This window comes from Cuculus canorus, chromosome 21 (genome assembly GCF_017976375.1).
Source record: "Cuculus canorus isolate bCucCan1 chromosome 21, bCucCan1.pri, whole genome shotgun sequence".
NCBI lineage: Eukaryota > Metazoa > Chordata > Aves > Cuculiformes > Cuculidae > Cuculus > Cuculus canorus.
In genome coordinates this window covers 5451314-5728017 of record NC_071421.1, presented here as the reverse complement: position 1 = coordinate 5728017, position 276704 = coordinate 5451314, and the positions used below count along the sequence as shown (strand labels likewise).

At 46.5% G+C, this 276704-nt stretch overlaps 15 protein-coding genes and 2 long non-coding RNA genes across 44 annotated transcripts; 7 read left to right on the top strand and 10 right to left on the bottom strand.

Annotated features, from left to right (window-relative positions):
• Positions 1 to 1391: 1391 nt before the first annotated feature.
• On the bottom strand, positions 1392 to 30055 carry TNFRSF8 (TNF receptor superfamily member 8). 4 transcript variants are annotated; one of them, XM_054085828.1, is made up of 12 exons: positions 27267 to 30055; positions 20649 to 20858; positions 10231 to 10321; positions 9282 to 9407; positions 8713 to 8868; positions 8517 to 8610; positions 7777 to 8066; positions 7467 to 7577; positions 6879 to 6926; positions 6363 to 6388; positions 4705 to 4912; positions 1392 to 3020 (listed from the first exon to the last, which is right to left on the bottom strand). In XM_054085828.1, exons 2-12 carry the CDS (start codon positions 20718 to 20720, stop codon positions 2776 to 2778), a joined length of 1467 nt encoding a protein of 488 aa, XP_053941803.1. In that variant the 5' UTR covers positions 20721 to 20858; positions 27267 to 30055; the 3' UTR covers positions 1392 to 2775. The 4 variants fall into 4 exon arrangements, with proteins under 4 accessions (XP_053941803.1, XP_053941802.1, XP_053941804.1 ...); XM_054085827.1 differs by lacking the exon at positions 27267 to 30055 and adding an exon at positions 21003 to 21205; XM_054085829.1 differs by lacking the exons at positions 7467 to 7577; positions 27267 to 30055 and adding an exon at positions 21003 to 21212.
• A 213-nt stretch (positions 30056 to 30268) lies between these two features.
• On the bottom strand, positions 30269 to 39584 carry MIIP (migration and invasion inhibitory protein). 3 transcript variants are annotated; one of them, XM_054085834.1, is made up of 11 exons: positions 39122 to 39264; positions 37317 to 37458; positions 37025 to 37236; positions 36035 to 36526; positions 35282 to 35381; positions 34718 to 34829; positions 34450 to 34514; positions 33908 to 34028; positions 33426 to 33522; positions 31899 to 32006; positions 30269 to 30623 (listed from the first exon to the last, which is right to left on the bottom strand). In XM_054085834.1, the coding sequence occupies exons 3-11, from the start codon at positions 37193 to 37195 to the stop codon at positions 30582 to 30584; spliced, it is 1308 nt and encodes a 435-aa protein (XP_053941809.1). In that variant the 5' UTR covers positions 37196 to 37236; positions 37317 to 37458; positions 39122 to 39264; the 3' UTR covers positions 30269 to 30581. The 3 variants fall into 3 exon arrangements, with proteins under 3 accessions (XP_053941809.1, XP_053941808.1, XP_053941807.1); XM_054085833.1 differs by lacking the exon at positions 39122 to 39264 and adding an exon at positions 39451 to 39584 and having other exon boundaries at positions 30271 to 30623; positions 37025 to 37212; XM_054085832.1 differs by having other exon boundaries at positions 30271 to 30623; positions 37025 to 37212; positions 39122 to 39263.
• A 1613-nt stretch (positions 39585 to 41197) lies between these two features.
• Positions 41198 to 55491, bottom strand: MFN2 (mitofusin 2). Its single transcript, XM_054085817.1, has 19 exons — positions 55364 to 55491; positions 53883 to 54022; positions 52439 to 52617; positions 51625 to 51760; positions 51126 to 51288; positions 50474 to 50598; positions 50039 to 50147; positions 49840 to 49947; positions 49300 to 49453; positions 48998 to 49065; positions 48703 to 48824; positions 48245 to 48371; positions 47938 to 48042; positions 47203 to 47305; positions 46300 to 46520; positions 46002 to 46151; positions 45294 to 45490; positions 44791 to 44925; positions 41198 to 44178 (listed from the first exon to the last, which is right to left on the bottom strand). Exons 3-19 carry the CDS (start codon positions 52611 to 52613, stop codon positions 44109 to 44111), a joined length of 2268 nt encoding a protein of 755 aa, XP_053941792.1. The 5' UTR covers positions 52614 to 52617; positions 53883 to 54022; positions 55364 to 55491; the 3' UTR covers positions 41198 to 44108.
• A 1438-nt stretch (positions 55492 to 56929) lies between these two features.
• PLOD1 (procollagen-lysine,2-oxoglutarate 5-dioxygenase 1) lies at positions 56930 to 75306 on the bottom strand. The gene is made up of 19 exons (XM_054085825.1): positions 75147 to 75306; positions 70137 to 70228; positions 69628 to 69764; positions 68235 to 68398; positions 67686 to 67798; positions 65488 to 65551; positions 64284 to 64381; positions 63858 to 63959; positions 63606 to 63737; positions 63215 to 63336; positions 62488 to 62592; positions 61916 to 62041; positions 60966 to 61107; positions 60328 to 60441; positions 59987 to 60052; positions 59527 to 59631; positions 58555 to 58701; positions 58122 to 58247; positions 56930 to 57846 (listed from the first exon to the last, which is right to left on the bottom strand). The coding sequence occupies exons 1-19, from the start codon at positions 75214 to 75216 to the stop codon at positions 57691 to 57693; spliced, it is 2181 nt and encodes a 726-aa protein (XP_053941800.1). The 5' UTR covers positions 75217 to 75306; the 3' UTR covers positions 56930 to 57690.
• Positions 75307 to 80132: 4826 nt separating this feature from the next.
• Positions 80133 to 84896, top strand: KIAA2013 (KIAA2013 ortholog). The gene is made up of 3 exons (XM_054085824.1): positions 80133 to 81155; positions 81548 to 82401; positions 83858 to 84896. The coding sequence occupies exons 1-3, from the start codon at positions 80222 to 80224 to the stop codon at positions 83894 to 83896; spliced, it is 1827 nt and encodes a 608-aa protein (XP_053941799.1). The 5' UTR covers positions 80133 to 80221; the 3' UTR covers positions 83897 to 84896.
• LOC128854248 (uncharacterized) lies at positions 82405 to 105497 on the bottom strand. Of its 2 annotated transcripts, XR_008453233.1 has the most exons (5): positions 105387 to 105491; positions 89353 to 89460; positions 86958 to 87090; positions 85514 to 85719; positions 82405 to 83287 (listed from the first exon to the last, which is right to left on the bottom strand). It is a non-coding gene; the product is annotated as an uncharacterized LOC128854248 (long non-coding RNA). The 2 variants fall into 2 exon arrangements; XR_008453234.1 differs by lacking the exon at positions 89353 to 89460 and having other exon boundaries at positions 105387 to 105497.
• Positions 98801 to 112150, top strand: LOC128854250 (uncharacterized). The gene is made up of 3 exons (XR_008453237.1): positions 98801 to 98964; positions 99089 to 99151; positions 106267 to 112150. It is a non-coding gene; the product is annotated as an uncharacterized LOC128854250 (long non-coding RNA).
• A 6615-nt stretch (positions 112151 to 118765) lies between these two features.
• LOC104060601 (natriuretic peptides A-like) lies at positions 118766 to 119535 on the top strand. The gene is made up of 3 exons (XM_009562410.2): positions 118766 to 118889; positions 118999 to 119293; positions 119404 to 119535. The coding sequence occupies exons 1-3, from the start codon at positions 118779 to 118781 to the stop codon at positions 119427 to 119429; spliced, it is 432 nt and encodes a 143-aa protein (XP_009560705.2). The 5' UTR covers positions 118766 to 118778; the 3' UTR covers positions 119430 to 119535.
• A 3851-nt stretch (positions 119536 to 123386) lies between these two features.
• Positions 123387 to 126402, top strand: LOC104060600 (natriuretic peptides A). The gene is made up of 3 exons (XM_054085837.1): positions 123387 to 123600; positions 125163 to 125448; positions 125703 to 126402. Exons 1-3 carry the CDS (start codon positions 123481 to 123483, stop codon positions 125717 to 125719), a joined length of 423 nt encoding a protein of 140 aa, XP_053941812.1. The 5' UTR covers positions 123387 to 123480; the 3' UTR covers positions 125720 to 126402.
• An 8980-nt stretch (positions 126403 to 135382) lies between these two features.
• On the bottom strand, positions 135383 to 153043 carry CLCN6 (chloride voltage-gated channel 6). Its single transcript, XM_054085815.1, has 23 exons — positions 152955 to 153043; positions 150906 to 150965; positions 150085 to 150150; positions 149473 to 149538; positions 148718 to 148784; positions 148209 to 148315; positions 147818 to 147944; positions 147161 to 147228; positions 146994 to 147052; positions 146216 to 146348; positions 145238 to 145351; positions 144825 to 144991; positions 143823 to 143949; positions 143321 to 143447; positions 142834 to 142987; positions 142564 to 142723; positions 142318 to 142424; positions 141798 to 141984; positions 141057 to 141214; positions 140092 to 140248; positions 139343 to 139450; positions 138548 to 138673; positions 135383 to 137194 (listed from the first exon to the last, which is right to left on the bottom strand). The coding sequence occupies exons 1-23, from the start codon at positions 153024 to 153026 to the stop codon at positions 137114 to 137116; spliced, it is 2598 nt and encodes an 865-aa protein (XP_053941790.1). The 5' UTR covers positions 153027 to 153043; the 3' UTR covers positions 135383 to 137113.
• A 184-nt stretch (positions 153044 to 153227) lies between these two features.
• MTHFR (methylenetetrahydrofolate reductase) lies at positions 153228 to 164819 on the top strand. 5 transcript variants are annotated; one of them, XM_054085819.1, is made up of 14 exons: positions 153228 to 153345; positions 154488 to 154529; positions 155331 to 155492; positions 156274 to 156525; positions 157626 to 157864; positions 158185 to 158295; positions 158472 to 158665; positions 159130 to 159380; positions 160108 to 160242; positions 160546 to 160726; positions 161115 to 161297; positions 163068 to 163169; positions 163404 to 163523; positions 163978 to 164819. In XM_054085819.1, exons 4-14 carry the CDS (start codon positions 156284 to 156286, stop codon positions 164173 to 164175), a joined length of 1956 nt encoding a protein of 651 aa, XP_053941794.1. In that variant the 5' UTR covers positions 153228 to 153345; positions 154488 to 154529; positions 155331 to 155492; positions 156274 to 156283; the 3' UTR covers positions 164176 to 164819. The 5 variants fall into 5 exon arrangements, with proteins under 5 accessions (XP_053941794.1, XP_053941793.1, XP_053941798.1 ...); XM_054085818.1 differs by lacking the exon at positions 155331 to 155492; XM_054085823.1 differs by lacking the exons at positions 153228 to 153345; positions 154488 to 154529; positions 155331 to 155492 and adding exons at positions 156630 to 156686; positions 157271 to 157411 and having other exon boundaries at positions 156389 to 156525.
• Positions 164820 to 165812: 993 nt separating this feature from the next.
• Positions 165813 to 185535, bottom strand: C21H1orf167 (chromosome 21 C1orf167 homolog). Of its 6 annotated transcripts, none has more exons than XM_054085810.1 (22): positions 181668 to 185534; positions 180992 to 181219; positions 179388 to 180891; positions 178820 to 178863; positions 178027 to 178246; positions 177673 to 177845; positions 177086 to 177183; positions 176334 to 176520; positions 175722 to 175903; positions 175216 to 175402; positions 174819 to 175041; positions 173751 to 173932; positions 173484 to 173580; positions 172961 to 173103; positions 172274 to 172482; positions 171373 to 171517; positions 168835 to 169102; positions 168170 to 168278; positions 167696 to 167924; positions 167452 to 167587; positions 166880 to 166990; positions 165813 to 166185 (listed from the first exon to the last, which is right to left on the bottom strand). In XM_054085810.1, exons 3-22 carry the CDS (start codon positions 180672 to 180674, stop codon positions 166126 to 166128), a joined length of 4290 nt encoding a protein of 1429 aa, XP_053941785.1. In that variant the 5' UTR covers positions 180675 to 180891; positions 180992 to 181219; positions 181668 to 185534; the 3' UTR covers positions 165813 to 166125. The 6 variants fall into 6 exon arrangements, with proteins under 6 accessions (XP_053941785.1, XP_053941787.1, XP_053941784.1 ...); XM_054085812.1 differs by having other exon boundaries at positions 179388 to 181219; positions 181668 to 181771; positions 183868 to 185534; XM_054085809.1 differs by having other exon boundaries at positions 179388 to 181219; positions 181668 to 181768; positions 183868 to 185534.
• Positions 185536 to 185974: 439 nt separating this feature from the next.
• AGTRAP (angiotensin II receptor associated protein) lies at positions 185975 to 196280 on the bottom strand. 3 transcript variants are annotated; one of them, XM_009562361.2, is made up of 5 exons: positions 196221 to 196280; positions 190398 to 190432; positions 190065 to 190176; positions 189293 to 189488; positions 185975 to 187273 (listed from the first exon to the last, which is right to left on the bottom strand). In XM_009562361.2, the coding sequence occupies exons 1-5, from the start codon at positions 196245 to 196247 to the stop codon at positions 187167 to 187169; spliced, it is 477 nt and encodes a 158-aa protein (XP_009560656.2). In that variant the 5' UTR covers positions 196248 to 196280; the 3' UTR covers positions 185975 to 187166. The 3 variants fall into 3 exon arrangements, with proteins under 3 accessions (XP_009560656.2, XP_053941810.1, XP_053941811.1); XM_054085835.1 differs by lacking the exon at positions 196221 to 196280 and adding an exon at positions 190590 to 191183; XM_054085836.1 differs by lacking the exon at positions 196221 to 196280 and having other exon boundaries at positions 190358 to 190431.
• Positions 196281 to 203301: 7021 nt separating this feature from the next.
• Positions 203302 to 216262, bottom strand: DRAXIN (dorsal inhibitory axon guidance protein). The gene is made up of 7 exons (XM_054085497.1): positions 216116 to 216262; positions 209156 to 209637; positions 207627 to 207814; positions 206998 to 207109; positions 206497 to 206586; positions 206186 to 206275; positions 203302 to 204247 (listed from the first exon to the last, which is right to left on the bottom strand). Exons 2-7 carry the CDS (start codon positions 209613 to 209615, stop codon positions 204135 to 204137), a joined length of 1053 nt encoding a protein of 350 aa, XP_053941472.1. The 5' UTR covers positions 209616 to 209637; positions 216116 to 216262; the 3' UTR covers positions 203302 to 204134.
• Positions 216263 to 216270: 8 nt separating this feature from the next.
• On the top strand, positions 216271 to 224506 carry MAD2L2 (mitotic arrest deficient 2 like 2). Of its 4 annotated transcripts, none has more exons than XM_054085508.1 (9): positions 216271 to 216293; positions 219860 to 219911; positions 220135 to 220253; positions 221458 to 221529; positions 222459 to 222559; positions 222683 to 222777; positions 222886 to 222959; positions 223976 to 224068; positions 224369 to 224506. In XM_054085508.1, the coding sequence occupies exons 2-9, from the start codon at positions 219872 to 219874 to the stop codon at positions 224408 to 224410; spliced, it is 636 nt and encodes a 211-aa protein (XP_053941483.1). In that variant the 5' UTR covers positions 216271 to 216293; positions 219860 to 219871; the 3' UTR covers positions 224411 to 224506. The 4 variants fall into 4 exon arrangements, with proteins under 4 accessions (XP_053941483.1, XP_053941481.1, XP_053941484.1 ...); XM_054085506.1 differs by lacking the exon at positions 216271 to 216293 and adding an exon at positions 217103 to 217200; XM_054085509.1 differs by lacking the exon at positions 216271 to 216293 and adding an exon at positions 217127 to 217256.
• A 1567-nt stretch (positions 224507 to 226073) lies between these two features.
• Positions 226074 to 234060, bottom strand: LOC104060598 (F-box only protein 6). 3 transcript variants are annotated; one of them, XM_054085499.1, is made up of 6 exons: positions 233915 to 234060; positions 229270 to 229580; positions 228121 to 228247; positions 227317 to 227412; positions 226843 to 226978; positions 226074 to 226235 (listed from the first exon to the last, which is right to left on the bottom strand). In XM_054085499.1, the coding sequence occupies exons 2-6, from the start codon at positions 229526 to 229528 to the stop codon at positions 226089 to 226091; spliced, it is 765 nt and encodes a 254-aa protein (XP_053941474.1). In that variant the 5' UTR covers positions 229529 to 229580; positions 233915 to 234060; the 3' UTR covers positions 226074 to 226088. The 3 variants fall into 3 exon arrangements, with proteins under 3 accessions (XP_053941474.1, XP_053941473.1, XP_053941475.1); XM_054085498.1 differs by lacking the exon at positions 233915 to 234060 and adding an exon at positions 231423 to 231532; XM_054085500.1 differs by lacking the exon at positions 233915 to 234060 and adding an exon at positions 228569 to 228738 and having other exon boundaries at positions 229270 to 229392.
• Positions 231461 to 238551, top strand: LOC104060553 (F-box only protein 2). 6 transcript variants are annotated; one of them, XR_008453204.1, is made up of 7 exons: positions 232394 to 233684; positions 233840 to 234115; positions 235214 to 235340; positions 235438 to 235533; positions 235901 to 236036; positions 236235 to 236350; positions 236458 to 236595. XR_008453204.1 is itself a non-coding variant. In XM_054085504.1 (6 exons), exons 2-6 carry the CDS (start codon positions 233866 to 233868, stop codon positions 236590 to 236592), a joined length of 744 nt encoding a protein of 247 aa, XP_053941479.1. In that variant the 5' UTR covers positions 231461 to 231556; positions 233840 to 233865; the 3' UTR covers positions 236593 to 238551. The 6 variants fall into 6 exon arrangements, 4 of the variants coding, with proteins under 4 accessions (XP_053941479.1, XP_053941480.1, XP_053941476.1 ...); XM_054085504.1 differs by lacking the exons at positions 232394 to 233684; positions 236235 to 236350 and adding an exon at positions 231461 to 231556 and having other exon boundaries at positions 236458 to 238551; XR_008453203.1 differs by having other exon boundaries at positions 235901 to 236350.
• The last annotated feature ends 38153 nt before the right edge of the window (positions 238552 to 276704 follow it).

Sequence of the window (276704 nt, the reverse complement as noted above, 5' to 3'; positions counted from 1 at the left end):
AAATATTAATTCTGTTTCCTTTTTTTGTCTCTTGTAACTGCTGCTGACAAGGCAATGCTGAGAGCCTAAAGCAACTTCCACCTGCGCAGCAGGAGCGGGTTATCTTCTGAATGAACCAAAACAAGTACTAACACAGAAGTGCACGGAGAGGATTCAGCAGATGCACTAAAATAAACAGTGGCAGCAGTTGTTTTTAGAAATTATTTTATTTTCTGCTCTTACAGAGAAGAGTGAAATTGGGGAAGTAAAGATTGGAATTCACAACACTTGAAATTACCAACAGTTCTCAAATGCATTACAGGTAGATTATCCATTTGCAAAAGTCTAGCTCTCATAATGCTGAGATTGTTCCACTTCATCTCTGAGACTGTGGTTCCCAGAAAGTATGAAGTTCTCTGGTTTTATTTCTTCAATCATAAAATCCTGATAATGTACCTTCCCTTATATTGGGAGGAATAATGGATAAATGAGATCCAGTGGAACTACCACATGGAGATTTTCAAAAAGCCTTTGATGAGGTTCCACACCCAAGGTGGTGGAAAACCAAAGTTGTCACGGGATTGGAGGAAAGGTCACTTTATGGATTTGCTAACAGGTTACAGGATACAACAGTTACAGCTGTTTCAAAGGCAGGAAGGAAAGAGCACAGCACAAAGGCAATTTTTTCAGCGTAGACACCAGTCAGCAGTGAGGTGTCTGGTGGGGCCAGTTCTATTCAATACCTTCATCAATGATCTGGAGACCAGAGCTGCCCACGCAGTGAAGGCAATACTAAACTTCTCCAGGTAGCTACATGACATATAGAAGGCAAATAAAGCCAGAAGGAGCTCATAAAGAGGTGGCAGATCAGCTTCTACATAGATAACCAGAAGGCAATACATGTAGGCAAAATAATATAAACCAGGCACACATGGTACTGAATTTCTTCTAGCAGCTTTTGCTTAGAAAAGTGGCCTTGGAATAGTCTTTGATGATTCTCTGAAATCCTCTGCTTAGTGTGCAGGGCAGGCAAAAAAGCAAACAAAACTAGATAGATGCTAGGAACAAACCAGAAACTATCATTTTGCCACTCTTTAAAAGCTCTTCTCTTCCCCTCTTCTTCAGTGCGGTACATGGTTCTGGCCTCCGAATGTCCAGAAGAATGTAGTGAAGTTAGAGAAGAGGTCAACTAAAATGATCGAAGCAGTGAAGCATCTAACATCCATGAGAAACATAAAATGATGGGAGCTCAGCTTGGAGCCTGAGGAGGATACAATCAAGAGTCAGAAAAGCAACTCAGTATTGCACTAAATTCTGTAATACAGGAACTAGTGACACTCACTGAAATTAGTAAGATGTAAGTTTAAAAGTGGTAAAAATACTTCTCCACGCAGTGAATGGGAACCCTCTGCCGTATGTTGCCGCAAGTGCTTGTGGAGGTGGGTTGTACGGGAAGAAAAAATAATGGCAGTATGAATCAATTCTAAAGGCTGGGACGAAGTCTTAAACATCCTTAATCCAATTACAGCTGAAGCTGCAGAACTAGGAGGAATACAAAGAGCAGGCATCAGCCAGGCTTATGTGCTCTTCCTAAATAGCATCTCTTACTGCAAGTGTCAGAGACAAAATGTCGTGCTGGTACTATTAGTTTGGCCCAAGAAGGTGGGTTTTATGCCCTTATGTTCCTTTTGTGTGTTCTGAGACAAAAGACACTGAAGTTGCACAGCTGTTATTACAGTATCCTGTCCAGGGTAAAACTACAAAGCAAGTAGTTGGTTTTGTGGTTCCTTTTTTTTGATTATTAAGGCCCACTTCGTCATCTTGCTCATTTTCCATTGTGCTGTGCAAAAACATAGTCAGCGTTATTACATTTACAGTTACCAAACAAGCAGACACTAACCATGTTATAGGAAATAACTACTGTGACTGTTTTTCAGTCCTTCCTTTTTGCAGAAAACCAGTTTATTTTCTTCTTTTCCCTTTTTGCAGACTCCACACCGGGCTAAATAGTTCATCCGATATCCAAATGTTCGGCCAGTTTGACTTCCATCAGAAGAGGCATTTTGTACACTTACTGATGATCTGAAGTAGTCAAAAAAACATGAATCAGACTCCAAAGGGTAGAAAGAATGGCCTGAAGTACAGTAGCCTTCAATTAATTTTATTTGCTTTCTGTTTTCTGAGCCTGTGTGGCACCTTTTGATCCTATTTCCTCAAGAAACATGAAGGCCACAAACTGAAGAGTTCTGTTGTGTTAGGGAAAACTGAAACTGTCATTTCTTTCATTCAAGAGTTGAAGCCTTTAAGAAAAATACCAGAAGTTGCAAGATAATATGGCAGAATTGGAAGTCCTGGTAATAGTGGAACAGAAAGAAGACATGAAATGTGGCTGGGTCCCGAGCTTAACTCGGAATTCTGGCCAGAATTTTCATAGCTAATAGAAGTAATCAGACATAGTTTTCAATCCATTCCTTCATGCAGGAAAAGCAAAGCTGTGAAACTTGTGCTGGCATCCAGATGGCCTCTGAATTTTGTAGCTTTGATTTGTTCCAGTGTGATACTGGGAGACAGAGGGAAAGAGGGATAGTTGACGTCAGCTGTAAAGGCCAATGATTTGAACGATCCACTCTGTTAGATGAAATAGGTTCCAGCACTCCTTGCTTGAACATGTTTCAGTGTTTAACATGAGTTTTCAGATAACCTAAGGCACAATGTGTTTACATTTTTTTGTCGAAGATTCAGGCTTAGTGTCACACTGGATGTTTCTGTAGCTTCACAGATCTGCTCAGAGGGTTATTACTTCTCAGTGGCAGTGGTGGGGTGATGATATTCCTTCCCCTCCTCTTCCACAGGAATCATCACATCGTTCCCTGGAAAAGACTCCGTTTCCTGCTCTGGATAGTGCATTGCCAGTTCCTCTTCCATGTTCTCCTGGGCATCAACATTACTTTCACATCCTCGAGCAGCACAGTTCTTGCCACTGGGCACTTCTGAAATGGACCCCACAATAACAGTGTCGGCCTTCATGATGTATATTTTGTCTGAGGAAGGAAAAAAATAGTGCTAAGCGTAGGTAACAACCACTGCTGACCCTAGAGAGGGTTCCTTTTCATGCAAAATTTGTATTTGGTACTCAGGTTTTCTTTTTTAATTCCCCTTTTTGAATCAGAGGCATTCAGATGGAGCCCATCACTGTGAAAATACACAAGTCCCTAACCTGCTACAGCTTTTGGAATTCATGCATTACGAGTTGTCCATTTTGTTGTTTATTTATAAAAAGTGGTTTGAATTTTGAAATCAAGGCGCCGAACATACTATGTCATGAAGAAGGCCTGCATGTTTTATACTATGCTGCCTGGTTTTGGACCACTGTCGAGGGGACTCTGGGCATTTTCTATCAAGTAGATCCAGTTCCCGTGTGAGGAAGCCACTGCAAGGACTACAGGACTAAGACAAGGACTACAGGACTAAGACTCTGGGCATTTTCTATCAAGTAGATCCAGCTCCCGTGTGAGGAAGCCGCTGCAAGGACTACAGGACGAAGACAAACTAGAAAAGGCAGGATTCTCAAGCACTGGAACAGCTGCCCAGGGATCTGGTTGAGTCACCATCCCGGGAGATATTTAAAAGACGGGTAGATGGGTTGCTCTGGGATGGTTTAGTAGTGGACACGTATGGCTGGACTTGATGATCTCAATGCTTTGTCTTTTCCAATCAAAGTTAGAAGAAGCAATTCACTGGGATCTGGGGAAGACCAATATGGAGAATTCAAGGTTCATGCTCTTGCTGTTTCAAGAAGCAACACCATCTACATTAAAGCCTTTGGGTAAGGATCCCCACTGCACGGAAATTCTGGGTAATCATCTGGGATCTTAGGACCAGCAAAGAAATTAGTTTCTTTCCAGCAGAGAATCAACTACAAAATTTTCAGAGCTAGACTTGAACCTTGTGTCCATCTTGCTGACTGTACTCCTTTGCAGAAGGGAAATAAGGCTTTTGCAATGGCTTGGACCTCTACATTTTATTCAGAAGGATGCTGCAGATCAGACTCTGTAGGTTATTGTTCACAACTGCTTGGAGCGATGCATGTTCATCACTTACAAAAGATGGAAAGAGCATTTAGTAAGGAAAGGTCAGCTCTAGTAATACCAAAAGAAACCCTTCAAATGCCCTCAAAATTTGATTTGGAACCATTGCCAGAACATCCCAGGCAGTCTGTGTCTCAGGTAACAATTCTCCCGCTGTGAGCAAGATTCCTTGTCTGATTTTCCCTCCTACTGTGTGCCATGGTCAAAGACTTTAAGGAACATATGGGAGACACATTTCAAGCTACTATTGTGAAACCAAGAGAAGAAAATGCAAGCTTGAGACATGTGAAGTACAACTCATTAAGTATTACAGCATCATTTGCCAGATGACTTATTTTGGATTTCAAATTTCTTCTGCTTATTTACATCTTCTGGAATAAAAAACAGTAAGAGCAAAACATTTTTCTGTCCAGTTCATAAATGACTAAGGCGAATGTGAAAATAAGAGCATATTATATTCAAATGAATAGATAGACCAGAATTGGTGTGTCAGACATTCTGGAGATTTGGCCCCAGTCATTGTTAGAAGCTTTGAACACTTCGCAGCTTACAAATAATCTCAGAACAACATTATGTGTCCATGCTTGAAAAACTGAAAAGGCAAGAAGGAGGGAGAAAAAAATGAAACAAGACTCACCAATCCGATTGTTTGTGTGGTCTCTCACTCGAGAATCAATAGGGCAGTCTGAGGCATTTCCATTGCTCTGTGTCACATCTGTCAGATTCATATCAGGAATATATGCTTTTTCTGTGCTGGAGACCAAGTTATTGTTGGTTTCCAAAGGGAGGATTCTGTCAATTAACTCCTTTTCTTCCAGCCCATTGTCAGAAGTCAGGATGATCTTCTGGCAATAAAAAGCAGAGAGTAGAAGTGGGGGGAGTGTATAAACAACACTGCAAAATTGCCACAGGTCTGCAGAATCCTTCTCTGGCAGTCAGAATAACATCATGTGCTTCACAGCACCACTGTCACAGGGAGTAAAATACTCCTGATAAAGGAATTTTCTTTGAGATAGGTTCCTGCATCACTTAAGACCATATTTAAAAATAGCATTTCTAATCTCGGTTCACAGATTTTCGATGATATTTGCAAGAACGTACCCCGCTTCCACTGAAATCCAGTTTCCTGGATCTGCTTGGATGCTTTGGTAAATTCCACTGCCTTGTCTGCAATTTAGATGCTGATGAACCCTTGTAAAACCACCTGTTTTGTCATTTTGACCTTTTGCTATGAGTCTTACACTGCACACTTGGTTGCAGAGTCTGCTGTCTGGCAATGTAGTAGCAGCTACATCCTGGGGGGCTGAAGCTCAGTCTAACATCATTAGAAAAGACAGATACTAGAGGTAAGAATTTTAAGAGATTTTCTCAGAAGAAAAAATCTTTAACATGATATTTTTCATATTTAGTGGTGAGATAAGTATCAGAGTACAAACCTGTCCGGCTGTAGAGTCATATGGTGAGAGAGTCAAATAGTCAAAATTGAAATATATATATTTTAGCAGGACATTTAACAAGCCGTATAAACTGAGAAGACTTAAGATGAAAACTGCTCTAATGTCTCTGGAAGTAGGAGAATCAAACAGAGCTGTGGTGACGCCAGCAACTGAGGAACCGCTTTTCTGTTCTTCCCACACTGACTGATATTTGTCTCGTTCATCTGCAAACTATACTGTTAAACCAGAAGCCTGTCCTGATGGAAAGTCTTCCAGACAAACAATACCCACTATGTACCATCCCTGGAGGTGTTCCAGGCCAGGTTGGATGCGCTTTGGGCAGCCTGATCCAGTGGGATGTCCCTGCCCATCACAGGGGAGTTGGAACTGGATGGACTTCAAGGTCCCTTCCAACCCAAACTATTCTATTAATCTATATTACAGTTATGCCAAATCCTATAGAGATGGAGACAGAGAGTACAAATCCCATTTGTGTGACTGGAACAGTAAGATAAAACGGGACTGACAGACAAAGTTCTCCCAGGAGGTAGAAAAGGCATGTTTATCCTGTGGTTTTAGATCTTGTCTCATAGAATTCACCATGAGTGGCACAAGCCCACATCAAATACTCCCTTCACAAGTAAGACTGGCAGCATGACATTATTTACCACCACATCAAACATAGCCCAAGACCAGAAAGTAATAAGTCCTAGAACATCTCATGGCTCCACCTAGAGGATCACATGTTGTAGAGGAAAGTCCAAACAAAAAGGCTGGCGCTCTATAACGGGACATTTAAACTTATCATTATTTACACTGGAATGGGAAGTGATCTGTTCTGCAAAGTTTTTACACTTACTGCACATTTGTTCACTAGATCAGAACCTGCAATGGAAAGAGGAAAAAATATCAGAATTCACAGCAATCATAAGAATGGTAATATTTACTCTTTAATATCACCTAGTCATGTACTAAACGACCGCCCAACCCAGATGCATTAGGCTTTCTCTACCAGGCGGCACACTTAGCATGGCTTAGGTGACCCAGCAATGTGTTGCTGCCACAACACATTCCTAGAACCTAGGAATTAACCCGGTGTTGTCCCAGTAAAGCCTGCCTGCACTGACACATGCCCCGACCATTCAGGTGCTGTAGGAAAGAAATGCCATCTAGAGGCTTGTGACATCCAGAGCGTCACCTGCCTGCACAGGACAGACAAGAGGACTGGTCTCATGCACGCCAGCACAGATATGCATTTGACAAGAAAACGTTCCACCTCTTAAATTAAAATTCCATAAAATAAAGTTCTGTATTAAAACAATCCATTTATTCTTTGGATATATGGATTACAATTCCTGGTCTATCAGTCACTCACCTTGAGATTTGAGGCTGGATTTGTGTGAAGTGATGGAATGCAGACGTGCTGGTAAAAGAAACCATTCATTTAGCAAATGGAGCATACCAGCTACAGCAGCTTTACCACACCCACAGGTCTATAACCAACCTGTAACGTGCCCATCTTGCTTTCTTTAAAAGAGGGAATGTGGTTCCACAGGCACATCCCACATGTAACTCCAGGCAAAGCTACTGAGAGTCAATATCAGTAAAAATCACTCTTCCTCTCATGCTCAAAGTCCAGCCCCATCCCAGGAACCAACAAATACTTACAAAACACTTCAGGAATCATCTAATATTAGTGTTTGTGCTGAGAGAAGCTGCCACTAGTTCCCCTTTCCCAGCCCAGTTTGTAGTATCTTCCTCCATAAATTCACAGCTGCTTCAACCTTTCATGTTCTCCAAGGAGCTTCATGAAGTTTCCCTAGAGCCCTTATCTGGCCCACCAACCAGCAGTAAACATTCTCTGCCTCAGTGACCTCGACAAAATTTGGGGATATTTGAGTTTCCATTTGGCACATACTTGGAGATCAAACAGAATGCTCGTACTACAGCTTTAAAAACTCACATTTTCCTTTGAGGATCAGGATCCGCTTCTTGCAGCCCTTCCATTTCCAAACTAACAGCATGCCCACAAGTAGTGTTATCACAGAAAGAACCACTGCCCAAAGAGCTAGACCTGTAGCGTGGAAAAGGGAAAGGAGCACAGGAAAGATTAAGAAAAGGCAGAGGGGGAGCTATTAGTAGATCAATGTGTTTGGACATAGAACCATGGACAAGATTTCACAAGGCATAGGGGATCAGCAAGAAGCTCCCACATAAGAACTGCATTTACCAAAGATAAATCCAAATAATACACTATAAGACGGTGTAAATACCTTTGTCACCTCTCATTGTTGTCACCCCCTTGGCTGAGGTAGGAAAAGTGCCAGCCAGAGCTTTCTCCTCAGGAGTTGAACTGGGGTTTTCAGTTGTTGTGGCACTTAAAAGGACACTAGCAATGGTCACCTGGTTCTCCTCAAAACTTCTTAGGTCAGAGTTATTTGTTTCATTGATGAATCGCATGGACAAAGTGCCTGGGGTGAGGTAGGTGGGCAATTGGTCCAGGCAAACCTGATCATGTGTGGCATTTCCTTGGCTTTGTGCCACTTTGTTTAACTTGGCACAGCTAGGAATGAAAGAGAACAGAGTATCAGTGCTTGAAGAAACTGCCATGGTACAAGATAGGAGTATTTTCCACGTGACAAACATCCCTTCAGTCAATTTTGTACCCCCTGCATTAATTATTTTCAGTGAAAAAAGTCATTAACCTTCTTCTCAGCCCCGTGGCAAGAATTCTTGACCTGGATGCAAACCTGATAGTCATACACATGTATAATGCCACTATGCTTAGTAAACTAAAAATGAGGCAAGAGGGATTCCTGCCTTCCTTCCTTCAGTACAGAGCTGCGCAACAGATATAAAGAGAGGCCTTCCGAATGCCGCACATTGGCCCAAAGCTACCCCATGGCCTCTAAGATAAATTTGTATACTTTGCAGCAAAAGCAACAGGCGTCCCTCTTTGTTCGTTATTAACTTTAATTAATTAGTTAGTCACTTTGAAGAGCTATGGACTTACTTTGTGTGAGGCTTGCAGACGTCAGTGCTGGAGTTTTCATCAGAGAAAGTCCCAGAAGGGCATTCTTCACAAATAACATCATTTGTTGAGGTGCCTGAATAAAAATAATGACTGAGGACCGACTGACCAAAATGCATCAAGTCCAGGCCTACGGCCAAGATGAGGAAAGGTAAGCTGGACAGGTAGGAATTCCTACCTCTGACTTTGACTCCAAAGCCAGGCTTGCACACAGTGTGCTTCCGGCATCGACTGCAGGTGTTCTTAACACCAGTTTCGCAGAAAAGGCCTGGGCGGCACTCACACATGCGGCTGGAATTGAAGGTGCAGGGCTGCTTCTCCACAAGGTCAAGTTCTGTGGGGAAGGAATAGACGTGGTAACAAAGGATCGCCCTGCAAGGAAGACACAAAGCAGGGGCCAAAGCTGAGCCACATCAGTTCAAAGGCTCAGGAAGCAGAAGAGGCTGCTGGCAAACTCCGCAGTGGCAACTCAAGTCAAGAATAATGGGATGAGCCTGTAGACAATAGCTTGTAAGAAGACAGAATGCAGAAATCCAACTTGCATAGCGTCGGATAAGAGAATTTTCAGGATGTCCCAGGTCACACAAGAAGCAATACTGATAATGTGCAAAGTAGCATTCTGCTCTCTGAATCAGTAACCAAGGATTCATAACTTTGCTGCTGGAAATTCTAAATGAATATAAATAAAGTGTAAGTAAAATATATAGAGAGAATATAACTGTGAGGTATGCGTGAGGGAAAGCAAACCTTTTGCGCATGATACACAAGCCTCACATTGTGGATTTTGGTATTCTTTGTCCACATATTGTTCAGGTCCGCACCTCAGGCAGTCTTCATCTGGGTTGCTAGGACATGCTTTCTTTTTAACAGAGTCTGGAGAAAGAAAAACAAAAGGTGCAGGATACTTGTTCAAAATTGCAGGAGAAAACCATCCTGAAGTGTTCTTGTACGCTCACTCACCTGTTAGACACACTCCCAGTCTCTCTGTACCTGTCATTTAGCTTCTCTAGCCCATTTTTGACCTTCCCATTCACATGTGAAGGGATCCCAGCAAGATTGTGCATGGAATCATCACAGTCAGTATGGTGAAATAAAGAAATTTAAGCTTAATAGTTTAATTTAACTATTAAGGCAGGTACACTTTATACAGCAGAGGAGAAGACCTGGGATTTGTCCTCAGAGTGCTTCTACCTAACAGTGATTTCAGAGAACTTTATATACACGCGCAATGGGCACACAGCAAATCCTTTGCTGACAGTTAGAAAAGACCCCCAAGTCTTCGGTGAGGGCAATGTTGCCCTGCTCTTACTAAGTTCTGAGATGACCGTTTTTCACGTTTTCTCCTTGACTATAGCAACTAAGTCCTGATATTTTGCTATCTAAGGCATTATGTTTTCTTTCAAAAGCTGCCACAAGTTCCTAGGATACACAAGGATTCACACAGGGACAACCTCATCTCCCAAGGATGAGGCCTTGGATAGCTTGATCCAGTGAGAGGTGTCCCTGCCCATGGCAGGGGGGCTGGAACTAGATGATCTTTAAGGTCCCTTCCAACCCAAACTAGTCTATGGTTCTATGATTCTATGAATTGTGCTTTTCTTCAGGCAGAAAATGCAGTTCTGCAGATACACAGGGTTCTTACTGTCTCTTAGAGAAAGGCTCCCTGTTAATTTGACTGAATTATAAACATACTGACCTGAGGGACACAGGTAGCAGCAGCTTCGGAAAGTTTCATCATAAAACCAATTTGCACGTGTATGACAGGAATGAGATGGGGTTAATGATTCCTAGAAATTGAAACAGACAAAAGAGACAATTAGAAAACAATTAGTTCTGAATTAGAGCAGATCCTGGTATCTATAAGACTGGGGAGGTCCTGGCCTGGGTTGCCCAGGGAAGCTGTGGCTGCCCCATCCCTGGAGGTGTTCAAGGCCAGGTTGGATGGGCCTTGGGCAGCCTGAGCCAGTGGGAGGTGTCCCTGCCCATGGCAGGGGGTTGGAACTGGATGATCTTTAAGGTTCCTTCCAACCCAAACTGTTCTATGGTTCTATGATCTGTATCAAATAACAGTAGTTGCCCGCAGTTAGGAAAAGCCGACAGCTTTTTTGAAGTCCAAGTATCCCCAAAGCTACTAAACTCCTGTTGCCTGTACACTTAAGCAAAGATTGCAATATTCAACGTATTTAGCAATAATTCAATACGTATCTTCACTCAGCAGGCTTTTTTAGCTGAGTGCCATTTAAACAGAAGGATAGAAGACTGTAAGCCAACCTGTGTATCAAGCATTTCCGCATCAAGAACTAACTTCTTATTTCACACAATGAAAACGGTATTGGCATCGCCCTACAAAGCTTTTCAGCCAATGCCCCAAACACCCTTTGAAACCAAGCTGTAGGATTACTAAGAAAAGCTTGGCTATCAGACTGCATCTCCTTTAGAAATCTTGTAGCAATTACCAAATCAATTAAAAAAGCTAAAAATTACTGTCCTGAAATGATCCCATGTTAGCTTGAGATAAGATTTTTTTTTTAAAATAATAATAATGAAATAATCCCTAACATCTGTAACAGATTTCCAGCTCTGTGTGTGCTGCAATAAGAAGTGCTGTCACAGTCAGCATCATCTAAATCTAGCTAGATTAGCTGTAATCCACAAAGATAACTCTTGTTTGCAGAAAACAAGTCTTTCTGTTCAGTTATTTATGCAGTCACAATGCTTGAATTTAGTGACCCAGAGATGTGTTTATTATAAACCAGTAAATAGCTTCACTTCTGGCTTAGAAATGAATCCTACAGTGAAAATAAGAGGGTTATATCTTCAAAAGGATGGTGCAAATACAAAATGAAGCCCTTATTCAAATACTAATCCCCCTTCTATCATGAGTGAAGGCTTTCAGGAACAAACTTTGATATGACTACATAACTGATACTTGTTTAGTTAACACCCCTCCCTCCGAGCAGTTCTAATATTAGCTTAGAGAATGAGACTCAGCTATGAATTGTAACCAGAAGCACACAAGCTGACTTCATTTTCATATGGCAAGGCCACTATGTGCCTTGGGAAATTACAGTGTTGCACGTTTTCTGATGAGAAAACACAATTTTTAACGCTGGCATCTCCCTTAATAACCCCTTAAAAATGCTGTTATCTGAATTTCATATTCAGGTTTTGCTAGAAGGTCTCAACAGCAATTTTTTTGTAAAGACTCAATCAGCAGATTCCCCAGAGATTTCCCCGCATGAGACTGGTAGAACAGTTAAATATTTCAGTAACCTCTCACTTTTTGCAGATGGATTTCCTACTGACCTTTGAAAGAATACGTACTGTCTCCTACTGCCCTTGACCCTTGACTATAGCAACTAAGTCCTGATATTTTGTTCCTAAACAAGCTAGGTAATCCTATTACCTAACTCCACATCCATGTTCTCTTGTTGAAGGTGCTGCTTTTCTCATGGCAGGACCATAAAACGCTGAACTTGGTTAACTTGCCCCAAGTTACCTCAGAAAACAGAAACTTTCAGTCAAGGAAGAAATGAACAAAAGGACAAGAAAGAAACATATTGAAACTAATACATTTTATCGAGCTCCAGTAATAGAACTGAGAACTCCTCCCTGACGCATTTCTGCACTGGCACAGACTCCCTACAAAGCACTTTTTCTAGCTTAGTGCATAGAGGAAAGAGTTAACCTCTGCTTGCTGAGCCTGGTGACAAAGCAAGCTGACAAATGTGCATCCTGCACGTGTCTTTTCTGAAGAGGAAGCTTTAGGCTGTAGGGGAAGGAAGGGGAATCTCCTTGCATCTGTGCGGAGAAGCACGCTCGCCAGCCAGCCACTCCAAAACTGAATGGAGCAACAGGAGATCAGTCCTAAACAAAGGGGTGGTCAGGAGGTGCAGCAGTGATATGGAGTGAATTAAATCCTAGAAGCACAAAATAATAGAATGGTCTGGGTTGGAAAGAATCTTAAGGTTTATCCAGTTCCAACCCCCTGCCATGGGCAGGATCACCTCCCACTGGATCAGGGGCTCCAAGCCCCATCCAACCTGGCCTGGAACACCCCCCAGGCATGGGGCAGCCACCACTGCTCTGGGCACCCTGGGCCAGGGCCTCAGCATTCTCATAGCAAAACATTTCTTCCTCAGATCTCATCTCAATCTCCCCTCTTTCAGCTGAAAACCATTCCCCCTGCACTCCCTGATCAAAAGCCCCTTCCCAGCTTTCCTGCAGCCCTATTTACAATAATGCAAATTCTGAGTATAAATTTGATCCGATGCTACTGCTGTGACAAATCCCTGCATGAACTGTATATACGTGCTACACAAATTATGAAATTCTACATATGAGAGTGCTCAATCTATTTTTTTCCTCCCTTTCCACAAGAGGGCACCTATACCCTACAGCCAGCTACACAACACAGGACACCTGCTGCTCCACAACAAATGCTGCTTTCAACTATCCAGTTATGGCACAGCTTTGTAGCCACCTTTACTTTTTACTGAGCCAAATCTAAGGTCCTCTGCTGTAAAAAGCAGTCATATTAACATATCATGACATGACTTATATGGCCAAGAAACTATCTTCTGAAGAATCCACCACTTCTAATCTGTAGCTACCTGCAAAATAACTTGAAGAGTCACTATCTGCTCACAGAATCATAGAATACTTTGGGTTGGAAGGAACCTTAAAGATCATTCAGTTCCAACCCCCCTGCCATGGGCAGGGACACTTCCCACTGGATCAGGGGCTCCAAGCCCCATCCAACCTGGCCTGGAACCCCTCCAGGGATGGGGCAGCCACAACTTCCCTGGACAGCCTGGGCCAGGGCCTCACCACCTTCATAGTGAAGAAATTCCTCCTTATGTCTAGCCTAAATCTGGCCCTCTCCTGTTTATACCCATTGCCCCTCATCCTATCCCCACAAGCCTTTGTAAACAGTCCCTCCTCAGCTTTCCTGTAGCCCCTTCAGGCACTGGAAGATCGCTATAAGGTCTCCTCAGAGTTTTCTCCTCTCCAGGCTGAACAACCCCAACTCTCTCAGCCTGTCCTCGGATGCGAGGTGCTCCAGCCCTTGGATCACCTTTGCAGTCGAGTCGAGGCGTTTCCTGAAACTCGCTATAAATCCCTTCAGTGTTTAATAACGCACTTATCAGTGCTCAGCATCAGTCATCATCTCCACATTTACATCATTTTTCCCCCCTCTAAATCCTAAAGCTGTTTGATTCCTGACATGACCTGTAACACCAATGCAACGATGCAGAGTTCTGCTGTTAAACTAAGCAGAAGCATTAGCCCTTTGTAAGACAGCACACTCTAAAGGACCAGTGCATAAACCAAGCAACCTCTAGTGCTCAAGGCTTAAAAGCTCACAACAAATTAGAGAAGCTGAACTGGCAGTGTGGAAAGGCAAGTGTCACTAAGAGCGATAGGGGCTCTCTGCCCTAACTTACACAAGATGTTTTGTAAGCTAAATTTCAAGGTTTCATGCACCTGGGATGAAAAATGTCGCACTAAGAACCCACCAGAATTTCCATGATGTTCAGGAGAATGAAACTGGTGCCTAAAGGCAAAGAACGTGCCTTGAAGTAGTGAAGGGCCAAGGTCTCAACGTGTTTCAAGTCTTCTATAAATTACGGTGTCAACTAATGTTCTGCAGAGGTTTGATGAGGATGCTTTGGGGAAAAGGGTGAAGGGAAGTCAGCCGTACAAGGACAGTGTAGTTTTCATTTTTCTGTCTATATGTAATGAATATCGGTAGTAGTGAATAAGTTGACGAAAATTAAAGATAAAGAGCAAAAGATACAAAGCAAAAATGGAAGAAAAATGTGCATTATTATCGGGTAGCAACAAGCATGAACTAAGGTAATTTACCCCCTCAGTGACTGAACATGTAAATTAGCTTAGTTTCACCATCTGTAACTGCTCTTCCCATATGTGAAATACCACCTCCAACACCTCGTCTACAGTTAGGGAAATTAGGGTGCAAGTTTGCAATAAAATACTGGTTTGTTTGATGTTTTATTTTGATGAGCTCAGTATTTCTTAATTAGGAAGAGGTCACTGGAAGCAATTCACCAAAAAACACTGGGAATTCTAGATTACAAATTTTCCATTCGTACTCCTTTCAAGACCCAGTGCTTCTGGGAAGCTACCTTGTGCGTTTCCTTGCTTTGACCATCATCTTGGATCTCTGTGTACAAGAAGACTCCAAGTGATAGGATTGATGTGTCTGAGTTTTTTCACCCCTCAGCTGTTGGCTACACCTTCTTAACAGCAGAAATCTCGCCATCCACCATCAAGGATTAAGAAGGACTTAATGTATATTTGTCCTGCTGTTCCTGGGCAGAATGACGACTGAGTGCTGGAGTTATGCAATATTTTTATGTTGATTAACCAATTCTGTTTAAAAGTAAAAAATATTTCAGTGGTTCAGCCAAAGAAAGCATTAGATCTCCACGGAATTATGGAAGTAAAATATGTACTTAACTTCTCAGAAATGAAGGCTGTTGAACCGACATGTCTGTTTTCAATAACAACTTATAATTTCCTTTATAGTGGTAAGCCTACTACAAACTCCAGTTGGAATACAAATTGGATTTCTAATCCTCAATATCAAAATGATGTGGGGGAACTCCTATTGTCTGAGTAGTCCGGTCCTGAGCTTGGACCTCTAGGCTCAACCCTGTATAAACCCACCACAAGGTGACAGTGAGACCACCATAGGCTGAGGGTAGGAAAAGGCCTTCTAGCTTCAAGTTCCAGGTTGGTGGTTCTGTTCCTGGCTCAGCCTTAGATGTGTTACTCTGAAGTCCTATTGCTTGGGTCCAGTATCTATCTACAGTAACGGGTATCTTCGTGGTGGTAGCACCAGGAAGACCCGGACAGGCTCTGTAGAGCAAAAATGACATCACAGAATCACAGTTTGGGTTGGAAGGGACCTCAAATCACATCCAGTTCCACTCCCTGCCATGGGCAGGGACACCTCCCACTGGATCAGGTTGCTCAAAGCCCCATCCAACCTGGCCTGGAACACTTCCAGGGATGGGGCAGCCATGGATTTGCTTGGTTTTACCAAATGTTGTCCAAATTGTCACCAATAGTGCTGGAAACACCTCTTATCCTGCCAACACTCACAGTTCAGTTACTAAGGGAAGGAAACATAAAACCACCTTTCCACTAAAAAACTTCGGTAAGCAGTCTGCTTAGGAGCCCATCAAAAGCTGTTTGTAATTAAAACAGGCAGAGGAAAAGATGGTTGTCTTCTAACACTGTGGCTACAAAGCAATCTGGTGACAGCAAAGGATGATCCTGTTTAGATGAGGGAAATTCTGAGAAAAATTCCCTCCAGCACAGCAACTCTGATCTCCCAGGACAGATACGCATGGGTTTGAGCTGCACAGACCTTTTCCAGGCTGGGTTACCAAAGGCTGCAGCTCTGAGAACCTGCCATGTACTGGGTTTCTGGTTTTGTGACCGAGATGATGGTAGCCAGGAGTGGAAGCTTTTAAAGAAAACATCCCTCTTGTCAAGCCTTAATCAGAACAGGGATCACCTAGAAGAAGGGAGGGAATAAGAAAGGCAGTGAGGAGGAAAAGGAAAAATTCATGTAAAAAGTGGTATTGTATCATAGGAGAGCTCAGGAAGAATACAGCAAGAAGGAAAAGGAGGTGCACTCTCACTGCTCCCATTGCCAACAAAAATCTCAGCATTGACATTTCTAATACGTTTGTGGTTGTGAGTGCTTGGACAAAACTACACATTATGAGGGGGAACGGATATAAACTAGAGAGGGACAGATTTAGGCTAGATATAAGGAAGAATTTCTTCACCATGAGAGTGGTGAGACACTGGAACAAATTGCCCAGAGCGATTGTGACTGCCCCATCCCTAGAGGTGTTCAAGGCCAGGTTGGATGGGGCTTGGAGCCCCTGATCCAGTGGGAGGTGTCCCTGCCCATGGCAGGGGGGTGGAACTGGATGATCTTTAGGGTCCCTTCCAACCCAAACTATTCTATAATTCTATGATTCTGTGATTATAAAATATTGAATACAACGTTTAAGGTTTAACTACAAAATAGTGAAAGTCTTCTGCCTTGTTAGTATGAACTTAAAGCAAAGACTCCTTTTTTAATACACTCTGGGATGACAGTCGAAACTTAACCCTGTCTCAGACAAAAATAAACTTAATTACTTTACTCAGGACTGTGTGAATGTCACTGATAAAACTATTTTTTTCCAGAGCAAAACTAGTTTATTTAAATTAAGACTCTTTGCTAGGCAGAAGCTGAAGATTAAGGTTTGACTTAGCAAGTCTCGGTTGCTCATAAATGGCTCTTGAAATGAAAGGAAGGGATAAAGCAAAGGTGACAGAAAAAAAGTTTCAGCCTCACATTACAAAACCTCAGCACCGTCACCTTCTTACAGAAAAGCACCAGCTGGGAGTGTCTGGTTGGGGTGAGGTGCTCACCTTCTTGACTCCATGGTGCTTGCGTGTGGGGGCCCATAAAGAAGAAAGGGCTAACCGTTTCTCCATTTGCAGCGCTGGCTGCTTCTCCCGGCTCCAGTGTGCTTACAGAAACTGTCAGCCTATGAGGTAAGATTCACTTCACCAGTTTTGCCCATTCCCTCCTCTTCTTCCTAGAATGCCTAGAAATACTGAAGAGTGTGGTACGAGCCATAGTCAGCAGCAACTAGCACATGGCTTTGCTTCATCAAGGAAACCTCTAATAAGTTTTAGAGAACAAATTTTCTTCATCTCTGCAAGGAGCAGAATTAAACGCAGCAACCCCCAAGCCCCATTGTATTAACATTCAAAGTATGTTTCTCTTTCATCTTTTGACTGCCCCTCCTTATCCACTCTTGTCTGAATCTCAAGACAGAAACAGAACTCGGGTTCTGCCAGGGAAATTCAAAATTCTAGCACAATTTCACGTTTTCAGGCACCATTTCCTAGTGTTTCCTGAAAAGAAAAAGGAGACATTGTACATTGCCCTGTCCTCCCTCCTAAAGATAATCCAGTCTTAATGAAGAAACACCAGTTTTGTCCCAATGACACGCAGTACCGTCCATTTGTACTTACAGCTCTGTTAATACATATTACAAAAATCATTTAAAACTGGAGGAAGACCACAGAAGGATTGGTGGGTGGAGGTGAGGAATCCAGCTATGGTGGACAGCAGGTCTTGGTCTTTCTCTCTGGTTCTGTGAATAGATGGGTCTGTACTAAGAATAGATTAGCAAAGTGGGAATATGTGTTTCTTACAGCTCCGCAAACCCTGTGGCTCTTTGCCATCATCCAAGTGTGCAATCCCACTTCCCCTCTCTTGCTGGTACCCACATTTTTCCTTCCTCTCTAACTCTGTGCTTGTTTGAGACAGTGCAATATCGTTTGCAGAGGATGAATCAGTTCTAGAATTTTATTTGACTCAGAATTCCGATTTCTGAATTTGTGAAGCTGGTTTTCGGGGAGTTACCACACTGAAACAACTCACCCTGCGGCTGCCCAGTCACTGGCACTATATTCAGTGCAAGAAAGTTGGTCCTGTGCAGCCAAGTGCAGGGTCTCGCCTTGGTGCGACAAGTTGATGGGCACAGCTGGAATGGGAAACCTCAACAGACATCATTTCTGCATCTGTGTACTCTACCAAAACTGATTTGATCTGGATTGGACATGAGGATGCAATGCAGAGTTAATGCTGCTTTATGCAGACAAACAGATCAATATTTAAACAAACTAGAAGGTAAGCTGGTGTAGTGAACAATCGTCAGGGTAGCAGAAAGCCTGCCACTACAAAGTTAACCTGTCCATATTTTTCGAACAAGCCATAAGTCTGTATCAGACTAGGAATTTTCACATAGGCTTTCCTCTAAAACAAGCAGCTCTTAAATCGGATTCAGTGTACTGTTCACCTGGAGGGAGTCAGAGACTGAATCTCACTGATCTCCTGCATGCGCTTCAAATAAAGTTTTTTGATTTAGCAGGAGCTGGAATACTCCTTGTGAAAGAAATACATCTTTTTTCAGTGCTTACATTTGAGAATTTGTTTTAGATAAGACTTGTTGTAGCTCTTCTCACAGCCCCATTTGCTACTCCAATTTCAATCATGACAATTTCAAAGATGATACTGAATTCAGTGGGCTACTCTGCAATTCAGTCAGGACAAGGTTTGACTCACTTATTTATGGGCTTTTGAGCTCATAGAGAAAGAGTGATGGTGAGGCAGAGTAAGAAATCAGCTTGCTATAAATGAGCTGTAAGTCAGGAAGAAAGCATGTTACAGTAAAAAAAATATCTCTTACCAGCACTGGCCATTCTAGAACTGACTAACACTGCAGTAAAACAGCTGACTCCCTCTCAAGCTTCTATCCAAATTCTGACAGTCCAAAAGATGCTGATAACCTAAGGCTTCGAGTTGCCAAGTTTCATCTGCTTGATAGTAAAGACATTATTAACAAGTTAGAGTTAACTGAATATTAAAACAAACAAACCCTGAGCTGTTGGCTCTAGTGAGGTGGAATATGGTTTAATGTTAACATTAAACACCATCACTTGTAGTCCAGTAGCCGTAAAAGAAAAGGCCACTGTGATAGAAGCAATACAGAAAGATGGTGAAAAGTCAGTTGCTTATCCCAGCAAGATCTATGTATTTATTCCAGGTAATGGCTGATTTTGCAGCGAGTCTAAATGCTGGCAATACGTATTAGAAAACCAAATTTTCTATCTGCTTCTTTCAGTTTGTGAACAAAACACCAGAAGTGATGTCAAATAGCAAAAATATCATCTTTTCTCTATTGGCTTTCTCCTAAAGCAGTGTGCATTCAGCAGGCTAGGCAAGCTTTTCTGAATGCCTCTCTAAGCATCCCTCAGGTGGGTAAGGACTACTGACTCCAGTCCTGCAGAAGAACAGTGGTCCTTCTACATTTCAGGAAGGAGAGACAGTGGCAGGACAGATAACGAGGGCAAAATAGAACAGACGTGTGATGTGGGTGGGGAATTTACACCTAAAGACACATGGACAAACTCTTACTCTTACCAAAAGAGGCAGGAAGATCTTTTTCAAATGTCTGTGAAGAAGATGCAGGACTTGGGAGTCAGTTCCTTGTTAAAAATCTCCTGATAGCCCAAGCGCTGTGCTGTATCATTCATTGCCAACATACAGACAGGCTGGCATATGCTCCTATTTCCATTGCAAGGGAAAACAGCCAATTTTAGGACCCAAAGCAGCGTGAAATTAGTCACCTACGTGACCCTACCTGTGCAGAGAGCCTCTGCCACTGACCTTTTTGTGTGTGCGTGTGCATAAGTGTCAGGAAATCACCTGGAGTGATGCCAGGGGCTGAGGGCTCATTGCCACGTGATCCACAAGGGAGAAAAGGGTAACTGGCAGGGGGTGCAAAGCAAACCACAAGAAAAGATACGATCTGAGCAGGCAGCTTGCATCTGCAGCATCAGCTGAGTGCGACTAGTGGGCTCTGTCTATTTTAAGTCCATTTGATGCAGAAATCATAGCCCATTCATGAGGAAGTCAGTATCAGAGGTTGTAAAAAGGAATGAATTTTATTATTTTGATCATCTTTATACCGTTTGGTTTCTAAGCCCTGACTCACATTAGCAGAATGAGAAGAAGCCCTCTGAGCCAAGCCCTGCAAGGAACATGCCTGCCACAGAGCACCCGGCCATACAGGCAAAAATGAATGCCACGCGCCCAAACAAATGAGTACAGGCCCCCATCTCTATCAAACCTCTACTCATTCCCCAGCTACCATGTGCCCAGAGGTGCAGGAACACTAACAATGCCAACAAAAAGATGCAGATCATAGCTCACTTGCGCTGCAATGCCAATACAACAATGCAGATCACAGCTCACATGCGCTGCTTCTGCCTGCGAAGTTCCCAGAGAGAGCAAACTCTGGATAGGTCTGCTTTCTACCTTGATGTCCTGACAGCTCTGCTTTATACATTTATCACCCCATGCTGCACAAAGCCTGTTTCTGTGGACGCTCACTACCCAGCACACAACTTATGGGCAGGACAGCCCTGCAGCCCAGGGTGCCTCCACACTTCTCCAGGCTCCTGCATCCGGGGGAGCTGCAGGATCTGGGTGCCACCCTGCCTTACCTGTGGGGCTGTCTGGATGTCCTGGAGAAGCAGCAGGAGCCACAGTCCAAGTGCTAAGCTGCCGGCAGCCATCTGCAGTGGTGTTAAATCCCCGCAGCTCTCAGCATTGCAGGTTAGACAGCCAGGTTGCTCCTTCTGAAGGTTGAGATCCACCCAGGGTCCAGCCCAGTCTTGCTTCGTGTCTGTTTACTCAGTTCACAACCATTCCAGCTGTTCAAGACAATTGGGAGAGAGAATTTGAGCCTCAAGCTGAGAAAACTATTTAGAAGGAAGGAGGAGGAAGAACTGCCCAAAAAAAAGAAAAGTAAAAAAAAAAAAAAAGAAAAAAGAAGAAAACAAAACCACGTCAATCACCATCTCGGAGCTGTTGGGTTTCTGCAAGTTGGTTGCATGCATCAAGGTTGTCACCTGAGGTACACAGCTGGCTGTGCAGAAACACAGGCTCCTAAGTCATCTAGGCTGCCCCTAGAGAGCACTTCACCACACTCAAGCCTTGGCCAGGCACGAATCCAAGCCCTGCCCCGTCCATCTGCCACACTCCCATGAGCTGCAAGCAAGCCTCAAGAGAGTTCCCAGTAAGAAACACTCATTTTCTTTTCAGTACAGTCATTCCATTCCTGTTTGGGCGACTAACTGAACACTCACAACCAACCAGGGTGACCCCATAAAGGTTTAGGCTTCACACATTGCCATTTAAACACCAACACAGCACAGAGCATCCTCTCAAGGATCTTTCTCTTTCTTCCCACCTGAAATCAATTCCTGTCTCTGACAATAAGCCCTTGGGCTGCTACTTGGCATTTCCCTCACTTCCATAGGTTACTCTGTGTAACGAGTTTTGATTCTGGTGCTTGGGAAGGTTTCTGTTTGTTTAAGGTGTCACAGAGCTTTCTTATCTGCCCTAAAGGTTTTGTCAAAAGTAAAAGTTCGCCACTTCAAAAAGAGTCAGACTGCCTTGAGAACCTCTCTGAGGTGCTCAGGAAAAGAATGAGAATTTGAATTCTCACAGTCACAGGTTTCTGATTCTCACCCTTATCAGTGAAAAATAAAAATGAAAGAAATGAGAAAAGACTGAAAGTTGAATAACTGTTTTATCAAAGCCCCACAGGTACCTCAGTGCCAGCACAACAGAGAATGAAAGATAAGAGCATTCCACAGGGACCCTGGCATGATGTATCTTCAACTTGGTGTTTTCAGAACATTGCACTGCGTGTCTGACACGTACCTCAAACCTCCTGTCTTCACTCTGTCAGCTTCCTTCTCAGATTATAAGCTCTCTTAACTATAAGAGCTATGGTGGTAGATACACCTTTTGGTCTAGAGGCAACTAAGGGTTTCAACGCCCAAGTATTACATTATTGGTTTTCCTAATTAAATAATGATCTAGAAGATGCCTTAAGCTTGTGTGCTAACATGCCATTAGGCAAGTGTCCCAATTTATGTGTGTGTTTTCAAGCAACACAGTAGTCAGAGCAATTAGTGAGCTCAGTTTGTCTTTTTTTTCCCCCTGATCTGCTATCTCAGCTTTCCTAGTAGAAGGACAGGAACCAAGATAAGACACAGCCTGTTAAGTTTTAGCCCCTGTAAGTCCTGCTGCTGAGGTCAATGGATCCGATACAAAAACTAAGGACCCAAGTACAAAAAATGGTGTGTGAAAGACTTCCTAGAAGTGGGAGAGTTTTCTGGCCTGTATTCCAGGAAAAAAAGACTGAAATGAGCCTACAGAGCATTTTGCAGAAATACATATGCCAGTTCCTTTTCAATAAATGGTGTCAACAAATTTTTAACCCACTGAGTAATTTCAATCAAATTTGGCTGAGGATGCCGTGTCATAGAGTTTTACAAGGTTTCATGGAAGGAGGTGACTTGGATAGAGAGGCAAGATCCTAGTGACGCGCACCGAGGGAAAGGCTGCAGTGGGAGAAAATCCATCTCATGCATCCAAAGTGAAACTAGGCTTCTCAGCTGACATCCTTCTCAGAAATTCCTACTCTGAAATCCATACTTCATTGAACGAGCCATGGAAAAGGGTGGGAAGTGTAAAGCGCTTATTGTTGCTGCTGGGTTTTCGGAAAGGTTACTACATGGCACAAAGCTTTTACAAGTCTGTAATGAAAGAAACAGCAATGAGAAGGGTGAAGAGGTTGTTTTTATAAGAATGTTCTGACCTGCACATATTTTGAACTGAATGCATTAATTTCAGCCTTTGTGTGTTTTGAATTCAAAGACAATGAAAGGGGCTTTCCAAAAGAAGTCCTATCAGTAACTGGAAGAAGCACCTCCGTTTTATAGTAAACCCACACTGATGTTCTCTAAATATTGCTTGTATTTCCTAGAAAATAATCCTCTATGTTAACATGAAAAAAAAAAAAAGCAGAACAAATAGAAGCAAACAAACAAACCCCTATTTCTCTGTTCTACCATCATAGGACAACGCCTATCAAAAAAAAACAGGGAAAGCCCCTAGGAGGATGCTATTATTATTTATGTTTATTTAATTACACGCATCAGTCTCTAACGTCTGAATTTCCTTTCATTTTAAATGTTAAATCAGCAGTGCCCAGAGACAATGTTGCCTGGCATTTTCTATTCTAATTAATTCAGTCAGTGCCGAGCTTAGCTAATGCTTAGAGAATTTTTATACTGTAGAAGCAGCATTGTTACAGACACGTCCAGGCAAAAGCACTCAGGACATGGCTGATTTTAGTCTCATATGGTGCTTTTAGCACAGTTCCTTGTGGGTTTTAATATGTATATTCAGTCATTAAATATCGAGCTGTTTCAGTGGCATAAAAGCATTGAGAAAAGTGTCATCTCTAAGCTTCGGTCAAAGAGATAAAGGAAACCACTGAATTCAAAAGGATATATATTAAACTAACCTTGTGTAAAATCTGTATTTCGGTGTCTGTCAATGTTGCTATTTAGAGCATTGCAGAACACTGATGAAAAATCACTAAAGTCTTGCTTCTCAGCTAGATGAAACACCACCAGATCCTAAAACTTTCCTAGGAGTCTCAGCAGTGCCAAAGGCAGTGATATACGCAACATCCCACAGGGGGTACAAATGAAAGGCGAAATCCTTCACAAGTTAAAAAAGAAAAATGGAAGCATTTACTGTAATAAAACCCAAAAATCTCATGGTTAAAGGAAGGAAAGTCACCTAGAATGACTTTTCTTGACACCTCTCTATCTGTTTATGCATTTTAGCTCTTAAAGAGCTCTCCTCCTGGGGATCTTGCAAAGGGACGCTGTGGTAACAACACGCAGGGAGAGCATTTGGGATTCCAATCATTTCAGGCACTGTAAGAGATGCTGACATAAACTGAATGGAAATCCTTGGGAGGCAAAAGAGGACAGATGGGAGGGGGGACGACCATGGTGCAATGCGATCTCATTGAGAAACACAATTTACTGAGCAAGCAATTGGAGTTTGAACTGGCTGGAGCTGACAAAGTGTTTGGACTTGTCTGAATGTCTAAAAAGGAATAAAATCTCTCACAAACTGGCAAAATTCTGTCCCTCTATGCCACTCTGGTGCTGATACTTATTTCCTGGCACATACACTTCTCTTATTCTTAGTATTAAATATTTATCAATCCATTTATTCATGTCCCATCAATCAAACCACTCTGCCACGTGTTAAGTACATTGCAGGTGCTCTGATAACATGACCTGCAGAGCTATACTGATTTAGGAATTTACCTTGGTATATTTGTCCAATGTGATCAACAGAGAAGACGGCAGGAAGCTCTTGTTGCATACTTGTTGAAATGTAGCAATGACTTAAAACAAGAATTCCCAGTAGGAAAAAAAATGGGTTGGGGTCATAGTAAAATCCCAATACACATGGGAAATCCCAAGGCATTTTAGTAGCTGTAGATGGACATTCTCACACGGCGTTTCTGTTCTCTACTAAAAATAACAGAAGAAGCTGTCAGCTTCCTTGCTTTATATAAAGTTTCATGCATATGCAAACCAGCAATCTAAAAGAAAAGAACAAACATTCCTGTTTGTTTGCAACTTGGGACCTTTGTTTCAATCAGCTGCGCTCTTGCTGAGTACAGAAAATTTCTTGGCAATTAATGAACAACCAACGGAAGGAGACACATCCCAGTCTTTTCCCAAGCACTGATAAAGTTACTTTTCTTTTCTTTTTAAACTACAGCATATAACATCAAAAAGGACTTACGACAAACAGCCAGTTCCTGACTGGGGGAAGCCCAGAAAAGCTCTCAGCATTTTTCTGACTCTGAGCCACAACAGAGCTGTTGGAAGAGTTCTCCAGACAGCAGAGAACCAAAGTGCCCTGGGAAATGGGAATCTTCTCAGCTGATATAGTCTTACTGTCAGGAGTCTTGCTTCAGCTGAGATCTATACATCCCCCCCTAGAAAGCCCATTGATTCCATTCATATTCCATAGTTTTCATTCCAGTTACTTCCACCCAAACGTATCCTCAGTTTACAGAGTAAAATATAAGTCAGGGCTACACTCTGGCTTTCCAGAATCCACAAAGTCACTTGTAGTGTTGTTCTCCTTAAAGAGTCGAGTTTCCTGGAATCCTAACTCTGCATTTCTGCTACCAGAGATTTGGACTCAAGTGTTTGAAGGCTAAACAAGATACAATGATACGTCTGTCATTTTACTCATTTTTTGATTGGCTTGAGCTATTCAGAACTTTCATTGAAACAAAACTTTAAGCAGCTACAAATGTGTCAGACTGGTCATGTTAATAATAATGATAACACGGCCTAATTTTCAATTTGATATCTTTGACAGATACCATTTACATAAAGTTGATGCAGATAACAAACTCTTACAACTGTTTTTGTTATCTCAACTAATACTCCTGCCTTACACAGTGATAAAATAACTAATGTAACAAAAAAAAGAACCTGTATAAAATGTCTTTTTTTTCTGGTGCCCAGCAGCTTCAAAACTAAAGTGCTTTTTGAGTCAGACTGAAAAATGAGAAGAGCTGACAGAGAACTCGGTGCTCTCAGGAGAGACTCAGCTTCCATGAAAGAAACCAAAACCATGTCACAGAATTACTATGCCCACAGCCCGGCTGAGAGAGGCGAGCTAAGAAGAAAGATCACATCATGTCTGTACTTTCAGTAATTGTAACTACAGCATCTGGATGAGTGGTAGATTTAGACATCATCATTCTCCACAGAGAAAGCTCTGGTCAAATAGGTTGTTATTTGAATACCATTTGCATTTTCTGACCATACCTTGCTACAAATGGGAAGGCTCAAGGGTGAACCTTCCAGGCTCCAGACAGGACAGCAACTCGATCATCACAGCTACAAAGGAAGTGGTGGGTAATAAACGTTGGACGGGTAATACCATGTGAATACCAAAGTGAAAGGTAAAAGAAGCTTTTGCAGAGCTTTGCCATTCCTAAAAAGATCTGCTTTCAGATATTTTGTATGCATGAACTGACAGGTCATTTGTAGCCAGGTTCAGCTATTTCCGCAAAGCATTTAAACTGGGAAGTTCATCTTAAGTCAATAAACAGTTCCCAAACAAACCAGCTGTTTCAGGATGAAACACCACTCTATCGTTTACTGGAAATTATTTATGATCTTACTGCACTCCCTATATTAACTTTCCTTTTTCTTCTTTTATTTTGGGACTAAATACACCCTTTTAGAAGATTCCCGGAATTATGAGCATTTCACTTCCTTCTAGTAACAAGATAGTCTGCTCACATTTACACAAACAAATACAAACTCAGTCATTTCAACTGAGTAACTCTTAATCTCTACTACCGGAAAGGCAAAGAATCTTACTAAGTCCAAAATAAAAATTATATATGCCTAAGTTTTCCTTATTAACTTAATTATTTTACATTTATTCTGATATGCAACTGTTAATGCTGTTACTGCAACTGAAATGTGCTCTCTGTGTATGCCTGGGAAATAAAACAGGGAAACAGCAAAAGCGCCAAGAGTTCCAATTCTATATATTTTAATCCAAAATTGAAAATAGAAGTGTTTGAGCAAGGCTGGACATGTGGTTAAAACACAGGAATGCAAGTCATTAATTCCAGTACTGTCACAGACCCTTTAAGTAACTCATACCCATTCTTGGTAGCCTGGTTTTCATCTAAAAGCTCAGCATTATGAAGCATCTATTAACAGAAGCAAGATGAGCTTTTCTTTGCTGATTTTTTGTGAAAGAAACAAATGGGAACATTTTCAGGACACAGTCTTTTCGAAGTGTGCAAAACTTTTCTTCTATGACTTTTATTTTCCTCTTCCTAGCAGTGTGGTTTTGCTCTGCAGAAACCAATGGAAAATACCAGTGGAAGGAGAATCATAGCAACATAGAATTTTAAAGGTTGGAAAAGACTTCTAAGATCCACCAGTCCAACCATCAGCCCAACCCCACCATGCCTGCTAAACCATGTCCCAAAGTGCCATGGCCACATGTTTTTTGAACCTTTCCAGGGCTGGAGACCCCCTCACTGCCCTGGGCAGCCTCTGCCAGGGCTTCACCACTCTGTCAGTAAAGACATTTTTCCCAATAGCCAATTTAACCCTCCCCTGGCACAACTTGAGACCATTTCTTCTTGTCCTATCACTTGTTACGTGGGAGAAGAGACCAGCACCCACCTCACCACAACCTGCTTTCAGGGAGTTGTAGAGAGTTAGGAGGTCTCCCCCCAGCCTCCTCTTCTCCAGAGTTCCCTCTTCTCCAAGTTCCCTCAGCTGCTGCTTATAAGACTTGTAAGAGAAAACCAAGAAAAAAGAAGAAAACCAAGAGAAAAACAAGCCTTTACGTCTAGTCTGACATTACCAAGGAAACTGGTGAAACTGAGGTTTTTAACTCAAAAGAGAAGGTGCAAAATTTCTCTTGTGTTTTCAGATTTGACACACTCTGTAATCAAATTCTTCTGGGCTTTGAAAATGCACTTTCCAAAGAGATGAAAGCTCCCAAAATCAAAATTTGCAAACCATTCAAAAAGCAAGCTCATGCCTCTGCAGACGTTTCACCTGAGGCTCTGCAGACAGTCATTTCTTGAGATGCTGATAACTGAACAGAATGAATAAATCAGCACTACATTCATTCAAGACTCTTGGTATTAATTCTTACAAGGTACTGACAGCAAGAAACACCCAATCCTGAGATATCACCAAAACTGTCATACAATAATCCTCCCAGAGGGGGCAAACAGACAAACCCCTAATGGCAGCCTAAGATTGTCAGCGAGAAGCAGACAGAGCCAGGTTTTAAAGGCTGAACTGCAGTGCTCTGTTAAAAGCAATCACAAACATTATTTACTGCGTCTAATTTGTTCAATTAAGCAAAGCTGGATTTCCCAGCTTATGAATTAGTGTAGCGTTGTATGCATGAAGGACAGTTAGAACGTTGAACTAAACCACCAGCTTTACCATCAAAGCATCAGGCAGGCATTGTCATGTCAAAAGGACATGACAGTGGCACGTTCCTAAGAAGAAAAAAAGTAAATGAGGTCAAGTTAAGAATGCTGGACTTCACTTTGGCTTTTCCAGCTTCTAGTGGCTTCCAAGTGGGAACAACACAGTACCTTCCAATTTTGCCAAACATTCTCCACTACAATCACAGCCACCAGTCACACATGAGAGTGAAAGATTCCTGCCTTCTCCTCCCTGAGGGATTTTATGCCCCATTGCAGAAGACAGTTGGGAACAGACTGCCACCTCTCGATGGGCACATTTGAGTTCTCTCTTCCTATCCCTAACCGATCAAGATAAAAAAAAGTCATCTTAAAACCAGCACAACAAACATCTCCTGGTCAGTGGATTGTTCCTCACCATCTGTTACAGAAAATTCTTTCTCCTTGGGGACTACTGGGCATGTCGGGCACTAGGTGGATCTGTCCCTAGATCTCTGCCACAGTTCCATACAGCATCATGACACCCTCCAGGAACGGGAGATACGCTATCCCAGAGCCCTGCGCCTGCACAACAAAGTTCAGCATTTGTATTGTTATGTCGTTAAGCTCTGGAGATAGTGGTACAATATTGGGAACCCTTCCTACCCATCATTTTGAAGCCCAGATCAGCAAAGGTCTCCCTTCACTCCACATCACATTCCTACTTGCCCAATCCAGGCCTCATCTCCACAGTCCCAGTATTTCTTGCCATCTGCCTCCTCCCAACATACTTTTCACCACTCTCTCTACCTACTACACATTCCCACAGCCTCACCTCTGCTTAGCCTCCTCTCCAGAAACTCCTAGCTTCCAAATATTCCTGTTTTGCTAACCCACAATCCTGACATCCCATGAACATTAACCTGCCCCACCCTGTTCTTCCCTGGAAGTGAAGAATCCATCACAGCTCAGGTTGCTGCCAAGTCCACAGTCCAAATGCAGAAGCTGCATTAACACCGGATGAAATGAAATTTTTCAGCCAGTAAATAGACTTATTCCTTTATGACATGCCCACAGGTAACATCGCCATCATCCTCATTCATCAAAGGATGCGTTATCTCGGACTGGGTAACGTTTACAATTGTTCAAAGCCCCTGTGCAAAACTGTGTTATTACACTAACTACGGTATCCACACTCAAACCACTCCTCACAGCACATGGTTCAAAGGCGTCTTGTGAAGGCCTGTTACTCATCTCTGCTCTAGGCTGGATAAAACTCCTTTGCCCATCTTCTGGATTGAGATTCTGTTTCCTATTCAATATTAAAACAAAAAAAAAAGCTGGTTCTCATAAAGCATGACCTCACTTTCTGGAAATTACTTTTCTGTTGTTATTCTTGCATTGCTGCTGTTCAAATTAAACTAACTAGAATTTGTAATGTTGACATCTTGAACACAACCAGCAGCCACACTGTTCGGCTCACAGCCTTACAGACCTCAGCAGAGCAACTGTGAGAAAACAGCCACGTGAAATTAGAGCAAGCATCTTTTTGGTAACTCTGCCTTGAAGCGAGATTATGATCCAAAACTTGACTATACGTGAATCACTTTCTTAGTAGAAGATGAGGCCTCTGTGCACATTCACGGCCAGGTGTCCTAACTGAAAAAATATGGGTTTACTCACTTTCAGACCTCCTGTCTCTCTTGCAGAGAAACAGTGCAGCTAGAAACAATCGGTTCTAGATTAAATTCTGGGTCATGTATCAACAATATTAACCAGGCTCCAATTGCAAAATCTTTGATATTTTCATTTATGAATGAAAAGAGAAGACCAAGTTGGCCAGCAGAGAAATCTGTTTCTCTATACTATCAACTACAAACTGACCGGGCACTCCTCAGAGTAGAAGTTTCAACATGTAGAACCTGCTTAAACTGTGCTGGAAAGCCTGAGTACACTGGGTAGACTCCCTATGCAAAAAAAAGGATCACGGTATAAGCTTATTCTGCACTGAAATGGAGATGTAACTATAAAACAAACATAGAACCATCAGGTCACTCTCCAAGTTACAAGGCTAATCAGATTTCCTGTTCTGAAAGAGTAATAAACAAAAAGCATAAGAAACAATTCCCTATACCAGTTCAGACAAGAGAGTGAACTCAGGTGCCAATATTTCCACACGGAGATTGAAATCAGTCCTCTTAACGTGAAAGTGAAACAATTTTTATTGGTAAAAAGGACCGAGGGGGTGACTCAGATAATTAAAAAAAAATATATTTAGAGACCGAGCATTTGTGAGAAGCTCCACTTGAAAGGGGATATGAGAACACAAGAAGGAGAGTACAAAGAGAGGGTTAAAGCTGGCCTGAAGCACATGCATGGGGAAAAGAACCTTTTCTGAAGATTTGCTACCACAGACAAGATCCGGCATTGTATGGCTTAGCCTTGCACTGGAGAGACAAGGGAGATGAAGGAAAAAAAACCCAAAAGGTTCCACGGACAGGCATCCTTTTAGTCTGTTTCAGCTTGCACCATCAAAGAGGCCAGAATCAACATTCAAAGAGACAAGCTGAGGTTAACTTGGGCAAGCAGGTGCAGTGACATTGAGTTCTTTCACCTGTGGAGGAAGAGAGCCATAATCACACTTCCAGTACTTTCACAAGTGTAAAAGATGGAAAGTATTCCTGAGACACTTCGAGTTCAACATAGGATCCATCCTGCACTCACCAGACAGATCTCACATAAGATACTTAATCTTACCATGCTTCATGTTCTCTGTTGATACGGTGGAACAGGCTTGCTGTCATTTATTTCAGGATAAATTAAAACATTTATGACATCAGTTTTATTGTTTTTATACAAGGAAAGCAAGATCACTCTATAAAGTTCCACCAGATCACACTATATAATATATTTTGATTTGGTACTACTTAAAAACATCAAAATGGTTTTGATTTATCTCAAATAAACTTGTAAGCGCAAAGGCAAGCATAACTTGCAGAGATTTTACGGCATTATCTGGCTTTTTGATGAATAAAATCTCATACTACTTTAATTTGCCTTTTCACATTCAGAATTCCCTGATGTAACACACTCTGGAGCTACAGACAGTGTAAAAGTAAACTGGATTTTTTTTGTTTTAACTAAACTATCGAGTCACCCAAGTCTAAGACACTAGCAAATTAACTGTCATATTTCAAACATCTGGAAATGAACATATTTGTATGCATTCCGTTCAACCAGGCCTCTAAAAGGCTAACTCCTCATCCTGGCATTCAGAGTTAATGTTAATATTCTGATTTACTTAGTTGATGTGACAGATGAACTCCGTTGCCCCAGCTGTCCTACTGGTAACGGTACTAGTTAGTCATCATGGACACATCATTTTATCCAGTCCTAGGTAGGAAACCTCAAGCATCTGCTTAGAAGTAGATGAAAAAGGCAAAAAAAGGAAAGTGAAAACACATATCTGAGAGATTGTACTTTCAGCTGTGTGTATTGGTTGCTCACAATTAGGAAAAGTAAGAAAGATCTGTTCAAAGATTTATTTGTATCCAAATAGAGTGATGTCCACCCTGTGCCCATCCCTTCCCCAGGGCAATTTAAGTCAGTAGTTCACAGAGTTGAGACAGTTATATAAATCTTGGACTTCCTCTGTTGGATCCAGGTTTTTACCTCTTATCCAGCCCTACTTGCTTCTTTGTGTGTGTGCATGCTCATTTATACACAGCAACAAAAGGAAATTGTGTCACTCTGCAGATAAGGAGATAATCTTCCAGGCGTTTTCATTTGACTATCACATTGAATATCACACCCTTTGGAGAGATGGGATTGCAATTCCCATCTGTGCATCTTGCAGCATCTCCAGGGACTCCTAACAGCTTATTCTTACCAAGCGAGCATGGTGAGAAGGCTTCTCTTTCAATGAAGCTCGCAGATCCAAGCTGCTGAGTGTAGGGTCACTGGAAGGGATGATATTTTTCCAGCCAGCCAGGCAATGCTGTGAAAAGAGGGGTGCTGGTCGATGAGAAGCTCGACATGAGCCGGCAATGTGCGCTCGCAGCCCAGAACACCAACCGTATTCTGGGCTGCATCCAAAGCGGCATGGCCAGCAGGGCGAGGGAGGGGATTCTGCCCCTCTATTCCTCTCTTGTGAGACCTCATCTGGAATACTGTGTCCAGTTCTGGAATCCTCAATGTAAGAAGGAGATGGAGCTGTTGGAATGGGTCCAGAGAAGGCTACAAAAATGATTGGAGGGCTGGAGAACCTCCCATATGAGGACAGGCTGAGAGAGTTTGGCCTGTTCAGCCTGGAGAAGAGAAGGCTCCGAGGAGATCTTATAGCGACCTTCCAGTGCCTGAAGGGGCTACAGGAAAGCTGGAGAGAGGCTACTCGTAAAGGCTGGTCGGGATAGGACCACAGGGAACGGGTACAGACTGGAGAGGGGCAGATTTAGACTGGACATTAGGAAGAATTTCTTCACCATGAGAGTGGTGAGGCCCTGGCCCAGGTTGCCCAGGGAAGCTGTGGCTGTGTGGCTGCCCCATCCCAACCCTAACTATACTATGATACCAGGATACTAACTATGATACTATGAAAAGAGATGGCAATGCTGCATTGGAGTGCTTTGCCCTTTTTGATCTATTATTGCCTAAATAACTTCTGCACAGGCAGGATTTAGCAGGTAATGAACTAATTTTTGAGGAATTTTATCAGAGTAACGGGGAAGAGGAGAAATCTCTAATGAAGTACAAATCCATAGCTGTCTCCTATTCTGCCTTTCACTGGCCAATTATTTCTAAAGCAATCTCCTGTTTTGTGAACTCAAGCACCCAACCTCTCTGAACTTGTCTCAACTGACTCATCCAGTTCTCTAAACCACAAAACCAAGCATCTTCCTTCGTCTTCCCTGGAGATCTCTGGGCCAGGGCCAGGTCTGTTCAGTAATACTGCCCGCAGCATTGCCTGGAACACAGGACCAAGTCTCCAACCCACCCTTGCCACTATGGGTTTTGCCTGGCCCCTATATATGTGAATACTTTGTGAAAGCCTGTCTTTTAGACTCTGTAAGGTCTGTGGGAAGAAACACAGGCAGTCATAGATACGGCTCATCATGTTGAAAGATGAACATCTGAAATAATGATGAGTGAGTCATGCCCCAGAAACACACAGCTCCAGGTCGCATTTTCTCTTTCTCAAGTGTAAAGCACTTGGACACATACTTTATGCCAGTTACACAATGGCATGAACTCAGAAGCACACACCAATGGCTTTTCTTGCTATCGCAGTGACGCAAATCAGAAATTTTGGTGGGAAACCTGTCAGGGGGGTGAGGCTCAGATTCTCTTTCCTTCTAGTGCTGTAACAATGCCCAGCCCGGGCTGTGCCATCAATATCAGCAAGGAGACAGCAACTTACCGAGGGTAATGCTAGATTGTCTGCCAGTTCAAAGCTCTTCCTGCGATGGGCTTTGTATTTGTAGGCAGGCAGAAGGGTAGACCTGGGAATGCTGACCCTGTAAACGCACAAGGGAAGTAATGGCCTACACCTTCCACAAGGAAGAGGAAACCTGCATGCCTTCCTCACTCAGAATCCAAGGCTTTAAAATCCCAAAGACAACCAAGCAAAACAGTTTTGGATTAGGGCATTAAACATTTAACATGTACATTCAGATTCTGGACCGAATTCAGACAAAACATGCATTTCTCACTGACTTGAAAACTGTTTCTGCTTATGGAAAAGATCAGTAGGGAGTTTTTAAGCAAGACCAATCTCTGTCCTGAGAGCAGCAACCTTCTACAGAGCCATTTTGATGCTGTTTCCTCCCTTACATGATCAACTTTTTCTTCCCTATTGTTTGCTGGAGTTCTATGTATTACAAAGCAGTAATTTTTATCTACCTGACATGGGCTGGCTCTTCTGGGGGCTGGTGAGCACGTGGGATCTTACAAACGGGGCAGGCAGATTCTGAATCCACAGGGACAGTGAAGAGGCGCTGGTTTAGTCGATAACAGTAAACACCTGCCATAGAACAAGGAAACATCACAAGGTTTCTCAACCCAGTCAACAAAGCAGCGCTCTACCACAGTGCCACGCATGCATTCTATAGAAAGAGCTGCTTTTCCTGAAGTCTCTTTTACATTTCCTGTCCCCAGACAAGTTCCTAAAAAGCAAAACCAAAACTTCAACCTTCTCAACTTAAAAAGAGAACTTTAGCCAATTACAAGAAACCCTGACAAAATAAGATGATGCTGATTGAAAGCGGATTCCCTAGAAGACTCAAGTATCTTTGGAGTCGGAAGTTGAATCTGGTTTAGAAGCTGCAGCTAAAAATAACACATTCTTTCTTATCTTGCACGATTGGAGGGCTCCCTCAGAACAACAGGCAAAGACTGCAGTTTTTCATTCACAGAAATTGGACTAGGAAGAAGTCTGATCTTACACTTGTGAGAATTGGTTATCAAATCTGGTTCTTGTTGCGGAACTACGTAATCCAGAGCCTCGGGCCTAAAGAAACGAACAAACAAATCAGTTAGTCACAGGGGGGTAAGCCCTGTGAACAGCCCCACCTCTTCCAAGCATACAATTCGGACTGGGAGATGAACAAAAGCCTAAAAACCACCCTCACCATCTCCCACCGCAATCAGACATACTTGTCATTACTCTAAAGGAGACGCTGCTGCTTCAGCTCCCTCCCCATACACACTTACTCCAGGGGCTGCTCATGAATACACGCTTCTTTGTTGGCCTGTCGGAACTCATGCAGATCAGCAAAGTATTGATCCGATTTTTCTGCTATTGAAGAATTTGTCTCCAGGAGCCCTGAGAACCCCAAGGAAAGAGAAGAGATCAAGGAATTACTGCATTTGGGAAAGCACCAAAGCAAGCCTCAAGCAAAATGGTCAGACCAAAGGTCTGAAGCACCAAAATGAGAAAAGCATAGCATCGTGTCAGACCAGAGGTTTACTGCATGGGCCCTTCATTGCATTCACTCATTTTGGTTACTTGGTACCCCCTCTTGCCCCACTCAACTTTGTCATTTGCTGCCTGGATTCCCATATCACTGTCACTTCACCATTCCAGGGAAAGACAGGTCACCTCTGGTCTGGATGGGGAATGGCTTCCAACAAAACTGCATCTGCCCTGCTGAGACCTGCTACATGGGCTCTAGGTCTGCAGATCTATCATAGCTCAATTTAAAGAGGTCATAAACTGTTTTAACTCTCTATATGACCACGTTATACTGAAAGCTTTGCTTCAGGTTTAGGATTCACCTGCAATCCAGTCATAGCCCAGGAAGGGACGCGCGGACCAGCTGCTCACAGGCACAGTATATTCTTCAGGGTCAGACTGAAAAGTCACATGGCCAGCGTCCTTCAGTGAAGAAAACAATTCATAAACACTTCTGATATATCTAGCAGGACATTCAGAGGTACAGCTCAGGAGGTAACAGGCAGCTGTCTAAAAGGGACAGCTGTGGCTTAGTTTGAGGCTTGATTCTACTTATACCTCTACCAGCAATTTCCTTACCAGCCCTTTGTCTTCTCGGTTCATAAAATAGAAAGAGGAAACAGGTAATTTGCTCAGGGTAAGGCAGTATTTTTCAGGGTAAGGCTTTAAACAAAACGCTGACTTCCTTGCAACACACACCCCTGAAAATCAGGCTGCCTGCACTGCCCTGGAGAACGATCACGGCCATAGCCTGCCCTTCACATCTAAGGGAACAAGCTATGTAGCAGCAGCAGCACCGCACCAGGGTGCTGTCCCTGAGCATATGAATCACATACACTAATAACAAGGGGTCTTATAATGAAGTGCTACAGTATTCTGGTCTTTGGTTCAAGGGCTAAGGAAAGCAGGGGCTGAACAAACAGTCAACAGCCCCCGGCTGTTAAGGCTGGGAACAGTTCTGACCCCAATTTCCAGTTTACATAGTAAGGACAAGACAAGTAATGTTCTCCTTACCCCTCTTCCCCATGCTTCTATTGACTCATGAAAATGAGCAAAACATCGGTTTCATTGTTTACCTTCACCTTCTTGGACTGAGACGTCAGTGAGATTGATTCAGGGATTGTGGGCTCTCTATTGACGACATGCTGCTTGCTGGGCTTTTCACTTTGTATTTTGCTCAGTGATGGGTCCAGATGACCTTTAAGCTGTGTTTTCTCATGGAGATCATGTAGCACAGTGGACTGTCTTCTGTTCTCTCCATGTTCCAGAAGGAAGGAGTCTTTCTTTGGACTTCCTTGAGCACAGCCATCCCTATCCACTCTGGAGTTTTCTCTGCCACATGTAATGATTGCAGACACTGACGTAAAAATCTTCTCTTTGTCAGGAAAGGTGGAATCCAAACCTACTGCTTCTTGCATCTTCGCTTGTTGTTCCTGAACCTCTCTGTTATTGCTGCTGTGTTTAAGAGATGAACAGAGGGCTGTTCTGGCCATGTGAGTTCCAGGTTCCACAGACACCAGCACTGCAGGGTCAGCTGTAGAGTTTCCATTCTTGACCTGATTCTCCTTCTGTAAGGACAGAGACTCTCATACCACACAGCATCCATCCAGATTGCAATTATCTTTCATTAAGACATTAGTAAGAGAAAACCAGCCTCTCATTCTAGGCTGCTTACCCCTTTAAAATCCTGCAGGGCAAAAAGCAAAACCTTCATATTATTCATAAGACATTATTAAGTGTTTGGAGAAGATAAGAAAGGGGGTTCACTACCAGCTAGATGCAGCTTTTCTCAGGAACCATTACACATTCAGCCTTTGTGCTTAGAAGAAACAAAACGGTTACATTCCACAATGTTAATTCCTATCTTAGATTAAGAAACATAAATATTTTAGGCAGGAATTGATCTCAATGAGAATGTATTTGAGACCACAGGATAAACAAACCAAAGTCTAGCTACTTCTCTGTCAGACTCCTTATTCCATCCAGCTCCTCCGTGTTCCTATGTCTCCTTTGCCACTCCTCTCCACAGGCAGAGCTGCTGCCTACCATACAGACACAACACATACCCCTCCCGTGGGCAAGGGGACAGATCTTTCCGTAGCTGTTCTATCATGAAGAGATGCTGGAAAGAGTGTCTTGCTGGGAAGACTTTTTCTCATCTCTTCCTGCATCATTCTGAGCCTGTGTAGAAGGTCCTGGTTGACCTCACGCAGCTTCTTCAGGTGCTCTAACTCCATCCTTTGCAAACATTCTCCTGTAAAGCCAGACGAAGGGTGAACTACATGAATCGAAGCATTAAGTGAAGAAGAAAACTCAGGGAAAATAACTTTCAGAGGACATATCATAAAAAACACTTACAGCTGTTGGGATGTTGGGAGCGTGGATCATTGCTCCTGAGAAATCAGCCAGTCTCAGAACTCTTTACACTGAGAACCAACACCACTGCATACTTCTCTCCCCTCAGAGGTACTGCATTTTGCACCCAGAAACTGGCAGCTGACTGAATAAAGACAAGACATACTTACAGAGGAAACCGTTAACATCGTGTAGATCACATCAAAAAAACAAGTAAGCGACATTTGATTCAAAGGCTGGTATTTAGGATAACCTTAATTCTGCCTTAATTATATTGTGATAATGGCAGGACACTCATAAATTCAAAATATGAATAATGAATATGAATGTATTTACTACATCCGAAAGAAATATTGAGCCAAAGCCGCCCTCCACATCCCCCAGGCAGGAAGACCCCAAGAGGCTCAGTTATGACTCAGCACTAGGACTCAGACAATTCCAGTACCACCTGTTAAATACTAAGGGTTACTGCCCTTTCACCAAGGGGGAAAAAAGGAGTAAATAAATAATACGCAGTTTGACTGGAAGGTTGTCACCCTGTACAACACATTTACAGCATCACAAACTCTTCTAAATTTGCAAAGTGTTGGTTGCCTTTTTTTTCTCAATATGAAACAAAACCCAAACCCCCGAACTGCTTTTGGACAGAGTGATGAATTATGTTCTCAAGTAAAACTCTGTGCTTCTCTAGGATCTTTTGCCTCTAGGATCCCTGAACCCTTCTCCAAAGCTCAGCTGGTTTGTTTTTGTCTGCTACCCTGGCAACTGGAGACAAAGAATCAAATGCTAACACTGTACAACCACACTCGGAGGAATGAAGAGCAATGCTCACAATCAAACTACAACATATCTTTTAGCCTAGAGAAAAGGAGGCTGAGGGGACACCTTATCACCATTTATAGCTCCCTGAAAACAGGTTGTGGTGAGGTGGGTGCTGGGCTCTTCTCACAAATAACAAGTGATAGGATGAGAGGAAATGGCCTCAAGTTGCGCCAGGGGAGGGTTAGCTTAGATATTAGGAAAAAATCCTTCACTGAAAGGGTTCTCTAGAACAGCTGCCCAGGGAAGTGGTGGAATCACCAGCCCCGGAGAGGATTAAAAGACAGATGCACAAGGTGCTCAAGGATCTGGTATAGTAGCAGACAGGTACAGCTAGACTTGACCTCGAAGGTCTTCTTCCAACCAAACGATTCTATGACTCTTTTCATTACAAGAAATAAGTGAGAGAGGCACTACCGAACATGACACAGATGTCAGTCTTGAGACAATAATTTTGAGATCATACAATCATAGAATAGTTCGGGTTGGAAGGGATCTTAAAGATCATCCAGTTCCAATCCCCCTGCCATGGGCAGGGACACCTCCCACTGGATCACCTGAACAAGACCTAAGTTCTCAGAGCATTCACAAGACAAAGCTAACTACATCATCTCACCATTGCTCATCGGAAAGTAAATACTCTGAAACCACACTAGTCAAGGGACTTTCTGGGAGGGTTTTACCAGATGAGAGCCACTCTTAACATAATGGCCAAGAAGCTGATGTCCTTCACATGCAGCCCCAGGGCTTTTCCTTCCCAAGAAGGCATCCAGCCTCTCATGGTTATGAATCATAGAATCACCAGGTTGGAAAGGACCCACTGGATCATCAAGCCCAACCATTCCTAACGCTCCCTTAACCATGCCCCTCAGCACTTCATCCACCCGTCCCTTAAACACCTCCAGGGAAGGCGACTCGACCCCCTCCCTGGGCAGCTGTTCCAGTGCCCGATGACTCTTTCTGTGAAGAATTTTTTTCTGATATCCAACCTGAACCTCCCCTGGCGGAGCTTCAGGCCATTCCCTCTTGTCCTGTCCCCTCTCAGCTTTCTTGTAGCCCCTTCAGGTGCTGGAAGGTCTCTCTAAGGACTCCTCGGAGCCTCCCCACTCTCATCGTGAAGAAACCCCTCCTCATGTCCAGCAAACACTTCCCCCCCCCCGCCCCCCCAGCCTCCCAGCGCGGCTCCCGCGCACCCGGAACAGGAAGGGGAGGCTCCCTAAGGAAAGGAATCCTTCGTAGCGGGGCGAAATCCCCTTCCTTCTCCATGAGGACCCCTCCACGGCTCCCGTGCCCCATCCCCCGCCTCGCTCAGCCCCACCTGCCGCCAGCCGGGCTCCCCCGGCGGCCCCGGAGCCGCTCCCCGCAGGCGCAGCCCTGGAGGCGGGAACCCTGGGAAGGGGCCGGGCCGCACGGGCAGAGGGGCCTGAAGGGTGGAAAAGAGCCCTCACAGCTTATCCAGTCCAACCCTCAGCCCAACCCCACCGTGCGTGCCAAGTCATGTCCCAAAAAGTGCCACAGCTCCAATTCATTGAACCCCTCCAGGGGTGGTGACACCCCCCCTGCCCCGGGCAGCCTCTGTCAGGGCTTCACCACTCTCTCACTAAACAACTTTTTCCTAATATCCCATCTAAACCTCCCCTGGTGCAACTTGAGGCCGTTTCCCCTCGCCTTATCAGTTGTTACTTAGGAGAAAAACATACTAGCAGGTCAAGGGATGAGATTCTGCCTCTCTATTCCTCTCTTGTGAGACCTCACCTGGAGTATTGTGTCCAGTTCTGGAATCTTCAACATAAGAAGGAGATGGAGCTGTTGGAACAGGTCCAGAGGAGGCTACAAGGATGATCAGAGGGCTGGAGCACCTCCCATGCGAGGACAGGCTGAGAGAGTTGGGGTTGTTCAGCCTGGAGGAGAGAAGGCTCAGAGGAGACCGTAGAGCGACCTTCCAGTACCTGAAGGGGCTACAGGAAAGCTGGAGAGGGGCTGTTCATAAAGGCTTGTGGGGATAGGACGAGTGGAAGCAGGTACAAACTGGAGAGGGTCAGAGTTAGACTGGACATTAGGAAGAATTTCTTTGCCATGAGAGCAGTGAGGCCCTGGCCCAGGTTGCCCAGGGAAGTTGTGGCTGCCCCATCCCTGGAGGTATTCAAGGCCAGGTTGGATGGGCCTTGGGCAGCCTGAGCCAGTGGGAGGTGTCCCTGCCCATGGCCGGGGGGTGGAACTGGATGATCTTTAAGGTCCCTTCCAACCCAAACTATTCTATGATTCCAAGATTCTACGATTATACTTTGATGACAAGGATTTTCTGTCATTGACCCAAGCAATGTTGGGAGGACGCTCCTAAACTTGGATGTTGTCAGCTCCAGTTTTAAGAACTGCAATTTCTTTGGCTTCACCAGAACTCCTGATGATAGACAAGGTGCTCAAGGACATGGTTTAGTGGCAGATAGGAATGGTTGGACTTGATCCAAGAGGTCTTTTCCAACCTGGTGATTCTACAAGGTCTCCCCTCAGCCTCTTCTTCTCCAGGCTAAACAATCCCAGGTCCCTCAGCTGCTCCCAGAACCCCTGGGCTCCGACCCTTCTCCAGATGTGCTCCTGCCCCTCAATGTCCTTCCTGTAACGAAGGGCCCAAAACTGAACCCAGGATTTGAGATGCAGCCTCACCACTGCTGAGTCCAGAGGCACAATCCCTTCCCTACTCCTTCTGGCGACACGTCGCTGATCCGAGCCAGGAGGCTGTTGGCCTTTGTGGCCACCTGGGCCACTGCTGGCTCATCTTCAGCCCCTATCAACCAGCACCTCAATTCACCACAGTTTCAGCCCATGAGCACTGTGTATACTGATGACCACTCTCAGGAAATCACTGATTCGATACTCACATTTTAGTATGACTTAAGAAGGAATCTTCCAAGCCTCTATCAGATAATTCAGTCTCGTCAGTTTTCATCATAAGAACAATAAAAGGTCACCACCATCGAACACATTATTTACTGCAACACATCAGCACCGAACAGACTGTACTTACACTCGACGAGTTTCTATCATGACATGCAGAACACAGCAGGAGCAATACTTTTCCAATTCATTTTTATTTTGGTTTCCATTGTTTACAGCATCGATACAGGAATAATTCATGCAAATTTATCACCTTAAATACAGCAGAGATAAAACTCACTGTAAGAGTATTTTGAAGAGCTCCATCAACAAAACACAATATGAAAATAAATAGCAGCAATAAGATAAAGTGCATTTAGCTGTCCTTCTTTAATAAGAGTTTGGGGAAGACTGGTTTTGGAATTACCTGTTCCAAAGACTAGTTTAAAATTCCTTATAAAAGACAGAAGGGAACAGGCTCCTTGCTGATAGTGTTCACTCCTCCGTTACTCTGGATTAAAGAGTTACAGCTGTATTGTGTTTAAGAGGAATCCAGCTCATAGGTGTTTCAGTTAAAAGCTTGATTCTCGATCACTTGGGCTTCTAGGGACAAGGGTTACACGTGTACTTAATTCTTCTCTCCCATATTAGTGGTTTTGCTTAAAAAAATGCAGGTGGTTCTTTCCCCGGTTCTATGTGTTCAGTTTTAGCGCTGCAGTGAGAATGCCCACATCACCAAAATCTGAACAAAAACACACACTGGCAACACATCAGATTCTAAGAACCCATCAATCTCTTTTTCCCTTTACAGACCAGACACTGGTTTAAAGATCAGCTCATTTCAGATCAGATTTCCCCTAAATGCCTGCTGAAGAGATGCTAACAGCGCACAGCTTCAAGAGCAAGGTCAGCATTTCAGGTAGCCTGGAGCTGCTGAGCAGTAGTGTATCATCCTCTCCCTCTATTGGAACTGACAATTTGCGGGTCTATTAGGGACGTGCTCAATGTTTTAACTCAAGAGCACAGCACATACCCTATCGGAAATACATACACCATAGCTTGAGAGACTAGAGATCTGAATCTATTCACATAATATCTGCAGCAGAATACAGTGGATGATTCCACTTATATGTCACTGTAGACTTAGAGAACACATTTCCAAGGGCAAGGACTCAAATTTCTTTCTTACTCATGCTCAGATCTGATCCCAGCCACACTTATGTCCTGGTGGTTTCCTAAGGAAACCAACCAAGGCCAATGAAGTCCAGTAATGAAAGAAGCGTTTCTTTTTGGCTTGGATTCAAAGCTGTCTAGTGCAAGTGAAAGGTTGGTTTGCTTCCTGCATTCCAGGGACATAACCGGAGTCTCACTGCCAACTCCTACATGATCCAGATACTTCAAGTCTTACTGCAAATCTTAGAATAGCCTACAATACTTACTGACATTTCACTTTTTTTACTCCTTCCAACATCATACAGCTGCTTCTTTCTGAAACTTTCACAACACACAAAACGGGGGACTTGTCACAGGCACATATATTCAGACCTCAGCATGAACAAGAAATCCCAAGGCCAGCTGATATAATTTTCCAGTGAAAAATCTCATTATTGGTAAGAAAAATACCCTACACTTACTAGCTGAATGCAGGTGGGTCCTACTCAAAGACAGCCCATATTCTCTAAAGTTTAATGCTGACCAGCTTTAGGTTGTCACAAACCTCAAAACTATTGGACATGATTCTGGATTTCTCAGACATTTTGGGGAGAAGAGAAAGGTTTTATCAATGGCAAGTAGAAAAGAAACTTTGCAACACAGGAACCTACTCCTGGTGCTACTGAAATCAGTGGGAATTTCTCCTCTATCAACTCCAACAGGAAGAGACTCAAGTCCTTACCATTCCCAAATCTTATACACCAAATTCAAAATGCTTCAGGCCAAAACTCAATGATTAATTTCATCCACTTACAATAAATAATGTCTTAAAAAATTCAGTTGCCTTAACCCATTCTTGTCATGGCATGAAATACAAGGGAGAAGTCTCCCCCTGCACCACAGAAGCTGCACTTGTCAAGTCATTCTTGTACTTTTAACCCAAGAGAAACAACATCAAATCATATTACTGCATGGACTGTAACATCCCATGGAAGCTCTACATGAAGCAAAATCTCTTACAACTTGTGATCCACATGCTGTTCTTGTGGCCAAACAGTGGTAATGAAATTCCGAAGGCCTACTTCCAATAACACAGCTGTGCATTTCCAAAACAGCCCCACATTCATCAACATATCCCATAAGGCAGTTCATTACATTCTGTCACCTGGCTTTTCTTTTCTATTCTTCTTCCTTGACAAGTTGCCAAATTATCAGCACTATCTCCTTCACAGGAGCTAGTTATGTCTTTGCAAACTATTTCTCCATGATGTGAAATGGGCCAGACTGCACTATTAAAGAGCTCTTAAGAGGAAGAAACTAACTCCGAAGCAAACCAAAACCCTAGTCCTTCTTGCTCTGGAAGAGAACTGGGTTTTATTCATAGGTTTAAACATACTGACAGTAATAAACCTCTCTCTTTCACACAGTGATTCTCTGTCAAGTCCTACAATAATGGAATATTAACCTAGGAGATAGGCCTGCATGGGCTAGAACTGCCTCGTGAAACCATCATCACGTCTGTGTGCAGGGCATCCGTGTTTAGGCAAAGAGCACACATAACCTTGGGGCTTGGACATCAAAAGTTCTATTTTCACGTAAGAAAACAAATGACTCTGTGAAGACATGTCAGAATAACTTTTAACCTGATAAATATTTGTTTGTTTGTTTTAAATTTGTTACTCTACTTGATTTTGCTTTATAAAGTCCCTTGTAAATGTATGAAGCACACGTTCCTTCTGAAGTAGCCTGATCTCACAGGGAGGAAAAAGAAGAGTTATAAACAGCTAGTGTTTAGAGGTGGGACACAAAACGGGGAAGCAGAATCCTACTGGAAACGTAGCAATACGTTTTTGCTCATTCCCTTTCGGGAATTCCATCACCCACCATGTTCTCTGCAGTAATTAAGAGAGCACTGAAGGGAAACAGTGTTGTTTTTCTCTTCTTCCTGCACTATCTGCTTTGCTGCAGGTACTGATGTGTGAACATGTTGAGCTCACTGTCAAGCCAACCCGCTTTATTCCTGCAAGAACAGAAAGTCTTCATTAGTGAGGAACACAGCTCTTCTCAAGCCAATCTGAAAAAAGCATGACTAAAAGGAGTAACAGCAAGGCCTGGAGAGGAGCGCTAGATGTCCATTCCAAAATGCTCCTACCATCCCTTGCCCTTCCTCACATCAGGAACGCTTGCCTGCTAACAGTCGCTAACAGACTTTGAGATTCAAACTAAAATCCTCTTCACATCGATCTTATTGTGTAGATAAGGAATACTTGAAAATTTTTTCCCGACAGCCTTCATGAGGTCAAGAAACCTTTCTGCCTAATTTTGTGATAGCCTGAAGGAGGTAGTGGAAGTAGAGGACTGTATGATTTGATAAATGGAAAGAAACTGTAATTCCAAAGAAAGCAAAACAAAGAAAAAAAAGGTGTTTTGCAAGACCGAAGACCGCCAATAGCATGTGGGACAGTGAAAGGGAATACGACTTGGGAGGAAAGATGCTGATGTCTCCACATCAAATGCTATGACAGAAGAAGGACTGCAAACAAAGATACACCCTAATCTGAATATCTTGGGGCAATCACATGGAAAACAATTGTATGCAAATGTCTGTGTATACGAGATAATAAAATCTCACCTCAGCAGTTTTGCTTTGCTCTGCAGTGAATCCAGAATTTCAATTTTTTTATTCATGGCAGAAATTTCCTGTTCGAGATTCTCCCGTGTCACATCCACTTGCTGACACAAGTGAGCAAATGTTCCAGCAAGCTCTCTATGAAACAAGAATAGTTAGATATGACGAAAAGTAAGACCAAGCAGCAAATTCAAAGAATAAATCCCTTTGATGTATAGTGATGATGATACCGACTCAGAAGTTCATCTTTCCACTTATGCACAGGAATAGATTAGAGCATCAGCACAACTTAATTTGAGATAGAAGTACGTTAAGACTAATGCTTAACAGCACCCAGATACTACATTGGTGATTAAAAAAAGCACAGCGTTCTTTTAAAACGTATGTATCATTACACATTTTTGAATCAGGAATTCAACATAGACTTATTTTAACAAGGAATATCATTAAATAACCCCCAAATAACAGAATTTAGGTAAGTTTTTAGTTGAGTATAGTCAACTCACTGTTGGACTTGGTGGCTGCAATTAGAACCTGTATAACTGACAATGAGCTGCAATTTCTCGCTTGCATACTCTACAAACTGCCGTTTGAAAGCTCGCTCTTTCGCTTTTGTCGTCCAGGTGAGGCGCTCGTATACGTAAAGGAGCCCATAAAGGCCAAAAGAGAGAGCAATCAGTCTCCAACCCACAGCCTTCCAGACCTAAAAAAAGCACAAGGAAAAACCAAATTATCACCTAGGAATGTTGCCAACTCCCAACAGCGGTGCCCAGAGTATTACACTTACATGCAAGGCTCAAGTAATCCTGACTTGCAAGTAGTTTCACTAGTCAGGCGGCTGACTACTGATGTCCAGTCTAGCCTACTCTACTGGGGTTCTGCACGGGTTAACCTCTGCAGCACATTTATATTACTCCTGCAAGTGCACACAAACATTGTCTGGGTCACAGAATCCCTGTTTTCTGAAGTAAAAGTTGTTTTCAAGCAACCATCTCCCCTTTGAGACATCACCCACTTCTAGACATGGCAACACTAGCAGAGGATATAGGTATGGAACATAGATTCCTCCTGCTACAGGAATGAGAGTTACCACACAACTCGAGCTAGATCTCGCCTCTTCTCAGGCTGGGGAGATTTGGGATTCAAAACATTCATTATTTTCACAAGACAGAGAAGCAGGAAGTGCTGATTATTCTCTCAGATTGCCTACGTACCACACCACCAACCACGATGATTCCCATGGAAGTTCGAGAAGTTAATGAGGCCAGTCCAGTCACCATTGACACCATAAGCTCTTCCTGGGTCATAGAGCCCTGAGGCAGAGGAGGCAGACTGGGATTTGCTGGTGTTAAGGGGCGTTGAACCTAATTAGAAAAGCAATGTCAAAACAAAACAAAAAGAAAGTACAGAATAAGAGAAGGCAAGCCACTGACCTTCCCACCAAAAAGACTTCAGCAGCCACTGAATTGATGAACATCACATCTACCTCAAGCACCCAATAAGGTATCTTACCTGGTCATTATAGCCCATCAAAGCCCGACGACCATTCTTTGGTCCCAAAAACCTGTTCACTAGCATCGTCCATCCAAGAGAGAAATGGAATTCTATGTCCTCTTGGAAGTCGGCACAAAGCTTGTCACAGTTCAGATCATAGCTGAGCGTAAAGCACTGTCGGGGAATTAACATGTCTATCTGACCCCGCAAAGAGAGCGGGAGAAGGGGTTTTAAACCATCTGTACAGACAGAGAACAAAAACATTCAAAAAGTGGCTATTGCGTTCACAAGAATTACCTGGACTTGCATTTTATAATCAGGGTAGTTATGGGTTATTCCATCCTTCACAGCTATTTTTCTTACTACCTTAGATTTCCTAAAGCCAAGCATGTTGCAAAGTGAGATAAATTGTGAATTACTATTCGATTCTTAGTCCTTCCTATCAACTCAGAAGGAAATCTTTCCACAGACACTCCTAAATCGTTACAGGTAGCTGGTGATGTTTACAGTTTAGCAATAGCCTGGAAAACAGAATTTGAAGGCCAGTTCTAAAAGGATTTAGGTGCCATATTCCTACTAAAGCTTATATTCAGACAGGCACCTAGTTACAAGTCATTCACATTTCATTAGCATCTTGGTCTGGGCATCTCTCAAGTTTCTGAAGTCACAGTTCCTTTCTGTCACGAGGACAAACTCAACTCGATATATGCAGTAGCAAATCACTGCACAAGCTCAGACACAGAGTGGAAAAAGCAGATGTAACTCACCCTCTACACAACAGCATCAAATCAAGATGGAAAGTTAAGACGATGCCAGTTGCATCGGATTAAAAAAAGAAACCCAAAATATCTACTTACTGACTAAAGTCCTAGTGGTTTCAGTAAAAGGAAACATAAAGGAAACGTTGCCTGCTGAACTGACCTATCATTTCTTGCTGCATTGTCTGCAGGGAAGTTGTGATTGCATTGGAGCAACGATCTGACATGTTACGGCCCAGGCCTTCCTCAATGTGTTTATGCAGCTCCTGACAAACAAAGAAGGCATTATTAAGCTTAATATAAACATAGGAAAGATGCAGGCTGCAGGTGTTAGAACTCACCAGTTAAAAAAAACCCTACCAGAACTGTAGCACACATTCTGTTTGGGCACCGTTCTAACATTAATTTCAATTTTCCCCCACCCCACCACGTTCTTCAGTGAAGGAGAGAAAAAAGCAAATAAAAAAATCTCACACGTACTCTCTAGTCTAGGAAAAGCTCCATTTTATCTATACAACGTGATACATCATACACGTATCAATTTATCACTAAGATTATTAAAAAAATAAATATATTTTAAAAAAAATGTTCACTTTTTACAGAAGCTATTCAAATGCAAGAAACATTCTAACAAAAGATTTCTCACAACGTAAAAAGCTTAGCTAATATCCTAGTTAGAAAAATCATAGAATGGTTTGGGTTGGAACGGTTGACCTCAAAGCCCATCCAGTTCCACCCCCTGCCATGGGCAGGAGCATCTCCCACTGGGCTGGGTTGCTCAAGGCCCCACCCAGCCTGGCCTTGAACATCTCCAGAGCTGGCGTTACTACTGACTTGGAACAAAAAACCCACCCCTTTAAAGTGCTTGAGCAACCTGTGAGGAGTAAACATCACTTACACTCTTGTAAACTTTAAGAACAACTTGAGACGGATGGAAATCTGCTTGGTATTCATCTACCAACACTGAGAGGCGTCTGATTTCTTCTGCCATTGCATTTGAAACCTAGAGAAACAGCACAGGAGAGTTTCTTTATATTCTGTCCTAGAGAGAGATGGGAACCCACCACTGTTGACATGCAGCGAACACATTTCCTTCTCTCTCCATCCATATCTCCCACATTTCTAGTACTTCAAACCTTTGCCAGCACTTTGCACTTTTCCCATTCTGCTGGTAATTGTATCAGAGAATGTATTTTCCTCCTTACCTGTCTCTCCACTTCTTCTGTGATCTGTTTTATTTTCCGTTTGTAGTCATGAGTAAGGAGCTCCAGCTGTTTGTCAATAAAACCTAAACGTTCCTGTCGTTCCTCTCGCATTTCCAGACAGTAAACCCTGGTGGAAAAACAGTGCCCATCAAAAAGACAGACAAATGCATTTTTGACCTATAAATATCATTTGAATTCCAGAACCAAGACAGATTCTCCTCCCCAAGAACAAAAGGTGTCAGCATCTACAAAACATTACATACACACACCACACGACAAAAAAAGAGGTTCTTTCCCCAATACTTTCACAATTCACTAGAAGAAAGACTACTGGTACGTTCCCTTCCCACTTCCAAACATGCTGTATTCTGCTTTGTATTTTAAATGCTTATATTCATAATAAATATCATAAATTTCAAGCTCTCTTTATGCAAGAACCAAGCATCAGCTCTCCTCACCGCTGTTCCTGGGCAGCAATATGCACCGAATCCATGATGAGACGAACATCCTCCGCAATCTGCTTCGCTCTCACTGTATGCTGTTCAAATTTTGTTTTTACTGCTGACTGTGAGATACATTCCTGTACACAAAACACAGCTAAGATTAGCAGCGGACAGAAGCATATTAACACAACTTCTCCTTCCTGTGTAACCTATTTCCAAAACACGGTCCCACTCCGTGTTTATAAACTCTAATTCCCAGCCTTTCAGGAATAAAATTTAAACACAGAAGGTCAGCACACACAATGCTCACCTCAAATCTTCTCTCAAAGTTCTGAAACTCAAACATTCTAACTTGAAACCCATCGGCCAATGCTCCACCTGAGAGAAGGTAAGTACAAAACAACCACTTAAGTTTTTAGAAAGCAATCAGACGCTGGACATCACAAAATGCTCCTGCTTTACCTCAAAACCAATGCCAAAGTGCTGCTAAGTCACATCTGTTGTTTTGACTGTTCTATTAATAATCTGACTCATCCCAATTTTATCCACTTATCAGAACAAGATATTTTCTTTCCCACAAGAAAATGGAAAGTTCCTGTCAGTTTTCCTCACCTCCTTCTGGCATCCCTTGAGCCCTCTGAATCCTGGCATTGAGCACTTCTTTTGCTGACACAAAGAAAATTCGATCCCCTGCCTGGGTTCGATCCACCACACCCAGCTCATCTACCAGGAAGCTGGTACACCGCTCCATGTGCTGTCGACGCACCTGAGGGATAAAGCAGGATAAACCTCACATGCAGTTAAATCCACTTTACACTCAGTCTTTAAAGGTCAGACCAGGTACCCAGATGCCCTCTATTGGTCTAAATTACTAATACAAACCACTTTGCTGTCCTGCGAAATCTTCCAGAGGTTATCTAAGTGATCTAACTTCAAAGAGCCCCTGTGAAACTCAATTTCCAGCTCAGAAACTGCAAGAGCCATGTCCCGGTCACTAGTCTATACTCCCTCTAGTCTCCATACTATAGCAATGAGAATCCAAACTGTAAAACAATCACATCCCACACTTTCTGATTCTACCCCCAATGACCACGGTCAAAATGGACTCAATAATATCCATGCAAAGAGAAGGAATTTAAACACGGCACTAACCTCTTCCATATACTCCGGTTCAGAGGCAGATGCATCCCAGCGATTATTTAAAATAAATATATTGGGTCGAGACAGACGTTCATTCACTTTGTGAAAGAACTGTTTCTCCTACACAGAACAGAACAAAACCTCTTCAGATTAGTATGTCAATATTTTTTTAACTTTTAGCCAAATTCACTGAACAAGTGATTGAACATACAGTTTGCATCAATGTTGATTCAGAATTTGCCACCAGGACAAATACGTCAGCATCTAGGCAGAATTTGTCAATCCAACTGTCCAGCTCTGTGGTTACATCAATTCCAGGGCTAGTAAAAAGAAGAGAAGAGATATTACTATGCTGTGAAAACAGCAAAAAAAAATAGCATTTCAAAAGTTAGTAAGAAATGCATCTCAACTTTTCAGGGCAATAATTTCCCATGTCTGAGCTACATTGCCCTGAGGTGATGCAGAGTACAGACTACAAGGAAGTACCGATCAAGAGAAACTCTGACTGCTAAATACAGCAAAGGACTTCCGCTACCGTCACAGATAAAATAGGGTGAATTTCCTTGCTGTTTGTTAAATGTGTATTTGAAGACGTTTCTGTAATTAATCTGTGATAAGCAGGAATGGAAAGAAAGATATTTCTCACCTGTCCATCAGCACCAGGTCATCTTTTAAGAGAGGACACTTGGAATTGGGCCACATTACACTAACGAGGCTGCCAGCATTCAGAAGTTCATCTTGATGAAGGGCATGAGCCAGCTGGTTTACTGTCTATTAAAAAGATGGATAATTTATTATATTTCTTGTATGCTAAGACCCATTAACACAATTATCTCCCCTTCAAGGCTGTTCACATATAAAACTCAGATTAAAGATAGAACCCAGCTCCAAATCACTTTTTCCCCCCTCCGAGTCTTCTACTAAAAAGGCAACCACCTAGTAAGAGTTTATGAGATATTCTCCTGTCAAGACAGGCTGCTGAGGAATTACCAGTAAGCCTGTGCCTTCGGTCAATCACAGAGAGCTCAGAGCTTCCTGAGTCATCCTTTCGGTTCCCTGCTATCACTAACAAATACAACACAGTCTTTTTCATAAAATGGATAAGTTCCATCCTCTAACTTGCTCCCCTTCTCCCTCTCTCCATCTATCAAAAACTGGTTCTTCATCTCTACTCTTTTAATGATTAAAACCCTTTAACTGTGACGTTTATTCATAGTGCTTTAATCTTCTCATGCCTTCCCTTTCCTGGCACTTCTCAAGAGCTCTTCTCCTTTATCAGATGCTTAAAGAAACTGTACCTTAACACTTTTCTTTTCCTCTGAGCCTTCAGTAAGCAGGAAAGCTTCATGTCCATCTGTCCCTTCCACACGCAGGAAACAATTAGTGGTGTGTCCAATTCCTGAAGGAAGGACTTTGTCCCACAGCATGGCGTTTATCACAGTGCTTTTGCCATTGCTTGTTCTGCAGTCAGAATAAAGAACGGTATAGCCAGGCTTCTAAGGTTCAGGTATACACAGAAAGCAAGTTCTCTAAACCCAAGCAATATCAGAAACATTCGCATTTTAGGTGCTATTGACAACTTACAAAAAGATTTTTCTATTTTCTTATTTTAAGAATTCTTCCGAAGTAAAGAATTACGTATTACGATATTTGCTTCCAATTTACAAGAGGATTAGTGCCAGGGACATGGCCACCATGAGCAAAAACTGGAGCACTAGTGTTTCTGTAAGTATTTTCACCGACTACAATCCTAAGGATGCCAGTTTTTTACTGAGAGGAAACAGGCACGTGACTCACCTTCCAAAAAAAGCAACTTTCATGTGTCGCCTGGCCAACACTTCACTAATGCCACTGACTTTCGACAGGTAGCCTTTGACTTCCAGCACCTGCTCTTCTGTGGTGACAGGATCAAGCTCTATGTTCCTGTGTGTTTCTAAAATCAAAACACATCATGTCTCTGAATTCCAGAAGTCATCTGCCTCCAAAGTGGGTAAAACACCTCTTCACGATGTAACACACACAACTAAACGTTTAACTGTGTCCCTAAGACCACGGAGGTGATCTTGACACCTGCAATTACACCCCGAGGCAAATTTTTTATCAGCTGGTCTCCTCTGGGTATCTAATAGCCATTCTCATCTTTAAGAAGAACACAGTTAACACTTGAAACGCTCCAACACCCTTAAAAAATAAAATTGTCTGCATCTTAAGTTGTGAAAAAGTAATTAATGGCATATGCTACATGTCACTAGCAATAACAGGTCTAGGCCAGAATAACAAATAATTACAAGCAAAAACCCTAAAAGGCTTTGTATAGTTTATTAAAAAACTCCCAGATGACATAAAAAGCAAGCATAGCTCAATAATTAGCTGTTTCCTAACATGCATGAACTTGTCAGCTTTAAAATACAAACACTGAACTCCACCCAAATTCAAGAAAATAATTCTGTTCTTACGATAAATGTTGATATATCAACAGATACAAGTTATAAATTAATAAGCAGAGGTCAAGCAGCGCCATTTAACTGAATGAGGGTATTCGGGTGTGTCTTTGGGGAAATGTATGTGGGCGAGCACTGCTACATACTTGCAGTTCAAGAATCCAGCTTACCTTCCAGGAATGAGGCGCTCTCATTGATGTACGCAGCCAATTGCTCAAAGATACCATTGATTTTCTTCTTTGCAGTGACAAAATGTTTAAGCGGAGAAGCATTTACCTCAGCCATGTGTCTTTTATCCTTCTTCACTGCAACTATTGAGTTGGAACGAGTAAAGAGCAGGGACATTGCGCTACGGGGTAAAATTCAGTCAGTAAAAGCGGCTCACCAGGTGCCAACAGCATCTACAACTAAGCATCCTACCAAGAGCCAGATCAATCCTACTAAGCATCCTACCAAGAGCCAGGTTTAAAATCAACCTTCTTTCTTTTACCTAGAAACTCTTCCACTTTCTACAATTGCGAATTACCATCACAAAATCATACAGTGTCCTCAGTTGCAAGGGGCCCACAAGGACCATCAAGTCCAGCTCCTATCCCTGCACAGGACAGCCCCAACATTCAAAGCTCATGTCTGAGAGTGTTGTCCAAATGCTCCTGGAACATTGTCAGGTGTGGCGCCACGACTGCTTCCCTGGGGAGCTGTTCCAGTGCTCCACCACCCTCTGGCGGAAGAACCTTTTCCTACTATCTAACCTAATCCTCTCCTAGCACATCTTCCTGCCATTCCCTCAGGTTCGGAGCGATCAGCGCCTCCTCTTCCTCCCCTTGTGAGGAAACTGCAGACCACCATGAGGTCTCTTTTCAGTCTCTTCTTCTCCAGGCTGAACAGACCACAAGTGATTTCAGCTGCTTCTCATACAGCTTCCCCTCCAAACCCTTCACTGACTTCGGGGCCTTCTCTGGAAACTCTCCAGTAGCTTAAGATCATTTTCGTACTGTGGCACCCCAAACTGCACCCAGTACTCATGATGGGGCCATCCCAGAGTGGAACAGAGTAGGACAATCCCCTTCCTTAACTGGGAGGCAATGCCGTGCTGGATGCACCCCAGGACACGGTTGTCCTCTTAGCTGCCAGGGCACCAGTGGCTCACGTTCAGCGTGCTGTGGACCAGATCCCTTTGACAGGGCTGCTCTCCAGCTTCTTGCTCCCCAGTCTGTCCGTACACCCAGGGGTGCCATGTCCCAGGCGCAAAATCCAGTGCTTGCCCTTGTCCAACTCCATGCGGTTGGCAATTGCCCAGCTCCCATCTATCCAGATTGCTCTGCAGGGCCTCTCCGCTCTCAGGAGCATCAGCAGATCGACAGCTCCCCTCAATGTTGTGTCATCCACAAATTTACTACGTAAAAGTTCAAGTCCTACAACCAGGTCATTTATGAAGATGTTAAAGAGCACTGGCCCTAGGATGGACCCCTGCGGAACCCTGCCAACCTGATGTGACCCCATTTGCTGTGACCCTTTGAGCCCAACCCCATAAATAAATCCTCTACCAGAAATTAGAAATTCCCCTTTCCTTCTCCCTCCCAACAGCAGCCCTTCTCCCCCTTTTCTTCTTACTTTCCGGAGAAGTTAGGTTCTCACAAGCCATGCATGGTCCAAGTCCCTCCTAAACATGAACAGCTGCAGATCCCTGCCTTCGCCGGATGCTGTCCTGCAGCTCTTCCAGAGCCCAACTTCCCTCAGCTCCTGTCCTGTTCCTGTGGCAGAGGGAGTGGGCGATGAGGGAGAGGGGTTGCTGTGCTGCCCGCAGATGCTCGGCGGCTGCTCCTGCCACCTGCACGCTCTCCTCGCACCTCAGGGCAGCAAAAGGCCAAGAAGGGGCTCGTCCCACCCCAACGGGGCAGCGGGACCCTGCCCTGTGCCCAGGGATGGACAGATACACAGACACAAGGACACATAGACACAAGGACACACAGACACATGGACCCTGCACGCACACACACACACAGACACCCCCCGACACACACAGAGACATCCTCCCCCCCGATACGTAGACAGACACACAGACACCCCACACAGAGACAGACACACACACACAGAGACATCCCTCCCTGCCAAACACAGCCAGCCATGCTCAGACACAGACAGACAGACAGACACCCCCCCAGACAGACATACAGACTACCACCTCCAAACACATATACGCAGACAGACACACACACCACCCCCCAGACAGGTAGACACACAGACACAGACCATCCACCAGCCCCGGGCACCCACTCACACACACCCACACAGGCAGACACACAGACATATAGATAGACATACAGACCATCCACCCCTCAAGCACAGCCAGTCACACAGACATCACCCCACAGACAGACAGACAGACAGACCATCCACCCCCAAGCACAGCCAGCCACACAGACAGACAGACCGACCATCCACCCTTCAAGCACAGCCAGCCACACAGACATCACCCCACAGACAGACAGACAGACCATCTCCCCCAAGCACAGCCAGTCACACAGACATCACCCCACAGACAGACGGACAGACAGACCATCCACCCCCCAAGCACAGCCAGTGACACAGACAGAGCCAAACACACAGACAGACAGACAGACCGACCCCCTCTAAACACAGCCAGCGCCTCCCCATCCCCCAGACATCACCCCACAGACAGACATACGGACCATCTCCCCCCACATACAGCCAGCCACACACAGACAGACAAACAGACAGATCACCCCCCCCTCCAAACACAGCCGGCCACACACACACAGACTTCACCCCCTAGACAGACAGACAGACAGACAGATCATCTCCCCCAAATACAGCAGCCACACACACTCAGCCAGACACACAGACCACCCCCCCAAACACAGCCAGCCACAGAGACCACCCCCCGACAGACAGACAGACACAGACAGACATACAGACCACCCCTCAAACGCCCCTTCACACACAGACAGACCATTCCCTCCAGACAGACACACATCACCCCACAGACAGACATACAGACCATCCACACACAGAGAGACTTCCTTCCATCCTTCCCTCTCCCCCCCACCCCGCCCCAGGCCTCCCTCTCTCACCTTCAGCGCGGCCCCGGCGCGGCGGCCATGTCAACCCCGCGCAGCGTCACTCCCGGCGCGGCGGCTCCGTCATCGCTCGGCGCGGGGCGGACACTCCCGGGGTTGAGGGCACCGCCCCCGAACCCGCCCCACCGCGGGGCCTACGCAGAAAGGGTTGTCGGGCAAAGGAAGAACTGCCCGGGAAGGGCGGGGGGAAGTTACCATCCCTGGAGGTGTTTAAAAGATGGGCAGATGAGGTGCTCAGGGACATGGTTTAGTGGCAGAGAGGGATGGTTGGACTCGATGATCCAAGAGGTCTTTTCCAACCGGTGATTCTATGATTCTATGCCCAGCACCAATAGAGATGCCACAAAATTATGTGTAAACCCCCAACAGAGTAAACACAGACGCCACTTCAACCCCTTTGCACCCACCAGTCCCTTCGCAGGGCAAACGAGAGCACTCGAGGTTTCACCCAACAAGATTTATTATGGTTTTACTTTCCGAAACGATTGTCCCTGCCCTGCCAGGGCACGCAGAGTGTGTAGGCTTCAAATAGACCTAAAAAGCGCATGGGAAGCAGTGGGCAAAGCTCTGCGTAGGCTTCCCCATGTCCATTCAAATGGTGCAAAGCTCCCTGCCAGAATTGAAATGTCCAACGCGCTCCTACCTGCACCGACACACCCATCCTGCATGAAAAGAATCATAGAATAGTTTGGGTTGGAAGGGATCTTGAAGATCATCCAGTTCCAACCCCCCTGCCATGGGCAGGGACACCTCCCACTGGATCAGGCTGCCCAAGGCCCATCCAACCTGGCCTTGAGGCTCTACCCTGGCCCCCAGGCAGCAGTTCCCCGTGCCTCAGCTTCTGAGATTGTTCTTCCTCTAAGGACAATGGTGATATGAATTTACTGCTTGTGGAACACGGCAGTCTGGCAGCCCCAGAGCACAACAATGCACATGGTGAACGGGGCAGGTATCTACCAACAGAGTGGAGGTGGCTGCCCCAGCCCTGGAAAGAGTCAAGGCCAGGTTGGATGGGGCTCTAAGCAACCTGATCAGGTTGAAGATGGCTCTGCTCAGCGCCAGGGGTTGGACTGAGATGACCTTCACGGTCCCTTCTAACTCAAACCATTCTATGATTCTATTCTATCTTACAGGCAATGGCAGAAGAGGCTTCTCCCGCTTTCCTCTCTAACCATGGGTCCAGCCTAGACAGATTTTTACACCTACCTGTTCACCACAATCTCTCAGCACTTTCCAACCACTCATTTCTATCAGCTTACACCCCACTGGAGAAGCATCTGCAGCGGAGTGTTTTGGTTTGGAATCTCAAATAATAGAAATACTGAATAATTATTTTCTCTAAGTACCAGAGAACAGCTCTTTGATGGCCCATTCAAATTCGATGCAAAAAAAAAACCCTATTAAAACAATCTCTGAGAACTGGAATGAGGCCACCAAAGACCCCTGGGACCTCTGGATTGTTATCCATAGATAGATCAGAGCTTTTGACAGTCTTAACATGGGATAGAAGAGAGACAGTTCAGCAGTGAAGCCCTCCTGGCTGATCTAGTTGTGCTCAGCCTTCCCTTTTTTAGCTTTTATTTATGCCTACCAACCTGGTCTGACCATGTCTAGGGCTGCATCCTCCTTGTAGCTGCAGCAACAGAAGACAGGAAAGCTATCTTATCTCTTCAGTCTAATCCCAGAGGTAAGGTATCATTAGCGGACCTTCCTTTAGCCAAGAGTAAGCACCTATATCGCCACTGCTGCTGCTTTGAACTTTGTGGTATGCTTCCAAGTACTGCAAAGAGGTAAGAAACCAGATGATCTTCAAGCTCTTACTACTGCATTTCATCTGCTATGACGTTTAACTCTCAGAGTCAGCTCCCTGATTGGTTTATATTTGGAATAGTATCTAGGAATTATTGTCTAATGTCCAGTCCTGTATATACTGTGGATGAAAATGGGCTTCCGGCTACCCAAAGCTTGTGATTTGCCTCCAAAAAGCTGGATTTCCAGTCCAAGAAAGCGTTTTTGTGAAGCCAACCAACCAGTGAAGGTTCAAGTAAACCGCATTTCCAAGAAACAGCGGATGAGGAGCAGAATCAAAAACAAAGGCACAACATCTCCTTCCAAATTCTACAGCAATATTCATAGATATTGCCTGCAGTATCAGAGAGGGAGATCTTCCAGTAGTAGAGTCTTAAAATATGGTTAAAAATCAATATCCAAATAGCTTTGATCAATCAATGCCTTAGAAACTCTCGGCAGGCATTCCCTGTTTCCACTCAAAGTCAACAGTGAGCAGGACCAGGGAAAGGTCCTTCCTGTGATGCATGGCTTTAGGGGTCAAGAAAGGACACTGCGATGTAACGGGTTCCTTTGGTGGTTGGAAGGCCTTCATGATAGTGGGTCAGGCGTCCTGGATGCATAAGGGTCCACCCCTTCCGCGGAGCTCGAATGGAGCAATTGTAGCGCAGGAAGCGGCAGCCTCCTCCCTGATGGAAACAGAATAAGAGACACATCAGCTTAGTAAAAGCACCTCAGAGAAAGGGTCTCTGCATTCTCCTGGCAGCCCTTCCAAAAATGCAACACGGTGCTTGGGGAATCTCCTATGTTCCGACACATTCAAAAGTCTCCTTCTACCTTAAGCCCAGTCATTACTTGCAATCCTTAGCCAGAAGCAGCCAGATACGGATATGGAAAGGATTTTCAGCTGCCTGGACTGCTCAAAAGGCTGCACCGCATTCTTGACACACTGGCAAATACTTACCTCATAGTCTATTCCAACTCGGTTCAAAGCAATGTTAATGGTAAAGGTGGAAGCATCATGATGGGGCACTAACGAGGGCTGCTCGTCAGGTTTGTAGCGAACTACAAAGGCCAACTCAAACTGCGTCTGCAGGAGAGAAGAACAAAGCGCACATCCGTCATCAGGCTATAGCAGTCCATGGCTACTGAGCTGCAGAGCAGGGTGGAGTATTGAAATTGCATCCCACAGCTAATAGAGAATGGCAGCAATAGGGCAGCAAAATGTTATTGGGAAATTGTGTATTTGCTGCTGCATATACTTATACTCCAGGGTCAGTTCCTCCATCCCAGGAAACAGAAGGCATATTGATAGAGGATTCCAGCAGTCTTTTCACAAAAGTTACAACTGGAGGAGGTACTGAGCAGACCATGAGTCTTGATGCTAAGCTACATACCTTGGTATAGTATCCTGGGTACAGTTTCTCTGTGATGGGTGCAATATAGTCCAGAAGAAACTTATACCATTCTCTTTCAAAGCCGATTTGGTTCATGTGTATGTCAATAGTTGGGACGTTCTCATAGCCTCCTTGTATTCTGCTGTCCTGAAACAGAAACATGAAAATACCCATAAGGATGGGAACCTTGGACTTAAGGAATGAAAAAACTCTTGTTTCTGGTAACTACAAATAAATGTTATTTATTTATCAGAATTTCCAGGATGGAAAACTTGTTTCAAGCAATAACTAATGATTATCGGAGGGCTGGAGCACCTCCCATACGAGAACAGGCTGAAAGAGTTGGGCTTCTTCAGCCTGGAGAAGAGAAGGCTCCAATGAGATCTCATAGCGACCTTCCAGTACCTGAAGGGGCTACAAGAAAGCTGTGGAGGGGCTGTTCACAAAGGCTTGTGGGGATAGGACAAGAGGCAATGAGCATAAACTGGAGAGGGGCAGATTTAGACTGGACATAAGGAAGAATTTCTTCATTATAAGAGTGGTGAGGGAGACGCTGGCCCAGGTCGCCAAGGGAGGTTGTGGCTGCCCCATCCCTGGAGGTGTTCAAGGCCAGGTTGGATAGGGCTTTAAGCACCCTAATCCGGTGGGAGGTGTTCCTGCCCATGGCAGGGGGACTGGAACTGGATGATCTTTAAGGTCCCTTCAAACCCAAACTATTTTATGATTAAAATCTAAGGTGAACAATATTAGCATGAGAAGGGCTGAACGCTGTAGCTTCAGGGGAGCCTGAAAAATTAATTCACATTTAAGAACAGGGGTAAAAAATCACAGAGAACAAAATTAGACTATTGCCTCCAGTTTCCTGGTTTAACTGTGGGATCTAATGCATTCCTACAGGAGGCACTGCTGCCATCAAATACGCATGGATACTGGTGTGACCCAGAAATCAAAAAGCTCCTACTTTTTCCTTACCGTGTTGTCACCTGTGGACCACTGGCCATAGTGTTCCATTTCTTCCACCAGATGATCACAGGCAGTGTCAGTGAATATGGGGAACCAGTAAACATCTGGGCAGGGCTGCAGAAAGCAGACAGGTGAGAATAGCAGAAACAATGACAGGGGCTTGAGGCAAGAGGAATAAGACTAAACTGACTAAAGGCTAAGTCAGTGTAAGTGGAAAGTAACTAAAATATTGAGGATAGAAATTTGTCTGCCAATTTATGTGCCCCACTTCCACTTAAGAGAGCTGGAGATGTACTTCTAGAGGAATGATTTGACTCTAGAAAGACTTGCAAAGTCAATTTTCCTCTGGCTTTGAAAGATTATGAGGTCATGCTGAATTGCTTATCCCTGAGAACAACAATAGCAATGATATTAGCATCGTCCTGATGCTGATCTCCCGTTCTGTTTGATAAGAGCAACGTTTTCTTACCATTTCTACTAGTTTCCCTTTCAGAGCTGCTGTGTAGTTTTCATGGATGTACTTTTCTCTCCAGTCCTGCAGTTAAAAGATAAGCAAACCAGTTATTTCTGGGGCACTTTGTTAAAGCGGTAATGAAGGGCCGGGCACTCGTGCAGCAGTACTTCACTGGCTTTGAAGATTCAGATGTTGTGAACCACAAGAAGACTGTCTTTACATACTGTGACTAAGCTCCTTATCCCACCTGGGAGACATCGCTATTACAAAGCCTGGACCTTCCTTATCGGTGAAGCTATTCCTCAAATCTTCACATGCCACACTGGCAGCCCTGCTGAGCATGCAGGTTATCTCACCTCAGGATTGCTGAATATTTGCCAGAGGTCGTTGTGGAGGTGAGTTGTCTGGTAATTCTCCAGGGACAGTATGTGTCCAAACTGATGCCGATTTGTCAGGTACATAAAGATTCCCTGCAGGACAGAAGCAAACAATGAATCTTTGTTTCCAGGCCTCATGTTTATGTGAGCCACTATGAAATATAAGCCTTGGACAGTCTGCAAGTGATGATGTCTCTACTCAAGCTTTTCATTTACTCATTTTTTATCCTGTGGGCCCTCGGTTTAATTTCTACACTGGATATGAAGAGGTTTGAAAGGTTACAGCCAGAGCCCATAAGTCTGTGTCTCCTGTGAGCCAGGGTTGGAACCAGAGCAGAGCAGCTACTGTGAGATTAGGTTCTTCCTTCTCACCCTGTCAACCCCATTTAAAACAGCCCAAGAACAAAAATGTTATCCACTTTTAGTAGTCCCTGGCTTTATGTGGCTGCATAGCAAGACAGAAATGTCGCGCTGTTCCAAGCCTGCGCAGTCCTGAATAATGCCAGTTCATCCTGTCTTGTGCCCCAGCAGAACTGCATGCCTTGAAACTACTTAATCTTGTCACCTTCACCCCGGCAGGCAGTTCTCCCCTGCCAGCCTCTCTCTCCTCGACTGACCTGATTTCTAACGTTGTGGCAGAAAGCCATGTCAGCATCCAGCTTGCCACTGTGGAAGAGATCTCCCTGGTCAAGCTCCGACCGCAGAGCCTTGGCTTTAACCATGTAAACGCTGCTGATGTAGGGAACGTTCCAAAGCCCACTGAAACACAAGGGTAGGAGAGCAAGACTTGAAATACCACAAAGACAGAAACCGCTGGAGTTGGTGGCATGGTCAGGCTTGCTTAAATGAGCCAACTTGGAACAAGAGGGAGAAACCATACCAATGGGAACTGTCATGCCAAGAAAAATCACTTATATTGGCCAGAGCTTTGAAGCTGCACAAATACTACTCCACTGTGAAAGCACTGAATTGCTGCTGTGTGTTTTTGCTAGGGACATAATTAATGGCTTGAATCTCTTCCCAGAGAGATCATTATTTATTTTTCCAGTTATTTAAAAAAAAGAACCAGCCAAAAGTGCATAAGCTGATTTCCAGCATTTGCCACACATATAATGGCCTAAAAATAAAAAAAAGAGGGCCCCTCAAGGATATGATGAAGGGACCAGCAACTATATTCTGTGAATCTTCCATTCAAGGATCACCTGGGTTCTTTTGAAGACTATCTGATAAAGATTAAACAGCACTTCACAGGACTTTAAGGATCACACTAACTACAGTCCACAGGTGGAAAACATGACATGAGTAAGATGAAGTGATTTCAGCAGTCAGGACTCTCAAACCCTTACTATGATCAGAAGAAAATCTGCTCAACATCTGTTATCAGCTCTGCTCAGGGAAAAACATAGAGCAGCTGACAAATGGGAGTACAGACTTCTTTTCCTTTTCTATAGACAAAGACAGTTTTGCTCTCTGGTTCTTCAACACCAGTTAGTTTGATGCTAATATGCTGCAGCCAGCTTTACATTTGAGGAACTCTATCAATAACAAGTTCTCTTTGCATACTCACACCCTCCGCCTTTGAACAATATCCACATAATCTTCTGAGCGGGCATAGTATCCATCAGGGCTCAGTGCTCCCCAGAAATTCGACCACAGCTTCTCATGACGGCTGACGAGTGGGGCAATCACCAGCCTGTGAACACAAAAGAAAAAGGAATTGCAGGACAGGATGTTACCACAGGAAGAGAAGGAAAAAAGTTCTACAACACACAGAACCACAAGCATTAGATTCTGCCTCACTTACAGAGTTACTCCTTCTATTAACTCTGTTGGAATAAAATTCTACATAAGAAAGGACAAATACGGTCACGATCTCCTATCTCACTGCATCCTGCAGCAGGTCTTTTAGAATCTGATTTGTTCTAGCAACTATAAAAAGACAAAATTAGGGATGACTTGCATCCATTGCCTAAAATCCAGGATTACAACTACAGTAACAAAAGACCACATAAGAGGTGTTTAACATTCCATCTCTGACACGGTTCTCCCGGTGCCTTACACAGCTCAGAGATACAAAGGCTCACTGTATTCTTCATGTGGAAGATGACCAGCAAAGATTGCTCAGACCAAAGAACTCACTTGTTCTGTTCGATCAGGATCCTTAGAGTTTCTTTGTTCTTCAGGACTATCTCAGCATCCAGGCTAAAGTAATAGTCACAGTCAGGATCCTTTCTGCACAAATCCCTACAACCAGAGAACAAGAAAAGTCACACAAAATCCTTGAACAGTAAAGGCAAGGGACAGAACACCACGAATTCTTTCACCTTCCAGTCTGAAGGTTGTCTACTAGTGCTCAGAAAAGTTGTTTAATGTAACAGCCCACAGGGCTAACATAGTACAAGCACATCAGATTCGGTATCCAAGAGCAGACACCGAGGCACAGCCAAAATCAACATTTTGCAAATCGTTTCCTCAGCTCAAACTGAAAAGGTTCCCATTTACGGTTGGCCTAAATCCAGACCCAAGCTCAAACTCACACCTCCTGATCACAAAAAAGAAACACACTCTGCCACTAGCTCATGGTTTTACTACTACGCTCCTCCTCTTCAGAGATATAGGTGCATGTTCTTTGTGATCTGACTGGCATACAGATTGCTTGATGAGGGCAGGAGGTACAGGGTTATCCTGACAGAGCAAAGGAACAGTGAGAACTTGGTCTCTGAAACTAGAGAAAGGGAGCTGGTACCAGGGCTGACTTTTTCCCACTATATAATGGGCATGAGGAGTTAGTTCCAGTTACTAAGAAAAATTGGACTGCCTTAGTTTGGACACAGGCTGACTCTGCTAGCCACGGCTCTTCACTTACATGCCCAAGTTACGGGCCTCAGCGTTCTCCACCTCTTCATCTGGTCCAATCACTTTGATGGCAAGATACTCTTTGCCATGCTCTTGAACAAAAGAGTCTACTTGCGTCGAGTGATGTTGCTCCTACGCCAAAGGAAAAATAGGGAAAAACAGATGAGATGGGCTCATCCCAGGCTGCTCAGCCGCCTGTTCTTGAAAATACCAAACCAGATGAGCAACAGTTCTTCCCACTTCCACATATTTAGAGCTGGATGGAGTGACTTTATAGGTGCAGATAAGTACTGGGATCACAGAGCCTGGAAGTCTAGACAAAGGTTACAAAGGTACCGTACAGGAGGAGGTGTGCATTTTCCCCACGTTTGCTAGGCCCATCACAGGCCAACTTTACTTACATGGTTGTGAATGAAGAGCTGGATTCTTTGCTTTGGGTAACGAAGGTTACGAAGTCGCAGGAAAAACTGAGAAAGGAATGGGGTGGGCTGCTCGATGAAAATACCAATCAGAATCATTGGCAATGCCTCATCCTACGTTCAGTGAGAAAAGGAGAGAAGCACTGGCTCAGCTACCACATGAGACATATAAGATCACATTGTCATTATAAAATAAGACTTGTCTTGAGAGCTTTGTATAGACATCAGCCTTGCCTTAAACCCTGTGAGGCTTCGCAGACCTTCATCACACACAGTGCAGCCAGTCTCATACGTCCATATTTGAGGAATGTAGTTTCCCAGGTAGTTCAGCTGCAGCTGCAAAAGGCAATTTGCCACGTTACACATTATGGAGCAGGGGACCCACCCCCAGTGTAAGATGACATCTCATCAGAACTTCTTTTACCTTCCTTTTGGACTGAAGAATCTAAAAAGCATGACAGCCTGACAGTCTAATTACACACTGATCTTTGAACCAGACCCACCTTGCTGCTCCGGTCCCAGACCACTTTTTGTTTCTCAAATGTATATGTACACAGAGTAAGTCAGTGTATAGAAAAACAATAACCTCATACACTTGAGCCTAAAGTGTCATTTTGCAACAAATACACACCAAATCCTTCCCTCAGGGCCCCCACTTACCTTAGTGGGTCCATTTCCATGAATCACCACGGGCAGAGTGTCATATAACAAGTTTCTTGCTCTCACTCTTGAGTTTTCAAACTTCAGGACTACCTCATCTGGAAGTGACATTGCCATCATGTTATCAGAGGAAGGCTTTTATTAATGATTAGTAGCACAATGCCTCATTTCTACTGAACAACTGTTGAAAGCTGACAGCATGGACACGGATAAGCATGCACACGAAGTAGTTTAAGGGCGGCAGACCGTATCCAGGAAGGAGAAAAAGCGTTCAGAATGATCCTGTAAGGTGACAGGAGGATGTCTGGAAAGATGGACAAAAAGTACACCTTGCTGGGCTGACAAATATGCCTTTTACTGGGAACTGGCAGAAGCCACACTGGCATTGACAAACTGTGCTGCGAGGAACAACTGCTGATGGCCAGGGAGGATTCAGGCCCTTCCCACCTACGCGTTCCACATGCCTGCTGCCTCTCTTTTTCATGCCAGACTAAAGCCCGCCCTCCTGGCAGAGGTCATCCAAGATGTCTCCTCAACACAATCACACAAAACCCTTTGGAAAACAGACTAGAGGAGATCCAGGCTCTGTAATTGTTGTACCTTGCACAGGAGACAAAAACTACACCGTCATTATCATTTTTACCTGACTGGAATAGAAACGGAACGGTGCAAGACTATAAACTGCAAACATTAGGCAGTAGAGTCAGGAGAGTAAGTGAATCGTTTTTGCCAGGAGTAGCAAAATCAATTAGTCAGCTGGTCAGGTCAGAAGCCTGGTGCGGTCAGTGAGTGCTCACGGGCAGCGTCTGGCTGCATCTCGCCTCCTGTGACATTCCAGACACAGTTCTGAAGCGGAAAGACAGGCAAGCCTCGAGCAGGGTTGTGTGTTGTTACTTGCACTGAGGTGCCTCCCGGTTTGAATCCCCAAGGCTAATGCAATCCGACATGCTTGGAGATCAAAGTGGCAAGGAGGTGTAAGATAGAAAACCCGACCTGCATTCCCCCAAATGAAGAGGGAATTGCAATGGGAACCTAGCTGGTCACGCTGGAATTGAAAAAAAATCCCAGAACTCTGGGAGAGGGTTTTTTACTGAAGCTTATTCTGCAGGGCAGGAATTGCTGAAATTTAATCCCTTCAGCCACGACTTTATTTCTAGTGTCAACATGCAGTTGCATTCCAAGGAAAAATGAGCTTCCATCTCACCTAATGCTCCATTTAGGTTTTGGAAGATCCGGCTTCTTTGGTCTAGACTGATGTTGATACTTTCCTTTAAAAGAATGAGATAAATAATCTTAATTAGAACACAAGTGGGCATCCACTCTTTACATGCGAGAGACTCTATGCTGTGTAAAGACATATTGCATTCCTATCACAGAATCACTAGGTTGGAAAAGACCTCCTGGATCATCAAGTCCAACCATTCCTATCAACCACTAAACCATGCCCCTGAGAATCTCATCCACCCGTCTTTTAAACCCCTCCAGGGATGGGGACTCCACCACCTCCCTGGGCAGCTGTTCCAGTGCCTGATGACCCTTTCTGTGAAAAAATTTTCTCTGATGTCCAGTCTGCACCTCCCCTGGTGGAGCTTGAGGCCACTCTCCCTTGTCCTGTCCCCTGTCACTTGGGAGAAGGGCACAACCTCCTCTCAGGTTGTTGTAGAGAGCGATAAGGTCTCTCCTCAGCCTCTTCTTCTCAAGCCTAAACAACCCCAGGTGCCTCTGGAAGTTCAATGTGGCCGTTCTGCTATGCCCCTCCTCACCTCACCTAGAACTGAGAATTCTATCATCTCACTTCCATACTCTCCAATACATATAATCTTCCATGCTCTCCAAGCTCTGAAGCCTAAAACACTCCCAGCTAATCCTCATTTTCACTTGAATCTGGGACTATCTGCCATTTTCTAAAACAATTTAAACACATTATATTAGGCAAACCCCTGCAAATAAAGATTTTAAGGCTGCTGTGGGAGTGCCAATAATAACGCATATCATATTAATGAAGTAGACTCGCAGAACAATCATATAAACCACCCATATAAAACACAGGAAGCCCAAGATCACAAAAACATCTGCTGTGAAGGCAGTTTCTTGCCATCTATCCACAGGGCAAGTGTTACCCCAAGTGTTGCCCCAGCTACCGGTGTCAAACGAGAACACAGTAGGGGTGCAAGGCCAGCTTGTGCAAGCTTTGTTTTTATCCCTTGCTGCACGTCACACTCTGACTGGATTTTTGTCAGACCGAAATCCAGCTCTGACTTAACACGAGTTCAGCGTCCCTCCAGGCATCTATTAAGATTGATTACTGGAAAGGACAGCAGGGTGCCAACATCCGCTGTCTGAATGTCAGTGGAATTACTCAGCCTTTGTGTGGCTCGGGGCCAGAACTGTAGATGAGAACATTAACAGATCTGCTCACGTTAAAATTCACAGGCCATATTCAGATTTGGGGAAGGAAAGAAGTGCAGCTGTTCTGATTTTTTTTACCAGCCCTGCTAAAAAAGTGCAACTCCTTCTCTAATCAGTCTGAAAGCAGTTTCCTATTGCTAATGCTTCCTCTTGACTTTACTGTTACAGTTTGACTTCTTCGTTCCCATGCATTTGTTGCGTCCCTCAGGGACAGACTGCACTGTGTAATGCAGAACTGGGCAGGGACAACAGAAGTTTAATCACCCTGTGGGCTGGATGATTTAGCCAGTGCATCACACAGTGCTGGAATGGCAACGATGCTTCCAGGGTCCATTCCAGGTTTCCATATGCTATTACGTGGCTTGCTATATAGGCTGACACAGATTTTGTTGTCGAGGATATAGAGGCATTTGCTGAAGGCAGTGAAAGCCTCTTTGTTCCAGCAGAGCTACCTGCTGTGGTGCCTACAGTCCCTCTCCTGTGGCACAACTGTCACCTTTGTCCCTCTCATCACCTCAAATCTGCTCAGGCCTCATCTGTCCCTACCATGTGCCAGGTTGAATATCTCTAAGTCAGCATAGGACTCTGCAGGGAAGATACACATCTAAAGTGTGGGTCTTACAGCCCCCGGGAAGAGGCTGGTTAGTTCTGTCACATTCAATAGCTTTAAATATCAGCACATACAGACAATGGCATGAGTTTCCAGTAAGACTTGTTTTAAGACATCTATTTTCCTATTCCCATTTTGAGAGCTTAAGGAAAAAAATTGCTAATAACAGAATAAGAATGTAGTGGCTAGAATGCAAATTTTCAGAAGGGCAACGGGTAACTAGAAATACTACTGGCCTTCTCCATGTAAGGATGCCAGAACAGTAACTAGGGGCCAATATGTACGTGATTAACTTTTTACTGTCAACAGGGGATACTGCACAGAGGATTAACAGCAAGGCTTCTGCAGCAACTCATCCTCATCCTAAAATCTAATACACTTACTCTTTTCTCTGGATCCAGGAAGATTTTTGTATAGAAGAGCTGGTCACTGTCATCATCCTTCCCTTTCCACTCCTCCACAAGCTTCTTCAGGTTTGGAGCATAACCTATGAAGCCTGTAGGAGTAAGTATGATGAGGTGTTGCAATCCACACAAACAAAAAGGGAAAATTCTCCTGTACCTACATATTCTCACTTCTTCCACACAAAGCCTCACTCTACCCTGTGCTGCTAGCGAGATTCAGCAGCGTGTAATATTCAGCACTAGAAAAGCTCAGATACCCACACCTTCAATGACAGGTGTCACTGAAAAAGGAGAGAGCAGGTTCCTATCCTCTCCTCGCAATTAATGGCTACATCCCCTCCTGCAGGTCAAAGACAGGAGCATTGCCAGTCTTTCCATTATGGCCAGTCACGCACAGAGGTTCAGTTGGGACTATCTTCTGTAAAGACACTTCCCACACTTTGTCCCTTGCTACTTCTCCCAGAGGTCTTATAATAGGAGGAAAAAGCTGAGTGAGGTTCTGAGTGGAAAGCAGGTTCTGTGCCTTACCTCCAGAACCCAGGAAGCGCTTTCCATCTCGCACCTGAGGGTACTTGGCTTCCAGCTTCCTGTCAGGATAGATGTAGTTCTCTGCTGAGAAGACCACCTTGCTCTTGGCTTGTCTGAACTTCTTCAGCAGTTCTGTGGGGCCCGAAGCAAAGAGGACATCATAGCTAGAGTAACAGACAAGAAAGGGACAGAAAGGAATAGAGTCAGAAAAACACGTCAGCGTGAAGAGTTTCTAGAGCAACTAATCTTTAGGAATCTGTTTCTTTAAGTTCTGCCTCACAGTATTACATTTTTTTGTCATATTTACAGCTAATTAAAGTGCAATCTTATTCAGAGAGTGGAAGATGTTACTTTCCACTGCAGAAGATTCCACATTGGCTTGGGGTAACTTACACCTATTCTTATTTTTTACAAAGTTTTCACTGATCAGAAAAACAAATCTTCCGAGCTGTAAAACATGCTGATCTCTTCTTTTTCCCTCACTTGGAACTGGGAAGCCCTGGTGCCCTCACCGTTTGTAACATTTTTTTACTTACTGGAAGAATTACCCTGCCATTCCTTTCTAGATTAAACAAACCCATAGGTCACGCTTTTTTACATCTTTTGCAACCCTGCCACTCTCCACTGAGCTCCCTGCAAAGCTTCAGGAGGAACCTATCCAGGACACCAATCACTGGATGCTGCACTCCAGCTGCAACCTCTTCAGTACTGGGTAGAACTGATAATTCCCAGGTGACACTTCCTGTATGAGACTTGCACTTTCTGCAAGAGGATTTGCATACTTCAAAGTCATTTTGGCGAGTGAAAAAGTGTTCATTCCAGGGAAGAATCATTCCCAACTACTCTAGACACATGTAGACACTCAGAGACACAAAAGGTGATGTCCTTGCCGTGGGAGCTAGGGACCGACATAGAGATCCCAGCCCTGCCTCTTGCTGGGCATATGAAAAGACACTAAGACTCCAAAACGCCCTCTTCGGATTTCTCTGGCAGGCTAATTCTTGGCTCTCAGGATTGTGTTGCAGCCTGCCTCACCTTAAAGAACAAATAATTCTGGTAAGAAAGGCCTGCCTTGATCCACAGAAATTGCCTGCTTGTTCTCTACAGAGAGAGAGGCAGCCAAATTCCACCCTGGCAGAAACAGGTAGAACACTATCAATTTCATGCAAGAGTTGGAATCAGATTATTCTGCTCAGACCTTTCCAGCTGCCACGGATGCAGCTCTGAGCAACTCTCAGGCAGCAGCAGAGAATTCAGCAGGGAAATATATGGAAGAGGTCTGGACGCACCTTCCAAAAAGAAATCTACTTCACAGTTAACTTCTTCTTAGTAAGAACCTGTCCAAGCAGCCAAGAGTGATTCAGCTCACGGCAAATACTTTCCAACCCATTACCTGTCTATGAAAAGGATGATCAAGTCTTCCTTATCCGCATGCTGCTTCAAAGCCGATTTCAAGAGACGGACCTTCTGCCCACCTCCTGCTGGCTTCTTGTCATCTCCACCCTGCCATTCCTCATCCAGCCCCAGCACCTAAAGAACGGCAGGCACAGGGTCCACTGAAAAGGTCACTTTGCAAGCAAGACACATAGGAAAGGCCCAGAACAACCTTCCCATCCTGATAACTCCTGGTGCAAATCATAACAAAAAAACCCAGCATCAGGACAGATGGATTACATACAGGCCAGCCTTTGAACCATTCTCTGGGATGGATAGAGTAACATGTACCGCAGTAACCCTCAGCAGCAGGGACAGGAGCATTGCCCCAGCCACAGGACATTTTAGGCAGCTGAGCAGGTGTGTCCTCTTATGAGTTTTTATTTAATCACTTTGTATCCAAGTCTTATCCATTCCACATTTCCAAATTCCCTTTGACCAACCACCACTGAGGTTGCCAGACGTCACCTGGACTTTGTAGTTAAAGAATTCAGCTGATCTTCTAAAGCGTTGGAATCCCTCAGTCTCCTTGGTGGCAACAGTAAGAACCAGCAGGTTTTCTGCGTACAGGAGAAAGAACAAGAGATACGTTCAACTTGCACTGTTTTCACAACCAGCTGTTCCACGCTTAAGGAGCTTTATCACCATACACTGAGCTAAGGGAGGGATCGATAAGTCTTAAATGGAAGTGACAGATTTGACAAAGGGAAGTCAAAATCCAACCATGAGAAGCAAAGTGACTTTCTCAGTACATTCTTTAAGTTGCTCACGTAACTAGCAACAGAACTCAGGAGTTCCAGTTTTGGCAGTCACTGCATAGTCTGTTCTACACGACACTGACAGATGTACAGGTTGATTTTAAATCGGGCAAGGGAGGTAATCCAGCTGCAGAGGTAGTATACCCCACCAAACAAAAACAGGCTTGCTTACACCTCACCCACTGCACAATGTTAAGCACTATAAGGCGTTCTCATTGCCCACAAAGCTTTGACCTCAGGAAGAAAACTGCCTTCAAATCCTACTTATTTGCTGCCTGGATTTTCTTGGCACCAACTCATCAAAGATTTGTAGAGAACAAAAAAACCTGTGGACATAGCCAATGTTTAACTGGAGGAGGACACAGGGGACAGAACACAGCATAGGTGCTCTCAAATGTCAGTGATTCAAGAACCCAAAGCTAATTTCAACCAAACAAGACTGTTCCTTTGCATCTGTATTTACACAGCAGACATTAGAACTTGGTCCTGGTTATAAAATGAGAGGTTATATACAGATACAATTTCATTGTCCCTGTAACGAGCTAGAAAAAGAAAATACAACGTAGAGTGGTTTTTTGCCTTGCTATTGCAAGCTACAATTCTCTTCTCTTACCTGGAGTATGAAGCAAATTAAACTTGAAGATAAAAAAACCAGAACAGCAACAAAATGCCCATTTGGAAGTTATTCATTCAGTGCAGTTGGCTTCCTGTTCCCCACAGAGTGGCTTTGTTGTCACTCAGCATTAACTGAGTGTAGGGAGGACCAAAATTAGGCTGAATATTACTGTTCTCTCTCCATGGCTGCTCCAATTTTCTCCTGCATTCCTGAGGTGTTTTCTGGAGTTTTTCATACATACCCCATTTGAATTCAATTCTGCCATAACTTTCATTTATATTTTCCTCCCAAACTAGATTTTCATTTCCAGTCCCTTAAAAATGACAAAGCCAACTCATGAAGTTCTCTTTCCGAAATTTCTCTATAGAACTACTACAATATGATTTTTCTGGGGGAAGCTCAGGTTTCTGCATTGTAACATCAAATGCTACGCTTCATCTTCACCCTTTGGCTCACGTAGGAATTTGTGTAGGCTCTGGCAAAAGTACCTAAATCCGAATCCTGGCCATCTGATTTTAACATCAGAAAATACCAGGAAAACCTGAAAGCACATTTTCTTGGCTTGAGTAGCCTTCTTTTGGAAGAATGATTTTTTTTTCAATGAATGTACCAGATGCATCTTCCTAGTGTACCTAGACTGATACTCCGATCTTAGAGAGGAAGATCCAGGAGCTGGAGTCTCAGATAGACCTGCCAAAGGCAGCAAAAGTGAAAAAATAAGCTTAAGACTCTAAGTTAGGAAGAAAGAGGTTGTTCCCGAGGAAACTCTTGAAGTCAGAATAACAAGAGAGAATAACAATAACCTGCATCACAATAACAAGAGAGCAAAGACTAAGAACACTCAATAGATGAGCTCTAATTTAATTGTTAGACATTCACACAGACAGATAAAGGGACTGACAATTAAAAGAAAACAAAACCTGCATTTGTGCAGTTTTTAAAGGCAGGTTTTTAAATGTATGAAGTGCATTCCTAATCCAGCTCCTCCAGCAGGCTCCAGTTCCCTGTTTCCTGAACAATCAGAGGATGCAAACAAATGAATAGAATATATATATATCTCCTCAGGGAATATGTTAAAGCCGTTCAGGTTTCCAGCCATATGATGGCACGCAGAAAACTGTGACAGCTTTATTAGATAGCTCTGAGCTCACGGTTTCTGAGAAGTTGATGATCATGCTACCAGTGACGAGGGGGGCAAACGTAGGCTTGCCAGAGAGGAATGTAAAGAAACATCAAATTCCAGTACCTGAAAGGAAAGGAGAAAGCATATGATAATGAGAAAAGAAGGAAAGAAAGAAAGAAAGGAGCTTGACTGTTATGCAATTATTTCAGCCAGAATTCTCAGGCATCTCACATGAAATAAAACACTAATTCATTTTCATGCTGCTACTCAAGAGAGCAACAATCTGTTTATGATATGACTGCCAGAAGTTTGCTAGACAAGAGAAGAGACGAGAGCTGAAGGCTCACAGAGAGGAACAGGAAGCAGAGTCATATTCCAAAGACAGAAAAGGTTTCACTGTGTAGCGTGAACTCACTGGAGCACGGAAAAGCCAACAGACAGAACTGTCCTCCCCAGCAGAACTCCAAGCTACAGAGTCCCTTCTCATGGCTGGTCTGTGGGGGTAGGACTCAAAGACATTAAGCTCAGTTTCTGGTCAGAGAAATCGCTGCAGTAGCGAGAGTTTTCCATCCCAAGAGACATTCCTCAGTCCAGAAGCCTGTGCCGAGCTGCGCTGCCTCCACTCCTTCTCCTTTAACCCTTTTTTCTCTTTCTTAAAGAAATTGTAGCTTATAGGTATTTCCAAAGACAGAGGAGCAAATCCTTTTTGTCTCAGCATCACATGCAGGCATTTTGAAACCTCCAAAGGCGGCCTTATACTTCCCTATTTTCCATGTTACAGTTACTTTTCATACATAGAAGTGGTAGCCTTTTCGGTTAAGCTGGGCCTCCAGGGTCCAAAGACTCCTTGGGCCACGCTGACAATTTGAAATCATGGAAATACATTGAATAATGGAGCAGCTGCAAAATATGAACACAGTGTGGTTAACTAAACAAGCACAGGACTGGGAACCAGGGGAGCTGGACTGTACTGCCAGCTCTCCTATGCAACATCGTGGAGCCACCCTTGCTATCCTTCTTTTTCCCCATCGGTAGACTGATAATAGAGGACGTTTTCCACTTTTGTGACGTTTTTTGAGCCCCACAGATGAAAATGACTTTGTAGGAACAAAGCACCGGAACAGGTAATCTGATCAACATCACAGTGAAATGACGGGATAGGTTTCAGAGTTTTTACAAAGAGTAAAAATCAATGACAGGCTCAGTAACAAAAAAAAATAAATTAGTTATTTACTTCTGTCTGAGTCTACAGGGAAAACACAGCTGCATCGTAGGACAAGGAAATAATTTATCCCTAGGCTATGCTTTGGGAAATCCTACTGTGCCGCTTCCTGTTAAGATGGTGTCCAAGAAAATACCATTAATAGAGATCAAATAGAAAAAGTCAGTGAGCAACTTAATAGCGGATAATATAATGTCTGTATTAAGTTTACATTTATAAAAGTTTATTTTTAAAGATTCAAATAGCTACAAAAAACTACGCTGAGAGCTTCTGCAGAGATCAAAAAGAATGTATAACAGAGCAGATAGATATCTCTATCCTCATACTACTCTGAGGAAGCTGAAGCACAGAAAAAGTATGGCATTTTGGGTTTGAGCCATGCCAGAAGTGCAGTTAATTCCAAATCCCTTTTCCTAACCAGCACAGCCCGTTCTCTCTCCCCAGCCCCAAACTTTATATCTCTACCGCATCCTAAAACCTTACTAAAAACATGGAAGATTTAGGCTGTGGGAGAAAGACAGGATAGCACAGAGATTCATCTCTTTCTTACATTTGTCTAATAGTTACCCTGAATCCTGAAATGATTTTGCTTTAGTTATGCCACTGTAGCTAAAGAATTCCCCTTCCAACACTCCCATGGACACACATTAACTGTATAATTAAGTAATATAGCAAAGGTAATTAGAGAATAACATATTGTGAAGGCAAATATTCGAGGTAACCAGATGAAATCTTGTAATTGCCACTTCTCTAATTGAGACAGAGATAATTATCCAAACTTCTTGGCAGAGTGACAGTGTGTGAACCTCTCTGTCAGCCTGGCTGACATTCTGTAGCTGCTCTAATCCTCTGCTGCCCCACCAACTACTCCTCAGAGCCTCCACCCGCTCCTGATGTGAGGACAGACTGATGTGATTCCAGCAGCACACATCTGGGATCAATTCAGCTCTCTGTCACTGAACTCCGCAGCTGTGCAAGTTTAAAAGGGCTGACCCAGGTGGGATGGAGCTTGAGGGATGGCGAATGCCAAGGGGCAAGAAGGGATGGGATGGGGTGAGAAGGGGTGGAGAATGGGAGGGGATGGGATGGGGAAGGGGCGAGAAGGGATGGGATGGGGCGAGATGGGATGGGATGGGATGAGATGGGGCGAGAAGGGGTGGTGAATGGGAAGGGATAGGATGGGGAAGGGGCGAGAAGGGATGGGATGGGGCGAGATGGGATGGGATGAGATGGGGCGAGAAGGGGTGGTGAATGGGAAGGGATGGGATGGGACGGGGAAGGGGTGGGAAGGGATGGGATGGGGCAAGAAGGGATGAGGACGGGGCGAGAAGGGGTGGTGAATGGGAAGGGATGAGAAGGGATGGGATGGGATGGGAAAGAGGCGAGAAGGGGTGGGATGGGGCGAGAAGAGGTGGGATGGAATGGGACAGAATAGGATAGGGTGAGAAGGGATGGGATGGGGCGAGAAGGGGTGGGGATGGGGCGAGAAGGGGTGGGGATGGGGCAAGAAGGGGTGGGATGGGATGGGATGGGATGGGGTGAGAAGTGGTGGGGATGGGGCGGGAAGGGATGGGGAAGGGGCAAGAAGGGGTGGGATGGGGCGAGAAGAGGTGCTGAATGGGAAGGGAAGGGATGGGATGGGGAAGGGACGGGGAAGGGGAGGGGGTCCAGGCTCATGTCGCACTCCTGGGAGCTGTGTGTGGTGCCCGAGGAGCCCAGCGCATTCCCTGTTCCCAGCCCGGCCAGGAGCTGCCCTTACCTTCGGGCTGGGAGGCAGCGCCCAGCAGCGCCAGCAGCGCCCAGGGCAGCAGCCCCGCCGCACGCACCATGGAGGCGGCTTCCCCGCCGGCTCCGCACAGCTCCGCAGCGCCCCGAGCCTCTGCCACGCACCAGCCCCGCCCGGCGGGGACGGGCGGAGGAAGAGGGAGGCGGCGACTCCTCCTCCTCCCGAGCAGCTCCGGCCCCGCAGGCGGAGAGAGGGGCTGGGAGGGCAGGGGGGGTGCGGGCGCTGCTGGGGCAGCGTGCAAAAGTAACATGGGAACGGGTTGTGCACATCCCGGGGAGCCCTTCCTGAACTTTGTCATCCCCTGGCATAATGATGGGGTGGCAGCAGGAGCAGGGAAGGGATCTTCCACCGTGCTCGCTGCTGGTGGGGTCGCACCTCGAATCCTGGGGTCAGTTTGGGGCCCCTCAGTCCAAGAAAGACATCCCAGGGGATGCTGAGGGACCTGTGGCTGGTTAGCCTGGAGAAAAGGAGGCTGAGGGGAGACCTCTCTGCTCTCTACAGCTCCTGAAAGGGAGTTGAGAGGTGGGTGCTGGGCTCTTCTCCCAAGTGACAAGGGATAGGACAAGAGGGGGCGGCTTCAAGTTCCACCGGGAGAGGTTTAGATGGGATATTAGAAAAAACTTCTTTACCGAAAGAGTGGGAAAGCACTGGCAGAGGCTGCCCAGGGCAGTGGGGGAGTCACCGCCCCTAGAGAGGTTCAAAAACAGAGCGGCTGTGACACTTCGAGACAGGCTTCAGTCAGCACGGTGGGGCTGGGCTGACAGTTGGACTGGGTGAGCTTAGATGTCTCTTCCAAACTAAATGATTCTATGATCTGTTTCCTCAGGGAACAAACTGTGCTGCAGTGTCTTCTGCACCGTTTCTCTCTGCCCATACATGTCTTTAGCTCCTACATTTATCTTTGCCCTTGGGCTGGGTTTTCTTGCTCCAGCCCTGATGACTTATCCATGAATCTTTTCCTCATTTAGTCTGCCCAACTTTGAGAAGAGGTGAAATAAACCTCTCATACAATTACATTTAAAAAAAAATTGGGTTTAAGGGTCATTTTTACACTGCAGTGAACACAAGACTTAGATGCAAGGAAACCCTTTTGAGCCTGCAGAACACCAGATGAGGAGCCACCGCTGACATATATGAAGCCTTCAGCAACGCATTATTTCTACTGAAGCAAACACCTAGAAGTGACAGTGCCATTTCCTTAGGCACTGCCTATAATTAAACCCAACTTTGCCTGTATTTCAGAAACTGATATTCAGAGATTACTTATTTTCTCTGTGTGTGACCAATGTTTACTTGTCTGCAAAGAACTCACCGAATGACCTATGGTTGCATCATGTATACAGAGGCTGTATAAATGTTATCACAGCATCACAGATTTGTTTAGGATGGAAAAGACTTTTAAGATCATCAAGTCCAACCATAAACCTAACACTGCCAAGTTCACCACTAAACCAAGTCCCTAAGCACCGTATCTCCATGTCTTTTAAAACCCTATACTCTTCTGTAAGACATGAATTAGTTGGGAAGCACCGTTGTGTATAAATACTGAGAGAGGCACTGCATCCTCAGCCACCCCAAGCTTGCTCCGTGGAGCACACGTTGCATCAGGAAAGTGTCAGGGAGAAAGTAGCAGTTCTGAGCAGTTTAGTAGAGGTGTAAGACATGGAAGATGCATGCTGAGCGATCCTTGGGGCATGTGCAGAGATAAAAAAGAAACGTGATCCCTCAACATGGTATGTGTCGCTTAACTGGACTGGGGCTGTGAAACACAGCTGGAAACATAAAGGGTATCATGACAGCATTGGGATAATGCAGAAGTCTTCCCCATTCGGACTTCAGTTTTAATGAAAAAATTGGCTGTGTAAAGTTCTGAGGCCCAGGTCTGCTGTTTTCTGTCAGTAAAGCACCTCTTTACGTGAACAGAAATCACAGATATTACAGGATTCAGATTTTCAAAATAAAAACAAGTAGGCATGATCTTAGAGGAGAAAAAATTAAGCACAAGTTAAAAGGGTCACCCTGTAGCTAACTAGTATTCTCCATCCTCCCCAAGTACTACCTTTATTGTTTGTTCACTGAGAATATTCCTGAGTGTGTTCAAAGCACTTTTGTTTCTGCTCCCTCTCCCTAAAGCAGGAATTCCCTAATAATTACCAGGCAAACAGAACAGTCCTCAGGCTCAAACAATGTACTGCAGGCAACAGTCCAAGGAAACGCTAGCTCTCCCCAAGATGGTGATTTCAGGAAACTTCCTTCTTCCAGTTTCACTAATTAAAAAAAAAAAAAAAAAAGAAAAACAGATTAGGAAAACAGACTTTCACTTGAGATTTCTTCAGTATTTTACAGGCCAGGATCAACCCCCCGATAACTGTTTTGAAGTCAGGAGGCAAAGGTGTTCAGCCCTTCAAACCTCAGTCTCAGGTCTGTGACTCACGCTAGGGTTTCAAAAATGGCAAGTTTCTCATTTTAATGAAGTTAAATCTCTCCGTTCTCAAATGAAAGGGGTTTTGCACAGCAGAAATCATGAATGCGTCATTGTTTATACCGCCATACTCAGACTATCCCTGTTTGCCAGCTGTTTGCGTTCTGCAGCTATGCCAACACACCATGCGCTTTTTCTCCCCCTCCAGTTTCTATGTTTGTACTGCTTTGTGCGGCACGGCTGGAATCGGCTGCCTGTCTTTTTAAACAGAAGCAGCTGCCAATGCAGATGTTCCAATGAGTACGTGCAACACGTGCTCCAAGCAAAGCAGCAACTTCCTAAAAACTGAAAGGATCAGAACTAGGGTTTTGAAGCAGCCTCAAAGCGCACCAGAGACAACACTGGCCCCCATGCAGCCAGGAACGGGGGGCTCACCCACCGCTAGGACAGATTCCCGTGTTCCACATGACACAGACCATTAATGTTAAGAAAGCGCCTGGGCTGCTTCCTTCACTGAGCAGGTTCCCTGGCTCTGCCTGGTCAGCAATTTCACAGTTTATTTTAACTGGACGCAGTTCTGTAGGGTTTGCTACTGTCTTTGGAGAGCTGGAATACAAAGCTTTCTGTGGTCACATCATCACTTTGGTTCCTCTCTTTACTACGTGGTGCAATAAAATTTGATCGAGTAGACCTTGCTTTCCCAAGCGAGGCTCTGCTGAGGTAACAGTGGCAAACTGGACTGATGGAGAATTCTGGACATTTCCTCTATTGGGGCAGTCACAAACACCTCAGTGGGGCAGGAGGAGGCAGGAGGTTCAGGGAGGGACCCAGGGATGTCCCTCTATTCCTCTCTTGCCCCTCTATTCCTCTCTTGTGAGACCTCATCTAGAGTATTGTGTCCAGTTCTGGAATCCTCAACGTAAGGAGGATCTGGAGCTGTTGGAACGGGTCCAGAGGAGGCTACAAAGATGATCTGGAGCACCTTCCATACAAGGACAGGCTGAGAGAGTTGGGCTTGTTCAGCCTGGAGAAGAGAAGACTCTGAGGAGACCTCAGAGCGACCTTAGAATCATAGAATCATAGAATAGTTTGGGTTGGAAGGGACCTTAAAGATCATCCAGTTCCAACCCCCTGCCATGGGCAGGGACACCTCCCACTGGCTCAGGCTGCCCAAGGCCCATCCAACCTGGCCTGGAACCCCTCCAGGGATGGGGCAGCCACAGCTTCCCTGGGCAACCTGGGCCAGGGCCTCACCACTCTCATGGTGAAGAAATTCTTCCTTATGTCCAGTCTAAATCTGCCCCTCTCCAGTTTATACCCGTTCCCCCTCATCCTATCACTACAAGCCTTTGTGAACAGTCCCTCCCCAGCTTTCTTGTAGCCCCTTTTTCTTTCACTTTATCTGGGCTGCCAGTTGCATCACCTTCCTAGTGGACCTTTTATTACCTGTAAGGTGTTTTGGAGAAGTATTCTCCCTGACATCTGTCCTCTCACCATTTATCACAGACTAGCCTGATGTTGTCCCCCTTCACATCTAGTTTAAAGCTAGTGTGAAGTGCCTGAAAGGGGCTACAAGAAAGCTGGGAAGGGACTGTTTCCAAAGGGAACGGTGTGGCCAGCAGGTCCAGGGAGGTTGTTCTGCCCCTGGACTCGGCACTGGTGAGGCTGCACCTCAAATCCTGGGTGCAGTTCTGGGCCCCTCGCTACAAGAAGGTTGTTGAGGCTCTGGAGTGTGTCCAGAGAAGAGCAACAAAGCTGGTGAAGGGGACGGAGAACAAGTCTTATGAGGAGCGGCTGAGGGACCTGGGGGTGTTTAGCCTGGAGAAGAGGAGGCTGAGAGAAGATCTTATCGCTCTCTACAACTACCTGAAAGGAGGTTGTGGAGAGGAGGGAGCTGGGCTCTGCTCCCAAGTGACAGGGGACAGGACAAGGGGGAATGGCCTGAAGCTGTGCCAGGGGAGGGTAAGACTGGATATCAGAGAAAAATTTTTCACAGAAAGAGTCATCGGGCACTGGAACAGCTGCCCAGGGAGGTGGGGGATTCACCATCCCTGGAGGTATTTAAAAGATGGGTAGACGAGGTGCTCAGGGACATGGTTTAGTGGTTGATAGGAATGGTTGGACTCGATGATCCAAGAGATCTTTTCCAGCTGGGTGATTCTGCGAGGGGCAATGGGTATAAAGTGGAGAGAGGCAGATTTAGACTGGACATAATGAGGAATTTTTTCACCATGAGGGTGGGGAGGCCCTGGCCCAGGCTGCCCAGAGCAGTGGTGGCTGCCCCATCCCTGAAGGGGTTCCAGGCCAGGTTGGATGGGGCTTTGAGCCCTCTGATCCAGTGGGAGGTGTCCCTGCCCATGGCAGGGGGGTTGGAACTGGATGCGCTTTGAAGTCCCTTACACCCAAACAACTGTATGATTCTCTGGTTCTATGACCCGTAGTCGGGGTTGCCGAGGGCTCAGAAGCATTAAAGGGGGGGCGGGGAGCCGAACTGTGGGCGTACGCACCTCCCCGCGCCTGTCGCAAAACGTCGCAAAACAAGCGCGCCGTAAAGCGCTCGCCGCGGCGTTGCGGGCGATGGCGGCGCCGTGAGAGCCGCGAGCGAGGCCTTGGCGCGCGGCCCCCAATGTGGCTGCAGCAGCGGCTGAAGGGGCTGCCGGGGCTGCTGTCGAGCAGCTGGGCGCGGCGGCTGCTGCTCCTGCCCGCGCTGCTGCTGGGCGCCTACTGGTGGCTGGGCGCGGCGCGGCGGGGTGCGGCGCGGGGCGCGGAGCCGCGCGGGGCCGCAGCTCTGTGCGCGCAGGCGGGCGCGGGCGCGTGGAGGGCGCAGGCCGAGCGCGGCGATGCCTTCGCGCTGCCCGAGGGGCTGGAGCTGGCGGGGAACGGCTTCGTGCTGCTGGACGCGGCCGCGGGGAAGCTGTGGGTGCGGGGAGGAGGAGGAGCGGCGCTGCCCACCGAGTATCCGGCTTTGGTGAGGCTGAAGGTGCTGGGAGGGAGAGGGGAGGCGAGGGCGGTGGCGGCGGCGCTGCGGGACGGGGCGGTGAAGAGGGTGAGGTGCGTTCAAACCGGGCCCGGGGCGAGCGCCGCGGATTGCGTGACGGTGAGGGAGGAGGTGGTGGCCCACCGGAGCCGGCCCCATCTCTACCTGCAGCGCATCCGCATCACCAACCCCACGGAACGCGTGGCCGCTTTCGAGGTGTCGGGGCCCGGGACCGCGCCCACGTTGGGTGGCAGGTTCACCACCAGCCTGGAGAAGGTGGAGGAGAGGCAGTTCCTGCTCTCTTCTGGCCGCCTGTTACTGGCCGGCAGCTCCAAGGTGGTGTTGATGGTGGTGGCGGCCAAGAAGCTGGTGAGCCGGGTGCAGGTGGCACCCAAATCCCAATTCGACGAAACCCTGCTCTCTGTGGTGTACACCTCGGAGCCCATCGAGGTCTCCAGGCTAGAGGAGACCTTCAGCAAGCTGAGAGAGTCAGCCAAAAAGGAGATGCTGGAGGTGATGCAGATGGCGGTGGAAGATCTTCTCCAGGAACACCGACAGACCTGGTCAGACCTGTTCATTTCAGGTAAGGGAAGTAATGCTTCACTTCCAGAGGGGTGCTGAGGAGGGCAGCTGAAAACAAAGCGGCCTGGCTGCAGTAAGAGGCTCTGCTTTTCCTGACGGATTTCTCTCAGGAGTCACAAGGCATGTTGTGGGAAAATAAAACAGTGTTCCTGGTTTGGAACCCAGCAGACTTCACTGAAGTGCAGTATTCCTTACTTTAGGTGAAATACATTTACATTAAAGACAATGATAGAAGAACATTTCTAATCAAAACTCTGGATGCAATGGCTTGCCTGCCTGTTACAAAGAATGCCTGTTTGTTGAATAATGACACACGTGTTTGATCTTTTTTTCTTGGTTAATGTCATACTCATGTGTGATTCTCTGAGTTGTGGTTGTTCTCTTTTATTACAGGGATTGAAATGAGAAAGATCACAGATTCGCACACACCATCCAGTGAGACTGTTAACATGACCCTCTACTACGTGCTGTCGAGCATGCCGGCTCCTCTGCTGGATCCGCTCATTAGTCGTGAGGACAGAGAAAAAATGGAAGCCAGCCTGAACTATGCTGACCACTGCTTCAGTGGCCACGCGACCATGCATGCAGAGAACCTGTGGCCAGCAAAGCTGACCAGTGTCGCCCACGTCTTGCAGCTCTCAGACCTGTGGAAGCTAACTCTCCAGAAACGGGGATGCAAGGGTCTTGTGGCAGCTGGAGTCCATGGACTTATGCAGGGAATGGTGCTTAGTTTTGGGGGTCTGCAGTTCACAGAAAACCACCTTCAGTTTCAGGCTGACCCTGATGTACTTCATAACAGCTATTCCTTACGTGGGATCCATTACAATAAGGACTTGATTAATCTAGCGGTTCTGCTGGATGCTGAAGGAAAGCCCTTCTTGCATGTGTCTGTGAAATTCCAAGACAAGCCTGTTAAACTATATGCTTGTGAGGCAGGCTGTATGAACGAGCCTGTGGAGCTGACCTCAGAGGCACGAGGCCATACGTTCCCCGTCATGGTGACTCAACCCATCACACCACTGCTTTATATTTCGACAGATTTGGTTCATTTGCAGGACCTGAGACACACACTCCATCTAAAAGCTATTCTGGCCCATGAGGAACACATGGCCAAGCAATACCCAGGCTTACCCTTCCTCTTCTGGTTCAGTGTGGCCTCCTTGATCACGTTGTTTCACTTGTTTCTGTTCAAACTCATCTACAATGAATATTGCGGGCCAGGAGCGAAGCCGCTCTTCAGGAGTAAGGTATAAGGTGGCTGCTTCTGGCTGCTGTCTACTGTGTGTTGTCCACCTGATTTTCTGTCAGCTGTGCCTAGGAAGGTTCTGTCTTGGACTGTGAGGATTTTCAGTCTCTTGCAACAAGTGATCTGTGACCCCTTCTTGCGAGATGTAGGATTAGGGCAGGGATTGGAGCAGTAGGGCTCACAAACCTTAGGAAAGATAAATCCATTGTCTGTCCTTCTTAAGTATTTGTAAGGCTGCAGGTTGAGGCAGATGGAGCCTCTGTCTTTTTTCCACACATTGGTGTAGGACGTTGCTTGTTTTGAAGCCTGCAGTTGGAGCTGTGTAACAAGATCATGTCTTCTGAAATGCTTGTGAGAACGCTGCTGTACTTGTCTTTACTGCTGCGTGGGAGACGCGCATGCTTGTCTGCCTGGTGTGAGCGTGTGATGTGTCGTACAAGAACACACAAATGCAAACTGGTGTTTCTAGGCCAAGGTGATGACTTGTTGGGACTCCTGGTGAATGTTCACAGACCTGTAGACACTGCACTTCTCCATCAAACCATGTTTACCACCATCATTTTGGGAATGTGCCCAGTCAGGGTTTGTCCCATTCAGACAAAATACAACGTAGCTGTGTTTAAAAAAAAGTACTGAGTGCTTTTTACTGTGAGTTGGAGGTTCTGACTTCAAGCTTTACTGCATCTTGCTTTAGAAAACTTAGTCTCTGGTAAAAACTGAGCACAGAATAGGCAGTAGGTGGTGATTCGTGCTCTCAGTACTTGTACTTTCTGGTTGTGTGTGGATACAGAGCAGAAATGAAAGATGAGACTGGATTTGCTGTGTGTCCTAGCTGTATTGTTCAGAGGCGTCCATCCCTCCCTGGGGTTGAACAGAGTTAACTGGGGCTTGTTTAAAAAAAAAAAGAAAAAAAAGAAGAAATAAAAAGTGACATAGTTAAATAGAGCTGCCAACAGAAAAGTTTAGTGTTAGATTGCTCTGTTTTTCCAAATTATAGAAGCAAATTCAATTCTGGAAGGTTAAAGCTGGGCAGAGGTACTGGACTAAACTTGACAGTGAATATGTAAGGGGTGAATTCAGCACTTTTCTTCTCAGCTCTCTGGCTTTGTCATGTTGAGCGCTGGTCGTCAGGCCTGATCCTAGGCAGGTCCCAATGCCTGTTGTCCCCTGAGAGAATGAGAGGCGAAGGTGCTTGTGGCTGGGCAAACTAATCTAGGAGGAGGTAGACTAGATCTGTAGATCAAAGACAACTGCAGCTACAAGCCTATGAGCATGATCCAAACCTTAGTGCAAAAGGAGGAAGGAACAAGGAAGTAATGTCATTTATTGTGTATACAGCTGCACCCTGACATGCATACTGAAACATGTCCTTGAAATGATAAAATTGTGTCCTTTTTGCACTGCTGTCTCTCTGGTTGCCTTTGTCAGCTCTGAGACTTGCATTCTGCCTTTCACAGAACAACTTGTTAACCATTTCTGCAAGTAACTGTCCCTGACTCTATGCTCTGAAATGCCGAGAAGATTCACAGCTGCGCACCAGGGCTGATGTAACACCTTTTCCTTCTTGACACTGCAAAAAGCCTTGCACTGCAAAAAGCCTTGCAGTGCGCAGCAAACATCTGTTGCCTCATCTTAATTGGACCTTCTTAAAACGAAGGTGCTGCAGAACTTGATTCCAGAAGCTGGGATGAAGTGGAAGCCAGCTGAAGCTCAGAATCTCTGTAGCAGTAAGGAAGACTAATGGTGTTGAAGTAACACCCTGTTTTATTGATTGAATGGGAACATCTCAGTGTCCAAGTGAACTTAGTCCTGCTTTCAGCCTCCATTTGCACAAGACATCTGACAATTTCGCAGCTGAGAACAAGGACCTTTTGAAAGCAACAATCCTTTTGTGCCTTGTTAAGAGAGGAGTCTGAGACTTGGAAGGTGTGGTTGTAAGAGTTTATCCCAGACACTTGTGTAACAGATGTTTCTTTTTCCTTGTAAGCTGTTGAGTTCCCTAAGAGTAATCCATTTGGTGAAAATACTTGGAAGATCCACCAAGCCCTTTGATATTTTGATTTGTTTTTTAATCCTACAGGAAGATAAAGAATGATGATTCCCTTCAGGGAGTTAACTTAAGTAGAAAACTGTAGTGTAATTTCCTTTCTGGTACATAATTCTTAATTTATTGCTTTGGGGGGCGGGGGAGGATGTTAATTTTGCCTCCACTTAAGTAACAAGTCAGTCAATCGAACTGTGGATATATAAGTGACGGTAATAGGTTTTTTGGCCTTTATGATTGTAGAGTGCAAAACCAATTTAATGAAATTGTTTTCTGGATTTACACTTGGAAATGCTGATCTGCAGGTTTCCTGTTCTGAGCATAATGAGACTGCACATTGATTTGTTTTGGCTGTGGGGGGAGACATCCCACTTTCTAGTGATTTAAAGGTTGTTTGGTTTTAAAATACCAAAGGTGTTGTTTCTAAATAAATATCTTTCAGTCTAATCTGATGACCAAATGGTGGTTGTGTCATTTGTTTGTGATCTGCGTTCTCTCCTCCCTGTGCTTCCCACCCAGTTAAAACAAGCAGAACTTTATGTCACCTGTGTGGCAAGTACAGACTACAGAAGTGCTTGCATTAAAAGCAAATACAGTGTGGCAAATAATACCTAAATGAGTCTAAGCTGGAAACAGACAATTTGGAAGGCACAATACGAGACTGAAACATACAGAGTGGTGCTGATACCATTTCCCTGGCTTTGCTTAACCTTGTCCTATCTTGAGGCACGCAGGCCAAAGTTTAGTTTTAAGAATGCACAGAAATGAACCCAGGGAGCAGTCAAAGCAGCAGATTTAATGGCCATCCACCAAGTAATGAATTTGGCACATTTGGTGCTCCCAGTGAGAAGCTGGGGCTGGATTTAACTTCCCATTTTTAAATAGGTTATTGTCTAGTTTCGAAAAACCTCCCTCAGAAAAGCGGGTTTCAGTGTCTGTTACTTAACTGCAAAGATTTACTAAGTGGTCCAGCACTACTCTGTGAGGGAATGGGGTACGTTATAAAATGTACACTAAGTACATTGTGCATTAAAAGAGATACCAGCTATTACGCTTTAACAGAACATACCAGAAATTCCTGCTCTGTCTTACTGAAGGTCCATGGGCTGCTTAGTTTCTGTTAAACATCTGGCATAAAGATGATAAGAGCTTCTAGGGAGCTGTTTCCAAGCCACCAAGCTGGAGGCTGAGCCTTTTGATGTTCACTGGCAGAACTGCCAACAGTGTGATGCCCAGTGAGTCCAAGAAAGATACTTCAGCCCGTTTAGACTAGACCTGGAAAAAATGGATAAGCAATCGTTAACATATGGCAGGAGTGGAACAACAACAAAAAGCTTTGAGAGTGTTTCATCATGAAAATATGATGATTCCTATGAGTCTTCCCCCACAGGATAAAAGAACCGTTTCAAAATTCCTTTACAAAGAAGAAAAAGAAAGAATATGGTTTCTCTGTTTACAGTGTGAAGATAGCAGAAGGTTATTTGTGAATTGATTGCAGAAATGCTTAGAAATCTAAAAAAAAAAGTCCGTGTTTACTAGCACACTCATGAAACAGGGAAACTGAAACAGTAAGTGAACATCCAAAATTTATACTTATTTTTAGTTGGTATTCAATGAAAATGATACTGGCATGGAAATTAAACTGAAAAGCACAGTATGTTGTTCAGGTTGTAAATTCAGACATTAAGAAGAGCCAGTTAATTCATGAAAAACATTTAGAATCTCAATTCTGCACTCAGTTAATTCTGACTTATGCTTTGTCAGATAATAAATACAAGATGCCAGAACAGACTTTGGTTGATTCCATTTGAAATTCAGAACACAGCTTTCTCAAGTGCTATTGTTTCAGTAGGATAATACATTCCTGAAAAGAGGACAAAATAGCAAAGCATTATGTATTTCTGCTTTCCACATGTGTGCTCCAGGCATCTTTCCTTCAAATCAGTACCTACTGCTGCATGGAAGCTTTGAAAATCAGGGATTTTGCTGCTTGTTAATGCTGACATCAGATTCATTTCAGCTTTTCTAAAATCTCTAGCTTGGTCTGTATGCACAACGCAACTCTGGTTACGAAACCACCATTATGGCATTTCTTTCCATTCTAGTAAGTTTGCTCCCTATGTGTCACTTGGCTTACGGGAGAGACATTTGTCTGGTGAAGGGTAGACAGATGGAAACATAACAGAGGATGGAAAATTCCCATCCTAGAAGAAAACAAGAAAGAGACACAGTAGTAAGTGTTGATACAAAGTCATTGATCTCAAACCTCCACTAATGAATTAGGGGTGCTTTCTTTTGTGGCAGCAGTGCTGTAGTGATCTAAATGCCTGCTCTGCGTGGTTTGTCCCAGTGGTGAAATGGTTTACCTTTTTGCATCCATAAGCTTTACACTGCATCATAGCACAGGTCAGCGTGCTGATTTGGGGTGTAAAAATGCTCATTTGCAATGTACAGGGATGTGCCGCTGATCTAATAATTGCAGGTACATAAGAAAGAAATGAAGTGTGGCTCACCATGCTACACCAGTGTTTCTCCGTCATCGTGGACAGCTGGTTCTTTGTATCGCTTGAAACATCTTCCACTTCAAAGCGATTACAGTTTGTTTTATTGAAGAAGTATGGCAGGCTCAAACATGTGCAACTTGATCTAGAAAAGAGGATACAGGTTTTCAGTCAGTACAAAGTGGCAGCTGCCTTCAGTCACAAACCAAACCAAAATAGAAATAGAATCTCAAGCAGTCACGGAATCACATGATAAGATTGGAAGAGGGCCTCTAAAATCACCTGATCCAACCCCACTGACTCACTGAAGTCTCTCTCTGGATGTATTAGAATGTTAATGCTGACAAACCATCCGGTGTTAGAATAAGTCATTCTCCAGTAGGTGTCCCTGCCCATGGCAGGGGGGTTGGAACTGGATGATCTTTAAGGTCTTTTCCAACCCAAACTGTTCTATGATTTAACATTTCCCTTCTGAAAACACCTTTGTGATGAACTTCCAAGGCGATGGGAAAGCGAACAGCTGCTACAGGTGACACCCAACTCAGCTGGAATTATTTTTAACCAAATTTTTTATATAGCCTGGATCCAAGGTCCATCAAAACTGGTAATTTTTAGGCACTTGTGCATACAAAAATTATCCCATCATTTTATGAGTTTCCCATTGGTATCAGAATAGCACATCATTTTAAGTCACGTGTCCCAGAGATAAACAATAACATATATAATGGTTTGCAAAGTGGAGCCTGCAGTACACAGCTACCGACATCATGCTTGGAGTCCTCTTTGCTGGGCTGACTCTGGCAGCTGCAGGTATGTACCAGAAATTTCCAGAAAGCTGCCAGCAGGAATTGGACAGTTCTACAGTCCATTGATTTCCCCTTTGCCTTGAGGGTGGAGGAATCTTTCCTGTTGATGTATTGGCCTCCTTGCTCCCTTGCACCTCTTTTGAACAGGTGGTGGCCCACTGAACTGCCAGGGTGCAGATGGCAGGTGGGAAGTGCACGGTGTCGTCAGCTTTGGCTTTACAAACTTTAATCTAAAAAGTGACCGAAAAGCAACAATCTTATTTCAGTTCTTGAAATCCTGCTTCTTGGATGCAACACATCCTACTCACAAATCTCTGGGTCTCATGATCTGATTTTTAACTTCCTTTATGTTTTTATAGGTTATGGCAACCAACTGATCCAAGAACTGGATGATAGATGCCAAAATGGAAAACAGTTTGAACTAAGTCAGAATCGCATCACCTTTGATCGCAAAGAGCTGGAAAATGATGCTTTTAACAACAGAAGTATCATACCTAACCATACTGCAACATGAAAGGGAAATGTGTCCCTGTCACTTCTGTCTGTGTGTTGTACCAGAGCCTGTATTTAGGAATAACACTGGAGACTTTTTCCAGGCTTTCCCTTGCTCTGGGCCGGAGGTTCCTACCCTCACCTGGGGAAGATATGAGCGTGCTGTGAAGACGTCGGGCAGGAGGAAGAGTTGGAGAGCCACAGGAACAGCTCTGGGGGAAAGGGGTGGGAAATCCAGGCAGGGCTGCAGGCAGCCTGCAAGACTCACCAGAGCGAGCGGTGGCCATGCCCAGCGGGAAGGCAGCGCGGGTGCAAGCAGGTCCAAGCGGGTGAGTTTGGAGCCACAAAATGCTTTTACAGAGAGGTTTTTAATGCCCTGTGATCTTGGGACTTAGCAAGGGAAGGGTAGCATCTAGCATTAGTGTCCGCAGCACCCATGCAGACCTGTTCCCTTCCCCATTGCTCATTTTTAAGTCATTCAGTGCCAGGTGAAGTCCTCCGTACTGTCACTGTCGGCTGACACACACACAACGAGGATTTTGTTGCAAAGCACAAGCAGAACTGATTATTTTAGTAACCTCATACTAAATTAAAGCCTTTATTTATATTTTTTTAATTGTAATAAAAGGTAGGCAGCATAAAATCAAGGTGGATTTTGGCTGTGTTTTTATTCTCCCTCCTGGCACATATTTTGGTGGATTCAAAAGTAAAATGATTGCTTAAAAACAGAGGACAAGCAACTCTAAATTAAGCAGTAGGTACTGTAAGGAAAAGATTGGAAGTTTATGTGGGAACAGAAACGTGTCTGGGTTCAGAGATAATTCTTTCTAGGCTTGCGGTTCCTTTCAGTCAGACATCTTGCAGTTGTTGACTTTGGATTAAAAATAAATAAATATATATATTATTAAACATCAATTGTATTAGAGAAATAAGAGAAAACATGGCTGGTTATCATCTTTGGGGACTACTATTGCTTTTCTTCTGCTTCACAACCATTGACTGTTGTTCTGCTGCAAAGAGCCCAGCGGGAACTTGTTTTACCCAATACCAACCTCTGCTGAGCAACAGCTTTACTGGGGTTTTATAGCCTATTAAAAATAAAGTTTCACCTGTCTGAAAGAGCAGAGTTATTCAGGAGTCTCCAGCTTCAGCATAACAGCCTGAGTTGTTTTCCTGAGCATCCTTAATGTAAGGTTGTAAATGACTGATCAATAGTTCTGGAAATGAAAATCATTGCAGGTTACATTGCTGTATGGAACATCGATGTCGATTGTGAGCTCATTTGAACATATCGACACTCATTATCCATCATCTGGAAATTCCTATTAAGAATAAACTCTAAAATTTCTAAAAGAAGCCCACAGCTCCAGTTTGTGACCGTGGAAATCGGTAACCCACCTTTCACGGGCTTCCTTAGGATGTGGATAGAAGCACCACAGAGAATAAAACCTACAGCAAATGGTGTTATCAGTCTTAATGCTCACAGAAAAACTGCGTGATCTCATTTAGGTGCTTTTGCAGCTCTGAGTGTCCTGGAAATGGTCTCTTTATGACAACTTTTAAAATAAAACATCAGGTGGCACAAAATACAATAAGATCTGTCTTTCAACAACACTTTCAACAACAAATGCATGAGCCTTGTACTTTGTTTCAGAATGCATGTGAAACATCACTACTTGCTCCAGTTATGTTTTCAGGAGCTGCAAGAAAGACTCAGGGACCGGAGACCTCCACTCTTTTAAAATTATTATTATTAAATTGTTATTTTTTTCTCTTTTTTTCTGTTTTAGATGTTCTCCCCCCTCCAATGCTGGTGGTAGAAAAACAGTTCAAAGGATTCTGACAGCATGCACGGTCTCTCTCTGCAGCCTCCTTGTAGCCATTTCTTTTGATTTGAACAACAGCTTAGAAGTGTGGAGAAACACAGCGAAAGCCCTTCAGGAACTTGCATCCTGCGAAAACCTTTGGGCTGTTCGCCTCATCTCTCTCCTACAGGAAGAAAGGCACAGCTGGCTGTTCCCAGCAGCAGACAAGAGGAATGGATCATTTCATGCTCAGCTACTGGGGAATTTAAACTCCCTCTGTAAGGCAGGTGAAGCAGAACTGTATTGTGAGAATTGCCAGTGTAAGAGGGAGAAAATCTCCATTTGTAGAGTTTACATCGCCGACATAAGACAAAAAATCAATAGCACAGGGGATGCTGAAGCCAGCCAGGTGCTCTCTAGAGTGGTCTCTGAACTGCTGGAGCATTTTGGTAGTCTCCGTGAAGACCTCAAAGCTATGAGATACAATCCTGACTGGGCAGACATAGTAGCTTTTAAACTCATCCTTCAAATAAGAGAAGTCGTGCTAAAAGTTCACTTAATGCCAGCATCTACAAGCTTTCAAACAACATTACATCAGCTTCTTGCCATTCTGAACTATGCTATGTTCTCCTCAGAAAGCGTACAGAAGTGTTGGATGGATAATGTCAATCTATCACTTCATTTCACCCACAATGAAGGAATCTCTTTTCTCACTCCATTCCTGGGCTCAAACGAATTTGTGCCCACTGAAGCCTTGGCAAATGGACTGCATTATGCACAGAGCTGCCTTCTGCAGAAGGGACAGGAAAGGCTCATCAAGAGATCTAAAGAAATCCTGTCCATAGTGACCCTTAAGATCAGCCTGTTTGTGATAGCCTGCCTCATTTACCCCATAGTCCTGATGTCCTTCAAGCAAATGACAGATTGGATACACAATTATGCCAGGAACCTCAAGGAAAAAACAGACGACTTGAAAAGGGAGAGGCAGCTAGCTGAGGACCTCTTACACCAGATGTTGCCAAAATCTGTGGCCAACCAGCTAAGGAAATGCCAGAAAGTTGAGGCAGAAAATTATGATCAGGTTAGCAAATGGAAAGGATGCTGTTCACCTAAATAAGTGCCTACCTTGCCACCATTTCTGAGGAACTTGGTTTTGCACCCATAGTTGAGTGGAGGTAGAAATCCAAATAGTCATGATGGGTTTTGGAAAGAGCTGTGCAATGTGCCACGGAGCACTTAGGCTGCTGGGGAAGGAAGAAGAGAAGAAATTCCTAGGAGCGTAGCCTGTGTTGGCAGGTTGTCTTCTTTGGGCTTAAGAGCCCTCTCGTGAGAGCCAGCCAGCGTCAGATCAGGAGTACACAGGAACAAGAGCTGAGTTTCCTCCTTGTAAAATGGGACGAATCAAAGAACATCGTAGAACAAATCCTGTCTGTACTTGTCAGTATGATTCCATAAGCATAACTGAAAGGAGAGCATAGGACTCGGAGAGGGATGATAGCGATGGATGATCTTGTAGCCTCAAGTGTGTAACTGTAACAAAGCCTGTTGACATAAACCCAAGCAGCTCTGCCTGTGCGCTGCTGTCAGTGCTGAATTTCACAGCTGTGCTCTGTAGCCCACGGCCCAAATCCTCAGGCTACAGTAATTGCAATTCTATTCACCCTTCCCTGCCTGGACGCTCCGTTACTTTCAGCTGTGAAACACAATAATAAATGTTTGCATTTAATTTGTAGGCATCATTATGGACACAACAACCTGTAATTGCACAATTAATTGTATTTCACAATACTCAGGACATCAAAAGTAGCTGAACCAAGGCAGGGAGTGAAAAGGTGGCTCTTTGGATAATTGGCATTACCAATGGTGAATAAAAGAACAATTTTAGTTTAAGCACTGACAAAGTTCAGGCAGCACAGAGAACAAACACTTAGTCCTTTGCCAACAGCTACAACATACATTTCCCTTCCTCAATTCAATTTTTACAGTTTCTGTTGTTCTTTCTTTTAAAAATGTGATTCTTTCAAAAGTGAATTTCCCTGTAAGTTACTTGATCATAACAAAGATAAACATCATTTGAAGAGAAACCAATTCCAGTTAGTATTTCCCAATCCAACAAGGGCAGAGACAGCAGCTGAGTTTTCACATCAGTTTGTTCAGGTACCCAGTTCTGATCTCTACTATAGTTTAAATGACTTTAAAAGAAAAACTAGGCACTGCTTGAAGTCTGTTAATCACTGCTCGTGAGATTCAAACCATTTGACTTTCAGTCTCTCACCAAGCACAAGTTATTCAGAGAACCAGAGATGATAAACTTTGGAGGCAAACATTAATTTCATCCATCAAAGTAACAGAGAACAATTCAGAGCCAGAGCTTGTTAGTTTAGACTGTATTTGTTCAGTTCTGCAGCACTGTTTTTAGGTGCAGCCTGTGCCTCAGGCTGTCTTGCTCGGTTTCACAACTCCCCAAACTCTTGGGAGGCTCTGCCTGGAGACCTTACCTTCACACTTCCTTTCTCCCTCCGACAGGTGACTATCTTTTTCTCAGACATCGTGGGGTTCACAAGCATTGCTGCCTCCTGTACTCCCTTGCAAGTTGTTGAGATGCTCAACAATCTGTACGTCTGCTTCGACAGCAGGATTGAGTCTTATGATGTTTACAAGGTGAGTACAAACCTGACAGCAAGGATGTTGCTGAATTCTTTCTAGTGAATATCAAATTCAGCTGGCCCAAAAGCCATGAAATCCAAGACGCGCCACCACACAGGGACTACACCACAGCTTGCCAAGCGGTGGACAGCTGAGATATATTTTACGCTGGTCTCCTTTTGAAAGAATGGTATGGTGCCTGCCACTTAGTGACATGTGCTCCTTCCCATCAGGTGGAAACCATTGGTGATGCCTATATGGTAGTGAGTGGCCTGCCGGAAAGGAATGGCACCAAACACGCTGATGAGATCGCCAAAATGTCTCTGGATCTGGTGGCAGCAGTTCGTCAGGTTGTGATTCCTCATATGCCAACGGGCAGACTGCAGCTGCGGGCTGGGATACACACAGGTAAGTGGGCTGGGGTGAAGGCACGAGAAGAAGAGAATAAGACAGTCTAATTGTGTGAGGAGAAAAGAATTCTGCATCTCTATACAAGCCATTGATGCTCCACAGGACCCTGGGATGAGTATTTCTCCTGGTTCCAGAAGAAATAGTGGGGTAAAGTGACCGTTGCTTGCATCAGTGCCGAAAGGGCTGTAAAACAATTTAGTTCTGGCAAACTGCGTCTTCCCCTGATATCAGCACCAATTAGCTACGGCTAATCAAATCATGACTTTGCTCCTTAAGTAAACCCAGTGCAGCCAGGCCCAGGATGCACTAAGTATTCCCAACTGCCGTTGAGGATCCAGCGTGACTCACAAAAGTGTCTGCATTTGGCATCTCCCTGCACTTTTCCCACTTGTCTCTCTCCCTTGTATTTTCTCAGGACCCTGCGTAGCTGGAGTTGTCGGGTACAAAATGCCTCGCTATTGCCTTTTTGGGGACACGGTAAACACAGCCTCTCGCATGGAGTCCACCAGCTTGCGTAAGTGACTCGGGCACAATCTGTGCAATTCTTACTCTCCAGTCAGGCTCACTCCTGCACTCGACACCTCTTAGGTACCACAGTGAAAGGAAAACTCCAAATACCGTCCCCACACACACACACTGGGAAAAGCCAAGTGTGAAATTAGGTTTGCATGGGAGAAGGAGCATTCTCTGCAGCACATCCCAGGCTAGAGAACTAATTACCATGGGTCTACAGAACCAGGACATGCATGATCTGCAGTCCCCGCTACCCCTGTACATTCACCGGTTATCAAACAAGCAAGAGAAGCTCTCTGCATCCACATAGGAAATTGAGTCGCATCCCTTATGCCATTTCTGGAAAGCAAATGGAAACAAGTGGAGAAAGAGGGTGACAAAGGCCAAGCAGCAGAAGGCAAACTGAGTTTGATTATCAGATTTACCACAAAGGCATTAGGTAGGAACACCATGACTACACACAAGAGGGCAGCGCATATGGGCTTGGTCCAGCCTTTGCTACCAACACCACCTATTTTTGCTGCTGTACAGGGCTCGTGTGCAGATGCACACCACTGCAGTCATGTCAGGATGTCAGTTCACTTGCTGAGCCACTGCATCATTTTAGCCAACATCTGCATACGGTGTCAGAGCCCTCAACCAACATTTAAGACATCTTTTTTTGTGTTTCTTCCTCAACCTGCCATTTTCCAAAGAGGAGGTGGAAACATTGGGCTGTTAAATGCACGTCCTCGGGGAATAGGGGAATCATACATTTATAAAGCTCTGTTCTGAACTCTAGCGCAGAAGATCCACATCAGCTCTGCTACGTACGATGCCCTTCTCACAGATGATGCATATGAAATCGAACTGAGAGGAGAGATCGAAGTCAAGGTAATAGCTTTTCTGTAACTTTGCAACAGAAAGGAGATAAGATAGATTTGGCCATTGTTCTTCTGTGAATTGCACGTACGTTTTTAGCCATGGCCCCAAAGTTGTTTTGTTAATTCATTGGAAGTGGCTATACATTACACCCCCTAATCAACACAAAAACATGAATAAGGGTGAAAATATCAGGATTCAATTACAAAGACATGGGTGTCAGGCTGACTTTAAACCCTTAGTAATACTGTCAGGGACAAGCAAGGCCTTTTTCTGAACTGAAGGAATTATTAGCACCCAAACTGCGTATAAGTTTCAAGTCTTTATCCAAACAGCAGCCACTTAGGAGAGAAGGAGAGATAACAAATGTAGTAAACCTGTCCACAGGGATTTTCTGCTCTTTTTCATATCCCATGAAAATAGCCCTTTCCTGCTCTCCTCTTTTCTTGAACAGGGCAAAGGGAAAATGAAAACTTACTGGCTTCTTGGTAACAAGAATTACAGTGTCCAAAATGACAGCCTGGTGTGTCACTGGAATCCAGCAATCTCCAAGAAAAAGAAGATGGAAAGTAGCCAGGGATCTGTCCAACAAGTAAGGAGGTGAAGGTTTAGCGGGTGAGACGTCCTAGACAATGAGCCATTCACTAAGGGCTAAGACTTTGCATCTTTGGCCTGCAAGTAGTGGGCTCTGCTGGGTAAAATCCAAGCTCTAATACGTGTTCCTCTGTCCATAGCATAGTGCAGGCACTGCGGGAGCAGCACTGGCTGAGCAGAGCCCTGTGGTACCCCAGGATGAGCTCAGCCCAGACAGTCCCACTCATGGGAGTTCCAGACCAGCCTGGAGCTCTGAGAGTGCCACCCATCGCACGAGCCAGACACAGAGGAATGGTTTACATCCAAGGTCCCACCAGAGCCTCCAGGAGAACCTCACCTCATTTGGCTTGCCTGCTCTGAAGGAAGGAACCAGAGACGCCCGTTCAGAACACAGGGCACAGCTTGAAGACCATGGTATTAAAGCAATGTGGAAAAATGAGTTTCTCCCAGGTTTTGTAGATGAGATGTGACAGGATAAGAAATTATTGGACTGCCCCAGGCACAACCACTTCTTGTAAATAACATCCTCTTCTTGTTCTTAGCCATAATCCATGTTTTTAACTAGTATTTTTATTTGAGAACCTGAAACACCAATAGAAATTTAGAAAACTGTCTCTAATCAAGGAGAAGCTACAAAACTGCAAGTGCAGTTCCATCAGGTGCTTGAGTGGTAGATAAAAGATGTACAGCAACGTGACACCTTCCACTCCAGTACAGCTATTCTAGATTTATATTTGTAGGTGACACAGAATCCAGCTATCGAAATCCAGACATAGCGATGACACTGTCAGAACCTGAGCCAGCCTACATCAATCTACTCTGTACATCTCCCCAGCAAATTGCTGCTCGCAAGGCATGTATAACTGTAGATAGCAGGAGGGGGAGTAGCGAGACCCAGATGGAGAAGAGAAGACATTAATAACTTTTTGATCATAGTTTCAGAGGTACAAATGAAGTGGGAACAATATTAAATTGCTTCTATTAAGTCGCTGCAGTACTTTGTCTTTCCAGCTCTTCTCCACTACAAAGGAACCTCCTCTCCATTTGTGTGTTTTTCCTCCTTATCCAATCACTAAGTGGATTGATGGTGAGACAAAGATGCAGTCTAGTTGTACAGAAGACATTAGGAGGACAAGCTATTTCTTCCATCAAATTGTAATTTGCTTTTCTTTCCTTGTTGGTGGAAAAGACGCCCCTGCAGTGATAAGCAGAGCATAATAAGCTCTGTTCCTCTTCTACGTATGACTCAGAGGAATCAAAGCAAACCAAATTACTTCCTGGCATTGAAGATTAGTAATTCTACACAGGGTTCAATTCATTTGTAAGTGGGTTGCTCATATCATTAAACCTATCCTGCTGGCTCCCTTCTTTGAGCAATTCCAGAGTGAGGGAACCATTCTGATGGGAACAGAAGCACAAGCGTAGGGATGAGGGTTTGGTCTGTCTCCTCTCCTAACTGACAGTTTCATGTAGAACATCACTACTGTGTAAGAGAGAGATCATAGAAGATTAAAGTTCTTTTTAAGGGAATGGCGCTTAATGGTTGCTAAAGGCAACAAAAATAAAGGTATGTATTTAAGAGGAAGACAGGCTTGGAAAGCTGCGATTGGTCTTTGGCTGGGTTTTTTTTTGTCAAAATAAAAGCAGCTTTGTGAGCTTCGAAGAAGCCGGTCAGAATGCCTCTTTGTCATTCACTTGATTAAAAAGAAAAATTGAAAAACCTCATTTTTGAGGTTGCCTCCTTATAGAATGAAGGCCAAAACCTGCTCGTTTCAATCTGCTCAGGGAAAATCACTGTAGGAGTATGGCTCTACGTAGAGCAAACGTCACCCGAGGTGAAGAAGTCAACTTGTCCTCAATGGGTTGGGGATCTACAGGAGCTATTGAGTCTTGCACCTAAGTCAAAACTGGAGGCTGAAATAGTCATGATAAATGTAATATGCATGTTTCTATACAAAAAAAATGAACCACAAAACTAACTCTATCACTGCTGTCTTATGAATAAAAATCAGGTGTTGTTCTAAAAAGATATTAATCAGTACAAGCAAGAATTATTTCAAGGAAATTCAGTGATTTAACTCATGCAGGATTTTGTTTCAATAATAACTATGGTCACTCCAATCTCACAACTTATAAAAACCCAACAAGATATTTCGCCCATCTCAAGGACAACTTCCCTTCTCATGTTCTCAGATCTCAGAGCTTTTCTACATGGACTATTTACAAGGGTGCAAATAGTACTTCACTTCTGTTAAAAGGTGTTTGCAAACATATGGTTAGGATTCTCCCTTTATGGTGGCTGGCAAGCTGCTCCACTACTTTCACAGCAAAGAAAATAAATGTAAATCATATTATAGCAGGCTGCATCACAGAAACCCATGAGGAATACAAACTACTTTTGAGAAATAACTCCCTAAAATCAGCCTCCCGAATCCAAGGGGATGGTGGTGTCTTAGGCTTTTCAATGCCTGATGATGGTATTGCTGGAGATGTGTGGAAGCTGCAGAGGCGCACTTACATGGCATTAAACAAACGCACGATCACATGCACTCAAACACACATATATCAATCTAAGCCGATGCCCAGAACAGATACTGAAAGGCTGGAATCCTTTCATCCACCTCCTGTCAGAACTCAGCAAATGGGATCAAATGTGGTAAAAAAAAAAGGGGGAACAGAGATAAATGTTGTTGAAGAGCCATGACTTTCAAGTCAGCCAAGGAAAATGCCTCAGGTGCACATATCCCAGCACGAAAGGAACAGCACTGGGGAGAGGGAGAGGGACAGCTGGGTACCACAGGGCAGCTCAGAGCCACAGGAGCCCAGCACAGTCTCTAATTGTTATGAAAATCCTGGGTCAGGATCAGAGGCAAATTATTTGCATGGAAAATTGAGTCTGTTCTAATCTTCACCTCTTCAGAGGCTTCGGTGTGGATTTTTAATTTAGAAAATAGTAGAAAATGGCCCTGTGTTCTTGATGATAGATGGCAATTAGCGTTTATTAACGAAGCCTGCTTTGGTTCAGCTCTGAACAATCTCTCTCCAGAGAGGAGGGAGGAAGCGAAGAGCTGCTTTCTATGCATACGGCTGATGCTTTGATATGGTGGTGTGGTTTCCAAAGATTTTTGGGTTGCCTGTGCCTAATGTACAACAAGGCTCGAAATGGATGAAGGCTGAGGCTGTACCAGGTCAGCCTACCCAGCTCTGAGACTGAATTTTGGTTAGATGAAACAGTTTGTGGACCAAAAGCCTGGGGTCAGATCAGACTAAATGTCTCGAGTTTACTCTATAATGGAGTAGCAGACTTCAGCCTAGTCAAAGGCACAGAGATACACCTTCCACTAGACAAATCCTGCAGGGATAAACACAGCTTTCTTTTTGGGTTTGACATTCAAAGCCAGTTTCTCCATAGCCCTTCTTGAGTATCACTCAAAGCTTATACCTCATTTCCATAAAGACCATACGGATTATTTTAGCCATCCTGCACCAGTCATACTGCTGAGTTACATGGGGTGCAGAGTCTGGATAACAGGCTGTCCTGGTCCTCTCAGCAGATCTAGAAACAAGAATTTCTCCTTGCCCAGTCAGCCAGCCTGTTCACATCCCAGTTCTACACCAACCAGCTTTTTCCTAGACTGAACGCCAGGTGTCCTTACAGACCAGCCAGAGAAACGGTGCTGTCACAGTCCTTTAGGCATCCTCTTGGGCTGCCAAGAGCAGACTGAACTCCAGTACCATGCACACTTTGTCACAAGCAGTGAAAGGAGAAGGGAATGTCGCTGACTTGCCACAGTCTTTTCTTCTTGGGATGGAGAAGAGAAGCTACAGGGGTGAAACAAGTCTTTTATGACCAGCCATGAAACGGGAACATGCCCCTGAAACAGAGAGCAGGTAAAAAGTGAGGCAGATTAATAAGATTAAAGAGCACTTATCCTGAGTACTTGTCAGCTTCTAGCTGGTCCTGATTCCTAAACCCACTCTGGCAGTGATTATTCCTTACTCTCATATATTTCAGGACAGTTGAACCTAATCTAGGCTGAGCACTGGACTCTGCTAACAACTTATTCAATGCTCTCCAGTAAGTTACCCAACCCATGGGCTCTGCACAGCTTTTTTGGGATGTCAAGTTTGTTATTAAAGACATGCCAAAATGAGAGGGGGGCAGGAAGCCGGAAACAAAAGTAGCTCATGGAAATGAATCAGTTTGACAAAGCTCTTGCCAGTGACATTTCAGAGATACTAGATACTGCTAGAGAAAGAGAGCAAAAACTGTCCCCCCGCTGTGCAGTAGGTGGGGTAATTCAGGTGCTCACACAGAATGGAGAAGTCCTATCCCTCAAGTCCCTTCTATCCCTCCATTATCGTGCTGGCGTACTCCCAGCTCCCATCAGGATGCTCGGTGCATGGAGCCCTACTGCCACTTCTGTTCTCATCCATTAAAGCCCAGCTGGAGCCAGGTGCCAGGGGTTTGGCCTTTAGCCTATTTGGTAATGCCAGCCACTTTGCATTCACCTTATATGAGCCAAGAGCATTTTTAGCCCTCAGCTGAATGATGGCAAGCTGGGCAGCTCCCCTGGCTAATGGTCTCCCCCTGCAGAGGTTAAGCCATGTACCCAGTGACCCTGGCAAACCCCAGGGAACAGCCTCGCGGGCCATTGTTTCATGTCTCACATGCCTGCTTTCAGTACTGCTCAGAAAACGCCCCATGGACAAGTCAGCCCGGAATCCAGTTGGATCCCCAAGGGCTTTTTGCCTTTTCCTATTTATCCTTCAGGACATGGTGCACTGGAGACTACAGGGAGTCCATTAGCCGATCAACTGACCTGCAGGTACAAGGCTGCTTAATTAGCAGGGCTAAGGGAATATAAGGGGTGTGTGTGTCACTCCCAACAGCGTGACATAAAGACAACAGCTGCCCACAAACACTTTTTTCTTCCCTATTTACAGAGTTCTTCAAAGATGTGGCTTTTCACTCCGCTAATTAAAAACAGCAGTTCGGGCTTGCATTGATCCTTCAGTACAGGAGCTCACATATTCAATCAAGCTCATGGAAATGGCAAAAGGCAGGAGCATAAAAGGCCAGTGATTTTGTGGGTTTTGTGGTCCTTATCCTCATCTCACAGTAATTCCTAGTTCTTCTGTAGGTGCTTTTTACTTGTTTTCAGAGCAGGTCACATGCCCTTCAAGGACAGCACAGGCAGACAGGAACAGACTTTGCTGTGGGATCAGAACCACAATTTGTTGACTCCTAGGCCACCGCTCACCTAGTTAGGCCCCCAAAAGAAAGGATGGCGATTAGAGCAATTGTCCTACCTGAACCACAGAGGACACTAAGTCCGTTCACTGTACATCTAAATGTCCTATCTGGTTGCAGCCAGTCCAGAAAACAACAAGTTCTTTCTACTGTGAAGTCCTTGAAATACAGAACAACTCATCCAGATTGGACCAGATCCATACAACTATGTCATGTGCCATCACCTGAGTTTCTGCCTCTCTGGAACATTCCTGTCCTCACTCAGCTCAGTACAGGTCTAGGCGACAGCAGTTTCTCCATTGCATTGCTCAGTGTTCCTTAGTGCCCAAGTTTAGGCTAGCAGAGGCCTTTGCTCTGGACCCTATGGACTAGTGATTTTGGTTTTAAATTCTCAAGAACACACACAAGGCAGGAGAGAGTCAGAGTCTATTTCAGGAAGGTGCTTGGGGCTGTCAGGCTAAAATTAGACCATTTGTTCCTAAAAAGACCGTGTAGAATGACAAGGATTTGGCAAGAGGCTCTTCAGTTGAGAATGTGACACAGGAAGCGCCTACATGGCTGTTGGCAGTGATGTCACCTGGCTGCCCAGCAGTGCCGCGCCGTGGGGTCCTGGGAAGCTCTGAGAGAGAGCACTGGAACTTGTTCAAGCCACTCTGTATCTGCAGGCGGCTGAGTGCAGAGCAGGGCGCGAGGCAGAAGTGTCGACAGGCTCCACCGCTTAACGCCCCCAGATAAGGGAATCTGTAGCCATGACACAGAACTGTTATTCTTGCACTATTTGTGATGGGCTCTTCAGCGAAGTATTAGGGCTCTCTTCCTGTCATGCCCCCCCTTCTCTTGCTGCTCCGGGAATTCCTGCTGTCTGAGCTTTCTACCTTCCACACATGGCTCACCAACACTTGTGCTTAGCAGCCTCAAGCTGGCAGGATCATCAGGGAACAAATCAGTGGGCACTGGGCCGAGAAGCTCAGCCTGGAGGGACAGGACATTTTGTTGTCTCAATGAAGGTACTTGCTTTGAAGCTAACTTAACGGGTACCAAATCAGGCTCTCAGACCTGGACAAGTAGGGATCTGTTTTGAGGTTTAAAGTACAGTAGTATAACGATTAGAGATGTGTAAAAAATAGCTCTGGAAAGCCACATGGTGTTACAGTTAGGAGTCACGGAAGTTTTAAACGCAGCCTCTCTCCTCCAGTGGAAGCTTTCTGGTCATCAGGCATTTACTGAGTATCTGCAAAACTCTCATTTCTTCTTGTCTCTACAATTGCAGAGCTGCACAGACAACAAGCTGATTTCATAACACTCACCTGAGATGGGAGTATCATGCACGCTTTGTGCAGGGGGAAACACAGAGACAAACCATTGCTTAGACTGCAGATAGGATCATGAAAGTGATGCACATTGCCACTTTGCAAAGCAATACTTTAATCACTGGCTGATCCGATGTCCCATACAATTACAGAATAAAAGACACCAAAGCACCTAAGCCTCTGCTAAATCCTCCTGCTCTCAACACTTGACACAAGGAAACAAGGAGAGAGAGCTACATAGAGGGAGAAATGTGCTCTGGCAATTTGGGGAGCAGATTATTTACAAAATTAGCAGCAAGACAACATCAGACCTATCTGAGTCAGGTCTGTTTGGGGTTTAGTGAAGGCCTCCTGTGCTGCAGACAAAATGAGACTGAGATGACCCAGCCTGAAGGCTTGTCTGGGCTCTGGCGTCAGTGATAAGCCCCACAGCTTGGACCAAATCAAGCCCTTGGCTTTGTAACCTACTGAGAAAGACCTCAAAGATCATTTACCTTATAAACTGCTCCCTCCCCCTTTTTTTCTTTTGCTTTAAACTGACTAATCCCCCTCTAGTTTACATCACTTCAAAAACTGAAACTCTTCAGTTTTTGAGCCAATACTTGTAATCATTTCTTTTTGCAAAAAAATTTTATATTTTCTAGAAAACAGAGTTTGCTGGTTTTCTCCTATCGCCACCTTCCTTCTCTTCCATCTCCCCAAACAGCCATAGCCATCAATATACATGTGTGTTCTTCCCCACTGGTGGTTTTGATGTGTCTGGAGGGAATTATTTTTCTAGCTGTGGTTCGAGATTGGGACCCAGGATTCATTTTAAGCCTCCTAGAGCTGAAGGTCAGATTCAGAACAGTCTGTTCAGTCCCATATCCCCTTTACTTCTTTTTGTCTAAGGGCAGCTCTGATTTATTAGCATGTCATCCAGTGGCTTTACAGCCTACTTCACCTCTGCCTCACAAGCCATCTCTCTGCACTGAAATGTCATGAGGTGCTAAAGTGTGAAAGAAGCCCTGGTTCTATTGCACTTGTCAGGTGCATCTGACCTCTCTAGGCTGAAGAATGTTGCTCTATCATATTCCTCCTCTCCTCCATTCATTCTTCTCATGGCCAATATTTTAGGCCTTCTTGGTCATTTCCTGATCTGCTCTGGCCTGAGATATGATGTCATGGCTCACAATGGTCTTCACACTTCAACACCAGGCAAAAAATGTGCTGTTATCCTCAGGGAGGTGACATGGTAAAAGAAATCCTCTTGGTTCAACAATGCAGAAGCTATGTGAAAAATGTCCAGTGAGCAAGGTAAGCTAAAAGCATTCTCTGCCTCTAAAATCCTGTGGCACCTATCGGCTGTGCAAAGAAGAGCCATACCAGCATGTTGGTTTTAACTAAACACAGTAGAGAATTTACAGCAGAGACAGCTGTTCACAAGACAAGATTTTTCAAAGATGGGTTTTCAGTGCTCAGATGAAGACCCTTTGGAGGGTTCTTCCACATTTCAGAAAGCAGTGAAGCACTATTTCTTGTGAAAAGGACTAGTAATGTGTCCAACTTGGATCATGTGGCTGTATTCTTACCCTGCCTGTCCCTTACTGCTTCCTATTGCATAGCTTTCCCATCCAGCTTTGAAAGCAGAGCAGATAGAGACCAGTCTTGGGGAAGAGAGTGAGTGGATACACAGGAGAAACTGCTCCAATATCAAGAAGTTCAGATAGACACGGATCAAACTTACTCTTGGACTCCCTACTCACTGCAATGGAGCACAGCAATGCAAATAGGGTGTTAAAGTTCAGGTTTAAAGGTGGCATCCACAGCCGCCTTGTAACAGGCGACAGAGCCAAACCACCAAAAGGACAGCGCGTCCAACATTTCCTACAGTCTGCCCAGGATGCGCAGACACACTGGACAACCCCTCCACACACAGCTGCTGCTCAGGCCTGACCACTCCACTGAGTGCAAACCGTGTGTAAAAATGTTGTTTGCTGTTTGTGCACAGCGACACACTCCCTACATCAATCAAGATGTATCATTTATGAGAGTAAAGATTTTAGCCCCATTTAGACTGAAAATCTGTCAAGGTCTGGACTGAAACACCTAGAGGGAGAGAGAACTGAAGCTATGTCCATAGCTGATGAACAGCAATCAGTCTCATGGATTCTCACCCTGGCTGACAATCACATTAACTTAAGTAGTAACCTTAACTCTCCAATCAATTAGCGAACAGATGACTTCTTCAACTTGGAGACAAAATCCCGTTCATTTCCCTGTCTATATAAGCCTATTGGAAGTATGAGTACACCACAACACGCCTTTACAAGGAGCACTCTTATGAGCTGAAGCTGATACTATAGATGCAGGAGGAAACCTTTGAAGTCTGTATTGTCCTCATCCTGAAGCTAGGTTTAAACTGGTTTTGCAGTGATCAAACTCTCTTGGTTACAGGAATGCTTCTTCTACCCATTGGCACAACCCCAAGGGTTACAGCTTTCTAGTGGCATTCAGTTATGTAACACAACTGTCTTACATCCCTATAAATTGATTAAATGAAATCCTGTGATTCCAGAATAACTCTGTCCAGGCCATAGCTACCAAACATTTGACCCTAAATTAACAGAGAGGGAAGGACTGTAAGTAACTTGGAGTGAAATAATTGCTTTCCTTGGCGGATTTAATAGCCTTCCCCAATATCTGTTAATTCAGACAACACATTTGGTGTTTGCATTGACACGAGGAAGCAGCTCTGCTACTGTACACCCCTTAACTCACACTGTAAGCCCTGACATATAGCTACTACACCCATTTCTGCTTTGTCCAGGCAGCAACAGCCAGACGGTGAATCCCAAGGGGAAGTGGCCGAGTCCAAATTTTGGGGTGACAATCCTTGGTGACAAATCTATTCCAACCCACAGTAGTTCCTTTGTCCACCTGAATGTCACCACAAGGGCACAGGGAGCAATGCAGCCCCTGGAGACTCTGTAGACGATGACACAGGGCCCGATACCCCTGTGCTGAGGCTTTGTAGCAAATGACTAGTGGGAAAGCAGGACCACGGGGTGTCTAATGTGACAGGAAAGGTGTGAACGTGGTGCTGACAGTGGAGTTTATCTCAAGCATGAACACAGGCTCCAGCCCTGTAGCCTGAGCACCTTATCCTAGCTTTAGAAGTGTTAGTTTTTGAAATGCTACTCGCCCATCTCGCTGTGCTGACAAGCAACAACTAAAATATCCTGCCCCTCTGGCCCACAGCTATGCCATCCTCCACCAGAAAAGGATGTAGCTATTTCCAGAAGCTTGGCGAACACATCGAGTATTTTCTGGGAAAACAAAGAAGGGTTGTCAAATCCAGAACACTGGGTGATAAGATTCACCATAGCTACACTGAATTACTAAGAAAGAGCAGTGTAGCTAAGCTCTGGATGAGCCTGCATTCCTCCCACTGTGGCTCACCCACCCGAGACAGGAAGGAGCTCTCTTCCTGCTCACATATAGCCTAATGTGCATCCACTATGGACTTCCAGGATGGTCCCCTTGTCACAACCAACTGCTTTCAATACTCTGGCATGAAGGATTTGCCTTCTAATCCTAGTAAGCAAGCGTGGGGACGTGCAAATATCCAGTTGTGCCTGAACTGGTGAGAGGCATCAATGAAGACGACTGTAAACGTGAGCAGAAGGAAGAAAAACACACGCACAAATTCCCTGCCAAACAAAAACTGGAATAGTTTCCCTCCCTCTTCTAAAAAAGCAGGTACCCACCTACACAACTCTCTAGTCAAGGGAAGTCCACAGGTCTGAGATGAGTCAAAACTAACAGGCAGTTGAGACCCTGCTCTGGGAATACAAAATTGAGGTTATGCACAGCGCCACTCTCACAGGCTAAAGAAAACGTGCAGCATTTAGTGGAGGACAGGCTTTATGTAATGGCTACATTTTTAGTTAGACAAGTTATTCTTAGGCTCCTCACCAGTCTGTTAGGGGAGAGAGAGGGGAAGTAAACAGCTACAGCACCTTCTCGGAGAGGTGCCATTTCATTCCTGTAGCTGTTTGGCCATTTCTAGAAATGGCTTCTCCTTCTGCGGGCGCTACACTGATGAATGGCATGTGGCAATAAATAGCACAATGGGATAGGGTGACCTCTTGCCCCTTTGTTTGGCTTCTTGTCTAACAAACCTTCTGGATCAATGGGCACTGTTGACACCGCTCCGAGCTATTCCAGGATGCACTAGCTTGCAGAGAACAAACTGGCAAATGTTACTCCAGACAAAATGCTTCAGAAATGTCTTCCCCGCTCCTGCCTCTTCATATATAAACTTATAATGGATTTTGCAGAATGGAAGAGTCCAGATCCAGTGGTGGATCTACACTCAGCCAGCCACCAGAACATCTGACGCTCTGCTGTACGCACAAACTTTTAAATACCATGCACATGTATTCATGTATCACACACACAGCACATGGCTTTCTAAGCCATAACCACTCACGCATTTTTTACATGGCTACAAGAGTCTAAAGCCTGCAAAAGAGCCTCTCAGCCCCTTCTGGTACCATGCGTACTGTGTTCCTGACCCAAAGACTGAAGCGGTCATTTTATCAAAACCTCTCCCAGGGTCTGATCTGTTTTCTTTCTCTTAACCAGAACTCGTTCCCACCGAACTTGGAGGCATATTGTCTGTTCACCAGAAGAGGTCACCACACACCTCATCAACGATGAAGTGAAGAGGCGAGGTGGAATCTCACAGGAATGACCTCCTAGGTCTGCTGGAAGAATCTTTCTCAGTTCAAAACAATTTGAGATATGTGTTCTTCATGCTGCCTGGGAAGGGTTCCCTTTCATCCTTCTGTCAGAGGTTATGAATTGCAGATCAATGTAGCAGTTTTTCTGCTTTCAGTTGCTAATTAGCTGCGTGCTTCACCATACAAACCGTTCCATGAACTGAAGCCCGACCTAGCTCTCACTGGAAGTCCAATCTTTCTATAGGCAGAAAATAACACGTAGATCAATTAGAGCTCAGCCCAAATACCAAAGCTATCCAATACAACGCAGTGAGTGTAAGACTTTAATTCCTAACAGTTTAGTGCAATACTGACTGCCACAGGACTAAAAAGAGTCAGATGGTTTAAAATCATGCCCAGTTAATCCATGTTTTCAGTTGCGGTGTGAATACATCCAACTTGCCTGGGTAGATATTGCCACCTTTTCAAAACAACTGGGCAGCAAGATACTGTTCCTCTTGCTAGAGATGAAGCTTTGCCCAAAAGAGTTTCAAGTGAGGATTTATGGAACACGAGTACTTCTTTAAGCCTCTGCCTCTCACCAGGCATTGACCAGAAGTCTTGTGCCATTGCTCCAAACACCTCAGCTTGTTTTCTCTTTCTCTCAGGATCCATTTCACTAGAGTCTCGGAAAATCCTGAATTTTGTTTCAGCTGATCCTACGGTGTTTGCCTAGTCTTCATTCCCCACTACTTCTCACATCTGTCTAATACAAAATTCTTCCCATCATCCTACCATGATTAATCTGAGAATCTTCTCCAGTACCATGGCCTGTAGAGGCTGTCTGTGTTTTTCATACCAGCTCTTGGCCAGTTTTCACATTTCGCCTGCTTTAGACTGCTCCATGACTATTATTTGCATCTATAACTTGATCCATTCCCTCTCCACTCTTTCCTTTGGGAGCTGACGATACCATGTGCTGAAGTGCGCTGAACCAAAAGGCAGTAGGACTTTGTGTGCTTAAGGTATCTTGGGGAAAACAGTTTGCCTCTAGGTGTCAAAAGAACTTACAGCAAAAGGGTTATAAAGATCAGCAAAATTGGCACAGAGCAAAGTCAGGGATATTTAGCATCAAACCACACAGCATGACAACTGAACCTAAAAATGCCCTCATGCATGAAGAAAAAGCTCCTTTGGGAGATGAATCACTGACAGGGGGGCTAGGAACACCCATTAATTAATCAGTGGATGTTACATTTCTCTCCCTAATGCCATCCAAGCACCAGCACTAACAGATAATGAGAGAAGTCAGACTGATCTTTGCTGCTACAGGCCAGATACAGAAGTCCCACGAGGCTTCTTTGTTTCTACACCTGCTGCAGCAGAGATCAGAATAGGGCTCAGCTCCTCCCCTGGCAAGCAGCAGCGAGGCACAGGGAACACCACAACAGCCATTTGACCAGCGCTGAGCACAATATCCAGCTATCCCCTCCCTCACTGCTGCTGCTTTCCCACTGAGCTACATTAGTTTCATCGAAATGTGATAAATGTGCCTGACAAACCTAACATTAAAATTTTGCCATCAAAATCCAATGCTCCAGAACCACCTACAACCTGCTACTCAATGCCAGCTGGCTGCCCTCTTTGTCCTCAGCCAGCCTAAGCCCCAAAGGGCTACAGAGAAAAACATCCCCTCTTCACGCCGATCAAAGAGATCAGTGAGCATTAGTGAGAGGAGAGCAGAACAGCTCAGGCAAAGGCAAAATGTGTTCTTGGGAGCTCAGACCACTGAATCTATCCTCTTACTGGGCTTCAGAGTCCCACAGAAAGTGCTGTTGCACAAGAAGAGGAGAGGAAACGTGTGCAGTGGGCCACTGTGGGACGACCAGCCCACAAGGAAAGTCCCTTACAAGTCAGCTGAGGGTGAAGTTCTAGTTGACTCCCCATGGATGGACTATCGCAGACACCAGGAGATGAGAGTTCCTCCCAGTACACAGTCCCAGTCATCCCTGAGGTAGGGACCAAGTTCTCCTCTGGACTGTGCTGCCACAACCCGCCCTGTGCCCACTCCTGCACAGAGGCTTGGTGTCAGCACATAACCTAAGACAAAGTCAATGAAGATCACCAGCCAAGCCCAGGTGCATGATGATGCTGTGCACTGAAGCCGGCCTCAGCTCAGCTGTGAGACCACTTGGGAGAGGGCAAGGGAGAGGGGCAATCAGGCAAATGCTTGGATGCCACAGCTAAATGTTAATGTCTCATAATGAGGGGCTCCCGGTGCCAGCTTCCATCAAGGACTTGGCGATCCCACTTTGACGAAAGCACTACAAACACGTCACTGTCCTTTGCGACAGCTGCAGAGAGCCAGGCAATGCTGGCCTGAGCAATCCGGAAGGAGGGAAAGGCTGAAAGGGGTCACTGAGCTTGGAAATGGGAGGATAATGAATTACTGCAGCAGTGCTCTAATGGCATCTATCTAAGCGTGCCACACGCTATCAACTCCAGAGCTCAGCTTCCTCACAGCAGCCTGTGGAAATGAGGCAGATACATCCCCCAAGGAACAGCACACCCTCATCCTACTCTTCAAATAAGAGTATCGTTGCCTGTACAGGAGAAATATCTCAGTAAGCAAAGAAACAATTTACTGCTGGAGATGAGTTACGCTTACCAATATTCTTGCTACTTCCTTCCACCCCTACACAGAGGATTTGCCACACAAATGAACACCTAAATCATTTCAGTAATAGGCAGGAAGCCATTTCCTGTCTCCCAAATATTTTCTACTGTCCTCAGGGGTTCCCGCCTTCCTACAGGCTCAAGTTTGCTGTTGAAGTCTCGATTTTAACTGCAACATCCCAACAGCAATTTTTGAAATTGCTGTGAATGATCAGACCTTGAGTTTCAACGCGACACTGAGCCCTGAGGAGATCCAGAATGGAGAGCACAGACTTCTGGTCGATGGCTTTGTTTCTAACTATTTCTTCCCACTGTACTAAGTGTGATTTGAACCCAGCTGGTGACTCGATGGACTGAAGCTGTTCTCATTGTCCAGGTTATGCAGCACTATGAAATGCACTCATGCGGACAGTTTTGGGAGAGGGAACATCCTTTTGTTCTCCTTATGGCCAGCATCCAGTGGCCCAGCATCAGGATGAGAGGTAGTGACGTGTTGCAACAAGGAAAATTCCAACCAGATATTAGGAAATCATTTTTTCTTTAATATTTTCAAAACTCATCCAGACACTGAGCAGCTTCATCCAAGTTGGCTCTGCTTTTAGCAAAAGATTGTACCATGGGCCTCCAGAAGTCCTTTCCAACCTTAATTATTCTGGTTTTACCAACGAAGTCATAGATAAGGACTCTGCAGGTGTATCTATTTCCAACAGTTACCAGAAAGAAAACTCAGAAGTCCCCCAAAAGAAGTTCAAAGATCTCGAGGTCAAGATTTATTATCCACATATTTGCAGAGCTGCGACAAGCCAATCAAACCAACAAAACAGCACTAGGCTTTTTCAGAGGAGAAAGGATGAGCCTGAAAATGTCCTGACCTTCTCTTACTGTGATGTTACACTCCAAAGTGCAGACTTCGAACATCTAAAATTATGATTTCATTTTCTATTAAGATTCAGATCAAATGTGGTTTTAATCCACATCAACAACAAAGAAATCTCAACAGCGTAAGAATATCCAACCTCCCATTCTCTCACAGAGGGATATTTAAGTAAGCTGTCTCCCTAGAACATCCATTTCTAGAGACACCTAACAATTGTGACTTAAATTGATCTGCAGACGAAAAAATGCTGTAAATGTTAAACCTGCTGGCACATCACAGAATTCTTTTTCCCAAGCTTTCAGTACCAAGCAGGCCCTTAACCTCAAAGATCAGATGAAAAGTGCCAGATGGTCCCTCGTTTCCATTTCCTCCACAGAGATTCAGCTTAATGGCCTTTAACTGTCTGCACCACGTGTGGCGCAGAAAAGTGCAGTGAAAGATCAAGATGTATTATTGCATACCCAAAAATATTTCCATTTTTCAATGGAGCCAAATTTCAAGCCCCTACGAAACAAGTAACTTAGCAGATTTTATTGCTGCTCTTCCCCAATGCCCACAAAACAGAAAAAGGGTCATCTCTAGGTATGAAACCAACTCATTAAAGCAGACGGAGAATTTGGATAATCAGTTATCTGTATACATGTTTATCAGGGCGCTCACACATCTCCCATGTGCTTTTACACTAGAGGGAGGTCTGGCAATGAATTAAACACCTTCAAGACCCTGGCTGAGAACTGATTCAGTTTCTTCTGCTCCACATACACTTACAGAATTCATTCGGCTTGAAGTTGATGCTTCAATTATTTCAAACAGAGAGAGAGTACATCAAACACACATTCTCATCCCACAGCATTATAACGTCCGTGTAACTGTACGTGGGATAAGAAAGATATTGGGGCTGTGCTTCGTTTCAGACTTATTTCAGATTCAACACAAGTTGTGTATGATAAAATGAGAAAGAACACAGAGGAAATGTTTTAACCTCGATCCAGGAGAGAAGAGGCATTTCTTCCTCAACTTAAGCCACTTAGAACCTTTTTGTGCATGTCAGCCGGCTTTCAGCCACACTCCTTGCCACTCAGGCCAGTAACTAATGAAACGTGTCACATTCTTAGGATTTGGATTTCCCTTCTTCTCCAAATCACCCTCTTTTGTCTCATAGGTTACTAATGCCATGTTATAATGTTAAGTAACAATACTTTGCTCTTACACAGCGTGTTTTACGAGGCCCCCAACCTCCTAATTTGGAACTTCACAGTAACAAAGCAGCCAGGTGGACATGCAGTGGATGTAATTTGCTTCCTGTCTCTTTTAATATTTCTCTCACAATTATTTTTCTCTGGATGGAAATGTTTAGTAGTCAACCCAAGGAACACCGAGCTAAGCAAACTGACGCGTGTAAGTGGCACCAAGACTGCAGGGACCTTCAGATTCACAGCAACGCAATGATGCTGCATTTCCTAAGTGAAAAATGCTGCTTTTATTCACCATTAGAAAAGAGAACTACTTCCTCCCTCCTCCTCCTGGGAGAATGAAAACAGATCAGAACCTCAAACCAATCCTTGCACTGGCAGGAACTCAAAAGGTAGACTTGGGAGGGGTTGGAGGAAGATATAAAGGCTGGTAGCTGGAGACACAGAGCGACACTGAACTGGAGAGACAAGAGGGGAGGAGGAATCAGAGATAAAAAAACATGAAGATGAACCTGAAACTTCTTTTTTGCCCTGGATTCCTTCTGCTGCTTATTGTCAGTCAAAACCAGGCAAGGCCCAGGCCCATTTCCAGCTTACAGGTAAGTGACTGGCTGCTCAATAGAACTGAAAGGATCTGATGCTTCTTTAGGACTGAGACACTCCAGATTAGCTCCATTTCTTTCAAACCCGGCTAAAGCAGGAGGACACACGGAGAGATCATGACAGCAAGAACACACAGTTATTAAATGGAGGGGAACTAAACTAATCGATTAATGGATTTAAATTTCTGATAGCATGAGGCAACTGAAAGGAAAAAGCTTTTTCCTGTGGGGTCAATTTAGTGATTGCAGATATAGGGTCATCCTGTGACTGGGTGAAGCAATAAACTTTCACTGTCAAAGGAATTTTTCTGGGAGGTCTCCTGTCTAGAGCCTGAGAGCAGTCACCTGCATGCTCCTCCCTGAAGCCCCTGGTTTAAGCTGGAAAAGGAATTAATGGGTTATACCTGCATGATCTCCTCCTCAGCTCAGTAGTGCAATAACGCAGTCCCTGCTTCTAGGTCCCAGAGGCAGAACGTGAGAAAAAGAGAGTATACGTGTGTGTGTGTGTGTTTGTGTGAGCAGGAATTCCAGGTCATTAGAAAAACACATTTCAGTTACCTAATGATCTAGTATTCCCAAATATGAAGTAACTTCCCAAGCCGTAAAGAAATATATAACCCTTCTAATTTCAGCATGACTCCTGTCATTGCATTGCTCCTCTTATTAGTCCAAGATATCAACCCTTTTTTCTTGTTCCTTATTCACTCTTAACCAAGCCTCTTTCATCATCTTTCACAATTTATCCCATACCCCAGGTCCCAGCTGCGGGAAAGGCTTATCCGGCACTTTGTCAGCTCAGAACTATAGAATACAGTAACAGCATATAGTTTTAGAGCATTTTGAGAGAGCCTACAGTGTTAGGTCAGAGCAGCTTGGTGAGCCAGGAGAAAATAAAGATAACAATCATCAGCTTCAGAAATCATTTCAGTTCTTTCATCTTTTGATAAATGACCAAATTAGGTTTCTCCAAATTTAGCATTGAGTTTGGCTTATACAGAAATAATGACAGAGTTCCCAGAGCACCTCTTTTTTCTCCTTTCCTCCCTCTCCACCACCTTTTCCATTTTTCAGGCTCTGTCCAGACTGTTAGATGAGGACCTGGAGCGTCCCCTTGTCTCTGAAGAGAGGGACCGTGAGCAAGATGGCATGATCCCAATAGGTGCTTTTGATCAGCAAGATGTGGAATTGCAGTGGACCCAAAACACCAGGGGCCAGCCTGACAGCATGTCTGTGGGCGATAGTGCTGTCCAGATGTTCTTCAATGATCTCCTTAGTTTACCCAGCAGACAACAAGGCAGAAGCAAAAAGGGCCTCTCTAGGGGCTGTTTTGGTGTCAGGCTGGACAGAATTGGGTCACTGAGTGGACTGGGATGCTAACTGCTTACCATGGTAAGAGAAAGCCAGAGGCAGATGGTCTATGTGTTCGTGTACAACTTCTATAAGTATGCAGAAGAGCATATTTAATTCAGCTTTAAGGAAATGGTGCTTTAAAATAACTTTTACCTCCATTGCAAACACAGTTTACTAATTTTACCCTTCTCAGAATTCACTGTCATCAGCTGTACACTTAAAACCTGTGAATGCAACATCTCTGCTTTACCTGCTTTCACCCCTTTCTCCAAGTCATCTGTATGCATTTCACCTTGTCACAGAAGCCAGATCAGAGAGGTTTTCACCAGCTCCCCGGGGATGCTTGTGTCCAAAGAAACTCTGAGCACAACAGTGGAGCTGAATCTGGCCCTAGAACAGTAAGAAATCAGCTCATTTCCATGCATGAAATCCTGTCCACTTCTCTTTCTTTTACTCAGTCCTCTGCTTTCTTGACAGGACTGACTTTGAGGTTTCAAAGGACCTGTTGCATTTCAGCGAGATGTTCAGCCCTTCTTCACATTGGTTCCACCAATCCATCTACTACCTGATGTACTGAGCAAATTGCACCCCACCCCTCCCCTGAATCACAATAGAATCCCCCATTGCTGTGCTGCCGATTTGTATCAGAGTAACAATTTGTCAACATCTATCTGAGATTTAATTACAGAAAACATTTGTACCGTTTGTGTACTGAATGTATAAATAAACAAGCCTCATTATGCCACAGATAATGAACTGTTTTCCATAATTTTGTGAACTTGCTTCAAGCTCTTACTGCGATTCTTTCATGAATCATTCCTGAAACAGTTCCCCAGTTTGCAGTTAAACATGATCTGTTAGAATTCAGGAGCTGCTTTCTGGGAGAAAGATATTACTATCCAAATGCAACAGGAACAAGACTGACATAGCCATTCACAAAAGTCATCAGAAAAAGAGATGCAAAGCTGCATCTGTATCTGAACACCACAATTTAAACTAACAGGGTGGCTGCCTCGTCTGACATCAGTAGAGAGCTGTTGCTTTGCATTTGGCTCTGCCATTGATAGACGAAAACAATTGTTTCTCATTAGTATATCTCATCTTGTCCAAAGAAACACGCTACCTTTTGAAGAAAGTTCAAGGGCACCTACACTTCCATAGGCAGATCCAAATAGTGCAAAGCATTTTTCCAACTGTAAAGTCAAGATTATACAAAAAGATGTACCTGACCAGTTCTGTTTTTCAAACAGATCAAGTATTTACTGATTCTTATGAACAAATCAGAGAACAGCTACTTGGCAAACCACCTGAGCCAAAGGAATTCTGTATGAAGGCTGGTTTGCCAAGATCACGACTGCTATCCCAATGCTGATGATTGTGGAACTCTGCAAGCAGCTCCAGGGAAATTGGGAGGCTGCTCACACAAGTGTCTACACTGACAGTCACAAGCCAAGACACAGCTGTTCACTTCCAGCCTTCCACTTGGAGTGGACAGATGGGCTACACAGTTGTACTCCTCCCATTTTCTTGCCCACGAGAGAGATGCTCCTGGAAGAAAATATTCTAGCAATAAACGTATTCCTAGCAGGACCCCTGAATGTAAATTGCAATGTGGAGCACAGACATCTATGCAAAGCAAGTTCACAAGCAACCCTCTAGCTGCACACGCCCTGGATCTCTGGCAGGGTAGCTCTTGTTGGGAAAGCCTGTTCACAGAGACGTTAGAGAGCCAGATTCTGGGCCTGCCCTAATTGCTTATACTCTGCCATTTGGTTCTGCTCCTTCTAACCACAATTCCCATAGAATGAAGGAGATTCTGGACTCAGAGGGCTATTCAGAGCCAAACCACAGAAAGCTCTGCTCTTCTCTCATGCTTTTTTCAATATACAGCTTCTACTCTGAAGCCACAGACTTGGTCTAGGAAGGGCATCAGTACAATGAGCTCATAAACAAATACTTCAACATGCTGGAGTTGACTAACAGAGACCAGAAAGCAGAGAATGATTTGTTAATGGAGACCCTCTCCCCTTGTACAGTCTACCAACAGCTCCTCTCTCTATTTTCTTGCAATCATTTACCCTTTCAATATCTCTTGCACATTGGGGAATTACCATTAACTCTACTTGTCTACAGCTATTCCATCCTCCAGAATCTTTCTCTCCTCAGCCCAGTAGTTACTAGGCTACAAACACAAATCCTGAGCAAAAAATTCAACAACGTATCCTGAAGATTTCTGCAGTTCACAACCTCTATTAGATATTATTCCGTTTGCTACTTACTCTAAGTTAACTTTGATAACAAAGCAACAGCAACAGTGAAAATGCCCTAAGCAGACACTCACTGGCAAGGAATTACACAGGCACCCCTGAATACAAGTTCTCCAACAATCAAATAGTCCATGTAATGAATTCATTATTCTCTGAGTTGCCTCTCCTAAGCTAAAAAACAAGAAAATGAAGCATTTCACCAGTCAGATGAAGGATTCAAGTAGGGAATGCAGGATGAAACAATAAATCAATTTTCAGCCTGATACACGTATCAATAAACAGGCTATACATCTTTTCAACCTAATGCCGCAGTCTAATCAGTGTGAACAGCTTTTCTGAGCGGAGCCCCACAGATGGCATAGTATTTCATAGGCAAATTCTCCTGGAGGTCTGGAGTTTTGCTGAGCTATACAGGTAACACTGTCCCTTGCTATAGCATCCATCATAAAAGAATTCTGCCCTGCACAAACACAAGCAAAGAGATCTCTGACTCATTATTTTAACTTAACACACCTTCATATAGCCAGAAAGAAATTTCCACTCCTTTTCCCCAACACACAACTTACTTACACCAAGAAGAAGTAGAAATGCTTGTGGAAACTTGGCAGGAAGCATCTAGCTTTCTTAGACAGAGCCCTTCTTCGGGTATGCTAGCCCAGGTGCAACCTATATGGTGAGAAGGTTAATCCATACAGCCCTGGATATCGTGGTGTCAGACAATGAAGAGCTGGAGACGCTGGGTGCTAATGGAAAGGTTACATCCTCCTTCCTAATAACCCTAGGTCTGATAGCTTCCTCCTGGCTCTCAGTAACATTAGGAGCGGGCATATTCTCGTAGGTGTGAAAGCTTCCTGATGTTGAAACGTTAACACTGACTACACTGAAAATCCAATGGAGGATAAGTGGTATTGGAGTTTATTTCCTGCACAACCTCAGCCTGTTTCCAAACTCAGCTACACTTACATAAACTGTGGGTCATTGACGTTACTTGCAGATAAAATAACAGAGGTCAGATGAGGTTGAAGACTGACATCCGAGCACCTGTGAAGAGAATCCTACAGAAGATGAATAAGAAACAGATAAGACCTCTAATTCCACAGAGGCCGAGCTCATAATGTGCCATCCCATCACCTGGCATTTGGTGTGAACATTTTAAAAAATGCCACTTGTCGGAAAGCGAGAACAATTTATTTCACATAAAAGGCTCCATAATTAGATCCCTAGGACTGAAGCCAGGTGTGTTTGTACTTTAGGCAATTTGCTGAGTTCCATTAGCATTTAAATAATCAAAGCTAACCTTTGAAGTTTGCATGCCAGTCAGATGGGGGAAGCTCATCTCTAGCTGTGTCACTAAGCAGCGGTGCCTGAATTTACAGACTAGGATTGCAGACGTCGTTGAGGAGAAAAGCCTGCAATAAAATTACTCCTATACAGAAAGATACATACAGATATCCTTGTCAAGTGTTTCTGCTTTTAGGGTACTGTTTATAAGTGATGTTAGGCAGCAATCAAGACCTGGTTTTATCCAAGACTCAAGTCTGCCTAATTTATTATTAGAGGGCTTGTTTCTCTCAGTCATCACACAGATTCTATACGCTCTCACTGCTTTGTCCCTTTCCACTCCCATCCATTTCTGCTACATACAAAATCCAGGATAACACACACCCTCACCTTAGCTACCTGCCTTTATTCTGGACCAGCATAACACTCCCATCTGGTGCGACCTTCCTCCATGCACATACAGTGCTTTTAAAACCCCCACCTCATTTCTCCACCAGATTCTTCATTGCTGTGATGCTTTAAATCAAACCACTTGCCAACTGTTAAGGCTACTGGATGCAGAGATGGTTGTTCCACACCAGCTGATGTTGCTGATTTGCTTCCAATCTAAGATAAATCATGTCAGCTGCAGAAGTACAAGAAAAGCAGGGAAGGAGATGTCAAAACATAAAGTTGTTGCTTGTTCATACAGCACCTGGCAGCAGTAAGTTGGTTCAAAACCCTCTGAACTCAGAGGAAAGGCTTTCTTTGCTTTGCTGAGCTTTAGGACAGTCTCTTATGAAATAAAGGCCTAAACAGAAATCATTGCATATCAAGAATCAGAGAGATTTATGATCATGCTGGCTAAGCAAACAAGGAGGGCAGAAGGCAGAGACTTAGTGCAATTGCTTTAGCATTACCCAGGTGGTGACTGGAAGGATCCTGCTGCTTTGCCCACTGGATATCATGGGTTCTGCCTTTCATTCTGTAAGGATCTAACAGCGTTAGCTTGATTTGCACCCCAGGACCAGTGGAAATTGTACTCATTTATAGTTGAAATGTCTCGTACCCAGGAGAGACACCAAAAGTTTTACTGAAAGTTAATAAGAAACTGCTATAAAGCTCTGAGGCAAAACAAGAGGAAGTTTCATATGAACAGGCTGCCTGTTACAGTTGCCAAATTGGTAATTCAGAGACTTACACCCAGGGAGTATAAATCCAAAGATCTACGACATTGCTGTCTTTGGGTAAGGCCTCTGGAATTTCTGGAAAGAACATCTTTTCCATAGGAATTTCTCAATTCAACGCAAGCTGTGGGGGACAGAACACACTATAATTTATGGGGAAGATGGTGGAATATGAGGATAGTATAGTGGCTGATTCATTGCTGTGGCCAGAGAGTAAGTAATGTTTATAGCAAAGTGGTCAGCTACACCATTGCTGAAGGCAGACTCGGGCCACTGAAAGGTTAGAGCCTCTTAGCTACAGGGAGAAGGGTTTGCCAACACTGTCAGTGGAAGGGAAGAACCATCATGTGGACTTAAAAGGAAGGAAAATCTCCTAAATCCAAATCTCAGGACATGGTCTGTTCACATAGCATAAAAATATGTATACAGAGAAGAAAAAACTGCTGGGGGCTGTTGCAGACAGAAGAAAATTTCCGATTCCCCCCCACTTCTCTCCCCTATGGAGAAGGACCTCTAGGATCATAAGTCCAACCATCAATGAAGAAGTAATGATCCATCTTCCATCCCCTTGGAGGTGAAATCAACCCCTTGCTTGAGTCAGCTCACAGCTCCTGTGTGCCTGCAGATGTCAGGCAGAGCAAATAGACAGAAAGTGCAAAGCCCTTTCACAGCATCAACTCCTACCTAACAGTGATGGAGAGTGGAGGGGGAGGAAATCGCTGGGAAAATGAGTGCTACCAGGAGGGCAGGAAATGACTCAGGGCAGTTCTCTCTCTCTAGAGGAGCTGCTGCACTCAGGGGACCCCCCTCTCCTGGAGGGTCACCTGTGGGGCCAGTTGTAACCAGTTCCCTCCTTGAAGCCGAGAGGCAGACTGCGGCATTCCAGCTCCTGCGGGGATCTGGTGAGAGGCAGCTGAGCTCCCTCTGGGCAGAGAGTGGGGATATAAGGAGAGGCATCAATAGGCAAAGCAGCGACACGGTGCCAAGCTGGGTTGGATAGGAACAGGACAGGAATAGGATAGGATGCAAGTCACAGGTCTCTGCTGCGGGGCCTTGCTGCTGCTGCTTGTCCTGCCATGGGCAGGAGCGCAGCCAGCTGGTGGCGAGCACAGCGCGGAGCTGCGGTCCCTGCAGGTACTAGGGCTGGGGTGGGTGGGGGCTCCTGGGGTGGTTACTTGTACCCATTGTATTCCCTGTGCCCCTGCTACAGCCACTGCTCCTTCCTTCTCCTTCCCTTCTCCAGGACCTACTGGAGGCACTGGAGCAGCTCCGGGAGGAGGAAGAAGAACCAGGCCTGGAGGACGCGGTGGTGGCTGGGGATGAGGATGACGGCTCTGAGTGGGAGCTCACTGGGGCAGAGGGTGGCCCGGGGGCTACCCCACTCCCAGCCCCCAGCCCTCCCCAACTGGCAGAGGGGCAGAGCCGGTGGAGGAGCCTCCTCTCCTCCTACAGACGGAGGCACTTCTCTGGCTGCTTCGGAATGAGGATGGAGAGGATCGGCACACAGACGGGGCTGGGATGCAACCAGTACAAAAACCGTAGGTGCCATGTTGGAGCCTGTAGGGCAGGAGAGCAGGGGAGGCCAGGGCAGCTGCGGAGAGTGGCCACTGGGCCTGGCTGACAGCAGGTCCCTGCCCTTCTTTCCCAGGTTTCTGGAGAAGAGGGAGAAGCTGAAGCCGGGACCGCTACCCAGCAGCTCTCTGCCCTCCTCTCCCAGGTTTCTGGAGAAGAGGGAGAAGCTGAAGCCCAGACCAGCTCCCAAGTGCTTCCTGCCTTCAAGCCAGTGTTCAGCAGCCAGCCAGCCAGGCTCCTCTCGGGGCCTCCGTAGGGCTGGGGTATGCAATAAACTTTTGTACAAAGCCTCCACTGCCTTTTGTGAGTGTTTTCTTTTACCACAGTGTAGCCTACAGTCAGAGGATACAGAAATCCCTCTGGAGCACTCCTCTCCCTCTGCCAGAGGGTTGCAGGAGCAGAAAGGATGGTGGTTGCATCCTTCCAGGACAATGATCAGTCCAGTGATGCTCCGTGCTGAACTGCCAGTCACCGATACCAGCTCTGGGACCGTGGCAGCGAGCTGGGATGCCTTTCCCAATGGGTTCACCGCTGTGAATCCTCTTGGAGCTGGGCAATAGTGGGCCCAGGGCTGGCAGGGAGGAATGGCCCCGTCCTTTTAACAGCCCTCGGGCAGCGGCGTTCAGGACCCGGGACAGACGCCAACACCCCATAACACCCCGTAACGCCCATAACACCCCGTAACGCCCACCTGCTCCCCCCTGGCTCCTCCAGCCCTGCTGGGCTCACCGCTTCTCTCCAGAATCACAAAATGACCCGAGTTGGAAGGGACCCCCAGGGCTCATCGAGTCCAGCTCTTGTCCCTGCAAAAGACAACTCCAGCATTCACATCATGGGTCTGAGGGCATTGGCTAAATGCTCCTGGAATATTGTCAGGGTGCCTTGACTGCTTCCATTTCCCTTCTGTTTCCCACGTTGATGGCCTCACCCCTTCATTTCCATCTTAATCTAACAGAATTGCGAGGCATGGAGAGCGCCCTCGTCACAGGGTTTAGTCACTGGGAGATGAAAGGCATCCAAATGCAACCTCTTCCTCAAAACAGGACTACAAAGGCTCTTTACAATCAGCACGCTCTCTAGCACTCCTCAACTGCCAAATAGTGATGGAATGGACATCACCGGAAGGATGTGCAGCGGGAAGGGGCATGGGGTAGGACAGATCTATCTGCAGAAGGAATGTGCACACCAGCCTCCAGGCTAACAGCTCTTAGCCTCACAGGGCTGCAAAACAAGATCTCCCCATCCTGCTGGGGAAGGTGCAATATCACCTTCAGCTGAGCTCTGTCCGTGTACCACCCTCCTCCTCGCAGGGACCCACATGTGGAGCTGCCAAAAGCACCCTCCATGTCCTCCCTCTCTGCTCTGAGTATCTGGTGCTGCTTTCTGATGGAGCCTCGTGTCCCTGCTCCTATCCCATACCCTGGGATGCTGGGGAAACGTGCTAATTTCCCAACCCAAGACCCAGGCACAGAACCAGCTGCCATGTTAAGACTCCCAGCAGAGTTCTGCTGGGCAAGTGGCAATGACTGGTTCTTGATTGTCCATTGCTGGGCTATAAAGCCTAAAGTTCATACTAATCCTGCCAGGTGAGGACACTGAGACAAGGAAATAAACAAGTGAAGCTTTACAGCTGCAACAACGAGCTGAGTTCTGACATTTTACACTGCATTTGTTTGGACAGGACTGTGGGATGGGTAGTAGTGAGCAGAATTTGGGTCTGAAAATACAATAGTTACCATGACGGTCAACCACATTACCCCATCTACATACTTCCATACCTAGTACATGGAACAGTGCACAGAAATCTCCTTGTCTTAAAAAAGAGTTGACAAGGCTGAAGTTAGGACCCTGCATCCCATTTATCTGCTGTGGAATACAGAAGATGGAAAAGGAAGAAATCAGTAAAAGAGGGGAGTATCTCTGGGTCCAGGTTGTTGAATGCAATCCTGGAATATTTGATTGTTTCACAGGGACAGGTCACTCAAAGCTACATATGTCACACCTGAGATTGATATTGTGTTCCTCGGTTTCTTCCCACTGGGTTTGTGCCCCGGGGGTGGCTTTACAGATGTGCTGAGCTCTCGGGCAAAACTCAGATCAGGCGACAGAAGGTTTTGCACAGACGGTACAAGAGAACACTTAGTGAGGAGGGTGGTGAAAGGAGAGAAACAAAAAAATATAAGAGTAACGGTTCCTAGTTATCTTAAATTGGACACAGTATTAATTAATATTTCTGGTTTATCTTTTCACACTTTCTCAGTTTACAAAATGAAGTCATGCCCTGGCACAAACATGTATGCACCAAAGAGCAGTGGTAAGAAAATATTTGTTACTGATTAGTGAATTATACAGACACCGCAGCATGGAGTGTTCATTAAAAAAAAACAATCGGGATCTTGGTTCTTTCATAAGTACAATTTGAGCAGCACGAAATGAAGAATGTGTTGGGACACAATAATACAAAACCCGAGTACCTCCGCGCACTGAAAAAAAGCAGGCAGTGGGGAAAAATAGGGAGTACTCCGATAATAAAGGACTTCAGAATACATGCAGCACTGGGCTGACTTCAGGCTGTATTAGGAAAAAGCAGCATTTGAGCTTGACTTCACAACCTTGAGAATGCCCTTTCTAGTATAATTTTGGTAGCTGATCATGTGGATCATGTGTGCACATGTTGGTACACAAACACCATGTAAAGACATCTAAGACATGAGAAAGATTTTATTGTTCTGTCATTATTTAGAAACTGTACCCAGGGATTCTTTCAAGAGCTATATTAATATTAAAAGTCAACAAATTATTACTAAGCTGACATAGTCAACTAGCTCATATATTCATTTTTGTTTCGATTTAGAATAACAATAAATGTTAGGAAAATGCAGGATAAGCAATATGCTTCATGAGTTACGAGCTTCGAACTCTCCTGTTCTGTGAAAAATATTATCTTTTAGTTGCATTCTATGCACAAAGTCAACGCTGCAAGAAGAGTTGGCAGCAAATCTGCATTTTCATAATTTCTCATTTAAACACAGGAAGTTTTTAGCCAATCTTGAAAACATCAGCTCTCAAAGAAAACAAATACTTTTTGTTCTTCATATATTAAACTAAACATTTCATTTTAATCCCTCCCAAAACACACATACATGCAAATTCATTCATTCTTCCTCAGGACCAGATTCTGACACCTTTGCTGAGTAACACCGAAAGCCGTCTCTCTAAAGCTCTTACTGAGCAAGTTGCTTTCTTGTACGGGAGTACAAGATTATTCCTGAATCTGACCATCTCTTCTTTAAATTTTATTAATGCAGGGTCAAGCCTTACCATTGATGTTTAAAGAAATCCCACTGATTGAAACGTTTAGTTGTTAATAAAGACTAGTGGTATTCAATGGTGCCGCAGTCAGTTGTTGTGGGGGGCAGAGGTACTTGGAGTCCCTGCGGAGTCTGTCTAGAAGTTATCGTCTGTACTGAGGTGCAGGTTGGGGGCACCTCTGTTATTGGCAAAGGGCAAATACAAAGTCTCAACAGCAAGAGGAAAAGAGAAGCGGCCCAAACGTGGGATTTTCAGCACACTCCACGGTATGCGGTGGCTGTGCATACTCCATATATAGAAGGAAAGGGTGCACAATACTCTAGGCATCCTAAAAGTAGATTTATCTTCAGTCTTCACTCTCCACCATACGCTCATATAAAAGTCTGATGTTTTCCCTGTAAAAGGTATTTTCCCTACAGAAAGCTTCTAATTCCATGGAGTTGGAGAAGTTTCAGGGTTGTTTCCCATCTCCATAAATCTGACTTCTTGAAAGAAAATCGCTAAGAATTTCCAACTGGACTATGTAATCACAGCGCCTGGTATCAAGAGGAGGGGGGTGACATGAAATCACTGACTTGTGACATACATTCCTCAGCAACAGCAGCTGCTGCCTAATGACAGCTAATAAAGGGAATCTTCCCTTGACAGAGCTGCATGCCTGCAATAGGACTGGAATGTGCCCCAGATAAATCCAGTGATAACCTAGGAAGCAGAGATCACACCCAAAGAGTATAAAAGACAAGCTTCGGAAGACAGAGGATAGGACAAGGAAGAGAGAGACCTGAAGAGACATCTCTGAAGCAACAGCTTGAGCTTCCCTATTCCAAACGAACCCAGCGCCATGGACACTAAAGGCTCATTTTCCTGTGGCTTCCTCTTGCTGCTGCTCATCCAGCTCCAGCCCAGCAGAGCCAACCCTATCTACAGCCTCAGCCCTGCCAAAGAACTGGCCAGCATGGAGGTGAGGACTCTCTCCTTTTGCAAGGTTAAACTTTTGGGGTGCTTAGTAGAATGTGAAGTGGTGATTTTGCCTTTCTGTTGCACGATCAGACAGCTGCATCAGCGAGCACATAACGGGGGATAAAGTCTTAGTTCTTGACAGGGGTTCAGAGAAGCTCTGGAGAGCAATATTGACCCGTGCTGCGTTCACTTGAGCTCCTGGGTGGCAGTGGGAAACAAAGTCGAGATGCGGTGGGATGTCTGCTTTGGGTTTTCGGTTCTTTTTCCACCTTCCTGGGAGCAAAGTCCCACAGAGGGAACAAATCACAGGAGCTCTACAGGAACAAATAGAAAATTTTCATGCAGGCTCGTGTTTATCCCACCTAACAGCAGGAACAGTGAAGCAGGACAGCCGCATGGCTCTAGCTTGGTGGATTTAAGAGAACTGGCTGCATGTGGATGGGAGATTAGGTGCTCCGCTTCACCTCCTCAAGTCAAACATTTAGAAAAGTTGCTAGAGGAATAGCATGGTCATTTAGGGTGACTCAGGCAGAAAGCTTCTAGAGCTATGAAATTACCACGAGCATACCTTAATGAACGATACTTAGAGAACAACCACTGGTGCAGCACAATTAAGACTCAGTCTTGTGAGATGAAGTGTGAGAGTTCAAATATTTCCTTGGACTGGTACCAGTGACCAGCTTCTCGCAGCATCAGAGCCTGAGAACAAACTCCTGAGGATGATAAGAACAGTGTCAGCCAAAACTAAAACTGCCCCACGCCTCTAAGCTGTTTCCAGCGGCTTGCTGAGCAGCTTCCAAATACATTCACTGTCAAGCAAGCCGTAAGGCTCACTTGTCTCCACTCTACTTCTAGAGACGGACAATAGATCCTTCTAATTGGTTGAGCTGCCCTTGAGGAGTTTGTGTGATCCCTATTACAAAAAGCTTTAAATATTATAGAGAATGGTACCCAGGAAGAAGTCATTTAGCGTAGATTTAGCATACAGTTAATTTCAGGGAGATGCAGGTTGCTTCCAGGAGCAGCAATCCTGCAACTCCTGGAGCAGCGTTCAGTGAAAACACCACAAGCTTCTCCAAGCGATGTTCACCGAAATAGCCAGGGGCACAAGCAAGCAGAGAGTCTTAGTTAAAAAAAGAGATGAGAAAGCCAATTGCTGACAAGCAGCATTGCAGGCACTTTCTGAGAACATGGGAGTGACTATGGATTTGAGGTATTTTGAGATTGTGTACCATCAGTGGGTTGAGTAGGATCTCCCTGTGCAACTCAGACCTTGCTTTTTTCCTCCGCCAAGAGCTCTTCTAACCTTGCCAGTAATGCACACCTCTGCAGCAAGCAGCTTCTATCAGCTCTCAGCTAGAGCTACCCACAGGTGGGATTAATGTGAGCAGGGATTTACTGCAGAGGCACAGCTTGCGTACCATCAGCAACCCTGGGATCCAACCTTACAGTCCCCCTGGGGGTGTCTTTAGGACCACTGATAAATGCAGAATTGGATGAGTGGAAGAGCTAGCAAATGACCACAAATACAGGAGTCTCATGAAACTAATCCTTCTCTTGTAGGCTTTGCTGGAGAAACTGGAGGATAAGTTTGCAATGATTGAAGCTCTGGAGTCCAATACTGACCTGCAAGAGCCCAAAACCCCAGAGGAGATCCCGTCAGAACCCATAGATGACGGCGACGACCAGAAGGCTGAATCCCGGCTAGCACCCAGCCCCTCTCTGTCCTACAGGGACCCCTTCCTCAAGAGACTGAGGGGGCTGCAGATGCCCAGGATGATGAGAGATTCTGGCTGCTTCGGGAGGAGAATTGATAGAATCGGCTCTCTGAGCGGAATGGGTTGCAACGGTGAGTCCCGCTTAAGCCATTTCACTGAATAGAACCAACTGCATCTGTGCCATGAGACAAGGGAGGAGCAGGTTCTCATTTAAGCCATTAATAAGATACGGTTTGAGAAGGAATTCATTTTAGTCACATATTAAAGCTAGTATTGGTTTTTCAAAACTCTGTCTATTGATTTGGTAGGTGAAAGCACTGCTGATAGTGATGGCATAGACCGAGAAACAGATTCTAGTAACATTTATTTCACATTTGGCTTGCAGGTTCCAGGAGGAATTAGGACAACCTCCCTACACGATACTCTGAAGAATGCTTAACAGCACCCGTTCCTCCCAAGACGAAAGCCGGATGCTTTCTAAACTCTTCAACAGAAAGTTATTCCTATTTTTATTTATTTATTTATTTATTTATTTGATGTTTTTTAAAGAACATTTCTTACTCTAGCACCAAGAAACCATCTCTAAATAAAACTAACACATTAGACATCTATGCTGGACCTCTCTCCTGTCTGTTGCATTAAAATTTCTTGTATTTTCCTAAAGTCAGAAGCCTATGTTTTATTGGTACTCTGGTACCCACAAGGCTGGATCTTTCTTACACAAGATGGAGCATGTATGAACTTCGCAAAAATGAAAACGAGTTTTGCACTAGAGTTTTTCCCTCTACAGTAAGAAATTATAACAGATTCGCATGAAAAAAAGCTCAGCACTGAAAGACCAATGCGAGTCCTCCTATAGACAGGGTTACAGTAACAAGAGAGTCCTTTTGCTGGTATAGATTGTTCAGTCAAGGGAACTGCCGTGTCACTGTCACAAATCCCTCACATAAGCAAAATATACATGAAAAGAAATAAGAAAAATGAGAACGCTCCACAAGTTTCAAGATAACCAGAGGGAGGAAAGGGAATTCATTGTATATGCTTTCTAGCACTGACCAAATAAAGGCTATGAGCATCAACAGAAAGATGCATCATTAACTGTGTCTTGTCTCACTCTGCATGGGGCTGAGGTGCTGGTCCCCAGTGTTTCTTGACGGACCCTCAACGGGCTTGAATCTTGTCACGGTACTTCTCATGCGAGGGCAGGTGGGATCACTTCAATTACAAAGCAGCTTGTACAAAACACATCATTTTCTGGGAATGGCTGCTCACAAAGTTGTTCTAATTGGAACACTGCAAGTCTGATAAAGGTTTAATTCAAGACTTTGTAGCTAGATTTCACAGCTATGGGCTGAATTTGGCTCAAATCACATTCTCTCCCTGCCAAACAGGGTTCTATTGCCATGACCACATTCTGTTGGCACCCCAAGGACAAAACAGCTTGGATTCCCAAGCCAACCATGGGAATGGCATTGAGCCCAGGCTCACGCAACTGTCCTGTGATTGCACATACCACTAGAAATTGCATTACTTTGAGCGTCTAATTTTGGGTCTTGTTCCGAACATCCATTACTCAAGCACCACGTAAAGCTCATTCGGGTTCTAATAACACAGCAGCACCAGGACGGACTCGACTGCAGAAGTCGATTTCTGACTTTGCTCATGCATATGCACAGAGGGAGAGGAATGATACTCAGGCTATGGGGAGGCAGAGGTGCCAGAGCCACGGCAGTTGCTGACAACAGCTCTCAGGAACCACAGCTACAGTGAAACTGTGAGTCGGAGTGCTGAATGGCACAGCGCTCCTGCACACGCCCGTTTACAGCCAAGGCTGCTGTACCACTTCAACAGAGCTCATGTCACACATCCCACTTCTGACAAGCTGCTCTCCCAGCACTCCCTGTACTGCTGACATGGCCTCTGAGAAGCATCTGCACGCTCCCTGCCACATGGGGCCTTGTGATTCTTTGCTAGGGAAGAGCAGAAGCCTGCTCTGTGGGAATCATTTTACTCCACTCCAATGGGAAACAGCACCTAGTGTGACACAAATCACATGTTGGAGCTTCTCCTTCCAGCAGCACCAGTCAAAAACAAAATATAATGCAACAGCATCCAAACAGGTTTCCCTAGCAGAACTGATTCCCAGGTCAAGACTCACAACATCTACCGTGAGACACCTCTGCAGTGAAAAGCTACAGGGACTTAGCATTCACTCAGAGGCTTCACAAATTGAGGTGATGTGAAATCACCCTTTGGGAAGCCATTGTGGGGACACAGGGACTTGGTCTTCTCAAACAGGCTTTCCAAACACACCCCTGAAGTGTCCAGCTTCCTGCTGCAGCAAGGTGGGAACACACAGGTGGATCCCTCCACACTAGCAGTGGGCAACAGCCTGACCTCCCATGGGCTGCTTTAAAGGAAAGTAAAACCAATCCACAAACTCTAACAATATCAGCCCTTCCTGGAGCTGAATTTTACCCAGTCAAGCAAAACTTGCATAGACACATCAAGGCTGTGTAAATTGTTCCTCCCTTTGTGCCCCCCAAGGCACAAAGTACTAATGAGTTCAGTGGAATGTGCCAAAAATGGCAAGAAGAGTTGGTGCTTCCTGACCCAAAGCCAGGTGGGTCCAGCATTAACAGCAAGCTAGTTCCCGGTGGAACAAGTCTGTATTGGCTTGCAGACAGCATGTTAATAGACCCTGCGGTCTGGGAGAACCTAATTGAGAGCAGGCAGTCTAGGAAAAAAGCACCTCTGTGGCTGGATTTTTACTGCTACTCCCATAAACACACTGAGCTGTAAAACTCCCCCAGGGAAACCTCACAGACGAGTCAGAATAGGACTGTGCACAGAAACAAGCACTTGGAACAAGAGAAACTTAACACTGATCAGTTCTACAGGTAAAGAGCATCCACCCCAAGGACAAGCAAAGTGACCACTGTTTCTGTGAGAGCTGGGTCAGAAAGAGCAGGGAATAGTCCTGGGAACAGCCAGTCCCAAACAAACACATCGACAAAAGCAGCCCACTGCTTATGGAGGAGGCAAGGTCATCTGAAAGCTAAGTGTCTCTCCAGAACTGTATTGATGATTGCTTCCTAGAGAGGGTAAAAAACCACAGTGGTCAAGAGGGTGCATATAGAAAACATAAAAGGCTCCACTAGGAACTTGCTTTAAGTGAGGCCAGGAATTTCATTCTGTAGATGCAAAAATGAAGGATCCTGAAGCGAGCTAGCAACTGAATTCATTTATCCTCCGTTTCACAGAACAGCCACATACACTGTGACCCAGAAGTATCAATGGCAGATGCCACAGCTCTGCTCTTCACTGAAGGTCAGGAGATTGACCTGTGCAGCAGAGGAAGAAAAGAGGCAAAAGCAGTTACCACAGCACAGGATGCATTACATGTTCATGCCCCACCTCACTTTACAGCCACTTGGGCTTGTGATCAAAGATTCACAGGACAGTCTTGTCCCATATACACACCAGGTGCTAAGTTGACAGCCTTTTAGTTCTGCTGCTGCTGTCACTGCAGTGGATTGGCACAGTTGCACTTGCTATGCATGGGAGGATGCGGGTATTCCCTTTTAACCAGGCCCTGCTCTCTTCCAGCAGTAGCCATTCTGCTCAGACCTACAGCTAAACATGAGGCAGCTTCCTTCAGGTTTGTAATGGATCTGCCTCTAGTGCTTGTAAATTTTGGAAACTAATACTTCCTAGAAATTTCTGGAGGAGAATATGGGACTGGATTAGAGGAGAAACAAGCAATACCAGGCTCTTGTCAGGGTGTGATCTACAGATTAACATATTCCTACCATGTCTTCCCATCTACCCAAGATATATCTCAAGCCTTCTAGAGAAACTTCCGCTAGTGGAAGGTAAGGTTCGTGACATGTCAATAATAGTGCCGAGTTTTGCTTTAGGAACTGTGCAGTGAGTCAGTCTCAAGACAGAGAATCAGTCAGCTTGTAATTGTAAAATATTTGGAAACAGTCTAACCACAGGATGCCTTTGGGACAAAGCTGTCACTGCAAAGCAAGAGCTGATGTCAAAACCAGCTAACGCGGATTAAGTTTTGAGCAACAATTCAGCAGTGAGCCTAGGGCAGGGTCCTGAAATCCTGCCCTCCTCCACCCTGTCAAGCATCACAGGGCTTTATAAAGCTCAATAAGCCACCATAACACAGCACCTAGGATGCATCCAAGCACTACTGTGCACATTGTGCAAAGGAAGAAATATCCCAGTGAGAACACAGAAGGGCCAGGCTAACACCCTCTACCTCGCTCTAATAGCATTTGCCACTTCCTGCAACACCAGCTTTCATACTCAGTTCCTAATAGCTCCTGGCAGTGACCCTGACTGGCAGTGCATAATTTAGCAGCCTTCTTTCCTTTGAACTTTGAAATACAGTAATTACAGGAGTGTGCTTCATGCACAGTGTAAGGCATGAGCCTCATTTGAAAACATCGTCTGGTTGGTCTGGCGTTTTGTCTGCAAATCAAGTTTGAGGGTTTCTTCCCCCTCAGACACCGCACTATCCCTTTCCAGCCTCCCATTAGGTGAAATGTTTCACTGCAATCCCAGTCTGCTGGCAAGAATCCCACAAGGAGCTGTCACCGCTGCTTTGTTTCCCTAAGAAATCCTATGTGAAGTACAGGACACACATCCTCTGCTGCTGGAGAGAGGAGTAGAGCTGTGCCAATTTGCAATAACAACCTGGCTGTGCACAGCTTGCTTGATTTACTCACACTGAAGCTTGGCCCCCAAAGGCCTTTGCTGACAGACACCTGCTTGAAGAGCTGTCCCAGCCCTCCTAAGCAGCAGCTCTTTACAGAAGAATGCTGGCATCGTGCCTGAAGACAGGGGCTACCAGCAGCATGGTCATATGGCTCAGAATTTAGCAGAAATCTTGTTGACAACTCTGCAGTGCTGAGAACAGCCTCTTATGGAGTTTCTTGCATGCTTACCCAGAGGTACACTCCCTTTGGAGAGTTGGCACCTGGTTGTCCAACCCTTGTCTGAATTTTCGCACCGAAGAAGGAGGAGTTCAGAGGCATTGCTGAGAGAAAGGAAAGGGGAGCTTTTCTGGTGCTTTTCTCACACCTTTGAAGTGTGAAACGTCTTGAAACAAATCAAGAATGTTTCTTGCAGCAGATGTCCCTGTGCTGTCATTCTCCACTGGAGCTGAACTGTTGCCAGTCCAGTGACAGCTGCTATGGGCAAATAACTTCAAAAGGGAATCTTCTGCTGGCTCCAATCTCCAATCCATTACCAGAGCAAGTGACAGAATGCAGTGGGCTTTGTTCTTTGAGTCTTATTCTTGCCATCACTGCAAGTACATAGAGATGATATCTCGAGGTCAGAGTGTCACAGTGAGAGGAAGAAAGCAGTAGAGTGAAACAAAAAGGCAGGGAGAAACTTTAAGGCCACAAGATGGGCTTTTGTACCTCACTGCTGGCAACCAGAAACAGCTGCTGCCTTTGCTCCTTTCACTGATCACTTGTAATAGTTTGAGGCCAGCCTTCCCATTATCCTGTCTGAGCAGAACAAAAGGAATTAGTATCACTGGTGTCCCTAGTTTAAAGAAACCTGAACACATCAGTTCCCCTCTCAACAGTACAACTCACCTTTTATAAACAGGAAACAGAAGGTAGTGAGAAGGTAGCTAGGGGCTGGCCTGCTATGCTGGGAACCGGGAAGAAGCAAAAGAAAGATAAAATCAGTCAGGAAAGTCAACCATCCCACAGAGAGATACTCTAGCATAAGCATCAAGGAGATGCTGGGGGAGTCAGCAAGCATCTCAGGGTTGTCTTTTCTATTGGAGTCATGAGTTCATGAGTCATGAGCACAGTATTGTTTTCTAAGTTCATCTACTCAAACTGGTATATACGGGTCCAGTTTCCTGCTCCTAGATGCTTAAGAATCACCAAAATGCGTGTTAAACCATACACGGCCCATACAGCGCCTCGTGGTTTTTTATTTCTGCAGTTTTGAAACAGCCTGGAGAAAGAGACATCCTGCTTGCTTTTAAACAGTGATCTCAACGTCTAAACCCCACAGACTGATAGCTCCCGCCTCTCAGACAGCAGCAGAACTCACTACCATCTAATTCTAGCTACGAACAAACGTTCTCACACACTGCAGTTGAAAAGTCACAGCAGATGCTGAGGGGGATGAGCGTATCCCTCTGCTGCAGAAAAGCACTTCAGCACCCTGGACAAGAAGAGCAGCTTCGTTCTCTCCTCGCACTCACAAGCGCAACCAAAGCTGAAGGCCGTCCTCCTCCATCGCTTCCTGTGTGCGCTGCATCTTGCTGCACAGCCATATGTGTGTGCACGTGTGCCAAAGCAGGCAGCTTGTATCCTGCCAGCAAATCAAAAAAAAAACCTCACTGAACAACACTAATTTCTCCTGCTAGACACAGGATTTACAGATATGGGATCATGACACATGGCTAGATTTAAAGAGTCTATAAACCTTGGTCAAAAGGGATTTTAATCGAAGCATGAAGTTGGTTGCTTTAAGCATAAATGTATTACACAGTTTTTGTAGTAACAACTTCTATAATCGTCACTTATGTTTTTGATCCCTCCTTCAGTATGGGAGAAAGCATAGAAATTTGAGCGCTTTTACTCTCTGCAATAGGAACGACCTTGCATTTAATCTAAAGTGTCCCTAAAGCTGACAAAAGCTCTAACCAACTGTCTAGTACCTGCATCCATCTAGACAGCTGCTTCAGTAGGTTTGGCTGCAACATCGTCACATCAAATTGTGAAGCTGTGTCTGTAATGGACACACATACCTCTCCTGCCCCTGTTTTCTAGGGGTGGGAGGTGAGAATGTAGACAGAAGATGGATACTCCATTTCTTCCTTTACTGCTACACTAAAGTGGCAGTTGATGCGCGTGGTTTAGGAAAGAAAAGCTTCTCCCATTCCCTCCCGCAGTACTGCATTTGTGACCAAAGGCAGGAGCAGAGCTAAGACAAGGTTCCTCCCACTCTTTTCTCCTGATGATCTTTCTACCCTGATTCCTTGCTAGAAGTAAAGCTTAATTAAAGACCTCCATGGCGCTTCTTATTTAGCTCCCAAACAGATTTTATGCCAGCCCTTCCCGACAGATGCTTTTATCTATTTCAGGTTCTGTCATTACACACAAACCAAGTGACAGACTGAGGGCAGGGGCCAGACGAGCTGCTGGCTGATTTCATTTTAGAGTGCACCAGAAAGCTACTGTGTGTCCAACACGAAACAGATCCCTGATTCAGAAAAGCAGCACAAATGTGGAAAGGCTTCACATTTGTAAGCACAAATGTGGAGCTTCTGGGTCAGATGTTTCTACAGTGCTCAAAGACTGTGCTTGCTTACACTCTTGGCCGTAAGCATGTGATCAAAAATTGTTACAAGTCTTTTTCTGCAGGGTAGACAGCAGGATAAAGCAGGAAAGATAGCCACAAACTAAATAAAAGCTAAAGATGAGGTTAAGATTTTTCACACCCTACAAAAGCCACCGGTAAAACAAGAGGTACAACACTGCACTTGAAATGTCTTTCATTCACCTACTGGGAGGTAGGTGGAAGCAAGAGTTCTCAGGTAAGAAAAGCAGCAGTTGCCTCTAACAGTACGTGCACAATCCAGCTCCTTATCATACAGTTGATAATTCCTTGTTCTTAACCACTGTTTTAACAGAACATGGGGACTACAGTGGTTGCAACCAAAAAGATTACACTAATCCCTATCTTCGCCCAGGCTCAAAGCACTTTCTGCACAAACTGTTCGATCCAGACAGCTCATATATAGCAACTGTTCATCCACCTCAAATCATGTTCTTGGATATTGCCATGTTCTACCAGTTTTATTATAATAAAGGGCAAAAATAAGACAATACTAGAAACATCAAAAGGCCTGGAAAGTGCTGAAGGAGACACACAAACATTTTACTCTCAGACATGTTACGGTTACATGAATACTTCCCAAGTGCCATAGTTCAAATAAAAATATATTCATACAAATTTAAAAAAAATACAGTTTATATACACTGTGGAATTAGCTTACATCGTTTAATAACAAAAACAGTGCAAACAAAACCAAATGGAAAGGTAAGTTGCTACCATCGGAACGGCTCACAGTAAGTTAACAATTCAAAACTGCATAATAACACTGCACAGAACCCATGAGACAGGGGAGAATGCCCCATACTACCCCTAACTTCTGCCACAGATACTAATCCAGTTCTTGGTTACTATTGCCTTAGTGTTGCTGAGTAAAAGGTTACAGCCACCTATGTGAGAAATAAGTTTCTTGGTAAATCACTAAGCAACCAGAGGGAGAGGAGAAGCAGTTAGTGTTTTGTAAGAAAGGAACTAAGTAGCCAAAGTGTGAGAACAAGACTTTGCATCAGTCCTTAGCTGATGGGAAATGCTGCATCTCCAAAGTCAAATGAATTTGTAATTCTCTTTCTGTAGGCTACATAACAGTAACTGCACAGAGATTTCCCTTTGAAGCAGCTCATGGGGTCACCCCACCGTCTTCATTTGAAACTTCTTTACTGAAGGACTGAAAGGGGTGTGTTTCCCAGCTAAAAGGTTTGCATAAGACAGATGCATAGGCAGAGCAGACAGTGCTGATAGCAGGCTGAAGGCAAGTGACCCTTTCATGAGGAAGTGCAGCTGGTGCTCAGAAAAACCCTAACAAGATTTTTCAGCCTGTCTTGTCTGGATTGCCTAACCCCAGGCCCCAGCAGTGATGACAAGACATCCTGCAGCAAAATATACAGCTGCAGGTTGTGTACCGACATAAAACAGAGCATGACCAGCTCAAGGCAAACAACATAAGGAGCCCTATTCACGTGCAGGAAGAGAAGGAACCTTCCACACATGATCATTCAACAAGAGCAAGAGGAAAAGGATTCGTCATTGAGAGACGCAGGGCATTCTTGACAGGTGCTATGACAGTATGGGATTGCTAATTCCATAGTAGGGATCCAAAATCCCACCCAAACAGGATTACTGTGATTTATAACTGCCCACAAGCACATATCCACTTGAAAGGAAGGTTAACAGTTCCATATTTCAGACCTACAGTCCAGCTTCAGTGAGTGCAAAAGGGTGCTGGAAGTCTGTTGGGATAGCTCAGTGCAAGACCAGAGCCCAGGGAACAAAGGCATTTAGAAATCATCTGCAGAGACTATCTAAAGAGAACAAACATCTTTACCTACAGGACAACTTGAGCACTAGCCAATGCCCACTTACATGCTCTAAGAAATGTGCCAAATCTGTGCCAGCTAAGGCACAGGTTGAAGGCACAACATGGATACTGGCTGTAGGAAACCACCTTTGCTTTACTCTTGGAAGTTTAAGAGCTTGCACGATTTATTTAAAATGGAGCTAGGATATTTGGAAGCCAGCAAAACTATTGTAGTGGAGGAGACGAGCTCCACAGTAAGAAAGGGGAAAGGAATAAACATATTCCCTGCCCCTTAGATTGGTCACTTTCTGAGCAGCCCTGGAGAGTGGCCATAGTTAACAAAGGGTCCTGGGACACACGCGGACCCTTTGTTCCTTTGCAACTACTGGCATTGCACATACCACAGCCCACTCTTTGCTTTGTGGAAACAGTATAAATCCATTCTTAAATAACAACGACCTGTCCTTTCTCTCTTAATAAGGCAGCAGGTGGGAAAGAACAATAAGAGAAAAAAAGGGTCCAGATGTCAATGGAGAGGAGTTAAAAGTGAAAAAAAAAAGTGCTTAGAAACAACTTTACTAAAACTAGCCTTCCCAGCTGAGCCACGTCACGCACTGTACAACAAAGTGCAATTCTATCCTAGAACTTGCCTCAGGAACCACTTGTAAGACCAAGTTTTCTCTCATCTGCTGGACAAACGTCAAGAGCCTCCCATGACTCAGCTGTCTATTGCAAGGACAGCGAGAGAATACATCTGCCCACGAACTGCTCAGACTGCAAAGATCTCCATGAACATCTAAGTATTTCCAGTAACTTAAAGAGCCCTACTTTGAGATCATGGCTGCTGCCCTGGGCACAAAAGCTCCTCCTAACCCTACCTGCAGTAGGTTTCAGCAGCCAGCAGCTCGCAGAGCCCAGGAATAACTAGCTTTGACACAGCCAGTCAAGGAGATTTAGTGTTTTTGACACAAACAAGTAAAGGACAGAGCTTCTTCAGGCTTAGTCAGGAAACTTTTCAGCATAGGCGAGTTCCTGAATTCAGAACATACAATAACATCCGATTTCCTTCTGCCACAACTCTCACCCTGCTAGCTCCTTATGGCAGACAACAGGTTAATCGGAGAGGCTGTGCAGAAACTTCTCTGGGATACATTCCCTGGGTTACTTGGCCCAGTCTCTTGGCTGAGAGACTGCTCTGTGCTTTATCAAGCCAATCAGCTCTCCAGCCCCTGGAGGCAGAGTGCTGGCTTCCCACTGAGGGTTATCTGTATGCAAAACTCAGGAGGGCAGGTGCCTGCTGGAACAATACAGGTGCTGGCCAGGATGGTACCTGCTAAAGCAGTCAACTGGCTGCAACTGGCTTCTAAGTGCTGGTTTTACCCTTAGAGATATCCGGCTGTTGCAGTTGCAAACATTAGTCCAAGCTTTTTTAGAGTGCACAGCCCCACTACCACCCAGCAGCAGATCCTGCCTGTTGGTCACCAGCACCAGGAATCCCTTCTGTATGGCAGCCTGAAGTTCCTCCAGCTCCTCTCATGACACAGAGATCGTTCAACCAAGCCCAGAGACAGGACATCAGTTCTACTCGCCTCCAGAAAGCAGCACTTCACCATGCTCAGAGGACATGGCGTTCCCTCATCTCTAATTCTAGCTGGAAAGGTGTTTCAGGCTCTCCACAGTTGGGTCAGCACAAGGACAAAGTGCCTACAAACACCAAGAAATCAGGGTAGTGACAAAGTGGAGTGCCACGAAGTGTCTTTTCAAAGAGTCTTTTACAGGGAGATAATAGCAACAGCTAGCAGGGAAAAAGAGATCTCCCTTCCCTGAGATGCTCTGAAAATGTATTAAATATTTATTATAATCCCAAGCAGTAACAAACTGAACTATTTTGAACTCCTCATTTGCTGAGCTGCTATCAAAAGTCAGCTGCTGTCAAAAACTTCACAGCAGGGATGCTTCCCCAAGAAAGGAGAGAAATCAGGAACAAATGAAGCCAGAGCAGAAAAACAGGGGCAACTGGGAGCACCCACAAAGAGAGAGAGGTGCATTTCCAAAGAGCTGGGCTTTTAATACTGCTTTTGAGAAAAGCCATCTTCCAGATCAGCTATTTGATAACCACAAACTTCAGCACCTCCTCTCAGGCTTGAAAGCCACCCTCTTCTCACACAAATAAGGCAACAGTTGCAGGAAAAAGAAGGGAAGAGGCAGAGGGAGCCATACAGAAGGACCAGGAAAATATGCTGCAGTTCTCTGCACAGGACATGGTGAAGCTAGATGGTTCTTTTTTTCAACCCTTAAAAAAACCGAAACCAAAATAGAACATATAGTGTCAGGACATCTGATGGAAAGAGATAACTCGAGCACAGGAAAAGGAAAAACCTGGATCAAGAGTGATCAAACCAAGTGCCTGAGACCAATCAACACCTCTGGGCTCAGGCAGCTCCTCTAATTCTCTGGCTAGCAAGATGTTTTCCAGCTCCCCAGGCTTGATATGCGTGTGAGAAGCCAAACGGCAAGTCTTGGGCCTTGAGGGGTCCAAGCAGAATGCGAGCGCGTGTGCAGGCCTGGAAGAGGGAGGTAGCCACACCGACAGTGGGGCAGGGTGGGCAGGGGCATCAAATGGTCTGATAGTGTTGTCTCAGTCTTGCCTGTAGAAATTCGTGGGTCAGGTTGTGCCGAGTGATTATCCCAACAATCTTAAAGAGGAAGAAAAGAGGAAAAAAGATACAAGTCAGTATCACAGATGTGCCACTAAGAGATGTACATAGTAGAGCTGTTCTTTCCAACCCCTCAAAAAGAGGGAACCTGCAAGCAGTTCTTGACCAACGCTGAGTTAGAGTGGGTTCAAGTTCAAATCTCACCAAAATACACCTCTCCCTCTCCCAGCACTTATCTACAGGCACTACAGCACTTATTTAGGCTGTAACTACACCTAAATGGACAGCTTAACTGCTGCTATCAAGTCTCAGAACAGCAGTAGTTACCCCCACTAGGAAGGGAAATCGTGTCCATGCTAGGCAGCATACATATGTACCTAAATTTTTGCAAAATCAAAACTGTAATTGGAAATAACGAAGCTGAGCCATTTCTGGTATGCCACATGACACAACTGCAGATAGCCTGTACCAGATAAATTCTAGGAAGCTCTAAAGACCAGAACAGAGAAGTGGTAAAGACTAGCTAAGTGGTGGCTGCACACTGGCCATCACTAGCTGGCAGGTCACAAAAAGGACCGTCTCCCAGCCTGCTGGGCAAACAGTCAAACCACATGTTTCAGCTGGTAAAATACGCTCAATGATTTTACACGTTAAAAGAGTTTAGAACTAGGCTGTTCTTTTGTACATCATGCTCTCTCAAAAGCATCTTGCACTAAACATGGAATGAACCAGCATCTCTTGTTCTCAACCAACAGGCTCTGCAGAGTAGGAACCCCAAGAGGCAGAAAAAGCACTGGTGTCTCACAGGGACAGATCAGTGCAGGCTTAAGGGAAACAGCTTCTTGTTACATTTAAGGAAGTTACTGACACCTACTGACTACTCCTGAGCATTGGATACAGCAAAGAGACAAGTACAGTCAATCATGCACAAACCATTCAAAGACCCCTTTTATTTTGCAGCTGCTATGAGTACGAACAGAATGAAAGTTCCCCTCTAGCTGAAAAACTTGCCCCAGCACACAAGAAATTCAGGTCTTCGCCTTGAATAAAGCTGTCAAAGAGAAAGCCAAATGTGTGGCTTTCACATAAGTTCAAGGCCTCTCAATAGGAACAAGGCAGTAAGAGTTCCCACATGCTGTCAACTTCAGACAGGAATTTCCTGCATCTCCTGCCCTTTGCAGGGAAAATGTGAAGCAGGCTTGGACACAAACAATGGTATGAAGTCACAGTAATCAATAATGCTTCAGGGCCTTAAGAAAATCACATTTGGATCTCTTTAGGCATTTCTGTTTGATGTTAAAAGAGATCTTAATTATCCCAAAGGCAGACAGCATTGCAAAAAACACAGTGGCTTCCTTGTTCTGCTGAGACAAAATGGAGATAAGGGCTCACCTCTCCAACTGCGTTCACAACTGGTAAATGTCGAAGTCCCATTGTCCTAAACAGGTTGAAGACTTGTGACACATGAGTATTTGGAGAGACAGCAAAGGGTGACGGGTTCATGTACGGAGTGACATCCTAAGGAAGAAAAACAATTGTATTATTTACACCAGGTATTCTCACCATCTCTGGGAATCCCTAACAAGCAATTCCTACAAGTCCTCCAATGCACCGATCTCTGCACAGGGGACAGGACAGTGCGCATCTTCTATTTCTCCACAAACATGAAAACTAGTTCAGGAACATGAATTTGTCACAGTTGTTTGAACACCGTTACTCATGATCTTAAGAGCCCAATGCTGCAGAAAGCCTCTGAGAAGGATAAATGCAGGCCCAAGAAAATAAGAATGTATATTAAACGAACACTTTGGCCCACACAGCAGCCTTTCCATCACAAAGACCATGACAGGCCTGCCACTGACTGAGCTGCCAGCATACAGAGCTCCAAACAGGTATCAGCAGTTTGCCTGTCCACCTCTCTCAGGAGGAGTCTCATCTAGAAGGAAGTTCTCCCAGATGGGTAACATCTTATTGTTAAAGTAAAGCACCTCATAGCAGTTACCTCATAGCAGGTATGAGGATTGATTTCCACATGCAGACAAGTCCACCTGAATGCATGAGGGGCACAGGATGCTGGTTACTGCAACCAAGGGTGGACCTAAGTGTGCTCTCAGCTTTTTTTTAATGGCTTCGGACAGTCCTAAACATGTATCAGGGAACACGACCACACTGCAGTGCATTTCTTACCACTATCATGCGAGGGTTCAGCAAAGTAAGATCCAAGTCATGGATATCTGGATAGCGGGGGTAATCCTCCAACATCTCTGCATGGGACAGACGAGGCTGACTTGCACTCTGCAATTAAAACAAATCCCACTGAACCGATGGATCACCATCTCAGAGAGTAGATGGCCTGCAAGCAGCACAGCAAACAAAGACTCCCAATTGCTCACCCAGATCTCCTTTTCCCACCATGCCCACACACACAACCTCTGCAGAGGAACTCATAGCAGTTCATCTCAGAACGCAGCAGCGCAAACACAAACCTACATATGTTTTAGCCAACACAGCAACATCTGCTCTCCAGCCTCTGACAGATCTACTCCCAACGCTGGAGGGCAGCAACAAGTCAGCCTTGTGAAAGATGGGCCTCAAACAGACAGTATACACTGCTGGTTGCTCTATTTGTATTTAATATTTGCCCTCCATACTTCTGCAGGATTGCACCTTTATGCAATAGAGGGTCTGTTGGTTTATTTTTTTAAACACTAATTGTCCTCTTTTCCTAGGGGTGCTTAAAGAGAAAAGCAATTCTCTTTATTCTAGAGCTGCCAGGGACAATTCACACTATTTGGCTGCAGCTTTTAAAAGAGACACATTCCTTAAAGTATAAAAATAGGTAAATTCTTTTTGGCAGCCTATAAATATTGTTCCCATCCTTCTCAGACAAGAGGACAGGAATGTCTTTGCTACAATTCCTGATTAGGAAGACTCACCGACTGGCTCTCGGAGTAACAAACACCCCTGACAAGGAGCGTGACCAGCTGTGAGCGCAAGATCAAGCCATGGAAGGTCAAAGGTCTGAAGCGTTCCTCCATGGTCCACTCTTCGCTAGGAGACTGGTCAGGGTACAGGTTGGGGTAGGGAGTGTATCTGTGACAGATCCAACACTACATGTTATAAGTTGTGTGAACTTAAGGGGAGACACATATCCCACTTCCAAAACAACAACAGCTATTTCAGCTCTTTGCAGCCTTCCCCTGGACGTTTCAGGGACCATCGCCAGAGAAAAGCAAGTCTTTGCTCCACCAAACAAAATAGCAGACAGGGATCAAGAGCTGTTACCACAGGCAGACCGTGAAAAAAGCAGCAGAATGGAGACAAGTTTCCTAACCCTCAATTTTAAATCACTTGCTACTAAAGCAATTCTACGTGCCAAATTATTCAGATTCTAATAAAAGCATCTGGCAAAACATCAGGGTCAGGACTCCATGCAGAGTCACAATGACTAGGATGGAAGCTAGTTCACTAGACTTGGATTGTGCTTGGAAGCAACTGCAATACCAGCTTGGTGACTCAGGCAGTACCAATATTATGGCACCAGGACATCAGCTCCTCTCTTAGGAGAGCTTTGCTTCACAGGGCCCCCAGGTTTTTTGCAGACACAAGGGTATCGATTTTTACAAATAAGATATTTCTACAGGTATTCCATCCTCTCCAAGAAATATTTCTGGATAGGTGTTTGAAGGAAATTTAAATGTCATGGTCAGATACCATGAAGCTCTTAGTCTAGGAACTCGGCCACAAGTGTAAGACTCAACACTGGCTGATGAGACCTGACAAGTCACCTCTAAAACACGGAAGCTAGTTTCCTCTGACACAGAATAACAGGAACAGTACAAAACCTCACAACACATCTCAGCACCCTGTTTCCATATGTTTGGGCCTATCAGGATCTCACCTTCTCTCTAGCATCTGCTGCAGCAGATCCTCCTTCTCTGCTGGCTCCTCCGTTGTTATGTGCTCGTCACACATGTTACGCAATTCACTTGAAGGGTAGGATTTCATGGATTGACTACGCTTGCGCTGCTCTCCAGCTCGGGTGAGGATGCTAGACTTCTGGATAAAATAAACAAGCAGGCCAACAATTACCCAAGAGCTACTATGAACTATTTGATCATTGCTGTATGTCAACACATAAGGGGTTCCTTAATGCTGGTGCAGTACTTTTAAGAACACCCAATAGGACCACACTTTTCTCAGGCAGAGAACCTGGAATTCAGGAAGTAGGGCAACCTTTTTCACTAGAGCACAAGTATGCCAGAAGCATATTGATTATTCATTCTGACCTTAAATTAAGTTTCCCAAGATACTAAAGCATCTGCCCCACCATCCCTCCTACAAAGGAAAAGCATTTAGCACCCAGTACTGATCTCAATGGTAGCTTCAGTACTTCAGTGTCAAATCTACACTTTTTCTATGTCTATCCTAAACAGGTTACTTAGTCTCTTAACTTTTGCCTCTAAGAATGCAGTCCACTCTTCTGCCTTTACCAGAATGGCACAAAAATTCCCCTGAAAATTTCGTATTGCAGTAGGTGCTTATATCTCACCTGAATTCTGCAAAAACCTAGATAACAAAAGAAAGGGCCTTCCACCAAAAAAAACAAAGCTCTTTACCCTTCAACATAGCAACTTCTTACCTTGAATTTGATGTTGTTACTGATCAGCTGATTCCCCTTCATGAACTCCCTCTCATTGCCCCGGTTCTCAGTCACTACAGGGAAGGCATGATGGACAGTTGTGCGCAGGATGCTAACAAGGGACTGGATCCTGGTGTGCGGGTAGACGTATGTCAAGTTGGGTTCCATGATGTCGCTGGCTCGAAGTCTGAGGAAACAGGAAAGATTAATGCATGTCCCACAACAGCAGCAGAAGGTTGGTGACAGACTAACAATGTAACAAATCAGTCTGAAAATGAGATCCTGAAGGAGTCTGCTGCAGTTCAGTTCTGCCAGCTTCTTGTACCTGTGTGCTCACCTTCACTGCTTTAATAGCCATGCTGGCACAGATGACTTTTTTTTTAATATAACATTGCATCAATCCTCTCAGAACAGTCAGGTTCACTGGAGACAAAGCATCACTCCCCTGCATTACAGTATTCCTTTCTGAGCAAGAACCCTACCACAAACTCTAATCCACTGGCAAGAAGAATAGCCTTACTTATCCATTTCCACCTCTGTTTCCCACTCTAGAAGAGGGACTCCTCTCAAGTTCACATGGATGTCGTAGATGCCTTTATTGAAGAAGTCTCCTGTCCATTTGGCTACCTGCAGAGCAAACAGAAGGTCTACTGAGTCATTGCTCCAATTACAAGACTTCCCAGCTTATCAAAACCCTGGAAGAAATGGAGATTCAGCCAATGTTCAAGAAGCATGCAAGAAGCCAGAACTAAAACCCTGCACTCACCATGAGGGTAATCATTATTGGGAGCCCATAGGTGATCTCATTGGTCGATTCAATTAGGATGACCGTCAGGCTAATTGTCATGCGGACCACACCTCCCAGGAATGCTGCTGCCCCAATTAGTGCAAAGGTTCCAGAGTAGATGTGATCCAGGCCAATGTAGCTAGGACAGAACACAGACCCCAGAGATTAGAATAACCTGACTGAGAGCTCAGCATGCATCTGCAGCAGATCTCTTGCACACACACACACACACACAAACACTCAATGCACCTTTTGAGGAGGTTGGCGACCAGGCGTCCGAAGGCAGCCCCACAAAGCAGTGACGGCACAAAAAGACCACTGGGCACAGATATCCCATAAGTCCAGCAGGAGAGTAAGAAATAGAGAAGGAAGAACAAGGACAGTGTGACTGGGCTGAAAGTACCTGCAACACAAGAAGAATCATGACTAAAGGGGCACAGGTCTGTCAGACAAAGACAGCAGTACTGCACCATCCATCCATCAGCTCACAGCAGGCTCATCTCACAACAGCTACTTACTCTCCTAGTCCAAACACACATGAAGAGAATGAGTAAGTGAAAAAGAGAGGAAAAGCAGGTGCTTCTGCCATGGAGGAGGCTTTCACCTTTTGTACTAGGAGCCCCCCACAGCCATGAAGACCTTTAAGATGCTCTTAGCCTTGTGATTCTTATGATATGCCTGTTTAAAGCAAGATGAAGCCTAAACATGGGATGGGGCATGTCTCCCAGCAACTCACCATCCTGATGGAAGAGCTGCAAGATAGCTGATTCCTGAGGGTTGAAGAAGAGTGTGGCCATGTCATTGTAGGTTTCATTTGGGCAGAAAAATGTTTTGATGCTTGAATTCACATCCTCTGACATACCCTGATGCAGGACACAAAAGACACAGACAGTTAAAATCCACTCTCCCCTGTAATTGCCTTTGTGCAGAATGCGAGTAACCCTTCTGCAAAGGGCTGTCAGCCCATGCTTTGGGAAGTTCAGACCAAACATCAATAGCAGAGATGGAGCCTGCGACTTCAGCGGGCTCTCTGATTCACAGCTTGAGCTGCTTCACCAAAGTACGAAGGCAAAAAGCGCAGCTTTCATTTAATAATGGAAAGCTCCTGCAACTCTCTGTAGGCTTTCACTGAAATTCTGTTATGTACTGCATGCTGTCAAAAGCTCATTAGGAGCCTGTGCTTCTATGGAGGGCAAACAATATGATAGGGACATATAATCTTCTCATAAGATCCTCACCTGCACTCTCAGAGTGTCATTGCCACTATGACTGGTGGAAGATATCTGCCGGCACTCCCCCAGAACCATGGAGGCTATAAAGACAACGACCGTGGTAGTCAACGACACCAGCAGGCTCTCCAAGACTCTGCAAGTACACAAGAGAAACCATACACTGAAGCCGCACTTAGCCCTGTAACCCAGTCCCAGCTCCACACAGGATTCTGGTACGGTTGCAAGAAGCAGCATTCATCACAGCTTAGTAGCAGAAGCACAGGACTCTGCAAGTCAAGCTGAATTATGACTTGGTTGCCAGGGATTGCATTAACTTCCTTTTCTAACTGCCTGCCCCAAAAGGGAGCTATTTCTGCCTACAGAACACACAACAGTCACGTATAAAAAGCCACAGGAAAGGGTTCAGTGACGAGGCTGTTCACATGGAAACAATGTTCTATAGATCTGTACAGGGTAAAAGTCTAACACGACTAGACAGGTTGATGCATGGTCTCTCAAATCTCTTTTCTAACTGCTGAAATACATTTTTTTTTTTTTAAACCTCAGTTTCTTATTTAGGAATTGTCTAGAGCAAACAAACAGCTATTTTCCAGAACTACGTGGCAATTCTTTCTCTAAACAGCATGGATATTAGCTCAGTTGTGGATTTAATTAAGCAAGACAATTAAAAAAAAAAAAAAAAAGTAGGATAAGCTATTCTTTCCACATCTGTTTGGACAAGACAAAACATTCTGCATGGAGACAGAGCTCCCTTCATAGCACTCGTGAGGGGAGCTGCAGCTCTCTCTGTACCACCAGAGCAATTACAAAAATACAGAGAGACTGCAACATCTGGTTTCTGGTGTTTAAATTCTACGTTCTATGGAGTCTTCATTTTGTGATTTCAAAAATACTAGGTCCGAGATTTCCTCCAACCTCTCTCATTGAGTCCTCTAGACTACTGCTTTTGCTTTGGGACACTGAACACAGATCAGAAACCCCTGCACAAACTCAAGAAAGCACAAATACCTGACCAGCTTTGGCTTAGGATGCACATTCCGCATGCGGTACTTTGCAAGTCTTTTGTTCAGACAGTTGAAGGTGGCTCCAAGAAGGCCTCCTACAATCCCCATCAGAATGAAGAAGCCCAAGTCCACAGCTGTCCAGAGGTGGCATTTCTTATCAGACTCAGAGCACTATGAACAGAAAGCATAACAGAAGCATCAGAGTAGTTGCTGTATTTACCAATACTTCTGTCTCCGCAGCAGGAGACTTTCAACAGCTATGACAAAGGGAAACAATTCAGTCTTAGGCTATGAATGTATTGCAGCTACGTATCAACTACCCGTCATTGAAATACAAGTGTGTATTGAAAAAAACAGAAAGAAACACGGAATTGACAAGACAGTGGGAGAGGCAGGCTTAACAGCACTAAATTTTACCTTAAATTCCCCAAAGTTCAGCAGCCCAGGGAGCTGGAAAGAGCCCCAACTTCCAAACTGAATCCCAGAGCGGAAAAAATTCAGGGTGAAGGTGGCCGCCATGGAGCAGAAAAGCTGAGGGGAAAAAAAAACGAAGAAATAAACACTCCCCAGATTTAGACTGGCACAGTCCGCGCTTTCTTGAAACATTTGCCTGCTGAAGGGAACCTCAGAGCCTTCTCAAGCTTTAGGAAAAGTCCTGCTGAGGTTTAACATCCATTCTAGCCTAGCAGGACTAGAACGAACTACTATAATTGCCTGATTTGGTTTCCCACACAAGTTAGAAATTTCACCTAGTATTTCTTGCAGCAGAAGCTTTTTTTTTTTGTCAAAGACGCTAATTTGTAGTTGCAAATCAATTGCAAGGCACTAACACAGCTTGTTTAGAGTTGAAATTGAGGTCTTCATTGGTTCTGAGAGAGCTGCTATCTTGGCAAATCCCCTGGCTCCCTTTATCTCTGTTAAGAGTAGACTAACTGAATTCCATTAATAGGACACTTGGCATAATAAATGCAAAAAAGAGCATGAAATCCAATACATTTTTTAAATACTGTCAACTTCATGAAAACAGGCACTCTATAGGCAGTGAATCAGCAACCTGAAGGCACAGTGCATTGCTGCAACACAGCTCCCCAAGACAGAGAAAAGCAGAAAATCCAGCATCCGCCTACTGTGCCTGCTCCCCAAGGGCTGGGCTGCAAAGAGCCCAGGTACAAAAGCCCTTTCTCCTACGTACACTAAATCTGTGGCCTACAGAATTCCAGATAATTCCAGAGTCTTGATCTGTAGAAATTCTGGAGCACTGATCAAGCAGGTGATCTCTCTCCTGACAGGAGAGCTCAGGAAGAGACAGGAAAAACTGAATGCCCTCACAGACAAGCCTTCCCAAAGGTTCAGCTCAAGAAGAGACACGCAGAAAGAGCCAAAGTCATTACTCACCACTTTCCATGTAAGTCCCTGGTTCCAGAAGGAGGAACCTTCTTCCAAGCTGAAAAGAGTGCCCCCAATTGGGGCTCCAAAGGCAGCCGCAACCCCTGCAGCAGCTCCAGCAGATACAAAATCCCTTTTATCCCTGAAATGAAGAAGAAAACAATAGTTTAGCAACGGAGAGCTCTGGAGATGCTTAGGTTCTGCAAACTAAGAGAGCATTCCCATTTACGGCTATACCCCAGGGATACAGGAGTGACAGCTGTGAGAAGTGCTGGCCACGGTGGCAACACTATTTATTCATTAAGTCATTGCAGCATCATGCTCTTTCTCTAGCACAGCAATACACAGCAAAACTCTGGCACTACACAATGTATGAGAGGAACCATCCCAAACCATAGGGTCCTAGCATCACTTTAAAGATCTACAGAGAGGGAAGAGCGAGATTTTATTCACAGCCAGGTGATTAGCCTTCTCTGTAGAACACCTTGGTCGTAAAGGGTGAATAACTAAGCTTGTTCCAAACAACGAAGCCATTTAACCATTCAGATTAAAGGTTTTAAATGGGTAGAGATTTGCTTAGTAGCATAAGAGAACATCAATGAACATGGAGACCAGAGCAGAGCAGCATGGAAGAGTCAAGTCCTGGTGTTTTTTTTCTGCAGAATGAAACTGCAGGACACTAGAGAGAAAGTGAAAAAACAACTGACTGAGTCACCCCAGCCCACCATCCTCCTCCCAGTCTGCTCACTCATCCTGCTCTTCCCTCCTCCACACCCTGGTACATTACCTGTCACTGCGGAAATATGGAAAGTTAAATTGGATCTTCCTCAAAGAGATACTCTGGAACTACAAAGGAAGTAAAGATTTAGAAATATAGGAGATGGAAACACACCTCTCACAGTAATCTTACAAAGCAGTGATGTGACCAGGCCAGCAACCCAGGCCAGCACTAACCTGTGGCAAACCTGCACCCACAACAGCACCACTGTGAATCATGGGACCCTCCTTCCCAACAAAAAGACCTGGAAAACAGGATTGGTGAGACAATACATTCCCCTTCCTCTCTGCCTCACTGACAGTGCCAGGAGAGACCTGCTCATCACTCCCATGCCACGGCACAGTCCCCTGTGCCAAGCCTGCATCTCCTCCCTCTCCTCTCGAGGTGAAGGAAGGTGCTGACCTCTGCCCCCTCTGTCCCCAAATCTTTGTAAAGCCTTCCACAGCCTTAGCACTCCAAGCGAGTGGAAGCATTCAAAGGCAGTTGGTACAAGGACTCTGAACTCTCTGCGTTACTCTGCTCTGTCACTTAGAACATGGCCTCCTCCAGGCTGCTCTAGACAATGTGTTCTGGAAAATTCACAGGTCTCTCCCTCTTGGATTAAACCACAGCAAGTCACTTCTGACTAGTCCACCCAGAAAAGTACCTGTTTCCCCAACAGCCCTGATCCTTCTATCTACTCCACATAAGCATTCAAGGCTCATGACTGCTCCAGCACATCAAACTCATTTTACTGGAAAGGCCAGAGAAGCCGTTTGTTCCCTACATACAGCAGGGACAGCATTTCTCCCCCTTCAGTGATTCCTTATTCCAATAAGAGGAGCCCTTCTTACCTCCTGCCACACTGAAGAGCACTCCCAAAGCTTTGCACACCACTGTCCGGAGACGCACAACCCCTGGAACCTTGACACCGTTGAGGTAGCACTTAATTTCAGGAATTCCTGATCCAGCTGCTACAGGCTGCAGAAAAGAAACACTGACACTGTGCTGCACTGTTTTCATAGATGATCAATGGTGTCTCATCAGAGAGGACAGAAAGGGACAAAGAGACCATGCTTAGTAAAATCAATTAGCACCATCAAGCTAGTTTGACATCTTGGGGCAGAAAATGCTCCTGGCAAGACAGAAAATTCATACTCATGACAAGACAGAAACTTCATACTCATGACCTGTGTGAGAGCAAACAGAGACTGTGTAAAGAGAAGCAGTGAACCTAAGTCTTACTTGGATCAGGACCAGAAGACTGGCAAGAAAAACAAAGGTCAGGTTGAACCCCAGTAGCTCCAGCAAGGACAAGGCAAGACAGCCTTTCTCAGTGCATTCTTCCACCGCTGCAGGGACAGTCAAGGAAAACAACACTCCCCACATCAACACACAATAATTTGGTACTGTCTGGGGGTCCCACTGGCATCAGAAGCCTAGTCTGTGCTTCCTAATTCAGACAAGGCAGATGATACAACCCATCAGGAAGCCATGCTTCCTCTTCTGAGCTCAAGAGTGAGCTACAAGGAAGGGAAACTACTCATTCTCTCAGAGATTAACCTTTGCCTATGCACATGATACCAGAACCATTTCTCGATTTCAAGGGCTGAATTATGTACGCAAGTTAAACACTTGATTAATCATCAAGAACGTGACTGACGGCAGAAGTCTGAGTGTCAGCTGTTTTGAGCAAAACATGGCAACAGAAAGGAAAAGGTCCAACAGGAACCCATACACTAGGTAAAAGATACAGCTTTGTACCACCCGGAACTTTAGCTGGGTAAAGAGCCGTACGAAGAAATCCACAAAGAGGCCGACCTACAAAAAAAAAGACAGATCTGCCATCAGAAATTACACAAGTAACAACGACCACCCTCTAGTAAGTCCCACCAGAATTATGCACACGTGGGAGGACACAGGATGAAGAACACAAAAGAAGCATCGTTCAGAGTAAAGTAACTTCAGAAGCTCAGATTTGCTGTCTCCCTCGTTACCACTGGGATAGACCCATCCTAGAATTATTCCTGAAGAGATGCATTCCAGAATATTAATCTGGCAGCATTTTTACACCCACAGCATACTTCTGGGTACAGAAGAAAGCTGGTGTTTAACTGAGGCATGCAGTCAGCAAAGCTCATTTTCAAACACTCTAGAAAGCACATGCAGTAAAGCTGGTAATGCCAAACATAAAACACAGTTCAACTGTAAACTGGCATCCTTTTTTATTAAGTGCACAGCGTGGATAAATTTCTCTCTAAGCAGAATCAAAGAATTTGTCAGAATACTTTGCAAAGAAAGCATGGCAAAATCTGAAAGAAAACAAGCTTCCTGCAAAATAACCTAGAAACAAAGAGCTATAATTCCCAAAAGACAACTTCAGCTACTAAGTTCTCCACTTCAAGCAGGAGAATGTTTTCTCCTCTTCACTTCTTGGCCACTAACTTCTAAATTATCTCTGCTTAGTAGCCCAAATTTCCTTCATTCCCCAAACCAGCATGACCCTTACCAGTCCTGTGCAGACTCCAATAGCGAAAACCATCACCCACTTCACTGCTTCGTATCTCTGGGCTTTCTGTTCAGGGAGAAGATTAGGAAAGAAAAAAAGCAAAGTCAAAGCAACATAGAAATGGGGATCAGAAAAACGCTGGTTTGGGCTCCACAGCTCAATTACAGCTAGAGTGATAAACGAACAGCGGTGGTGACAACAGTAAACTGAAAACAGGGACCTGAAAGCGCTGAACACCTTGCTCACTTTAAACCTGAGGATGAAAACAGATGCTGGGAGCTATAACCTCAACACATATTTTTATTTTTTCATAGAGAAATCCAGACAGCACGTAGAATTTCTTTCATGAAAAAAAAAAAACAACAAACCCACAAAACTTTCTGCAGTGAAGAGTATTTAGAATCACACAATGGTTTAGGTTGGAAGGGATCTCAAAGCCCATCCAGTTCCAACCCATGCCATGGGCAGGGACACCTCCCACAGGATCAGGCTGCCCAAGGCCCACCTAATCTGGCTTTGAACACCTCCAGGGTTGGGGCAGCCACCATTTCTTTGAGCACTTTCAATCGTTTTAGCTCTCAAGCTAATGAAAAAGAAAGAACAAGGTTCTACCTTGTTGTCCATGCTCTCCAAAACTTCCAAGTACGGGTCATTGATACATCGATCATAATCCAAGCTCTGAAAGAACACCAAAAGATTATGGATAAAAGTGCAAAAAGTATAGGCAGAAGACCTTGTTAAATACTACAGAAGTCACTACTACCCCCACAGTAAGTTTCGCACACAACAGCAGCAGAAAAAACTGCTGAAAATAACTTCATTTCAATATTTCCAGCAGAGCCAGTCCCTGAGAATCAGGAAGTGAAAGAACAGACCAATTTCTCCAGCTAGGCTAAGGGAGATAGGGAACCAAAAAGGAACAGAACCAATTAATACAACTTTAAATTAAGAAAGTCACATTGTACAGATTTAGACTTTACTTCTCTAAGTGCCTCCAATTTGATAGTGCAGGGAACAGCATTAGATACTTAACCTCTTTCCACAACACGAACACCAGACAGGTGTTCCTCTCCAGAAGAACAGCAACAATTCTTAAGTTTATCACGACAGGGAGTTAAAAGCAATGTAGAGTTGCACCAAAGCCTCACATTATAAAAGTGGAACGATGCAGCAGACTTTGAAAATGAATTTTCTCTACAAGAGTCTGACTTAAGCAGTGGATGTTCAAGCTCTACTCACACGGTTTTAACCCAGAAATGCATAATGATGAGGAGCAGTTCTTTGTGAGTACAACAGCTGTTGGTATTTCTGATGGTGCATATATGATCTAACTAGCAATGGATTTTGAGTACCTACAAGCTCAAACACATCCAAAACCTGCTTGCAATTCTCTTCACAGTAATTTCAAACACTGCTATCAGTTAACATCTCACCTCATAGTCTTTGCGTGGAAGGATCTCATCTTCCTCTTCATGAGTTTCTCCGAGGATTGTCTGTAAAAGCAAACATAGGAAAGGAAAATTATCAGGGGAATGAATGCATATAGAGGTGCTCATGAACACTGGCAGCAAAGCCGAAATTAGGAAAGGTTTATGCCATGATGGCTCATAAAGTCAGAGTATGGATCACCAAACCACCGTTTACTCTGGGGTAAGGTATCGGATGCTCAGAGGTGCTGGATCCTGAGGCACCAGATCCCGAGGTGTGAGGCCCTGAGTTACTGGACCCTCAGAGGCACCGGACTGTGACAGGTACTGGACCCCAAGAGGTACCAGATCCTGAGGCGCTCGCCTCCAAGATGCTGGACCCTGAAAGGTGCCGAGCCCTGAGGTACCGAATTCCGAGTTGCTGGGCTCAAAGATGTGGGACCCTGAGGTCCTAGACCCTAAGGTACCACACCCTGAGGTTCCAGGCGCTGAGAGCTTCTGAGCCCTGAGGTATAGAGTCCTGAGGTACTGGACCCTAAGATCCTGGGCTCCGAGATGCTGGGCCCTGAGGTACCAGACCCTGAGGGGTACCAGGCACTCCAAGGTACTGGATCCTGAGGTGCTGAGCCCTGAAAGGTACAGGGCCCTGAGAGGTACCAGACCCTGAGGTACTGGGCTCTGAGATGTTTGGCCCTGAAAGGTGCTGAGCCCTGAGAAGCACCAGGCTCTGAGGTACCGGGCTCCGAAATGTAGGGCCCTGAAAGGTACTGAGCCCTGAGAAGTGCCGGACCCCCAGGTGCTGGCTGAGCACAGGCAGAGGTACTGGGTCCTGAGGTACCAGATCCTGAGGCACTGGGCACTAAGAGGTGCCGAGCCCTGAGGTGCTGGGCTCTGAGGTACCGGACCTGAGAGGTGATGGGTCCTGAGGTGCTGGGCCCTCAGAGGTACCGAATTCTGAGGCACTGGATGCTGAGGGGTACCAGATCCTGAGGAGCCAGGCTCCGAGATGTTGGGCCCTGAGATACCAGACCCTGAGAGGTACCAGGTGCTCTGAGATGCCAGATCCTGAGGTGTTGGGCCCTGAGATACCAGATCCCAAGGTGCCAGGCCCTGAAAGGTACCTGACCCCGAGAGGCGCCAGACCCTGAGATAACAAATTCTGAGGCGTTGGGCTCCAAGACGTTGGGCCCAGAGGTACTGGATCCTGAGGTGCTGAGCTCCGAGATATGGCGCCCTGAGGTACCAGACCCTGAGGTGCAGGGTGCTGAGAGGTGCCAAGCCCTGAGAGATGCCGGTCTCTGAAAGGTGCCAGTCCCTGAGGCGCTGGGCTCCAAGATGTTGGGCCCTGAAAGGTGACGAGCCCTGAGAGGTACCGAGGACCCCGAGGTGCTGGGTTGAGCACAGGTGGAAGTACCAGGCCCTGAGGTAGTGGGCTCTGAGATGCTGGGCTCTGAGATACCAGACCCTGAGGCATCCAGCCTTGATGTACGGGACCCTGAGAAGCACCGGGTCCTGAGGTGCTGGGCTCCGAGATGTTGGACCCTGAGACACTAGACCCTGAGGTGCTGGGCCCTGAAAGGTATCGAGCGCTCCGGGGTGCCGGATCCCGAGGCACCGGATCCTGAGGTGTTGGGCCCTGAGGTACTGAATTCTGAGGCAACGGGCCCTGAAAGATACCGGGCCCCAAAAGTACCAGATTCTGAGGCGCCGGGCTCCGAGATGTTGGACCCTAATGTACCAAACCCTGAGAGGCACTGGGCGCTCCGAGGTACCAGATCCTGATGTACCGGGCCCTGAATGGTACCGGGCCCTGAGGGACCGAATTCTGAGGCGCCGGGCCCTGAAGAACCGGATCCCGAGGTACCGGACCCTGAGAGGCACCGGTCTCCGAAGTGCCGGGCCCTGAGCCGGCGGCCCCGACCGCAGCGCCATAGCAACGCTCCACCCCACAGCCGCCCGCCCTCAGGCGCTTCCCGAGCGGGTCGGGTCGGACACGCGGTGCCGGTGCCCCACCGGCAGGGACGCGGGCGGCAGCGCGCAGTGCCTTGGCCGTACCAGCTCCTCTGGGGTGCGGCTCTCCCGTTCGCGGCAACAGCAGCAGCAGCAGCACGACCCGCACCCCGCCATCTTCCGCCGCCACCGCCCCTTCCCGGCCCCGCCCGCCGCGCCGCGCCCGCCCGCCCGCCCCCGCGGGGGCTGAGGCCGCGCCGCCATGTTGGAGAAGGGAAAGCGCGCGGCACTACATAATCCGCCCCCGTTGGGCTGGAGCCGCGGCGCCATGTTGGAGAAGGGAACGCGCGCAGCACTGTGTGACCCGCCCTCCTAGAGGTGAGGTCGCGGCGCCATGTTGGAGAAGGGAAAGCGCGCGGCACCACATGACTCACTCGCCCCGCCCGCCCTTAAAGCGCCGCGGGGCTGCCCGGGCCCCGCTCGGCACCGGCGACAGGTGAGCGCGACCGGGAGGGGGGAGCGCGGAGCGGGGCCGCCTGAGGCGAGGGAGCCAGCAGGGAGCCCCAGCCCTCTCTCTGCCCCGCTGGCCGGGCGGGATCCAGCGCTTCGGTGCCTCGTGCTGTGGCCCGGGATCAGAGCCTCGCAGGCAGCGGATCCAGGGATCCAGCGCTTTGGCTGCCGGGGGCCAGGACCAGTCCATCCCAGCGATGCCTCGTAGGTCCATATGGTGGATCCGGGGATCCAGCCCTTTGGCTGCCCCGTCCCATGGCCCACGACAAGTACCTCGCAGGGATGCATACCTCGCAGGTCCACGTGGACCTGCCCTTTGGCTGGGATCCAGCCTTTTGGCTGCCCTGTGCTGTGGCTTAGGATAAGTTCCTCGCAGGGATGCCTTGTAGGTCCATGTAGTGGATCCAGGGATCCAGCCCTTTGGCTGCCCTGTGCCATGGCTCAGGACCAGGCCCTCACAGGGATACACGCCTCGTAGGTCCATGTGGTGGATCCAGCCTTTTGGATGCCCCATGCCGTGGCTCAGTGTGAGTCCCTTGCAAGCACACGTGTCCCATGGGAAGTGTAGGTCCATGCAGTGGATCCAAGGATCCAGCCCTTTGGCTGCCCCATGCTGTGGCTACAGACAAGTCCTTTGCAAGCACACGCAGCCCATGGAAGTGTAGGTCCATGTGATACCCCATCCCATGGCCCAGGACAAGTCCCTCACAGGTGCACGTGCCTCATAGGTCCACGTAGTGGATCCAGGAATCCAGCCCGCTGACTGCCCCATGCCACCAGCCAGGACCAATCCCTCACAAGTGTGTGTGCCTCATGCGAAGTGTAAGTCCATGCAGCAGGGTTTGGTGGTAAAATCATGCTTAGGGGGATGCAGACCTCTAAACAGCTTGTGCATGTGTCAGCTCAGGCCAGGATGCTGTAAAAATACCCTACAGCGAAGCAGGAAAGTACCATCAGCGTCACAGAAACAACAGGCACATCCATACTGATCAGCATCCACGTGCTGGGCCACAGATCTTTGAGCTGGAGTGTAGTAGAGACAGAGGAGCAGGGGTTCTGATGGGTGTTTAAGATTGTCTCATTTTATAACTGTTTATGTTGTTTAGAAAATGTTTTTTCTCTTTGCAGTAACTGCAAGCTTCTGCCAGCAGATCTGTGATGCAGCTGACGGTAAGGAAACTATTCCCAATGCTGCCTGTAGATAAAACCTATGTGGGGCCTTTCTTCTATTGTTGTGGTTCTACTGGGGATAAGGACCTTTCTTCAACAGCAAGTCTCATCCTACAGAGACATTAATATGTGAACACTTCCCTTCTAATGGGTGTTACATCTCATATGGGAAAACAAGAGGTCCTTTGATTTGACTACGGAGCTGTGGAATGCTTGCTAGCTGTGAGATATTGAGAGTTTTGTGCTGCTAGCTTGATCACCAACATACGCTTTGGGATAATTCCCCCAGACTGGTGCCACGTGGATGTCTGGCAAAGTGTTTTGAGAGAGCCTGGTCCAGGCTGTTACTGTGCAAGTGGCTTCACTTGTCAATAGGTCTTTGCTGGTTTTTTTTTTTTAGTACGGCCCGCTATGTTTGTACACAAAGAGATTTAAGACTCCCAGTTCCTGTTGGCAGTAGAAGGCCTGCTCTCCTTTCTCATATCTCCTGCCAGCTGGAGAGGTTCACAGGTGATAAAAGTAGACTTTCTCCCAAAGGGTTTTGCTTGATTAGCAATGCAGTGTAAACAGTAGAAGGTAAGTTCAAAGTCTTCTTGGATGAGCTAAACCCACAGAGCTTCTGATAAGGACAAAGTGCACACGTTTCCTCCATAACAGGTTCCAGCATTATGTAATGCTCAGACAATGCACTGCTTCCCAGAGACAATTCTAGGTTTTGGCAGGTACATAAGCAACTAACACAGATCCGAACTGCATGGTAGCTCTTCTCTAATTACCTGTAATCACTACCTAATTTTAAAGGCATAGGGTGAAACGCTTTTGGGACCTAAGTGGACTGGGCATCCTGGACCTGACTTGTGGCGATTTCCTTTCTGTGAAGCCAAGCAAGCACAGCTGATCGTGTTGCAGAGCAGGGAGAAGGGGATTGTCTCTGCTGACCTTATTTCCAGGCAGCCGCAATTGGTGAGGAAAGGAACATGAACAGAGGATCTGGTAAAGGAAAAAGCTGAGTGTGTTTGGTGGTATTGGCGCAGGGAACAGTTGTCTGTGGAGATGGTGTGTCTTGTAGATGAAGGCTGATGGTTAGAAATGCCACTGTCTGATGCTGAAAACAAAAAAAAAGGATGGTATTTCTGGGGGTGGCCTGATCAGAGGGGATTCTTCACTTTTTTCTGACAGAGGAATAGTTTGTGCATTCTTGTGTATCTGCCTCATTAGCACTTGCTTTCCTATCTACGCCATAAAGAGGCACTGTTTGGGAACAAACAGAGTAGAAATTGAAAGTGGATACCATCCAAGGAGCAGCTGCTGTAGGGAAAAAAAAACATCTGCTGGCACGTCCAGCCCAAGGCCACAAGATCAAAAAGGCCCTCACCTGATACACATGGGTGGTGCGGCTTGCTAAGTTGTAGTAAGGGCAAAGGTGATGTTGACCTGACTCTTCTGAGAGCCAAATTTGATCCAGCAGGCACAGAAGAGCTGCATCAATGTGGCATGAAGCCATCTGCTGTGTTATTTCTCTCAGTACTATCTAAATATACGCTTCTTATTGTGTTTTCACCAGATCCCCCACTACAGCTTATAGCGAGGGCTGGCAACAGGGATTGCTTGATGATGATCAATGTTGTGTCTTGGCACAGGCTTCTTTTTCATCACCTCCTGCCCACCCCAGCCATAACTGCTTCTTGCTGAGATCTGTGTCCTGTCTTATATTCACTGTGCTCCTTCTGTTCCTCTCCTCCAGAGAGCCCACCATGGTCAACGAGACCCAGCACACCTGCAGCACCAGTTCCAGCTCCAAGTCTGATGGAGGCAGCAGTAGCGGGAGTGAAAGCTCCAAGGACAGCTCGCGCTGTTCCACCCCAGTGCTCGATGCTGACCGTCATGAGCGACTCCGGGAGAAGATGCGTCGACGGCAGGACTCCGGAGACAAGTGGTTCTCCTTGGAGTTCTTCCCTCCACGCACAGCCAACGCTGCTGTCAATCTCATCTCCAGGTGAGGGCTGCAGGGCAGGAGAGGGGAGAGGTCAAGTGTCTGGTGGAGGGCTGGGAAATAGCTAATGAGGCAGGCTCTGCCCCATGCTCTGTCTCCCCTTCCAGGTGACGAAGCAGGTAATGGGGCTGTGCTTTCCTGCTGAGGAGGGTAATGGACACCAGGTAACGTGTCTTCCCTTGGAGGCCTGAAGAGTTAAGTGTCATGGTGGGGTTACTGAGGTGGCCAGACTGTTTTCATTCTCCCATGTTCTGTGAAGATGGAGCAACCCTACTGTCATGCTCTAGTTCTAAAGCAGAGTGCCGGGGGGGCAACAGAGCAGAAAAGTACCTAAAAAAAGCAGAAAATATTACTGGATGGGCAGTGTCTCTGATACAGAGACTCCCACTTGCTTTCAGAATCATCCAGCCACTACAGTTTGTGCTTCTGTTACTGAGGGCTACAGTTCTAGCCTCTGAGGCAGCTGTCCCCATCTACATGTCAAATGAAAGGGGAGAGCTCTCAGCAGAGCTAAAGGTTATCCCAGAACCCAATGGAGAGCCCCAGGAGCCACCATGTACTCACCTAGAGGAGAAGAGGGAGTTTCATAACTCTTTTTGTAACTGCTATGTGCCAGTGCTAGGTTTACTTTAAACACAAGAGCCTGTTCCACCCCAGAGGAGGAGAGAAACAAGTTAGGGGGTCATTCCTTGCTTCTGTTAGGCACGCAGAGATCTGGTCCATCTTGTTGTATTTGTGGCCTCTACAGCTAAAGCTGGGAACAGGAGGCTGCTGCATAGTCCCCCCATCTCAAAAGGACTTGCATTGCTGTCTATCAGAAGATGTAGCAGTCTAATAGAGAAGCTCATTCTACAGAGAACACTGCAGTTGCCTCTTCTTCAAAGAGATTGTAAGCTCCTCCTCATACAGCCTTAAAAGATGACTTTCCTTATTTACGTTGGCCGTTTGCTGAACTCCTAGTTCAGTACTTTTCTTTGTTTCTCCTGCTGCTGTCATCCAAGCTCTCTCTGTCTGTTGCTGGCATTCCAGCACTGAGCAAGATACCCCAGGCACAGAGAGGGGAGTTGGCTACCTGGGAGGCTAACAGACCCTGAAATCCACAGGTTTGACCGCATGGGAGCAGGTGGTCCCCTCTTCATTGATGTGACGTGGCACCCTGCAGGGGACCCAGGATCTGACAAGGAAACTTCGTCTATGATTATTGCCAACACTGCAGTCAACTATTGTGGCTTGGAGACCATCTTGCACATGACATGCTGCAATCAGACCAAGGATGATATCACAGGGCATCTGCAGAAAGCCAAGCGGCTTGGGTTGAAGAACATCATGGCATTGCGTGGAGGTGAATCCTTTTGTTTTATGATGCATAGGGTATCATATGTATGATGTTTATATTGCTATAGTATTTGATTCCAGGGTGAAAATGGAAAAATACAATTTAAAGGCTCCTTCTGGTGGAGGAATTAAATGTTGAGACTGCATTTCACCCAATCCCTTTGGTACCACTCCCTCCAGGTCAAGGGTGGGCAAAAGCGGTCCATGGTAAAACTGCAAACATAGAGTTTTCGTCTTGTGTTCCCCTTGATAGAAGGTTTTAACAGCAGTAGCAGATCTGAGACCAGCAAACGGTTGGAGAGAGCTGTGGCTTTGTTCTTTTTTCAGATCCTGCGGGTGAGGAATGGGAGGAAGAAGTAGAAGGCTTCAACTATGCTGTTGACCTGGTTAAGCATATTCGCAATGAATTTGATGATTACTTTGACATCTGTGTGGCAGGTAAATATCTTTCATTGCAGAGTATGGGGTAGGGTCTGAGAGGGAGATCAGCTCAGCAGGCCCTCTCTGGACCTGGGCTGTAAGTGACAGTAGAATCAGATTGGCTACTTTCTAATTTCTAGCGTGTTGTCCTGCCCTACCAGGATTTCACTTTTTTTTCCCTTTTGCTCCCAAAGGCTACCCCAAGGGCCATCCTGAAGCAGAGAGCTATGAGGCAGACCTGAAACACCTGAAGGAAAAAGTTTTTGCTGGGGCAGACTTCATCATTACGCAGCTTTTCTTCAGATCAGAAACCTTTCTCAAGTTCATGAAGGACTGTCAAGCCATTGGCATCACCTGCCCCATTATTCCTGGCATCTTCCCCATACAGGTGAAATCCAGTAATTCTGTTTTGGGGCGGGAGTAAGGATCCAGGATGTTTGTGGGTCAGGGCCTCTGGAGAGCTCTGTAAATATCCTCCATAAAATTTCTGGAAAGTGGGAGTGCTAAACATGATAAATCTGTAGATGGTTTGCCAAATCAAATTCCTAGGCACGTAATAACAAGCTTAAAAGGTTTTCTGTGCCAAAAAGGGTTAGAAGGGATAATGGTCAACCAGTCCTATGGTGTTAATCATCACTGCCAGCATGCTGGGCTAAGGCAAAGAAATGGGAAGAAATCACCCAAAGTGACATGACCAGGACTGCGTTACCATCCCAGAGATGGAGCCTAGGAGGAGAATCCAGGAGCCCCAAGTCTAAGTCTTCTGTCACAAAATTGAGATCGAGTACCTGTGTTACTCGAATGTCTGAAAAGGGCCTTGGAAAAATGAAAATCCCCTGCATCCTCATCCAGGGTTACCACTCCCTGCGCCAGCTGGTGAAGCTCTCCAAGCTGGAAGTGCCTCAAGAAATCAAAGATGTGATCGAACCCATCAAGGACAACGATGCAGCTATCCGCAACTATGGGGTGGAGCTGGCAGTGTCCATGTGCCGGGAGCTGTTGGATAGTGGTATGGTGCATGGGCTCCATTTTTACACCCTCAATCGGGAAGTGGCTACTACCGAAGTCCTTAAGCGTCTGGGCATATGGAAAGAGGACCCCAGGTGAGCTTGAATGCGTTGGATTCTGTTAGTTCCTCTTTCACGTCCATCCCACCTACTGAATGCTCAAGCAAAGGTTGGGTTGGCATCTCTCCTCTGCTGCTGTTTCTTTTTAGCACCTTTCTGCATTTAGAAGTTCACCTTTCCTGCAGGTCTCTGACAAAATCTGGGAGGAATAGAGGGGGTAGCGGAAGAAGGAATTTTAGTCAAGTGGCTTTCAAGTAGCCTGTTCTCGAACTTTAAAAACTTAAAAGTCTCAGAGCTGCCATTTGGAAGAAACATGATTTTTTAGGTCTGTCACAACCCCACCTCCAGGCTAGGTGCTATGTAAGCTCCCATTGTGGATATCTAGGGTTTTCTGCAGCTGTTAAAGGGAATGTGGACTTCTCTGAGCCACAGGCTTCAGCATACAAGAGGAAGCAAAGGAAAATAGAGCTGCTTTTTCTTGTTAAAAATAGCATCACAGTGCTTTTCTCTTACCTCATCAAATTTTGGATGTCATTCCTGTACTTAACCATTTTAGAGACACCTACTGAGCATCGTGGGAGGGAACTGAATGGGAAAAGATTTTCCATAAACGAGTTTTCTGTCCTACTTCCTGACAAATAGGAGTCTTGTCAGCCCCTGTTACTTGCTTTCCCCAGAGGCAGAGTTCTCCAGGGGAAGGTCTTCCAGTCTTTAGAGGAAAGTCAGCAGAAGAACTGTGTTAATGTCTGCCTCTCCCATTCAGGCGGCCTCTGCCCTGGGCAGTCAGCGCTCACCCCAAGAGAAGAGTTGAAGATGTTCGACCAATCTTCTGGGCCTCCAGGCCAAAGAGTTACATCTATCGAACTCAAGAATGGGATGATTTCCCCAATGGCCGATGGTAAGCTGTCAGCAATGGCTGTGAGGCTGGTATGGTGTGTGAAAACCTGCTCCAGCCTTGGTCTCTGTCATTAGTAGATGTCCTGGGCACACTTTGGGCTTGACAAAACAGGTGGTTTCTTAATAAAGTGGTCCCCCATTGCTTTGATTTAAATGAGGTGAGGAAAATTATTGAAGTATTGAGGCTTTTGGTCTCTAGGTGGATTTTGTTGGCTATTTCTTTTCCTGGGTGGCTATCTTTCTGTACCTCTAAATCAGCTCATCTTCCTCAGCAGCCTGTTAATTCTGTCTGCTTCCCTTACAGGGGTAACTCCTCCTCTCCAGCCTTTGGGGAACTGAAGGACTATTATCTCTTCTACTTGAAGAGCAAGTCTCCCCGGGAGGAGCTCTTGAAGATGTGGGGAGAAGAGCTGACTGGTGAGGAGAGTGTCTTTGAAGTGTTCACATGTTACATCACTGGAGAACCCAACAAGAATGGGTATAAGGTGAGTGATGGCCCCAGAAGGGAGGGCCAGACAATAGTGCATATTTCCTCTGGCTCCTGGTACCACATTGTTCTTCTAAACAAGGATTAGCACTTCCGTATCCAGAAGGACTTGCTGAGGTAGTGGCTGAAGGGAATCGAGGAGCCAGACCTAGGGCTCAACATAAAAGGAAAGCTGCTCCAGTATGACAGGACCAGTACTGATAGACTCCAGCAGTCGTTCTTACCTTAGAGTTGAGCATATCCTGGCCCATGACCCAAACCTGGGAATTCTGTCCTGAAGCAGATGTATTTGAGCCCATCAGGGCACTTTTGAGTTCCTTCAACATCCAGATGTTAACCAAAGGGTTGTTACATCCACTGTGAGCTATCCTTTCTCCTCACGGTAGGTTACGTGTATGCCTTGGAATGATGACCCTCTTGCTACTGAAACCAACCTTCTGAAGGAACAGCTGGAGAAGGTTAACAGACGAGGAATTCTGACCATCAACTCCCAGCCAAACATCAACGGCAAACCATCCACAGACCCCATTGTCGGTTGGGGACCCAGTGGTGGTTATGTCTTCCAAAAGGTACTGCACGACTCTGGGCTAGGCAGCAAAGAGTTATGACCCAGTTTGGTCTCTTTTAAGTTGGGAGGTCCTAGGCTTTCACCCAGATAATCCATCTGCCTGCTCCTTATCTTAATGCCTTCTTGCTGAGATGAACCAAAGCTCCTTTGGTGTCTTAAGGGACAGATTACGTCATTTCTGTGGCTTACTTCATAGCTCTTTTCCCCACCTCAAAACATCTACTGAACATCTACAGAGTTTCTTGGCTTTACTCTCAGCAAGTAATGATTGGCAACTTCATCCCAGAGCAGGGCTATGAAGTGTTAGATACAAACACATGCCTGCCTGCTGCATCTGATCCCATTCAGTGATGCAGGAAACACACAGTCTTCATAAATCGAGAATCAATGAGGTAGTGTCTCTACCACCCAGCTTCTCATGGGGATAACTGGGCATTTTAAAATCCCCCTATCTGGCCTTCTCTAAGGCAGACTTCTCCACCAGTTGCCCCCACCCCACAGCACTACTGCTGTGCTGCTCAGACAGCTGCCACGTTCTTTCTGTGGCCTGCAAGCAGTTTTCTCTCACATGCCTGCCTCCTCCTGTCAAGCGTTTTCAGGCCCTAGAGCTTTGCCACTAATGGCTGCGATAGGAATCTCCCGTCAAGGTAAACGCCAGGCTAGTGGCTCAGACTAGGAAACAAAGCAGCCCTGTTCAAAAGGATCCAAACCGCTAAAGCCATAAGACCAGCAGATGGCAAATGCAGTTATGATTTCAAAGGGAAAAATTCCCCCGAGGTGAGGGGAAATCCATCATCTTGCACAATAGCCAGGAACCGAGGCGGGGGGAGGGGAAGCAGTTGTTGGGAGCAGCCAAGCACAGAGCAGCAGTAAATGGAGCAAGTACAGAATTAAGGTGTGTAACATGGGGAGAATTGTGAACAAAGATGAGGACAGGGAATGGTCGGGTGCTTGGGAGAGTCCAGCTGAAACCCCTGACTTCTGCTCCCAGCAGCCTGGGCTGCCTTGGCAGGACGCTGCTGTTGGTAGGGTACCGTGTGGAACAGAGCTCAAGCTCAGCCCTAGTCCAGGCATTCTACTCTGTGTGGCACAGGCTGCTTTCCAGGCACAGCAGTTATGCTTACACTGGCTGGAGGTTATTCCAGCCTGTATGCTTCTGTAGGTGCAAAAGAGGAAGCTTGTAGCTTTCCTGAGCTGGCTGTTCCTGGGCTGTGAAGCTCTGCTCTCCCAAATTATTTTCTGCTCTCAGCTCTCTTACCAATTTCCGATGCCTTTTACTCAAGCCTCTTATCTAGTACATGTTTCTGGGAGTGGACATATGAGGCCTAGGCTGCCTGGTTTCCAAGCAGCCCAGACTCTACAACTGTTCTCTTGGTTGCCTGTATTTGCCTACAGGAGAGCTAGGGAGGGGCTCTTGATCAGGGAGTGCAGGGACAGGATGAGGGGGAATGGTTTACAGCTGAAAGAGGGGAGATTCAGATGAGATCTTAGAGAGAAATGTTTTGCTGTGAGGGTGGGGAGGCCCTGGCCCAGGTTCCCCAGGGAAGTGGTGGCTGCCCCATCCTTGGAGGGGTTCAAGGTCAGGTTGGATGGGCCTTGGGCAGCCTGATCCAGCGGGAGGTGTCCCTGCCCATGGCAGGGGGTTAGAACTGGATGGGCTTTGAGATCCCTTCCAACCCAAACCATTCTGTGATTCAATGATTTTATTTGTCCCTGTCCTGCCATGAGTTAAGGCTCTTATTTTCTTTCCTTTCCCCATCCCTCCCTACAGGCATACCTAGAGTTCTTCACCTCCAGCGAGATTGTCACGGCACTGCTCAAAGTGCTGAAGAAATACGAGTTGCGAGTGAACTACCACATTGTCAATGTCAAGGTAGGCTATTGTTTATGGGACGCTTTCCTTTCACCACCTTGGGAGAGAGGCAAGTATCAAAGATTCAGATAAACAATGAACGAAGCAGGACATGAAGGGAAGGGAAATGAAGCAAGTCAGCTGTGATGTGCAGCAGCTGCCTGATCTCCTAACAAGAAGGGAGGTGCACATGTTCCGACTCACTCAATCCCTCCTCTAGCAGTTGCTTCAGAAAGGTTTTCCTTCCTTTGGCAGGGCCAGAATATCACCAACTCTCCAGATCTGCAACCCAATGCTGTCACCTGGGGCATCTTCCCAGGCAGAGAGATCATCCAGCCCACCGTAGTGGATCCTGTAAGCTTCCTCTACTGGAAGGTGAGTCCTTTCTCCTGCTGGATACATTGCTGTGATGGCCTAGAAGTTCAGAGTGTCTGGTTTCTTTTAAGCCTATGACGCTTCTCGCAGTTAAGTGCTGTAGTGATGTTAGCTTGCAGAGGTCCAGATGTTGCTCCTCCTGCTCCCTCAGCGTTAGAACTTTGCTCCCGCAAGAGCTCTTCACAGACACTAAGTGTCCATGAACAGGAGGCTTGGAAGGTACTGTTGTCCCTTGCCTCTACTCGCACAGGGGCAGCATTGAGCTGTTTTACTGCAAACACTTCTCCTTTTGGCTCTCAGCAGCTGTGTTCAGGGCACTGGAAACACAAAGGTCCTTGCTCAGCTCTTGCAGTTTTTACTGAGAGGAAACAAGCCACAGGCTGGCCAGACATGGACGGGAAAATGCAGCTCTAACATGTGCATTAAACTGGTGCCAATGTTTTTTCCTTGGCAGGATGAGGCCTTTGCACTGTGGATCGAGCAATGGGCCAAGCTCTACGAGGAAGAGTCACCCTCTCGCATGATCATCCAGTACATCCATGACAACTACTACTTGGTCAACCTCGTGGACAATGACTTCCCCCTCGAAAACTGCCTCTGGCAAGTTGTGGGTGATACTTTTGAGCTGTTGAACTCTCCAACTCAACAGTGAAAATTCCTTTTCTAATCCTTTTACTTCCTCCTTCCATCCACTGACTGCGGGGAGAGAAAAGGCAGCTCCTGTGCTGTTGGTGGACCACACACTCCTAAACTCAGTAACCAGGCTAGCTGTGATCTACCCACACTACATGCTCCTCTGTCCCCAGCACAAAGGCTCCCTGACTCAATAATAGCCAGAACTACGTGGACCTCTGAGCTGAGGCTCTAAACTGAGCTTGAAGGCCAGCTCTGCAGGATGAAGAGGTGCTAATCATGGCAACGTTGATTACAGTAATAGGAGATAAGGCTCAGTGGGATTCTGGTAACTTTCTTAAGCCCAAAATGCTGCCCAGGAGGCAGAAACACTCCTGTCAGCACTGCCTATGAGAGATTATTTCAGCAGTTGCCAGCCCTGAAAAGAAGCTCAAGTTGCTTTTACATTGCACTCCTAAGATATATTTCTTCATAACTGATCATATCAGGCTCTTTTGCACTCCTTCCAGTAGAAGGTTCAAGTTTTCTCCCTAACTTTTCTCCTTTTATTATATTTCCTGTTGTACTTTAATAGAAATATGTGAATTTCATTTCTGGATGAGACTGAGTAGAAGTCACTATTTCTCGGATTAAGTATAATAAAATACACAAATCAAGTGGCTCTTGTACGAGGCCCTACTTCTCTAAGTAGCAGACTTGTGTTGTTTGCAAACTAATCAGCCTGGCACAAGGGAAAATTAAGATAACCAGCTTTCACTTTCAACTCGGGGGCCCAAGTAAAGTATGGGCAAAGCTCCATGGTAGAGCAAAGACAGCTTAAATCCTAGAATTTACCACAAGTAACTAGCTACAACCTTTGGCTGTGTTCTGCAAGATCACAAGAGTTGTGGTGGTCCTTTTCCAGTGCCTTTAGGGAAGGATAACCTATCTTTCCTGCCTCAGTGACTCTTAACAGGCCTATGGCCCACAGCATTGAAATAAGGGGCTGGGGGAGCTATGGAGGCCGCTTTGTGTATTTAGCAATCCTGCAAAGCTACCCTGGCCTAGGAAAACAAGACCTGGGGGCAGTTCCCAGTGGGATTTTGAGATCCCTACCACGCTGTGAGCGTCTCTTTGAAACAAGCAAGGAAGAAAAGCCTTTTCCAGATTCTTCAGACCCTCTCATTTCAGCTGTCTGAGACTGGGCTCATATATCCAGGGTAATTACAGGGCATCAATCACAGAAGCAAGTAATGGGAAGGTTGGGGGTCAGACACGCCTGTCTTGCCTCAGCAAAGCTTTTGGTGCTCAGCTGTTCCCAGCAGGTTTCTTCATCCCTATCCCATTCAGCACAGAAAGGAACCAGCAGGAAGCAGTCAAGAGGCTGGCCACCCACTGAAAGGCTTAATGAAGAGCTGATGGACCTAGACAGGGGGAGGAGGTGGGAGCATGTGGGATTTCCCCCCCAGGAGAGAAGCCACATCTTAAAACAAAGACCTGTGTTTGCACCCACCAAGGACACTCCAGACTTAGGAATCAACAGGATGTAGAGTTTGCACAGGCAGACTCGGGCTCACCTCTTTAGGACTGATGTATTTGCTTACTCCCCTGTGTGACGCTAAACTCCTGTCCATGAAAAAACAATGAGTAAAGGGAGAGCCTCTAAGGTGATTTTTCAACCTTTAATCAGAACTCCAGCAAAATCAGGGTCCAGAGAAGGGAATGCAACCTCACAACAAAAGGGAATAATTTCTCCATCTGTGCTGCTAGGGAGGTAGGATATCAGTCCTTTAAAGAGGACCTGTAACTAGGTACCACCTCTTCCAGGTTGTCCTTTGGCTATCACTCCTCTGGCCAGCAGCACTGCTTTTATCACATGAGCAGAGCCTTCGCTTTCTTGACTGCACAGGACCAGCGCTTTGTTGTGACAGCCAGCTGTAGCCTCCACGTGTCCTGAAATGAGCAGCAGCTGCAGGCAGGGCCCCACCATTCAGCAGCATCCTTTGTCCTTGAGCTGGAATGCTGTTAGCTGGCGCCACCTTCCAAAGGCCTTAAACAGTAGACAAATCAAATACTCGGGTTACCCTTGAGGGGTTGCAGCCACCTCGCAGTACCGCAAACAGTTTCTCCTCTAGCAACAGCTACACCAACACGTCACCCTTCAGCCAGTAAGACAAGCGCGCAGTACAAATCAATGTGAGAAAAGGAAGAGCAATGCGCTCTCTGCCTTCTAATTTCAGTCCTTGCTCTTATCTCATTCAAAGGAGGACTGAACATCTCATTCAAAGGAGGACCTAACCCTGTACAGATCTTGGGGAGACGGGCAGAGGAGCAAACTGGCTGCTTGAGCTCTAAGGCTTTGCCTGCTCACCAGATTTATAGCAATTTGCTATGAAGTCCCAACAGCCCTCGTGCACCACTGCGGAGCCTGTTTCTGCCCTGAGTGGGCTCTTGAGAGGCCGAGGATTAGTGGATTAGCATCTCTGATAACAGTGGGGAAGGAAGCAAACCTCAGGCAAATTGACTGCTGACACAAAGCTTTGCAAAACACCCACAGATGAACCCATATAAAGCTGGAAGCTATTTCCCTTTGTTATGAGCAAGCCTCATGCCTTGATGTACTCAACCTCTCCCTAAGCAAGTGCTTTATGCAGGGAGAGACATACAGGGAACACCAGTTTTCCCTTTGAGGTGCTTTTTGGTCCACTGAGGTTCACAGAATTAAAGCAGTCATAAACATTTACCTGAGCTAGCAGGCTCCTGGCTTCCTCCTCCAAAAAATTCTGCACCACACAGCTTTGCAAATGTCGGCGTCTCCACACCCTCCAGGCCTTTTCCATCAGCCGCTGCTGGTCCTGCCAAGAAAAGAGGCAGCACACAGCTTAGCTGGGCTCCCTCTAGTCCCATCTTGCTTCCAGTTGCTTTGCCGGGTCCCTCCTGAATGACTTTGTATTAGTAACAGAAAAAGCATAATGGGAGGCCAAATGACAGCCCTTGTCAGGCTGGGGACACCAGAGGGATGTGTCAGGAACACAGGTGAGGATAAAGATTGTGATACTTGCTGTGAACTTTCTGCGCAGGCTACAGACAATCTGTACAAATCCCTCTGCCTCCCATGTAAGATGGGGTAAAGCACAACTGAGTGTGTGGATGTGCCAGTGTGCCATGCTGGCATTTCAGAGAGAAAAAGCAGCCACAGCAGCAAACCAGGACTTCTAGTGCACGCTGGTACCTGTAAAATTCCCGGGTCTCATCTCCCAGGACACATGTGAGGCTGCGAGCAGGGCAGTAACACCCGAGGCAGGACCAGACTCACCAACATCCGAGCCAGTATCGCCACCCGGCAGGTTTCTTTCCAGCGATGCCATTCCCTGGCCAGACAGCCCAGTCTCCTCTCACGCTGGCACCGGTGAAGTATCACCGTGTGATACCACCACCTCAGATACTTCCTCCTATAGGCAAGAGGGGAAAATAACCTTTATCAGCCCAACAGCCCTCCAAAGGAGTCCTTCCCTGATGGCAGCAACAAGACGAAGCCCAGAAACCTCCACTCCACTTACCCAAGCCACTTCTTATCCCACTCCTCCAAGTCCACCTCTGCTTTGTTCTCCTGGTTCCTTGCATGTTCACGAGTAGGTCCCACCATATCAAGTCTCATTACCATGTGAGGGAGCAGCAGCCTTTCGGCCCTGTTTTGGTTTCTGTACATCACCAGCCAGTGGCGAATGGAACTGGGGAATAGCCCAAGAGCGGCAGCTGGTGAACCCTCTTCTCTGCCTCTTCTGCTTTCTAGGAAAGAAAAGAGGAATCACACGGGAGCTAACCTTGGAGCTAGAGAGAGAGAGATCTGCCATTAGTCCTTAGTTCTTTGGCTCCTGAACACAGGAGCAACCAACAGTCAGAGTTTGACTGCTGTGAGCACCTATTCCACAGAGGAATCACAGTCATCTGGCTGGCAAACATGACTCCCCTTTCCTCACTCAAACTCCCCATGTGGTCCTAGGAAAATAAGAGAGAAGGGGGCATCTTCTTACTCATGGACCAAGACAGAGACAGCTTCCTGCTCTTCCTAGCACCGATCAGGGTACTGCGCTGCCGGGAGCACTGGGAAAAGGCAGCTGCTTTTGTCCAGTAGTTGCAGGCCTGCAAACAGAAGGAATACAACTGCAGCTGTGATTAAACCACAACGCGCACAGACAGCACAGACACAAACTAGCCTTGGAGATACATTTATGTTCATATCCCTGCAGGAAATTTAATGTGCTAGACCCCAGGTTGGAAATGGCACAGATGAGATCCCAGCAGGACTAACTCAGCCTTTCCAAATCAATCGACCTCTTTGTCGTTTGCTAGCTGGGAGCCTTTTGAAAAAAGCTGCAACTCTGACAGCTCGCTCTGCTCTGCAGGGACAGCGATTATCCCATCTCATCTTTGAGCAGAGAGGAAAGAGTGCTCCCATCTCTCTGGTCAAAATATCCCCATTTCTTATTGCTGTGCTCCAGATGGTTGCTGCAATCAATGCCAGATTATGGTGATGAAGTTGCGTGCACAGTCTGTAAAGAATTTCAAGGCAGTCACCATGAGTCATACCAGGTTTTTATACCAGCCTTGTCACTGCATGTCACTGCCTAGTGACTCATTGAGGTCTTCACAGACAGTTATCAATAGATAACTCATAGAGACCTTCATCTATTCTTACCTGTTTTACAGCGGCCACAGCTCCGAGGCGCAGGGCTTGCTGTCCTCTTGAGGCCAGTCGCCAGCGGTGACAGGCTTTACCCTGAGAGGGTTCCTGCCACTGGTGGTTTCTCTCTTCCCACATCTGCTGCTTAGCTCTCAAGAACTTCACCCTCCACTCAGCAAAGCTCACAACTAGGAGATGGTGTTCTCTGACCCTTTTAAAATGAGACAGGGCTTCGTGCTGCCTCAGTTTACACGCAGTGACCTGGGCCCAGGCAGTCAGGCACCTGAAAAACAACACAGAAAAGCAGCAGATGCCTAAAGTCACATTTCCATGCCAGCATCAACCAGGCTATAGACCAAACTCCACCTGCGGTGTCACATGCAAGTGGTCAAAGCCAGCAGAAGAGCATTTGACAAGAAAAAAGGCTGTTCCTATTATCCCTTCTGCAGTCAACATTTATGTATCTTTCTCTGTGTTCCTTATTTTTCCAGTGCCTTGTCCTTGGGAGGTGCCAGTTCACACTCCTCAACTACAGCTTCTTTCTGCTAAACACTTGCCCTCATTTTACTTCAGATTCCCAGCACTGTTACCTCTCAACTCCTCAAAGCCCAGGAGTATGCCTGCCTCCCTCTGGCTATTTTAGCATTTCCTCCTCTTCAAAGGCCTCTGCAAACTGAACGTGGTGTTGTCCTAGGCTTTTTCTTTGCCTAGGAAACAAGTGCTTTTCCCAGGCTGCCCTACCACTACACATACTGGATCCCTCAAAAAAAAAAAAGGAAGGAATTAGTCAGTCTTCAGTCTTCAGCTAGCAGCTGACCTTTAGGATGACGCTTGAGGAAAGCTTCTTCCTTATGGGATGAGAATAAAACTGCTAAAATCTCCTCCAGCGTGGAACCCTGCACACTCCTTAAGTCTGCTCGCTGCAGAACCAGACAGCATTTAAGAGAGCAGCTTGTTGTCAAGATGCAGATTTTAATATTTCCTTGGCTGTCACAAACTGAAGTCCTGTGTACACGGGATGTACCACTAAAATAACACAGCATCTTTAAAAAGACAATTTTATCCCCAAAAAATCAATGTTTAGAGGAGTTACTATTAACAGCACTGTAAATCTGCACCCACAGTAATCTCTCTATATCTAGCAAGCTGATGCACAGAAGGCCGGTTTTCCTCTGCAACCCCAGCAGCCAATCTGCTCTTAACTCCTGGCTTATCCCTTTTATTCCTTGCTCCACTTGGACTTTCATTATGCAAATCATCCCACTGCACTATAGGGCAGAGGTGTAAATATCCTCTGCCTGGCAGGTTTCTCTGAAGATCAAGAGACTATTGCAGGTTATCTTAGCGTGAAAAATGCACCCCCTCAGAAAAGACAGGGCTCAGCCTGTACCATATCCAGGTGAGAAATCAGAAGTGCTCTCTCATCAAAGGAGAACGGAGAAGGAAGATTAATGGCGGAGACACACTCTATGGGAAGGAGCAACATTAAGGACATCTCTCAAACACAATTCCCACTAGGGTGCCACTACACAGATTGATTTGCAGGAGAAAATGCAAGTGAGTGGGGTGAGTGCAGAGTCTAAATATCACAGCCACTAAGGTTTTACTGGGTTTTTAGTTGCTCTTTCCCCTGCAGATGTCTCCTCTCAGCCTGAACCTGCATTTCAAAAGGAAATCTGCTAGGGCTAAACCTGCACTACTCACGCCTTAAATGAATCCATGGCATAAATAACCTTATTCATTCTCATCCTCCTGAATTCTCTCAAAGAGAACCACCTGAACAATTCCTGGTTCACTGCCACTGCGCTTCAGGTAGACAGTAGCCTCACACAACATAAACCACAAGCAAAATGTATTTCCATGAGAAAGCTACTAAACAACAGAAAAGAAGTTGTTAATGACTGGCAGCAGACACCTTGCTCTTCAGAATAAATTCTTGTGTTTTCAGGTTCTACACCATAACACACGGCTCCAAATAATATGTCAGCTTCACCTATAATGTAAGCAACACTGAAATGAATTGAATATCATGGTTCTCCCTGCATAGGCTTTACTATAGATTGCTTTTATGCATGAACATACTAAACTATATTTTCCACATTAGTTTAAATTAAAATCACCATGCTGTGTCCAGAATCTAAAAGATTGAGGTTTGTAAACACCAGATTTCTGTAAGACCTCTGCCCAGTATTCCTTTTGGTAAATACTGAATAATTGCAGTGGAAACAGGGCTTTCACTTTTTACACTACACAAATCTGTTTGCATCTCCCTTGCTTGGTTTACAAACACCACACTGTGTAACTAAGATTGATTGTTCTGGAAAGAAAAGAAGTTTCAGCTGAGAAGAACGAGATGGTGAGTGTGAGGCTATGGGTAACAGACCCCTGACTGTAGAAGAACCCCCAGAGAAGCACTCTTAAGCAGCTCTGTTTACACACAAGTTAGTTGTACTGATCTGCATACATCAGTTGTACTGATCTGGATTCTCTGCTACATACATTTCTCTTCACTCAAAGATTCCCTCAGAAATGCTTTGAGGGCAAGAAACAAACCTGTGCAAGAGAAGACGTTCCCAGAATAAAGCAGCGTGTTTCTTCTTTCTTGTTTGGCAATACCATGTCTGCAGGACCAGCCTCCTCTTCTCCCGGCAGCTGTGCTGAGCCCACTGCTGCTGCAGCTCTCTCATAACACGCTTCCCTGGGAGAGAACACAAAAGCTTGCCAAACTGAGCCCAACAACTCTTTTTTTTCCATTGCAAAGTCCAGATAAGAGCAGAGAATACATACATCAGCTGCAAATACCAAATAAGATCAGACTTTCAAAGATTTCCTGTCCTCAGCTGAAGAGACTTGTGTTTTTTTGTCTGCAAGTCAGTCAGATCATCTTTTTTTTATTTTTCCCTGCCCTTCCCCAAGTGAGGGATCAGAGATCGCTTCCACCCTCATTTGCAGGTGTTTTCCATCAAAAATTGGGAGGGTTCCTTTCCTGGTACAGTGTAAGTACTTAGCATTTAAAGCAGTTGGAATCCCTTGAGGGACAGGGCTGTTAAGCAGCCCCAAAATATGCATCCTGCTCCCACTGAAGCAAAGCCTGACTGTTGGACCCAAGGAGACACGTTTGAGCTTGGAATGCTGCATTTAACTGCCCAGCTGCTAAAATTCACCGCTTAAGCACACCTTTGGTACTGCGGGTAAAGTGAGATCCACCCCTTTTCCAATCAGCTGTCGAAGGAGCATCTCCCCTGGCCTAAAGCACTCCAAAACAGCAGGGCACGCGTCCTGATTGTAACGACAAGAAGACAGTGACACAGGCACTTACTGACCCCTGGACTAGGCCATTCCAGAGGAGCAGTGCATGGAGTTACAACCAGGAACAGGACTTTCTCCACCCCAACCATTCCCACAGCATCCCTCTCCCATAGACAAAAGTGCTCCTATAGGATGGGGAACTCACTTTCACAGCAGGAATGCCAACGCCACAGAGCATCAGCAGTTATCTGGTGAACATGACATCTGAATCTCTGGTCAGCTTCCACTTTCTGGGCCAGTCTCTTCTTCCACAGGCTGAAAACCATCTGGCAGCAATGAACTTGATATTTTAGGGCTGCTGCTGCTTTTCGGTTCTTATTTTCCACAACCCAGTGGTGCCAACTGAGAAAGGCTCTGAGAAAGACAAAGATCATTGGACCAGCTGTAAGAAAAACTCACATGGATTCCCACCCTTGTAACTGAAACTTTAATAATAAACATCCACGAGGGAGTTTAGGAAATACATGTGATCTGTTAACATCCTTTCCCCATTAAATGTCCGGGGAAACCATGGACAGGGCAAGTTCTTGGGAGTAAGGTGTTGTCCTGGCAGTGTCAATCCTATTGTTCTATTTGACTTCTGAATGAGTAAAGAGCAAGGCCAGCCCAGTGGACAGGAATTTACCAGGGCTTGCTCTAATTTGTGAGGCATCCCATCAAACCAGAAATTATTTTGCTCAGATATAATAATTTTGAAGCAGGAAAAAACCGAAATAATGGTCTGTAAAGCTCCCACTGAAGACAAAAAGAAATAGCTAGAGGAAGATGTTTTTAAAAGAAAGTGTAAAGCTCTCAAAACAGACAGGAAATTTCTGGAAAGCACAATACCTACCGAGACAGCTGAGCAAGCCTGCTGTACTGCTGGGCCTTTATAAGTTGCTGAGTCTGGGCTGACCAGACAATGAAGTACCTCTGCAGGAAGTATCTCTCTGCTTGGTGCCAGCAACTCTCATCCTCCCCATCAGAACTGCAGTCCTGTAATCCAGAAAAGCAAAAAAAGGACCTTGAACCGCTACTGCAACACGGTCACTCCGTGCAGCTCAGGCCTTTCTCCTTGCCACTGGGACTTGTATGATTGCCTAATTCCCTGTTGCTACCCCCCACCAGCACCACATGGACGCCTAGACATGATAAACCCTTGATGCGTAGCTGATATCTAACTCAGCTGGCAAACAGTAGGGAGGAGTTACCTTAAGAAATGCCCCAATCTCCCAAATCTTCAGTTTGAGAGAGAAGGGGGAACAGCACTGAGACCTTCCATATGCTGATACTGAAACCCAAAGGCTCTTCGCCGAACTGGGCTATGCAGAAAACATTTTCACATTTACATGCATCGCACCACTTTTCAGCATTACCTCTTCTGATGTTGGGTAACTGGTGAGAGGCTGGACAGTACTTTCTGGCTTCTGCAGTGCCAAAGACCGGAACTCACCTCCCACAAACCAATTTCTTCTGCAAGACAAAAGTGACACGGGAAAAGGGAAAGATAGAAGTGGATAAAGTATCCGGAAGGATGCTGTGAGATGACATGAGGGACAAGCCAGAAGAAGGAATTCAGCCTGATCAAACAAAGGGTCACACTGCTACCTACCAGCATCCTAAGGAACCAGTATCCAACTCACCCAGATCCAGTACTCCATGGAGGAAAGGAGGCCTGCAAGTACAGCTCCCCTCCCAGCTCAGCTGGCAGCTCTGTACACTGGTGTAGTTGCAGGACAGAGCTGTAACATGGCACGTGTGCGACATCCTCAGCAGTCAGAACAGGGGAGAAACTCTGCTGGCTGCTGTCACTAAAACTGTATTCCTGCAGGTATGGAGCGAAGAACATGGTAAGTGTCCTCACAGTGGAATCACTCAGCTAACGGTTCCGACCATGCCATTTACATCTCTTTTTGGCAGGGATTTAGGGAAATCCAGGATGCATCCAAAGGGCATCCAGGCTAGCAAGGACAGCAGTGGAGTGTGCAAACGTATGTGATGGGTAAGTTATTTCTATACTAGTCTGGGAGTGATTAACCCCAAAACTACCAGGAACCAAATATAGCAAACCATCACCGAGGCAGTGCAGTTGCCCGTTTCCCCTTTTCTCAGTGAAGAGGCTCTTTGTACCTCAACCCTCCTACCCTGAAGCCACAAGCAGAAGCAAGTGCACGGGAGAACCTCACTAGCTCAGCACCTCCCCATATCACTAAATGATGAACCACAGAATGGTTTGCATTGGAAGGGACCTTAAAACCGGTTCAGTCCCATCCCCCTGCCATGGGCAAGGACACCTCCCACTGGATCAAGGGGCTCCAAACCCCATCCAACCCCATCTCCAGGGATGGGGCAGCCACCACTGCTCTGGGCAGCCTGGGCCAGGGCCTCCTCACCCTCCCAGGAAAAGATTTCTTCCTAAGATCTAACCTAAATCTCCCCTCTTTCAGATGAAAACTGTACCCCCACATCCTGTCCCTGCACTCCCTGATAAAGAGCCCCTCCTTGGCTTTGTAGAAACCAGGAAGGGCACAGAGAGAAATGATTTTACAGTTTCTGTTTAAACTTTCAGTTCCTAAAAGCTCAGTGCTCTTTAGGCCTAAACACCAAGCTGTTTGCCGGTGACAGTACCATGTTGAAGCAGAAATATTGCCCTGAAAAATCCCAGCAATTCAATACCTCAGGGCAGTCTGGATGAATCAAGACCTCCTCACCTTTTCCAAAGAGCTTTGAGAGGCCAGAGTAGCTGAAGCACTGCTGTCGAAGCCAGAAGATGTTGAGAGGTCCTCAGAAAACAGCATGGCAAGAGGTTCTTCATAGACAGGACCATGTGAGTGCTTAGGACTTTGTTCAATTGTTTTCAGCATGAAACACTTTTGGTGCCATAATTTCAGAGCTTTTCTGAGTCTACACTGCTCCAAAGCCTGAGAGAAAGAACTGAGACAGCATATATTGAGATGGCAAAGTGACTGAAAATGGATAACAAAGGGGGACAGTAGTACAGATAAGATGGATGACAGATAGTAAAAGGGGTTCTTCCAGAAGGACAGAAAGTCAAGTGGACACTACTAATGAGTGCAGGGCTCCAGGAACTGGCACTTCTTCACTCACTCAGCTTTGTGATGTTCGCACAGCCTCGCTTTCCACAGCAGATATACTCTCTGGACCTTCACCTTTTGGCAGAAGTCTTCAAGACTGCAGCATGTTTTCTCAGGAAACCATCCCTCTGCAGTCCACAATGGCTGATCTTCATGCCTCTTTGTCACAGCCATGTCAGCTACAGAGCTTATAACCGGTCCTTAATCAGTTAGAGAGTGGCAAGAGAGAATGTTTGTCAAAAGGCATTCATGAGAAATGCAGCCCAGCCCTCACACTGCTTCTTTTCAGCAAGATTTGAGACTTTCTGCTAGGTTTATGAAGCAGAGCAACAAATCTCACTGTAGCTTCACTGACATGTCCAGAACAACTAGTCCTCTACCCACTCTGGATTATTAATACCATGTATCATCTGAGCCTCTCTGAGCTGCCTTCAGCTGTTTTCCACCATACAAGAAGCGGAGGAAGGTGTTTAAGCACCTCCAAATCTTAAGATTCTGCACAGGCTCCAAGCTGCTCACCACAATGCTGCCTCCATCGTAGGAGGAAGAAGTTCACCATTGCCTGCTTATCACCTTCTCTGACCTGCAGCATCTGAACCCACTGCTGGAAGTATTTCCTCAGCAATACTGCTCTGAGATGGGACAGGTTGCACCTGTAAAGCGCCTTCTGCTCAACAGCCTCATTCCATGCACTGAAGTACCTGAGAAAACAAAACCACATAGAAAAACCTGTGAAGAGCGTACAAGCTTGTGACTCCTCCAGAGACTGGGTTTAGTTCAGAAAAAAAAGAGAGACAGAAGCTATCGCCTTCGGAGCTTCTATTAATTTATTTCATTAAAAAGCCACTGTCTTGCTTAGAGCACAGCAGATGCTTTCAGGTTTGGTCTTTCTAGACATCAAAGATCAGGACCAGAAAGCTTTGGCAGTGCACAGGAGGCAAGTCAAAGTCTCTGGCTACAGTACTTCCTTTTCATGTTTCTATCTCTAATTTCCCTTTATTAACTCCTAAAACAAGACAACAGATGGCTTTAAGATGGAACCACACATCACTGTCTGGATTGGGTCTGTCATTCCTTGGAGTTTCATGGTGAACAGATTTTTCACATGAAAAACAGTCCTTATCAGCTTACCGAGAGACCAAGTTTCTTTGGATGCGAATTGTCTGTGCTAAAATCCATTCCTTTTCCAAGTATCGGGAACGCCACACCCAGAAAATGTTTTGTAGCTTCTTCCTTTCCAGTAGAGCACGGGCTTCCGAAAACCAGACCTCCTCTTTGCTCAGCAGCTCCTTCTGCAGGCGCCACAGTCTGAAAGCTGCTGTGTTGCAGGGCAGGAAGAGATTGTCGGGAAGAAAAAATAACTTAGAGAACTTCAAACAACTTAATGTCATACGGCAAATATCTCCTGGCTAAACTTCATCTGTCTGAGAAAGCGCACCTAAGGGAGCCAGCTCACATCGCTGCAGCATCAGTATCTACTGCACCTAAATTACTACAAGGAACAAAACAAAAGGTGTATGGCCTGGCAAGGGGGCCACCGTCACCATCACAGATACCAGCTAAGCTATCTGCAGGATCAGGTTCTGAAAGAGTCTGGTCAAGGCAACAACTAGAAACATAGATTATTACAACCCAGACGGGTTGTATTACAACCCAAACGGGTTGTAAGGGACTCTTAAAGGTCACCCTGCCCACCCCCCCTGCAGTGAGCAGGGACATCAACCAGATCAGGTTGCTCAGAGCCCTAACCAACATGACCTTGAAGATTTCCAGGAATGAGGCATCTACCACCTCTCCAGCTACCCAACCACTCGCAAACAAAGAAATATGGTAAAAGAGTGACTACCTCCAAGCTGTTCCAAGGGTAAGGAACATGTGCTTACCCGCTAGCCGCCTCATATCTCTGATGGCTTGAGCTCTCCGGCAGAACTCATCTCCTCTCTGCCTACGATGAAGCTGTGTCCACAGTCCTCCCTCCACCCTGGAAGAATCACAGGCATGCTTGAACACCCATCTGTCCAAAGAGGTACTCAGAAAACAGAACACAGAGCCTTCCTTCTCCATAGGTAGCTCTCTCTTCTTGTCTGGACTTGTTCTTCTGCCTTCAGAATCAGAAGGCATAACAAAAGGTTTTCTTTTGACACCTCTACTCTACTGCTAGAGACTGGGATATTGCCTCACTCTAATCTCATCTATGCCTGTATCGCATACGCAGGTGACAGATGAACTCAAGAAATAGTGCAGGAGTGTTTCTGTCAGACACTCAAATCAGACTGAAAGCACTAGTGCACAGAGGCTCTAGAATAGAACTGTTTAATTCCTAAAACTAAGTTATTAATTCTTGGAGTGTTTATGCACAGCAATACATCCAAGAGCTTGGAAACAAGCTTCCTGCTATCTAAGAAAACTTCTCCCTGTGTTTGTAAACCTCCACTTGTCCAAGATAATGGAAAGAGAACACTCAGCTTACCTACAAGCCTGCTCAACTTCCTTTGAGTATCCTACTGTAAGCTGCTGAGCTGAGGTTGTCATAGTTGCTAATCTTCCTACTCCAAAACACCCCACTGATGAACTTCGGGTATAAGAATACGGCTCAGGCTTCAGAGCTTGCTTCTTGCTCCGTTTTTCCACAGCTTCTTTCCACTGAAGAAGAAACCACACGATTAGAACAAACTGCAGGCAGAGTATCAGTACCAAGGGTCCACATCACTGAATTTAACAGGGGACCCCTTCCTCCTCCTTATCCAAATAGAACTTCTGCCTTTTCTGACTGCACAACAGAAAACTCGTGGCACCACTTCTACTGTCCGTAGCCCATCCTTACCCTGCGGAAGCTGAGAGCTAGCAGAGAGGAGGCAAGTCTCTGCTGAGCTACCTCCAGCTGCATCCTCCTCTGGTGCACAGCCCACTGTAAAGCTCCAAATCCCTTCCGAAGGAGTTGCTGTCTGTAAAGCTGACTGGCTGCAGCCCTCTTCCAGAGGATGTGCCCCCTCCAGGCATGAAAACACCTAGTTAGCATTTGTCTGTCACACCAGTGCTGGAAACTTAAAGAGAAAAAAATCAAAAGTGAGCTCCAGTTAATAGAAAGGAAAGTTAAACACAGCCAGGAGGTGGCAATCAGAGTTCAGCCACCAAACTGAAAAGAGGTATTTGAAATCATTCCCCTTAATGAGTGAGAAACCTGCAGTCTCACACGAAATACAGTAGTATTGCTAATAAAATTAGTAGCAACCTCACCTACATCTTATCCACAGGTCACAAATTTGAATCTCATCTCAGGGATAAGCTCTGTTCTTGATCTTTGCTAACTACGCAGCGATCATGCTTGCATTTGCAGCGCTGAAATGCAGCATACACGGTACCAATGCAACAACCAAGGTTGAATTTAGAAGTTAGAATTTAAAAGATACAGAAATAAGATTTTAGAGCATGTTCTATTCTAGTCAGCAACCTGTTTGAAAAGAAATGTATGCAGGCCCTGAGCCAACCACGGCAGAATGATGTAGGTTAAGTCCTATAAACAAACATTCCCAGGAACACGGCTCCATAGCCACCTTCCAGCAGATTTTTTTCCCATGTTAACTACCAGCACACTCACAAAGGAACAGTCTTTTTACCTGCGCTCATTCACCTTCAGTGACCTGAAGCTGTTCTCCGAGAGCTGCAAATAAACAAAAAGACAGTAACTCACACAATTATTCATACTATTCTGCTCTCTTGAAGAATTAGTCTGTGCTCAGTACAGCAAACCATTTCGGATGGAGACCAGAACACTACTGTGTATTTATGTCAGATGCCTTTGACGCTGCCCTCACCATTGCTCTGTGAATACTCTCACATACTTCAGACATGGAAAAACACAACACAACTGAAATCTCAGGGTCCTGCAACTATGCACATAGGGAAAAACAGTTTAATGCTTTCCCTCTGTAGACCCACAAACAACCACGTTAACAAGCTGGTCTTTAGGAAGAAGGATGCAAGACAGAAAGATGCATGCGTTCGGACAGAACAAGACCACGAGAGGAGATTCTGGCCATTCAGTGCCAGAAAAAAATATAGGACAAACACCCCCATCACTGTTGTATCTCAACGCTGCACCTCTAGCAGCAGAAACAAGCACAAATATTATCTGTGAACAGGGATGCTACATGATGAGCACAACCTTGATGAGCACAACCTTACCTCTCTGGGCACAGTATTGTGTGTCTGGCTCCTTTCCTCACAGCACTGCAGTTCTTTGGCACTCCTCTCCATAGAAGGTTCTTCAGACTGGTTGGGATTGGCATCCGCTTCGCAATTCCTCCAGCTGCTTGGGTGGGAGTATTCGTTTCTCTTTCCTTCTCTGCTTACATTCATACAATGTATGCCAGAATATTCACCAAAGGCTTCTTCAACCGGAATACAGGAAGCGCTGGCCTGGCTGGGGCCCACCACAGCCATTCTTTTGGCTGCTCGTGATCTAGAGTCACATACTTTTTCTAATTCTTTACTGTACTTAACACGAGACTCCGAGTTGTTGACTTCTACAGATTTAATACTAACCTGCTGAACTGCTCTAAACTCTTTCTCTTCAGGAGGAGAAGTGACTCTCACACACACTTCCCTTGGAGTCCCATACATGGCTACACCAATGTTCATCTGAGCACACCCCAAATCTGTCTCCAGTGACACGTGCAGACGCTCTGGATACAGACTGGCTGGAAGGTCTTTCTTCCAAGATACGGCACACGGGGATGCCCCACTTTCTTCTCCTTTAAGAACCTTTACAGGTGAATGGCTTTTTCCGCGACCATAAAGACCAGTTCCCAGAGTTGGCTTTGCCCGGGACTGGCATCTGAAATAAGGGGAGCAATTGTAGGAAGGATCTGCTTCTGTATCCACTAGCCCACCAGAGCCCACCCCAGAAGCAAGGGTTTCCTGGATGTCCCCTGAAGTTTTGGTTCTCCATGTGTTAGAGTCCATGTATCTGTATCTGTGAGAGATAGAGAGAGGTTCTGCACGACTGAAGTCCCTTGTCACTGCACTAAGGCTCCAGCCTTTCGCAAATGGGACACCCCATTTCAATCTCGCCTGAGCTGCACTGGCCTTTACTCCAGCTAGCTGTTCTCCTCTGCTCCAGGTCCCAGGAGCTGAATCAGCAGCAGCAAAGCACAAACTGCCGCCGACCGCAGAAGACTTGGGCTCCAAAGGGAGGGAGCCCCATGTCCCCATCAAAGCACTTTCTTGCTTAAGCCTCTGGCTTGTGCAATGTAAGCCAGCAGAAACCTGTGAGGACTGCCGAAGAGACTGAAGGGATTCCAACCTAGATGGATCGAGATGCCCCAAGGTCAGGGCTGAACTATGACGAGCGTTCACACTCTCACTTGACCTCCCTGAAAGTGGACACGCCACTATTTGGTGCCTAAGAGAGGAATCTACAGTACGAGATGACAAATGTGCATCAACCAATGAAGGGTTCACAGGATCCATACAACAAGCAGCAGGAGGCTGATGCTGTTTTCCTTCTGGGCAGTCACTATTCCTGTTCCTACTTTCTAGAAAGTGATGACGAGCAGTGTATGTGGAGCAGCTGCCTTTGCTTTCTGACAGTGTTGTCGAGGAAAGTCAATACTCTCATTCCTTCTCCCTTCTAAACTACAAGCCTCGAAGCGTGAATGTCTCTGAGGGAGATTCCCAGCAGGGAGCACTGGCAAAGCAAGATGGGGAATCCTATGAGCTGTGCTGCTGCTGTTGCAGCCTAGAGCAGAGATTAGTCTGCTACAGGAAGCAGGAACGGGAGAACTGACCAGTGATGTCCTGGAATAGCTGAGAAGGACAGGAGAGATTAGTCTGTCTTAGACTTGGATCTTTCTTCCCAGCTGACAGAGGTACAGTACACAGCCAGCTTTGTTCTGCTCTCGAACTGGGAGTTACACTGAATGCCGCAGCCTCAAGCCAGTGAGGAGAAATGTTTACTCGACTTCTAGTGCCCAAATAAAGATCAACATTCACGTTCTTCTAAATGTTTCTTTGCTCTGAAGAAAAAAAAAAGAGGAAATATAAACAAAGGAGCATGCATATTTCTCATCACATCTTCCCTAGTTTGCCAAAGGCTCTGGGACTCTCTACAATTTTATTGTCTCCAATTCACCAGTCTGAAAGATTACAGACACTACTCTCTTCCTGTTCCTCAGCAGACAATCGTGTCTGGCAGAACAGGAATGACTGAAGGGGACAGATGCGGTTCTCAAAAGAAAATGTAGAAAACAAAGACTTCCGGCACTATCCATACACCTGCAGCCTCAAACAAAAATGTGTCTAGCAAGGATGAATTATCCTCCTGCCGAGACAGGGTGGTCTGTAGCTGCTTTTCCAGAATGCTTTACATCTAACCAGATCTAAGTGACACCAAACAAGAACTGGTCTAAAAGAAAATGTTTTTACAGAAGTCAGAGCAACGTGGTTCCAGCTGACAATGCTTACCCTGCTTCGTTGATTGGAATTCCAGCTCAGATGTACTCCACACTTCTTTCTTCTCCAGGGCCAGCAGGAAAGGCAGTATCTTGACACAAGGTACTGTTTAACTGCTTAACAAGTGAAAATTTCACATATGATGGTACAGCCCTGCAAAGGTTCAAAGCTATGCAGGCTGATTTCTTCTTGTCCACACTGAAGGATGAAACTATGTTTACGCATCCAGAGAATTTACGTTATCCCTAACCTGGAAGGGTACAGCATATATGGGAGACCTACTTTGTAGTCTAGCCACCAAGTCAGATGCTTATACCTCTAACTCATGCAGAACACGGATTCCTAAGTTACTGCTAACAGGTAAGTGCAATTTGATGGGACTGTGCCTTCATTCCCTCAAATTTTAAAAGCAAGTTGTCAATAACTCTGTCATTCTGACCACTGTTCTTTTCCACCTCCCCTTTTAAACAATGAAAATGGTATTGTGGCAAGACACACATCTGTATCATCTTAAAAAAGCCCTGGTCAATCTGAAAAGAAAGAGACAGCGTGGCCTATGAAGCCAATGCTCACTGTCTTTTCCAAATCTATTCAAATACCCTCCTGTCAAATTGTACTGCTTCCAAACTACATTACCTCAATGTCTCCTAAGAAAGCACTTGAGGCTGTTTGCAAACAGCCTGCTTGTCCTTCTCAAATGCTAACAGTAATTACCACAAACTGGGGAGTAAACTGAATTATTAAAGCAACAGGAGATAGTCATGCAGTGTTGCTGTTATCCTTGTGAACCAACGTTCCTGCCTTTCATACATCACCAAGTGTAGCATGAATGGAAAGAGCCCATTATTTTTTCCAGACAAGCAGAAGTTGGCTGCTACAGAGCGAACGGACAAAGCGTGGCTGCTTTCTTCAGGGTGCTTATTGCTGCATGAAGTACAACCACACAATGCAGGGGACTGCTGTTCCGCAGAAGCACTCCTTGCATCCCAGGAACATTCAGCCAACTAGTAATGTATCACAAAAGGGTGTTATAAAGGATTTGAATTGTGGAAGGACATGAAACCATGATGCTTATCGCTGTTGTTTTGCTCCATGAACACCTGGAACCAGGACTACTTTTACACTCAAGAACCCAGACACAATCTATTTTCTAGATAACTAGTGATTTTTTTAGTTCTACATTTCAGTTCCTTCTGCCAGCTACCAGGTTCTCAACACACCACCATAATTATTTTAGGCGGTGTTCTTCACCTCACTCATTCCTAATTTCAGTCTCATTGAGATGAGGAAGAGGCAGTGTCCTTTAAAAATCACATTTATCTGGCTCCCCAAAATTGCCACTCAGGACTTTAACGTAACCACTTTTAAGCAGTAATTAATCTTACTCAAAAGGCAACAAGATTTTATGAAGTGCATTTTAAAAACTTCTTCTAAAGCCAAAAGAGATACCGAAGGCAAAGCACAGATTTTGTGAACTGCAAAATCCATGACCAATGGATTTCATATTAGCTTTGATGTTTCTAACTAAAACATTTAATGCATGAGCACTATACACAATTTGCAGCAAGGCACTAACACATTAAAACCTGAAACAAATCCAGTTAAGCCAACAAAAATTAAGCTGATCAATGTACTTCTGTTTTTGTAAGCAAAAGGAAGTAAACAGCACAATTCATGAAAGTAAATCAAGCAGTTTCAAGTGAATGCCATTTTAGCATTACGATAATGACAGACCCATAATAAACACTTTAAGCACCACACAGAGCACTGTAATTTTTCCATCCCTGCAGACCAAGGCTGATCCATTTCACATTCCAAGCTGGGACCAGTGATTGGTCCAAAGATCACACTTCATGTGTCTTAGAAACAAGACTTTTCCCCCACTGCTCAGTTCTATAGACCAAACCACCACTGGCAACACGTGAGCCTCTTGATGCCACTTGGAGATCAACAGGCACACATGAGTGCCCTTTACCAGAAAGAAGATAGCTACTGCTCTGGCAGCTGAGGAACAGCCACGCAGCAGCATCCTTTGCCTGCTGCTAGCCAAGAACCAGCCAGTGCCCCAAGACGTGGTGGTGCGAGCGGGAGGGAGCCCAGCGTAATTGTTTCAAGCCAACCCTCAAGCTGGCAAGGTTGGGGCACATGCCCCAGGCCCCTGCTCAGCATCCCCAACAGCTCACAGGCTACACCTCCCCTCATAAGCACTTACTCACTCCGATAGCCACTGCTGGACCTCGCCAGAACCTCAGGGACAGAGACACCCCGCTCTGCGCCTGTGCCTCCAAGCGCTGGGGCAGACGCACAGCTTTGTTCCCCCTTAATGCCCAAAGCTCGGCAGTGAGCACACCCTAACTGAGTCACTATAAGCAGCTTATCCCCCGCGATTAGATACGCCGCCTGTCACTGGGGCCGCAGATGGCCACAGGAAAGCTGCTCGTGGTGGCCCAGACAAGGCGGGGCCCGTCAAGCTGGGGTTGCTCACCCAGGGGTGGTGATGGTACAGCCCCAGGGCAGCACCACCTCACCTGCAAAGCTGGGCAGTATCCTCAGGCCCCACGGTGAAACCAGGCTGCCTGGATCGGCAAGGGTGTGCCACAGCACAACAGGCTCAAGGAGTCCCCACACGCCCTACTAAACCAGGTACCAATCCAAGAGCCCATTTGTTCTGAACCAGGTGCTGATCCAAAAGCCCGTTTTGTTCTGAACCAGGTACCGATCCAAGAACCCGTTTGTTCTGAACCAAGTACTGATCCAAGAGCCCGTTTGTTCTGAACCAGGTACTGATCCAAAAGCCCGGTTGGTTCTGAACCAGGTATCAATCCAAGAGCCCATTTGTTCTGAACCAGGTACCCATCCAAGAGCCTGTTTTTTCTGAACCAGGTACCAATCCAAGAACCCGTTTGGTTCTGAACCAGATACCGATCCAAGAGCCCGTTTGTTCTGAACCAGGTACCGATCCAAGAGCCCGTTTGTTCTGAACCAGGTACTGATCCAAGAATGCATTTGTGCTTTCTGCAAGCAGTGCCAAAACAAACACTCTCCTCCTCAGAAGTCAAGAGAAGTCAAATGAGTCGCCTCATTTTTACCATCACCTCTCTGATTTACTGCCCAAAAGAGGTAGCCTTGAGGCACAGTAAACCTAGTATAACTCCTGCCTTGCTCTGCTTCCCAGAGCTCCCAGATGTGCTTAATTCTCGGAAGAAACACACAGCAGGTCAGCTAGATGGGCATTTTGCAATGCAGAAGGTTTGGGAAGGCCTCACTACTTGTAACCCTTTGTTTGTGCAAATACCCAAAAAGCACTGCATTTCAAACAGCTGTTTTCAGTCTGTACTTCACAAGTATAGGGAAGCAAAAACCTGAGCTTTGAAATGCGTTACTCATGGATTTATGCTGTCACTGTATAGTTGTGAAGAACTGAAATTAAAAAAATTAACTGAATATTAAGACCAGCTTTGCAACTCCACAAGCCCCAGAAAATTCTGCCTATCTATTCTTCCTCCTTCCACATCTGATCACAAGAGTAGAATGGTTCCTCTTCCTATGCTCTGCTGCATGGCAGCCTGCAAAATGAATGCACAACAGTCATTTGACCAGAGGACAGGTCCAGAGGAAGCTACAAAGATGATTGAAGGGCTGGAGCACCTCCTATATGAGGAACAGGCTGAGAGAGTTGGGGTTGTTCAGCCTGGAGAAGAGAAGGCTCCGAGGAGACCTTAGAGCAACCTTCCAGTACCTGAAGAGGCTACAGGAAAGCTGGAGAGGGACTCTTTACAAAGGCTTGTGGGGATAGGACGAGGGGCAATGGGTATAAACTGGAGAGGGGCAGATTTAGGCTGGACATTAGGAAGAATTTCTTCACCATGAGAGTGGTGAGGCCCTGGCCCAGGTTGCCCAGGGAAGCTGTGGCTGCCCCATCCCTGGAGGTGTTCCAGGCCAGGTTGGATGGGCCTTGGGCAGCCTGAGCCAGTGGGAGGTGTCCCTGCCCATGGCAGGGGGTTAGAACTGGATGATCTTTAAGGTCCCTTCCAACCCAAACTAGTCTATGATTCTATGATCCTGGGGCATAAATGATGATGGTCCAGACACAGCAGCAGGTCATTGTAGGGTTCATGCAGGGTAGGGGAGGAAACAGCTGTTTATGTTTATAATGATGAGACTTGGGAAAAAATTGGTTTTAAAAATACAAATGGCAGAGCTCTAGAGGTCAGAGCAAAGGTGACAGGACTCTTGGCCACTGAAGAGTTAATGCAGCAGCAGGTCTTCTCAAGAGAAGTGCAACTGTAGAATAACAGGTATATGGTTTGAAAATGAACCTGCTTCCTTGCACCGGTATTTTCAGTCTGCCAAAGCTGACAAACTTTTTCTTCTGAAAGAGAATCCTGTTGAACACCTTTCTTTTTCTTTTAGGAGTCTACCCTGAAAGCCACAGCAGGGCAGAATATTGTGTGTAAGATTAGAGTTGATAGTTTGTTTCGTCCTACAGAGCTCCCCACTGCAGTGGAAATAAAGCCATGTTTTCCTTTCCCCAATCCCCATCTTACTAGCCCACCTTCACCACCCACACATTTACAAGCAGCAGTCTCTACCTGTCTGAGTAAAGCTAAGAGGAAAACCAATTGAAGCCCTGCAGACTTTTCCCCGTAACAACTTTCCCAGACTGTCTGGCTACAATCTGAAACCCTAAGAAATTCCTGCATTTTCAAATGAGACATAAGTGACCAGCGTAACTTTTTCTAGCACAGAAAAATATTCATTTTATAGTTTTGTTAGAAAAATGTAACATTTCACGTTTTGTCAAGAAAGGCAGCTGAAAGCAAAAGGACATTTCAAGGCACAAAGTATCGATAACTATATCTGACAGCCATTTTATGTATCCCGAAGGATGTTCAACTTGTATAAAATCATCAGTGAATAAAACCCAAGACTAGATACTGGGGATTCAAGCTCTCTGTCCCAGTAAGAGCATTATATACCCACCCCAGCTTTATGCAAACCACCACAGCTAGCACAGGGAGTTACGGTCATAAATCTTAAATAATACCACCAAAAAAAGTCCTCAGGAACTCCCAGATGTTTCCTGGGCATGTATCTGCATAAAAGCAGGCTAAACTGTATTGTTTAAGGGCAGTCCATAAGCCTGTTAAAGACAGCTTGTGCAGGAGTATTTTGAGTGGTTCCCTTACTAATAACAGAGAGGATGCACAATACAAGACTTGGAGGACTGCAGAAGCTGCATCCGTTCACACATACAGAGGAGGGATTTAGGAAGAAGGAGGAAAGGAGAGTACCAGGACTACAAAGAGTCACAGCGCTTAATATCTCTGAGATCTTCTGGACTTACTGCAGGAACTCATCTGTCTAAAATCAGGGAGGCAAAGAAATGTAAAATCAGATCCTCTTCTGTTTGTTCGGTTGGCAGGTTTTGATCTGTCAAGAATGGACATGGGAAGAGTGGAAGGCCAGACCGGGTGAGGGAAGCATCGTTTTTGTGGTGCAGAGTGGACCTCAGTATGGCTGCTGGGCTGCCTTGCTTGAGTCAGGCCATGGTGGAGGGGCATCCTGCTGCTCGATTGACTCGTAGGTGCTGCGATCCCGGCCTGCACGGGTGACACCTGAATGGAAAGGGAAGAGATAAAGCTTGGGAAAAAAAAGCGAAACCACAACAACTGAGTCCCCTGGAAGAAACCAACAGCTCAGGAGCACACTGCATTAGCTGCTCTCCCAGCTCCTCCACACCCCTATTCTGTGACCCTCGCTACACAGGCAGGAGATAAGAAAAGTCATCCTTCCAAAGGCAAAACAACTGAGACACATTTAAACACACCAATTAATTCTCTAAGAACTGCTCTCTTAGTAGCCATATGGCTATGTGAAAAGCAGGACCTGCAACACTACACAGCAGCATTACAGGCTCCCATAATAGTGTATTTCAGCAATATCAAGTTTATGAGATCTAGTGGAAAAATGAACAGACAAAACCAGAAGCAGCAGGAACCATGGCTAACTGACAGCAGAGATTTAAGAGCATGATTCATCCATGAACCACTCTTCCCAACAACGCAGCTATGCCTCAAGCGTGCCACACCACAGCACTAAATTTGAATCCAGCAGTGCTCCCAATCGCACTATGAACAATTTGCCTGTGGTATGAGACTGACACAAAATAGTTTTATTGTCCAAGGGATGAGTAGGGAAAAGAGAGACACAGCATGTGAGCAGACAGCTCTTTATCTATAGGCCAAGCATCTATGATGGCCAGAAAGCCATGTAAATCAGAGGTGGGCACCAAACCATATCAGAGGCTTCTTTTTAGCAGCAAGGATGCTGCCAAACAACCTGTCTACAAAACAACAGCACAGTTTCTACTGAAAAGCTTTGAGAGAAAGACAGTTCAGGAGAGGATATGAAACCGCAAAGCATCTGAATTCCAACCTGTGCCTGAGAGAAGTCTCTCAGACAGTATTGTGTATGTGTTGGCTGGAAAGAAGGAATACTCCAAAGTGAAGGGATGAACTCCCTGATGACACCTGCACGTCCCATAGGATACAAATGTCCAAACCCCACTACAAGCACAGCGAGCAGCTACTAAAAAATGACACAAACATGACCCACAGCAAGGCACTGCAGGCCTTCTGATCCAGTTCAGACAGATCTGTCTGGCATTTGTACAAGCAGCTGATGGAGAAGGCGCCAATATTCCACTAACAGAGAGATGCAAATAGCACATATTGCCCAAGTCATGGTTTCCTGCCATGGCCTCTCCTCCTTTACAGGAAGCATTATCTTCCTCCCTAGCACCAAAACAGCACAAGTGACAGCTTTCAAACACTGTAATACTATTCTTTGTCCTGCATGGACTTGTTAGGAAGGCAAAAAGATAACTGTGCAAGGGTGCTGGTTTTGCCAGGGTGAGGTCCTACACAGAAAACAACTCCTGGCAGCTGCCTCAGCATGATCTAGCACCAGGCATGCTTGGCAAAGAAGCTGACTGAGATCCAGAACATCCAACCACGGCCCCTTATCTCCGTCAAGGCTGTCACATTATCATTAGCAAGTACAACCAGGAGAAAAATGAGAGTTTCCAGGCAAAGCCTCTCAAGGTGAACATCAGTCCTATTTTCTAGGTGAGGGAATGGAGGTCCAAAGCAGGTAGCTTAGACATGTGAGGCCCAGAAAAAGCATGGAGTTAAAAATCCAGCTTCTTTCCCTCTCATGCATAACCCAGCTAGATGGGATGCTGCCTGTACTCTCCCCTAGAAGGAAAAGAAAGGGTTGGCAAACAGAGAAGGACACACAGAGGCTTCCAACAAGCCCACAGAAATGCAGCAGGAGGAAAAGCCTCTCAGTTTTATTGAATAAGAGAGACAGCTGTGGTATCAGTACCATTGTGGGTAAAATAGCTGTCAGACCAGGACTCCAGGACTGCAAGGCAAGAGAGCAAGCATTTAAATTGAAGGCCTAAGACACACCAGAACAACAAAATGAAGAACAGACATCAACAAGCGAGAGAGCATCTCCATCCCTGGAAAGCGGGGCAGAATTCAGCAGAAGGGTCCAAAGTGCAAGGCAGCCTCCCTTGAAACCCAGAAGAAGAGACCCACACTGATACGAAGGCAGAGGAAGCATCCTACCTATGTTAAAGATGTACTCTCCTCCACGCTCCCGATACATTTGGTACACCAAATAGCAGGACACAGGTTTGAGGAGCAGGCTGAAGATGGACATGCCAAGACTGAAACGCTTCAGATCACTGATATAGTATGGAGGGTAGAAGACAGAGATGTGAATGATGTCTGTGAGGACTGTGAGCAGCAGGCCAGTCAGGAACTGGAAACAAAGAGAGAATGGGACACGAACTGAATAGGGGATTAACCACTATGAGCAACAGTCAGTTACAGCATATTTTGTGCAAGATCCATGGTCACATAACCGTGCCCTTACCCGGCTTTCACACATTGCTAATCATTGACATTGCCCCAGGTAGACAGAGATTCCTAAATGAATAATCTTCTATTTTGTGCATTTTCTTCACATCTGTCAGACATCACCTCAGTATCTCTTTCATGTTCAGAGAAAGGTTTTATAAAGCCCCTCCGATCCAACCATTTTGAGTTCTGCCCTGGCATTACAAGTTACAACAGCATGTAAAAAAAAGTAAGAATCAAGCGTGCCTCACCTCTGAGAAGCAAAATAAGTGACTGTGAATGCTTCTCACTGTGGTTTACAGCACTTACGGATCTATGTGTGCTCTTAAAAAAAACCCAAAACAACTCCAAGAGTGAATCTGACTTGTTTCCTGCTGTACTGGGAACAGCTGAAAACCATCACTGACTCAAAGAAGTTGCCTCTACCCTCCACCCTCTCTCTGAGCAGCCTTGTGGAGGCAAATACCCTCACACTCACCATCATGATGGCATCAATGGAATCTCGCTGCACAATGGCCCAGATCCCCACCGCCAGGACACTGAAATTTCCCCAGGCATAGGAAGCTGGAAATATGTGATTCATGCACCCCCTGCCAAATAAGACATAAAAAAATCCCAGCCCACATAAACAATAAGCCTGCACAGTTCATTTGCATTCAACTCTGTTCCCATACAAACATCTCACTCCTAGATTTTGGATCTTCTTGCACACAGACAGGTACAAATAGCGAGATTCCCCAGGAATGTCCCATTCCCAATCTGAAGGAATACCCTCTTCTCACGCAGGCCGGGGCAGTCACCAATCACTCACCACACTGTGAGCAGCCAGTGTACCAGAATGATGGCCTATGGAAAAAAAAACAGAGAGGAAGGCATGTCAGCAAGTTGAGAGAACTCTGGAGGATCAACATGAAATGACACCATCTTTTTCCAAGGAATGGGTGGAAGAGTGCCCTGGACTTATGAACCACTAGAGAACAACCAGGACAGTGAAGACACAAACCCATTTTTCTCTGCTTTTGTTGCTGAGTATTTCCTGCAGTGCTGTGCCGTGGTCATTCATTATTGTTGTCATCTCTGTCGACAGCTGATTCAGGATCCACTTAGTCTTTTCTAAATGGGTTATTGATTTTGGAACTCCAGAAGAGTTTGTGTAGAAAGCTGGACAATCTGGTTCACACTACGCAAGCACAGTTTATACGTGACCAATCTGGCATCGCATCACCAAGAAGTCCGTGGAAAGTCATGCCTGTAGCTCCCAGCAATTTCACTCCAGTCCTCATTAAATCTTCATTTTGCCTCCTTCCAATCTGTTCAGAGTGGTGGTTTGACCTCACCACAACATTAACAGACCTGAAGGCATCTTCTAGGAGCGTGAGAACCTGAACTTCCCATAGCATACAGCTCCTTTCACTCCCAGCGGAGCCACCAGGCCCCAAATGCCGCTAGTGCCCTAAGCAACAATACAATAATGCTGTCACAGATTCTCTACTTTGCAGATGTCCTTAATGATCCTGATCCTTGTACTCAAGAGGAGAAATCCAAGAAGAAAGCATCTTACTGTAAAAAGTGACGCAACGATTCTCTTCACCAGTACTTGACGTATCAGTAACCAAGGAGACATACCCTATGTGTTTATTAAGACAGCAAATGAGAACAATAATACAGCACTTCAGTCTTTTTCTGCACCTATAACCATGTGCACACTCTCTTTGGAGCCTGCTGGCCAATCACCAAAGGGAGATCACTCATATTCATTCTCTAAACAAGAATACGGAAGATAGGCTCTATTAGCAGCCTCAAAAAGAAAGGCTGAAGCCTGACATATTAGCGAATCCACGGAAAATAGGCATTCTTCCATGTTTTCCAGCTGTAAGAAAGGCTCCCGTTTGCACTCATAATGACCTTGGTATAAAACCAAAAACCTACCACCAAACCCCCTCTGAAGCATTCCCCAGTAGTCCCACAATTAAAAAAAGAAAATTGGGAAATGAGTCGTTAGCAAAAGGCTGAATTCCTGGGTGGATGCAGGAAAGCTGTATGTTGATCGGAGCACTGAGACACTAAAAAAAGTATTAAGATCCACTGACATCCTGCTGCGCTCACTGACTTAAAATGTCTATCCATGCCATAACTCGATACAAAAATAGTTGCTGGAGAAGAGAGTTAATAACCAATGGATCTGTGACCCGAGTGAAGCACAGACAGGGAATCAACAGGAGTGATGCAGCTGCTGTGGCTCACCCTGCTCTGCCAAGATATCTCGATGAGATGCCTTTAGATAAGATCGAGCTCCTACTTCACTGCAGTACCCCAGCACATCTGTAGAGCATCCACCCTGAGCAGCTCAGACTTTGTTGTAACTGCAAACACTGCTTAAACAGATTTTTATTAATGATTTCTTGTAATTGTTCACAAAAGCCTACAAAACACTTCACCACCACCCCCTACTTTCCCTTCTCCCAAACTGTACCACGGAGACCAGGCAGAAACTGCTAATCAGAAAAATACAAGATGTTCTTGGATAAGAATGGAGACATGCAAATAGCATTTACTCAAGAGACTATCACAACATCAGGGAAATTCTTAATTAGGTAGTATTTAATTGCATGTTACATACCCGCAAGACCCCTCAAGGCTCACCAGTTAACATAATTAGGCAGTGGGGCTTTTTTTTTTTATAAAGCTGTCTAGATTAATACTGAAGTTATTAAATTATGAAGCATGCCTAGCCATCAGCATAAAAATGAGGTAAACTAGAGCTGATGGTATGAGGGACTGCTGAAATAAAAACAAGGCATTCCCTTCCTGGTTATTAGTCCAATTTACCTGACAGTTCTTCAGGGCACTATCGAATAAGCTGGTGGTCTTGGTATGCTTTAACATAGAAAATGTAGTGTTAATGAAAAGCATTCGTTAAAGCTGCAGTCACTGTGTGAGATTAGATAATTTGCAGGCAGTCTCCTGATGAGACAGCAGAAGCATTTACATTTTTTCCATCTGTTCAAGGACCTCAGTCTGTACCTAAGAGAGGCATACATTTCTTCTTTTGAATAACTCCTACGATTTGAATCACTGCTGAGAGCAGAAAATAAGAAAGGTGGGACCTTTGTCCCCTCCCCTTCTGGGCAGAAGGATGAGCATGTGATTAAAAACATCCCATTGGAAATTGGGGAGATCCAAGGGGAATTCCTAGCTCCTCTGCAAATCCCAGCATGTGATAGAACTAATTGCCAAGCATAAAAAGAGTCTGGGTCTGCCTCGGTCTCATTAGATGGGAAACTCTTTGGAACAGGAACTCACTCCTTTAAACATCCTTCAGCACAAAATATAGCATGAGGTTAAAGTTGAAGATTACATGGTCCCAAATAAGAATTATTGTCTTGCAGGACTTCACTTTTTCAATTTCACTTAACTTTTATTTGTTGAGAGGGAGCTCAATTACTCTGTGAGCGACGTATTCACCTGAGGATATACCAACCAAAATATAGATCAGAGCGGCCACCTGTGAGTGAACCACCAGTGAGGCTGCTCCTCATTTATTATAACGAAGTGACAGTAATGAGAGTGCTTAGGCAGCAGAGAACAAGCTATCCAAGGGGGCTGCTCTGGCTCTATCCTTAGAGATTTTTAAAAGCTGAATTTTGAGTCGAGCTATTTGATCTAACTTTGAAGTTATCGTCGCTTTGAACAGAAGGCTGGACTAGGCGACACAGAGATCTCTTTCCATCAAATGTATTCTATGATTTTGTGACCTAGCATTTAAAAATCACTAGCGCAAAAAACCAACGTTTCCAGGCATATGAATTGTAGGGCTTTGTCCAGGCTTGATCAAACTCAAACTTTGTATTTTGAAGCTCTGCATACAATCATACTAGGTATCAAGCATTCACTGCAAAAATATGGCTATGCTGCTTCCCACATGCTTTGGCAGCATTACTACTAGAGCTGAGCTAGTAGATGCTGTTTCATGAGAATCATCCTCATCCATTCAGGGCAAAACCCGCTACATTAATTTTATAGCTCTGCAAGCAGCTCAAGGAGTGACCTCAAGGCTGAGACATTGCTATGTTTTGGCACAAACACAGCTGAGTCATGCAGTTTTATAGGAGCTACTCCTATCACGAGGCTCATGGTTTTAATCTCACAGAAACAGAAAACAGATCGTGCCGATGAATAGCAGTAGTGTGTGTGTTATTTCCAGTCCCTTTCGGAATAAGAATCTTTCCCACCTTTGCAATAAGTTTCAGGGAAGCAGGCCCTAATTCAGGAACAGTATAAAGATGCAGGTTCGATTATTAACTCTGTATTCCCAACTCTTCAGCCCCAGAGCAGCACTGGCACAATTGACAACAAGAAATTTCTTAATGCTGAAAACAGTTTGCCCAGGACAAGCTCACACTTATCTACTAAATGATTAGGGAATGGTTATCTGAAAGAAGAGAAGAAAGGCAACATTTTAGTTGTGTTGTCCTCCTGACTCATTCATTCAAGAAGTCTGTGTTTTTCAGCTTCTCTGTCTCCACCTCCATGGTAAAACATGTATTTCACATTGGCAAACTTTTTAATTAAGTGTTCTTATTTTTTACTGTTGTTTTAGCATGGGGGGGGGGAGGGAAATCAAACCAATTTAAAAAACAAAGCAGAAGGCAAGATCTTTTAATCTTCCTAGTGCCCTGGGAATCACACAACAGTCCAAACTTGTCAGAGCAAAGTATCAGTTTCCAGGATATAATATAATCCACATGCCAGGCCTTGAAAATTCCACTTGCTTACTTGCCTCTCACAAGGAAAGCTGCTTTTCTTGGTGAACTACTAAGAGGGGGAAACATCATTACACGAATGCCAAGCTTTTATTTAGCATAGCCATGCAAAAGCCTTCTTATGCAAAGCTGAATTCATAGCAGCAGCTGAGAAAATATTGTCCTCCCACCTAACCTGCAGGCAGCCTGTTCCAAGGGCACTGCTCACAGCTTTATGAATCAATAGCAGAAAAAAAGCCTGATGTGGTTGGTGATGCTTTCATTATCTGAGCAGAGCTTTAAACAAAGCAAGCACCTGAGAAACCTGCCATACCAAACAAGATCCACAAAGTAGTGAAGCTGGATAAAAGCACAAATACCCAGAAATCTCAGAGCTCTGAAAATATGAAAGGCAAAAATAAAATAGAGGGAAAATTCACCTGTCTGGTATTAGGGAAGGCTTAAATATCAAACACCAACATCAAAAGCAAAATCACGATTTTAGAATCCTTCAGCTTCTCCACAAGGATGTGCTTCTCCCCAAAAATTTGAAAGGCATAACATAACCATGGCAAGTCCTTTATTTCCCACTTCTTTGCTTACCAGATATTCACTGAAATTTTCACATTTCCCCCAACACAAGCCTCACCAACAGAGATGCAATTTCAGTTATCTACCAGACAATAACCCTGATGTGAGGGATCACCTTTCTAAGCTATTTTGCCTGACAAGCCCAAATTTTGTCTCCTCGGGATCTCATGTAGTGCTTATCCTGAATTAGCTCTAGTCAGCTGAGCTGGAGATCTCCATGGACATCGGTTAATAATCAGCTGTTGTCCCAGCCCAGTCCTCCAGCACTTGCACCGCTGCCGGTAAGGAGAAACCTCAGAGCTGCTGCCTGCGGGTCTGAATGACCCAAAGCTTTCACAATACTTGCCCATGTGATGAGGAAGGTTTCGGATCATAGAATGGGTTGGGTTGGAAGAAACCTCAAAGCCAATCCAGTTCCAATCCCCTCAATCCACCTTCCACCGGAGCAGGTTGCTCAAAGCCCCATCCAGCCTGGCCTCCAGGGATGGGGCAGCCGCGACTTCTCTGGGCAACCTGGGCCAAGGCCTCCCCACCCCAACAGGAAAACATTTCTTCCAAAGATCTCATCTAAGTCTCCCCTCTTTCAGCTGAAAACCATTCCCCCTCATTCTGTCCCTGCACTCCCTGATCAGGAGTCCCTCCCCACCTTTGCTGGAGCCCCTTCAGGTACTGGAAGCTGCTTTAAGGTCTCCTTGGAGCCTTCTCTTCTCCAGGCTGAACAACCCAACTCTCTCAGCCTGTCCTCGTATAGAAGATGCTCCGGCCCTCTGGAGAAGCACCAGTCTCTCCTTCTCAGAAGTGTCCACGCCTGACAAGGCTCTGTACCAGGTGGAGAGCTGGGCAGTGTGCAGGAGTGAGCAGGGCAGGAGGGAGAGGACAGCAGTGTGGGACAGAGAGGGCAGGTCACCAGAGGGCAGGGCAGGAGAGAGGAGGGCAGGAGAGAGAGGGGACAGGGCAGGAGAAAGAGGGGACAGGGCAGGAGAGAGAGGGGACAGGGCAGGAGAGAGAGGGGACAGGGCAGGAGAGAGAGGAGGGCAGTGGGCAAGAGGAGAGAGGGAAGGCAGGAGAGGAGAGAGGAAGGCAGGAGAGAGTATAGGGCAGTGGGCAAGAGGAGCGAGGCGGGCAGGAGAGAGAGGAGGGCAGGAGAGAGAAGAGAGTAAGAGGAGCGAGGAAGGCAGGAGGAGAGAGGGGAGGGCAGGAGAGGGAGGACAAGGCAGAAGAGAGAGAAAAGGGAGGGCAGGAGAGGTCAGATCACCAGGCAGCAGGGCACCAGCCCGGGTCGGGCCCCCTCCCGCCCGTACCTTGATGCTGACGGCCGGCAGCTCCATGGCGCTCGGCGGGGCCGCCCAGCGGGGCGGGGGGAGCCGGGACACCGCCCCGGGGGCAGGACGGAGCCGCTGTCCCGGCGGGGGGAAGGGATCAAGGGCTCCAAACCCCATCCAACGTGGCCTTGAACACCTCCAGGGATGGGGCAGACACAGCTTCCCTGGGCAACCTCTTCCAGTGTCTCACCACTCTCATGGTGAAGAAATTCCTCCTTATGTCCAGTCTAAATCTGCCCCTCTCCAGGTTATACCCATTGCCCCTCATCCTATCACTACAGCCTTTGTAAACAGCCCCTCTCCAGCTTTCCTGTAGCCCCTTCAGGTACTGGAAGGTCACTATAAGATCTCCTCTGAGCCTTCTCCAGGCTGAACAACCTCAACTCTCTCAGCCTGTCCTCGTACAGGAGGTGCTCCAGCCCTCGGATCATCCCTGTAGCTCCTCTTGACCCCTTCCAACAGCTCCATATACTTGATGTCAAAGAAATTTTCCAACGAAACAATTCTATGATTCTCTGAAGCTGCAGACCACAATGAGGTCTCCCCTCAGTCTCTCCTCCAGGCTGAGCAGACTTTAGCTGCTCCTCATACAGCTTCCACTCTAATCCCTTCACCAACTTCATGCCCTTCTCTAAATGCTCTCCGGTAGCTTCAGATCCTTTTTATCCTCGGGCACCCAAAACTGCACCAAGTGCTCAGCGTGGGGCTGCACCAGTGCGAAGCAGAGCAGGACAATCCCTTCCCTCGACCAGCTGGGAATGCCATGCTGGATGCACCCCAGGACGCTGTTGGGCCTTGGGTCGAGGGCTGCTCTGACCCATGCTGTGTTCAGTTCTGGGCCCCTCACCACAAGAAAGATGTTGAGGCTCTGGAGTGTGTCCAGAGAAGAGCAAAAAGCTGGTGAGGGGCTGGAGAACGTCTGACGAGGAGCGGCTGAGGGACCTGGGGGTGTTTAGCCTGGAGAAGAGGAGGCTGAGGGGAGACCTTATTGCTCTCTACAACTACCTGAAAGGAGGTTGTGGAGAGGAGGGAGCTGCGCTCTTCTCCCAAGTGACAGGGGACAGGACAAGGGGGAATGGCCTCAAGCTCCACCAGGGGAGGTTCAGGCTGGATATCAGGAAAAATTATTCACAGAAAGGGTCATCACACATTGGAACAGCTGCCCAGGGAGGTGGTAGAGTCACTATCCCTGGAGGTGTTTAAAAGATGAGCAGATGAGGTGCTCAGGGACATGGTTTAGTGGCAGTAGTTGGACTCAATGATCCAAGAGGTCTTTTCCAGCTGGGTGATTCTATGATTCTATTCTATGCTTGCTGCCACAGGAGCTGGTTTCTGCCGTGTGCCTCTGTGGTCGAGGGAGCACGTGGCAAGTTCTCGTCAGACAGTTGTATTCCAGACAAGGAATTCCAGACAAGGAATTATACAATACAGGTGTATTGTACAGCACCTGTTTCCAAAAGGGAAAGCCACTATTGGGTTAAAAGTTTACCTGGATGAGTTTGTTGGCTCCAAACACCCAGGCAAACAGCTCCTTCCACAGGAAGAGCAGCTGGGGAGGGTTTGACGGTGCACTTGGACTGCAGTCATAGCCTAGGAAAGCTGATGCGTGCGTAGGACTTAGCAGCTTTCTAGATGAAGAGAAAACTTTTGTGCACACATCAGTACTGTGGCAAAAAGGTGAGGAGTGGCAAAGAGACTTGATAAACCGCGGTATAAAAGCAATTGCATGGCGCTAGCTCTGCTCAGCTGTATTGCACAATAACTGAGTCGAGTTCAGATCAGTCTTTGAGGCTGAACGCCGGAGTCTCCAGCCATGGAGCTGGAATGGGTGGCAGGTACTTGGTTCTTTGGCTTGGGAGTTTTCCCTGGAACTAGGTGACTGAACTCTTTGCCTGAAAGTCTGGTAGAAATCACAAGTTCATCATCTTCCATTCTGAAAGCAAGCTTTTAGAGCAAGGGAAGTTGACAAGTGACCAACCCAACCCCATACAATTCAGCTGTAACTTACCCTTTCCTGTCCAGTTCGCAGTAGCAGTCTTCTCCCTGAGTATGGCAAGAAGTCAGGATGACCTCTCTCAAACCCTCCCTTCCTTGCCTAATGTACGCTTTACCTGTCCACAGTGTAAGACTGCAATGTTTTACTGAGTCAGTTGCTTTCTGGTCATTATTTATTCTTACAGAAAAGATGGAGACTCTATGGAATAAGCAAGGAGTCAGAAATTCATTGCAGAAGCTGAATGTGGAAATGTGTGAGTCATTCTTCAATCTTCTTTCCAGTTCAAGCAGTGCAGTGCAAGGTTATGCATGAGAATCGTGCAGTGCTGAACCTACACCCAAACATTCTCAAACAAGTCACAAATCTAGCCCTGTCTATCCTGTCCTTCACTGCACCCTGACTGTTATTGATTGCTCAAATGCAGCACGCTTGAAGATCTCCCAAGGCAAAATATGAAATGCCAACATGAAACAACATAGCAAATGCTAACCAGAAGAAGCAGCAGAACAAAGCTGATTGGCTGCATAGCTCACAATGGCAGTAAAATAAAAAAAATAAATAAAATGCTGCAACCCCCCCTCCCCCAGGAATATCAGAATATGCCACTTCACCAGATGAAAGGTTGAAATATAACTCATCTATTGCCACAACCCAGATCAGCTCTGACTTCATTTCCATTTCTGAATCTTGCAGGGAAGCTCTGCCTCTATTCACAGAAGTAGTGGCATCAAATAGGATCAATGCTAGTGGTCCCAGTGATGATTTTACCTTAAATGACAAAAAGAAGATATGACACCTGGGGCGGGGAGGGGAAGATAGAGTTTGAATAGCCATATTAATGGCTCGGTGTTTAGGTGCCAAATGCAAAAGGGATGCCCTCCCCCCAGGAGAGGTATCTATCAAAGGAGAACTGTTTGTTATAAAGACAAATTCCACTGTCCCAGTTTGAGTATAAGCACTGTTTAGATGCAGTAGTATGTGGGTGTCTTTGCTTCTTTCAGCTTTCTCACTCAATCTGCCTGAGACAGTCTCATTATCATTTATGCAGTATGAGCCATAATTTGGATTGATGTGACTGCTGTTTAATGCAAAGCATTCGTTTCCCCTTGTACAATAAAAGCACTTTACTTCATTTTCTTCATCAATGTATCATGCAATTAATTCAACCCTGCTCGTTATATCCTGGGCTTGCATGTCATGGACCCAAGGGACTTGGAAATGTCTCAATGATCTCATGGATATGAAAACAATGAGAGCTATGATAGACATTATGCATTTGCACGTCTCTCACATCTACCTGATCTGGGGGTTTGGTTGTTTTTTATCTCAGCTTTGCTTTGCTTGTACCTTGTAAATTGCCTCTCTGTGTAACCTGCTGTCTCTGTTCCCTTCTCTAGGCTTGATAACTCAAAGCAAGATAAACACAGTGAGAAAGATAAGCAGCAAGTTAAAGAAGACCTGCAGGGAGAAGTAGATGACCCAGGAGACTAGAAAGAGGATACAGAGATTTTCCTGATGAGAAGACTGGTCTAGGTGAGTTCAGCTCACTGCAACTAATATCGAGCAATTGGCTGTTTTATGTCAAACGTATTGGTGGTTTGTCTTGTACAGATTGAGTTGAAACCTAATACACAGCAGCCTCCCTTCCTGACAGCATGGAAGTGAGCTGATAAGGCAGAAACACTTTCCTTTGCATTTTGAGGACTCTGCCCTTGGTGGGTAAGGTGATAGCAATTCTGTGGGGAAGTAGAGGAGCTAAGACAATTGTTTCTGCTGTCCTTATCTGGACTGGGGGGTGGCTCACCTCTCATAGTTCTGACCTTCTCATCCCTCACCTGCGTTCTAGTCTGAAGGTGCCTAAAGACACCAGTGTCTTTAAGTTGTGCCTCCAGCTGTGGAGCTCGGAGCAATGAAGGCATCAGCTTGGCACAAATACATATATTATCAATAGAGCCTTTCTGAATAAGCAGTGAGGAAAGGCATAGAGGACTTGTCCTGGCTCTGCAAGTCCCTTTTAAATCCCAATGGGGAACCAGCAAGCAGAAACATGATTTGGATTGGAGGGAAAACTGAAGGCATTTTGTAATGCTGGTGGGAAGCCTCCTCCTGCAACTTCACCGCAAAACAGCCTATGGCAAGATGATCTGGGAAGAGGAGAGGGTGACACTTTTGTGGTATCTTAACAAGCACACTTGAAAGTCCTTTCCAGTGTCAGCAAGGAAGAGCCACTCCTCTCCGTTTTTTTCTAAAATCTAACTAGAGCTATGAGATATAATTAAGGAGCTCCTCTTCAAGACCGGTGCTCTAGAAATGAACTGACATACCAGAAATGGGTGTATTTGGTACATATGATCACTCTGAACATTCCAAGAAAACAATGGCCCTCATTTTTTTCTGCTAAAAAAATGTGAAAGCAATGCTTTTACCAGGCTTTATGTAGCAGAGTGACTTTCATGGACTTAAACCATTTAGTACAACCTCAATTTGGAATTGAAGCACTTTCACACACCGTGGATTGACAACAGGGTTATTATGGGGTGGGGGGAGGAGAGAGGGTTTCAATAAAACACCCCCAAGCTATAAAGAATGCAGACTATTACAGGCCTGAGACAGAACGATTCCCAAGTGTTTTAATTTGTGCTTCCACTCCTTGTCTCCCTTGCAATCATCATTTTGGCAACTGCCAGCAACATCCCTGAGATTCAACAGCATTTGCAGAGCAGGCAGCTGCTGAGATGATTATGTCAAATCAGCATGCTGTTCTCTCTTTTCCATGTCTAATGATTCTCACCCTTGGAGAAGTGGTTTAAAATGATGCATACCCCTTGGGCTCATTGTGAGGCAGCTAACAGCAGTAGCTGCAGAGCAGGAGTTTGGGTGGGACTCTGTCACTCACCTTTCTTGCATGCATGCCCTGCAATTAACTTTAAAAATAATTCTACAGAGCCCTGCTATGGCTGGCTTGGGCCTGATCCAAAGTCCTTTCAAGACAATAGAAAATCTTGCAAAAGCTGTGGCTTAGGCTCTCTGGAGGCAGCAGAGCTGAAGTCGAGCTTGTGTGAATTCTTAATTTGAGCTTTTCAAACAATCAGTTGAGGAGAACATATAAATCAAGACTTGCCTGAGATTTGTCTCCCTCTCTCTTGTTCAGACCAAATGCCTCTAAAGGCAGAACTGTCACTGACTGCACTGAGACTGGGACGTACTGGGAAGGAAGGGGAAAGTTGCTAAATGTGACCCAGTGATACTATTGCTCTGCAGCTGCTGTCACACCCTTGAGACAGCACTGAGCGGCACTGAAAAAGCTTTGCTACACTCAGAAATGGGTTGAACTTCTTGTACGAATGTTCCTGTGGGGTTTTATATCACAGGCTGGTTTTGCATTCCACACCTTGGCGTGTTATTTACTCAACAGTTTTCCTTTACACTGCAATTGCAAAGTCAGTAGTTGATCTGGCTGATAGAGAAATCAGGTTGCCTGATGCTCTTCACACTGCTGTGGTTGTGCAGCATGTGCCTACGCCACTCCTCACCTTTCTGCTTCACCTCTCTAACATCACAGTTGGATTCAGAAAGAATGAGTCTCAGTCATGGGCTTTCTTTCTGGAACTCCAACATGAGCAATCAATCCAATAATCCTGTGACTTGACTCGTAATAATTAACTCCGTTTTCACCATCCTTAGACATTTAACTAATCCCACCAATTAAGAATAATCTGTTCTTTATATTCAGAGCTAATAGCAGACCAAAAGCTGAAAAAGCAAGCTCTGAAGCAGCAAGTCTCCTTTTGGAGTCTAAAAGCTCTGGCTTAAAATCCAAGCGTGCTTCTATTTCAAATGATTTGCAGCACTGTCTTGCCCAAAACACTGCCCAGGATCCTACAAGGATTTGGTATGTAGTGTATGAGGCAATAAATACCTATATCACCAAGGATAAAGACTCCTGTAAGATTACCTGCTTTCTTTCAATTGTGCTGTTCCAACACAGTTCTTGGCTCCTATATTGGAAAGCAGTGTGGTATCAAAACATGGTTTTGATAATAACTGCACATGTGGTTCTCATCGGTGTCACACAGACCAGGGTTTGAAAGCTCTGTAATTGACAGATCAATTAAGGCTTTTTTTCCCTTTATGCTTCCACTGACAATAGCACTGGCAGCACCACCCACTATTCTGCATCTGGGCTGAGGGAGGGGCTGCATTTCTCTCTCTGGGTTAACAAATTGCATCCTTGCTGCTGTGGCAGAGAGCTGGAGCCAAACCATCTTTTTTACTCCGGCCTTTTGGGCTACGGATGCAAAGCTGTACACAGAAATCTAAATCGCTGTTTCTAACAGAATGGTAGGTTTTGCCTAAATGCTCTTTTACAAATTCCTTCTAGCAGTGCAGGTGTATGCGAGTCAGGACCGATATTGTATTCATAGCAGGTCTCTGTAGTCATGACTGGGCACTCATCATATTAGAGGCATAAACTATTATGCCAGCAGCATTTGAGTGAATACACAATGCGGAGTGACACTACAACAGAAACAGGAATGCAAAATGGAGATTTGCCTCCCTAAATGGAAAACAGCAGGGCTCAGGAAAGCAGCAAAAAGAGGATTCTGACCACAACACCAGGATTACTATTTCTATTCCTACCAAAAATGCTGTACGTCTCCACATTCCTGAATATAAAAGGCTTCAGAGCCATTTCCCACTAGAAGCCAGGGTACTGGGGTGTTAGCCGGAGAAAAGAACATCTTTATAAACTAACACTATTCCTGTTTAAGGTAGGTAGGCTGTGATGCTCTGAAAACACTGAAGTCAGTAACTAAGTAGTAACATAAAGAAGTTTTAAACATTTGGATGGCTACATAAGGCAGAAACTGACACTTACCTGCAATTTGAGTGAGGATACAGGGAATTTTTCTACTCAGAGGCACAATTGCTCTGATTACCTGAAGTCATTAGTGCTACCTGCTGGCCAGCTTCCTTACAGGCCTTTCTGGCTCCTGCCACATCCTTAGGTGCAGTCAAAGAAGCAGAAGAGTTGCACAAAGGATATCTATCATATCTTTATTTACATATCGTGGAAACACACATGCAACGTCACAGGATTTACTACAACGGAACAGCCTGTCCCGATCTCCTGTTACCAAAAACTTTATTTTTGGCTCGCTAGGAAAACTATCACTTCCCCAGAAAGCTCCTAAAAATAATCATTAAAAATAACAGACTTGTCAAGTTAACTAAATGAGTGAGAGCTGCAGGCTGGGATGTCTTGCCACATTCTGGAAGAAACCAGGTGTGTCTCAGGGAGTGAGTAGGACTGTCCCAAAGACAACAGGTAGGAAGTAGTAGTGTGTAACAGCTAGGGAATATCTGTCTATAGCAATGAACAAAGGAGAAAGCAAGAGCTGTCAGAGGGTCCTCTCTCACCAAAGCAGCCTGTTTGCTGTCTTTGATTCCACCTGGAGGCTACAAGCTCCCTATCCTATAGGAATCTCTGATCCTTAAGGAGGATCTACCCTTCTTCCCAAGCAATAGTTAAGGGGTAAAGTTTAAGCTCATGTCTCCTTTGACCTGAAGGATCTTTATACACCTTGCCTATATTGAGAGGCAGAGCCTTTTCCAGCCAGGACCATCAGAATGGTAGTTGTGATCATCTTACTAGCCAGGAGAGAGGGACACAGCTCAATGGCAAGAATGTGCTGAGGGAAGGGAGCGGTAATGCAATCTGGAAAAGACTGACATTACTCTATTTAGAATTAACAGGAGCTTTAGTCTGGTTGGAACCCGGCATGTTCAGAGCCTGCAGCTTCAGTCATTTGCTTGACTTTTTCCTCTAATTCCCATTGCTAGGTATAAACAGTTTGACCCCACCTCCTGACCATCTGGGAAGGAGCCCTATCCTCCTAAACATTAATGAATGATCCCTGCTCTCCGTTGACCGATTCAGGCTCCACACAGCGCCCTTTCCTCCGGGTCACTCTTCGGTTCCGGTGGAATTTGGCATAACAGCGTAGCCCTATGGAAAAGACAGGCAAAAGTGAGCAGGAGGGACCAGGGCTCACTACAGCAGTAGCATCAAACAATTCGCTCTTGGCCTCAGTTCACGACAGAGCCTGCTGCTGCGGGGACAGTCCCAGGGCTAGGAAACCTGAGCTATGTCAAATGAAGTGGCAGAGAAATGCCTCACACATTGCTTTCTGGGCCCTGCTATTCTGTTTAGCCTACTGTTTTGCTTTGGGATTCATAAGCTCAGGCAGAAGGTTCCACTGGTTTCTGGAAATACCAATGAATTATCCTGATTGTTTCGAGTGATTTTATGGAAGTCCTGCTTGGTTTCCTCTTATTACTTCCCATTACTGTCTAAATGATCTCTCCATTGGGAAATTACTATAGACTTAATGTGGTGCAGCAATGGCTAGGGAGCTCCCCTCGCTATTTATTTTCCCAAAGCTTTCGGAGAGGAGGGAAGAGACTTTGAACCATTATTAGTGGGAGGCCTGATCGAAAGCTCACTGCTGATCTCCTTTAGTTTCTCTGCTTTGCATGCTCAAAGTGCAGTTTTCTTCAGACTATCTGATATAGCATTGATGAATACTAAGGGGGAGGAAAGGCATTTTATTTGTAAAAAAAAAACATGAGTAGACATTCTTCTGTGGCAGGGGCAGGCAATGGGACACTCTGGTCAGTGTAAATCATCGGTTCCTGGCATCAATAGATTTATCTTTATTGTGTGACTTTGTTACACTGAATGTGTAGCTGGTTGGGCCAAACTGAGCACAGCCTATGTGTAAACAATTCTCACAAAAGCCCAGATTTTCAGTATACTAGCATTAGCAGAAGCTGATTTGATCATCCTAGAAACTGCAGCTCTTTTTACTTCCAGAGCAGGCAGCAGATAGCAACAGTGCCAGCACCCCTAGAGTGGGAAAGGCTGAGGCTTTTATAATGAGACAGCCCATAAACTGTCCTTGTGTACACCAGAGACCCAGCCAGTGACACAGGTCAGTGAGCAGCCTTTTGGAGTGCATGTCCCTGGGCAATGGCGAGACTGGCTACCTTGAAGTTGGGTTTCTGCCCCTCATTACCAATCCCCCAAGGGCAGTCTGGCCTCCCAGAAGGAGAATACACAAGATCAGAGCTCCCCTCTTATCTAAGCATCTTGTCTAGCTTATCTGACCCTACATCTCTGGGGATCTTTTTAATGCTACAGAGGATGCACATTTGGCATCAACTTATAACTAGCTTAAGTATAAAGCAGGGCCGGGGGCAGCCCTCGTTAGGCCTACAGGAACAATTTTCCAGGCTAATCTATCAGAACATGTCTCTGATGAGGACCTTTAAGTGTTACATGACACACCCAAGGTGAAGACCATCATTTAACATTGGAACTTCAGGAAAGCAGCCTGTTTAACTGGGTAAAAAGTAGGTGAATGATCTAGTCAAAGTCTGGTCAAAACCAGAGTTTTGTTCTGGCAGACAAAACCCAGTGCTTCAAGATGATCCTGAACATGTTTAAACTAGAAGAGCACCTTTCAACATCTTCATAACAAAACCCTAATAAGGGCCGCTGTGGATTCTTCAGAAATAGTTTTAAGAAAATAAGTTTGTGTCATACCCACACCTACTAAATTGCAACAGGTTCAGTTGAAATTAACTCAGGAAAGCACAAGGTCATGTAAAACAATGATAGTAGTCTGTTTTTATAACCTGTGACACTTTAGAGCACCTCTGAACTATTAATGTATTGTAGCGTCTTCTGTTAGGTTTGTAAATATCAAGATTTTTACTTTCAAGAGGGAAAATAAAATATCCTAGATGACTCCATGGTCACATTGCAAATCAGTGGTAGGGAAAGGCTAAGAGCAGCAGAGCTTGGCTCCTATTTTCACATGCAAATCACTATTCCGAGTCAACACAGGCAGCTGGAAGAGGGAGAGCAAAGAGCTGAACTCACCTTCAGTGCACATGCAGTCATCATAACATTTGTTGTTAAGGCCTCGATTGTGTGGTTTGCAGAGGTGTTCACGCAAGTCGCAGCAAGAGCCTGCAACACAGGAACAAGGGTCAGCACTGCTCCTTTACCCCCTTCCCTTGCAGGGCTACCGACACCCATGACAGCTCCACGGCACAGACATCACCTGTTCCCACAGCATGCCTAGGGAGTCTCTGCCATGCCCTCTGCATACCACTTCCCATCAGTATTTGAAGGCTAGATTTCAAACAATCTCATGTTTGAAGAAATTACTGTACTACGCTGCTCCTGACCTGGGAGGCAGTCAAGGTGATGATCACATGGCTCTCCTTCAGCTGTCACGGTTTCATTTCCACTGTAGGGGCTCTTACTGCGGCGTTTTTCTATGAAAAAAAAAAATACAGATGTCAATAGAAATTTCATGCTAACATTTTTATTTTGTTCCAGGGTAAAAAGAGCCTCGAACTTTGAGAATTTGAGCTCTACACTTTCATAGTCTAATCTCCTCCCTATTTCTCAACCTTCCATCTACTATTTTAACTCTGCCCTCAAACTATGGATCTATTAATGTGCAGCAACAATGGCTAGGGAGCTCCCTATGCTATTTATTTCCCTGAAGCTTCAGGGGAGGAGGGAAACATTCTGAAACCGAGCACAAAACAGAATCAACATTACACTTTTTCTCTCTTCCCCCACTGCTATGATCTCACATCCTTTAGGACATCTGTGATCACTAACCATGGGACAAGCCTTACAGGATGACTTTTAGAAAAGAGGTCAGGGAGGTTTCCCACCTTTCTTTTTAGCAGACGGCCACATTTCTGGTTTGAGATCCTCATAATCTGTCCAGTCAAAGAGTGCCATATCTAGGGTGGGCATCACATCCCCATCTTGTCTGAGACGGGCCTGCAAACCACAAGAAATTAAAGAGATGACAAATTACACTTCTGTATTAACACTGAAGTCTTTGCACATTTTCCTGGTGCTTTTAGACCTTAAAAAGGCTTTATGATTTCCCCACACATCCCCCTGTCTTGTCCACTGGGGATTCTTCTCATTTTCAGAAGGGAAGAGCTTTCCCTCGTTGCAGCTGAAGCCAAGAGGGAAGTTTCCACTGCTTCTACATGAGGACAAAAGGCAAGAAAGGAGCATTAGGAAATGCTGCCTCTCTGGTCCTTGAAGATGAATGAAGATGGGTAGTTAAAGGAGAGGTAGGACATGGAAGAGAAGCAACTAAAGGAATTGCTTACGAGGAAGAGGTGTTTACATGTCTCCAAGACACAGAGGTGCTTTGGAGGAAGGGCTTTGGTGATAGGCAGCACTTACTTCTAATTGAAAAACAAGGGAAACTGGACCTTAGCTGCAGGAGATTTCTGCCTGCATCAGAGGTGCAATGCAGTGCAGTGCCCAGCTATCTCTTTACCTGTGACCGTGGTGATGTGGCTGGAAGAACAGGAGGTTCTTCTGTGGAAACAGCTAGTTCCAGTGCAGTGAAGAGAAGCATAGTGGGAGTCAGACTTGTAGCTTCCTCTGCCTGCAGGTTTTGAAACTGTTCTTCAAAGCTTTCAGGTTTCTTGTACAGGGAGCTTGGCCCAGCGTCAGGAGCCTTCCCTGTAGAGGGCAACAAGTACAGTAGTATTAGCTTTTGCATCCCTTTTCTCTCTGTGTGCCATAGACTTCAGTCAAAGGAATTCAGGTCTCATCCAGCCACTGGCCAGTGTTCTACCATCCTGAACTGCTGTTTAGACCAGAGTAAAATAAAGTTCTGTGCTACTAAAGTGATAGATCGGGTCCAGAGTATATGCACCTTGGCTTTTACACTCTTAACTCGTATATAATCACATCTTCAAGAAGCTGTGCCTATCTCATGCTTGAGAAGGGAAGGATTTCTTCTTCTGGTCTCGAGAGTACAAAATGTACCTGTTTAACCATTTAAAACCATTGGATTAAGCTGCTGCAAATACCTGTGGATGCACTCTTATTTGATTTTAATAGTGAGTTATTTCAATTTAGCTCAAGTCAGGACTTATCTATCCTGAAATAAGACTATCTTCACAACCTGATCCCTGCTTTTCCTAAGTATTAATTTAAATATAGACCTTAAGTTAAACCAAAGAAACAAGGCCTGTTTTGTAGTCTGCAAATATCGCTTCAAACCAGCTTTGTTGCATCTTCTTCTATATTGCTTAATGCGAGTTATTTAGTCAGTCCCCTCAGAAAACAGCAGAACTCTCTTCACTGATGCTGAAAGGAGTCATAGCTCGAACTCAGGGATACCGATGCTGAGCTTGGCAAATAGCGTAGATTGATGCAAATTGCCTGGCTTTAATAGAACTAAAGATTTACCACACTGAGCAGACCGTACCACAGAGAAACACTCACAACTTGACCTGCAAAGGAAAGCATTCCCTGTCAAAACCAAGTAACATTTTAAAGCAACAAAAGCAATTTCACGTATGCATAATATATTATCTTTTGGAATTCAGCGTAAATACAGAAGAATAAGTCCTGATGAGACGAAATTGGTCTTCAAGCGCAGTAGGGGTTTTGCATTATTCTAGTTTTGGTCATGTTTTGAAGTCAGTGGAGAGACTGAGCATGGCTTGGACATGTTTGTTCATAAGTTGAACCATTTGCTAAAAAAAAGCAAAAAAAACCCAAAGCAGCCACCCCAAATCAACCTCTGAAGTCCTAGGATCTTTCAGAGCTCCCCCTGTAAGACAAACGGGGTCATTTTCACAAAATTGCAGCCAGCAGTAAAAAACTCTGGTTCCGGAGCTCCCCTTTTTTCTTGTGCCTCTTTTGTTGACAGATTTCTCCCCAGAGCAGGCCTGCATCCCACACCCTCCACACACCCATGTGCTCAACCACAGCTGCATCTTCTTGCCCTCACACAAGTGACACACATTTCCAGAGACCCAACAGCTTCAGCTTCCCTTGGAGCTCAAATACCTCTGTGGTGTTTCAGCCTGTCCCTGCGGCTGTGTCGTCGATGCTCTCGATTTTGCTTCTTTCCTCTCTCAGATCCAGGCGATTGGTTCTCCCTCTCAGGATATGGGACCTCATAACGCAGGAACACATCCTTATTCTGTTTCAGGGCTGCTGGTTGTCCCTCTGCTGCCAGCTCTTCCACAGCAAGAGCTCCACTACCCACTCTGAGGGCCTCTTCCCCCACCAGCCGCCCTCTAGAAGGCATGGCATGGACCCTCTCCTTCTTGGCCAAGCTGTGCTTGTGGTGGTGCCCACTTCTGGGCTGCTGTAGCCACACCTCTTTGTTTTGAAGATGGTTGTTGTTCTCTGGGACATTTTTGAGCTTAGTGGTAAGGTCCAGGGAGACTGCAAGACTGATGTCAGAAAGAACCAGCATGCACAGGAGAAGGAAAGGGGAGAAGAAGGTGGAAGAAGTTGCCATAATCCTGGATGCTCCGTCTCACCTGCAATTAAAAAAAAAAAAAACAACCAAAACCAAACAAACAAAGAAAATAGAAGAAAAAAATAAGCAACCAGCCTGTAGGAACTGTGAAGTCAAGCAAGATTCAGACCTAGGACGCTTAGATGAAAACAGCTATGGAGTTCAAAGCTGAAAGTGAGTTTTCCCCTCCTTGGTTACCTCCTCCTCTCCCAGCCCTGGTGACAGCAGCTGAGACACACGTGCAGGGCCTGCAGGGCTGAGAGGTCCCAGTTTCATGTGCAAATGAGGGCCATCAATCAGTAGGACGTTTCCCTTTGATTCCTCCCTGGCTCCCCCAGCCTCCCATTCACAGCTACCAGCTGAGGGGCTGGGGAGGCTCTGGCTCCTGGGCCACAGCTCTGGCCGCCCACACAGCACCAGCTGGGGCTGTTTGCTGCCAGGCTGGCATCCTGGACCTGGCTGGCACTGGCCTCTCCTCACAGCTGGTTTCCTTGCAATGAAGATGTCAGGATGAACAGAACTGGAGGCAGATGGTGGCCTCACAGGACCAGCAACAGCCCTGAGTGGCTCTAAGCAGAGAGGCACGCACACGCCGCTTCAGGGTGGCTCAAACTGGTCAAGGGAAGAAAAAACACTGGAGATTTTGTGCTTACAGCATAGCAGAGAAAGAAATCTGCTGCTGCCAGCAATGTGCTTGTCTAAAGATCAAGGGCAGGGAGGCAGACTGAGTTTTCTCTAGTTTGTCCCACTTTCCCTCCTTGAGCCTGCTCAGGTCACTTACCATCACCCCATTAGGTTGGGCTGTCACTGGGAAGGTGATTTAAGTCCTAAGAACACTGAAACCGAGTCCCTCAGCACAATGGCTGTAGACCATTCTCACTCATTCTGCTTCACTGTGATGTTTTTTTAGGGTCTCCCTTCACCCCTGTGTTATGAGACGTGGCTTCAGGATACTGCACGAGCCAGACACTTCTCCAATTAGGTCACTATGCCCTGTCCTTTCACATGAAAGGGGGATTTTAAGCATTTCCAGCACAGTCTTTCACGTTGAAGTAGCATTATCAAACTGTCCTCCTCAGTCTGGGCAGCATGAAGGCATGCTTAAAGACGGAGGTCTCTGTGACACTGTCAGAAAACCATGCCTATGCTCACATTTGAGAAACCTGTCACAAAGCTACAGCCACAGCTCTTTCCTCGAACTCCTCCCCACCTTTCCTGCAGCCCAGCCCCCAGTTGCACCTGATTTCCATCTGTCCACCAGGTGAACAAATAATTACAATGGCTGGTATGCCCTCCTCCAGGTGCTTTGCTACTTAACCAACCATTGTCACCTGTGTAGGGCAGCAGGGAACATCCTTTGATGCCAGTCTCCATGCCTTTTTTGTGGAGCTGACAGGAGACACCCTAAGAACAGCCTCGGTTCTTCCTTTCCTCTTTTCTTTCAATCTATGAGACAGATGAGTGTTTTGAGTCAGCAAACCTCTACCATCATAGCAGCCACAGCCTCACAGAGCATCTGGGGAGTTTAGAGGTTGATGTCTTCATCCTCTTAACTGAAAAGCCTGCTCACTCATTCACCAGCTGATTCTGCCTTTCCAAGATTCATCTCTGTTATTGCTCAGTGCCTGGGAGCACATTCTCAGTTCAGACCTCCCATGGAAAGAGTTAGGCAGCACAGGGGCCTTCTCTTTGATGCAGTGTTGGAAAAGCAGGTATTTCTACTGGCCACAAAGGACAACAAACTGCTACTTGGGGACTGAATTAGGAGGTGCTGCGTAGCTCATTTGCTGAAGGCATCACACTATGAAATAGTATTTTATTGGCAGCTATCTGGGACAAAGGAAAACCAGACTGACAGCTATATCTATTAACAAAGCACTTGAAGTCCTGCTTCAAAACCAATGGAACAAATGGCAATCAAGCAAAACCCAACCTCAGCATCCATCGTCTTTATTTTTTTCCCCAGAATTTTAAAAACCAGAATAAACCAGCTGGATCAAGGCTTCGCTCAGAACAACTCAAAGAGCTAGAAACAGCATCTTACCTTTTCATTCGTAGGCCAGATGCCAAGAGGAGAGAACAAGTGCAAAGAGAATGCAAGGCAGGTGTCTCCAATCTCACTCACACAGATATGGACCCTTTGATGGTGAACCTGACATACGCATTAGCTGCAGATTCTGGTTTTCAGCAGGAGTTAGAAAGCAGCTAAATGCTGCAGAGCAGTTAAACAAAAGGTCTGCTTCAAAGCGTAGGGAGCATCTATTTAAGCTGTCTTGCTGGTATGACATAGGATGAAAGTGCAGCTAGAGCACACGGGTTGCCTCATCTCTGCACTGGCCTCAGGGCAGCCTAACACGCTGTGTTACCGCGTCACTAGGAATCTTGCATTAATAATGCAGATAAATACCTGTACTGCACTGTTGTCAGGGGAGATCTGAGCTGTTTGCCAAACCAAAACAGTGCACGGACAAGCATGGGGACCTTGAGTTAATGCAACACTGCTGTGCTAGCGGCACAGAAGTCCCAGCCTTCTCTGAATCACTTGTTTCCATGCCTTGATCTATCTTTAATGTCAGAAACCTCTTCCTACCTCCTTTGTTTTTCTTACTGTACAGAAGCTGTAAAATTCACACTTCCAAAAGGCAGCTAGATAGCACAACATCATCCCTGGTTCTCAGTGCTCAGGTTCCTCAATGTCTGAGCACCAAAGCAAGCTTCACCGTTTCCTCTGTCAGGACCACAGTCCACAAAAGAAGACTGTGCTAGCCTCACACTTGTTGGTGTAGGTGACAGCAATGCTCTCACACTGCTAATGCACCTTTACTGCACAGGGTGAAATTCTGCCCCGAGACGTATGCCTGGCAGAAAGAAGTCTGGCCTTGTAAGGAGATGCCTTTCCTAAATTGCTCTAAAACAAAGACAAGTGTTAAAACAAGTCCAAAATTCACCCTCTTCTTGGGCTTCATGTATTAGTAAGGGTAATAACTGCTGAAATACCTGCCAAGATAAGCCATCCTTGTAGTTCTTCATAACATCAGACCTACATCCTCCTTACTCCACCCAATGGTTCCTTTATATACCCCTGGGATTACAAGCCACCTGCCTCTTGAAGCAGCAAATCTTCCGACTAACAAGAAAATGTGTTAAGAGAAGATAAGGCCTTAGAGCTACCCAGGGTGCAGGCTGAGGGCTGATGAGTGAGTTGCAGTGCTGTCTCTCAGCTACTCTTTCTGAGCCATTTTGGGTTAGTAGTGGATGGTCACAATCCAGTAAAGGAAAACAGGTGGGTGTTGCATCTTGAGTGCCTTCCCCTGCAGGCAGTCTCTTCCTCTGGACTCACTGGTACAATTGCTATTACTCTGCTCTCTGTGTGCAATCCTGCAAGGCAGCCGTGGACTGAGTAGGTCTGCACAAATTCAGGCATGGTTTCCCCTGTAAATACAGTTAAGTCACCTTGGCTTTGAAAGTGCCCCTGCTGCATTTGTTTTGTATATGACAAAGCAGGAACATCAGATCACCTACATTCATTCACATATCTCACTTAAATCATGACACCTGACAGTCCTAGCTTTAACTTTTCATATGTTCTTCATGTCACAGCCAAGAGGAACAAAACTCTTGAAGCAAGAAATAGAGAATAACAAGATCCTTTATCACCCTAAACCAAAGATGATGCAGTTATGTGCTCAAGGACAGAACAAAGCTAGACTCAAGCACATACGCTGGGCCAGATTTCTCTTTGGCTCTGATAAGCTCAGATTTGGCAGGAATGCGTAAAGATTTCCTGGGCTCCAGACAATCCCAAGCTGCAGCAATAGACAAAGTGTATATGCGTCTACATGGGTGTCGTGCATATGTTCATGTGTGGCAGGGATGACAGACAATAAACCCAGCTATGTGTGCCAAGCTCCCTGTAAATAAGAAGCCATAGGGTGATGGATGGGGCTTGGGAAGGCCGGGAGCAGAATGGATGGGGTAGGCTCTATGGTAGCTGACACGCAGAGAGCTGGCTGGAGCCAGGACGATGGCATTGTGCAGATAAATGAGATTTCACTTCCCTGCTGGGTCTCTTTCCATCTGTTTTTCTGTTTCTAGAGGCAAATGCTGGGAAGCTTCATAAACAATCTGCCAAAAGACCTTCCTATTTCAAAGGGCTCTCTCCCAGCTTTCCAGGGCTCCCAAAAGAAGACAGGTAATCTTATATGCACCTTTTTCTTTTCCTCCCCAGGGCAAAAGTAAAAACACTTTTCTTCTCTTCAACATTTCTTGCACACTTAATTGTAAAGAATTTTTTTTTTTTTTTTGCTGCTGGCTCAGACATCCTTGGGACGACAAAGCAGCAGAAGTTCCCTGCTGAGAGATCCTTTTGGGTCCCTCTTCGAAGTTGCCCTCCTTTCTTAGGTTTCCACTGTCTACTGTCACCTTTCCTCCCTACCTTGCCTTTCCTATTATCTGACTCTAGTTTCCTTGTCCTTCATGGCTGTGTGTTGCACATATTTTAGGCTACAGTACTTGAATCCTGCCACCACCCTTTGAAACATCTGCTTTCCTTTGCCCATGTTGTTTTCTCTCACTTTCTGCCATCACCGAACAGCACTTCACCATAGAAAGGGCCAAATTCACTAAACCACTACTTGCACTAGTGGCACAAGAGACAAGGCAGAGAGATTCAGGCTTATAGAGGGTTGAGCAGTAGCTGTAGCTGCCCCTGTGCGTCCACAAATCATCTCTCTGAGACAACCCATATGCAGTGACCACTTACGAAATGTGACTCAACATCAGCTGAAGGGCTGGAACTGGGACTCTGGTTTTGCTGACCCAGTGGCCCAGGTAATTCCTTCCCATCAGCGGCTGGACGTCACTGTCAGACTGTGCTCTGTGCTCCTCACTGCTGAGGACAGAAATCACTTCTTCACAGAGGAAACACCCTCTCCTGCAGCCCAGACTCAGGAGTAAGCCGGCAGTTTTGTACTTGTCACTAAGTCACAGCTGAGCTCCAGCACCCTGGCTCTGATGAATGCTGGACACCTTGCAAATCCTTCAAGTCACTACGTGGCTCTCGCCTTCAATCACAGCCATGCCACCCTTTCTCCTGTGCCTACCTGACCTGCACAGAGAGCTTCATTGCTCTCAGCGTCGGTGTACGAGCAGGGAGGGTGCAGCACCAACATCCCCCAGGGACAGAGCAGCCCAGCAAAGCACTGTATTGAAGTGGAAGAGGGGCACATGAATGAATATGCAGTACCCTCTGCTTTGCTTCCCTCTGGGACTTCACGGAGTGGCTGACACAGCCATCATAAGCGACCCGCTATCAAACAGAGCCTCCCCTACCCAATAATGAGATTAAAATAGCAATGAGTCCGAGATTAGCATCCAAGATATAGTCGCTTGCTGTCAGCACAGCAGAGAAGACTCTCCAGTTTAATGCACAATGCCTAGTGACAAATGAGACACAATCAATAGCAAAGGTCATTGCTCACCCAGCTGGAAAGCACCCACCAGTGTGACAGGGAAGAAGGGGGGCAGATTTGCCCCCATCTTCACTGGGGGGAAGAGGTAGATGTGTCCCGACTGGCAGAATAGTTAGGCTGTGTTTTCAACATTTTTCCTTGCACGTCATTCTCACTTTGAAACAAAACGTGTAGGATTAATGCCTCCTTCTGCAAGGGAGAGGAGACGGGAATACAAAACCATTTCCATTAAACCCTCTGGATGACGGAAGACTTCAGGTGTGAATTGGATAAATGTCACTTATATCCTACGTGATGAATTACTAGCTGTAATAAGCCATTAACTGATGCCAAATTGATTTAATTCAGAAACGAGATCTCACTTTTGTCAACAGAGGAAGATCAGAGAACAACCCGCGGGTACTCAGGGGCTCAGTGCATGCAGCGCACGGCTCTGCAAACACAATAACTCGGTGGGTGAAGGTTCTTTCACCCCTTGGCCACTTTCCACAGCAGCTCCGGCTCCAAGCCGGGTTGAACCCTTGGGGTGCGCAAGGGGCTCTGCAGGCGAAAGAGAGCCGATGCTTCTATCTGAGGTGACTTTGCTTCCAGGGACAAGGAGAGCCATCTCGGGAGGGACCCCCTGAAGTAGCAGGAGGGTGATGGGGTGCAAGGTGCACTGTGCATCTCAGGGTGAGCCGGGAGCCTCGCTCCCCACGACGGGTGACAATCAGGCTGCCTGGAAGTAGCAGGGACTTGCAGAAGAGTGATGGGGTGCAAGGTGCACTGCACATCTCAGAGTAAGCCGGGAGCCACGGGTGACAATCAGGCTACTTGGAGGCACCGGTACCGGCGTTGTCCAAGCTCAGTGCTCGGTTCTCTGCACCCGCCACCGAGCGATGCCGTCCCGACAGCGGCACCGGGGGTGTCCCCGCCACCCCCAACCTTTGTCTCCTCCGGAAAGTGGGAAAGTGCCCCCCAATCCTGGTGCAAAGCAAAGCGAAATAGGCTCGTCGGAGCATTCCCCCGCCCGTCCCGGTGCGCGCCTACCTGTCCGCAGCTCCGGGGCGTGCGCTGAGCGAGCGACGGGAGCGCAGGCAGGGCTGCCGAGGGGGACCGGGGGGGTTCGAACCGGGAGGAGGAGGAGGAGGAGGAGGAGGAGACAGGGGGAAGGCAGTGGGGGAATGTGGAGAAGAACTGAGGACGCCGGGAATCCCGGGGGACTGGGGTGCATGGGGCGGGGGAATTCGGGGTGTGCCGGGCATGGGGAGGTGCGGGGTGGGAATGGGGAGGGTAAGGAGGAGCTGGAGGGGTGCACGGGGAGCTGGTGGGGTGCGGAGAATGCTGGAGAGGTGCGGGGAGGAGCTGGAGGGGAGCAGAGGTTGTGGAGGAAGCTAGAGGGGTGCGGAGAGAGCTGGAGAGGTATAGGGGGTGCAGAGGGTGCGGAGAGGGGTGGAGTGAGCTGGAGGGGGACAAGGGGATGCGGGGAGAACTGGAGAGGAGCAAGGGGATGCGAGGAGAGCTGGAGAGGTGCACGGGGAGCTGGAGGGGTGCAAAGGGGTGCGGGGGGAGTTGGAAGGGTGCAGCAGGAGCTGGAGGGGGACAAGGGGATGCAGGGGGAGCTGGAGGGGTGCAGAGGGTGCAGGGGAGCTGGAGGGGTGCAGGGGGTGGAGGGGGAGCTCGACGGTTGCAGAGGGGTGCAGGGGGAGCTGGAGGAGGTGCATGATGCCCTGGTGCGAGGGTGGAGGAGAAGGAGGGGTCCGTGAGCGCAGGGCTCCCGCGGGGCTGGGGCAGGATCAGTCCCTGCCCGCCGGGCGCGAACCGGGGGCAAACAAAGGCCGGAGACAAAGGCGGGGCGGCCCGGAGGCGGGTGTCCGGGCCGCCGCTCCCCGGGGCGGGGCGGGCAGGCAGGGCGCTGCCCCGCGTTACGGTAACGGGGTGGGAGCGCGGGGAGAACAGCGGCGCCCCCCGAGCCCCGCCGCACCCGGGGCCGTTCCTCCCGCCGCCGGGGGGCGCTCGCGGCGCCACAGGGGCGTCACCCGTCCGCGCCGCGGGCCGTGACGTCACACGCCCGCGCCGCCGCCCGCCAGCGCGCGCCGTCAGTGTGAGGGACCAGGGAGAGGCACCGGGGAGCGGTACGGAGGGGGCAGCGGGATCGGTACCGGGCAGCGAGGAGCAGCACCGGGAAGCGGTACCGGGCATCGGTCCGGAGCGGGCGGTGACGGGCACCAGGGATCGGTTCTAGGAGCGGGCAGCGTTAGCGAGAGGGCACTGGGGGTTGACACTGGGGATCGGTACGGAGAGGAACAGGGAACGGGCACCGGAGAGCGGGCTGCGGGATCAGTACCGCGCAGCGGGGAGCGGTATGGATGAGGCACCGGGGATCGGCACTAGAGATCGGTATAGAACGGGCAGTGACGGGCACCAGGGAGCGGTACAGGGCAGCTGGGAGCGATATGGATAGGGCACTGGGGGTTGACACTGGGGATCGGTACGGAGCGGGCATTGGCGGGCACCGAGAATCGGTAAGGAGAGGGTACCGGGGAGCGGGGATCGGCACCGAGGATCGGTACGGAGAGGGCACTGGGGAGCGGCACCGGGGAGCGGTACGGAGAGGGCACTGGGGAGCGGCACCGGGGATCGCTGCGGAGCAGGTGTTGACGGGCACTGGAGTTCAGCACAAAGAGGACACTGGGGGTCGACAGTGGGGATAAGTACGGAGAGGGCACTGGGAAGTGGGCAGTGGGGAGCGGGCAGCGGCACCGGGGATCACTGCGGAGTGGGCAGTGACAGGCACCGAGAATCAGTGCCTGCGATCAGTACAGAGCAGGAGGGAGCCATCAGCAGGGATCCGTATGGAGCGGGCACCACAGAGCGGGCAGTGATGGGCACCGGGGAGTGGTACAGAGCAGGCAATGTTGGGCACTTGCAATTAGTACCGAGGATCACTGTGGAGCAGGCAGTGATGGGCACTGGGGGCTGGTACCGAGTGGGCAGTGGTGGGCACCAGGGATCGGTGTGGAGCAGGTGGTGGCGGGCACTGAACATCAGTACCTGGCATCGGTACCAGCTGGTGGTACAGAGCGTGCAGTGATGGGCACCAGGGCTCGGTACAGACACTGGGGTTTGGTATGGAGCAAGCAGTGATGGGCACCAGGGGTTGGTACGGAGCAGGCAGTGTTGGGCACTGGGGAGCGGTAGCAGTGATCGCTACAGAGCGGGCAGTGATGGACATTGGGGATCAGTACTGAGGGTCACTGTGGAGCAGGCGGTGATGGGCACTGGGGGCTGGTGCCAAGTGGGGAATGACGGGCACCGGGAGTCTGTATGGAGCGGACAGGTGCCATCACTGGGGCTTGGTACATAGCGGGTGGTGTTGGGCAGTGGGTGTCCCATAGCTCGGGCAGGCAGGGTCGAGATGGTGTTGGTCACCAAGGATCCCTGGGTCATGCCAAGGGGGCTCTTCTAGGCCCAGATCCTGTTTGGGAAGGGTACGGTGCTGAGCATCCAGCAGCTTGAACGCAGGGGTGCTGGCAGGAACTCCCCAGTAAGGGCAGTACCATCCTGCTGAGGGGCAGCAGGACTGAGGTGCTGGGAGTGCCAGTCCCCAGCAGTTTCTTAAGTTTCTTCAGTAAAAATTTCTTAAGTTTCTTCAGTAAAGGTTTGCTAGCTTCCAAAATGCACCATTATGGAGGTGCATACTTGCTTTCTCCCGATGCCTCCTGGCTGCCCCTAGCCATCGATTCATAGAATCATAGAGTAGTTTGGGTTGGAAGGGACCTTAAAGATCATCCAGTTCCAACCCCCCTGCCATGGGCAGGGACACCTCCCACTGGCTCAGGCTGCCCAAGGCCCATCCAACCTGGCCTGGAACACCTCCAGGGATGGGGCAGCCACAGCTTCCCTGGGCAACCTGGGCCAGGGCCTCACCACTCTCATGATGATGAAATTCCTCCTTATGTCTAATCTAAATCTGCCCCTCTCCAGTTTATACCAATTGCCCCTCATCCTATCCCCACAAGCCTTTGTAAACAGCCCCTCTCCAGCTTTCCTGTAGCCCTTTCAGGTACTGGAAGGTCACTATAAGATCTCCTCTGAGCCTTCTCTTCTCCAGGCTGAACAACCCCAACTCTCTCAGCCTGTCGTTGTATTGGAGGTGCTTCAGCCCTCAGATCATCCTTGTAGCCTCCTCTGGACCCATTCCAACAGCTCCATCTCCTTCTTAAGTTGAGGATTCCAGAACTGGACACAATACTCTGGACAAGGTCTCACAAGAGAGGGATAGAGGGGCAGAATCCCCTCCCTCAACCTGTTGCCCATGCTTTGCATGCAGCCCAGGATATGGATCCCTCAGCACTGTCTGTTATGCTGGGAACGCGGGAGGATTTTGTTCTGGAAGAAGACCTCACACATCTAGGACAGCAAATTCCAATAAATAGCTGAAAAAGTTGTTAACTGCAGCATTGCTTCAGTCCATTACTCCAAAACTTGAGGCTGAGGCAATACGACATGTGTGGTTCTTCGGTCTATCCCTGTGACTGCATTTAAGGGTGGGGTCTAGGGATGCTGTTGCAGGCATAAGCTTCAGAGTTTAAGGGGTGTTTGGATGATGCTCTTAGTCATTTAGTTTAGTTTTAGGCAGTCCTGTGAGGAGAAGGGAGTTGGACTCTCTGATGCTTATGGGTCCCTTCCAACTTGAGATATTCTCTCCAGGGTAGAGGATGACTTCGTGAGATGAGCATGTTAATAAAATAGGAGCCAGAGGATAAACATTGTTTTTGTGATCACTTCCAGGTTCTGGGAAAGATGACCACTCTCACACGGCAGGACCTTAACTTTGGGCAAGGTAATTGTTCTGCTAAGCTGCAAGGTTTCTTGTTGGCACAAGAGCTTGTGGGACTGTTGTCTGAGGGTTGCTCTGTCCCTAAGCTTTCTGCAGCTAAGAGGAACCAGGTGAAATTTATGCAGTGAAAAATACCTTAAAAAGACCCCAACACCTGTGAACATGCGGTGTTGCTTTCATGCTTCTCACTCTTCCTACTTCAGCATCCCTTACTTTTGTTTTTCAGTTGTTGCAGATGTCCTTTCAGAATTTCTGGAAGTGGCTGTTCACCTTATCTTATATGTCAGAGAAGTTTACCCTATTGGCATCTTTCAGAAGAGGAAAAAATACAATGTACCTGTCCAGGTAGGAGATTATCCTGGAAGCTGACAGCCACATGGACAAGGAAAATAGCAGGGATCAGTCAACACTCACCAGAACAAACTTCCAGAGTTTGTTATAAGGTGTAAATTCATTTTTGAAGAGAACTTTATTTCTGTCAAAAGGGAAAACAGCCCTGTAGCTGAGGAGACAGCAATACTCGTGGAACAAGCAGGTCATGGACAACAGTAGTAGAAAGCTTCCCGAGCTGTGAGCAGTAAGGTAAAGCACGTTTCCTAGGAAGCAATTTCCCAATTGTCAAGGTTTAGCCCTGGCCCAGCTAATTTCAGCAGCTAAAACTGAGCAGTTGGGCTCCCAAATCCCTTTTTTCCCCCAGCCCCAGGAAAAGGCAGAAGAGAAATCGGATAAAAAAGACTTGTGGGTTGGAAACTAAACTAGAACAGCTTTAATATTCTGATAATAATGCTAACGATGATAATAATAACAACGATACCAATAATGATCTACTACTACTAATAATAAAATCACTCCTCCACACTTTGATGACTATACATCACCACAAATGCTGCAGATCCAGCTGGGAAGGGGTCAGCATCACAGGAACTGGATTCAGGAATGCATGCATCCAGGATCAGGTGCAAACAGACAGATGAGGTCCTCACTGGTCATCAGCTGTCCCAGAAGAGAGTGAGATCCTCATGATCTCTCAGTTTTATACAGAGTATGACACATATGGTATGGAATACTTGTCAGTTTGGGGACCCCTGTCCTGGCCACCCCTCTCTGCAGGTGCGACCCTTCTTCGTCTTTGACTTATGGCACTCCACCAGATCGAGGACAGCCTTAGTTGCTATAGGAATAAATATAAGTATTGGCCTTTCTGCATCCCAGTGCCCGCTGTTACCACTTCTACAGAGAAGCACTGTCTGAAAAACATGCAGTTAACTTCCAGAAGGTGAAGTTACTTAGATGAGACTGAGCTGAAGTTAGAAAACTGATTCTACTTTAGTTCAAACCACAACGCCAATCTACTACAATTATGTGGGTGCAGTGCCTCAGCTAATTAACCCTTCTGTGAAAGACTTACAGGTTTGAATTGGCAACTTAGTGGTGAAAAGATGTTATCTGACCTTGTACGACACTGGCACTTTTGTTTAAATTTTCCAATTTAGCATTGTCCTGGTTCCCATCAGAACACAGCTCTGACTGTTCACTGTGTTTGTCACAGATGTCCTGCCACCCAGAGCTGAATCGGTACATCCAGGACACGCTGCACTGTGTAAAGCCCTTGCTCGAGAAGGTAAGATCATATTGGGCACCTGGTTGCAAATGGTTTTGATAGAGAACAAGAAAACATAAACTCTGTCTTCGTTGCAAAATCTATTTACAAATTTACCACACACAATATTCTAGCTGATAAAGTTACTAACGAAAATAAAAATAACATCCATAACCTTTCCTTGCAGTTAAGGCTCTGCCTTGCTGCTGATTATTGGCATTTAGCCGCATCTAATATCTACACATGAGAATATACATTTATATATTTTCAGCAACATCATCCTACATGTTAACTTCATATTCTGCTTTGGAATACATTTAAGTTCAAGCACCTCTCTGGCAGCATAGTTTGAATGCTTTGCTGTCAGCCAACAAGTGCAGGTAGGTCGGAACTCTAGGTTTTGTAAGAAAGGTGTGACCATATGAAACATTTAAGGATATAGGATGCTGGCAGATCTTGCATTTCCGCTCTTTACAGACAACCTTAATGCACATTTAGAGAAGGGAAATAGGTCAATTTTACATTGTGGTCGTACAAAGCTGCTGTATTTGGCCAATAGTCTAAGCATATCATAGAATCGTTAAGGTTAGAGAAGACCTTTAAGGTCATCGAGTCCAACCTAGCACTACCAAGAAGTTATCTTAACTTCCTCATCCTTGTCCATTGATGCAGTGACATGACTGTACATTTCCTCCGTTGTTCCAAAACGGCATCTAGAGAAATGTACTTTTTAGGGCAATTCCTCTCCCTAGGCCTTAGTGACAAGCAGTCAGTTTAACATCTGGCAAGGAAAGGGCTTTGCAAAAGCATTTTTTCTGATCAATAAGAATAATCTGCCAGTGCTGTGAGCCATAACAAATACTCCCACTTTTATCAGAAATATGTAAAGCACACTGGGAGCAGCAGACAGCTTGTTGTAAGGAAGGGATTTTTATCTTTTGTTTTTGCAGAATGATGTGGAGAAAGTAGTAGTTGTAATCCTGGACAAAGAGCACCACCCTGTGGAGAGATTTGTCTTTGAGATCACCCAGCCACCTCTTCTTTCCATTAGGTAAAGTTTCTGTTACTGCTTTCCCATGGCCTCCAGCTCCTGCTGCTGCAGAGGTGTTCTGGCAGCAGCTCCAGGCCCTCGTGCTTTGCTGCACGCCAGTAACAACTGCTGTCTCCTCAACAGCTCAGAGTCCCTGCTGTCCCACGTGGAGCAGTTGCTGCGTGCCTTCATCCTGAAGATCAGTGTGTGTGACGCTGTGCTTGACAACAATCCCCCAGGTAGACGCGTCCATACAGCCTAATAGCGCTGCTTGACTTGAACCAACAGTTAGTGTCCAATCCTCTGTTAATTGTCCCCTGATGCGCAGCTTCCCATTCCTCTTGCAGGTTGCACATTCACTGTTCTGGTTCACACACGGGAAGCTGCCACACGGAACATGGAAAAGATCCAGGTGATAAAGGTGAGTGATATCTTTGCTGCCTGAATTGTGTGTGAACAAGCTGCAAAGACTGGAAATTACAGAGTTCTGGTCATCTCTGAGGTTAAGGCCGCTAGATATTTTGAGTATGTAGGTTAGCTTCACTTGATACACTTTACAACTTTGCTTTGAATGAGTTAAAATGGTTTACGCTGGCGAGGTGACTGAGCACATCGACCACACGGCAGCCACAATTGCAGACAATAGCTGCTTCAATGCTGAATTAGATTGTAACAACGCTTGCTGCATAACGCCTGCTCAGTCACTTAATAGTATTGCAACATATGAAATAGGTACTTGAATTTAATCAACAACAACAGAGCTCTCATCCCGCACTCCCTTTGTGCAGATGGCTGGTTCTTTGTGAATAGCAAGGATATTCAAGTAACTAGGGGGGTTCGGGTGCACAAATACATTTTATCTTGCAGGAAAGTGTGTGCAGATCATTTTTTAAAGCAAGGTATTTTTTTAAGAATCCTTGCTTAGGTACAGGGAAACCTTTTTTTCACTAAGCCAAGTTATTTGGGTGTCCTAAGGCAAATAAATAAAGCTAGTGAAGTATAAAATTGTTTCAAAAGGGAAGTCTGCTCTGTACTGCTTAGCAATGGAAACTGGTGGTATAGAAGGCCAGCCTTTAACCTTACAAGGCAGGACAGAAATCCATGCCCTGAGCATTTTGGAGTTGCAAGTAAATGCTGGTGTAATGCACAGCACACGCGAACTTAGGATAGCTGAGAGTGTGTCTTGTAAAGAAGTGAGATGTCACCTTTGCAATAAGTAAAGTTACCATTATAACTCTGTGCTGTAACTGAAGATAATTATGCTGAGTTACAGGGCCAAGTCTTAAGTTTTGCTGTTAAGAAAGGTGTGAGTTACCTGTTTGTTCCCTCAGCCACTGGATCTCATTCACTTAACGCTGACCTAGTGCTGAGAAAGAGCTCACCTTACAGAGCCTGCCAGGCTCTCTGCAAATAAAGCCCCTTGTGCTCCTGCCCTAGGATTTCCCGTGGATCCTTGCTGACGAGCAAGACGTGCACATGCACGACCCCCGGCTTATCCCCCTGAAAACGATGACATCTGATCTCTTAAAGGTGAGCGGAGCATCCTGGCCCAAGAGGCGGCTGGAGTGGCACGTAGTTCTAAGCTTTGTTGACTCTGATGCCAGCTCTGCAGTTTTCTATAGGGTAACAGTTTTAATACTGCTGAGCAGTAGCTTAGTTCTGCAGACAGCTGTGCCGTTAATAAAAACAGGGCAAGATTCCTTATAACAAAATGGGAAATCTGGTTATGGGAGAAGGTACAAACTCTTCCTATTCTGACTGTTGCAAACATTTTTTTCCATTCACCTACCTGCATATCAAATGGAATCAGTGCTTGCTTCTCTCCTCCAGATGCAGCTGTATGTAGAAGAGCGAGCCCACAAAGGCACCTGATTTTAAATCTTCCTTGCCTTCAAGCCTCATCTGATCTTCCAGTGGAACAGGATATCACAAACCATACCTTGATAACCATCTCTTCAGCTGGCCTTCTGGGTGAATGTAGAGCAGCTGCTGCCTCTTTATTTCAAGTGCTCTTACTGCTGTATATAGAACTGACTTGGAATGTGGAGCCAGAGCCTGCTCCGATGTACACTCGTGTGTTAGAGTGAGTATAGGGTCTGTGACAGTGAGTCCCTGGGGGTGGGGGCAGGATAGAAGCGATGCAGCGTGCAGTCTGCGCTCTGTACAGATCCAGGGCATCTCCACTGCGCATTGGTAGTGATGTACAGCGATCCGTTACACGCTCCTCTAGAGCAACGGACGCGTACTAAGGGTGAGCGAGGCCTTACGAAGTGTCTGTCCGCTCTGACTGTCCCAAGAAGCCTTCAATAAACATTAAGTTTTACCATAGTTGAACTAGGCTGAGTTCTGTCCAAACCAGCCTCCCCCTCTTAAGCGAGGATGTACTTTGAATTTTGCATGAAGCTTTTGTATTTTGTGTGGAGCTTCTACCACTTTTCCATACCATCGCTGGAACACGTGTGGGATCTGTAAGTTCCTATGAGAGGCTCTACAACCTTGGGAGACTTTTCTTTTCACCCAGGAGTGGCGTTTGCAAGGTGGAATTTGTCCAGCAAAGACACTTGTTAAATGTCCTACTGCTAACAGGGAACAGAAAAGGGAAACACTATTAATCCTGCACCTCTCAAAGGAGATGGAAGAAGGCCTCAGTTTTGTCTCTGTGCATACAGAGGTAGAAGACATGGTTCACGGTATTTGAGCTAAGCTTGTTGGTCAGAACAATTTGATAAGACAACCAGTATAGCACCTCCCTGCTTCCACCAAGTAAAAAGTGCAAGAATACTATAGATCAAGGTTGTGCGCTGCTTTAGAATTTTATATAGGGTTAAACCATTCAGTACAAACCAAGTACTTCGGTAGTACAAAGGCGGTACAGAAAAAGCCCAGCACACTCAAAAGGCACTTATGTTGTAAGGTAGCTACCTAAAGGGATTCCTTATCTCCTCTTTCTCTAGCTGTTTATTCAAACAATGATGGGCTGTATTTGGACAGGGAAGGAACGTACGATTTTGATCAGATACACTTACAGAAACGGTAAGAAATTAAATACTGGTGACACAGCGTTTATGAAAAGTGCTGACAGTTTCCTTATGCTATGAAAGGTCTGCTATGAAAAATACATGTTTTTATATATAATTAAACTGAAACAGGAAAATACCATACAAAACGAGTCTCTCTCTAGCAGAGCCCTTAGGACTAAAATGTTTTACTAATGCTGTCCTCATCTCATAAGTTCCATATATAAGGAGGAAATAGTTTCTATTTAAGACAATGTTTGGCTGTAGCACGGGGACATATATATGAACTAGAAAAGAGACGTCGTCCTGCTATGGAAGGGCACGGGGAGACAAAAGATGGAAGACAGAAGGCCTTCCAAAGGGCTGGGCCTGCAGAAGTTCTGCTCTGAACAAGGAGAGCTAGCTGCTTGTATTTGATGTCAACTGTGCAAGACAAAGCCAGGACGCTCACCCAGAAAGTGCAGACAGATTAAGGACACCTGAAACCACCTTCTTACAGTCCTGAGGTAAAAGCAAACACTTCTGTTATGCCTTCATGACAATGTCATGGGCCCGATGGTGATGCTGCTGTTTGTCACTCGGATTCCATACCATCCTGCCCAGTACTGGGTGTCTTGGCCTCCATGCTGAAACCAGATGTAACGAACTCCAGGTGGGTAATTCTGGAAGGTGTGAGAAATCTGGAAAGAAAGAAGAAAATTCCCTCTTAATTTGCCTGAAAGAAACAGCAGTGACCTAGAAGTTAGGACAACTACAGTCTGCGAGTCTGGCCTCAGGAAAAGCTCTTTTATTCAGCCCTCTGGCCCAAAATCCTCTCAATGTCAAACCTAACATTAAGCTTGATTCTTAGGTATGTTAGTCATGCAAGCAACAGTGTAATGGGGAATCTACAGGCAATCAAGTTAAGCACAATTAGCAGTTCAAGAACAGTAATGTCTACAATATTTTAAATGACAGCCAAGCAGAGGTTTTAAAACAAAGCTTTTTGATCCAATAAAACCAAACTGTGCTCTTGTAACTTATTTAGACAAACCCAGAAACAATTAGAGAATGATGCAGAACCCTGGGGGATACTCTTTAGACAACTCTGGGCACCTACAAACCAAAACTAGCTCCTTCATGGTGCTACTGCTTATTCTAGCAAGGGTTGACTTCCCTTTTGTCTTGTGTAGACGTGGCTGAAGAGCAGAGAAAGTAAGTCCGCTTGAGACTTTGGGGGAAGACAGACATGCAAGATTCGTGCCACAATACTGGTGTAAAGCTACTGCCCCCAGGGCTGCGGCTTACCTCTCTCCACACTGCGTCACTCCACTGCTCTATAACCACTGGCTCCGGGTGGAACTCATCCAGGACAAGGTAGTCTTCGGAAAGCAGCCTAACCATAAGCTCATAGCGACACCCACAGTCAAATCTGGCAGCATACCTAGAGAGGCAGGGAGTAACCAAGGCGCAGGGTTGTATATACAGCGTTCAGTTTTCTTTAGCATTCTAAAAGTCTCCAAAGGAACCCCTGTCTGCAGAGGAAAAGGAACGTCATCCCCCACAGCTATGAAGCAGTGCTAAAACTTCCACCCATCTTGGTCTTCACATGATTGCTACCTCTCTACAGCCCCTTGAATATACTTAGGTTCAACTTATGCTTCATTCAAGAGCTACAACTCCCAGAGGATGAAGAACTAATTTTATAGCATAAAAAACTTCAGAGGCGTAGCTTATCTCTGGCCACTGCCAGAAGCTCTCAGTTTTAGCACATATACATACCAGTCCTTGACTACAATTTCAGGACGTTTCTCATCCATCAACTGATTCCAGTATCCTTCATTCTGCAGGGTAATGAGTTGAGACTTGAAGCATGGCCTGCAACAACAATAGAAATAGTTACAACCTCATAAAATGCCTCTTCACATTCTTCCAGAGAGCTTTACTCTCACCAAAAGCCCACCCGGACCCTGAAGGCCACCAAGGCTGACGTGTCTAAGGCATGTCTTTTTCCATACCCAGAACTAGACAAGGAAGTGAACTAATTAGCTTCACCCCTAGATAAAAGGAATAATTATGTACAAGCTGGATTAAGAGGAATCCTGTGTTTGTAGATGATATACTAGTAACAGGAAACTACTGCTTAGTGGATGTAAAAGCAGTTCATCCTCCTCTGTTGACAGCATTTATTGCAAGCCGTTAGCATAACAAACACCTATAAGGTGTAAGAGCTTTCACCCTGCCAGGTAAGTGCATCTGATTGGCTTGGCAAACCTTACCCTTTGCCCACCACCTTTGGTAGAGAAGAAGCAGTGATCCCCATGTGGGTTATCGTGACTATGAAAAAGTTGCGGGTAATTCCTGGTAGGGACAGAGAAATTTAGCACATACTGCAATCAACTCTCTCAGCAGTACGTCTGTGTCCTCAGGCTAACTAGTATAAAAGGTTAATTAAGCTCCTTCCTTCTCCCACACGTGGGCTGACATTGAGTGACCTGCCTCAAGCCTTCTAAGCCATAGCGCCTGTGCATACAGACAGGAGGAAGCAGGGCTCCCAGCTCCAGATTACTGCAATCCAGTTCTTACCCGTATGAAGTGACAAAGTATTTGCGTACGCTGGGGTCTTGCATCTCTGTTCCGTGAGCTCCAGGCATAGCCTCAATCCTCCATTTATCTCCTTCATTATGATCAAGCTTCCAGTGATGAAAGTTCTCTAAAAACATTGATATCAAAGATAGGTGTTAGGACCCCGTTTCCAGTAGCATCTCTGCTTTTGTTAAAGAATCAGCTACAAAACAGTGGGAACTTTGAGGAGCTTTCAGGGACGCTGTATATTTCCTACAGCTGAAAGCGACTCTTCACATTGCCATCACTTTTAGTGTGGCTGTGAGCTGCTAGGACAATAGGCAGCAACTTTCTGACCACATCAGAAACTCATAATCAGTAATCCTAGAATGTCCTGAGTTGGAAGGGACACAGAAGGATCATTGAGTCCAACTCCTGTCCCGGCACAGGACAACCCCAAAATTCATACCTTGTGTCTGAGGGTGTTGGCCAAATGCTTCTGGAATATTGTCAGGCTGGGCGCTGTGACCACTTCCCGAGGAGCTGTTCCAGTGCTCCACCACCCTCTTGGGGAAGAAACTTTTCCTAATCCTCAGTTTAACCCTCCCCCAGCACATCTTCCTGCCACTCCCTCAGGTCCTAGCATTGGTAATGAGAAAGATCAGCACTGTGAGAGACTGTATTGAAGGCTTTATAGGCTTTACTGAAATCCAGAAAGATTATATCAACTGGCTTCCCTTGGTCATCTAGGTGGGTAACCTTGTCATAGAAAGAAATCAAGTTTGTCAAGTAGAATTACCGTAGTCATATTAGTCAAGTGTTTGACAACAAAAATTCCCCAGCTGCCCAAATTTTTCATCTCCATCTATTAACATAATGTACTTGCAACTTTTCCACTTGCAACCACAACAAATACATGTTTACCAATAGCTCATCTACCCACAGGAGTTCTATCAAGGGTGTTTCCTGGTGGATCTGACCTGGCAGAGATCCAAGACTTCATCTACCCACCACAGTTCTGTCACGGGTGTTTCCTTGTGGGTCTGACCTGGCAGAGATCTACGAGCAGACACACAGTCCCCAACCACCACCAGTACTTGAGCAACGCAGGGCACTGACTCATTCTGAGGAAACACCCTTAGCTTCTCTGCCATAAATATTGAAACCAACCTTCAGCGCAGGGGTTTTTGATTAAGTTTTTCTTCAAGCTGCAGAGGATGTAGAAGATTTTCCAGTCGGAGATGCTCCTGTCCAAGCCCTGCCTGTAGAAGCCCTCCCGCTGGCACTTGCGCTTCCAGAGGGTGGTCAGCTCCACCACCGCCCGCCACTGCCTGCACACCAGCCTGCAGGCGCAGCTCAGGTCGCGGGCGGGCAGCAGTGACAGCAGCTCCACCAGCACGTCTTCAGGGAGGTCGCCGATGGTGGTCATGGCAGCTCCAGCGGTGGGGTGGAAGGAAGCACAAGGGAAAAAAAATGGGAGCCTGCCCAAACAAGCAGGGTTGGTATCGGTTACTAATAGCAAACACTGAACCTTGCCCCCCGCCCAGTCCCAAGCCAAGAGCCTGGCCCCGAGCCCCCAATCCTGAGCCAAGCCAAACTAAGCCCCCAGCCCTGAGCCGAACCGAACTGAGACCCCAGCCCAGCCCTGAGCCAAACCAAACTGAGACCCCAGCCCTAAGTCAATCCCCCAGCCCAGAGCTGAGACACCACCTGTCCTCACCCTGTGCCAAGCCCCCTGCCCAGCCCTGAGCCGAGCCAAGCCCCCCCTCCACTTGCAGCCCAGCCCCAAGCCAAGTCCCTGGTACCAGCACCCCCCTGCCCATCTCAACCCCAAGTCAAGCTCCCTGCCCTGCCCTGCTCTGCCCAGCCCAGCCCGGCCCCAGCCCCAAACCAAGCCCCCTGCCCAGCCCCGAGCCAAGCTGAGCCCCCAGCCCCGTGCCCTCCACTCATCCCTGTCCCAAGCCCTCAGTCCCATGCCCTCCACCTATCCAATCCCTGTGCCAAGACTGTTGCCCAGCCCCAACCCCATCCCTGATCCACATCTCTGTGCCCCATTCCTCCCAGCCCCGATCCCCATCTCCGTGCCCTCATCCCTGACTCCCATGCCCCCTGCCCTGCCCAGCCTCGACCCCAAGCCCTGTGCCAAGACCCCTGCCCATCCCCGTGTTTCCATCCCTGTGCCAAGACCCCTGCCCAGCCCCGACCCCCATCCCTGATCCCCATCTCCGTGCCCCCATCCCTGACCCCCAGCCCTGTGCCAAGACCCCTGCCCATCCCTGTTTCTCTATTCCCGTTACCCAGCCCCGACCCCCACCTCTGTGCCCCCATCCCTCCCATCCCTGACCCCCATCCCCGTGTCCTCCATCCCTGCCAGCTCTAACCCCCATCCCTGTGCCAAGACCCCTGCCCAGCCCTGACCCCCAGCCCTGACCCCCATCCCCGTGCCGAGACCCCTGCCCAGCCCTGACCCCCATCCCTGACCCCCATCCCCATGCCGAGACCCCTGCCCAGTCCTGACCCCGATCCCTCCCATCTCCGTGCCTCCATCCCTGACCCCCATCCCCGTGCCAAGACTGTTGCCCAGCCTTGACCCCCACCTCTGATCCTTATCTCCATGCCCCCATCCCTGCCCACCCCCGTGCCCCCTGCCCTTCCCATCCCCGACCCCCACCTCTGATCCCCATCTCTGTTCCCCCATTCCTCCCATCCCCGACCCCCATTCCCGAGCCCCTGCTTTGCCCAGCCCCGACCCCCATCTCCGTGCCGAGACCCCTGCCCAGTCCTGACCCCCATCCCTCCCATCTCCGTGCCCCCATCCCTGACCCCCGTGCCCCCTGCCCAGCCTCGACCCCCATCCATGATCCCCATCTCCGTGCCCCCATCCCTCCCATCCCCGAGCCCCCTGCCTTGCCCAGCCCCGACCCCATCTCCATGCCCCATCCCTGACCCCCATCCCTGTGCCGAGACCCCTGCCCAGCCCTGACCCCCGTCCCCGATCCCCATCTCCGTGCCTCCATCCCTCCCATCTCCATGCCCCCATCCCTGACCCCCATTCCCGAGCCCCCTGCCTTGCCCTGCCCCGACCCCCATCCCCGTGCCAAGACCCCTGCCCAGTCCTGACCCCCATCCCTCCCATCTCCGTGCCCCCAGCCCTAACCCCCCTACCCCTGACCCCCATCCCCGCGCCCCCATCCCTCCCATCCCCGCCAGCCCCAACCCCCTCCCCGCCTCCCCCTCCCGTGCCTCTGCCCCCCCCTCCCCGCCCCCCTCGCTCCCAGCCCCCACCCCCCCGCGCCGACCCCCGTCCCCCGCCCCGTCCCCACCTGCCGGATGCGAGGCGCGGCCCTTCCGCAGGGGCGGACCGGGGGGGGGGCGGGCCCGAGGCGCTCCCCGCCCCACCGGCCGCTGCCTTTATCAGCCGGACCGCCCCACCGCCGCCCGGGCCGCCGGCACGCAGGTACCGGGGGGGGGGGTGGAGGAAGAGGGGATGGAGGGACCTCCCTGGAGGCACTGGGAGGGGTGGAGGAAGGGAGAGGAACCCTCGGGGTACCAGAGGGGATGGATGGATGGAGTGGGAGAGCTTGGGTGGGTGGAAGACGGGGGAGGAATCCTGGAGATACCAGAGGATGGATGGAATGGGGAACCCTCTGGAGGATGGAGGAAGGGGGAGGAATCCTGGAGATACCAGAGGGATGGATAGAGTGGGAGAGCTTGGGAGGATGGAGGAAGGGTGAGGAATCCTGGAGGTACCAGGGGATGGAGGGAATGGGGCACCCCGAGAGGATGGAATAATAAAGGGGGAACCCCAGGAGATACTGGGGAATGGAGAGAGTGGGGGACCCTGGGAGGATGGAAGAAGACTGAGGAACCCTGGAGGTACCAGGGGATGGAGGGAGTGGGGAACTCTGGAGATACTGAGGGGATGGATGGAGTGGGAGACCTCGTGAGGATGGAGGAATGGGGAGGAATCCTGGAGGTATCAGAGGATGGAAGAAGGGGGGGACCTCTGGAGATACCAGAGAATGGAGGGAGTGAGGGACCCTGGGAGGATGGAAGAAAGGTGAGAAACCCTGGAGGTACCAGGGGATGGAGGGAGTGGGGAATTCTGGAGGTAAGAGGAGGATGGAGGAAGGGGGGAATCCTGGAGGCACCAGGGGGTCGAGGAAGGGGGAGGAATCCTGGAGGTACCAGGGGATAGAGGGAGTGGGGAACCCTGCAGGCACGTGGTATGGGGTATGGAAAGAGTGGGGGACCCCGGGTGGCATCAGAGGGATGGGGGAGGGGCAACCATGAGAGATATTTGGGGGGGGGGATGGAGGAGTGGGGGACCCCCTGGGAAGCACTGGGAGGATGGAGGGGAGAAATCCCCAATGCTGCCCCCACAAGTGCTAGGGAATTTCAAATGACAGTCATCTTCGACTGTCTGCAGTGCAGAGAGGGCAGACAGCTCTGCATCTGGAACATCCGGATTTAGGATGCTGTTAGTGACTCCCTATTCCTTCCCTCCCGTGCCAGGCTGGGCACTGCCACATTTCATCAAGCAGTTCACCAGGATATGTGACCTGCTTTGTCCCTACTGCTCTCCTAGGCTTAATGACTCAACTCCCGAGGAGTCTGGCTGCATCCACGCACTTTGCTGCAGTCTCGGCAGCTTCCCAGCATCAGGACTCAGCTGAGATGAAAGCAGTGTCATAGTGCATCCCGCACGGATGACACAGGGCCCTGAATCCGCACACTCATTTTTCCTTATTCGTGCAGCAGCCAGCCCTTGAACTCAGGGCAGCGGAGAGCTGTGAGGAGTCAGGGCGCAGAATTGGCACCTCAAGTTAAAGAACACACTTCTGATTTAATTGTTCAGGTCATAAGGCCATAGAAAAAGGAAAGTTAGAGAATATCAACAGAGTTATTTTCAGTTATGCTCAGGTATATATTTTTATACAGGCTCATGACTAAGGAGATTTAAGTGGCAGCCCCTTAAGGGAAAGCTTTTCAGCTATAGGATGAACAACTGCAGATGCGATTGGCATGATGCTAACCACTGCTATTTAGATATTGCTCTGCAGCATTTCATAGAATCATGGAATCACTAATCCTCCAGGACTGCCAAGTCCAACTGTCAGCCCAACACTCCCATGCCTACTAAACCATGTCCTGAGGTGCCACATTTATGTGGTTTTTTTTGAACCCCTCCAGGGTTGGAGACTCCACCACTGCTCTGCTAGGGCTTCACCACTTGCAGTATAGATTTTTTTTTCCTATTATCCAATCTAAACCTCCCCTGGCACAACTTGAGGCCATTTCCTCTCGACCTATCACTGCTTGGAAGAGAAGATTTGTTATCATTGATGTTCATAAAGGCAGAACAAACACCCAGATGCCTCCCTCTGCAGGGGAAGTTCTTATTAAGAAGCAGATTTCTGCAGCAGCAGAGATTTCTGGAAGGGCTGATTCCAGTCTGGGAAACTGGCAGACTGTCCATGATTGCAGGTGTCATTGTGGATGAATTTAACTAAGGGCTTCGCCTGGAACATAAAATATTGATCTGCTTACATGCTCCGGAGTATTAACTTCATAGAGGCCTTAAGGTTAGGAAACAATCACTGCCCCCAAAATCCTGCTTTCAGATAACATGATTATTTTCCCTCTTTTTCTAATGCATGAGTGTTGGACGTCCCTGAAGGTGGAGGACCTCACATCTGAAGGACCACTGCATGAGCACTGCTTTCCTTTTCCTTCTCAGAAAGCTTCACCCAGCTTGGCCCAAGGATGGAGTCCCTGCCCGAAGCAGTCCTGATCAGAATCCTGGCTTCCATACCTGCAGTGGATTTGGTGCTGGTGTGCCGCCTGGTCTGCTGCCAGTGGAAGAACCTGATTGATGGAGCAGCACTTTGGATCCTGAAGTGTCAGCAGGAAGGCCTCACTGGAGCAGAATCAGAGGACACTGCAGAGAACTGGCAAACCTTCTACTTTCTGAGTAAGAAAAGGAAGAATCTCATCAAGAACCCATGTGGTGAAGGTGAGAGACAAGCATAACAAGCCCTAAGATTTCAGAGATGACCAGTCATGGGGAATTTGGCATCTCCAAGTTTTTGGAAAAACAATTTTAGTTGCCATTGGGCTAAAGCATTTTCTTCTTGCCCAAGACAAATCACTTAATGCATGCAGTGAAATCATGTCGTGGACATGAATAGCTTTGATTATCAGCCTTTGCAAAGAGCTCTACTTGACATCAGCTTTATATAAGCCCCTGCAGGGATCAGAATTGCGTTTGAGAGACAAAACCCTATGTCTGGTGCAGTAATGGGACTGGCATCTGAGTTTCCAGATTTTTTTCTTGCTAAACCATGGGATGAATGATCAAGCCTTTCCTGACGCAGGAGCTAGACTGCCCTTAGCTCACCAGGCACTTCAGGCTTCTTTCCTGCTCAGGCAAATGTTATTTGTACCCTTCTTACTGCAGCCCATGTTACAGAGCTGCGCACATACTCCATTTGCCATTATTCTGATAATCTATAGACTTCATTTACCAGATCTACAGGGTGCTTAGAAATAAGCAAGTACCCAAGCCTCATAACCCAAGCAGCAACAAATACATTTCACACATCGTAGACCAAAGCAATATCAACGCAGCTTCTCCATTTTGTTTATAGATTACTTTTCTGCAAGCTTTTCCAACATCCCTGTTCCCTCTGGCTAAGGCCAGCAAAGTCCAATGTTTAGGGCCACGCTGCTTCTAGAAATACCACTTAGCAATTTAGAAAAGTTGGCTATAAAGCAATTAGCATCTCTCCCCAGGCTGTTCCTTAGGTTGTGACACTGACAGTGCTGCCACAGTTGAGAACGCCTACACAGTTTCACTTTTCTTGAGTATTTTCTTAAATAAACTCGCACATACATAGCGATTTGGGTGGGTAATGTTAAAGTTTGTTAATAATACCTTCAACCAGACTAAAGGTTTTTTACCTGAGCTCTACTTAATGAGCATCTGCATATTCTACGTACAAAATCAGCGCTGTGTCGAACAGCACACCTTTCACAAGTCAGAGATGGTCTGGGTCCCCAGGGTTCTCACAGAAACTAAGACTCAGCTGAGTCTCTTTTCTGCCATTTGCAGAAGACTTGCAGCACTGGGGAGAGGTAGAGAACGGAGGTGATGGCTGGAAAACTGAAGAGCTCCCTGGGGACTTTGGAAAAGAATTCCCTAGTGAAGAAGTCCATAAATACTTTGTTACTTCTTATGAGTAAGGCTGCTTTCTTCTCTTATTCAGGGAGGGGGACATTTTTAGTTCCCCTGGTCCCAGGAGGGACTGTAATACCAATTAACTTCTTGCATTTCAGGTGGTGTCGAAAGGCTCAGGTCATTGACCTTCGGGCTGAGGGCTACTGGGAAGAGCTGATGGATACAACCCAGCCTAAAATTGTGGTAAAAGACTGGTAAGTAGCAGGGATGCCTCAGAAGGGAGGCAGAGAGCCAAGAAAGAGAAGGAAGGGCAGGGAGGGCATATATCTGGGCCTTAAAACTCAGCTGTCACATCCCTTAGATGTGGGACAGGGCTGGGGCTTGGCTTACAGAGTCGTTGGCAGCTCCCACAAGCTTCAGGTTTTTCGGGCTTATGGCCTCTGAAGACTGGTTTCCTGTTGTGGATGAGGGGAGGTGGTGGGTTGGGGTAAGGATCGTTACAGATTCCCACTTCCAACCAAGACTTGATGAGATTGGTAGAGCCTGCATTCATCAAGAACCAGTTTGCTTGCTCTGGCTCTTCGCTGAGTTCATGTAGGCAAGGCTTGGATCTCCTTGCAGGTATGCAGGACGCAGTGATGCCGGCTGCCTCTATGAGCTCTGCGTAAAGCTGCTCTCAGAGAATGAGGATGTTCTCGCTGAGTACAGAAGTGAGACTATTGCCATCCCACAGGACAACGATGCCAACTGGACTGAGGTGAGTTACAGCTGTGGCATCAGCAGGTGACACCTAAACTTGCATGAATTGGGAATATTTTCAAGCAGAGAGAAGCACAGAGTTCTCCTGGAGGAGGAGGAGGCTCTGTTTTGTGTTCTGTGGAGCCATGACCCTATGACTGAACAAAGGGATTACACTGGAAGGCTACCTTACATAAAACTTGGGCCACCACTGCAGGTGTAAGATGAAGGAGATGCTCAGCTGAGAGAGGTTCAGTGGCCTCTGAACAACAATAGGATCAAAGCTCCTCCCAATAACTCCCACTGTAAAGGTCTTCATTGTTACCCAGCTTGGTAGGTATGACTTGGGCAGGTGGGCTTGAAGGCTCTGTGTGCTGAAGAAGGGTAGCTTCATGGTGCTTTGATGCTTGCCAACAACTGTTTTGTCTCTTGTCCCAAAGATTTCACACACCTTTTCCAACTATGGGCCTGGGGTCCGCTTTGTCCGCTTCGAACACGGTGGCCAGGACACACTATTCTGGAAGGGATGGTATGGTGTACGTGTTACCAACAGCAGCGTGACGGTGGAGCCATAGCTGTGCTGAACTGGAGCCTGCATGCTGGAGCTTCCCTCAGGGCACCCCATGGCCTTTGGATGGTTTCTGCATGGTGTTGCTTCCAGACTGCAGAGCATACAACCTTCCTGTGTATGAACATGCGTGTGTGATGCCAGAAGCCACCATCCATCTTTCCTCAGGGGGACAATGCAAAGAACACGATTAGATTTATGAGTGCACTGCGTTAGACTCAGCCTTGCTGCTTGCACTGATGTTCTCTGTCAGACATAAGACGACCTAAAAATCATGCAGACCTTACTTTTCTCCTCAGCCACCAACCTCTAACGCCCAGCCCAAACTAGACATTCCTCCTGCCTGCTTCCCAGGCCTGGGCATCCCTTAACTTTAAGGAGTACTTTGGGCATATTTTCTGGAAGTTAAAGAGTGGGGAAAAAGAAAGAAGTGCATAGACCTTGTGTCTGACAAGGTACCAGAGCCCTGTCACATCTGTCACCAGCTGCTTCCACGACCTGCAGTGAGAACGTAGCTTCTCCCGTTTATAAACAATAGATGCGATTGCTTGGCTGCCAAGTGCTATTAGTTTTTATTTTAGTGATAATGCCAAGCATTAGGGATTGGATCATTTTCTCTTACGCTGTTCCCAGCATCTGTTTATCAGGGAAAGTGTTGGGAACGTAAGTCTCTCTAGCGTCCTGCCCTAGGGCTTCACTTGGCTCCCTCAGACAGATGGGAATGGAGAGTAACTGCTGGGAGAGAGATGACTGGAACTAAAGGGAATGGGTTAGAAGCAAACTGGGGAGGGGGTCCAGGAGAACATATTCATCTACCCCTTCCCTGATCTCTGCATGCTTCATGCAACACTCACCCTGGGCATCCTCTGCACCTGACTCTTTGCAGGCAGGAAATATTCTTCACCCAGAAAGCTGTTGTTAGCCCCACGTAACTCAGTTCTTCCTGCCTACTAACAGTGTCTGCAGCAAGTACACGTCAGCCTCCACTCCATATGCTCCCTGACAAGACAGCACTTTGTACACGCTCCCACTAGTGCCTCGATACCGCTCAGGGCTGTCAGGCATCATCCTGAACAAAGACATCTCAGCTTCCCTGAGCCAAGCCTGTCCTTGCTAGTCAGCTCTCTCCGAAGAGCATCCCTCTAAAAGAGCTGGTGTTGCCTAGAGAGATAGGCACTTATATTTTTGTGTCCACCTGCCTGTCTTCCCCTCCTGGGCTGCCAGTGCATACATACTTAAATGCCACTTTGCATCAAAGTGCACCGTTACCAGTGCAGTGTGCTAACATTGCCTGTAGCCAAAGGAGAGCTTCCTCTGCTTCATAGGGCTTTCTGCAGCGCTGCACCTGGATGCCTCAGGCACACTGGTCTTCCAAACCACAGCTGTGCCAAGCCAGAGCCCAGGCAAACATAATAAAATGACACAGTTGTGTGTGGATCTTCCCTTGTGTGCGTCCTGTGGTTAAGCATGCCGCTTCTGTTCGGTTCTGTGGAGTGATGTTAACCAGTCCTAGCCAAAAACCAGGAGTCGTTATATCCTGTATAATTCCATGAGTCTCCCAGAAAGAGGTACGTGCTCCATCCTCTGACCCAGCAGCCTGAACCTGCCCGAAGCGCTTCACGTGGAACAGGTTTGCAGAGCAGCAGAGCTGCCCTTAAAGCATAGCGGGAAGTCATTCAAGGCATGGAGGAGGTCCAGGCTCCTACACAGCCCGACAAATGCCCTCCAGATCATTTGTAACTGTAGCTCTGCTGTGAGCTCAGCCTTGGTTCAGACCCAGGAGAGACCAGAACCAGTTCAAAATTTCCCCTCCATTACCCCTGCACACGATGCCACTTTATTCACAGCCTTTAGTGCAGCTGACAAGGTTGCTAATTAATATTCAACTCACTGCCAGCTCTGCCCCATGGAAGAAATGAGGCCTCTGACTGTCGGAATTGGTACAGTGAGGGCATCAATATAGAATCCTAGAATCACCAGATTGGAAAGGACCCACTGGATCATCGAGTCCAACCATTCCTAACACTCCCTAAACCATGTCCCTCAGCACTTCATCCACCCGTTCCTTAAAACACCTCCAGGGAAGGCGACTCGACCCCCTCGCTGGGCAGCTGTTCCAGTGCCCGATGACTCTTTCTGTGAAGAATTTTTTTCTGATATCCAACCTGACCCTCCCCTGGTGGAACTTTAGGCCATTCCCCCTTGTCCTGTCCCCTGTCACTTAGGAGAAGAGCCCAGCTCCCTCCTCTCCACAACCTCCTTTCAGGCAGTTGTAGAGAGAATAAGGTCTCCCCTCAGCCTCCTCTTCTCCAGGCTAAACACCCCCAGCTCTCTCAGCCGCTCCTCGTCAGACTTGTTCTCCAGCCCCTCACCAGCTTCGTTGCTCTTCTCTGGACACTCTCCAGAGCCTCAACATCCTTCTTGTGGTGAGGGGTCCAGAACTGAACACAGTACTCAAGGTATGGTCTCACCAGTGTTGAGCACAGGGGGAGAATCACCTCCCTGGCCCTGCTGGTCACACCGTTTCTGATCCAAGCCAAGATGCCTTTGGCCTTCTTGGCCCCCTGGGCATACTGCTGGCTCATCCCACATCTCAATGCAGTTGTTAAACTGAACCTTTCCTAAGCCACCATCTCACAGCCAGGATCAGCCCCAGGATTAAACCTTCAGATACTGCGTCATGGCCATGGTCGCTGCTTTAGGCTTATCTCGGCTGAACACCAAATGCACACCTCTTCCCCAGCAGCTGCCTGGGGGCTCCCCCCCACCACATTTTCCCCTCATGCCAACAGGTGTGATAACCACATTGGCTGTAGGGGCATCCTGCAAAGCTGTCCCAACCTTCCCACTCCTCCAAGAGATTCTTGCCAAGGTGCCCAACGTCTTGCAGCTTCCCTGCGGAGAAGAGCTCCCTCCACCTCGCAGAGCCTCTTGTAAAAACTGCTGCTGATCTCGAGTGAGTGATTGATTACTCCTCGTCTTCAGCCACCTCAGTGCTGGAGTCCCAAAGCAAGCGAGCACCTGGGAACTCAGACAAAGAAAATCTTGCTCACCTTCTAAATATTTTGTTCCTTTTGAATTTTGACCGAATATCAGAACTCTGAACACCCCAAAATCTGCACAAGATGATGTTGACTCACCTGTCCGAGATGAACAGAGCGCAGGAGGTTAATGGGTTCTCACGCGTTACAGTCTTCATGCAAATTGAGATGATGCAATTTCATACTGAAAGTCCTGCTGCAACTGTGCCAGAAGGGTTTCGGTGTATTAATGCTCCCAGCCACTGAAGGGCACCATCACACACAGTTGGGGACTCCTCCTGCTTCCTGTTGTGCCAACACCAGCAAGCAGCTGTGTGATCCTACACAATAGCCTTTGGGAACACCCAGGACCAAAGCAGAGGGGTGTGCAGTGCAGACACAAGAGGTTTGTGCCCAGGTAATTTATAGCAGATCCAATCATCGCTCGGGCTCAGAGAATTTCGCAGTCTGAGCATTAACACACAGAAATTGAATGTTGCTGGAGAAAAAAAAACCCAAAAGCGCAGAAAAGGGTCTCCCCTCCGAGTCCTGATCGTGGTAACGAGAGCTTTAGAAAGGACTCTCATTTTCTTCGCACAGGAGGCTCTCCGTGCACCTCAGCCATCTCTGGGCTGGACTGCTGAGCTACACCACACAGGGAATGGAAATGGCCTTGTGACACCTCACACTGGAACAAAACCGCTGGACGATGAGAACTGGAGAGAGAGTTTAAGATGCAAACAACTCACTTTTGTCCAAGATGTCTGCACAAACACACCTCCTACCTTGGCTGCTTTTACCTTCAAGAAGCGCTAAGGGAAGCTCTAGATAAGAGCAACTGCGCACAGCCTTTTCCTGCTCGCAGCAGCTTGCATCCGATGTCCTGGGTAACCAGTTACATCTTGGTGGTTGCATTTGTACAAGATCCCACTGTAATTTTGTTTTCTACAAAATTATTCCTTGCTATAAATGCCATTATACTTAAAAGAGTGGTTGGGTGGCTTTTTTTTCCGTATTAGCTTATACAGCAAGCCTCGAGCAGAGTAAGATGGGGCCCCGGCAGGGAAGCACTAGCATACATCTCAACTCTAATTGATTTTTTCTATATGAAGTATCTATTATCACCCACCTGGGGGGGTTGTGGACAGATGGAAGAGTTTGCTCCCACACCAGGCATTCAAGACTGGGATGGGAGGAATGGGGGAGAAGAAAACCTAACTGACAACTCTCTGCTGCTTGCAGCCCAGCTGTTCTAGCCGGTTGTAAAAGGGAGGATAGTTTAGGAATTCATTCTCCCTAAATCAAATAGCTTGTGGAGGCTGGGAACGGCACTGCTTGAAAGCCAGGACAGCAGAGCATCAGCAACACTTGCAGCAGAGCTGCAGCCAAGATGAGTATGGTCACGTATAGGATGGAAAGCAAATAACTTATCCTTGCATTTGGGCCCACAAGCCAGTCAGGAGTACAAAACCTCTGAAGTCGGAAACAATAGGCTAGCGAAGAACCATCCCCTGGGCATACACTTCCCCTTGCTGTTCAGACAGAGCCATTCCCACGCCCCCTTCGTTACTGTTCCATGCCATACAGATATCTCCAGGAAAAACAAAGTCCATGGGTGAGCAGTGCTGGCAGCTAACCCGATTCCTGCCTCTCTTTCCATCCAGATGGTTCCTCCTGATGTCCTTGGGGCAGTGCCTGCCCTGTCCTTCTCAGTCTCCTTACCAATCAGGAGAAAGAAAAGGGCCTAAAGATGCTGGGGAGGCACTTAAGAGTTACAGAAAGAACAGTGTAGGGAGCCCAACTGGGAAGCCTCATGAAGGCTGGAAAACAGAACTGCTGCCCATGACGGCTACGCGAGGGAGCTGAGCCTCTTAGGCAGCAGCCTGCAGGTAAAGCAAAGGTAACTCTGACAAACCACAACAGAATAGAATCAGAGAATCGCTAAGGTTGGAAAAGACCTCTCGGCTCACCCAGTGGAGCTGTCAGCCCAACCCCACCGTGCCCACTAAACCGTGTCACAAAGCGCCATGTTTACACGCTTTTTGAACCTCTCCAGGGAACTCCTCCACTCCCCTGGGCAGCCTCTGCCAGGGCTTAACCACTCTTTTGGTAAAGAGATATTTTCTAATATCCAATCTAACCCTCTCCTGGTGCAACTTGAGGCCATTTCCTCTTATTCTGTCCCTTGTTATTTGGGAGAAGAGACCGGCACTCACCTCACGACAAACTCCTTTCAGGGACTTGTAGAGAGTGATGAGGTCTCTATAAATCAACACGGTACATGGTCAAGACCAGGGTGTGAGGAAGAGACAGCACAGGAACAGAAAAGCAGATACAGGCAAGCAAGCACACAAACATGCTTCTCATACAGACAGAGTGCAGCGGAGGTGCCCAACTGCCTTTCCTTTCTCCTCCTGGAGCTCTGGGCTCCAGCTGGTGGCAGCACCCAAAGGACAGCACTCTCATGCAGGGACAGGCTGCACCTTGTTCCTGCTGGCTGCAGCTTTGGCTCAAGGCAGACTTCTCTCCTCTTGCCCTGAAGTGTGGTGGCTGCCCCACCCCTGGAAGCATTCAAGACCAGGCTGGATGGGGCTTTGAGTCCCCTGATCCAGTGGGAGGTGTCCCTGCCCATGACAGGGGGTGGAACTGGATGGGCTTTGAGGTCCCTTCCAACCCAAACCATTCTATCAATCCGTGAAACGCCCGCTGTCCTAGTTTGCAGAGCAACTTTTGCTCTCCAGACCCTGATGCCGATCCCTGCCATCTGGGACGCTCCATGCATCTTGGAAGTACAGCTGCCTCTTGGGCAAGAGAGGCTCAGAGCACACTTGTCTGGGATGCAGTCTTTTCAACTGCAATGCATTAAACAGACAGCAGTGAAAGCTTTCTTGAACACAGATCAATGCCTGCCTTTCAAATTTGATTGGAAGCAGCACAACTCGCCCAGCGCTATCCTAGGGCATCGATTTATTAAAGGAATCACTCAAGTCAGTAACATTCCTTTCTTCGTAGAGTATCTTCTTACTTTAATCCAGCCCATGAGAATCATCCCCAGAGCAGCAGGGCTGTCTGTGTCCCCATCTGCACCGTGCCCAGGCGCACGCAGCCACTTTGCTCCTTTCCCTACAGGCGAAGTTCCACAGCCCTTCCCAGCAAGACAAGAGTCCCAGCTGTATTACACGTGCCCTTGGCTCACCTCCCTCACAGGCACTTAGAGCGACTCATCCGGAGCTGCTATCTGTGCAGATCCATTAACCACAGCGCAATCAGCGTTCCCAGAAAAGCAGAGAGGCTACAATAAAGCCAGAAGAGCACTCACTGGATTGATAGATCGGGGTGGGGGGAACACACCAGGAGCTCAGCGCTAACCAGGGAAGGGAGCAAGCTTGGGCAGCGAGATGCCAGAGGAGAGCAACGGAGCTGGTGAGGGGCTGGAGAACAAGTCTGACGAGGAACGGCTGAAGGACCTGGGGGTGTTTAGCCTGGAGAAGAGGAGGCTGAGGGGAGACCTTATTGCTCTCTACAACCACCTGAAAGGAGGTTGTGGAGAGGAGGGAGCTGGGCTCTTCTCCCAAGGGACAGGGGACAGGACAAGGGGGAACGGCCTCAAGCTGCGCTACGGGAGGGTCAGACTGGATATCAGGAAAAAATTTTTCATAGAAAGAGTCATCGGGCACTGGAACAGCTGCTCAGGGAGGGGTGGAGTCACCATCCCTGGAGGGGTTTAAAAGATGGATAGATGAGGTGCTCAGGGACATGATGTAGTGGCAGACAGGGATGGTTGGACTTAATGATTCAAGAGGTCTTTTCCAACTGGATGATTCTATGAATCTATGCCTCTCACTGGGCACGTTACAGATTGAGGGACCTGCTGTGAACCACTCATGAACCTGCTGCCAGGCAGGGACAGGGTACAAGGGGAGCCTGGTTAGCGGGATGGGTTGTACAATTGCTCACAGGAGACTGCATTGAAATGCACGGGGGTAGATAAACCCACAGGCACATGCACATGTCCACAGCCACACATGGCATTTCAGAAACCACCAATTTGACCTTCCTGCATTGCCAAGACCAGGATGTCCTAGGACATTGACAGAGGGCACTGGCACAACTTCTCACCTGGTAACAATGAGACCCTCCTCTGGATGTACTGCCATGGACCTCACATCACTCCCTTTGGCTTCCCCGAGCTCTTTTCCACACGTACGCCGAGGGCTTCTATCACACAGGGAGGTGGGAGATAAGAGCTAACAGCATCCTGGTCCACTGCCCTGCGGGAAGAGGCTGGTTTTCCCAAGCACGAAGCTTCTCCGAGGAGGGGCTGGAGATGTGGGTAGGAAGGATGATATCAAAACTCTGCTACTTGCAATCCTTCCAAAAGGTCCTGAAGTCAAGCAGTGCCATTTCCACTTCGCCACACTCCAATCAGCTCCTCTCGTTAATATTGACACATGAAGCATTGTAAAATGAAGCAGATAAAATCCTGATCCAGATATGAGTAATGACTTTGCATTTTTTTGTAAATTAAACCTAATCTTGTGTTGACTGTGCTATACAAGGAGAAATAATGAAACAGATTAAGATGAGATCTTGTTCACTCTTGCTGAACAAAAGCCAATTAATTGCCAGCAGGATTATTGTGAAGTCTTTCTCGTCTTAGACAAATACAATCAGATAGAATCTAGGTGCTGGTGGAGGAGCCCTGCTTATTGGAGCGATAACTATGCCTGGACAGACAAATACAGCGCAAAGACTCAGTTAACCACATGGAGACTCTCACCTTGCTCTTTTCCCCGATCTCTCTTGCCAATTTGCATCCAGGAGATGCTTTAAAACCATCCCCACTCACCCAGTCCAGACCTGCCTACTCTAAGTCCCCTTCTCCTGCCTATGGCAGACGCCTCCCCATCTGCACGGCACTCCTGACACAGATTCCTCAACTCTTTTTTTCAAAGGTCTCTGGCTATGAAGGCTTTACCCCTGCAAATCCTTCCTGACCATCCTGTACCATACTGAGATGTTTCCTCTCCACTATCCAAGCTGAATTTTGGCTGCAGTCTCTCAGCTACTTGCCTGGTCCACAGCAGAACCACCTTCTACCTTTCTGCCTGCCGTGATGAAAAGCAACGTTCTCCAGAGTAACAAGTGATAGGATGAGGAGAAATGGCCTCAAGTTGTGCCAGGGGAGGGTTAGATTGGATATAAGGAAAAAATTCTTTACTGAAAGAGTGGTGAAGGACTGGCACAGACTGCCCAGGGCGGTGAGAGACTCTTCACTCCTGGAGGAACTAAGAAAATGTGTAGATGTGGCACTTCGGGACACAATTTAGTAGTCATGGTGGTGTTGGGCTAACGGTTGGACTGGATGAGCTTAGCAGTCTTTTCCAACCTTAACGATTCTATGATTCCTGCCTTTTCTCAGATGCCCTGTTCCTGGTATATAATACAGCTATGGGAAAAGTCAGATACGGTAGGAAAAGGATCCAATGTCATTGCTCTCTCAGGAAAATAAGGGAAGGTTTGGCACACAGAATGACTACGGGGTTCGATAAAAGACTTCAGCACTGCAAGGAACGGTACTTGGGAGAAATTCACGCTCTGCTGCATACATTCAACACCACACGGGAGTCCTAAGCCACCGCTGGCCTGTGGGACCCAGGGAAAGATGCAGCAGCTGCTGTAGCACTGCTGGTACATCCCCCCAAAAAGCTGGCATGGAAAAAAAATAGCTAGTTCTAGCTGGGAAACTTCAGGGTGGAATCATAGAATAGTTTGGGTTGGAAGGAATCTTAAAGATCATCCAGATCTGACCCCCCCTGCCATGGGCAGGGACACCTCCCACTGGATCAGGCTGCCCAAGGCCCATCCAACCTGACCTGGAACACCTCCAGGGATGGGGCAGCCACAGCTTCCCTGGGCAACCTGGGCCAGGGCCTCCCCACCCTCATGGTGAAGTTCTTCCCAATGTCTAGCCTGCATCAGTCCCTCTCCAGTTTATACCCATTGCCCCCAGTCCTATCCCCACAAGCCTTTGTCAACAGCCCCTCTCCAGCTTTCTTGTAGCCTCTTCAGGTACTGGAAGGTCTCTATAAAGTCTCCTCTGAGCCTTCTCTTCTCCAGGCTGAAAAACCCCAACTCTCTCAGCCTGTCCTCGTACGGGAGGTTCTCCAGCCCTCGGGTCATCCCTGTAGCCTCCTCTGGACTCATTCCAACAGCTCCATCTTCTTCTTATGTTGAGGATTTCAGAACTGGACACAATATTCCAGATGTGGTCTCACAAGAGAGGAACAGAGGGGCAGAATCCCCTCCCTCCCTGCTGGCCACGCTGCTTTGGATGCAGCCCAGGACACGGTTGGTTTCTGGGCTGTGAGCGCACATTGCTGACTCATATTGGGCTTCTCATCAACCAGCACCCCAAGTCCTTCTCTGCAGGGCTGCTCTCAATCACATCATTTCCCATCGTGTACTGAAACTGAGGATCACCCCAACTCAGGTGTAGGACCTTGCCCTTGTTGAACCTCATGAGGTTCTCCAACCCCACTTCTCCAGCCCATCCAGGTCCCTCTGGACGACATCCCGTCCTTCTGGTGTGGCAACTGCACCACTCAGCTTGGTGTCATCTGCATATGTGCTGAGGGTGCACTCGATCTCACTGTCAATATCGTTGGTGAAGGTATTAATCAGCACTGGTCCCAGTGCAGACCCCTGAGGGACACCACTCGTCACGGATCTCCATCTGGACTTTGAGCCATTGACCACTACTATTTGAATACAACCATCCAGACAGTTTCTTATCCACAATACTGTCTGCCCAACAAGGGTAGGAACAGAAAGCAATGCCAGCATCCCTGGAAAAAGGGCAATGGCTGTGTTGAACTCCCCGTCCCACTCCAAGAGCAGAGTGACGCTCAAAGCCACTCGACCCTGCCAGTTCACGACCATCCCTACTTTTGTGATGGTACCAAGAGCTTCCCACATCCCACCAGGGAAGGAATCGGTAACAGCTAGAAATAAAAGGCATTGAGTGTGTTTATAGCAATTTACTTGGAGAAAATACTTCTTACTTTCACAACACATTAAAAAAATGAAAAGTAAAATTAAACCCCGTCAAAGCCTGCAGCACTGGCATTGACAGACAAAAATGACTTAACAGAAAAAAAAAAAACAGGCAGGGAAAGTGATTTTCTTTGCCTGCATTGCCAGGGGAATTAAATCTTGTTTTTTTTCCCCTTCACCACCAAGTGGAATAATCCAATATATTAAAGCTAATGTGCGTCTTGTATTTATTGCTGTGTATTTGACCTAACAGAGTTTTATTCCTACATTAAGAATAAAACCATTCCGGAAGGCAAGCTGCAAAGCTCTAGATCAATTACTGCCTTCTTCAACAGCTGAAAAGTGAGTTATTTCTTGTAAAAGGAGGGGAAAAAAAGAGTAGGAAATAATAATAAAAATAAAAAACCTCCTTTCCCCTTGTGCAATGAGTGCTGCACTGCAGATCTGGTGGAGTTCAGGAATATTGAGTTTGGTTTCCAAGCAACATTTAAAAGAAATCAGGCAGTGGTTGCCCTTTCCAGATGCTCGAGATGTTTGTGCCCCCGATCCTGCATGGAGCAAACTCGCCGTCACCCCTGTCAGTGGGAACCAGGGTGTGGGAGGGCAGAGGGAACAGCTTGGTCCATGCTTCCCATCGCTTCCTCAGGGATGGTGTCAAGTTTGAGCACACCCAGCAGTGACTGGAGCCGTAATAACCCGTGCAGGGTGGCTCTAAGCAAACAAAACCATGGACTTAAAGCCAAGAAACGCAGCGCTGAAGTGAGAGAGGGCTAGGGAGAAGGGGACAGAGGCAGCGGGATAACGCACTAATCCAAACCCAATGAAACAAAGGGAAGTGGTGGCTGCCCCATCCCTGGAAGCATTCAAGACCAGACTGGATGGGGCTTTGAGCCCCCTGATCCAGTGGGAGGTGTCCCTGTCCATGGCAGGGGGGTTGGAACTGGATGATCTTTAAGGTCCCTTCCAACCCAAACTATTCTATGATTCTGTGATACTGAGTCGTTGCCACTGGGTGTTTCAGCTCAAAGAAATGAGAAGCTGCTGTTTAACACACTCCTTTCAGAAAAGGAGATGCTGCTGATGAAGGTCAACGCTTCTGTTCTTAGCAGAGATTAGGATTCAGAAGAGATGGAAAAGAGGTGGGAAAGTGGTTTTGATACAGGCAGGCAAGCCTAAAAGGCAAGACCTCTTTCAAAAAACACAAAAACATGGGCTGCACTAATTCCTGATCTGTATCTAGATACCGCTTGCTCCAGGAACGAGGGCCATGATATACCTACACGCTTCTGAACCATCACCAGATTTTATTACTTTCCAGGAGCTATTATCCCTGTTTTAGCACAGGGATGACAGAGACATAAGACTGCCTTAGCTAGGAGTCACACAGGAAGCCTGCAAGTACAGCCAAGAATTCCAAGCCCTGTTTTCTGAACCATGTTGCCTCCCCAGCCAGTCCTCATTGTGCTGCTTCATACAGCCTCAATACAAGTTTGGCCACAATCAGCATTAAGAAAAGGCATTAGAATTGTTAATATTCCAGTAAGCCAAAGCCATTCCCCTAAGTGGCCTGGACTAGCTTAATTTTTTACTCTCCCTTATGCTATCACGATATGGACAGAGCTTAAAGCAATTTGAATAGAAGTAACCATGAGCTCCTATACATGCACACATTCCAGTTAAATGCAACTGAAACCTTCAGCTCCAGTGCAACTGATTAATCTGAACAATCTAGTCTTTTTAATAGCTTCTTTGGAGCTTTACTTGCTGCTGTATTTTTCTTTTCAAAGCCTCAAGTAACTGCTTTGTACGTGCATCTCTCTCACTTGCCTGGAAATTTTTGAATTATTGATCGGGACAAGCTCTCCCTTCATGCATACTCCACCTAATCCTTTCATTTACAGTGCTTTTTGCCTGCATGCAAGATGAATGACATTTCATCTCATTTCCAAGCCCTGCCGGTGTCAAGGTCTACCTCCCTTAAGAAGAACTCCCAGTTGTTGTCAGATGGGAATCCACACAACCTCTCCCTCCTCAAGCACATCGCTGCCGCACATCTGTGTAGAAGAAAGCAGCTGAAATGGTTGTTATGCCCAGAAGAGAGAGAAACAGTTGAGAAATACCTTGGGGTGTCTGGAGAACATCTACCACATAAGGCAGAAAGAGGGACCAGGCTGCCTTTTGTCAGAGTGACGCTATCCAGCAAGACCCTGGGAGCTGGTCCTGCCAAGCCTCTTCCTTTGCATTTATACCCCCATAAGTCTAATGATTTTGTGTAGGAGGAGGTAGGACTGCCACTACCTCAAGTTTCACGCCTCAATTCAATTTGCTCCCCTTGGCTTTCAAAAAGAACTCAGAAGGCTTTCCTGGGAAATAGTCCTGCTGAGTTGTGCACCTTAATGAAGCAGGTCTTGCAGAGCAAGCACAAACAAAAGCAGACAATGCACGACACAGGGGATGTAGCATACAACAGTCCAAGCATGCCAGGAGAGACCCACAGTGTCCTCCTTCTGTCCATAGTGTCCTAGAGAGAGGACTTTGCTACAACTGGCTGCCCTGCTTACAAGAGCAACGCTACAGGCCCCGTTTCACAGCCACATCCGACTGCTGCTGTGCAATTCACACCCTCCATCCATTCCTCCGCAGACACTGGCCATCGCTTTCCTCTCTGGGTCTCACCTTCCCCTTTGCTCATCACCCTGGCCCAACCCAGCAGGCTCCTACAGGAAGCTTGTCTTCATCAACACGCAGAGCAGCAATTCCCTGCCTCATCCGTGCAGGTGATCAGGAGTTTGAAGCTGGCCTCAGAGACCACAGAGCCCAATTAACTACTTGATACTATCACAGTTCCACCTGGAAACAGGGCTGGAGAGATTACCCTATGTGTATCTGCGCATCGCTAGATAAGGATGAACAGCACCTTTAGAAAACAGCAGTTCATAGAATAGTTTGGGTTGGAAGGGACCTTAAAGCCCATCCAGTTCCAACCCCCTGCCATGGGCAGGGACACCTCCCACTGGCTCAGGCTGCCCAAGGCCCATCCAACCTGGCCTTGAACACCTCCAGGGATGGGGCAGCCACAGCTTCCCTGGGCAACCTGGGCCAGGGCCTCCCCACTCTCATGGTGAAGAAGTTCTTCCTAATGTCTAGCCTGCATCAGTCCCTCTCCAGTTTATACCCATTGCCCCCAGTCCTATCCCCACAAGCCTTTGTCAACAGCCCCTCTCCAGCTTTCTTGTAGCCTCTTCAGGTACTGGAAGGTCTCTATAAAGTCTCCTCTGAGCCTTCTCTTCTCCAGGCTGAAAAACCCCAACTCTCTCAGCCTGTCCTCGTACGGGAGGTTCTCCAGCCCACATATCACATATACCACAGCCGTGACAAAAAAATCCAAGGGTGTTATCCCAATGTCCTTGGTACTTTGGGCAGCAGTAACCTCAAGAGATACCCAGTCACAGACCAAACTGCTAGACTGCTTCCCAGGATGGTCACCAGGGCTTTTTTGCATCCCACTACAGTCTTTTCATCCCGTGCTCACAATCAGGTGATAGACATCAAGGACAGTTTCAATATGAGACTAGACACCATCAATCACCTCACCAGTCAATCGACACAGAGGCCACTGAGGCATTCATTTGCCACCTGGAAATCTTCTAACCGCAGCTCTGAAGGCTGTTTAATGACAGGGATGTTTATTTAAACAGTCTCAGGAATTAATTCTAGCAGGTTCCTTATAAGAATAAATAACAAAGGCACATGGAAAAAGACTCCATGAAAGTCCAGGGGCACAAACTTCTCCTGCTCCTAAAGGGATCCCAAGAAAAAAAAAGTAAGAAGAAAAAAAACCAGTGTGATGCTTCTGAAGAGATCAGTAACTAATGAATAGGAAAGCCTTTCTCCAGCACTAACTCAGTAGAGTTCCATGAATAATTCACAGCTGCTAAGGGGAAAACAATGAATAGAAACACTTTCCTGCCCTCTGGGATCTCCCTCCAGGACAAGCACAGACGACCTTGGACATTTAGCTCCTGGAAGTGAAGAAAGACTCCAGAGTGTTCCTGGAACACCTCTGTGCTGCTGGGTTCAATATGTTGCTCTGCATGGCTGTTGAACACATCACTTCATCTTCAAGGTCTCAGATGCTCACTTGAGACAACTCTACTGCCTGATCTTATCCAAACCAAGCACTGAGGGAAGCAAATCCATCTGAAAGGAGGGTCATAGAGCACAGTGAGGGGACCAGGGCAGACTGCTGGCTGCTGACAACTTTTCTCCAGCGTGTGCCAGGCATCTCCTCTCTACAGCTCAGCCAGACAGATATTTAGTGAGAGCTCCCACCCTGTCAGATAGATCCAAAATCTCTATTTAGATGAGCTGCTTCACTCTATGGTTTATACCATAAATAGTATAATATGGTGTAATATATACCACGCTATCCTCTATAGCCCCTTTCATTGCCACAGCGCAGAACAATTTAAGCTTCCCAACAAGGATGAAGGAGGTAATTAAATGACAACGCCTCTTCAAGGTAAGAAAAGGATATTAAGTGATGCCCTCAGACCCCACTGGAATGCACCCACCTCTGGATGGTATTAGGAGCCGGGAGGATAACACTAAACACTTAGGCAGACACATTTTGCTTCCTAGCCCCCCTTTAACATTTGACCCAGTCAGAATTTTCTCTATTTGAAATTAAAAGACAATAAAGAGTTTGATTGCAGAAATTAGAACCCCTCGCTGTTCTGACAGCAGGTAAGAGACTTTCCAAGTCGTGGCGATTAGATTCACCAAAGCCCCCAGGACTCAGCTGTTAATCACAGAATCACAGAATCACCAGGTTGGAAAGGACCCATTGGATCATCGAGTCCAACCATTCCTAACGCTCCCTAAACCATGTCCCTCAGCACTTCATCCACCCTTTCCTGAAATACCTCCAGGGACAGCGACTCCACCCCCTCCCTGGGCAGCTGTTCCAGTGCCCCATGACTCTTTCTGTGAAGAATTTTTTTCTGATATCCAGCCTGAACCTCCCCTGGCGGAGCTTCAGGCCATTCCCTCTTGTCCTGTCCTCTGTCACTGGGGAGAAGAGCCCAGCTCCCTCCTCTCCAAAATCTCCTTTCAGGTAGTTGTAGAGAGCAATGAGGTCTCCCCTCAGCCTCCTCTTCTCCAGGCTAAACACCCTCTCTCAGCCACCCCTCACCAGCTTCGTTGCTCTTCTCTGGACACACTCCAGAGCCTCAACATCCTTCTTGTGGTGAGGGGTCCAGAACTGAACACAGTATTAGAGGTGTGGTCTCACCAGTGCTGAGTACAGAGGGAGAATCACCTCCCTGGACCTGCTGGTGACCCCATTTCTGATACTAACGGAGCTAGTATTCTCTCCTGGCAGCTCTTAGGGCAACCTGGCTTTATATTCTGCATTTAACCGCATGTCCCTATAGGTTAACTCCTCCCTCTAGAGCTAAAAATCAAAGCAGCGCTCTAGATTTCAAACAATTTTCAACTATCAGTTATTCAAATGGTTGTCGTAGAGCAAGCCAGTTGCACAGGACCACACCACGTCGGGGCTAACTTTACAGTTTGCTGCTCCTGGCCTCTTTGCCCACTTGCTCCCACTGCCTCTCGACACGCACCGGCACACGCCTGATAACCTCAGAAAGGCAGTGCCTCATTCTTCACTTTCACCTGGAATAACTGCAGGAAAATCCTTCTCCACAAACCAGAGCACCAGGACGGAGAGCAGGCAAGAGGGATCTTCCGAAGCGCAGCTGTTAGGGTCAGCTCAGCCCTGTGCCAGGGAGAGCAGCAGCCTTTCAACACAAATGATCGACGGTGCAAAGCAGCTTCCACAGGGAAGGGGGAAATGAATTCCTCCCTGATCCCCCTCCTGAGCTCTGCTTATCCCTGAAGCATGAGATTCAATTACCCTTATCATTATTGTAGCTTGCCTCGCTAGAAATGTTATTAGCGGTGATGAAATTATCCAGCTCTGTTTTACACCGGAGAGAAATACAGGGGTTCCTCGTGACAGCTGCGAGGAAGCAGGCGCTCTCCTTGGCAGAAGGAGAGACTCACCTCCAAGTGAGTTTCGCCTCACAACAGCCCCTCAAAGAAAGGCCCAGGATCGCAGCCTTAATTTATGTAACATTCATCTGTTGCAGAAGCACCAGCTGAGGGCCAGAAGCACACACAACGGCTGAGTCCTCCTGAACTAAACCCTCACCCGAGCTACAACCTCCAGGTTTTGCAGCAACACAGTGTGCAGAGTTGGTTATCAACACCTCAACCCCCAACCCCATCCCTTTTTTGAGCTCTGACCCAAGCAGGACTTTATCAAATTGTACTGCTTGACATAAGTTTCCTTCACCAGCACCACAAGGGCTCCTTGCCCCGTAACTCTGCTGGGCACAACTCCAGCTATTCCACCTGGGGATGGAGGTGATGGGAGATGTTTCTGACCCAGGGGATGATGAGCTCTACCATGGAGGAGTACATGTGCCTCAAGATGCATCCAAAGCAGCGCGGCCAGCAGGGTAAGGGAGGGGATTCTGCCCCTCTATTCCTCTCTTGCGAAACCTCACCTGGAGTATTGTGTCCAGTTCTGGAATCCTCAACTTAAGAAGGAGATGAAGCTGTTGGAATGGGTCCAGAGGAGGCTACAAGGATGATCCGAGGGCTGAAGCACCTCCCACTCAAGGACAGGTTGAGAGAGTTGAGGTTGTTCAGCCTGGAGAAGAGAAGGCTCCGAGGAGACCTTATAGCGACCTTCCAGTACCTGAAGGGGCTACAAGAAAGCTGAGAAGGAGCTGTTGACAGAGGCTTGTGGGGATAGAATGAGGGGCAATGGGTATGAACTGGAGAGGGGCAGATTTAGACTGGACGTAAGGAGGCATTTCTTCACCGTGAGAGTGATGAGACACTGGCCCAGGTTGCCCAGGGAAGCTGTGGCTGCCCCATCCCTGGAGGTGTTCCAGGCCAGGTTGGATGGGCCTTGGGCAGCCTGAGCCAGTGGGAGGTGTCCCTACCCATGGCAGGGGGTTGGAACTGGATAATCTTTAAGGTCCCTTCCCACCCAAACTATTCTATGAGTTTATGAATCTAAAAATCAGGTATGATTTCATTCCTGGAGATCGGGAAGTGATCTGGAAGCAGGCAGCCCTGCAGCTCCTTCCTTCACAAACACCAACTACCCAGAAAGGCGTAGGAGAACAGGGCAGTGCACCGGCACAGCCATCCACTCTGGAGATGGAGTACAGCCGGGCACAGGACTGGCAACACCGTGCTGTACAAATCAAGACTATATCAGCCAGGCGTGTTTTCTCAGGTTATACATAAGGTATTGCCATCAGAAAGATGGGATGGAGCAGAGGAGTGAAAGCACACAGGCACCTGATCAGCCACAGCATAGATGTGGTGCTCAAGCCCAGATGTCACTGGATTTGGAAGCACGGTGTTGTGACTGTGTATGCAAGCGTGTAGGCACACAAAGCAAAACTTGAGAAGAGCAGGATGTCAGGCATCCTGTGCTCAAATCTGTGCAGGGAGAGTTGAATAGCTCATCTCCACAGTCTCTGGTTTCCCTTTGCACACTCAGCAGCCTCGGAAGGGGCTTCCCCTTCTACAGCCAGCTCCAATCCCTCCTCATCTTCTCCTCCCTATGGAGCAAGTTTTGAATTCATCACTGTTTTTAAGAAAGCATTTAAAGAACAGAGCAGAACTGATAGCTAAATTAAACCTGCCAAGAGCGCCTGTTTAATTGAAAATGCCATCTGTAATTTAAATGTCGGAGCTGGGATGGTTATTAAACCCCTCCTTGATTACTGTGCCTCATTTCACAGTTTCGAAACAGACAAGAAAAAGCTGCAAATGGGCCATGTAACACAGAACCGCCAAGTGATTAATAAGGTTTCCTGCCACACATCAGCTCAAGTTCTGTCCTCCCGTCGTTGCTCCTTCCCTCTTTGCCCCCCGAGGCAGGGCTGGCTCTTGCCTCTGCCCAGTGCCAAGCTGCTGGCAGGACAGCAGATCCTCTTTTCTCTTGGAGGCTGCACAGCAAACCCACTGGCACCCATGGGATGCTTCCCTGTTGTCACCACCCATGGCTTTCCTCCTTCTGTGCCCAGTGCTTTCCACCCCATACCTGACTCTTCCCAAGGTAACGGGGAGAGGAGGCGGCTGGTGGAGTGGGAAGCGAAGGGACAAGCTCATGCCTGTGTCGAAGTCAGAGAAAAGAGTGCCTGATCCCAGCTCTGCTGCAGAGAAGGGAAGAAAACAAATCAGCAGCTGTTGAAGAAGCCGCACCAAAGGCAGGCTTGCCTTAAAAAAGCACCATCCATCATCCTAAGACCACAGTTAATAAACCGTGAGGCCCCAGTAAATTACAGCAGGAGCTAAAGGAGCACTCGGGCCACTAGAAACGTGTGCTGCAAGTCATCTCCTGCCTTCTCCCCCTCTCCTGGAGCAGGAGAGCAGCACCCCACACTCCTCGCTGCCAAGGATGAGCCCTGGGGCAGTGGAACGGGCTTCATAAACTCCCAGAGCCATCACCGGCTGTGGGTACAGCAGAACCCCCACCTCCTCGGCTGCTGGCCAGGCGGAGGGTGCCCCAGTGCCAGCACGGCATCTGCATGCCGTGTAGACCCCACTTTTCTATATGAGTACTGCGTGCAGTGGAGAGGCTTGTTAAATTAATCACTACCGCAGCAGGGGCACTGGGAACACAACTAATTAGTCATTATTGGTCATTGTGAGAGTCAGAGGAGATTTTAATAAGTATCTGGCCACAGCGCTACTGCCAGTTATTTCTTTCCACCTTCCCTGCTTGCTCACTTTACCGTTAGGTTTAGTCTGGGGTGGTGATGGGGAATGAAAACCATCACTGCTCTAAAATTAGGACAAGAAAAAGAAGAGGGAACAGCAAACCAGCGCCCACAGTGCTGTACCCCAGCTCTGGATGCAGCCTGCTGCGTTCCACTGTGGCAACAACAGATCAGCAGGGCACAAAAGCAGCTGATGAGGTTTTGAACACAACCGCTCCCATGTCAAACCTTTGACCTTTCTGGTTGTTTTTGGTTTTCTTTAGCTTCACAATGCAAAGAACATAAAAAGAAATAATTGGGAAATTAGAAAATGCATCATGAGATGAGCTACGACAAAGGGTAGTTAATATTGCCCCTCAGCTGACTCTATGAAGTCCACTGTAATGAGATGGTAAAGCACTTTGCTTTCCGTGAAGAAAAAAGGGAGCACAAACAGATGCACTTTACAGAGAGCTCAGCCCACATTAAAAAATGCAGTAATTAAAACCAGAATAAGCTGTAAAAATTAATGAAACTTTTCAGCAACGTCTTCAGGCTGAAACATTGGAAATGGTAATTTTTGAAGACAAACTTAACAGGGCACTATAAAAGGAGAAAAAGATCACTGGGAAAAGATCTGCTGGCAGTCAGCGCCAGGAGCTGATCTCAACTATCAAGGATCTGCCAGTCAGCAGGGACAGTCAAACCTCTCAGCAATCTCCCAGGAGCGCGAGATGGGATCCTCCAGGAGCTTGGCATGCCTGGACTCTCCAAAACAGGCACTGAGCCTTGGAGGGGCCACACCTGGACAGCCCAAATACCCCCACATTGGCAGAGCCCCAACTTATAGAATCATAGAATAGTTTGGGTTGGAAGGGACCTTTAAGATCATCCAGTTCCAACCCCCCTGCCATGGGCAGGAACACCTCCCACTGGCTCAGGCTGCCCAAGGCCCATCCAACCTGGCCTTGAACACCTCCAGGGATGGAGCAGCCACAGCTTCCCTGGGCAACCTGGGCCAGGGCCTCACATGGTGAAGAAATTCTTCCTAATGTCCAGTCTAAATCTGCCCCTCTCCAGTTCATACCCATTCCCCCTCATCCTATCCCCACAAGCCTTTATGAACAGCCCCTCTCCAGCTTTCCTGTAGCCCCTTCAGGCACTGGAAGGTCATTATAAATTCTTCTCTGAGCCTTCTCTTCTCCAGGCTGAACAACCCCAACTCTCTCAGCCTGTCCTTGTACAGGAGGTGCTCCAACCCTCAGATCATCCTTGTAGCCTCCTCTGGGCCCATTCCAACAGCTCCATCTCATTCTCAAGTTGAGGATTCCAGAACGGGACACAATACTCCAGGTGACGTCTCAGCAGAGAGGAATAGAGTGCAGAATCCCCTCCCTCCCTGCTGGCCACGCTGCTTTGGATGCAGCCCAGGACACGGTTGGTTTCTGGGCTGTGAGTGCACGTTGCCGGCTCACGTTGAGCTTCTCATTGACCAGCACCCCAAGTCCTTCTCTGCAGGGCTGCTCTCAATCACATCATCTCCCATGACTTCAGCAACCCAAACACACCGTCCCACAACTACTTACACCACAGGCAATCAGAGTTTAGAAAGTCGTTCAAAAGCAATTTATCTGTATCAGAGCTCAGTGGAGGAATCCTCAAAAGCCTTCTAAGAGAACTATAGCGCCATGACTTAAAACAGAGAACCTTCAGAGAGGTATAACATTTAGGAGAAAAGGCTGTCAGGAAGCAAGGAGATACCTCCCCTATGTGATCTCTATTCTGCCCAGCAGTCCCACGCTCAGGTACTTTACTTCTTTTCTTTTTAAACCCGGGGATTGTGGCTGGTGGCAACTGGTAATGTGCAGCAAGCACAGTTGCTCATGGATTTTATGAGTGCAGGGTTCAAGTTAGGAAGAATTTCTTCACCACGAGAGTGGTGAGACACTAGAACGAGTTGCCCAGGAAAGAAGTTATCGCTGCCCCATCCCTGGAGGTGTTCAGGGCCAGGTTGGATGGGCCTTGGGCAGCCTGAGCCAGTGGGAGGTGTCCCTGCCCATGGCAGGGGGTTGGAACTGGATGATCTTTAAGGTCCCTTCCAACCCAAACGATTCTATGATTCACACAAGCTCAGTCTGGACTAGATGCATGCAAAGTTTTTCCAAGGTGCGCACAATCTTTTGGCTTCAGTATCTCTGGGGTTGTTGCACATGCCCTGAAAGCAGAGTGGTAACTCGGCATCACAAAGGCTGCCACATACCCAGGATTCACCTGCAAATACTTGGGCTGAGGATATGACTTTCCTCCTGCTGGTTTGACGAGGAGCAACTGCTCTGTTCTGTGGCACGTAGCAATTATTGAATCTGCGGGAAAAAGGCCGTGGGAGCAAAATGTTTTGCCCCTTTTCCATGCATTTCTTGACTCATTGCTTTACAAAATACGCTCCATTTGTTCAGGGTAAAAAAGTCCTTTCCTTTTTGGTAGGCAGACTCCGGAGAGTTGTAGTCATAAAATCCCTGATTTCTTTCTGCATCAGCTAGCGCATGCAACATTAAATTAGGATAGTTGTTAACACTCCAGAATAATTGTCTCCTTTCTAAGATGTTAAGTAGCGGCATGCGATGAAAGTAGAATAGATTCTATTAATTAGGGTCAGGATAGGAGTCTGCAAGTTTTCCTAACTTGGCTTATCGATGAGAAAGGCTCACTTCCAGCAGTAATATGGAGCATTCCTCTCCCCCGGCACCCAGTAATCTGGAGGAAGTGTATCCTTCACACAGTAGCAGGAGGATTTGAGAGGCACGTTTGACTTTGAGTGTGACCGAGTGCCCTGGCATCGGTCCAACGAAGCACTTTCAGCCCTGATTAACTGTAATCATGGGTATGTCCCAGAGACATACCCTAGGTGTTATTTTAAGATTCACTACTAACACTGTGAGTAGAAAAAAAGCTAAACTACTCCAACCAGTAACAAATACCAGGTTCTGCAGTCAGAGAAACTGCAGTACAAGGAAGGAAACCAGAACTGATTGTTCAGTCAGCACCAGAGCCAACGATGGGGACACAAATCAGCCACCTCCTGAGAGCCTACTAGACACAACACCTTTCCTAGAGGAGAGGCTACTCATTCTTGGTCATCGTGTTTCATTGCAGAGCTCAGAACTCCTCACACAGAGGGAGAAAGGATGGTCTGGCTTATCAAGGGAACAGTCACAAACCCCAGTCCTCACTGCAATCCCCCGTGCAGATTCTCCTCCAGAGTCAGAGCCCTCTCAAGCATCAGTCTCCCCAAATGAAAGGCAGCAGAACCACTGGGACAGTGACACACATCGGGCACAGGCATTTGGAGACTACAGGGAGGTCTACAGTGCTGACAAGGGTGTGCTTATCAGAGCCCAGTAAGATTCGGTAATTCCACAGCTGATACTCCCTGTTGAGCTCAAGGAGCTGGAATTCCATAGAGGAACAGAGGCACAGAAAAGTGGCAGTTTCCTCACCACCATGCAGTACATGACTGGCAGAGCTCAGATTAGCAAAGAGGACTCTACAAGATGACGTTCCTCCTCCTATCCCACCGCTATGAGATTGCCATCAGGAGAGACACCTCTGCAGGTCATCAGGCTGCTGTGATGCACTTTGCTTTACCTGCAATACACCCAGCACTACCTCAGACTGACAACTCTAGCTTCCTTCCCCATAGCTTGGCTCAAGGGTTGTGCATGTCCTCCTCCACCATCTCCCCCATCAAAGCACTGGGAGAACTTTAACCAGCCCAGCATCTTCAAAAAGTCCTTACTCTGTATTCCACAGCAAAAGTAGAAATGCTAAACTAATTAAGTCTTCCCAGAACAGAAAAGACACTAGATAGCAAGAAATTCCAGATCCACATTCCTCATTTCTTGTATCGGTAACTGACTTTTTTGTTTTATATTTGGAAGAGGCACTCTTGGAAGATGCACTCTTTGGAGTCCGATCTCAGCATAGGCCAGTTATTCCTTAAGTTCTTTTAACGTACTAGTCTTAAAACGAACCAAGTTGCAGAGAGAAGAGAACGACCTTGCTTGCCTGAAGAACACCAGTATGCTTTTGATAGAGAAGAAACATCCATTACGTGATCTGTGCATTGTATATCGTTAATTCACTTTTATTATCACTTTTGAGAGAAGCCAAGCTACTCTAGAAACATCCCTGTAATAATCTGAAAAAATACCCTAAGGATTTTTCCATTCTGCACCTGAGCATGTATTTACATGATGGATTCATTACACCTCATTGAGTGAAGGATGGCGCATTTTTAAGAACACTCATAAATATGTATTCACCTGATAGACTGGAGAAACTAATCTAGGTTTGAAAAGGTCCATAATTATGAATTTACAAGTGCTTCCCTAATTGTCCCTATGGGATAAGGTAGGGATGAAAGAAAAGAAGATGAGCATCTGGAGCTATAGGGGGATTGTAAAGAACATTAGAGATGCTTTTGCACACGGCAGCTCAGTACAAACACCAGGTTTTTAGAGAGTGTGCAAAAAACAGCATTAATATAGGCATCAGGCTGATACTTTCAGCATAGAGGGAGTCCACACACACACAATGGGTACAAATAAAACAACCCAAGTTTCCAAGACTGCTCCCTCCCTCTCTTCTCAGCATCTCTGACCAATGCCACCTTCTCTTAGAACCAACACTAACAAAACCACAGCCCAGCTCTCCTGCTAAGCCACCCTAATTAGCAGGGCATTTCTGTACTTCTAGGTCTTCCCTCCCTAAGTTGTTTTAATTAGAGATTCTGGTGCTGGCAGAGGATAGCAGCCTGAAACCCTGAGAACAAGAGAAAAAACCCATAGTTACACACAAAAACAATGCACGTTTCTCCCATCCTGCCCCTTTTGAAAGAGGAGAGGGGATTTCGACCCACTAGTCTCAGCTCTGTGACTCCAAGAGGAGCTGCCCAGTTCTGCTCCTGCTCCCTCCCAAGCACCTCTCCCACATTCCACAAGCAGCTCTCCAAAGGCAGACCAAGCAGAGCAGTGCTGGGAGAAAGGGCCACAGAGGTGATCCGAGGGCTGGAGCACCTCCCTTACGAGAGGCTGAGAGAGCCGAGGTTGTTCAACCTGGAGAAGAGAAGGCTCCAAGAAGAACTTAGAGTAACTTCCAGTACTGAAAGGGGCTCCAGGAAAGCTGGGGAGGGGCTCTGGATCAGGGAGTGCAGGGAGAGGATGAGGGGAATGTTTTTAAGCTGAAAAAGGGGAGATTGAGATGAGATCTTAGGAAGCAATTCTTTTCTGTGAGGGTGGTGAGTGGAACAGGGTGCCCAGAGCAGTGGTGGCTGCCCCATCCCTGGAGGTGTTCAAGGCCAGGTTGGATGGGCCTTGGAGCCCCTGATCCAGTGGGAGGTGTCCCTGCCCATGGCAGGGGGTTGGAACTGGATGGGCTTTAAGGTCCCTTCCAACCCAAACCATTCTATTATTCTATGAAAGCTCTGAAGTTGTATGGCATAACCAGCAAAATGAACTGCTTGCTTTTTCGAATCAGAAGCTGATTGCACCATTTTTTTCCATTTTTCCATCTTGGAGCACATCCATCTTTCTATCCTGACAGAGAGCAGCCAGGAGGTGTGGAAACACCTTTGCTATCCTCTCCCTCCTGGCACGCTCCGTGCTCCCTGCAGTGAAATCGTTGGCCTGTAGAGGAGAGGTGGACCCTCACGATCAAGCATTCTGAAACGTCTGCAGAAATTACATTACCCCTTTGATTTGTGCTTTATATTTGTGCACCTCAGTCAAACTGAGATTTTCTTCTCTTCCAAATTTCCCCGGGATGCTGAAGTTTCTAATTAACCGGAAAGGCTTTTTATTCCTTACAACTCTCCAGTTATGAATAATGATACTAGCTCATAAATGAAAATTGTCTTTCTATTTAAATTCTGTAATTTTGGGTGGGTAAATGGGGAAAAAAGCAAGCATGAAGCAGCAGCCCTTGGGTCATTTGCAACTTATTAATTTCAAGCAGAGCTCTTCGCTAGCTTATTAACACTGAGTATACTACAGTGGAATTTAATGGCTAGGATATTAATTACCTTGCAGGCTTTCATATATAGAAAAATGGTTTATTTTCGCATTACGCAGCAGTAGTAGCAGAGGGATCATTCATGGGTTTCAGCTTTAAGTTGGGCTGGTCCTGCCAAGGCTGGTTCCAGCAACAGAGAGATGAGGGATGCTCTGAGCCCTCAGCCTGGCTCTGTGCCTAAGCGGGATGCCCTGTGATGGTGATTTGCCTCTCAAGGGCTGAGTACTGCTGCCTTTTCCCAAACTGAAGCAGCCTGGAAGAAACCCACAGCTCCAAACTTCACACCTAAACTGGCATGGACATAAACCTGCTTATGACAGTGCTTCCTGCCCCTCCAGAGTCCCTCTGGAATCACTTTGCAGTGGAATATTGCAGGTGCACAGGCTGGTATGGTACAGAAACTGTAAGCAGCTGCCTCCAACCTGCCCCAGGACACCAGCTGTCCACTGGGAATGAGCCCTCAGGAGACACAGCCCCAGATGCATCTTCCAGGGAGGTGGTTGAGTCACCATCCCTGGAGGTGTTCAAGGGATGGGTGGATGAGGTGCTGAGGGGCATGGTTTAGGGATTGTTAGGAATGGTTGGACTCGATGATCCAGTGGGTCCTTTCCAGCCTGGTGATTCTATGATTCCACCAGTGCCAGCTCCACTCCCAAAGGGTCCTGGAGCTACAAGGTGCTTGTAGGGTTCAGCATTAACAGCCCCAGGGACGGCTGCAGAGCATTTTAAAATGCTACCGTACTTTGGATATTATCCACTCCCATCAATTTTAGCACAATCCATAAGACGCAGAAATTGGCCTTTCACCCACGTTTGGAGGAGCCACCCGTCTCTGTCCTTGTGCCACCGACTCATTAAGCTCAAATCACACTGCCATCTATGCAGAATACAGGTCAGTCAATTGACTCTAAATGGAAGCAAATAAAGCGCAACAGCACTTTTGAGTCACTGCTCAGCGCTCTGCAGTAATGGAGCTCATCCTGGTATTTTCTCTCAAGGAAGAATTCCACCTACTTTGGGATTCAACACGGAACAACAGTAATTTGCACGGCTGTTAAAGCAACCTGACCTCTTGCAAACCACGGCGCTGCCGAGTGACCGCTCTCATCGCTGCGCTCACTCTAATAGCCAGTCACTCTCCCACACCGTCATTAAAAGGACTGATAAACAACACTAGAATTTCCCAACAAAGCTCAATGGAGAAAATCGGGCTATAAAATAATTTATGCATGCCACCAAAGCACTGGAAAAGAAATGCAGCTTCACGGCTAAGCCAGCAAGTGTTAGCACAAGTGGGGAGCGTTCATAGGTACCCCTAAATCTAAGCACAATTGGTACACCCATAGAAAGCCAAGCTATTTGCTTGGTAATGAAGGAATAAATCATTAAGAATAATAGGAATAAATCATTAAGAATAATAAGAATAATAAGAATAATAAGGATCAAATCTTGCCCAGCTTGCAGTAAGAAAGAATGGGAATGTAACAGGAGTTTAGCTTGTTTACTAGTTGAAACAAGGACAGTCCACCAGCAGGAACAAAGGACAGACCTGAGCTCACCAAGAGGACACAATGAGGAAGGAGATAAGATAGAGAACAGCAGAGGATTTTGAGGACACAAAGGAACTGTGATGTACATTTGAGAGTGGGTGATAAGATCATAGAATCATAGGTTAGGGTTGGAAGGGACCTCAAAGATCATCCAGTTCCAACCCTCAAATCTAGTTCCAACCTCAAGATATGATAATGAGTTCTACGTAGGTTTAACCGATATTTCCAGAATATAGATTAGAATATTAACCAATATTTCCAGAATAGATTCCAGTGTTTCTTGGAATCTATATGAATATGTATGTTTAACCAGTATAAAAGTCCTGTAACCAGCCTTCATGGATGCATGCATTAGCAAAATGACTCCCCGTGTGTCTGGTGTCATGTTATTTATTAAAGCAATGCCTGCTTAATAATCAAATTGGCATTGATTATCGAGTTTGGCCTTTTCATGGCATCAGTACTATAATGCATATTTTTCAGATGGCATCAACATCTGTTAAAGGATGGAGAGACCGACACCATCCCAAATGCCTATCTCTGGCACAACCTGGGGCTATCAGCAAAGGAAAGGAGCACAAGGTGGAGACTGCAAGACAAATTATTCCGAACAACGCAGGATGCATTAAGAGCACAGTGTTCGAGGTAAAACATCAGAATTAAAGACAGCGGGGAAACCATCTGCCTGTGTGAGGCTTTCGTCTAAACAAGCCCTGTTGAGGGACCAGAGCGGGCAGCTCAAATGTCACACAGCGCTTACAATGCTCATTTGATCAAGGCTGAAACAGAACCATCACAGCACAAAGAGGTGGCTGAAGATACATGGACAAAGCAGGGATGGGGCAAAAACCCCAAAATCAGAACTCACAGAGCTTTATGCTGGCATGAACCGTATGTAGGAGTGTAATGGCAAAGCCAAGTCTCCTTCCAGGGCTGCACCTCCCTCTTCGGCAGGGAATAAAACAGAAGCGACAAAGACACATCATTGTGGCCAAAGACCATGAGGACAAGAGTGAGAAAACCTATGAGGAGTCACAGCACAAGGAACGGCCTCTGGAGTAGTAAAATGAATGCAGAGAGGACAATTGCAGGTTAAAAGTGTTCCCCTCCCCACTTTCCTTTCTCGAGTTTTTAAACTGTGCTAATTGCACACCCCACCCCCTTTTAAAATAAAAAAACATTCTTTCATATGTTCAGTTGTGTACAGAAGTTAAAGGATCTGGCACTTTCTCTCCCCTTTCTACCTTCTTCAGACGCATCTGTTGAGTACGGAGGAGCACTCCTTTTATATTCCCAGCTCAAAAGGATCAAAACAAGGATCTCAGAGCTGGTGTTTGAATTGTTACTAGGGCAGAAACCCAAAAGCATTGATGCTGATGTGATTATGTCTCTGCTTCGCTCTCAGCCACTCCGGAGCTCCTTCAGCCCTGTGCATCTATCCTTCCATCTCCACTACTTCACTGAGGATGGGGGAGGATTCAGATATTTCTCCTTTGGTATTTTTCCCTAGATGAACATGTAATTTCAGCTAAGTTAAAGTCCCAGAGATAGAGGAGGATTTATTTTTTTTTTAAAAAAACCATATTTGCTGAAGAAGGAGGGGATTTTGATAAAAGAATAGAGTCGTTCCAGTGAAAAGAGCACGTTCTGATTGTTAGAACTCCAAAGAAACCTAAATTTCTCAACCCATCTCAGTCTAGTGCTTACACCCAGGTCTCTGCAAACTCATTTTCCCCAGCTTTGCTGATGCCTCTCGGGCCCTGGGTCACACTAGCCTTTGTCTGATCAGCTCACGGTGGTGTGCAGGGAGCTGGAGACAGGTCCAGGGACCAAAGGAAACCCACATTATACAGCACATCGCACAACACTGCCTTCATTCTCCTCCCCGCAGTCAGCTGGGAATTGAGCTGACCATTATCTTGGTTTAATGAGAGGTCATTAATTCCTCCAGGCAGAGGATCCCCAAGCAGTGACAGCCCAAGGGTCAAAGTACTTTTCACATTGAAAATAATCAAAGCAAGACCGCGTGGCTGAGTCTTCCCCAGTTTTAACGGCTGCTCACAGGGCATTTCAGGAGTCTCTCGTTTTGTGATAGCTGGAATGGTGGTCAGTTGTACTAAAAGGACCTTTTCGTGGTACATATAGATGCTCTAATCTGGTTTAATGGCTTTTCCAGCAAAGCCTTTGACACGTGCTCATTATAGTAATGCTATAAATACAGAAAGCGTTCACATGATTGGGATAAAATCTTCAAGACCTCCTCTTTATGGAGACTTTCTTTTATTTCAGCACTGTTTTTCAACTCGCACAGCAGGACCCAGCTTTAAAAAGCTGCTTTGTACAGACCAAATTGGACCGATTCCATTCTTGAACAAAACCCCTACTTCCTAGTTACTAGGTCAGCACCGCAGCTGGTGTAAACATGCCTCATCCTCCTCCACAATCCAGGCCAAGTCACAGATGAGTGTTTTGCAGCCAAGTGCAGCCAGCTCAGGATGCTATCCAGTTTCCACAGATAGCAAAACATACAGTGCTCTTACCCAGGAGTGAGCTGAACCCCTTGCTCCTTTACACCCCTGGACCATCGCTCCCCCAGCTCTGAGCAGAGGACAGGGTGACAATTACCTTGCCATATACTGGTTCCATGCCAAGACCCCAGTTTCTTCCAGCTCCACCAGTTCCCTACGGGTGCCCCCTGCCCTTGGTGCCAGAGGAGACAGCTTGCCCTGCCTGTACACAAAAGCCCATCAGAGCCAGTCCAAGCGGGCTCTGTGTTTCATGGTGCAAGACTGAACAGTCATAGAATCATAGAATCACTACGTTGGAAAAGACCTCTTGGATCATCGAGTCCAGCCATCCCTATCTGCCACTAAACCACGTCCCTGAGCACCTCATCTGCCTGTCTTTTAAACCCCTCCAGGGATGGGGACTCCATCCCCTCCCTGGGCAGCTGTTCCAGTGCCCGGTGACTCTTTCTGTGAAGAATTTTCCTGATACCCAGCCTGAACCTCCCCTGGTGGAGCTTGAGGCCATTCCCCCTTGTCCTGTCCCCTGTCACTTGGGAGAAGAGCCCAGCTCCCTCCTCTCCACAACCTCCTTTCAGGCAGTTGTAGAGAGCAATAAGGTCTCCCCTCAACCTCCTCTTCTCCAGGCTAAACACCCCCAGCTCTCTCAGCCGCTCCTCGTCAGACGTTCTCCAGCCCCTCACCAGCTTTGTTGCTCTTCTCTGGACACACTCCAGAGCCTCAACATCCTTCTTGTGGTGAGGGGCCCAGAACTGAACGCAGTACTCGAGGTGCGGTCTCACCAGTGCTGAATACAGAGGGAGAATAACCTCCCTGGACCTGCTGGTCACGCCGTTTCGGATCCAAGCCAAGCCCAAATCACACCACCACTGAGCTGTGTGCTGAGGAGGGCTCCCTGACATCCCCCTCTCTTCACTCAGGGCTGCCTGAGCTGAGGACGGAGCCAAACAACTGCATCAATTCTTTTGTGGAAATCCTGCAGCTGAGTGCTGCTCCTCACCACTAGGCACAGAGCAAAGGTCTCGCCACGGAACAGCCCCACACTGTGAGAGATATAATTACATTTCTGGCTCTATTACTCTCTTCCTTCACCTATAAAACAGATCCAGTGAAGAGTAGCAAGCGGCTCCTCATTTAGAGAGGCTTGGACGATGCTTTCATCTCACTGGCACAGCAGGCTAAAAATAACCCAAAGGAAGAAGGTATCTTAAATAAAACCTGGGATTCCAAAGTATCTCTTAAAAAACCCTACACTCCAAGCCCCAGCTCAGACCTCATGCTGCTGGCTCCCTTCCCTTCAGCTAATGCACAAATTAGACCAATCCCTAGCCCCAAGGGTCCTGGGTTAACCTTAATTTGCAGAATAAGCTCCTTGACTAACACAGCGAAAAGAGAAGGCTTTCTGAATCCTCAGCTAGTTTCCATGTTGTATCCTGGCATCGTCTGGCTGTCCCAGCTAAAGAAAACTCCCGGTGTCACCAACAGAGCTGAAATACAGCCCAGACCCAGGGGAGGGGGTCCCAGCAGCCGCACAGAGAGGACTCAGGAGTATTTCACACCCTTTGTAGGAGGAACAGAATGACAAGAGTTGCGCTCAGCAAGTGTGGCTTATCCTGCAGAGCAGTCAGTGATCCTGCTTCAGACAGCGGAGGCTCATTAAAGGATGTAAACAGGCTGTCTCAGAGGGCAGATTTATCCTTAATGGGAAAAGCAAAGAAAACCCTTGCCTCCTCATTTCACACTGATGATGATATGAATTAATTTTATATTGGCTTGAAATAATATTTCGACGGGAGATGACTGCCAGCAGAGGGGGTCATGGGTTTTCGATTTGTCCTGCTGAGAATAAAGGGTTCTGGTGAAAGGCAGAGAGCTGGCAGCAGGCACTGGCACCAACTTCTGCTCTGCTGCAGCAAGGAGACTTCAGGTCCCACTGCTGCCAAGGGTCTGGTGCAGCGTGATAGCGGGGGGATCTGGGCAGACCTGGGCCACACAGGCAGCCCCAAGGCAGCAGGAAAGGCCACTCCGATGGAAGCGAAGCAAGCAACAGCTCGCTACCCAGATGACACAATGAGGGCAGCACACCTTTGCATGGAGAAGCCCAAGGTTTCACGTCTGCTTAGCTCTGATGGCAGATGAAGTGTGGTTTCCTGGTCATCCCTACTCCAGAACCTGCTGAAGTCTCAGTCTTCCATGACTTGGCAGGAGACCCACCACTGCAGCAGCCCAGAACTATCATCCTGCATCCAAGTGCAAAATGACTCCAGCCTGAAGAACATTTTTACCAGCACTAAGATTGAGTTGGAGGGGTCAGAACCACCACTTGGGCAAACAGCACGCTCTGGTCTCAGAGGGAATATCAACTTGTAGATGAGACAGCGGTGTGGCTGTGCTTCTGAAGAACGTGACTCTTCCGCTTCAGCAGGAGCAGCTCACTTATCTTCCCATGCTTGACAAGTCCCCGTTGTGCTCACAGGCTGCACTCTCTGCCATCTGCAAGCGGTGACCTTTCTTCTGAAGCAACAAGAGCTCTTCACCCCACCTTTGGTGCACAGCAGCATCGCTATTCCTCACTGCAGACTGGGGACAAAGGACCCATCTGTGTCCCAGCCTCCTCCAGCAAGGCAGAGCACCCTGATCTGCAAGGTCCGTGCAGCTTGTAGCAGAAAGCAGTTGTTATTGTGTTAATTAGCCGCTGCCAAGAATTATTAAGTCTGCAGTGTGACAGCGGGACGTGAGTAAGGAGCCAGCAGCACATTTGCCGAGGCAGCAGCACCATCCTGGGCTGGAGTCTTGCTCTTCCCTTCCCTATCAGCCCTTAGCTCCTTGTCCTGTGGCCACAAACATCAGTGTCTGTGCAGGGATTTCCCCCAAAAAACATTAGCAGATCAGGGGGCACCGCAGGAACAAGGCAAACAGGGTTCCCCAGGTTAATGGGAAACCTGTCACTTGAAATGTCACTGGTGATGTTGCAATGATTAAATCCCAGCCTGAAGTCCCCAGCCCATTCCTTATTGACTAAATCAAGTGCTTCATATTGACAGGGCTTCTGTAAAACGTGCCAAGGTGCAGAGAAATCAATTCATTATTAGACTAGCCAGGCCGCAGTGGTAAGTTTGAAAGGTTTCCTAATAAAAAACAAGAAATCTGGTGTTTTTCCATCCACAATTCAACCCTCCCCTTCACAGCTTACTCCCATCCCCAAAGGTCTGATGGATGCAACTGACTGACAAGCACTGAGGAGAGGAGATTTGTTTGGGTCAGCTCCATCTATACCTGCCGTCCCCACCGTCCTGCCTGCCAGGACTCTGCTCTCCACCATCCTCACTCCAGGCAGCACCTGCTGGAGCAACAGAGGCAAAAGCCTCTTCCCATGAAACAGCACCCTGGGGAGCTACAGCCTTCCTCAGGGAGCCCAAACTCAGCTTGAAGAGGAGAAATCCACTGTGGCACCAAGAAACAAGCCAAACCCTAGATTTAGAATCACGGATCATAAGCATTGAGAAGGTTGGAAAAGACCTCCAAGTTCATCCAGTTCAACCATCAGCCCAACAATACGATGCCTCCTAAACCCTGTCCTGAAGGGCCACAGCCACACAGTGTTTGAACCCCTCCAGGAATGGACACTCCACCACTGCCCTGGGCAGCCTCTGCCAATGCTTTTTTCCCCATTTTCAAAACGGAAATGGCCCTGGGATAGTTTGGCAGAGCCGGAAAGCACCCGACTGATAAAGAGGGAAAGAACTGAGACGAAATGAGCCAGCTCTGCAACTCGACAGCCTAAGCTGACCAAATACCCATTCTCCGTAGACACTCCGTATTTTTAGCACTCGGCTGCAGGTAACCAATGGTGCAATTATTGGATGCTCTAAGCCCTTTCATCTTCTACCAGAGCTCATGGGTGTCCGAGGCCATTGCCATCTCTGTGCCACCCCCCATCTCCTCGAGAAGTCAGATCATCCAAAATTAAATGAGAATGACTGTGGGGCTGGACTAACGAGCCAGGCATTTCTGATGCTAAATAAGGCAGCAAAACTAAACCTGGGGGGGGGTGGGAAGGGACAATAACACCCCTCTGGGACAGACTGCAAGAACACAGAGGGAAAGAGCTACACGTTGTGCACAGCACCGAACTGCAGCCTCGCCTCCACCTTGTTTTTTAAAGAAATCAACTCGTGTTATCCAACAAACTGTGATAGCAAAATCGATTCCTTTGCATCAAATTACCTCTATTTAAATAGATTTATTTTACTGTGATTGCCAGAGAAATGCGTCTTCTATTGGCAGTAAAGCCAGGCTCTTTGCTCTTTTTAAAAAGGAAAGGAAGCTTTTCACAATGTGTTACCAGCGGGGAAGATGTTGAGGGCCTCTATTTTCTACTTAGTGCTTTCAGTAACACAACTGCTTTATGCAGCTTCAAAAGGAGCAGGAGTTTTTAACGGTTAAGAGGTACGAGGAGCTTTGCAACATCAAACAGCCACCCCAGCCAGCACACAGCCTACAGAATTGAGCAAAGATTGCTCCTTGTTTTCCTGACCTGCCTGGGAACACTGAGTTTTGGGGGAAATGAGCCTGAAGCAAGTGTTTGCCTGCAGCACTGTCGGTGATTTTGAGACCTGCATTGCTCGGCTATCCAAGGGCCACCAGCTGCTCCAGCTCTGTCAGTCATGGTTGCGCTCACCTTATGGGGGCAGAGTAGGCAGCTTAAGCTTCTAAATTTATCCCACTCCCCTGGCAGCAGTCCCCTCATCCCCTTCACTGCTCTCCCAGACGTAGAAGGATGTGAGAGATGCTGCTGGCAGGGACGCTGCCATCCAACCTCCCGAGCCAGTCTGAGGGATTGTTATTGGATCTCTGTACCATTAAGTGCTTGTAAATGGGTGGAAGGAACATTTGCAGGAGTAACCTCTATTTGTCATCCCAGGCGCAGCTGAAAGCAGAGCCAGGAGTGCTCAGCGAGGCTTCAAAGCTTTTCCTCAGGCAGGATCATAGAATGATAGAGTAGTTTGGGTTGGAAGGCATCTTAAAGATCATCCAGTTCCAACCCCCCTGCCATGAGCAGGGACACCTCCCACTGGCTCAGGCTGCCCAAGGCCCATCCAACCTGGCCTGGAACACCTCCAGGGATGGGGCAGACACAGCTTCCCTGGGCAACCTGGGCCAGGGCCTCACCACTCACATCCTGAAGAAATTCTTCCTAATGTCCAGTCTAAATCTGCCCCCCTCCAGTTTATACCCATTGCCCCCAATCCTATCCCCACAGCCTTTGTAAACAGCCCCTCCCCAGCTTTCCTGCAGCCCCTTCAGCCACTGGAAGGTCACGATAAGATCTCCTCAAAGCCTTCTCTTCTCCAGGCTGAAAAACCCCAACTCTCTCAGCCTATCCTCATATGGGAGGTGCTCCAGCCCTCACATCACCTTTGTAGCCTCCTCTGGACCCGTTTCAACAACTCCATCTCCTTCTTATGTTGAGGATTCCAGAACTGGACGCATTACTCCAGATGAGGTCTCCCAAGAGAGGAACAGAAGGGCAGAATCCCCTCCCTCACCCTGCTGGCCACGCCGCTTTGGATGCAGCCCAGGACATGGTTTGTTTCTGGGCTGTGAGCGCACGTTGCCGGCTCATGTCAAGCTTCTCATTGACCAGCACCTCAAGTCCTTCTCTGCAGGGCTGCTCTCAATCACATCATCTTCCACCGTTTACTGAAAACCTGATCCAGGTGTAGGACCTTAAACTTAGCCTTGTTGAACCTCATAAGGTTCTCACAGCCCCACTTCTCCAGCCTCTCCAGGTCCCTCTGGATGACATCTCGTCCTTCTGGTGTGGCAACTGCACCATTCACCTGGATCTAACCAGGTAGGACTTAACTCCTGCACCAAACACTCACTGATGGTCAAACAGCCCTCCCCATTGCACCAGCGCACAGGGAGATGCACGGAAAGCCTACTCAGCCTAGTGTTTCTCAGCACAGCCTCTCTGCTCCTGGACAGGTGATTATCAAGAGACTCTGCCATCCTCCCTGGCATCAGCAGCACAGCGGAGAGGGAAACAGAGGAGACATTCACCTTGAAAGGAGAAGACAAGTCCAAAATTTAACTGGGCTCCTCCTTAGAGCCCCTTGGGAGAATGGAAGAGATGCTGATGGTCCGTTTCCTGTAGCAGGATGCACACTACTATTTTTCCCAATTAATCTCCAATTAAACAGTGACATAGAGGAATGTGAGTATAATTAAGAAAAATGCTAGGACACAAATTCAGTTAGGGCCAAGTCAACAGTCCTTAAGTATCCAGAAATAAACATTCCTGACATCCAGAAGGAAAATAAAGCTTTCTGAGCCATTGTGTGGCTCAGAATGAGTGCTGAGCACTCTGTCACCCCATTCCTCTCTTCACCGAGCAACTGCAGACTAGGTAAACCCCTCTTTATTAGCAAGTGGAGGGAACAGAAGCTCAATCCAGACTTCAGGACAAGGGAAGACTCTTGAAGAACAGCACCAAAGCGAGTTGCTCATGGTTTAGCTGCTTTTGCACCTGCAGCTATGTCCGAAAGACCCTGTTTCAGCCCACATTTCCATCAGCACAACACGCTGTGCAAAGCAGGACTGAAAGGTGCTCCTCGCTTCGAGCGCCAGTCAGGAGGCAGACAGCTGGTTTGGGGAGCTCACCCACCCCACAGACCGTGCTGAACTCTGCTAGGGAGGTGAGACCATAGAAGACTATAGTTGGACTCAATGATCCAGTGGGTCCTTTCCAACCTAGTGATTCTATCATTCTAAGACCCTCAGGTGGACCAGACTGTTTGCATGGGGTCACACCCCATAATATGTGTTAGCCACTGCCCTGTACATCCATAAATTGAACAAGACAGACTAAGCAGTGGAGACATGCAGGAAAGGGAGGATGGTTTGACCGTGGTCACAGCCGCTAACAGCACCTAGGATTTCTCAGCAGGGCTACTGGACTATTAGCCCGGCCAGATCGTGCTTAATTCTCAGAGATCACAGAATAGTTTGGGTTGGAAGCAAACTTAAAGCCCATCTACTTCCACCCTCTGCCATGGGCAGGGACACCTCCCACTGGATCAGGGGCTCCAAGCCCCATCCAACCTGGCCTTGAACCCCTCCAGGGATGGGGCAACCACAACTTCTCTGGGCAACCTGGGCCAAGGCCTCACCACTCTCACAGGAAAACATTTCTTCCCAAGATCTCATCTCCATCTCCGCTCTTTCAGCTAAAAACCATCTCCCTCTTGTCCCATCCCTGCACTCCCTGATCAAGAGCGCTTCCCAGCTCTCCTGTAGGCCCCCCTTTAATGGGAGAGGCGAGATGATGAGGCAGAATCAAGAAAGCTTTTGCCAGTTCTGTGAAACAGTGACTTCCAGAACACACTCTTGGTTGCCTGGGCTGAGCAGGGTGGGAAAATACCATGTCCAGGTACAGCATCTCAGAAAAAAGCCAAATAGGTCTACCCCCCCCTTCCCCCGTTAACTGTCACATCTGCCAGGGAAGTTCAGTGGAAGCAGAAGGCAATAACTCAGCCCAGCAGATAGAAGCAATCTCATAGTGCTGATCTCAGGCTGGGCAAAACAGAAAATCAATGAGGTGCTTTGGATTTGTGTCAGAGTCAGGGAAACAGTCAAAGACAACGCCGGTGAATTTTTTGCTCCTTGCTCTCATCGAGTCGAGAGCACGCTCAGCTTATATCCCAGCAAGCAATGAGCCTTAAGATTGAAATCCCCCTTCATATCCTCTGAATTCCTCCTCTTGCTCTTTCTAGTGCCTGCCAGTGTCTTTGGCCTTTTGTGAATTCCTTTAACAAGCCTTCTCTCCAGCACAGAAGTGTTGCTCTTCAGCTGGACAATAAAGGGGCAACGAGCAGGGTCCGTGGGTCCCAGCAGCTCCCAGGGCATCTGAGAGATAGTGCAGAGTGCTCAACTGGCAGATAAAGAACTAAGCCGGACAGAAAATTGGTTTTCCACAATACTGTGTTCTGCAAAAGGAAGGAGAAAAAGGCTGGATGGAGCTCAGATTGCACCGGGTGATCTCTGTGGCCAAGGAAATGTACAAACACAACAACCTGTTTGCAAGGAGCTGATCTGTGAGCTCAGCCACCAGGACCTGTGAGGATTGGGACCTAGCGTGGTGGGTGCTGGTCTCTTCTCCCAAGTAAGAAGTGACAGGATGAGAGGAAATGGCCTCAAGTTGTGCCAGCGGAGGGTTAGGTTGGATATTAGAAAAAATTTCTTTACAGGTGAAGCCCTGGCAGAGGCTGCCCGGGGCAGTGGGGGAGTCTCCATCGCTGAAGGAGTTCCAAAACCACGTAGATGTGGCACTGTGTGCCGTGGTTTAGTAGGCACAGGGGTGTTGGGCTGGCTGTCGAACCGGATAAGCTGAGAGGTCTTTTCCAACCTTAACGATTCTCTGACCTACAGCAGACAGCAAAGACCTAAGTCAGGCAAGGGGAACACAGGAGGCAGGGACCTTGCCAGCTGGAGCAGAGCACCGCTCTGTCTTCCCCAGCACCGACACAGGACAAAACCAAGAGCAAGCCAAACAAAAGAAGAGCTAGAAATAGGCAACCTAAGGGCAGTCCCTCACTGAGGACCATTTCATCCTAACCTCATTAAAACCAAAGGCTGATTTATACCCCAAACAGTATATTCTTCCCAACTCTTCTATTTTACAGCTCCTGCCACACCCACACCCCCACTACGCACCTCTGAACTGCCGTGACATATTTCGGTAGACAGTCGCACAGGGCAATTTGTCCTTTGACATTGACCCAACAGGCAGGGAAGCAAGAGAAAAGAGAAAGTCTTGCCTTCTTGTCGCAGTTGAATCAGCAACAGCAGCTGTGGGACTACACAGCCTGGCTCTCCTCCTTTCCCCAAATACTGGGTCAGGTCCCTTGCTCCTGCAAGCCAACAATTGAACCGTGGGCCTGACAATTAAAATGCAAGACGGAGGAGAGAACCAGGGCTCATTTTCAACTTGTCAGAGCCCACAAAATAAATTACAGAATAAAATCCCAGAATGACAGAATAACGAGCAATTCATTTGAAATGTAAAATAAATAGGTAAATCTCTAGTGAGCTGGCAGAATAAATGGGATTCAACTGACATTTGGTGATTAAATTAAACTGTAATGACCTCATGAATAATAGGCTACAGGATTGAATTTGGAGGGCAATATTTTCTTAAGCAGGGGGCAGAGGGACAACGTATCCAGTAACGGGCAAGCCACGCCGGGTTATTCTCAATGCTCTGCATAGACACCCCTCTTCCGAAGAGCTGCACAGCCTCGAGGACATGGACTTCATTGCAGAAGCTAACCAAATCCCTGCTGCCCCCAAGAGCCTTAGACAAGGTCTTCAAGCAACAGGATCCTCTGCTGGTACTTCTGGTTGAGGCGCAGAGCAGCCAAAGGGTGACCAAAAGGGCTTCCCTCTCCTAGCGCTCCAGGAGGGGCACGAGCAGGAGCACTGCTCCCTTTGTGGGGGAGAAAAAGAACTTAAACAACAACAACATTGGGGCGCGCAGCACAGCATCCTTCCTAACAAAGCCACCTCCTTGTCCTCAGACCTCCCCCCTTGGGTTCTATTGTGCTCCAGCCCCGCTGTGCCCCACCACCTGGGCACACGTCCTCCTCTCCCACGTCAATCCACACCAAACGCAGGGCCAGGTTTTCCAGTTTTCCCTTCCCTCAGCTGCTGGTATTATGTTGGTATTATTAAAGGATTATGTTATCAGGGCTTCTAGGGTAATGACAGCTGCTGTTTCCTGACCTGCAGTTCTGAGCTTGTTCTTTTACTTATCAGCCACAGACAGAGCTGTCACCGACCCCTGCTGTTATTAGGAGCTATACCCACTGGTGTCTCAAGATGCCGTTCCCAATTTGCTGCTGGCCGGCTTCTTTCCTGAAAAAGCAGGATGCCCAAGGATAGGGGGCCAAGCTCTCCTTTCCCAGCCAAAACTTTGGCAGCCTGGGGAAGCCGTTGATTCAGTGAGTTCATTTCTTTGTTTTACTTAGTCATTGAGTAAGGAAGATGTGAAAAGTGAAACTTCATCTTGGCTAAAGTCCATAAATTCCCATTTTGTATGAAACACAACAAAACTGAGCAAAGACTTTGTTTCAAAACATACTTAAGCATTTCAGAAAAAAACCCACAAATATCAAAACTTAAGATGTCCATCTTCCTGCATCACTTCACTCTCTGGGCACCAACTTTGACTCAAAGCTTCATTTCACAGCTTTGGTGGAACAGGTTTTCTTCTCCCTTAGTAGCAACAACCCCTGATGCTATGAAAGGGCAGCAAGCGGCAGTGGCCGTAGCAAAGCCACCATCCCCTTCCTGCGTACTGCCTTCACCATTCACAGCACCAGAAAGATGAAGACACCAAAGGCAGCAAGGAACCCAAAACCCAGAGCAGTTGTTGTTGTGGCAGCCACTGCTGGGCTACGGGCTGTGCGGAGACAAAGAGATGGAGATGCTGGACAACAGAGACCAGGCTTCAGCTTTACACACTCAGTAGTTGTGTTGAGTACAAGAAGGATGTTGAGGGGCTGGAGGATGTCCATAAAAGAGCAGCAAAGCTGAGGAAGGGTCTGGAGAACAAGATTAATGAGGAGAAGCTGAGGGACCTGGGGCTGTTTAGTCTGGAGAAGAAGAGGCTGAGGGGAGACCTCATCGCCCTCGGCAGCTCCTGAAAGGAGGTTGTAGTGAGGTGGGTGCTGCGCTCTTCTCCCAAGTGACAAGTGATAGGATGAGAGGAAATGGGCTCAGGATACACCATGGGAGGTTTAGACTGGATATTAGGAACAATTTCTTTACTGAAACAGTGGTGAAGCACTGGCAGAAGCTGCCCAGGGCAATGGGGGAGTCTCCATCCCTGGAGGGGTTCAAGAAGCGTGCAGAGGTGGTGCTTCAGGACACGGTTTAGCAGGCCCTGTGGGGTTGGGCTGACAGTCAGACTGGATGATTTTAGGGGTCTTTTCTATGATTGCTGCTATGAAATGAACTTCTCCTTGACTTTATACAGCCTGCCTGGATCTGCAGCTCCTCAAGTCACACGGCAGACTTACAGCTATGGTTGTATTTGAGAAAG

What these genes read in the sequence shown, in the direction of transcription:
- C21H1orf167 (XM_054085810.1), bottom strand. Translation starts at nt 180,674, where the DNA reads ATGGATCCTGTGAACCCTTCATTGGTTGATGCACATTTGTCATCTCGT. An exon ending in TAGCTCTCAGCTTCCGCAGG is followed by an intron (nt 177,846 to 178,026) that starts GTAAGGATGGGC and finishes TTTCTTCTTCAG; the next exon opens with TGGAAAGAAGCTGTGGAAAA. An exon ending in CCAGGAGCCTGCTAGCTCAG is followed by an intron (nt 166,186 to 166,879) that starts GTAAATGTTTAT and finishes CTACTGTTTAAG; the next exon opens with GCCTTTGGAAGGTGGCGCCA.
- CLCN6 (XM_054085815.1), bottom strand. Translation starts at nt 153,026, where the DNA reads ATGGCGGGGTGCGGGTCGTGCTGCTGCTGCTGCTGTTGCCGCGAACGG. An exon ending in GTAACAACATCAAATTCAAG is followed by an intron (nt 141,215 to 141,797) that starts GTAAGAAGTTGC and finishes TATTTTATCCAG; the next exon opens with AAGTCTAGCATCCTCACCCG. An exon ending in GTTACTCCGAGAGCCAGTCG is followed by an intron (nt 139,451 to 140,091) that starts GTGAGTCTTCCT and finishes TTTTAATTGCAG; the next exon opens with AGTGCAAGTCAGCCTCGTCT.
- MIIP (XM_054085833.1), bottom strand. Translation starts at nt 37,195, where the DNA reads ATGGAGTTAGAGCACCTGAAGAAGCTGCGTGAGGTCAACCAGGACCTT. An exon ending in TCCCCTTGCCCACGGGAGGG is followed by an intron (nt 36,527 to 37,024) that starts GTATGTGTTGTG and finishes CTGTCCTTACAG; the next exon opens with AAGGAGAATCAGGTCAAGAA. An exon ending in GATAACCAATTCTCACAAGT is followed by an intron (nt 34,029 to 34,449) that starts GTAAGATCAGAC and finishes GTTCTATGGCAG; the next exon opens with GTGTTTACTGTTATCGACTA.
- AGTRAP (XM_054085835.1), bottom strand. Translation starts at nt 190,661, where the DNA reads ATGACAACAATAATGAATGACCACGGCACAGCACTGCAGGAAATACTC. An exon ending in ACAAAAGCAGAGAAAAATGG is followed by an intron (nt 190,433 to 190,589) that starts GTTTGTGTCTTC and finishes TTTTTTCCATAG; the next exon opens with GCCATCATTCTGGTACACTG. An exon ending in CACTGGCTGCTCACAGTGTG is followed by an intron (nt 190,177 to 190,397) that starts GTGAGTGATTGG and finishes CTTATTTGGCAG; the next exon opens with GGGGTGCATGAATCACATAT.
- MAD2L2 (XM_054085508.1), top strand. Translation starts at nt 219,872, where the DNA reads ATGACCACTCTCACACGGCAGGACCTTAACTTTGGGCAAG. An exon ending in CCACCTCTTCTTTCCATTAG is followed by an intron (nt 222,560 to 222,682) that starts GTAAAGTTTCTG and finishes TCTCCTCAACAG; the next exon opens with CTCAGAGTCCCTGCTGTCCC. An exon ending in AAAAGATCCAGGTGATAAAG is followed by an intron (nt 222,960 to 223,975) that starts GTGAGTGATATC and finishes CTCCTGCCCTAG; the next exon opens with GATTTCCCGTGGATCCTTGC.
- LOC104060600 (XM_054085837.1), top strand. Translation starts at nt 123,481, where the DNA reads ATGGACACTAAAGGCTCATTTTCCTGTGGCTTCCTCTTGCTGCTGCTC. An exon ending in AAGAACTGGCCAGCATGGAG is followed by an intron (nt 123,601 to 125,162) that starts GTGAGGACTCTC and finishes CTTCTCTTGTAG; the next exon opens with GCTTTGCTGGAGAAACTGGA.
- LOC104060553 (XM_054085504.1), top strand. Translation starts at nt 233,866, where the DNA reads ATGGAGTCCCTGCCCGAAGCAGTCCTGATCAGAATCCTGGCTTCCATA. An exon ending in CAAGAACCCATGTGGTGAAG is followed by an intron (nt 234,116 to 235,213) that starts GTGAGAGACAAG and finishes TGCCATTTGCAG; the next exon opens with AAGACTTGCAGCACTGGGGA. An exon ending in AAAATTGTGGTAAAAGACTG is followed by an intron (nt 235,534 to 235,900) that starts GTAAGTAGCAGG and finishes ATCTCCTTGCAG; the next exon opens with GTATGCAGGACGCAGTGATG.
- LOC104060598 (XM_054085499.1), bottom strand. Translation starts at nt 229,528, where the DNA reads ATGACCACCATCGGCGACCTCCCTGAAGACGTGCTGGTGGAGCTGCTG. An exon ending in CAAAAACCCCTGCGCTGAAG is followed by an intron (nt 228,248 to 229,269) that starts GTTGGTTTCAAT and finishes CAATGTTTTTAG; the next exon opens with AGAACTTTCATCACTGGAAG. An exon ending in GAAATTGTAGTCAAGGACTG is followed by an intron (nt 226,979 to 227,316) that starts GTATGTATATGT and finishes CTGCCTCTCTAG; the next exon opens with GTATGCTGCCAGATTTGACT.
- MFN2 (XM_054085817.1), bottom strand. Translation starts at nt 52,613, where the DNA reads ATGTCCCTGCTCTTTACTCGTTCCAACTCAATAGTTGCAGTGAAGAAG. An exon ending in CAGAAGAAGTGGAGAGACAG is followed by an intron (nt 48,043 to 48,244) that starts GTAAGGAGGAAA and finishes CTGTTTCTCTAG; the next exon opens with GTTTCAAATGCAATGGCAGA. An exon ending in AGCAAAGCAAAACTGCTGAG is followed by an intron (nt 44,179 to 44,790) that starts GTGAGATTTTAT and finishes CTGTTCTTGCAG; the next exon opens with GAATAAAGCGGGTTGGCTTG.
- KIAA2013 (XM_054085824.1), top strand. Translation starts at nt 80,222, where the DNA reads ATGTGGCTGCAGCAGCGGCTGAAGGGGCTGCCGGGGCTGCTGTCGAGC. An exon ending in GTCAGACCTGTTCATTTCAG is followed by an intron (nt 81,156 to 81,547) that starts GTAAGGGAAGTA and finishes CTTTTATTACAG; the next exon opens with GGATTGAAATGAGAAAGATC. An exon ending in AGCCGCTCTTCAGGAGTAAG is followed by an intron (nt 82,402 to 83,857) that starts GTATAAGGTGGC and finishes TGCCTTTCACAG; the next exon opens with AACAACTTGTTAACCATTTC.
- DRAXIN (XM_054085497.1), bottom strand. Translation starts at nt 209,615, where the DNA reads ATGGCAACTTCTTCCACCTTCTTCTCCCCTTTCCTTCTCCTGTGCATG. An exon ending in TCACCTTGACTGCCTCCCAG is followed by an intron (nt 206,276 to 206,496) that starts GTCAGGAGCAGC and finishes CCTGTGTTGCAG; the next exon opens with GCTCTTGCTGCGACTTGCGT. An exon ending in TGACTGCATGTGCACTGAAG is followed by an intron (nt 204,248 to 206,185) that starts GTGAGTTCAGCT and finishes TCTTTTCCATAG; the next exon opens with GGCTACGCTGTTATGCCAAA.
- TNFRSF8 (XM_054085828.1), bottom strand. Translation starts at nt 20,720, where the DNA reads ATGGCTGCCGGCAGCTTAGCACTTGGACTGTGGCTCCTGCTGCTTCTC. An exon ending in ACATCCAGACAGCCCCACAG is followed by an intron (nt 10,322 to 20,648) that starts GTAAGGCAGGGT and finishes TTCAATTTCTAG; the next exon opens with GAATCATTAACCCCATCTCA. An exon ending in TTGTGTATCATGCGCAAAAG is followed by an intron (nt 8,869 to 9,281) that starts GTTTGCTTTCCC and finishes CCTTCCCCACAG; the next exon opens with AACTTGACCTTGTGGAGAAG.
- LOC104060601 (XM_009562410.2), top strand. Translation starts at nt 118,779, where the DNA reads ATGCAAGTCACAGGTCTCTGCTGCGGGGCCTTGCTGCTGCTGCTTGTC. An exon ending in CGGAGCTGCGGTCCCTGCAG is followed by an intron (nt 118,890 to 118,998) that starts GTACTAGGGCTG and finishes TCCCTTCTCCAG; the next exon opens with GACCTACTGGAGGCACTGGA. An exon ending in ATGCAACCAGTACAAAAACC is followed by an intron (nt 119,294 to 119,403) that starts GTAGGTGCCATG and finishes CTTCTTTCCCAG; the next exon opens with GTTTCTGGAGAAGAGGGAGA.
- PLOD1 (XM_054085825.1), bottom strand. Translation starts at nt 75,216, where the DNA reads ATGGTGCGTGCGGCGGGGCTGCTGCCCTGGGCGCTGCTGGCGCTGCTG. An exon ending in CGCTGCCTCCCAGCCCGAAG is followed by an intron (nt 70,229 to 75,146) that starts GTAAGGGCAGCT and finishes TCCTGTACGCAG; the next exon opens with AAAACCTGCTGGTTCTTACT. An exon ending in AAACCTAAATGGAGCATTAG is followed by an intron (nt 64,382 to 65,487) that starts GTGAGATGGAAG and finishes TGTCACTTCCAG; the next exon opens with ATGAGGTAGTCCTGAAGTTT.
- MTHFR (XM_054085818.1), top strand. Translation starts at nt 156,284, where the DNA reads ATGGTCAACGAGACCCAGCACACCTGCAGCACCAGTTCCAGCTCCAAG. An exon ending in ACCACATTGTCAATGTCAAG is followed by an intron (nt 163,170 to 163,403) that starts GTAGGCTATTGT and finishes TTCCTTTGGCAG; the next exon opens with GGCCAGAATATCACCAACTC. An exon ending in TAAGCTTCCTCTACTGGAAG is followed by an intron (nt 163,524 to 163,977) that starts GTGAGTCCTTTC and finishes TTTCCTTGGCAG; the next exon opens with GATGAGGCCTTTGCACTGTG.